Source organism: Aythya ferina (assembly GCF_964211825.1).
Source record: "Aythya ferina genome assembly, chromosome: 6".
NCBI lineage: Eukaryota > Metazoa > Chordata > Aves > Anseriformes > Anatidae > Aythya > Aythya ferina.
Window position 1 is genome coordinate 40,556,834 of NC_140303.1, and position 288,358 is coordinate 40,845,191.

The following is a 288,358-nucleotide window of genomic DNA, read 5'->3' on the forward strand; positions in this document are numbered from 1 at the left end:
ATATTTCAGGTTATCCTAACAGCTTTTTATCTGTAGTTCCCTAGATTCTTGCAGATTTCTTCAATGAGTGTTATTTGCTCATGGAGTTATGTAGCACTTTAATTTTCCAGTTTGATCCGACCTCTGCTCTTTTACTCTTCGTGTTTCTCTGACGGTTTATTTTTGATACATTTAAAGAAAAAGTATTTCTCCAGTATCTTCTATAATAAAAACTATACGGATAAATACTTCAGCTTTTCAAGAGAGTCTTTATCCTTCAAAATTACTTTCCTTATACCCTTGTGGCTAAGCCTATTCCTTAGCTCTCTTGCAACTCGCCTGCTTCTGAGATAATTAAAGTTTTTATATCTTTGACTGTCTGATCTTTACATTCTCTCTAAGCTCATCTGTTACATCCTACACTTAACTACCAGAGTTTATTACTTGCACACACATCTTTGAAAGAAAAAGATATCTGTGCCACATCTCTCGTGCTGTTGGCATGATGGCCTCTGACCTTCATAGTTCCATTCTCTATTGTAAAGTATTAAGAAAAAAAATTTCTCATACTTCTGCTCCTCTGAGTATTTCTTAATGTTTTCCTTCTTCTAGTTCTTCTTCTTCCTTTTTTTTTTTTTTTTTTTTTTCCAGATAGTACAGTTTTATTGGGGTTATTAAACACTTGGAAAAGTTTCAGAAACAAAACTGGCATCTTAAGTGTTGTACTGCTAAAACATGATATTAGACTCAAAAAGAAATCATAGCTTTATCCACAAAGAAATCACTTGCTTTTTTGTCTCCTGATAGACATTATTAAGATGTGAAAATTCATTACAAACTTAGTATAGTATTGGGAAAATGGCAATACATGAAATAGCTAAAATACATGAAATAGCTAAAATAGGCATATTAAGTCTTTAATTAGTCTTTTACTAAAATAATGTCCACAATTGGCACACCTCTGTAACTCTTTTAGGCCTTGGTTAAGAAAAATATGTTACTCCTTGGTGGAAATTTAAAACTGAAAGAAGACCTTTGACGAAACTGATGAAGATATACTTCATGTAATATTTATCTTTAGCATTACTTCTCACAAATAGGTAAGCAAGGTCTTCTGTCAGGATGATGTTCTGAAGTGAAGATTGCCAGAGATATTTGGCTAAACAAACAGGTTTTCATAAATGAAATTAAATCAGTGGATTTTCAGCTTGTATTCTCCCATATACATTTGTTCTGCTGCCTACCAAGTGCTTCTTCATATGGACACTCACATCCAAACACGGTCCTTGGTCATGTGAGTAGCCTCTTTTTTTTGCACAATAAAGTACAAGGAGAAGCAGTTCAGGAAAACAAAAGAACTAAACTAATCTAAGTCAAGAAAACTGAATAAATGTACTTTGCAGTAGGCTTGCATGTGAGAAAACAGAATGAAAACCAAATTGCAATCAAATCTCAGAAGCATATTATGGAAAATAAAGTTATAGAAAGGAAAGAAAGTATTGCGGATAATTTCAGGAACTATTAAATGTTTAACTGCCAGTTCAAAAGGAAATAGCAGAGCTGCTTCAGGACGAGGTCCTTCAATTTATTTGTTTGTTGTTACTATCCATCTACCATAACATGACATTCAATCTCTCTTGCCCACCCTGTTTTCTCCCCATAATATTTCTCTCCTTCATGAAGCACTCCCCCACCCCCAAAAACAAACAAACAAAAAATCTGGGGCATGCACATGAATCTGGGCAGAACATAAACCTGATTTCCTTTGATATTACAGCAATTACAGCAACTACCAATACAAAAATTATTTGTGAGAAAGAAAACCTCTGAAAATAGCAGTAAGACTGCTTTTCTGGCATTATGTTTCTGTTATTTTAATCCGTGTAAGTCACGTGAAAATTTAACACTGCATAATAAAACCCCACCAGTAACATTTCTCACATTTTTATTTGATAGTCATGCTAACCTAATGCCCCACTAGCACATTTCCGATTAAAATTTCTAAATTAATAAAATTTGAAATATAATAACCATAAGAAATGAACTTTTTTTTTTTTTTTTTTTTTTTTTTAAGTGTTTCGGTGATATACCAAACATGAAAAGAGTATTTTGACAATACTGGCAATACTAGCAATGTATCTATTCATTTTAATCTTCAAAGTGTTTATCTGCGTACATATTTGGCTAGTTTCCTCCTTCTCTGCACTGCAGTGTTTAGCAGGCTGACAATTTAATTGCAACAACCTTCAGAGCTCTCTCAGTGCCTACAGGGGGATGTTTAAAGGTAGAAGTTAACCTCAGCATCACAAGATATGTGCTGGAGCCACTGTGCAGTCGCTCACGAGGCTGCTCAGGAGAGCCACCTGAGCAGGAGCCCGGCCGCCCCGATCCACCTCTCCCTGCCTCCCACAGAGCAAGCCAAGGTATGTTAACCTCATTAAACAACCATTAGCTTTTGTGAATCTCTACATCTAGCTACACAGGAGTTCTCTATATAATGTGCAACAATAGTCTTTGTGAAACACTTGTTTTTTTAATCACTATTTTTTCTGCTTTTGTGCTACTTTGATGGACAAAGCTGCCCAGCTCCTGCTGATGGAGAGCATGCCTTATCTGTAGTGCAGCAAATAGAAACTGTATACCCAATAATTTGTTTGTTTTGCCCTTCTTGTCTCCATCTTGGCAAGAAAAAGTCTTTTCTCTTTTACTACTTTCCCAGATCAGATAGGAACAGGCCATGGAGCTAGCTGGTAGGACTCAGTTCACTTAAGGACAAAACCCAGAAGCCATGGAGAAGCCTAAGCCATTGATTTCCAGGACAATGTAGGCTCCTGCAAGGTTGTGTACTTTCTGATACAGTGGGATGTAGAGATTCCTGAGATGATGTAGCTCCAGATGGATCTATACAAGCTAAAATGCTCACATTTCTGCCAGGACTTCTGCATGGAGCCGCACAATGGAGAGGCACTCTCGTGCGTTGCAGACGCACCACAGCACAGTAAGTGCTCTTAGTCATTTTACAAGAATTTAGGCTTCACATGGACTGCCTGTTAAAATGGCTACTTGGTTGCAAGGTATGTGAAGATTCTTTTATTTTTTCCTTTGAATATGGAAATAAGGATACTGGTTAGTGTAGACTGAATTAAGCTTGTATAACAGAGGTCTTGGAAAGTTATTACTCAAGCAGGATATGCTACAACATCAATCCACTGTAGGGTATCATGTTAATGACTTGTTTTTGACTTAGTCCAGAACAGTACTATTTAACTGTACTGCAGTAGTTCAAGCTGTAAATGTGGGGAAAATCGAGTCACTCAATAGTCATACACTGTAGTTAATGTTTGTTTTCTTTTATTTTGCATTATTGTTATTATTATAATTATTATTATAAGGAAAACATCTGTAAAAACTGAAAAAGAACATACCAGTCACTATTACTGTATTGCCATTTTAAGACACATTTTCAATTCTCCTTTATCTCCTCACTCCTTTCCAGCAAGGGACCCAAAGCAACAAGCAACAGACGAAAATGGTTTCTTTCAATAACACAGTATGCTGAAGAACCTTTTTTTTTTTTTTTTTTTTTTTCCTTTTCAAGGTCATTCTCTGGTTATGTTCACTTAGCAGAATGTATCTACTCGTGTCTTCACCTTAGAGTGAATTATACATATTTCTACTGGACATCTATGGGTTTGTCCTTTATTGCTAGTTTTTTTATCTCATCAGTAACTCGCTATCAGTTTTGACATCCACTAGCTTGGACTGGTTTTGCTCAGGGATACCAGAATGAAGAGGTTTTCAGAAGGTCTCCACGAAAGTAGATTCTGCTAGGCTTAATGTCCAGAATATTTTATTGAAAAATGTTTTATTGAAACCCTCCTCTTCCTTGAAAAATGTGGATGACATCAGTTTGCTTTGCTTCTCATCTCCTTTCTTTACACAGGGTGAGCAGGTTTGCCATCCTCTTTCACAAGTGACTGAAAATAAAAATTAAAACATTTAATATATGTACTTTTGCACTGTTATGTTAGGTCAAAGTGGTTTTGGAGCCACCAGAAACAATGAAATTCCAGTGACAGCTTCATTGGTGCAAGCCTACATACGCTATTCTAGAACCACATGCAGATCTGAATAGCTTTTACAGAATGTGTGAACCTAATGATATAAATAATCTAGAGCAATGGTACCACACTAAGGGTCATGCCTGTGGGAGAACAGGATACAATTCTAAAACCTTACTCTGCACTTTTAACTCAAGAGAAAATCCATAATGTTAATTCAGATAATAAGAATTCAGTCTTGTTTGTTTCTTATCTCATTCAATAAGAATTCAGTCTTGTTTGTTTCTTGACATGGCTCCTCGATGTGCCCCACACCTGAAATGAGAAAGAAGGAAGAGTGTTGCGAAGCTCCTGAGCTCTGAGGGTAAGGATCCCAGGTTAAAAGCTTCCTGGGGCACCTACGCTGCCTGGAGAGCTTCTGTCAATTAGATGAGTTTAAGTGGAGGCTGAATTAGGATTTCTTGGCTCTGAAATCATGCAGTCATGAGAGTAAGACAAGGATAGTAGAAATAAAACGTAGATATTATTGGCAACTCATGCAGATACAAAGGATGTGGATGAGAATATGAAGAAAAGAGAAAAACCTGGATGCTCCCTCCTGCTGCGGTGTTGTAATGATGATCCACTTCAGGGCCCAAGCTAAAACAAAATGTTTAATGGTCAGGGAAATAAAACACAAACTAAATTCAAAGAGTACTGGAATAATTTTATTTAAAATCAATTTATGATCCAAGTGATGATTATTTATCAGAGAGATGAAATATGGAAATCAAAGGTACCATACATGATATAAAGTTTCCCTTTCCAAAATAAAACAAAGCAAAGGAAAACAAAATAGAATAGAGCATTGAGAAAAAAAAAAAAAAAAAAGAGAGAGAGAAAATGTCAATAGTCTTCAAAGACTGGAAAATGAAAAAGTACATTTATAAAGACATGGTGTGAAATGTTAGTCACAAAAATAAAATAAGGTATGGTGTTTGTTTGTAGAAGTCTTCATAAATTTCTGTCATGATCTGCAATGTTCTTGTAATCAACAGCTTCTGGGGGGAGAAGAAGGAATTTGACAGTAGGTTGCATATGATGAAAAAGCTTGCAAAAACTATAGGCAATGAAGTTTTAAATTATCTTTTAAATATTCAGAGACATTTGAGGGCATTGCCTTTGCTAGCAGTTTTATTTTGGTAAGCACAGAGTAATGAGATTGGATTGGGTTATTTTGTTTCTACATGTATAAACGTCTCTGCTGTCTCCCCAAATTGACAAAAAGCATTAAAAATGCATAAATGATGTTACGGCTTTGTGGTAGGAAATCATATTTTGAATTCAGATGCAAACAGCATTCTTTCAAATCAGAACTGATCAACAAAAAGAACATGGCCAGGATTAATTGGCTGTAGTGGGAGTCTAATGACTGCAGGAAGGAAAATATTGACAGGGCTGATACCAGTGGAAAGAAAAAACCCCTTGAGATTCTGCAATGACAGTGAAAAATAAAAAAAAAGATTTATCTTAAAAAGAAGGAACGTCTGGAATAAAAAGAAAAGAAAAGAAAACAAAAAGGGCCTCAGTCTCATAGAGTACAATACCAGCAGCAGAAAGTCTGACTGGAGGATGTGAGTGAGCACGAGAGGTTGTTCCACAAAGCTCTCTTTTGCCATGAAACCCAATGAACCTGCAAAGTTTGGCTTGACTCCACACCAGTGGAGAACGCACAATTACAGTAGCTTTTGTGCTCAGAGGTGGCAGCTGAAAGCAGCCTGGCACTTACCCTCTGTACTGTTTCTGTATCATTTTAACTACATAAATTGGGAAATGGGAGCAGTGACAAGTACCCAAGGTGTATATACACCTGTGGATATTGCAAGTATTAAGTCTCTGGCTTCAAACTTTCCAAAGTATTACTCATAAGGAAAAAATTGTGAACTATTTGCTGCTTTATGTTCACATAGAATAATTTCAAACGGTGTCAGTACATTGAAACAGTTCTCTGATTTTAATTAATTGATGAATAGGAAGAAAAAGTCTCAAACTAACCGATTCTTAGTTGCAAATAATGCCCCCTGTTTTGTAAGGACTTAATTAGAAAGGTTTTACTGTTCAGCAGTAGAGCACTCATAATTCTAATAGATAGTCTGAAATAAATAAGCTTAGACTTGGGCAGCTGTTCCCAAATTAGCACTGTCACAGAACTTGACTTCTTCTAATCCTTTTATTATGCAGACTCCAGATTTACTTCAACCCACAATACACTACTATGCTTGAAATTTAACTCATTCTTAGCTACGTGCTCCTTCAGCATGAGTGACTGCATGCAAAACCACATTGGTCTTTCCAGGGTACACAGAGATGCAGGAGAAAGCCAAACCATTTCCTCTGGCGAAGTTAGAAGCCCTAGCTGAGTTAGGAAAAAGTCGATGGTGGAGAGCAGCCTCATTGGATCTGCCATGCGTGGTGGTGACAGCAGCACCGAATGAGGCAATTGAGTCACTTCCAGGCGTGGACGTCACTGGGAGGCTGGCTCCAGCACAGCAGATGCTCTCCCAAGGTGTGGGTGGCATTTTCCCACCACAAGAAAGATTTCAATGAACGGCATGGTTTCAGATGGATGCGTATAATGCCTTGCAAAATTAAACCAAATGTGAATGCATTTTTTTTTTTTTTTTTAACATGGGAAATTCTGCAAGCAGTATAAATGACATTTGGGTTCTGCCTTGGGAAAACATTTGGAAAGAGTATTTACAAAGAGAAATCTAGTTTCTCGTTTCACAGTGCACTTCATTTTTTACAAGTAGTATTTCTGTTATTGTTGTAGGTGCCAAGGTCAAAACCCTCTTTATTTAAATGGAGTAAATGCAAATGTGCTGTGAGACACCAAGTTTACACCACAATGGGTAATGACTGTTCATTTATTTGTAAGAAAGAACATTTGCGGTTTATTTTTGAGCCAAAAAGATTGTTGGCCGTTATTATACGTATGAAAATGTGATATCTCATTTAAAATGTGGCAGCAGCTACTGACAGAAGCAAAACTAACCCCCAGAAAACCCTGTATATAGAATAACTGTTTTCCAAATATGAATGAGGTCACACTTGGATGTGATCTATGTGTTATTAAAATCAAAGATCTCCCTAGGCAGAAAGCCATTAAGCCTGAGTTAACGCCATAAATATCTAACAGCTACTTCAGGTGAATAATTCTGATTAAAATACCGCTGTAGCTTTCTCAAATCACACTCCATGAATATGAGTCTGGAAATTAGGAAAACGATGTTGAGCAGTTACCAACTTGCTTATAGAGGTGACAGGGGGGAGTTTGCCCTGAGTGCCATTAGTGCCTGGTGGTACGGCTCTGGCAGGGTCAGCGGGTGCCAGGGGTGCTTCTGGCACAGCCTCGGTTCAGTGGCTGTGGTGCCTGCACAGGATGCGAGGATTTGGATTTAATTTCCTCCTCTGCCTCGCAGAATTTCAACCTGCAGCTCCCATTCCCGGGAGAGCTGGCGAGACTGCTGGCTAATGAGGCAGGAAGGAAATTTCTCTCAGTCCACCCTATTAAAGCTGTATCACTTTGTACAGAATCATTAAGTATTAATTGGGCCAGAAAGAAGGCAGGGGGATGCTGTGGATAGCTGAGCCCTAAGCCTGCTCCAGCCAGTGTTTCATTTTCTCCCGTCAAGCTGCATTTTGAGCAGGGTTTGGCCACAGGCCTGCTTGCTTGCAAGTAGGAAATTACTGTCCTTGCTGCCGTGCCTGGGGATGTGGGGTGCAGAATGGGGACAGCCACCCTCACACCTCCTGAACAGACCGATTCTGATGGTGTGGGGCTGGGTGAGCAGGGATGTCTGCAGAAAGTCAGCTCTGAAAAAAAGTCAGCTGAAAAAAGGTGCTCAGAAAAAATCTGCTAGGCCCAACAGAGCAGGGCTCTCTGGCAGTGTCAGCTTCAACCACCTCCCAGTCCCAGTGGGTATTTATTGCCCCACAGCTCACTCTGTAAGCAGCGAGTACATCTGGACTACCCCGTGGCTCACAGTCAAAGGAAAGGGGATCTTGATTTTGAAAAGAAAAGCCATTCTGCTTGCCCTTACGGCTTACAGATATGCAAGTGCACAGGCGGAATGAAAAGGAGAACAGTCAGATGGAGAGCTACATCTAACCAGTGCCACCTCAAAGGAAGACAAACTTCCTCGTTCGCTGCCAGGGGAGCAGCTCAGACGTGCCCTGGTGTGCCAGCCTCCCTTCCCCTGTGCGAATTAGTTCTCTTGTGGCTTACGAGGTGCCTCAGGCACGACCTGCACGTAGCTGGATCAAACTCCCGTTATCATTTCATGTTTTCTCATTCAAGACTGCCATTTCTAAACTGTTTTACTTTAATTTCAAGAACCCTAGCCGCGTTGGTAAAACATTATTTTTCCTCTGAGTTGAGACCAAAAAGACGGTAATCTCTCTGATCGATGCCTCTGAGGTTTCCAAGAGAACATGTGCTGAAATCCCAAAGGCAGTTTTATGGTGTGAATTCAAGATGCTTCTTATTTCTAATAGGAAAGCTGTATGATTTCCAATGTTCACAGTGTTGTTTCCACGTGCGATTTTGAAGTACAATTTGCAATTCATGCAGATAGAGATTGGAAGCACAGATTAAGAAAAAAAATGAGAGGATAACGCTAATAACAGAAGTTTTAGCTTTAAAAAAAGGAGATCATTTGAAGGGGAAAAATAAATTGTGTTGTAGGAAGACAAGAGGGTCAAAGAAAATTGAGTTTTACTAAAATAATGCCTTAATTTATCATGTAAGTTTTACTAAGAGAAGTCAGAGAAATGGTAGTAGACATGACCAAAATTGTTTCTGAGCTTTTGCAAGGTGACAGAGCCTTATAAAGTCTCTGACGGTGTAAAATGTTACGAATATCAAAAGCAGATACTCCAAATATGGAAATTTCATGCATTTCTTGACAGAGGACCAGATCCTGTCCTGCATAATGGAACAACTATTGAACTAGTGCAGTTCTGCGACCCAAGAGGCTATGATTGCCCCTGCAGTCCTCCAACAGAGGCACTGTTGGAGGACTTGGTACAGTTATGCCACCTGGCATACCATACACTGATTTTTCAGGTTCACTGATTCATACACTGATTTTTCAGGTTTCAGCACAGAGGCTTGGTACACGTTATGCCACCTGGTATACCATACACTGATTTTTCAGGTTCTTTGCCATGAATTTAGGACTTGGAGGAAGGCTCCTTAAGTCCTCATCCATATTAGTACGTTAAACTTGTTTGGGACCATTCTCTGGCAATGAGAACAACTGGCATGGGATGGCCTCTTCCTCACAGATGAATAGGCAATCCAGTTTCAGCACCTGCATGCAGATGCAGAAATGTCCCTTAGAATTTAATTTACTTGGTCTCTAGGACCAAGGATGTTTCACAATTAAGCACTCTGTTATGGACTCATTTGTGTTGATATAATCACGGTAATGGTGACTGAGAAGTGAAAACATCCTGTATGACATAACCAGATCACTCAGTCTTCTAGGCAGTGATTTGTTTCCAAAAGTAAATCAGGAGAATGAGTAACCAAACTTCTCTCTACCCTAGGAAGGTAAAACTTATCACCTGGAAAAAAAAAAATCATAAGTTAAGTGTCCCCTCCCCTCCCAAATGAGTTTTCTTAGCTTAATTGACTTAAAGTATTTTTATGCCCTTTCTGTTTTTTAACAACTAGTCAAAATTAAATCACTTCTGGCCTAAAATTAATGGTAAGTCACAGATAATGAAAAATCTGTACTTCAGACACTCCCACAATGGATGAAAGAGCTTCACTCAGAAGGGTATAGAAGTAATAAACTTGTAATAAATGTCAGAAAGATGTGAGCCCTTTATTGGAAAAAAACTCATGTACTGCTTTTAACAACTGAACCTGTCAGTTATATAAATGATAATGTGCATTGAGGGAAAGTAAGCTATAAATCCCTTATTTCTGAAATGAAATTTCATCAAACATGAAGAAATAGGTTGATGACAAAATTAATTCTCTGTAATGCCAAATATAGATGCATCTGGATAACAGTGTTTTGAGTTCAGAGCAAAAAGGGTTTTCCCAAATATTTTCCTGCCTGATAAAAGCTTTGCATCCAAAAGTCCCCGTGTCCTTTAGGTCATTCTCACCTCAAACTGTGGACAATTTTGGAATATTATTTTTTCCGCCCCTAGCAGGTATTGAGTAAAGGCTTTAGGGCCAGTTGCAGGATGCACACAGTCAAACAACAGCAGGCTGCTGCATTCAAGGGAACCATGAGCAGAAATGCTCTTTACTGTCTCCAGCACAGGCTGGTTCAATGAGTAAATGCAGACCTCAGGGTGGTCAAGATTGGCTTCTCACTGGACTTGAAACACATTGCACTGAGTTCACTGAGAGCTGAGATTCTTCCTGGGCCCACAGCCAGAGACAGAGACTCCCATTCACTACCTAGGTTTAGGTTTGGTTTTATTGATGGTTCCCAGCTTTATGGATCTTACTCTTCTGTTTAAATTTGGAGCAGACTGAAGCATTTAAATAACAAGCAAAACATGGAGTGGTATTAATGCTAATGCCCTTACTTCCCTTCCATTACCAGAGAAATGAATTTTATTCTTCAATTAAACAATCAAGCAAAACATAAAAGAAGCAGAGGTAAAATGAAAAGAAAGACAGGACTACCTGTCTACAAAGACAGGACTACTTGTAGTAGCCTGAGGTTTACCCTTTATTTATAAGGAAGGCGAGACACAGGCAGTTACTAAGATGTGGGGAAAAAAAAAAAAAAAAAAAAAAAGGAAATTTAATCACAAAGCCCAGATGACATTTGTCTAAGAGTCTCGAGGAAAGTGAAGTCTGAAGTAACTGAACTACTGCCAAATGCATGTAATTTATCATTACACACACCTACTATATCAGATGAGTGGACTAAGTGTCATATCCTGCCTTAAAAAAGCTCTAAGATTTGTGTTCAAGACATAACGAGAGTACAGGGCATGAAGTATTTAAATGCAAGGGTATTTCAACCTTCTCATATAGGGCAGGAAAATTTATCTCAAAGGTACTCCAATTTCTTTTCAAATGGTAAAACCAGGCTGTGTCGTTGTAAAGGAAATCTCTGTCAGAGGAGGTATGGGATTAACTGATGCATTAGCTGTGATTGCTTTAATATTATAAATGATACTTCACGGGTTTGATGAATAGTTACATTTGGTTTACCTGCGGTTCTGCATTTGAAAAGATAATATAGAGAAAGCAATAAAATTGAGTTAGTAGAACAGTATAGGGCTGCTATTACCTAAAAATAATAAATGAATTACACTTGAAGGCAGTATACATGCAATAACTGTCAGTCGGTTATCTATCAGCCCATTTGATTTCTATTAGGTGGTAGGAAAGACTTCTATATTTTGTGTAATTATTGAAGTAAAATTCAGATGAAAATGAATTGGTTTCTTCCTTCAGCTTTGTTTTCCTTTCTGCGTAAGACCATGCACAAGTCAAAGGGATCTGTTCCAGAAAATAAATATACATATTTTTTTTTCTCCAGTGTCACCTGCCAGAAAAAAAGGTTACCTTCTGGCATGGCAGATTGGCTAGAAGGTCATGGTAGATATCCCAGTGGAGCTAGGGATACATTTTTTGGCACAACATCATATATACATTCTAAGTAATGCAACACAATATTTAAAAGTACTTGCCAAGAAAACACACTGGTTTTATTTAAATGCTATTCAATTCCAGCTCATTCAAGCTTAGCAGACGTGAACTTACGCAGGTCTCAACCCACTGGTAAGCAGGCTGACAGGGATGCTGCTAATGTATCTGGAAAGCAAAGGGGTGTTCTGTATCTCTGCTTTCTCTGGGAGGGGAAAAGAAAAGTTCTAGTAGGAAAAAAAAAGAAAGTATAGGGAAAGATGAGTATCTGTGAAGATGTGATGCAGCTTCTGTATAAGGGGAAACTGAAGAGACCAGGACTTTCCTACTGCCTGTAAAGATAAAGGAATAGGAAAGACCAAAGCATCTGAGATAACAAATACATGTACAATATAAAAATGTATCAGAGATGACTGTCCACCATTTTTTCAAAATACTAGAATGGAAGACCACCCAACAAGAATATTAAGCAGCCACTATAAAACTAATGTGGAGAAGCTGAGGTACTTTTATTTAAAATGTGTAATTAATTTTGGAACTCTGTGGCCCAAGCTGTTGTTGAAACCAGAAGTCAAAAGAGATTAAAATTGATATTAAAATAAATTCAGAGTTTCTATAAATGTATGTTAAATTCAATGGACGGAATGCAGCCCCCACACTGGAAACTCCACACTTCTAATTGCTGGAAACACAGATTGCTGAGAGAAGTAATCTTTTCCTTTAGGCTACTTTATGTTTTCTCTATTTCTTATGCTGCTTTCCAAGCAACCATTCCAGATCACTGCCTTTGATTCAATCACGTATGTCCATTCTTATGTTGTGTGTCCTTTACCATTACATATTAGGTATTGTGTTTTTTTTTTCCCCTCAAAAACGGGATTCTGTTTGTCATGGTTACCAGCACACCGCTCACCCACAGTAAATTATAAAACAGATGCTTCCGTGTAAACACCGCGCTGTTACACAAGCCACACATGTAAAGTTTGCATACCTAATCTTGCATGTTTTATTCATTCCTGTACCTCCATGGCTTTATTTTGCATTCCTAAATTGCGAGGAATTTGTTGCTCTAAAAAGGACAGTACTGCTATATAATGTTGTCCAATGCAAGTTTGGAGAAAGAAGTCTTTGCTTGGCTTTACGTATCATTTGGCCACGATGTACTAAAGGATGAGAGAAGCAATAATGAGTGACAAACTAGACAGGTTACTGCAGAGCCACTGACAGGACTGAAGCAGAGCCGCTCAATATGCACCACCTGCATTGAAATCCCCTTTCATCATTGAAATCTGAATTGTCAAGGCCTTTAAAGGTGGGACGTGGACAACGCGAAAGTCAGGAGAAGTCTTGGTACACGCACATGAAATGACCACTACTATGGAGGAAAAAAATGAAGTATAAAAATTTTTTGACATGGGAAGTATCTTTCATACAGTAGTTTAGAAATCCATGCCATCGCATTGTCAGGAGCTTGTTGAAAGTGAGTATCTTAGTAACATTTGGAGATTTGCTATTTTCATGAATAAAGATAGCAGATGTCTATTATATGAACTAAAAAGAAAATTATAGTGAAAAGTGAACGTTTCTGCTCTCTGACAGCGCATGGCAGCTAGTTAGGTGGAGAAAACCATCCTTCTGTGAGACAGAACTGCTCGGGAGTATTTTTATGTTGCTCTTTCAAACAGGTGGCATTGCCTAGAATCTAACACGGTGCTGGGATGGAGTGAGTAACACAGCCACTGAATTTTGTTGTTTATTTTGTATTTATTTCTTTTAAGGGACAGTACTGTTTTAACCAGTTGACCCTGTACTAAGAAGGATTCCAAACTCTGTGGGGGTTATTTTCTTCTACTATATTGATTCACTTCTTCCTACGTGGAACAAGCATCCTAATATTAGTATCAAAAATGAACAGAGAATACTTTGCACTTACACAGGCAACGTGCATTTCTGCATCTCAACATACTTTACGGAAAGCAATTAATACTTACAACACCCATGTGAGGTTAGAGATAAGAAAGCTGCAATGCAGAGGAATTGACTTGCTCAGCCTCAGAGAAGCACAGAACCATGGATTTCAAGTCTTGTGCTCTAACCACTAGACAAAGTTGTCTACTTTGTTATACTAAGTCTATATTAGGAATAATTTAATACTTTAGAGGCTCTGTATCACAAACGCTGAACTGACTTTGTACCTCCATAGAGACGTTAAAAAACTCCGAGCAATCCTTCTGCATGTTTTGAGAAGAGAAACAAAGACCATCAAGCTATTTATTTAAATGTTATTTTGGAACATACTGAAAAATGCTTCTATTATTTTGTTCGGAGTGCAAGAAGCACAAAGTGTTAAGAGGCTTCTCATCCTTATACAAAGCAGCCAGTCTACGCAGTCAGTCCTCAGTGTCAGGGAAGATGTTATGCAACTGACTAGAAACTTTCAAGCCGAAACTTTTTCACCTTGCTGTGGTGCTGCTGACTCTGATGGTGCACAGGTAGGAGGATGGAGGAGGCACTGCCACCGACTCACTGCCAAAACCCAGAGCTTCCTGGAGCCCTTACCCTCCACCCACTGAGAGTGTCTATGTGCAACCCTTACCTCCCTGTTAATGTAAGCAGGAGGGGCTGGTTTTATCTTTTCTAATGAGTGAGATTTTCTTATGAAAGCAACAGTAATTCAGCCAAAGCAGAAAACATGCCGACACTGCTGACACAAGAGGTAGGGCCCCGAGATCTATGGGTGAGGGTGTGAGAAAACACTGGATCAGTAGGCAGAGCCTCTTAGGTGAAGTGGCAGAAACTCTTTGAATTTTGCCACAACAGTGACATTTATCTGCTTCAGGGCATGTGTTTCAACAATAATTGATATATATTTTATTCTCAATGAAGAAACACAAGGTTTTGAAGCGCAGCTGAACCTTGCTGCGGGGTCTGGCAGCTGGGGCTGGGACAGGGGGCAGGAGCACCATCACTTAGCCTTCCCCACTGGGGAAGATGAGTGCCTTCCCCACGCACTGGGGACTGCAGATAGCAGGCACAAGAGTGCTAGTGAGTGTTAATAACCTAATAAAAACAATAAAAGGGAGATTCGGTTCCACTAGCTCAGTGCCTCCGTGAGGAGCAGCGAGCAGCCGGGCTCCCCATGAGGCGCTGAGGAACACCTCAGGGCAGCAGGAGCGGCCCCCTCAGCCCTCGGTACAAACACTTGGCCCCGTTAACACCTCAGTGCCCCAGCACCACAACCGAGGAGCTCCGGGAGGGCTCGCGGAGGCTCAGCCGGGCCTGGCCGGGCCAAGTATCGCGGGAGCCGGGCGCTGCCGCAGCCGTAGGGCGGCGCCATGGCGGGGAGGAGGAGGCGGTGGCGGAGCCCGGCCCGGCCCAGCCCAGCCCAGCCCAGCCCCGGGCAGCCCCGGCCGCGCTCCGGGGCCGCTGCTGGCGGCGCTCCGCTGCCGGCGCCATGCGGAGGAGGAGGGCGGCGGCGCTGCTGGAGCTGAGCGCGGGTGAGCGGGGATGGGAATGGGGTTGGGTTGGGATGGGATGGGGATGGGGATGGGCACGGCTCTTCCCTCAGCATCCTGAAGTTCGGCGAGGGGAGGGATGCGACGCGCTGGGGTTTACGCCGGGCGCAGCGAGGGTTATTTATTTGCGCTGCTCGGTGGCTCCCAAATTTTGGGGAGGGAGACGAGGCCTTAAATCTTGTGTTAGTTCTTCAAATGGAGTTTAACATTTCCCTGAGCGCTGCCCAGGGTTAACAGCGCCCGATTGCCGCTGCGGTGGTCCCTAAAGCCAGGTGCAGGGGCTAACGAGGGCGCTTTTAATTGCAACTGAACTGGCGAGCTGGCACCTCGCATAGAGCTTTAGTTAGGCTCGTGGCTACAGCTGCTGTAGGATTTTCTGTTCATTACAAGCAGTTACGGCTAGCTTTAAACCGAGAGCGTAACAGCGTGAATTTGGCTTCCCCTGGGATCGCCTCAGTGAGGTTTGGGAGCGGTTCCTGCGTGGAGCGGGGCTGTGAGGATCGAGCTCAGCTCCTGCGTGCGGCTGGTGTTGGCGTGAGTGGTGCCGAGAGCTGCAGGAGCCTTGGGGAAAGCCAGGCTCACAGCTCGCAGCCTCCTCTTCCACTGCCGGCAAGACGTAAGAAAATACGAGCACGAACAACTTCACCTTCCCGGCACAAATGAAGAATGAAGGGGACGGCGACATAGCCCTGCATGGGCTGGGGATTTATGGCTCTTAACTCCCCCCCAAACACCAAAATGATTCCCTAAGCATTTAGGAAGAAAAGAGGTGGCATATCTGTTCCCCTCATCCCTACCCCAAGAACCCTATTAAGAGGGGAGAATAAGTTATAGAAGCATCCCTTACCAACTGTGGCAAAGCTTACGAGCGCTTTATATTTGAGAGTCAGACAGTGCTACTTTCCTCGTAGCGTTAAGCACGGTTGCTTTGGGTTGAGGCAAAATATAGCAGAGCGCTACCTGACGCCTCTGTCAGATGGCAAAAATTAAGGCCGAGGAAGAAAAGCAGAAATGCTTGGAAATAAGGAACTCGGAAACCTTGCCATATTCTTCTGCGTAAGGTAAGTAACGATTCTAGCGTTTTTGTGACATTAGCAGATGCATTCAAGAAAATAATTTTCCTGAAAATATGTGAAAGTCACTTTTCTGAACATAGGAAATACTGAGTACAAATTATATATGGTATAGTGAGATCTGTGTGCTCTTGGCATGCCTGTTTTTCTTCAGAAACTTGGAGATTAAGAAAGAACTAGTATGTATTCAACTACTTACTGATGATTTAATTTCAAGTCAGACTGAGTATGATGTGAAATATCTAGGTTGTCAAAAACGGCCTTTTTAGTAGTCACAAACTTTGCTATTTTGAGGCTGTTTTGTGGGATTGGAAACGGTGAGAGAGTTTGGATTTCTCAGCATTTTAAAGGGGTTTCTTTGGCTCAGGTATATAGGGAAAAGAACAGCCGGGCCGTTCTCGTCACAAAGCAGGGAAAATCACGCTTCCAGCTGGTGCAGCTGCAAATGTTCCTTGGCAGGTACATCCCCCAGGTTCATGTGAGCAGGGATCTTACTGCTGCTGTCTGCTCGGCTGATCTTCTGGGTCGAGTCGGTGGCCGCTGCCGAGCGCTGTGTGCTGGTGCTGAGTGCGGGTGTCTGCATGCAGGCACCAGGCATCCCTCGGTCACTGCCCTTTCTGGCAGTGCAGCCTTGCGAACAGGGCTCCCGTAGGAGACTGTCTTACAGAAGGCACTGGTAGGTTTTCTGTTGGTTGGTGATTTTTTAAGTGACGTTGGTTTCAGCTCTTTAAAGTTTTGGGCTTGTAGTTCTGTCTTTACTCACAGAAGTATTTGTCCATCGAATGGGTTTGGTGCAACTCAAGTGTTTAGGTGTTCTTTCAGTCTTGCTCTGATGTTGATGATGAATGTGCCAGCCTGGATTGTTGCTGCCAGGGCAGCCGGTTCCACATCTCACAGGACACATGGCATCGGTGCTGGCAAGCCACACGTGTGTCAGGAGATCCTCGGGTGCTTGGGCTGTGTTCTTCCATGGGTGCTTGGCACAAAGCCTTTCCCTGGTTGGTGTCTGCCTTGCTCCAAGGTTTTATTCGTGTTTGAAGGGCTAGAAAGCTGGTTCTGGGTGGTGTCTGTCAAGCTGTCAGTACCACTCAAGTACTTGTTACTTGTAATTTCAGCGGTATGTGTGTGGGAGAGCACCCACCACCTGAAAACAAAACAGAGCTGGTGGGGCTCCCGTGTCCCTTAGCTGGGACAAGGTCACGCAGCAGCCTGCAGGGTCACCCTGCTCCCCTGGGTGGTTGGGTAGCTTGGGGAGTGGGTTGGGGAGGCATCACCTCCAGCTCCATCACCTTCGCCAAGGTGAGGAGAAGCCCTGCGGGCTGGTGACCGAAGGCTGCTCGCGTGTTTATGGCTCTCACTGGATGGCTGCACCTCGGGGGAAGCAGGAGGGGAAGGTGCTGGAGGGGGACTTGGCATTTCCAATCTGTTATAGCACCTGGGGTTGTTTTCTGACACTTGGATATTGAGTTTATCCCCGTATTCTTTTAGGATTGGTATTTTAGTTGGGTTTACATTTTTGTGCTTCTTGCTAACAGGTCTGTAGAAACAGTCTGCTGTAGTACAAGGCCAGTGTGTCAAGGCATGGGCTGAAGGCAAGGGAATTATTTACAAATTTGATGTCCTTTACAGGCAAAGTGGCTTACAGTCAGGTTGCTCTGAACACACAAAGCTTTTTTTTCTTTTTTTTTTGTCTAGATATTGGGGATCCAAGACATGTGTTGCTTTGAGGTATTGATTCTGTGAAAAACTGGTGCCAGGCATATTGCTCAACTCCGGCTGGAACAAAGCAGCGTGAAATAGAGTAGGCTTTTATTACAAAGAAGTTTGGTTAGATGATTTAATAAGCCTTTTCCACTTTAATTTCAGAGTCATGGAAATGCTTTTTAAAATGAAGAATAGGTCTATTTTTAAATGTCAAGCTGCCTATTTCAGGAGAGGAGCGAGGGGGAGAAGCTAATTCTTAAGGCACAAAACACTTGATAGCTCCACTAGATGCACCAGATTTTTTTTTTTTTTCCTTACTGAATGTGAAGGAGCTTCCTGTATCGATCTCAGGGATTGACAGTTTGAATAGTGGAAGTTCTCCAGGTAACTATAGAGGAATTAATAAACTGCTTGTGGTATTTGATGATGATTCACGCTTTTTTTGGAGAGTATGGTATGTATTTAGGTTTGGTTCAATTGATGTTAAGTCAGCTTTTTTTGTAGGTGAAATTTGTTCTAAATACATTTATTTAAAATTAAGGTATGTCTTGGAAAAATAGAGTGGCAGTCCTTATTATTTTTTAAAGCAAGCTTGCCTCTTCATTTTAAAAGATAATTACTCATGTACCAACTCTGATAAATTTAATTTCTAATGCAATGTAGCACATATGGCATCAAAACTTAAGCAGTGGACTTGTTAGATCTTGCTTTGTGATGCCGTGGTCCTAGCACGCACGGGTGCAGGTCTGTGTAGATAGAGTCTGTCCCTCCACGCTGGCCGGTTGCCATTTGGTGCAGTACTGCCTACGTTGCACTCTGAATCTGCAGCAGAGGTTGACAAAAATAGTAGTGCCAACTCTTTCTGCTACCCCTGCTTAAATGTTGTTGTTGCCTGTCTCTCCTCCCGCAGCTTCAGTGAATCACAGGAGAGCTACGGGAAGCATCACGCTCACTCTTTGGTTTTGGATGAGGACTGAAAACTCCGGATTTCAGACCAAGTGGACTCTGGTCTGCTCTACCGTAGGTGTAAAGGACGTTTGTGATCACTCCTGCTGGAGAATTTCCTCCAGCAAACTTCTTTCTGAGTACTCTTCAGCTGACCTACCTTTTTTTCTGCCTTTTGCAGAAGCCAGATGCAAATGGCTCTGGTAGAGCAGAGGTGTGCCGTAGAGCAGCTTTGGAAGGTTGAAACGTGGCTTTCCTGGAGGCTTTATGGACACTCACTGCTGAGTAGATTTAATTTTTAAAGATCATTCTGCTGCTATCACAGACTGAGTTTTGGTTAATATGGCCATCATCTGAGTGCCAAATGTTGCCTCATAGCAAGGAGTTGTCCACAGCAGTGACTTCATGTGTCTGGATTACCCAGTTCATACGGTGGTCTGCTAGTGTCATGTACCGTGCTCTCGTGGTCAGTATCACAACAAGAGCTGTGGGCATCCCAGCTTTCTGTTTCTTAGCCTCTAGCCCAAATTCTTTCAGTAAGTATGAGAGGAGCGTTTGAAAGGCTGTGAATTGAGCTGCTTGCTAACATATAGAGATGTCAAACAGAATAAGTTTCAGCGCTGACTGAGGCAGTAAAGTTGCATATGTTAAAAGAATGGTCTGTGTGACAGATAATAGATTCACTGGAAAATGCAGTGTGCCTCGCTTAAATAATGGAAAGGCAGGAAATTACCAGCTGAATCGTTACATGCTGTAACTCCATCCACTTGCTCATCTTTCTGAAGCACCTGGGACCTGAAGGGTGTATGCAGTCACTGATGCGTACCCCCAGAGGCCAGCCAGGCTGTTTTCTGTTCCCCCATGCCCCCAATATCATGTTTCCCCCTCACTATCCTCAGTTTAGGGGGATGTAAAGGAAGAGAGTAGGAGGGATTCTGCTGGTAGTGTGATGCTGTGCACAGTTACTGGGGGTGCAGTCTATATGGGAACATGTAGCTTTATACCACCATGCTTAATGAAATCTACGCTATCAAACACCCCGACAAGCAGCAGGTTATCAGGAACAGACATTTCTGATTTCAGTTTGCATCTGCGAGGTGCTGCACCTGTAATACGTGCTGATTATGGCAGCAGCAAGGATGGGGACGTGGTGCAGAGCCACGGCTCTGCCCCTGCTCCCCCGAGAAGGCAAATTGCTGCGGGTACCGCTGGGGGCTCTTCGCTCTGCCTGTGCCTCTGCTGCTCTCGGTGTCGTGCCCATTAAAGCTGTCCTCGTGTGTGGTGAAACTCAGGTGCCTGCCAGCCAGGAGATGGAAGCAGGCGTCCCTTTTCTATCCCCATGAGGTGGCAGTGGGATTTTGGGGTGCTTCATTGTGCCCCTTGGTGCTGCCCGGGGCTCCCCTTCCCTGCCAGCCTGGCACGGCTCTGGCACAGATGGGGCTGTACCTGGTAAAGAGGGGGTGCTCAGTGTCCCCCTCGTGCCCAGATCATGATCCTAGGGCACGTGGCAGGTTTGGCTGCGGTTTCACTGGGCTCTGGATGACTTGGAAAAATGGCATTCATCCCTATTTCTGATTTCATGCCTTGAGGGGTTGTTTCAGAACCAAACAGCGGCTTTCGCTGTAGTAATAACTTCCAGTTTGCATCCTTTCTTAGCTAAGCATCTAAAAGTTGGTTCAGAAGTCATTGGGCAGCGTAGGTGTTGTGGGGAGCCTGGGTGGCTAACGGGGGCTTTGCACATTTGGAGGCTCCAGGGCTGGGAGATCAGGCTGAGGTCAGAGTAGTTCTGATCCTGGTTTGTGAGGTGTAATCCCAATTCCAGGTTACACCCAGAGCGTAGATGGACTCCAGGACTCCACCAGCCTAACAGGAAAAGCACAGTTACAAGTGCTGAGTGATAAATTGGGCGATTCTGCTGCTTTTCTTCGGAGGAGCTTCTGTAAGCAGTTTGTTTCTGTCTTGCCCAAGGATTAGGACAGTTAATTCATATGCAGCTGTAAGAGTGGCGGTAGATTAAGGGGCCATTCAAGGATGTGCTCGCACTGATTTACAGTTGCTGGCCCTTTGAAAATGTGCAGGGATAAAGCTCCATTAATATTTTTCTGAATAGAGCAATTTTTGCATGCAGTCCTTGAAGGGCTGCTGCCGTGGACTTGCTCTTAGTCCCACTGCTGTGTTGCCACAATTAGTGTCTGAAGTCCACATCTGAGCCTGAAATCGCTGCGAATCACGCTGGTAGAGTGTGAAAACAAAAAGCAGTCAGAGGAAACCATCAGGCTGTGAAATAGAAGGATGCTTGTGAAAGGTGCCCAGATCAAGATAAGCAACAGGCATGTTACAAAAAGCTGCTGCCAGTGCCGCAAAAGGTGTCCATGCAGTGCTGCAAAGTGCTGCCATGGGGAGGCTGTGGAGGGAGCCCCCCAGAAGAGACTGGTGCCGGTCATCTTTTATCATCAGCAGGAAAATTACTGGCTCAAGAGCCAGTTGTGGGTGTAGTCAGTGCGCTGGCGTGGGCTGCGTGTCCAGCTGTGGAGGGGGTGAGCAGAGGGAGCAGAGCTGGGGGGGGGCTCCTCAAAGTCCTGGCCCTGGGAACGCTCCCCTTGTTTCTAAAGAAAGGATCGGTTTTCATTATTTTTTAAAAATCTTGCAGAAATAGCGTGGAAGTAAATTAAAAGCTGCTTAGGCACCTGCATGGGGAGGTGATGAATGCCGTAGCTGGGAGTCCCCGAGGAAATCAAACGTTCCCCGTTCCGAGCGCGGCTTGGCTGTGCGAAATAAATGGGGCACGGGGCTGTGCGGGGGGAAACGCTGAGGAACTGCTTTGTTCCCCACACAGGGTCTGCTGCGTGTGCCGACAGTGGGCTCTGCCGAGGGGACTCCTCAGTGCACGAGGGTCAGAGCCACAAACCCCCAAATTGCCTTTAATTCTGCCGGTTTCTCAGAGCCTGACTTTGCAACCTGCATAACATTCCCTTACCGCAGCGTTTTGTCGTGGCAGTTTTAGGAAAGCCTGGCAACGCACGTGACTTCTCAATTTGCATACTGTTTTCTATTTTAAAGCCCTGTTTTTATTGCTTACAGCACTGCCAAACTGCAGTTTTTTTGGGGCAGGGATTTCCCTCGCTTTGTTGCTGTTACATACTGCTTTTAAATCCGCTTTATTCTTAAAGTGGCAGCTGAAAAGCCCAGCACGCTCACCTTCCTCTTTCTCCTGAAACCTTGTTGCTCTGTATTTTAGTAAAAACAAACAAACAAAACCTGGATATTATTTGGAGACCTTCATTGCTTCTGGAGGAGGGGCCGTGGGCCATAAGGATGGCTGAGATGGTGGAGGTGGTGCTGAGAGGTGCCCCTGACCCAGTGAGCAATGCTGGCCATGGGCACCCAAAATGCCAGGAGGGTGCCCGGCGTCCCCTGGACGGGATTCTGGAAGGAGCCCACTTTTTGGAGGCCCTGCTGCGTGCACGTTTGGGGACCTGCCTCCTATTGCCCCGTAACAGCGTGCTGGTTTCACTCTTTCCCCACCTTGGGTGCCTGAGCTTCCCGTGCCCTGTTCATGCCCAGTGTTTTACAGAAGTGTCCCAAGAGACCAGTGTGAGTGGTCTGGGCTTCGCATTTTATTTATTTATTTATTGCATTTTGTTGCCTTTAGATTGCAAAAGGAAAAACATCGCTCCTCTGTGCAAACCTAGGGCTAGGCAAATGTTTTCCTTCCAGTGCTTTTCAGAAAAGCCATCTCAGCTGGTCAAAACAATCGTCAAACTACTGCCCCAGTGTGAGGTGCAGGTGAGGGGGAGAAACATCCATCTTGAAACACAGCTAAATGTAAATATATTCCAGTTACAAACTTACGTTTTATTAAAAAAAAGTAATTTTGCCTGCAACTATGTATATTTTTTTCTAGTTCAACTCCAGTGTTGAATTGAAAAACGATGCCATTAGCGTAACCTGCCCATTCATATGTATCCACTTGGAATTCCATACAAATAGGTTTTTCTAAATACATTTTCTTAAAAACAAACAAATAAATAAAAAATAATGGGCTTGGTGCTGGCTGGGCCCTCCAGGGAACGGGGTGGCTGCTTGGCCCTGCTGGCTGCGGGATGCGGCTGGTGCCAGGAGGCTTCGGGGAGAGCGGGCAGCCCCCTTCCCACCTCTTGGGCTGCATCCTCCTGTGCCTGGGGGGATGATCTGGGGGCTCCCTCCTGTCCCAAGGCCCAGCTGCAGAGTTCGAGGTCCAAAACATCGGCCTCGTGTGCGGGGTTGGCCCATGGTCAGGCCTCCTGGGGGTGCTGATGGGTGCAGGCGGCTGGCACGGCACAGACTGCTGAGCCGAAGGAGCTGTGGGTGGCTTCCTGTGGGCGGTGAAATCTCCACTTAATGTCTTCCCTAAAACCAGTATTTACAGGGCATGAGGACTAGAAGGCTTGGTTCTGTGCCCCTGGTAATCCTCACTTCTTAGCAGAGCAATTTTTGGCCGGGTTAATGGTTGGCAGGTGAGGACAGAGGCCACCCCGCAGCCAGGTGCCGGGACGGAGTTACCCTGCCTTCACCACACCTCAAGGTCAATGCAAGTTTACATTTTTTTGAAGAAATTCGAGGACCATTTAATCAAAACATTAATTGTTTAAAAAAAAATGCTGTCACTGCTGTTAACATTATAATAGCTTGTTGTGCTGCCTTTATTCGAGCCCCCGAAACCTGCACGGCTAGCAGTGCTGCAGTGGTTCTTGTACAGATGATTTGTTTAAAAACCACGCAGCGCTGGGAACAGGAGATTTTTCCAATCATCTCTCTATGGCTGCTATACTTCTGAGGTTTACTCAGTTATATTAAAACAAGAATTGATGAAGAAAAAATTTCTTCTGTATTATTAAGTGCCTGGGGAGGAAGTGCCTTTGTATCTCAGCTGGTGCCGAACAAGTAACTATTCTACTCAAGGCTACAAAAGCCAATTACAGCCACCATGGTGATGCAGGCTGCGTGGGGAGGGTTAACACTTCTGCTATTTTCTCCTCTTTTCTTCTAATAAAGATCAGTGTTAATTTGTTTTTTTCTTTGTCATTTTCTTCCTGTCATTAAACTGTTCCTGTTGGCTAGCGGGAAAGTGAATTGTGCTAACCTAAACCAAGTATTCCAGAGCCCTTGAAATTTCAAATCAACTGGCTGTGAATCATTTCGGTGAGGAAAAGAGCTATTGGTTGCATTTACATTTAAGACAGATGAAAAACTTTATTGACTATTACATAGTAAAATAGCACTTAAAGAATAATTTGAAAAACTATATTGTTCGCTCTCTTCCATCTTATTTGTTCAAATGAATTGCAACTAAAATGTAATTTAAACTTCTTATAAAATATTTTGGAACTGTTTAAAATGAAAATGACTCCTTAGGGAAGCTCCCTTAGCACTGTTCTTCACGCGTTGAACAGGAGAGGGAACTTGGTGAGGTGCCCGGGATCCTCTCGCGTCTCCCCGTGTGCGGCAGGTGTCTGTGGCTGTGCGCCGTGGGGCGATGGCTCTGGAAGGGACAGACACCGATTCACCATACGTAACGTGGGATTCACCATGTGTAACATGGCAAGGGAGAAGCAAAGCTGGGCCAGGAGCGAGTTGTTAAACCAGGTGATCTGCCCCTTGGGGTACAGCTGGATGGAGAAACTGAGTTTGTTGTAATTATCCCCCCACCCAAACTAAGATAGAGGAGTGTTATGGACAAAATGAAGTTTTGTTAAGATAGGTTAAAATGCAAATAAAACTTACGAGAGCTTTCTTCATAAGCAACTTGTTTCTATTCTAGAAAAGGCAGTCAGGTGGTAAGGATGCCTTCTGTTTGTGTTTTACAGGCACTTGGAAGGGTATCCAGTGGCTCGGTGCTGAGGCAGCGCCTTGGGAACACAGCCGAAGAAAAGCTCCCACTTCTGACATGAAATGCAGTTTATAATGGTAAGAGTACAGTGTTTAAATATGCTCTCAACATAGCTTCGTAAATTAGCTACGGGGACACTCACACTTAGCTTTTGTTGACCAAATTTCATACAAGAGCCTAAACATGTAGATGGAGAAGTGCCGTATTCTCTTGCAGGTGTGTTTGGTGGTAAGGTAGTGTGCAATTTTTTTTATATGCAAGATCTGAAAAAAAAAAGTGCTTCTAGTCTTCAGAGAACTTATTTGAAGTAGCATTATAAACTCTTTCTTTGAGTAAAAAGGAAACTTCTGTTCTTTGTGTTAATGTCTAACGTTCAGCAAAATGATGAATATTGGTTAGCACAATCTATTAGCACTGCTTTGGCCTTTTGTGTGCTCTTTATTAAAATTTGTTACATTGCATTAGAATGCTGATATATATCATTAGAATGATTAAAGTATTGTGCTTCTAAATGCAGGCATCTATGGAGACTCCCCATGCAGTGTGCGAGTTTAAAAGGTTGCTATTCATGGGGAAATGGTAAAAAAAGCTTTAGCTTGTGTTGGAAAACAGAAAGGTACCCGCATATAGGGAATTAAACAAATACTTGAAATAAAAATGCAGTGTTAAGACGTATGTGTTTTTTTCAATTCAGGTTGTGTGTACTTGTTAGCTAAACATGACCTTTTTTTCTTTTAATTGCAGCGGGATGCCTGTCTCTGCTTTCCCGTTGGATTTTAACTGTGGGAGTTGATACATCTCAGCAACTGCAGTCTTTCTTTAGCAATTTAGCTAGTGACAAAGAAAAGCAATGAGGAGATTTGTTTACTGCAAGGTGGTTCTAGCCACTTCTCTCATGTGGGTACTTGTGGACGTCTTTTTGCTTTTATACTTCAGTGAGTGTAATAAATGTGATGACAAGAAAGAGAGGTCTCTGCTGCCTGCTCTGAGGGGTAAGTGCCAAGTCTAAGCTATTTTTGAAGGTCATAGATACATCTTTTAATTATTTGGCCCCATATTATTCTCTGTACTTTCTAAATTATTTTTTCCAATTCAAACAGAGAAAATACCAGGATCTGAAGTACTTTGTTTTATTTCCAGATATCTTAGTATCTGACCTTTTGCTGTAATGAAGGCTGAGTCTTGTATGTTTTTTCAGCAAAAACAATATAAAATGTGTGATATGTAGTAGAAAAAAAAAAAAAGTAATTATATTAAGTTCCTTTTTTATATCCTTTTTTAAACAGAAGGCATTCGACCTATAAAAAGAGTTGATGTTCTGTGATTCCTTTTTCATTTGTGAAATGTACTTACCTGTAAGCTTGCTTTTAAACTCTTATTATTACTTTTGGAGTAAACATTGGGATTCCTTCAGTCAATTACACTTTCTGAAATGTCTTTAATTGGTTGACCTTTTCGCTATGTAATTAGATAATTTGTGAAGAAAAATATTTAATATTAAAATGATAAATTTTATTTGAACATTATTAACTTCTAAAAAAGTAAATCTAGGTTAAAAAAACAACAACACTGTCATATGCCACTGCTGCCACCACTCAAATATAAATTGGAATTGGAAAACTTTAAATTTTTAATTGGAATCTGGAATTAAGTATGAATTTACCCTTTGTTCACTGTTTTTGGTTGGCAAACTGTTGTGCAATACTGGACTTTTCATTTTAAAGTACTCTGTTCTTTGGGCTGCTTGAAATGATGCTTTTGCATTGAGTTTCCTGAATTCCCTGTTGAGTGCTGGTTAGAATCTCCACGCGGAAACCCCATCTCTGTGTACAAGGAGCACTGCTGCTGCTTGCTCTCAGTTTTGAGAACCAAATTATTTTGAATCTATAACCTTTCTACTTGAAAGCCTGGTAAATGCAGTATTGAATCTGATGCTACACTTTGCATATTGTTCTGTGATCCCTGAAGAACATTTTGATTATAGTGCTGTTTGCAACATTATGAAGGTGTATGCACTATGTGAAGATGTGGCACAGTTTTATTGGGAATTGATTGCATGTTTCTTTTTGTCATATTACTGAAATTCTAGAAGGCTGCTGCCTTGAGGGAACATAATGGGGAAAAAAGTTTATCTGATCAAAAATTAAGGATAAAATAGTGCTTTGCTTTTTATGGTCCTGAAGTACTATACGGACAGCTCCAGGTAAGTGTGTGTGGTTTTGAGCAAAGCTTGGATTCCAGTCCCCTAAATCCAGGCTTAGCTTATCTGACTTGTGGTTTTATTCAGTGCCCTAAATATTTTTGCTGTTATACATAGTGATATCTATTGCCATGCCCATGAATGTGCTGAAAATAAAACAAAATCAGTGTAGTGTTTTGCTTTGTTATGGAGATCTTGCAAAAAATTTTCTGTTTCTGCTGAAATTGTGTGTTCTGGTGGAGCAGTTGCAAAAATTTATGATAGCATTTCTAGCTTCCCATCCAACAGGGTACTAACTTCTCTTTACTGTAAGCCTCATGAGCTATTATGGTAGAAATTAGGTGTATCACTTTTTTTTTCTTTTCCTGTAAAGTACCTGCTTCTGTACCATCATCTTTGTTTTAGATTGGCAAATATGCCATTTATAGCTCTGAGGATATAGATTATCTGTAAACAGAAAAAGCAATATAATTACAGTATTTAAGCACATAAGAATGTGTGTGTGTGTGTATATGACAACAATAGTCACCATACTGATAAATTTAAATGAGCCATGGTAATGCAGTATTTGAAGTCACCCTTAAGATTAGAGAAGAAAGATTCTGCTTACACAGAGTGTGTTTAGAGGTAAAAGAGGTAAACTTTCTGTGCCTTTTTAGTCATAATTACTGCGTTGTAAATGATTCATGAAGACAACTTCACTGTAGATGTGAAATGTCGGCAGTGCTGGTTTGTAGGCTGGAACGCGGCTGTCAGAAATCCCCTCTGATGTCTCGCTGTGCATGGAGAAGTGTACAAGTGGTACGTACGGGAGCTGGGTGTTACAACAGCGAGCTGTCTCTGCATCGGGTTAGTGGCATTGGGTAACAACTTGCAAGCGTTGCCCTAATTAAGCAGTGCTGCTTCCCTGCAGTGTAGGCTCTGCACCCAGAGGGGCAAGTTCTTCCTTCGCTGCTTGCTCCTGACTTTTCTGCTTACATGGCTGAATGTACGTCGAGAAGCTTAATGCAGCATCATCACCTGCTCAGGATTTATTGGACAGGAGCAAGTTCCCAGGACATACATCAGACAGAGCTGGAAGCCCTTCCACGAGCAGCCAGCAGAGCTGCACGCTCTCCCCGTTCCCAGAGCTGCTTTAAGTCTTGCAGCCAGCTGCACGAGGGCCTGGAGGCTGCCCTGCAAACTAGGGCTGTAGCATGAATGTCAGGAGATTGAGTAGTTCTGACCATACCTACATAACTTCAGGATAGCTCTAAGAGAGGTACAGGTTTTATGGATAGCATCACGTTAACTGGAAGCCGGGTCTGGCCTCTCCCCAGCCTGCAGCAGAATGGGGCAGCCAGCTCGCTGTGCTGGAAGGGGACGGGGCAGTGCTCAGAGTCCTCATGCTAGCAGAGAGGGGGCCCACCACTGCGAGGACTCCCTCTTCTCCTCCCCGGCTGTGCTGTCCTTCCTATAAAAGCAACAGCCATGGCTTGCTTGGGTATGGGAAGCAGCCAGAGGCAAGGCACAGCGCTCAACACCCCGGCTGAGCCAGCTCCTAAGGGAAGGAAAAAATCGGTGAGTCCCTCCTCCACCCCCCCCAAAACCAACTCCTCCAAACCTTCCCCCAAGCAAAACCAAACAACCAAAAACCAGTACTAGTAGGAATAACAATTCTGTTTCACATGAGTTTTTATGGACAGCTCCATGGTTGTGAGGTGTGTGGTGGTGTTGTAGGTTTTATATATTTTTGCAATAGGTTGGAATTGGCAGAGGTAGGTGGAAAGGGAACTGGCTCGAGGACTAGACTGCAAGTGCAGTTTTCTGTTGTGAATTAATTGTGTTCAATCGAATATTCCCAGCAGATGGTTCTTCTGAACCACACAGTAACTGCAACTGGCAGGACACGATGCTCTCAGGTCTGCTTGAAGAAATAATCTTTTTGAGATTTAAAGCAGAAGCCCTTCTTACACGCGGACTAGAAGTTGGTTTACTAAGCACAACGAGCTTACAGCAAAGGAGATGCTGTTTAAGCCAAGGCAGCTGGACAGCCTGGCATCTTATCAGTTAATCTTTATTTTAATTCTCTACAAATTGTAGTAATTCTGAGTGTCCCATAGGGCTTCTTTTATGTGGTTGCTGTGGCCTCCTCCTTATTTCAGCCGTGTGTGTGAGCCCAGGTGAAGACGCCACCCATTGGGGCTAGACTTTACTGCAGAAAAACCTCTGATCTTTAGCTTTAAAACCCAAATTGTTAGTTAAATTTAGTATTTTTGTTTTGAAAACTGTCTTTGAAGGCGATTCTTGCATAGAAGCTTTTAGAAAATACGTGGTGGGCTTGGGGGAAGTGAAGTCTTGCTCTGCCAACAATCAAATGAGGAGCATGTGCCGTGATTGAAACAGTAATTTTTAAGAAGGTGTGATTATTTTAATTAAAGTGAGTGTGAGTAATGAGATGGAATTGGAATTTTGAATGCTTGCCTTTGCAACATGAATAATGTTTTCCGTGCAGCTCTGTAATGTGACTGTGCTTTAGATTTTCACAGTGACGAATCTTTAATATTTTGGTGTCTGGGGTTGTTATGCGGTTTGCTGTTTCTGTGTTATTAACCGTGTTCTCAGGAACTACAAAAGGACTTGTCATAAGGTCGGTATGAGTTATTAAAATGCTGTTTTGAGGAAAACTCCGTGTAAGAGGAAAGTTCACCTATTCAGATCCTGCAATGTATCTCTATATTTGGAGAGAAAGGGTCTGTTGTGAGCATGTAAAGCGAGTGAATGAAACGTTTGGATGCTGTATTAAAAGTTTGGGGTTATGGCCAAGTTTAGAAAATAAGGCATTCATTTTGGCAGTTGCCGTGGTAACGTGTTTATCTGCCAGATTACTGCATGCATGGCACCGTCTGCAAAAACAATGGGAGCAAAGATTTTTAATAGCATGCCATAAGGATTTAATAGATGGATGAATATGTACGTTGCACTGAAGTCTTGTCACAAATTTGTTGACAAATAAAATCTGAAGAGCTGATTTGGATATTGTGACAACACATTAGGATAATTTATAGATCTTCATCAGGCAGATCAAGAAAATGCATGGTGAGGGGAAAACTGTAGCATAGCAGGCATATTTTTTCTGATTGCAAACTTTATTAAAAAATAAAAAAAAGAAAGCAAACCAACTTCTTTACTGAGAGATTTGGTGTCACTGAAGGCCCAGGCTCCTGCCAGAAAGCTGCACATGCTCCAGCAGGCTGCAGGTCGGCTGGCGGGTACCTCTTACAGGAGCAATGCCCTTCCAGAGCTCCCCGCTGACTTATTTATGACATTTGACATTAGAAGAACGCCTGCCAAGCTCTCCTGTGCTGTTTCTGTTGTGGAATGGGACTTGGTAAATGAGTGTCTTTGGAAGTGGGACTTGTGTCTCCTGGAGAGGCTGCGTGTTCTGTGCAGAGGTGTGCATGCACCATGCACCCAGTGGGTTTTAGGTGTGTACCTACAGCGTACATCTTGGAGCAGTGGCTCAAGCCAAGTCTAGTGAAACGCCTTCCTTCTCTCCCAGTCAGTCCGAGTGCTTTTATAATGCTTGACTTCAGTGTACTAACCAGTTAGTGTGCACATATCTAGAGGAATTGTGCAGTGAGTGCTGAAAACTACATTTTTTCAATTGTTGCCAGTAAATATTCAAATATTGGAAGATGTCAGGAGCACTTTCCATCGGTGGGAGCTGACAGCAATGGCACAGTGGTGATACAACTGAGATCCTGCTCTCCTTTGCAGCCCCCCAGCTGGATATCTGGAGCAGCATGTGGCAGGGCTGCACTTCAAAGCTCTCTGGGAACTTGGAGTTGTCAGCCCTGGGATTATTTATTGAAATATGCCTCTACTCCCCCACTCTTCCTGCCTATCCCCTTACTGTGGCTTTTATAGGTTATTCTTAGCTTTCCAGGTGATGTTTTGTAAATCAGAGTGAAAGCTTGCATGTACAGAAGCTTGTCTTATACCCTAGAGGTATGAGTAAAGTGTGAATTTACATCGCATTACAGATTTTAATTGAGAAGGGTATAAACTGTTGTTTTGTTTTTGGCTTGTTTATTTTTGTTTCTCTTCAATCTCCCACGCTGTTTTGAAGTGTAAAAGTGCCTGACTGACAGCATTATCCCTAATATCCGGATGACTTGCCAGAAGCCCCTGGAAAGCCTAGTGAGAATTCTCCAAGTGTAAGAGGAGAGGCCTAGCTCATCTCAACTTTGTTAGCAGGTAGAGCGTATCAGGTTGTATTATTTGTTATTCCTTTAGCTTTATTTGGTGTTGTTTCTTATTTTCAGGGAAGCTTTTTGCGTTTGCATTTAATCTTACTTAGCACCAGAAGCATTTGTCAAGGTTGTGTTCATAAATAAAGTGTAGACGTGGACATGCCTTTGATGGTTGGGGCTGCATATTTTTAATAACTGCGAGCATTTTGCCAGTAACAGCTTATTTTTTTAATGTCTAAAAGTATAAAAGAAAAATAGATTTCATGTACATTGTTGATAATTTGCTACCACCCATAGATAAAAAGTTATTGTTTTTAGTGATGTATATTTAATATAAAATCTTGATTACAAAAACATGAACCTTTAAAAACTTGAAAATAAGGGAAATACAGGATAGCTTGTTGAGGATGGACAGGATTTTCGGTATCGTCATTCTTAGAAACAGATACTCTACTTCAGAGCTTTTGTTCAGGACGGCCAGGTTAGACTGACTGGGGATGCTTGTCGCTGCATGGTGTATGTGTTTGCACGTGGGGAGCACAGGAGAGGGAGACTTTAGGGCTGTAACTAATACTTTCCCCACTAACAGGAGGTATCCTGATAGCAAGAAATGTAAACGGTATTGCAAGGCTGAAGAAAATGGCATTCTTTTAGCTCTGCTGAGCATTTGCAAGTTATTTTTAATAGGATTAACAGAAACAGATATATATTTTTTTCAGATCAACTTTTTGGCAGTGGCAGAATGTGCCCTCCAGCTGCACTGCAGGTTTATAGGTTTCCTTTTTATGTTCAGCAGATGAATCACAAGATTAGTGGAAATTCTTTTCAGACACCAACCTTTCTTTCTGCAAAGTACATGTCACCTGGTAGACCGACTTGCTTGCAAAACTCATTGACAATTAATACCTTAGTTTTATGAAAGCTAAAAAAGATTTGTGGAAGCTGTGTGTACTTGCAGCATCAGAAGCTTTTATAATGGGTATTGTCTATAAATTATGACTCCTTTCTTGTTATTGATGCCACGGTTCTAGCGCTTGAATGAAGCTCCATTGATTTCGGGAAGCTCTGCAAATAGTGTCAGTGTGCTCAAGTCTCTTTGCAAGAACTGAGCCTGAAAAATATGAAGCTCAGACTGCCGTCAGAGCCTCTCTTAATGCAGTTTTAAACAATCCTTACATTGTTCTACAAATTATACAGTGCAGTTGAATCTCTTACTGTTCAAGACTTCAGCACAGCAGAGTGATTTTCCATCCTGACTGAGTTCTGTATAGGTTTTAAGAAATGCAACAAAATGCTGGAGAAATCAGAATTACTGAGAAGTCACGTAACATAATAACAACCAAACATGACGTGCCACCCAATATGCTGCAACTCTTCCATTTTGCAAGAGAGGAGAAGGATTTTTATAACACAAGATTTCAGCCCCTGCTTTTATGATTGCTAGTTTTTTTATCTCAAGTAGTATTAATGATAAGAAATTGGATTTATCTCTGAGAAGTACTTTTCAGTTCTGTTTCCCAGTAGTAGTACAGTTTGGAATTTGAATTACAATTACAAATCATAGTATCTGTTGTAAGGCCCTGATTGTTTATATATCTGAATGCAATTCTTCAAGGCTGGTTTTAGTAGCTGTCGTGTGTGTGCTGTAATGAAAGTTTTTAGCTACAGACATTCTCAAGGGCCTTGATTGCCAAACCTGACAAGCTAAAGCGTGCATTCATTTGCATAATAAAGAGAAAAAGAATCAGAGTGAAATTTATTCCAATGTCATCCTGCTTGTCCTTGGGATTCTAGTCTGTATTAAAAATAAATTAATAAAATAATAATAAAAGAAAACCCCACAGACTCTTATCATCAGGTTGCCATGAAGAAAAATGTATTCTCAGGAATGAGACTCAGAATACCGTCTGGTGTTCTGTGCCCTCTGTGATATGTCAACTACTGGTGGTGCAAAGGTCTCGTTCACCCTTTTTTAATTGGTTATAAAAGGCCTACAGCTTAATGAGAGGGACCTAGGAGGCACTCCAAGGCTAAGCTCTGTGGCAGTACAGTAACAGTGCACTGGGGAGAATTTCTGCATCCAACTGGTCTGACTTCTGACACCTCTGTATTGGGTTTTATTCTAAATAGTTAAAAGCTTTTCTGAGGCTAAAAAGAAACATTAAATATATAAAAGTTCAATCATTTTTATTCAAACATTAAAAAAATTACCTAGAAATATATGGAAAAGTATTATTTTTTTTTTTTGGCTATCCGCACAGAACTTGTTAATGTCAGTGCTCAACCAAACCCAACAACCCCCCTCCCAATTCATCCCGTAGTCTCTTAGCACATTTTCTATTACATTTGGGGAAGTTTTTGCTTGTGGAGAAGTAAAAGGCTTTAGCAGTGTGTTGCACCCTGCTTCCAGTAATTAATTAGATTTTGCACATGGTCTCTCCTAGTTGTCTTTTCTGACTTTCCTAGAACTATTCCTGCTCCATGTATTTGCTGGGTTTGACTAAAACATGACACAGTTCTGTAGTTACGTGGAAATTCGTCTTTTTGCCTTGTGGTGTGCAGCTTTGTTAGGGCTCTGAGGAAGCTGGAAATAAACTGGAAACATGAAACCCCAAAATGCTTGGTGTTGAGCTGTGTGTCACAGTGGGCTGCCTCGGTGTGACCGTCCCGTCCCCATGCCACCCTGGTAGGTGCTGGCAGTGGTGCTCCTCCTGCACTGGGTCCTGGTGGAATAGCCCTGGCGTCCCACGAGCTGCCATTAATTACACACTCTGTAGCCATGCTACATCCAAAACCCGCCTGCAGCAGTGCTTTGGGAATCAGCTTGTGTGCTCCACTGCAGCACGAAGTCTCTGCCCAGGGAAGTGCTGCAAGGGGCAAGTGTGCATGGCGATGTCTTCTTGGTCCTCGGCTGCTCCTTCCTGTAGTATCCCTGTAAAGACTCCCATTTCATCGAGAGAAGACAGCACCTGCTATAAAGTTTACAAAAATCTGGCCAGCCAAGAAACCTTTTAAGAGGAATCACAACATACATTTGGTAGGGAAGGCTTTTCTTAAATGTACAAAGCAAGAAATATGACTCAATTATCAGTGAAGTTTCATTTCCAGGCTTGTAGGAGTAAGTACAAGGCTGATCTATTAGCCCAGTAACACTTTTTAATAAGGTTTAATAAGGTTTTCTCAATGGATCCAAGTGTCTTCTGCGTTGTAGTTTTTACACATGAAGCTGGCACCGTGCTGCTGGAATTAGCGTGTGTTGTACATTTGCTATTTAAGGCTGGAGTGCCTCATCCCTCCCTTCCACGTGAGGCAGGGGTTCATGGAAAGCTGTCCATGTGCTGGCTGAAACTGGTACTGACACATTCGTTATATTCTTTCTAATATTCCTGAAAAAAAAAAAACAAAAAACAAAAAACAGAAAGCCTTGGCTTTCCAGTAATTTCCTGTTCTGCTGTTTGCACAGCTTGCTCTTAAATGTTAGATATTTTCAAATCTAATTGTCTGGAAAGTGTTTTTATATGCAGAATGCCTATTTGTACACCCTGCTGCAGTCAAAGAAATAATACATGGAAAGTGTTATTTTGTATTAATTTAAGCAGTGGTTTGTCAAATTATGTTCTGGAAGTACAGTGGTCAGCAGCAAGCCGGCACTGTGCTGAAGGGATATATTCACTGTACTATGTTGTGGAATGTTTTCAAGTATGAAAAACTAGTATTTAGTTAAGGGGTATTTATTTTGTAAAGGAGCATTCTGTTTGTAAAAGTGCAGGGATGCATTAGTGCTTAGCTTCTGTTTTTTTTTTCTATTCAAACTGAATTTCTAACACTTTGCCATTGGGCAGTGATCATGTGGTTAAACACCTGTGAAGAGTTCTCATTTTTCATTAAAATAAATAAAAAAGGTACCAGGTACTGGGAGTATTTACAAAGAACATGAGTGCTTTTCAAGAATAGTAATAAATGAAATTAAGCTCGTTTATTTCCAAGGCTGGCTTTGTGTGGAGATTTAAAGGTTACAGGTCTTGCAGCGCATTTACTTTTAAAATTCATGGGATGCTTCTGCATAGATTTGACGATAGGATTGCGTTGTAAATACGAGGTAATTTTATCCTATAATTTTATTTAATAAATGACATTTTCCAATCATAAAGCCTTTAATCTAAAGCCCTTGTTCTTTATAACTTAACATTACAAGACCTGTGCAGAGGTGGTGCTGTCTCAGCAAAAGCTGTAAAGCTGTGTGTTGTCCAAGTTTCCAAGTTTGTGTCCAAGTTTTCTTAGGGGCTGTGACAAGCAACGTTTTTAAAAAAAAAAAACAACAAGAAGACCCCCACTTGTAGGCCTCCCTAATATGACACAGGGTGCAATTATTGTAGCCGATGCAGCTGTGATACAGGGATAAAATGCACAGAGAGAATTCCAGAGTGCGCTGGATTGCAAGAGCAATTTGCCTCGTGTAATGCCGATATCTGAAAGCCAGATACACTCTAATCATGAAAGACCTTCTCCCTTAAGCGATGAGTGCTTTTTTTAGAAAAAAATGAATAATTGTCAGTCTTTCATGGTGTAGGAATAATTGAAGCGTGTTAAATTCACTTGTTTTAGGCTTTATGTAATGACAATTTCTCCTATTTGCTATTCCAGGGGAAATCAGAAGGTTAAGTACAGCATCCTGGGACCTTGGTGCTGACGGGTTCAGCAGTAGGTTCCTCTTTTGATAGTCTTAAAATTTAACCGCATTAAATTATCCTATTTTAAACTTCATAAAATGCCAATTTTCCTCGTTTTGCTACTCGGTGGAAATGACAATTTTGAGTCAAATGTGCCATGGCTATAGCACGGGCAGCTTCAGCGGCTGGCACCAGCGTGCGGGTAAATCACATTGCTTTTTGTCAGCTGCTCAAGGAGCATAGCTGGTGGCTGTTTGTTTGTTTCAGTGCCTCAAAGGCCTGCTGCTGTTTATCAGCAATACACATCTTTAATCTTCCAAACATTTCCTCTAAGCATTTCCTTTAATTTCCTCAAGGATTCTGTGTTTGGTGTCATAATTATTTATGCCTATATAGTCCTGAGTGCTTAATCCTCATTGCATGCCATGGCAAGACAATGAAATTGGGATATATGCTGTGTAAAAAAGCATCTACATTTAAATACTGACTATCCTGCAAGAATATTTTAAGTTATTTTGTTTTAAGCACCCAGGTTTTGTGCCTGGTACTCGCAGCTCTGCGGGTGCTGGTGCCGAAGGAGAGCACTGTTGCTACCTCTGCACTGGGAGCTCTTCAGCTGCCTTTAACTGCTGGCTCTGTCAGCTCTAATTAAACTGTTGTGCTTGAAATAAGTTTCTTGTGGGAACGCTTGTGACTTTCTGTAGGTTTAGAAGCTGCTCTGACATTGCTTTCAAAAAGAAAAGAAAAACTGCCAGAGCTGTGAACCTCAAATTAGGCAGGGCAGATGCTCCGGTACTAAATGCTGTTTATCTTGTGTGAGTTTTATGGCATGGTGAAGGAATGAGCCTGAGAGAAAAGAATTGCTTCCCAGTGACTATGTTGGGCATCTTAAATTCAGCTAAAATAAACTGGCCTTGGCGTATCCGCTGTTAACAGGGGTCTGTGGTATGAGGAATAAAGGCACAAACCATTGAAATGTATTAAAATTACTCAGTGCGATTCTTTTTTCAGTTATCATCCCTTTTACTATGGTAGGAAACACATCTTATAAAACCTTACCTACGTAAAATGAACATTGGGTGTAGGTTCACTTAAAAGTCCCGTTCATTTATCTAGGGCCGTAGTTTGCAGGTCTGTCTTCTGCGAGCCCTTGGAGCACCGCGATGGGGTGAGCGCTGCCAGCAGCCTCCATGGGCAGCTCAGATCCCTGCCTCCTGGGGCTCTGCCTTCTACGCTGAGGTTTTTCTGCCTGCAGGAGGAAAAAGATGCGGGGTGGCTCTCTTGCTGCTGGTGAGCCCACAGGCAGATACACCTCTGCCACTCACAGCATTCTGGCAGCTATTCAAAGCCTCTAGGTGTTGTTTTTAGAGCAAGCAGCCGCCTTCCTCTGCTCTCCTGTGACTGTTTTATGCCTCTGGCCATTCTCCTTTTGCATCTTGCTATGTGCTGGGTGCTCGCAGTGGGGTGTGGTGCTGAGCACAAGAGGGCTGCCCCATCTCTTGCTCACCTTACCCTCAGCAGTGGCTCTCTGCAGCTCCTCGGTCCATGCAACCGAGGGAGAAACAGCAGAGGAAGAGGTGTGTGGTGATGAAACAACAGCTGGCAAGTTGAATAGGAAGGCAGTATGATGAGAAAATGGTAAAGCATCGGACTCTAGGGTTCTCTTCCAGGTGCCTTTAATAAATGGCAGAGAGATGGCCATTCCTTAAAAAAAAAAAAAAAAAAAAAAAAAAAAAAAAAGGCCAACCCCAAACCAGCAACTTTAGGAACACAAATTAATAGTCTATTTCTTCTGCAGTATTACAAGGTATAATTAAAACCTGCTGCCAGAATGAAAGCGTAATTGCTAATGTGGATTACTGCACCAAGGAGACCTACAACAAGAGGAAGTTTCAGGCATTTGGTGGCAGTTTGGAGCTCCCAACTCTGTATTTTCAGTTTCCTACTGCTTTTATGGTCAGAACTGTTACACTCTAAGTATGGAAAAAGAAGGAAAAAAGCCTTCCTAAATTATCACAGTGGGTACAGTTAAAAACAACCTTTGCAACAGTGCACGTGGATAAATGCTGCCATCCATTTCATTTGTTAGCCTTAATTTTACCTTGCAAATACCTGTATGCATAATTTTGTATTGAAAATAATTTCTGCATTGGGTTTTCAGTAATTAATGGTGGAATTGATATTCAGGCTGGATTGTGTGCAATCCTTGCCGTTATAGCAGCAATAAGTAGGAAGAATACTGAGCTTGTAGTTGTGGTGCTGTCCTGTCCAGTCTGCTACTGGCAATCTCGGTGCTTTGGGACGCATTTGATGATGAAATTTAGGATTTCCTTTGAGTGGCTCATAGGAAAAGTTTCAACTCTTGTCATCAAAGTTAAGCTTTTGGGTAGGGTGATGGAAGGACTTTGCAGCCCAGTGGGCCTGGGAATAACACTGTCATCTGGCCTCTGAAGCAGATTTGTAGGGTTGGCTTGGCTGTGATCCCTGCTGGTTAATATCAGCCCAAGCATCAGAAATCATTCTGCTCACAGATGTACTGTGCTTCAAGGCCCTCTGCCCAGGAGAAACAAGAAAATCTCGGAGAAGGCTTGAACAGTCAGAAGCATTGAACTTGTGGATGGAAAAAAAAAAAGTCTCCAGTAATGGCAGAATCTGTTCAGGAGGTTTTTCAGGTCTCTTGTGAGCAAGCCACAAATGTCACTTGCAGATTTATCAGGGTAGGTATGTATTGGGAAATTCTATGCTGATCTTTTAGAGTATATACATTTGTCCATAGAATGCTTTCTCCTCCTCATGTTGGAAGGAAATAAATATGTAAAGAAAATGATATAAATCACAAATTAAGTACGAAATGAAGCAACAGAGCTAGTAAGTGGGAGCATTCGAGCCCAGACACCCCAATCGCCTCTGTGGTTTTGTCTCTGCTTGTTAAATGTGAGTGGGTGCCTGTTGGGTTGAAGGTTGGAGACAAATGTAGTTCACCAATGGATGTGAGAAGCCTGCGTTGCAATGGGAAGTTACAAATTCGTTTATAACATGGGGCTTTTATGCAGCTGTGCTTCTGTTCCAGGCAGAAGCACAAGGCTGCAAAGTGGGCGCCGTGCACGGCTGTTGGATCGCCCGCTGCAGGGTCACCTGGGGGGCTTGCTAACCTTGTCCTTCGTGGGTGTTTGGTGCAGGTTGGTGGGCACGGGAAGCTTTTATTTGTCTTTAAACCAAGTAAACAGCGGGGACATGAAGGTGTTTTCTTAGCTTATTTGCTCTGCCTGCTTTTGTGTGAAGCCTGCTGCTGGGAGGTGAGAGAAGGGCTGCTCGTTTCGTCTGCACGCAGAGGGAAGGAGCGCCACAGAAAGTACCGTGGTGGACACTGCCTTTGCTGTCTTGGAAACACCGTGTTGTAAACTAAACACCTGTGCTTTATCCTGCACTCTAAGATGCTGGTAATGAGATTTACAGAAGGACTTCTGGGAATTCCCCGGTGATAATCTCACAATTAATTCCACGTTACTGAGGGCTGTCAGCTGCTCACCTCGTCTCCTTGTAGCTGGGGCCATCTGTGATCAGCACAGGTCGGGGAGAGGAGGGCAGTAAGCAGGGCAGCTCTGATCCACTGCAGTGTATTGGGTTTATTTGGGATGTTTTGGGGGGAGCATCCCAAGAGGAGCCACAGGAACGTGGGTTGCTTTGCTGCTCCCCAGACCCCCATGGTGCCGGCCCCAGGGGAGGCATCGTCCCATGTGTTCCGCTGCCTCGTGCTCTGGAAGCAGCGTGCCCAAAACCCTGTGGCTGTGCTCGAGCACTGCTGTGCCTGTGGTGCAGGCAGAGCCTGAATTTATGCACGCCTTGTTTGTGCCAGCTGTTAAATGGCAGAGATGATATTTCACGGCTACAGAGGAGCGCTATGAGGCTTATTAATGCTTGGAAATGTTGCTGGCTCTTAGGAGGCAAGAAATATTAACCTACTTATTTAACAAATAGCATCAAAATTAATTTTAGTTGAGTTTTAAACCTTGTTGTTTTTCTCTTCATTATTCTGAAATCGTTCCAAACAAGTCCACGTAGCTCCTTTGCGCTGCAGGAAGAATTCAAGCCTCTGAGTGCTTGGCTTTGCTGTCCATGTTTATGTGAAATTCCCCTGGATGTCACAGCTTCAGTCAGTGCTCCTCGGGTTGGAAATGCTTGTTCTTAAATGGGCTCTTTTCAGGGAGCACGAGTAATTATTCTCGTGCTTGGTTTAGCTACCTGTTACTGTAGTTCGTGGAGCTGATGCTTTTGAATTTGTTTGATGTCTTTTAATCTTTAGACCCCATAGTACGTGTTACCATAATGATGATGCTAACACATCCATTAATTTAGCTAATGCTTTACAAAATCTAGTTTTCTCATCTGTTGCAGCCGTACAGAACTGCTGAAACACACACAAGATGTCACACCCCCACAAAACCTCTTCAGAAGAATAAACATATTTATGTATCCTCTAAATGCAGTCTGTCTGTTTTCCTGCAGGCTTCATGCTGTGCTGAAAATAGATTTTACTGAGTTTTAGAAGTACATGTTTGAAGCATAATTAAACTGGGTTTGGGTAGAAATGTCTTCTCCTTTGCTTTCTCCCCCTGACAAGTGCTCTCACACTATTTGCTTGGCTACAAAACCGTTTTTGCTTTTGGCTTTCTTTTGTCTGAGATCTGATTGTTTTTGACTACTAGGTGTCTGTTTCTGCATTTTACAAGTGCTTTTTTTTTGTTTGTTTACAGCACATTTCTTGTCCTTTTGCTGTCTTTCTAGATTAATTTTTGTCACTGTCATCTTTCAAACCTTCTTTGTCTATTCTGTACATTCATCCATTTTTTTTTCTAAATCCGGTTAATGCCCTGTGGAGTTGTTGATATTTCAGCTTTGTTATCTAACTGCTTCTCGTTAGAGACTCCTTATTTTTATCCCTGGTTGTGGGTACGTTTTGAAATACGTGCAGGCAATTTCCTTGCAAGTTTGGATGCATCAAGCGGTGCCACTTGCGCCCATCCATGAACCACCCACCATGAACTGCCCGGCATGAACCACCTCCTGTGCTGAGGCTCCTGCAGCTATTGCCTGTGGGGCTGGAGGTAATCCCATGGGACTGCAACCCTGATCCTCAGGAGCTGTAAAGCCAGAGATAAGCAGGTAGGGCAGGATGATGTCTGGCACTGCTTGGCTTTGGGAGCGAACAGGCACGTGGGGCTGACCTGAGACGGGTCCCGCTATCAGCAACCTAATGGGAACTTCTCTCACTCAGTCCTCGTCAGATAAGCCTGTAGGAAGCAAAACCCATTGACAAGATTATCTGGCTTTTGGGGTATCTCATGGCAGCCCCTTCATCCTCACAAAGTGAGGTTATATAGGGGATGAGGATTGCTTTTGGAGTTTTAAAGTAGGTTTTTAAGGCAGGCCTGGTGGGTCGCTAAGCCGGTGATCAGGCACAAAGCGCTGCTGCCCCCACAGCCCTGATCCCTGAAGGGAGCTGCTGATGGGTGCTCGCAGGGCAGCAGCCTCTCCTTGCTCTCCTGCAAGCCAGCCTGGGCTGGGAGGGTGACGCAGGCTGAACTGCAGCTCAGCACCTTGTGAGGACTGGAGTAAATCAAGAGGAATTACCGCCCACCGCAGAGGTCCTCAGCTGACCTGGAGAGAAGCGGGTGTTTATTTAAGTCTCCAAATCCTTCGCTTAGGAGGCACTTTGGTACTTCCTTCCAGCCTCGGCAGAGGGGGGGCCGTGCTACCCTCTTCCAAAATGTTAGCCTTGATTACATTTGAACACACAGAATACGTTAAATATAAGGCATCATTTAACGCTGTGCTTGTTTCAGTAGAGTACTGATGTTTTGTCATTAATATAGAAAAAAAACCCACACTCGTCTAATGAGGAAGAATGAAAATGAGGAAGGTTCTCGAGCTTCAGAGAGGACGATTTGTCTTCCTGAAAATCGTAATCTCCTAAATTGAGACAAAAGCCCAGTGCAGACCTGTTTTCCAAGCTGCAACTGTTGAGAGAATCACAGGATGGCTTGCGTTGGACGGGACCTCAAGGACCACCTCCAGGGATGGAGCATCCACATCTTCTCTGGGCAACCTGCTCCAGTGCCTCACCAAGTCATTTTTGTGGCTAATGTATTTTTTTTTTCTATTTATTTTTGAAAGTAGTTAGGGTTAAGGAATAGTTACAGACCCGAGCCTGTACGGCGTGAAGCCCTGCCTGCAGGGAGAGGCGCCTGCAGCCTGGCTGTGGTACATGAAGCTCTGTGGGGTGGCACTTCCACACTGATGGCTTCTCATTGGGATCCCATGGCAGCAGCCTGTAGGGTCTCAGCCACCACCACGGTTTCTTTCTCAGGTGGGTTTTGGGGCAGGATTGCCGCAGTGCACCTCGTCCAGCCTGTTGCCTGCTGCAGCTCCTTAATTGCTGCATTGATCAGAATTAATGGGCACATCCCAAGTGGTGTATCGTGAATAAATAAAGGAGAGCCCAACTAAATCAGCCTGTTCCCCCACTCTAAGTTTGCTTTCTTTGCTCCCCTTCCAGCCGTTGGCCATGGGGCTGTGCTGCCAGCCTCACTGGCAATGGGTAGACTGCTCGGGAATTAATCTAAATGGAAAATTGCAATGTTCCTGACTCAGTGATGGTTTGCTCTTCCAGTAAAGGGAGAGGGGGTAATATGTAAGCGAATTTTGTTTCTAATGTGAGCACGTTCATCCTAGCCTTACTTAGTGTGATGAATTTCCCAATTTTGTATTGCAGGCTTTGTGCGGATTCCACAAGATCAATTAATATGTGGCAGGAATTGTTAAAAAAAAAAAAAAAAAAAAAAAAAAAACCTTCTCAGGGAAGTAAATGATTCTCAACAAAATTTCATATGGGTTCAGCTGGGAAGTAGTGACAAGAGAAATACCGCATAATTTAATTATGCGAATGCTTTTTATTTCCATTTTACAGTTCAGGTTTTCCATTGGAGTATGTTGCAAGCTGGAAGACATTAGCTACAAGACTGTCCTAATTTAATGGGAGTTGGTTTCTTTTATGGTTCTTCTTTCTCGGTGTTTGCATTTAAATGAGAAACCTTGGTACGCTCTTAGCTATGCATTCGCAGCTGTGCTATCTTCTCTTCCAGGAATATCTTTCAGGAAAGATTGCTCCATAGGAAGCTAAGCTTTCAGTATAAACCATAGAAAGACTTTAATATAAATCTGTATTAGCAGTGTATTGTTAATGGAAAATTAGTTTTTACATGATTTTATGGATTTTTTTTCTTTTATCAGCTCTTGATTTATGTGAAAAGAATGTGCCTGTGAAGCACAGTTTATTGTGTAGTTAGCTCTTTTCAAAAATAACAGTGCTGTATCGATCATCGCTGGTGTCCCGTATACCTGTGTGTGCCTTTTGCTTTCCTCCATCCATTTCAGCAATTAAAAATGCATGAAGTGCTTTAATTAATTTGCATGTAGGGTGCAGCTTCTTGGAAGAGTAAGTTCTGCCTGTGGAAGAATCACTGGCTCTGCTCTGCCCACAAACTGATATTGCAGTGGTGATCAGCACTTGGTGCATTGAAGCAGAGCATCTGGCTCAGCATAAGCTGGGTGGAAGGTGCTGTACGCCCAGGGCATTTCTTCACTGCCTGAAAAAAGAAATGATGTTTTAGCAAGATGGCTTTTTTTAAAAAAAAAAAAAAGTTAATTGGACATAGCTTTTAAAATTAAGTATTTACAGTTACCAAGTCATACATTCATATGTATTTATACAGAATGAGGTATTTGGGAACTGACTTGCATCCAGTAAACCGTACGAATGAAGAGACTGGCTTTTGTTTTGAAGTCTGATTCTTCTCCTACCTATGCATTAAAATGTCTCCACTGTAGGCGTTGTGTATGTGCTCCCCTTCTACATGTAGGTCACTTTGGGGTTGGAAAGCCACCTCGTGCTTGTGTTCAGGTGCAAGTTTAAATTTTCCAGGTATTTAACTCATAAAAGATTTCCCAGTTTAATCTCAGATTGCTTATTTTGTAATTGTACTTTTTTTTTCTTTTCTTTTTCCCTGTGCCTCTGTAGGACATAATCTATATTGGTTTAATTTTATTTGTCAGTTACTATATAGACTGGTCAGTTGGCTACATATGTAGATATGAAACTTTGGATTAAATAAACCAGTGATGGGACACATCCTTCTTACGGATAATGTGGTCCTCTCTTCAGCCCTATACAGCATTCTCTAACAGGATTAAGATGTGTATGTGGCCAGGAGGCTGATGTTTAAAATTTGATGTGTATAATGCCACCTGCAGAATTCATTGCCTGCAGCTTAAAAAAACATCTGTAACACTACAGATCATCCCGCTTTCATTTAAGACAAAATCAGACACAATTTCCTATCACTTTGGCACTTGACCTCATTGTTAATTCATGAATGGGAATTTACAGTGGTGATGTCTGATAATGAAAATCCTTCTGGAGGCATCCCGATGACCCATGAACAAGCACTGCAGCGTCTCATGTTTTTGGCACTGCTTTTGGTGCCTGGAGCGCCAGCTGGAGCCGCAGGTACTGGGGCAGCAGGGATGGGCTCTGCTTTCATGCTTTCCCTCTGGGTTATGATCACCTGAGGTGTTTCTGAGGTCAGCTGCTAACTCTGTCTGTATTAGAGAGTTTCCTTTTAAAAAATACATACATATATATATATATATTTTCTGTGTTCTGAACAATAAGCCGTGGTAAAATTGTAACACAACCAGAAACCTATTTCATTTATGCTTTTCTGCTTGTCTGTAACTAGAAATAAGACTTTGATTCACGGCTGCTTTCAGTCTCCATCCGTTTGGTGTTTTCTTGCTGCTTACCAAATCCTGGTGTAAAACCAGAACCTCTTGCTAGAAAGCAGTTAACACGCAGAAATCCCTTCCTATCCTACAGGCATTTGGCCTCGCTTCAGGAGAGGAAGCAGTAGAGCTCTGGAGGGTGAAAGCGGTAAATCCCGAGCTGATTGAGCAGCGTTCACAGTAAGAGGCAGCCTTACAGAAATGTCCTTCATGTGCAGCTGGTGGCAGGCCTTTTGGGGTGCCTCAGAGAGCTCCAAGTGCCCTGTGTAGGGGTGCCCTGTGTAGGGGTGCCCTGTGTAGGGGTGCCCTGTGTAGGGGTGCCCTGTGTTGGGGTGCACAGCTTCCCCACCAGCACGGGGGCCCCTGTGCTTGCCCCTTGGTGCCGGGTGGCCCTCAGCAGGAGCAGGCCCCGTAAAAACCAATTCCTCTCTGGAAATGGGTTTGCCACTTGTCGGCAAGGAGTATGAATTTCTCAAGGAGGTTTCTGAAGTTGTGTAAGGTTGATTTGCAAGGCAGTGGCTCTTCGTGAAAGATCCTCCTTCCTTTTTTCTTGTGCCACGTTTTGTTAGTAACGTTTTGTAACCTAGACCAAAGTACGTGGCTTCCATGAGCAAGAGATCGATGCGTGCCGCTGAGATGTGACATAATTGCCCATCAGCCCTCGCATCAAATACCAATTAGGATAATGTATGGTGCTGTGCACGCATCCCGGCTCGCAGCGTGGCGATTCAAGCGGCAGTTGTCTGGAAAGCAATTAATTCCAGCGCCTGTAGCTAAATGGGTTTGGGAACCGGGGACAGGCCCTGAGACGGAGCTGGGCAGGGTGCTGGGGCAGGCTGCCACCCTCAGCCCCACTCCATGCCCTCTGCCCAGGGCCATATGAGGCCTCTTTGGTGGCAGGGACCTTTGGGGGGTGTCCCATGGCCATCACGGCCTCTCCTTCCCATTGCCTCCCAGGCCTGTGGCCTGCTGCCTCTGGGGTGCTGGTGAGGGGAATTTGGGGTGGTGACACTTGCTGTGGGTTGAGATGGGGAGGGAGAGGGACTGAAAACATCGAACTGTTCAGCCCGGCAGGAGAAAAATATAGAGCAACCACAAAGAAGAATCTTTGAGTAAAGGTTTACGGAAGATGCAGCCGCCTGGGTTTATTTATACATGAAACATTTCCCTTTCCGGAGATGTAGAGAAAGCAAGCGTGTTGATGAAAGCAGATAAAGCGCTGAGATAGGAAAACTGTATGTCAGTAATGGTTTGACTTCATGCAAGGCACTCTAAAATATGAGGCTGCTGTTCAGGGAGGGTTTAAAAAATAAAAATAAATGAAACTCCTCTTACCTTCATTCCATTCAATTACTGGCTGCTTAGTGGTGCCTTGCAGAAGATTGGTTTGTCCGCCAGGATAAATCACACATCTTTTACCCAGTCTTCAACATTTTGGGCTTCATTTGTAATGGTGAATTTTTCAAACTAACTACTGCTGCTAAAGCAGCGGGTGCATGGCCTGTGGCTGTCACCCCACAGCAGCCCAGGGACCTGGAGCTGCCCCTTACTGGAGCTGATGGGGCCGGTCCCAGTGAGCACAGGCGGTCCAGTCCCCACAGGCTTTTTGCTTGCTCAGCAGTCAGCATTGGTTAGGTATTTGCATTGCAGCTAAATTAATGTTGATATCCTGATACATATATCAGTATATTTGTTGTTGCTCACTTATTATTTTGGGAGAGGTAACTCATACCTCATTTTACGTACAAGCGCAGAATTCATTTGTAAAGCCCTATATGTGATAGATGAGCGAATGATTTAGTGAAATGCCATCCTTTCCTTTGGGGAACGGGCTCGTCTCCAGCCACTCTTGTTTATCTTAGTCCATTATGCTGGAAAATTAAAGTAAGCAATACCTGGGGATGCTGTGTTTTCTTTTTGAAGATGATATCAGCCTTTCATTGCCACAGTCATAAAAGATACTGCTTATTAACTGCTTAGGTATCATGCAGTAAGACTGGAAGGGGATTGCTGGAAGGGGATTGCTTGGAATAGGGGATTGGTGGTATCCTCTTCAAAACAGCTTGACTGTTCAGCCCAGTATGTGTGGCTTCCGAATTTTGTGTTACAGCTGATTTGCTAAACAAAATGATTCTGAACTGCATTGAATTAGCATGACATTTAATTGGACTTTTTTTTAATTTTTTTTAGCAAAATCCAGTAATAGCTATTGCTGTGGTGCAAACAGTGCTGGTAACTGCAAAGACCTTTTAAGCCTAGGGGATGGCACCGTGCGGTTATGTAATTGTGTGTAGGCTTCTTGGGAACTCACGAGGAATGTTGGGGAGAATGGGCTGCTGGTTTTGGTGTGAAGATGCCTTCCAGATCTTTCTTAGAAAATGACAGCCAGCATCTACAAGTAGAGCTCACATCCCTCCTAAATATATATATATAATATATATATATTTATATATTATATATATATTATAATATATATATATGTATATATATATATATGTATATATGATTATTACTTTATTCACACTCCAGGCCGCCCTGTACCCTTTCAGGCATTTTGCCTCCAGGCTGTCAGTACCAGTGTAGTCTGCTGCATCTCTGGACAACAGGTGGAGTGGAAATGCTGAAAAAAGGGTATTTACTGCAGGAGTTACAGTGAGTTACAATGCCTTTACTATTGGAAAGCAACTTCGTTTTTTTCTTCCTCCAGATTCATGGAACTCTTATCTTGGAAGATATTGTAAAGTAAATGACCTATTTAATGATGTTTATGACAACTTTGCGGGATTTATTGCTACTGTATAATTAAAACTAGAATTCTTTATGTTCCGGATTAAGATAAGTCTGCACATAGTTCGGAGCAGCAAAAGATGCATCATGAAAATGGCAAGGGCTGTGAATTGATCCTGTCATTTATTGGATTCTGGATGGAGTTGATAAATTATTTGGGCATAAAATATTAGGATTATATAGAGAGCCTTATAGCCACTATGGAGATGCAAATTTATGAGGAACCTTGGGATAACTTTCTGACTGGACAGTTCCTGAAACTGGAAAGTGCTTTTTGATGCCATAGGCGTTTTTCATTTTTTTAAAAGTATCTCTTGATGGTGTTTGTACAACCACATAACACCCTCACTGTTCAGAGCACAGGTGATGTGCTAAAGCCCTTACCCAAAGTGTCCTTGGTGCTTACTCCATGGAGCTTTGATTCCTGCTTGCCAGCATCGCTGCTGCTCGTGTCTCTCTGAGGGGCTGGAGGCATCCTGGCGGTCATGCCGTGGGCTGCAGTCATTCTGCTCCCTTTTCGTTGGGAGGAGCTGGTGGCTGGGCTGGCTCCCTGCCCCCGGGGACACCAAATAGCCCCCTGGCTGCCGGAGCACCAGCACGTCCTGCAGCGGTGGGACAGGGCTGGGGATGGACCATCGCCGGGCTTGAAACCGAAGCGCAGGTGTTGCACTGAGGTGTATGGAAGGAAATCAAACGCTTGGAGAAAAATCAAAAAAATGCATGGATGATGAGTCCTTGTATCTTCTGAGTGTTGCCACGTCTTTGTGCAACAGTCCCCGTGCAGAGCCTTCACTGAATTGTTAAATAAATTGAATGCTTTGCAATTGGGGTCAGCTTTTTTTTTTTCTTCCCTTTCTTTATCTTGAATTTTGTGCTTTCTATTCTCCACTCCACCAAAGACCTCAGCACTTCCCGTAAGCCCTTGTGAGGGGGTTGTTTTCGTTTCCAAAGGAGGCCTATCTCCTCTGGCAGATGATGAAAAATGTCTGCAGGCAGAAAGCAGGAAAAATAGCATTTTTATTCTTTGTGGGCATGCTTCGTGTCAGTTCCATTATCCCTGCATGCACCAAGATGGTCACTGAAGAGATGAGCAGTTAATTCTTGTGCTTGGAGGTAAAGCTATTTTTGATGGACACTTTTTTTTTTTTTAAAAGAGCCCATTTTTGAAAAAGCACAGTATTGGAAATCCCCTTCAGTAAGTTAACAAGCAAAACTGCTGAATCACTGCCGCTGCTTCGTTGCAACTATTAAACAGAATTAACTGCAAGATGCATACGGGTGCCTTCTTTGGGTAGTGTTCAATATGTACAGCTCCTGTGAAATTACACAAGTGTGACAAGGTGCAGGAGTCTGCAGGGGATTGTAGATTGCTTTGGTTTCAAGATCTTGAAAGATAATCACGGAAGAAGGGTTCTGCTGCTAATTAAAGCAGCCTTGCTCGCTTTGCTAGGAGCCTGTGAGTTTGTGCCCTGGCAGGACAAAGCCTTTCTGGTGTGCTTGGTTCAAGAGGGACTGCGATCCGTGGGGCAGGGCTGATGTGAGGCTCTGCTCGGCTTTTCTCGGTGGAGAGGCTGAAGGAAGAAGTGACACTGCTGGGAAATGGAAGGGTGAAGTGAGGATCTGTAAGGGCATCGACAGCCGGAGAGGGTTGGTGGGGGATTCCTTGTCTCCCAAGATAAAAACCAATGAAAATGGGAGGCAGCAAATGCAAATCCCATCAAAGGGAACAGGGCTGCTCTGCTAAGCTGTGCAGCTTGTTGTCAAAAAAATTAAGTAGATTTCAAAAGGGAGTACACAGGCTGCCAGCTCTCAGAGCCCTGGGGCTGCCGACACAACGATTTGGATGCGGCCCCACCTCAGCACAGCGAGACCTGGGGAGGAATCACGGTGTAGCTCTGCGTGTCCTTGCCTTCCCTGCAGTGATGGGAGAGGTGCAGTGCACAGCCAGAAGGGTCCTTGTCCTGATCTAGAAAAGCCCTTGGATTCTGTGACCGAGTGGAAGGCTGTCCCCAGCCGGGTGCAGTGAGCAGAGGTTATTGGTTCCGGGGTAACGAGTGGTAATATTGGAAACTGCAGGAGGCCTGCAGACACTGCGTCTAATCAGTGCTGCTGCTGATATTGTTTTACTCTTGTGTTTTTTGTAGTTCTGCTGTGAATTACTTGGCACACGAGTTTTCCTTAATTTGCATGCTGAATCCTCAGCACGGACTTTGGGTTTAGTTGCTGGGCGCCCGACCTCCTCTGTGTCCTCCTGTGCTGCTTTCGCTGAGATTTCTCTGTGCTCAGCTCTCCCCTCACAAACTTCTGATTTTGTCTGTCTGAGCTCAACCCTTAATAATCCTGAGGAGCATCAATTCTCCAGTTTTTATGCGTTTTATCCTGAAAGTTCTGTTTCCTCGGGTGGGTCAAGGTAGGAGCCCAATCTGCTCACTTACCGCGTTGCTTTGATGTGATGGTGAGGCTGTAAAATGCCCATCTGCACAAGTTTCAGCGGATGCTTTAAGTGCAGTTAATTGTGTTGTGTGGGGGAAGTTTTGGTGACCCCCTGAGACCCACTTCACCCCTATTTTTCTGTCCCCTGCTTTCATCTTTCATTTTAAACAACGGCAGGCACGCTACAACTCCATGTTCTTAACCATCAGGCTTTGATGTTTACCAAGGATTGACTTGATTGGACTTGATGATCTTAGGAATGGTTGGACTTGATGATCTTAGAGGCCTTTTCCATCCTAAATGGTTCTGTGATTAATCCATTATTTGTGAATTCACTGAGTGTATCAGGGGTGTCACCGATACCATATGAAACGTTCATGCTCCTAGAGCTAGCAAAGAGCTGTTAATGAGAGACCGAGACTCATTGCAGTCTGTGAAAGGGAACGTGGTCAAAGTGAGATAAAAATCTTGAATATAAATGAAAATACAATATTTTGATTCAGTTTCTCATAGAAGTGAATTAATCTGGTAGATAAAAATTTAATTTTCCCCATTTCTTCAGTGTATAAATGTATAAATATATTGGCTGAATGGATATAAGTAAATAAATAAATGTATAGATAAACGTCCTCTATCTCTCACTGGGGCTTATTTTGAACTTTCTGCAATTTGTTTCCAGCGCCCTTGCAGTGGGTGGGGATGCGTTGCAGGTTTTGCACAGCAAATGAAAACTCCATCAAATTACCAGGGACTGGTACAACAGACCAACATGAGGCTGTGGAGACCTCCTGGCAAGGCCAGGCCACAGAGTGAGGCAGGAATAGCAGAGGGCAGCCCAGCACGACATTGAAGCATTGCACGAGTGTACGGACAGAAGGAGGAAAGTGTGATAAGGACTGACTCGGTTTTCAACAGAAAGAGAAGCTTATAACAAATGAGGCAAGGGGTTTGTTTGTTTGCTTGTTTGTTTCGTGTGTCATTAGTATTCCCTGCAGGTTTTGACTTAGCAGTGGTAGAAGTGTTTCCAAAGCGTTTGTGGATCAGGCACAGCAATAAGCTCATTGCTGCTCTGCCAGGTAATGTTGGTAGAGGAAAATCAAACACAGGACGTGGCAGCACAGTCTGTTACCCGTGGGATCGGGCTGGGAGGGCTGCTGCTGGTGGGCAGCCTTCTGTGGGGTGGATCAGCTCTTCCCGTGGGGAAAAGGGCCTGGAGGCAGCCCGGATTTGACAATTTGACCCTCCTCTTGTTGCTGCGGCAGAGGGTCAAAGCTGTTCGCTACTCAATCTTTTCAGTCAGTGATCTTCACAATACTATCAAAAAGAAGCATAAAAGCTACTTGGGAAAGGTATTTTGCACAGTAAATCCTAAGTGATATTTTTTAAGGCGTACTCTGTAAGGAAATTGCTTGCTACGCTCGTTTTAGCTTTTTAACACCGGTACAGACGGAGTAATTCATAATCAGCAGCAGCGTGCCTTTGCTGATTGTTGCCTCTTTTACCATGCACGCGTTCTGAATATTTAAGAAACAGATTATGGTGATGTTTTTTTTTAATCCTCTAGATGCAGAGATTGTTATGTTTTTGTTCCGTGATTGAAATATATATATTCACATCGTGATGATTTTGGTGTGAAAACCTGGCATACAGGCTTGGTATTTCATAACATGTTGGAGTGGCTGGGTTTGCTTGCTGCACTAGTGAAGTGTCCTGTATTTCCTAGGAAGAAGGTAAAGAAGAAAATAGAAATGTGATGGTATTACCATAGTATTGTTATCTGAAAAAAAAGAAAAGAAAAGTTGTGTTTGGGTTAAATAAATAGCAAAGCACTGAAGTAGAAATATTTGTTGTGGCTTTAGGCAATTAGAAAACCAAGTTGAATGACATACTTGGTACTAGAAAACTTTTAGCAAGATCTTTAGTTTCTCGGAAATATTCAGTGCTAGCAAAAACGTAAATTCAATTTTTCTATGAAAAATTGGGTCAAATTGAACGTTTGCAGTATATCTGTTTGCTAAATATTCCTTCCATCTCTGGTGTTATGATATACGCTTAGTCCTGGTTTTAGTATTTCACCATGCAGCTTGGTTTAGTTATAGAGCCAAACAGCGTGGCCCAGACTTCAAGGAAGGAAACCACAGAGAACTAGAACAGAACTCATGAATTTCTCGGTCACAGATGTGTCAGCCAGGGCTGCGATGTGATGTGGTACTGGTTGGCTTTGAACAGAGCAGTGAGAGAGGAAAGGCTGGTTAGGAAATTCCTGATTAGTTTTATAATAAACTTCAGGACGGCAAAATCTCTTCACAACTTCATGTTGATGAAGCTTAGCAAACAACAGAACACGGAATCTTGTAACAAAAAATAAGCTTTGCAGATGGAGTATCTAACTCCTGCTTTCAGGAAGGATGAGCAAAATTTTTCAGGCAGAGATAAATTGAGTCCCCGTAACAGTACAGTGCAAACGAGCTGGGATTTCTAATGAATTTCCAGTGAATTTACACTGGAGCATGATGTCCTCTGCAGCTGTCTTTGTTGTCTGGGCTGCAGCCTGGAACCCTTCACTGAAGGTATTCTGCCTGTTTTAGGGAGCACAGCTTTGGTAGTGGGTTTACTATAAGGAGAGGCAGCAAATTTACTGTCATAATTATCGCTCTGCTAATAATACACTGATAAATCATTTTCACAACATGTTTTTTTCATAGACAATATGTTTTAATGAACAGTTTCTGATTTCTATAGATTAAAACTGTCACTAAGAAGTTTTTTAGCCAAATCCAAAGAATTTCAGCAGAAAATCAAGTCAAGTCAGTATTGTCTGCTGCTTCAGCTGCGTTTCAGTTTGGGTGCCTTGTTCCCTGTTTCATGGGGAGGTGGAACTGACCTCCTGCCTTTTTTGAGGAATTTGTTCCTTTCTATTAATATTGTGTTTTTCATGGAGGAGGGCACTGGCCAAGCTTCTTTCTGTGCTTCTCCATCATCTCTGCGGCCAGGCTGACTCATTTATACAGTCTGCTCCTGGCTGCTTTTGGAATAAATTGGTGCCCTCAGCCTCCAGCAACTGGAAAAAGGCAGAATTTATTTCCATAAACAAAATTTGCAGCTTGAGGGACCAGCTCTTCAAATGACAGCCTCTGCAGAGCCTCATCCTTTCTCCAGAAAGTGATGATATAGCAGACTTTAATTACCAGCCATTAATTCCACGTATTTTATGTTCCTATTACGTACAACATAAATATTCCTTACGAAATGTTTCGAGAGGAGTTCATCAGCATGCACAACATGTACTGGTGTGCATGTGCGTACAGTGCAGGACGGGGAGGTTCCGAGCAGTGCTGGGCACCAGGTACAAGCGGTGTGGCTGCAGAGCGCTGCAGGATTGCTCGGAGAGGCAGCTGCAGGAACAGCAGGATTGGTTTTCCCATGCTTGCTTTTCTCCTGGTGGTATGTCTGAATGGGTTTGGCTGTGAGGTATGTTCTCTAAGATAAAATTCTGCCTAATAGGGAACATAAAGAGCAGCATAATCATTAATTCCCTTCCCAACGCCAGGTGAGAGGAATCAGCAATTCTGCTCAGATATGAAAAAGGTATTTATCTGGTAACGTGTTGAGCATGCACTTAGTGCTGGTGCCAGTGCCGCCGCCTGTTTGGCTCCGGGGAGGATGCTGCCTACCCCAATACACGTTAACCACTGAGGCTGTCATCCTTAGGAAATCACGCTGGGCGCAGAGAGCTTCCGAATCGCCACTTAGGATGCCAGAGCAGCCCTGGATTGAAGCAGCCGTCTGATAGTAATTTCATCTCGCCTGTAATCGCAGCGAAACCTAATTCATTTCTTCTTGTTGCAGCATATAAAAGTGCTGCTTCTGATCAGAGGGAAGGATGAAAATACATCAAATAATGCCGCTAAAATGTTCTTTGCTCAAATGAAGCGTAAACTAGAACTGCAGAAACAAACCTTTTAGGAAATTTCTGGGAGATTCTTCTAGCAAGCACTGATGTCTGGCTTGCTCAGAAAAAAACCACCTTTCTCCTTAAGAAGTAGCTTAGTTTACTTTCTGTGCGTTGCTTTAGAAAAGACTTTATTCTCCTCGCACTCTTTGTTGCAAAACCACCTGATTTAATTACTGTTCAGCTAGTGGAGCCTTCATAAGCGCCAGTCTTTGAGGACAACAAGAACCAAAATTTTCAAAATACTTTTGCTGCTAAAGATGAAAAGAGGTGGCAGAAAATAAAAACAGGACTGCTGGATCCCTTCCCTAAGGCAGAAAGGTGATGTTGGAGCCAGGGCCGTGTTTCGGGCACTCAGCCTGATGAAGGTCAGGGCTGTCCCTGCTGTGCCCAGGCGGTCCCGGCCAAGCCCCGCTGTGTCGGGATGTAGCTGTGCTGCTGGGGCACAGAGAGCTTTGGGTTTTGTTATTCAGGAGAGCAGCAAGTAACAGTTATCGCTGCCGAAAAATTAATCAGGATTAATTATTCAGCCTGAGTCAAGAGGCTGATTTGTGATGTGAATGTAAAATTAGTCACAACTCAGGGTTTTTCCTTGTCCCGTTGGTTGATGCAGCTTCTGCGTAGCGGGTGGGGGAGCTGGGCTCTGCTGGTCAGCTGCACGTTGGGGTCGGAGGAGCACACAGATGATGCTTCTGTCATCCTTGTGGTGGCTGCTTGCCTCAGAATAATGGTTATAAACACTTCTGTGCTTGGGAAGTTTCCTTTCTTATTACATACTGTCTTCTAAAGAAGTATTCTTTTATTTTATTCATTTTTGTGTGTGTGCGCTTGCATGGGACTAGGATAACATCATTTTCATTAAAGTTCAAATGTTGTCACTGTGTTGTCACGTTTTTCTAAGTTAACAAGATGCAGACCTAATAATGAATTGACTGTACAAATACTGCTCAAAACTGATCCATAATTGTAACAAGGTTGGGATACTGTATTTTCCAGGATGATTTTGGGGGCAAGAAAATGAAATGGGGGGAAAGGGGTTTTGGTTGGTTTTTGTTTTTTAAAGGACAGGTTTATAATGTCATATGCCTGGCAGTTGGGACTAAATCAATAATAAAAAAAGTTAGTTAGGATGACTTTAATTTACATGTTCTTCAAATACTTCCAGTAACTGCAAAAGTGTTGTCCAAACCTTTTGTTTGCAGGATCTCTGAGAATATGATGCTGTGCGCTGTAATTCTAGTGTATCTCTTGCGAATATTCATGTGCTGTCAGTGTGATTCCAACTAAAAGCTGGAAGTGCACAAATGTGTTTTTATCATGTTAGAAAGGAAGCAGATATCTTCAGATCGAGATAGACGTAAAATCTCACAGTTTAGCATACAGAAAATTCTGATGTGTTATTATGTTTTTTGTTTTTTTTTTTAACATTCCTTCTCGAATGCCCAAACCCGTGGAGCCCTGTTGGTGCAGAATAAAACGAACACCCAGGTATTAAAAGTTGTCCTTTTGCTATCTTGTATTCCAGCTGTTATCTCTCGAAACCAAGAAGGACCTGGAGAGATGGGAAAGGCTGTGCTCATTCCTAAAGATGACCAGGAGAAAATGAAGGAGCTGTTTAAAATCAACCAGTTCAACCTTATGGCCAGTGACTTGATTGCTCTAAACAGAAGTTTGCCCGATGTGAGACTAGACGGGTGAGTGCCCAAGGTACTGTCCAACTCTTGGCACGGGGGGCCAGCTAGCAAAGCCACGCCAGGCTTCTCCTCATTTCAAAGCCTCAGGTACAGCCTGGTAATCCCAAGTGGGTGCTAGGAGCAGTGCTTGCCTAAAGAACCTGCTTGAAAATGCCAGGGTTTACCAGTTCAGCATTTGGCTTCTTATACACACATTCTTAGGAGAAGAGTTACTGCATCACAAATGTTGTGATCCTATGCAATTTGTTTTGTGAATAGATGAAAATTGTTAGCTTACAGCAATCAATTTACATTGTGGTGCATAACAAAGTGCTGGTTTGCACTTTTTTCCAAGGAAAACTTGTAAGATTTTAAAATAATATGAAAAACCAATGTCTACTTTGTAAATGTTCATAATTGTGCTATTGGCATTTGAAAAATGGCATTAAAAGTTGACAGCTTAACTCTGATAAGAGGACACTACCAATACTAGCAATTGGTGTACAGGAAGTAATTTTCTTTTAGTTCTGTCCTTAGGCATTTCTGGAGTAATCACAATTTTAAAGAATTTTTTTCAAAATGTGCTGTTTTTCAAATCTAAAGGTTTTAAAGTTTATTTGTTTGTTTATTAATGTAAGTCTTCTAACTTACAGCCATTGTTTTTGGGTGATGCTTGAAGTTTCCGTGTTGACTTTGAGACCGCGATACAAACTATACAAACTATAGTTGTGAATACTGATGCCTGTTGTTGACTTGCCAACATGCATAAAACACCTCCTTTTTACAAGAGGTACTAAAAGCAAAATGCAGAAACCCAGATGCACTTAAGTGTCCTGTGTGTTTTCAGTTTGATGGGAATTAAAAGATCAGGGATCCTGTATAGAAGCTACTGTCTGAGCAGGTGAGAAAGCTCGTGAACAGCTCTGCTGGCTGAAGGCTCGTGTGTTCACGGCTGGGTAGCCACCAGGTCTGCTGCACTGTCTTCTCTAGGCTCTCAGCTCTGCCTTAAAACAATTCTCCCCATTCAAACCTGCTGGAGCGTGCACTGCTGGTAATGTAATGACCGATGCTCTGAATTCCTTAATATGTACTTGGGAACTGATTTATGCACATGAGTGTTTGCAGGGTTTATGAAAGCTTTAATGCAAGCTATGTAGCACAAAAAAAAAAAAACACTAAGTATTTCCCCTTATTTTACAATATGGCATTTTAAGGATAATTTTGTATCCTATCGTTCTAGTTGCTGCAGCTTGTAAGAAATGCAAACGTAGAGAAATATTAGCAGAGCTAAATGCATACAAGTTGCCAGTTCTTCTAAAGTCTCCCATTATTTTTAATTTTTAAGCTGAATTGTCACTTAGCTGAAATCCTTCTTATTATGCTTTGTTTCAAATTAAAATCCTCAGGTTCCCATCAAATTTTAAATCAAGCAAGTACATTTTTCCCCCTGGATTTTGTTTGTAAGTGTATGCAAATAATAGAAACATTACATTAACAACAGACCTTGTTCACAAGCAACACAGACGATGCTTCTCCAGAGCATGATCATTTGTAATTTGTTGATGCCAATTTTCCATAAAGCAATACCTAAGACTACTGCCAGTAAAGATGTACTTCATGTAATGGGAGCATCAGAAAAGCTTTATTGCTTTTTGCTTGTTTGCTCTTCACTGCATGCCCTTCAGAAGAGCACTGAGTGCCGTCGTGATGAGCTGGTGGAGCTGGCTGTGGAGCTGAGGTGGTTCCAGCAGGCGCAGGGACCTCGTGCAGTTCTGGGAAATGAGGGGGATGCGGTGTGCTGCTGGCCCGGCTTTTTCCTTACTCCTACCTGATTGTTTTCTTGTACCACGATGCTCTTGGCAGAGGGCCCACGTACATTGAAACCACCCAAGTAATGGTCAGGTCAGCACGACATGATCCTCTCACTCGAGACCTGAAGCAAGAAACAGGAGCGAGTGTTGTGCACGCTGGAATGAGGATGGCAGAGCTTCTCAGTCTGCTTCGAGGAGCCTTTTCCTTCTCCTGTCAGCAGTATTGAAAGGAAAGCGAATTCTGAATAAACACGGAAAGTGAATGCCCAGTCTAAGAGGGAGATGAGTTACTTAATACTGAGAGAAATCAAAGTGCTTTTCTTTGATGAAAAGAAGTTTCATATTCTATCTGCGTTGAAAAGACAAAGTGTTGCGGGGTTTGGAAAAAAATAATCATTTTCATACGTTCCTCTTCTGACAGATGCTTTCTGTACATATTCTGTCTTTAAGGAGTATTAAATTGTTCTGAATCCCACCTCATAATGCTTTACTATTAAGGAAGAATATGATTTTATGGTTAATGCATTTAGTGTCTGTCAGAAAGACCTATTTTTGTTGGTGGGGGATGGAGGCATCCATCAGATTTGCACTGGGTGTCTAACTTACCACACCTTTTACTTACAAAGACAAGCTTTTCTTCAGGAAGTTCTCTTTGACAAAATTAGATGAATAATAGATGCAGCAACCCTTGGTCTGGGGCCAGATTGACGCCAAGGTGCTGGAGAAGGGGTTGGGTGCCTCCTTCTCAGTGATGGCACTGCCGAGCACGAAGAAGACAAGCGTAGGCTCAAAGCAGAAAACGATGTGTCTGAATTCCCACACCCACACTTCAACAAAAAATGTGCACTCAGCTTGCACATAGGTCGTCTGATGACTGTGAGCTAATGCAGAATTTACACAGCACCCACAGTACTCGTGTTTGTAAAATGAGGGAGAAAAATGTTAGATTTATTTAAAAATAATTAAAAAATCATCTCTCCCTTTCTCTCATCTCTTCATTCTCCCAAACAGGGATGTTTCTGAATAGACCTGATGTGAAGTCAATGAGAGCTTGCTTAGACTTCAGCAGGAATGAGGTCTCTCATCGGGAGATCACAAAATCCACCTGCTGTGTGCTGAAAAGAATGTGTATGCCTGAATTCCACTCCATCCCTGCTTTGCTGATATTTTAATTCCCTCTAATGAATGCAACTGTCACGCTAACTCTTTAACTTGCTTCCCATTACGCCTGGCGTAGCGCACCAAAGAGTGCCAGTCGATTGCCTGAGTTCTGTTGGTAATGGCCAACTTGAAGATTTTAATCAATGTCAGATCTAATTTGAACTAGCTATTGATTAAACCTTAAGAGCAGTTTAATTCAACATAGAAATGTGTAATTTTGCTTCTGAGTGTATTCTGCAGCGAGAGAGGAAATCTATCTTTTATGAATGAATAGCTGCAAGTGCTATTCTACAAATTGCTAAACCATTATAATTGGACTTTCTTATCATGGAAATTTCGGTTTAAGTTAGCTGTTGTGCTGTGTGTGTGTGCTTATGAGCATATATTTTCTGATCAGAAACTCACATAAGAAAATGCTTTTACTTTTTTGCTCTGGAAAACCTCTTTTTTTAAAAACAAAACCAAAAACAGACAGCTGGCAGGGGTATGCAGAAATTGTTTATGCCAATTATCGATAACCACAACATTTTAGATTCTGTATAGAATCAAAACAGGGATGTAAGCTGTAACAAATACCTGCATCATCAATCTTTACATTGTCTGAAAATCTTAGATTATCTTTGAAAACTTCGAGTAGGCTGTGGTTAGTTCTGACTGGCCTCGTTGACTTCGTGTTATTGAAACCTCTGAATATTAAGGGACTTATCATAACAATGCATAACAATGTTTCTTGACTTCTGATGAAGGCAATAGAATCCATATTCAATTTAAATAAAAATTCTTGATATTCTTAATAAGTAATATAATTTTCTGAGCAATATGGTAAATTAATGTTTAGTATTTTTAGGTTGGTTAAAGAAACTGCATTTAAAATTATCCACCACCTTGGGTTTCCTAAACAAAGGCTGCAGGGAAGCCTGGGAACAAGTAGTGATTTTCTGATGAGTTGTGGTTTGTTGTTTGTTTTTGGTTCATCATACGTTGTGAGGACTGAAAATGCTCAACTGTTGCTCTGACACTTTTTACAATGCAGAAATCGTGGTTATATCTTGCTGGGTTATTTGGTTTGCCCCAACTCCCTGACAGCTCTGATGCAATTTACAAGTTGCTGGCGCTTCTTTCTGACATTTCACAATAGGAAAGGTGAGGAAGAACTTCAGATCTGATTTTCGCAACTCTGGAGGGAAGATTCAGTAGCAAATGCCTTAGGTGAATGTAGTTAACAAGGTCTTCTGTGACTGTGGTCTTTGTGAGATTATTTTTGGTACTTGGACCATTATGTGTATTGCTGTCACTGCACGTCCAGGAGGCCTCCTAGAAAGTGCATGGTACGAAATTTCAGAAGCAAAAGGAAATGCTTTCATCGCTGTTTTGCTCAGCCTCACCTTTTTCTCAACCATAATCCTGGCTTAAATGCAGAGCTATGGTTTTGTGTTGGCTCCTTCAAATCCAGAACTGTGATATACAGTCATGGGGTGAGAAAAGGAGGCCCTGAAAGGAGTGGTGTAGAAATAGCAATCACTGCCTGTGAATATCTGTGAAAGTCCTTGGGTGCCTCCAACTCTCTGTTCCCGGGCAAGAAGCTTTGATTCGATTTTTTGGTAAGGCCACTATATGTTCTTCATCCGATTTAGCCCTGATAAGGGAGGGCAAATTGTTGTGTTTTGTGATCTTCACATCTAATCCGTTTGTCTTGCACCATCAAATATTGCATTAGTGCTTTTCCCAGCTCTCCGTTGCGGTGGTTAAAGTACACGAGTTCCTTTAGTGCCAGGTTTTGTCTGCCCACTGCTCCATGTAATTAAAAGCTAATTTATGTTTTAAGATTTTACTGTGAGTATAAAGTTATGCATAGAGAAACTATAAACCACCCATGAACAAGAAAGGTCAGGGAGAAAGCATAATTAGTTTCAGCTAGAAATTATTTTTAGATGACGATTCAGACATTATTCCACTTTGCCTACGTGGGGCAGGGAGAGGGGTGATTACCTGGGGAGACTGCCGGTGGGGAGGAGGGTACAAGCAGGTAAATCTGTACAAGATCGAAGGCAATTCCCGATGCATAAATTAGCTTTAATTTATAAGAAGGCTTGTTAGGATTAAGAAATGAAAAGTAGTTCTCCAACAGTGAGAAAGATACGCTCACAAGGCAACAGATGGCTTCTAAACTGAGTCTTTCACCTGCACTTTTGTATCACTAGAGGCACAATTACCAATTGTCTCTGTTTCCCCTTTGCTGTCCTGTCCCCCATAAAGCCAGGGTTCGGTCCCGCCTGGCTTTGTGCTGTATCTGTACTGCAGCTTCCCATGGGGGGGCTGCCCGGGGCAGGGGCAGCATGCCATCACCCCATTGCCTTACCTGCCCCAAGGGAGAGGAGCTCCTCTCGGTTACGCTTCCACATAGACGTTTAAGTTGGGGCTTCCAAATTATGGCCTCTCTCAAAAGCATCCTGGTGTATTTGGGAAAATGCTACCTACACTCTGTTTTCTAACAACGTGGCAGCTGCTGTGTCTCGGGGCAACCCCAAGAAGCCACAGGAGCTCACAGGGTGTTTGTTAATTCCCAATTCCCCTGCTGCCAAAGCAGTACCCACCACCACGAGATTCTCATGCACAGGATTGCTACTGAAATTAAAAATGGATTGGTGGTGTTGTGTTGATTACCCTTGGAGACCCCTAGCCTCTACCAAGCGTGCCAGAGCTGCAGGAGCACCTCTTCAGGTGGGTTTGGGATCACTCCTGCAAGCCCCGCTCAACACCAGCAGTTTGCTTTACTTCACGCCACTACTTCCTAGCAAAAAGTGCCTTTCTTCCAATTACTTTATCAGAGTGACAACCAGTTATTTGTGGTTTTGGCAAGGAGGGAGCGATGCAGAGATGAGGATGCTGTGCGTGTGCCAAGTGGAGCCTGCTGCATGTGGGAGAACAGCCGCGGACACAAAGGGGAGGTGTTGGATCCCGCACCGCCGGCAGAGCGCCCGCGCGGAAGGAGAGCAGAACATGTGAACGCTCAGTAGGGTGTATTTGTACAACAAGTTGGAATGGAAGTAGCCTACTGGTGTTGATCTGAACTTGGATGAAGCTTCTTTACATCTGGAGGTGCACAGAAGTGGCAGAAATGCTGCTAGAAAGGACTGCGTGTGGAGGCTGGGCAAGCGTTCTGGGCTGTTGGCCAAGTTCTTGGTGCTTAGCGGTGGCATTTATTTGTAGACACTGATACACGTGGATCTTTGAAGATGTCCTTTGTTCAGAGAACTTCCAGAGAGTGTGACTTCCAGAAATACAAACCTACTTCTCGTTGGTGTGCTGCTTTATGTGCTCTGCAGTCTGCTTTGGAGTTGGGCAGTTAATATGGGGACATAGGAAATAAAAGACCTCCTTCCTTAGCTGTAAAGTAGCTGAAAACAAATTTCAGTTCCTGGGAGCACTGCTGTCAGCTTAGGGCAGTGGCCTCACTGGAGAGACCCCAAAAGTCATTCTACTTAAGTGTAAAGAATGGTATTACTTATGGAAAAATTGCTCTAAGGCAGGATCAAAAAGAAGAGCTATTTCCTTTATCGATGATTTCAAGTGACTTTGGATATTAATCAACACTTTAACAGTTTATATAAAATGAAGCATATTTAGTTCCTACGGCAAGGACCCTAATGGTATTTGGCAGGTATTGTTCTCAGTTTCCTTTCAGTCAAGAATTTGAAGCCAGCCCCAGTGGCCCCTTAGCACCGCTCCTTTCCCACAGCACCTGCAGGTCAGGGGGCACGCAGCTTGTCCCCAGAGCCTTGGAGATGGGGATGGTGCTGGGGGCTGTGAAGGGGGTTGATTGAAGATGTTGATTTACCTGGCTTGCTTGTCTTGTAAAACTCTGTTGCTGTTTCACGTTTTTTAGGGTTACCCACATTACAAGGATGAGCATGTTCCTAGTTTTACTGCAAATACCCTAAAAGACATAATGACAGGTTGAACTGTTAGGTACTAGTCCTCACGCAGTATGCACTTTAGGAGGATATGTAGTATTTAAAGGCAAAATATGCACATTTCTGCTAGATGATCTTGTATCAGTTCTGCTTTTCCTTCGGCAGCAGCCCCAGGGCAGCACCCCCGTGTACCCCCAGACCGGTCCCGTCCCTCTCCGGCAGCAGCATCCACCCTGGGAAGCGGCTCAGACCCAATTTGCTGTTTTAATAGTACAGGGCTGCTCAAGCATGAAATTGCTTCCTTCATGTAGAGCTGTCCCCTCTGCCGGGCAGGGCTCGGAGGCTGCCGATGCTGTGATTGCTGCCGCTGGCCCAGCCGGTTGTCGTTCAGCTTTCCTATGTACCTGTTAGGGAGACGTGGGGATGAGCCTCGAGGTTCAACTGAGAAGTGAGAACACCCTGCAAAATTATATTCCGCAGCAAGAAACCAGCCGATCATAGTTTCTTTACTAAAATAAGAGCCCTTAGTGGTTAAAATGCATGGTTATGCTTGTTTTTTCTTGTTTGTTTTGTTTTGTTTTGAAGAGGTCAGGGACGTGGGGCAAGCAAATGCCATCTCAGCCCTGCAGTGTGATAGATGCTTCTACAACCGGATCATCAAGCACTGAATGTGGACAGCAAAGGCGTTAAGGACCCCTGGTTCAGCTTTTATCAGCACTATGCAGGGGGCTTTGGCACTGTGGGTGCGCACATCGCAGCATTCTGGCTTCGCTGAAACAAAAAGTGGCTGTAAGGGAAACTGCCAGCTTTGGATGGGCACCGTGAGCTGGCTTCTGGGCTTCCAGTTGTGCAGTGCTTGACTCGGGGATGTGCTCCAGCGGGTCTCTGGGCAGTGCAGGGTGTGGGAGCAGTGGCATGCCCAACGTGCTGCCTTGGTGAGCTGCCCCCGGCGGGGTACTCCTTGTCCCCTGTGGTCACTCCGTGGTGTAAAGCAGAGGGTGCAGAGCACCAGGATTGTGGGTTATGTCCATAAAAGAGCTGTTTCATGTGGGCTCAGCCGATGGACGGGGCTGCTGCAGAATGAGAAGCAGCCATCTGCTCTGCATCCAGCACGGCGCTTACCTGCCTTGCGAAGCACATCATCGAGCAGTGCCTTACTGGAAACACGGGGTGAAGAGCCAAGCGGCTGGCACCAAGGTATGGCACTGCTCTTGTCTTCACGTGCTGTGAGCAGAACTTCTCCCTTAGCTGGCAGCTTCAGATCCTGCTCTAGAGGCTGCTACAGAGCCCGAAGATCAGGCTGCCATCCTCTGCGCCAGGCAGATTGTGACAGACAAGGCGGTCTGTGGAAATGTTCCAAGTAAGAGGTTTTGGGACCCAAAGTTAATACTTGCTAAAGTATTTTGGGAAATACATTAAGAAGTAGGGGAGGGTTAGCCTGGTGAATTTCAAAGAGGATTCAGCAATGATAAAATAAAAAATGGCGATGGAAATGGAACAAAATTAATGATGAAAAGCCATCGCAGAAAGCCTCATCTGATCGATTGTCACTTCCATTACAGACTTGTCCTGAATTGAGCTGCAAGCCACATGTAATTGCTATCATTTTCAAATCTGGGGGGGTATTGATACTTCCATTTAAGGGTAATATAAAAATCCCTTCAGCTGACGGTTAAAGTACTTAGGACTGGCAGATCTTAAATTTTTTTCTTAATTGGAAAAAGTAGAGAAAGAAAGAAGGGGCCTGTAGTAAAGTCCCCCGAAAAAGCATCCTCTATGCAATGTTGTTTGCTTATAATATAGTAATAATTATGATAATAATAATACTGTGTTGTGTTATTATGGTCTTCCTCAAACATAAGAAGAACTTTGAGCATTTAGTAAATGACTTCAGAAGTAACTTTTAAAATATTGAAGCAGAATTTGGGGTTGAAACCCCCCAAGGAATATTTGCTGTTCAGGCTATACCCGAAGCCTGATGAACAGAGGTAGCTGAAGGGGTGCTTGGAGGGTCTTCGCTCCTGCAAAGTGCAAACCTGTTTATACTCTGTAATGACATACCGGAGACAATTTTCATGAGATTTTCACATCTTTCATCTGCTGGATGTAAGACTTGATTAGCTTTGGAGTATTTTGATACAATAACATTCAGTAAGGCAATGTGGATGCGGTTCTGGCACAATTCTTTCCTCTAAGTGAAATAAATTCCTTTTCAGTTATTTCCTATTTACCTTTTATTTGCATAAAATTCAGTTTAAAATAGGAGCTGGTGCAATTTAAGTGAATTTATTAAAGCAGAGTTTAAAGCGGTGTGTATTGAGATGTGGCAGCAGAATCTCATCCATGGCAATGCGATGTTTTCCTGGCTGAGTGCTGGTTCTCTGCACGGCCATCAGAAATGGACCCTTCTGCAGCTCCTGCTGAGTTAGCATTTACGTGGGGCATGGCAGGGGGGAGAAATGACAAATTGAGCTGAAAATAATTCTCCAATTCTGGCAGGGAATTCAAGCACTCAGTCTTTTTTTCCGTTCGTAATATTGTACCACGTATTTCATTAGAGCGGTCTGAATTTCCTTGCCTAACAGATCTCACACATGCTGTATACGAGGAAGCTGTATTTAGGCCACAGGATTCTCTAGTCCAAAAGTTACTGCTTACCCAGGAATAAATTATTGCTTGCTGTGAGTGGTTGACTTATACTCCAAAGCGTGATTTTTAGAAACCAAAACCAAAACCCCAAGCAGTGGTGATCTGAACACGGCGCAGTTACTGGCATTGAAGGGAAGGTTTGTGGCTTGGGAGCATTCCCCAAATGCAGCTCTCCACAGGCGCTTGCGGAGGGCTGTGTCACGCCAGTGCTGCATTTAGCGTGGTGTGAGGTGCATGGTGATTTTTGCCAAAAGGAGACGGGCTTCTCCAGGTTGTCCTTCTCCAGGAGGGAAACCAGAAGTGGCCCTCTCTTATTACTGACCATGGAATAAGCTGTTGGCTTGTGGGAATATTTTGGAACTGAAGTGTGCCATTCCTTACGTTTTTAAAGCCTGTTTCAAGATGAAATTACTTCGAATTCAGTTATCTATGAATATTTCTGTGGATACCAGCGCTACCCCCCTGGAATAATGCGATAGCTGTGTGTGCTTGAAAGCCTGATACAGCAGAGCACAAACAACTTTCGTTATGTGCTATTAGCATGGAATAAAGCATCATAAAGTGTGGAATAAAGCATCATAAAGTGCCTGGAGTATAATCAATACCCATTAATGTGGTTTGGCATCTTGTGAGGCGATGATGGCAGCTTGTTCTGGTTCCAGAGGGAGGTAAAGGAACAAGGCTGACCGCCAGCTTTGCCGAGCAATGGTGCATGCCCCTCGGCAGTGGTGAGTAACGCCAGAGCATCGAGACCTTGCACGCTGGCTTGATTTCATAGGGTCACAGAATGGTTTGGGTTGGAAAGAGCTCACAGCCCATGTAAATCCAACCCCCTGCCATAGGCAGAGACACCTCCCAGCAGCCCAGGCTGCCCAAATCCCATCCAGCCTGGCCTTGAACCCCAGGGAAGGGGCAGCCACAACTCTGGGCACCTGTGAAATCCCAAGAGCAGAATCAGCTGGGTACACCGGTGATCCGCCCGGCTCAGGTCATCCAACATCCACTGCCCCAAAGGCAGCACCGAGCGGTGCTGCTCCCCCTGCACCGCCTGCCTCCCAACAGTGCCTGGCAGCAGCACGACCAAAGAGCAGTGCTTAAGTCACCTATAAATAAATATCTGAGTTTCCCTGAGCTCACTTGGGAAATGGTAAGTATTTTCCCCAGAATTGGCATGTGACACATACTTCTTTCCAAATAAGAACACATTTAAATACATGGCGTTGTTCTAGTATGTGTTAAAAATTAATGATGTTTCTTTCTGTTTTCTTCTTTGTCCTTTATTTAAATATTAATTCAATATTGATTCATCCTAGGAGGAAAACCACTTTGGGAATGTGATAACCTATTTAAAGGTGAATTCTTTCATTTTGTGTAAAGTAATTGTTGATCATTCTTGGCAAAATGACATACCTGGACGTGACACTAAGACAATAATAATAAAACTGCAGAGAATTAAGTTTACTGGAAGGTAACCCTTCCATACAGAGATGAGTTTATTGATTTAATTTGCTGTATAACTTCTGATGCTTTGGCAGTTAAAGAAACTCCAGTGTTGTCATTTTTAGCAGGCAGTGCTGCAGATGAACTTGCTGCATAATGGGAAATTCATCGCTTCTGGTTATGCCAGTCTTTGTTACGGGTCTTAAGGTGCACTTCTGTTAAATTACGAGTGAGTTTTTCTCACGTCCTGACACTGCTCTCAGTTTTAGAGCTCTGACCTTGTGTTGTATGTGGTAGTGTAGGTACGAGGCGTGATGGCTGCCCTGGATGAACTGATGGCTTGTGGTTGCATGAGCTGCAGGGAGGCATCCGTGCTCAGGAAATGGGCTGCAATAAGGTGGTGGCTGTGGAGAGCTGCAAGAGGAAGAGGTGTGTGTGGCAGGGCTGTCCGAGGGGTGTCAGGAGAGCTCTGCCTCGTCCACCCACCTTGCTGAACCCCTGTGAGCACCTGGCAGGTCGGTCACAGCTGGGGTTTAATGGGCACTGTTCAAGTCCTCTTCATATCTGCATAGGTGTGTCTGTACGTGGTGATACAAATAAATGCGTGCTGGATACCTGAATGAAAATGCCACCACAGCTGCGCATGTAGTATTAATGAGAACATGGATCTGAATTAAAAATGGACGGAGGACGCACTGTGTGGCAAGCCAAGGGTTTACTAATTCAGTGCCGGGAAGTGGTGCATTCATCCTTCTTCTCTTCCTATTACCTCAGCCTGCGGCATGCACTGCTGCTGGATGCTCGGTCTGCCTGCGCCTGCAATCTGGGATCCCCGTGCTGTATCGGGCCGATAACCCCTCTATATCACTGATTCCTGGGCTGCCTCCTGTTTCTCTTTCCTAACCTGTCCCTGAGCTGTGTGAGACAGCTGCCCTGCCCTGTCGCTGATGGGGACGGAGCCACGAGGGCACATCGTGCTGCTGTGCATGTGTTGGTGCTGGTGGCACCGTGGTGGCCGCGGTCCTGCAGCAGGGTGGTCAGCAGGGCTGGGCTGGCTCAGCGTGGCACAGCAAGTCAGCTGCAGCAAGAGGAATTGTGCCAGTGTTCAGTGTGACAAGCCTTTCCTTTGCGTTTTCATGTTTTGCATTTTCACTGATGCAAAGCACCAGAAGGTAATGACTAAATAATCACGAAAATCCCCCGAGCCGTATAAACCAGATATATTTAACATAGTTCTTTGTTCCCCAATGCGTCGTATCAAAAATACTACATAACAAATAGTATATAATTGTTATAGTCTCATTTTTTTCCTCCAAGTATTTTGCTTTTCTGCATGACTTTCTGTCTTGAGTTGCTTCCTGAGAGCTTCGGTACAATTCTGCAAGAGAGAAAATCACAGCGCAGCCCTTCATGTGCACGTAATTTGCCAACGGGAAAGATGGTAAATAGAGTCTCACTCTGTTTCCATGTTATTGATCTTGAAAAATGTGTTTTTCTCGCATTTAAACAGCTGTATTTACTTCATGTGTATTCATAAAGTAACATCTGATGACTGCATGAGAAAAACCAATGTTTCTGGGAACGTGTTTCCAGTGTTGGTGCATGTTGAACAATCAGCACGCATTGTAAATAACGGAGGGGAGGCAAAGCAGGAGTCCTTGTGCTTGATAGCTGTGTGAGGAGCAGATGACTTATTTATCACTTCGTCAGTGCGCGGTGTATTTTTGAAGTAGAAAAAATGCAGCGTGAGTCACTGTAATTATTTCGGTAACGGGAAGTGGAAGGTTTTTATCCTCCCTGAGCTTACAAACATCTCCGTGTGAGCAGGGTGCTCAGCAGGTGTCTGCTCGCTGGAACACCAACAGGGGTGGGACAGGGACTGGTGGTGATGAAACTGTCCTGGGGAAGGGCATGGGACGGCAGCAGCAGCAGTACTGCCCTGCAATACTCAGGTCTTTAAGTTGAGCGTAACGTATTGCTACGCCATGGTGCTTCATGTTTTTCTTGGAGCCAAAGTGGCTGGCATCATCAGATGGCCTAAATAACTTAGGCTGTCAAAATCTGTGATGTTCAAAGACTTGGAGGAAACCAAAAAATGTGTACAAAACCCTTTCTGATAGCTAAAGTACAAACATAGACAGCCCCAAATTTACCTTTGCTCACAGCATTACTGCCTGGGCAATGCCTTGCCCCTGGCCTCTGCCTTACGTGGCAGAGGTGCCGTTTAAGCTCCCAAAAAGCTCCCAGAAAGCTTTCCAGAAGCTCCCAGAAAGCAGGAGGAAGTTAAACTCGCTGCAGAGCCTCGGTTTTCACGGCTCCTGGGTTTGCTGCGTGTTGTGGGTGGAGGTCAGCGCGGGGCCCACTGCGCCGCCCAGGCTGGGCTCAGGGCTGCTCTGGGCAGGTTAAGTGCTGCAATAACATCTAATGAAATATGGATTTTATGCTATAATGCAGACAAAGTACTGGCATTTACATTTTCTACTGAAAGCAAATGACCCAAATTAAACAAAGTGTATGGGTTTAATTTAGTCTCTGATGAGCAGACCAGATATCAACAAATCCCAGTTCATCACTTGATGTAGCTGAGAAACTATACATAGCACCCCGCCAGAATGAACTCGTTTGGAAATGGAATAATCCTCCTCCAGGGAGGATAATCCCACCGTGTAATTGTCTGAGAGACTAAGGAGGGGCGTGCAGAGAGCCCTCGGTAGTGACAGGAGAGGGATTCCTGCCTTCATGGTGCATTACCTCATGTGGTCACTGTGGAAGCTCTGAAGGACGTGCAGTAAGGATGCTGCTCCCAGGCTTTCATGGCAAGATTTGTTATCATTTAGATGGCTCTGCTGCAAAACACAGGACATGCAACCTCTTGAGAAACGTCCTGAACTTACCTAGCCCTTAGCTTCTCTGGGTACCCTCACGTACCTTGGAGAATAACCAGAACGATGGCTAAAATTCTGGAGATCTTGGCAAACACTGCCTGATGACAAACATTCTGTTCCTTAATATTCCGCTTGTACTACCAAATTAGCGTTAAGCTGCAAACAAGGAGATATCTGTTCCTTCTCTTCTTGTCGTTTCACTGCTGGTGAATATTTCTGAACATTTTTAAACATGATCTTATGTAACATCTCTCTTCCGATTTCCAAAATTGTATCTGTTTTAAATGTAATTAAAATGATTGTTGTGAAATATGGGTCAAACAGACTTATGCCAGCTTTGTATATGCCCTTTCAGTGTGCTTTTGAAATAAATAAATTCGAAATGTCTGGGTTTGGACACATTGTTCTGCTAAGCTTGCACTCCTAGACACCTCAGTGGACGTGGAGGTTAATGAGTTACAAACTTTTTGAATATGAACTTTGAATCTAAATCATAGCTGATGTCTAGACATATAATTAATCGGGTGGCTGAAGTTGCAAAGGCGGGATGCTTACAAGCAAACTCCAGTGGTGCTCATCAAAAGGATGTCAAGACTGTTACGTACATGTGCACACATATATATGTGCTTATGTATATGTGGATAGCTACTGTTAGCCCCATTTTAATGGCAATGAGGCAGAAGAAAAGCTTAAAGAGAGTTTTGTTATGGTAGATGATGTTTGTGAAAGAAACTTTATGGACAAGCTGAGTTTTGTTTAGGGACTTTAGCCATTTGTTTCATGGCTCTTCATACAGAAGTTTGATGTGCTAAGGAGGCTTCGCCTAAGGAAGTATTGCATTTTCTGGACTGGTTGATTTTTCAAATAACATAGATAAAAGTGATAACATTGTGCTTGTGTCACAGAGAATGCAGAGTATGTAAATGCTAGTAAATAATTCATTAATTTAGATTTTTTTGATGAAGCTTTGAATATGCGGTATTATGAAGAATATGCACTAAAATCCATACATAGTTTATTCGTACTTCATGTACAAGTTAATTCACTAATGTGTGTATACCTCTGCTGAAGAAAGCAAATACATGCTTACCTATCTGTGCTGGAAGTGCCTTCCTGCATTAGGAACATGGTAATAATATCATGGTTAGAGTAGAAAATCCTAAAACAATGAAATATCAAAAAATAAAAAATAAAGTAGTGGAAACTATTTTAAGTCACCATGGTTAACAGTCCATACTGAGTGTGTTTAAATAGATTTGACCTGTGCTGACAGATGGATGTAGGTACGCTTGTATTTTTGAAATGTGTCAGATCTGGAGAGAATACACAGATTTCCGGATTGACTTTAGTAGGAAGCAAATAACTCTAATGTGCATTTGTAAAATCAGCTTTGTTTGGTATTTGTTGTTCACTTTGCCTTGATTTCTGCAGTTTCAGAAAATAGGTGAGATATTCGCCGCTTGTTCTTGCACTGAATGGGCATACAGAGTGTTCTGGAAAATAGCAATTTTTTTCTTCTTTTCAAGAAGCCACTGAAAATGGGAAGGTCTCGGAGGTGTGTGCATCTGAAATCACAGGATTTGGGATTTGTCACAATAAAAGACTTACTTAGCCTAACTGTTAACTGCTTGATATGCTGTATGTTAATTGCACCTTGTCTTGTGCACAGCCGATTTTTGCATTTGAGGTGCCAGAAGTGCTCAGGCTGTGGCACCGGATGCTGATTTCTGGGTGCAGAGACACATGGGAGCGAGGAGCCCTGTGTCTCTGTGGGCAGTGAGTGCAGAGAAACCCCACCTCTGGGGGCTTCTCCATGCATTCTTAGCAAGAAAACAGAATTTACAAGTCCCTTTGCCTCTTGGTCTTCTCCCTTGGGAGCATGAAGAGATCAATAGCTGGCTTGCAATATATCCTGTTCAACAGGCTTAGAGCTCCTTTTCCTTGAGTCTTTCCTGTTGATAGAGCTCCTTAGGATTTTCTTAAAGATTAACTTCACCCTTTCTATCTATTTTTTCTGTATGTGTTGGCAGGTGCAAGACAAAAGTCTACCCTGACGAGCTCCCGAACACAAGCGTAGTCATCGTGTTCCACAACGAAGCCTGGAGCACTTTGCTTCGGACGGTGTACAGCGTTATAAACCGCTCGCCTCATCACCTGCTTGCTGAAATCATCCTGGTCGATGATGCCAGCGAGAGAGGTGGGTGTTTGCAGGGAGGAGTTGCACTTCATGTGTCCTTGTAGCGCCGTTTGGGGATGCTGCACCATTGCATCGATAGGCAAGAGCTAAAATACAATTTCAGATAGTAACAGAGACGAAGGTTGGTTATCAGGCTGGAAGGCTGTGTGTGGTGCTCCTAGCCAGAATTTCATTAGTCCTGTTTTGCACTATGGTTTCTCATTTCACGTTGCTGCGAACAGCAGAATCCTTCTCCATCTCTCTCTTTTTGTCTCTCCCTCGCTGTCTCTCAGGAGCCCTGTGCTGTGCTTCAGGTTTTACTGAATGTCCAGGCTGAGCCAATTTCCTTCCACTGCTCTATTGATAAGCTGGTATTTGCGGTTCATTTCTTTTGGTGTTGTCCCTTTTAATTTAAAGTAACCTTATTTTTAAATCGGTGTTTAGAAATAAAGCTGTGAAACGTGAAACTGATATTATCTGGAAAAGGGAATCATGTTCTGTAAATGGAATGGATGGAACCGTAAACATCTTCACCTTGTGCAAGACCAAGTAATTTTTCTAAAAGCAACAAATTTAGGAGTTCTAGAGGGTTCAAATGGTGAAATTCATCAAATATAGCCATATTTGTATTTGGCTGTAGCAAAAGCGTAATCATTTTACACTCAGTATTAATTGTTGACTTATTTCTAGGAAACTGATTGTGACTTACTTAAAAATCTTTTTTTCTGTGATGTTTCCATGAGGTGCTGGGATAATTGTGTGTGTCTGCACAGACTGTTTTCCTTGGCTGCGTTGAACCAAGTTGCAGTATGAACCTCTGTAGCTCTGCTCTTGGTCTTCAGATAATCTATAAATGTGTCCAAATGCATTTCCTGGGTTATGGCAGCGCTCATGCATGGCAGCCCTTGGATGGCTGAGCACAGCACAGACACTCTGCAGGTAGATTTGGAGTCCTCAGGAGTTGCTGAACCCAGCTAAAATACTGTGTTTTTTGGTCTTTTCTTTTTTTTTTTTTTTTCCAATTATCTTTGGCAGAATTTTTGAAGACCTCACTAGAGAATTACGTGAAAAAGCTGGAAGTCTCCATAAAAATCATTCGGATGGAGCAGAGGTCAGGACTGATCCGCGCGCGGCTGCGGGGGGCAGCAGCCTCCACGGGGCAGGTGATAACCTTCCTGGACGCGCACTGCGAGTGCACCCTGGGCTGGCTTGAGCCGCTGCTGGCCAGGATAAAGGAGGACAGGTGAGGTGGCTCTCGGGTGGCCGGGTGCAGGGAACCTGCCTCCAGCCTCAGCTGGGGCTCCAGGCCATTCCTTGATCGCTGTGCAGCTAAAAATAATAATAATAATAATAATAAAAACAAAGTAAAAATGAGAAAGATGCAGTGAGCTGAAAAAGATTTTAAAAGATTTAAGAGAAAGATATAGTATTCTGTAACATTTATGTCTAAATCTCATTTGAAATATATGATAAGCTTTTGATTCTTAGAGCAGATTTCTGTTGCAGTGGTCCTAGCCCATCTTTCTCCCCTCTTTTCATCCTGCGCTTCTTCTTGTCCCTGTGACCTCCAATAGTCTCTGAAATTTGCCTGCCTTTTCTTTTTCCTGCACGTGCATGCCTGCAGACACAGGAGGTGGGCTTTGTTCTCATTTACCAAAGGTGTGTTGCGTGTGCTCCATGAGGCATGGGCACATGGCTATGGTAAAACCAGCCCTGCTCGAGTCCTGCAGCCCCAAGCAGAAATATTCTTGTGTTTATCTCACCAGTGCCAGTGTTAGAAAAGAGGAGAGGTACATGGGGGGAACTATTACACATAAGTAAGAAGTAAGTAGAAGAATTTGCCAGCACTGAATGGTTCGTGCTGCAGGGGTGAGGTGTGTGGCAGTCACTTCTGCCATGCGGAGAGGATTTGGCTGACGAGCAGGAGGCCCCAGGCAGGGTTAGGAGTGGGCAGCTTTCAGCTTTTGGGTGCACAGCAGGAATCAACATCCCCAAAAAGCTGCTGACCACAGAAAACATGAAGTTTGCACAACCTCGTTTGTGGAAGAGAAGCTGGAACCGTGGTAAATTGGCTTTTGTGCACAGGAGCCTCAATGTAAAACCATGGGATATTCAGAAAAAAAGAGTTTGATTTTAAAGCCATTCTTTTTTCTTACAGGAAAACTGTTGTGTGCCCAATCATCGATGTGATCAGCGATGACACATTTGAATACATGGCTGGGTCGGACATGACTTATGGGGGGTTTAACTGGAAACTCAACTTCCGCTGGTATCCAGTTCCCCAGAGGGAGATGGACAGGAGGAAAGGGGACAGGACCTTGCCTGTAAGGTAAGGAGAGTGAACCAAGAATATTACACATTTGACTCTTTAGCTTGTCCATGCAGATAATAACATCTAATACTTAAGATTTTGCTGCAGTATCAGATACTGTACATGTCAGATAGCTGCGGCACACTGTTCAGGGCAGAAAAAAACATCTGACCTAGCCTTAATGCTGAAAGGTGGTTATCAGAGCTGAGAAAACTCATTACATTTTCTTTTGAACATTTAATAATTCAAACTAATACCAGCTATGTAAGTATTGAAGTTTCCTGTATGTTTGTTTTCTGCCAATAGCCTTGTTGAACTTATGTTTACAGTTATTACTGTTTCCATAATTTAAAATAAATATTACAACATATTTCTGAAAAGCAAATTTTTGAATGTTTAACCCCACCATTCGGTTATGATAATTTGCACTTCTTAAAAGATATGCTTCTGTTGCCTAGAAAATAAAACTGATGACAGTGCACACCCAGTCAAAACTGATCTAAGTATATGTCCAGAATTCCTCTGATCCTTCCTAACCTCCTTCATTTAATTGCTCAACCAAGGTCTGTAGCAAAACCTTGAGGAAAATTTTAAATGAAGTTGAAACCAAACAAATTGAATAAATTAGTTGCCATGGGTTATTTGCTCAGCTCTAATAGCTTCTTCGGTCTTCATGAAAACTAAAATAAAAAATAAAATTAAAAATAAAAAAATAAAAAAGCTCTCACAAGTGGATGTAATGGTTTCAAACCTGTCTAAGAGACATGATGAAGTGGAAAGAATTTCAGTCCTGCATACCCCCAGTTGTGGGCAACAGGCAGATAAAGAGAGAGCCAACTCAGGGGACAGCAGCTCACAGCAAGGCTTTGCAAAAAAAGAATCCAGGTAAGGCAGTGGGTGGGCGAAGAAAAGCTTTTCAAAGCTACTTACGCTGCAGATGGCCAAAATCTGTCATTTTATGTCCTTCAAAGCCTGGAGTCAGGGAAGCGCTGCATTTTTTAGATTTCTTTCTGAGGAAGCCATCTGAGGAACCACCTTGTTTTCCTCTTTACCCAGCTAAAGAGGAAAGCCGTGCCTCACTGCTGAGTCTGGTACTCAGAGGAGGCAGTAGATGCTCGTGCACAGGCAGAAGGGAGGAAGCCGCAGGAGGCTTCGGGGCCGTGTCTGCTCCCAGCGTGGGCTGCTCTGGGCAGCTCCCCGGGCATCTCAGCCCTTCCCCAGCTCCCACATCACACATCCCTTCCTTCTGGGCACCGATGGGTCAGACCAGGACCCGGGTCAGCTCTGTGCCGAGGGAAGGTCTCAGCAGGGCATCTGCCATTGGGTTGTGGTCTGGGTTTCTCACCCTCTCTGGGCCAGTTGTGCCTGGTTTCCCAGATATGTGCATGTCAATGCCTTGTTTGGGTGTAAAACCCTTGGGAAACGCACGGTGGGCAGGGAGCAGAGCTGTGCTGGAGTCCGTGGGGTGGCTGTAAATGCAAGCGGTGCCCCAGGGAGCAGAAGCGGACCCTGTTGTTAGCAGAAGGGTGATGGAACTGATTTTTGAGTCAAAAGAACTGTTTTTCTCATGATCTAAAATTTTATCAGCCAGCTGTGAAGTCAGCTATTTCAGTCAGCTGTGCCAGAAGCTATTTCATTACAGCTGAGGTGTGCGTTAAAATTCGTGGAGTTCATTATCCTAACGAGCTGCACAGCCTCACGCCTCGCTGGCTGCTGCTCCCCTCGCGTCCTTCGCCTTGCGCTAGTTCTCCTGTCTCTCCCGTGTCGGACCCATTCACAGACACAGCGAGTTTTCAAAGAAATGCAAATCCAAGTCCATATTTCCTTATTTTGAAATAAAGGACTACTTAAAGTTAATCCAGAACCGTACATGTAATTGGCTTTTAAAGTTATTAAAACAAGCAAACAGAAAAAGCAGCTTTTCAGTTTTTTTCCCTGCCAGCTTGTAGCTGGTGATTGTGCGTTTTGGGACTCCTCCTGGTAAAGATGGGTGTTAGTGAGCAGAGTGGGGGGTGAAGGAGCCAGAGGTTAATGACAAGTGCAACATGCTCCATAATTATCCCTTTGACAAGTGTTTCAGAGTGAAGCAATAGCTCCAGGGGTGTGTAATTGTGCTGGCTGAGGCACAAATTGTTAGCTTTTTGACACAGATGCCCTTTCTGGCCACCTAGGGGAGAAATTTTGGTCTCTTCTGTATTGGCATAAGATGCTCCCTACTGCCCATGTCATCTCCCATTTTACCTGGTGGGAGGGGAACCCGAGAAGCAGCTGAAGCTGCCCTGCTCCGGCGTCTTACGGATGCAGGAAATGAGAAGTGAAGGCAAATGCATCCCTCTCACTTGACCAGGGCGACTGGGGACCCAAACAGATCATCCAAGCATCTCTGTTATGGTACAAAACCCTTGCCATCCCCAAATCCTTCTGAGTTCATCCTTCCTAGTCAAAACTGGGATGTGAGATTTCATCTGGAAACACTGGCAGCTGGTGGAAACTGGGCAGAGGTGAAACGCACTTCATCTAGGAAATAACAGTCAGTAGGTCATCAGCTGCTTGCAGTGCTAGCTGCTATCTGCAAATGCTTATCAAAAGCGGTCCAAGAGATTGTAGCAGTAAATCAGTCTCAAGGTGTCAAACACAATAGCAAATTCAGCATCCCAGGAGAAAAGGTGTAATATTTCAGCTAAGTTCAGAACGTTTTTGGCAACCGCTGCTACCTGACTATTCAAGAATTGAGAGGCTACAAAGAAAGAAAAGTGTAACCCACACCACAAATTTCGAAACAAATTGATGGCTTCATTTTTTTGTTTGTTTTATGTTGCTTTCACCATTCTATGACATTATTTTAGTCTTACATATATTGAATATGTATGCATGCATATTTTTAATTTGTAATCAATGGAATGAGCATAGAGTACATAAAAATTGTTGGCTTACATGTTAGTTTGTGCATATGCATAATATAATCATTGCATTCAAATTACACTTTTTGTTACACTAAAAAATCCATATAGTTGGAAAAATTACTAAAATTTTTACCTTTCATAATACCATTGATAAATTCCTACCATTCCTTTTTAGATTTAATATCACACTGCATGCGTTTTCAAACTATGAGGGCAGTGAGGCCGTGGCCCAGGCTGCCCCGAGGTGGGATTTGGGCAGCCTGGGCTGGGGGAGGTCCCTGCCCATGGCAGGGGTGGCTCGGGGTGCGCTTTGAGGTCCCTTCTGACCCCAACCCCTCTCTGGCTCTTTGAATTATTTTATATAGGATTCACTGTTTGGGTGTAACGTTTATTATTGTATATACATTTTTATGACAAAGACCAGAATAGCTTGCTGCTGAGAGATCACTCGTTGATATGGACAGCGCTCAGCCATCCACTAATCCCAATGCTAAGTTAAACGTAGACCATGAGGTGTTCCCAGAAGGTACCAGGTTCTTTCTAGCTAGTGGGTGTGAAACACAGCTTGCTTGTTTGTTTTATGGAATTAAAGAAATGGTTAAAGTCGTAAGTTAGGTGTTTGAGTCAACTGCAACATCCACCCTTGCTGGAATCTCTGGAATTGATGGGAAAAGGTTAATTAATTCAGTGACTCTGATGTTCAAGCCCTACAACTAATTGTCATGCAGTACAGCTGTAGAACTTTCTTACTGGAATCTATTAGAAAAGTTGGGCTGTTTGTCATATTTTTAGCAAACAGAACGGTGGGATGTGTAGGTGCCTCCCATACTAATTAGCAGTGCTTTGCCGTGGACAAAACGGGTTCTGGTGTAGGTACACGCACGTACGCCATTGCAGCTGCTGGGCTTTACACGTGAGCCCGTAGCACTTTCCCCCCCCTTATTTTCTTCTTTTGATTCTTAAGCACTCACTTAACATCCTTTTCCTTGCTTTCGTGTTCTTCTTCCTTTAGCTAGCGTTCTGTCAGGTCAGCTAACACCGTGACAGCGTAACCTTTCCCAGAGCAGTCGAAGCGGGTAACCTTTCCCCAAAGAATCACAGTTTTGTGAAGGTATCAAAAGCGTTTCCAGGTTGCAGATGCTCCTGTTTACAAGTGGTAGGTGAGGGGCGGCAACACCGACAGTGTGGAGCCCACTCAGTGCCCCCAGTGGGAGGGAGGAGGGGATAGGAGTCAGTGGTCATTAGGTAATGGCATTTCCATCCTTGTTTATTTTTTTTTAATGTAATTATATTTTTTTACATGTATAATGATCAGAAGCAAAAGAAAGAATATCAGGGAGCTTTCAGTCAGTGCAATATCTTTGCTAGGACCAAGACCATAAAGTGAGAATAGGAGGTGGAAATATGTAGAAGAAATACCTGAAGAAAAAATTGGTCATAGAGATAGAGCTGTTGAAGACAAATACTTCATTCTGAGGCGCATTGCAGAAATCAAGTGCAATCTTTGGCTTTGAGAGCAAACATTACCTGAGCCAGAGAGCTTGGGAGGCTTCCAGGTGGTGCTGCAAGGTGCGTTTTGTACTCTGATGGTACAGCACCCCTCAGGGCTCACGTCTGTGGGCCGATATACACCCAGGCCCTTTGGTTTGAATAGTGAATTCTGTTCCCTGCTGTTTTAAAGCACCTCAAGGATTTGATCTTGTTTCCATGCAAAGTAAATGCAGTTGCTTCCAGCAATTGCGAGTAACCTCTGGCTTTGCACACTTTGTAAATGATTAGGCCTTTTCAAAATATGTTATTTAAGTGCAAATCTGGCTTCTGTTCCCAGAGGGCTGTCTGGGAGCAGGACCTGGGTGGCTGCCCTGAGCACAGGGGGAGCTGGCAGCCAGAGCTCTACCCCCAGCAGCTCCTCGATGCCCCTGGCCCCGAGCCTGGCTCCAGCATAACACCCTGCTCACTGCCCGGGGAGCAGTTCTTGGGGTTAGCTCTAGATAGGGCATTTTGGCCCTAGACAGCCATGCAGTAAAGGTGCTTCCTGCAGGTGCTCAGGTGGGTGTGGGTAGATTGGAGAATTACTAAAACAGAGTCCTGGGCAATGCAGTCAGGTCTCAGGTGTGGCCCATCTCCCATCCAGTGGTAACTGGTCGTGGAGAGTGCCAGCGAAATGCAATGGTTTTGTTAAAGATTTCGTTATTACCTTCCTCTTTTTCCACTGAAAAATCCTTGGCCAATATTTGTACACGTTTTGTCGATAAGTGAACTCATTGCTCCTTCCATAATTTTGCCAGGGGCACTAGAAAACTGCCTGTGCCGTGGTCAATTTACAAACATCTCGTCTTACATCCGCAGTATCAGAACCACAGCAAGTTTCTGTGGGTATTCCCATACTTGCCCTTCATTTAGTTAGGACTAATGCTGAACTGATCAGCAGGAAGCAAGGGCCTTGCCCACCACTGCTTGAGGAGTGTTCCTGCTCCCGATGGCTTCATTGAGCAGAGGTTGAGCCCTGACCATGGCACAGACGTGCACTTAGAGGCATGACTTTAGACCACGCTGAGCTGATGTGCAGGGTGCAGGGCTTAGGGGAGGTGATGGCGGGTGGCTGTGGGCCCAGCTCCCCTGGCCACAGCATGGTCTCGAGTCCCCTTGAGGCTGCTCAAGCTGGCATTGGGGGGGCATCTTTGGGATGCTGCAAAACCAGAGCTGTTAAAACCCCTTCTGCTGCACTGCTTTCTTTCTGTGAAGTTAGAGATGTAGGTACAGGAACGGGAATCCTGCTTGCTGCCAACAGTTACAGAAATGAAAAGCAGACCGTATCTCCAAAATGAAATGAGAAGTGGGTTTGAATGATGATTAGCATTAATCATAACATATTACTGTAGTTGCTAGTATGACTCCAAGTAGGCAAAATATAGCTAATAAGCAAAAAGCTGAGAAAAAATGTAGAAACCCTGCCTCTTGCTAAAATTACTGTTTCAGCTGTTTTTACAGTGAGAGCTCTGCAGATCTGTTTATGCAACATTAAATTTACATAGCAGAGAATAGTCCTGCCTGCTACATTTCAGTTATTTAAGAATCTGTGGCATAGATTGGTACAGAGTTACTTACATTTTTACAGCCTGAAATTCAGCACTTTCAATTTCAGTTAGCAAGTAGTTAGGGGAACGCATTTTTATTTTTCATAAACTTTTGCCTATGGCATTTCAGAAGAATCCTGATCTTGATGTACAACTCAATTGCATCATTCAAAAATCATTTACGTTGAATCTTTGCAAGAATGGAAAAGTTGACGGTATTCGAGCAAACTGCCTTCCTCCAGGGAAGGAACTAAAGGGAGGAAGGGGAAGGACAGGGGGCACAGGCTGTGGGTTTCAGTCCCAGAGCAGCAGGAATGGCTTTACTTGTGCCACACCAGTGGCATTTGCCATCTCACTGGGTGAGGTGAGGGCAGTGAAGCAGCTTTGAAGCCTACAAAGGTTCAGCTGTGTCCCAATGCCAGCTGGCTAATTAACCAAGCTGTGGGTGCTGAGAGCCCAGGGAGAAAAATAGAAACAAAGTGTGGGTAACTGCAGTGTTGTTAAACTGTGCTTTCTTTTTTTTTTTTTTTTATTATTTTTTTTATTCTTTTAATGGCAGTAGCGATAGGCAGCTGGAAGATAATTGCTCAGCAGACAAATTGCCCTGGCCGAGGTCTGGGGGTGAGCGGGAGCTGCTCGCGGCCCGGCTGTGCCCCATGGCCCTGCAGCACGCGGCCTGCGGGGTGCCAGCTCGCCCCCCTCTGCCCCTGCCTCTGCTGCTGACTGCAGGCTGCTTTCCAATTTTACTGCATTTTCCGGAAGTGCACACGAACAATTCTTGTTGGTGTTGACTCATTTTTTGGAAAAAATCTGGGATGGCGTTTGCATAAGGCTGTCCCCAAACACATAAACGCCGGTAGATGCTGTGCTGTAGGGCAGAAGTGCTGCTCACGCTGCCCCTGCACAGGGCCAGGGGACAGAGGTCTGTGCTGACCACCGAACAGCAACTATTCCTAGCAGAATGCACAAGCAATTCCCTAAAAAAGACCATGGAGTAAACGAGTGTGTTTCTGTGACCGAGTCCTTCATTAACAGCTGCAGGCCGCAGCTACCTGCACGTGTACGTGTGTGCATACCCGTAGGCACCGGGGCTGCCTTAGGGCTCCCTCAGCAGTGGGCAGCTGTGGTGGCAGGGTTGTGGCTCCCAGCCCATGCCAGGAGCAGCCCTGTGGCCTCCCCTGGGGTGCTGGGGGTCTGCCGGCACAGGCTGGGGGCCGGGGGCAGGCTGGGGTCCAGGCTGGGGCAGGGGCACGGGGCTGTGCTCCTGCCGGCTCCAAGGAGCAGTCTTCCTCCAGTGCGGGCACTGAGCGCTAAAAAAAGCCCCCAAACACGTAGAGCAGATATTTACAGGGAAGTAGGACATCTTTACACGAAGGGAAGTTGCACTCTGACTGGATTTGCCTGTTGTAAGGATTTATAATCCTGTTAAGAGAGATTATGCCTGGTAATTTTATGCACATTTAGTCTCCCTCTAAGGCAAAGCTGAGGCATTAAACTCTCTGCGCTAAGCATTTCCGATTGGATTTACGCTGCTGTTCTGGGTGCAGCAGGCCCAATTCCATCCACTTTACCATTGCAAGGCTGCGCGGGGGCAGCCCAGCCACTCACGCTCGGGCAGCGCTCTTGCTGGCGCCGGGGGGGCTCTTATGTCTGTACATAGCATATATTTACAGTCAAAATGTCTGGGGAGATGTGTGCTGTAGTATCACGTGATAAATTCCACAGTGTCTTTCAAAAGGTATTTTTTCTTTTCTTTTCTTTTTTTCCTCTTTTTTTTTTTTTTTTCTTTTCTGTTTGTTTTCAACTAGGACCCCTACTATGGCTGGTGGCCTATTTTCTATTGACAGAAACTACTTTGAAGAGATAGGAACTTACGATGCAGGAATGGATATCTGGGGTGGCGAGAATCTTGAAATGTCTTTTAGGGTAATTGCCGTTTTCCTTCATTTTCTGTCGACGAACACGGTTTTGCTGTAACAGTTGCTACGCTGCAGATAGGGCGATTGTGTTTTAGCTGTCATGCAAGTCATGGGTTAATTTTAATTCTGAAGATGTTTGGGGATGCCTCATTATAGCATTCAGTCCTTTTTACTGCATGAAACGTTTTATTACTGTTTGGAAACTTTTAGTCTACACTTCTGAGATGATAAATATTTTAGTAAGATCCTTTTGTATGAAAGAAGCAAGGCGTTCTGTGAGATAGTGCAAATGCTAACTGACATAAAGAAAGTATAAATGTGTATAGTTAAAAAAAAAAAAAAAAAAAGAAAAATCAAATATATGTTTTAACAGAAGTTTTTGAAAGTGTATGCTGTCATGAACTTGCAAGTTCTGGCTGGGATTTTTATTCTGTATGGGATCCAAGCACACAGAAATTTCACATCCTGCAGAGAAGTGGCTGTATTTCTACCAGGGGTAGGTGTGCTGTCCATGAGAAGATGAAAATCTCATTGAATGAAATGCATTTAGTAATTGTCCTCAAGGCATAAATGAAAATTGGAAAGCTGAATCTTCAGTAAATCATTTTTAGAAAGGATGTTGAAAATGACTCTTAATATCTCTGATGTATAACAATTTTTGCATTTTAAGTAAGTATGCAAAATAAAACCTGTTATACCTATCCACAGCCCATAGGGCAGCATGGATATATTCTTCTTTCCTTTTTATTTTTGTTCCTCTTCTGTCTTCAGCCAGGGGTTGGTGGAATATTTTCTATTGACAGAGAGAACTTTGAAGAGTTTTGTCAAACAGATATTTCTGGAGGAGGTCAACTGAGAATTTGAAAGCATTTTCAGGCCATTTTCTATTAACTATACATGGTTCACTTTCCAGTAAAATAGAAAGGTAGAGAGACTTCTTCTGAGTGTTAATGTCTCAAATCCACATTTGTTGGTATGTAGGCTACTAAAAATGCTCCTTGGATGTATGTGGGCCTCTGTATAGGAACATATTTTTAACTTAAGCCTGTAGGATAGTAGACTTGTTTCTTGTGTCATTAGAAGTGATCCATGAAGCAGAGAGTGAATAGCACTGCTTTAAAGCATTAAATATGTGCCTCTGTAGTACTGCATGTTAGTACTGTTCACTTTTCACTTAGTGTCAGTGAATGGTTTCTGTGAGGTGAAGTTCACCTCATTTGCTGAAATTTTAAAAATCAGAAATGCTGATGCATGTAAAAGCCTGACTGGGTGAATCCTGAAGCAATTTGTTTTTGTTACTGCTTCCAGAAAACATTTTACAGAACCAGTTTTGGGCCTTTCCTTTGGAAGGGTCCCATTCTCATTAGTCTAAACATTCAACTGTTTTTTTGGAAGAACACTGGGTTTTCATTGTAAAAAGGGTAGTCCCTGAAACACTGACTCCAATACAAAGAGACAGACGAGATGATTTTTGGTCAGAGTGGGTGATAGATAATATGGAAACTGATTCTATGTGTGCTCCTTTTGGCAGTGGCTGGTTTTGTTAACAAAGATGCAAACACCGATCATTTTTCAGCCAGGCCCTGCAAATGCAACAAAATAAAATAATTTACAATTCCATGGTCTTTTCCCACTCCCTGGCATAACAGATCCTTCTTGGCAGAAAGCATTTGATCTTCTGCTGAGAGCAGCGTGTGAGCATGTATTCGGCTTGCAGCCTGTGCTGGAGACATGCCCTAAATAGGACGTTCCTAATGCATCCCCTCGCTGAATAATGCTAACCTACTCTGAAAACCTTTCCTGAGAGGTCTGGCGGTTCCACTGGGTTCTTCTGTCTCCTGCTTCCCCGCGGTGCTGCTGGAGGCTGCGTTCCTGCTGGGGGCCAAGGGAGTGGGGCTGGATGTGGAGGATGGAGCTGGTGAGGACCGCTGGCCCCATGCACCTGGGAAGGGCATGGCCACCCTGGGGACCCTAACCCCAATGCTGTGGGGCTCGTGGTGGCAGCAGGGCCTGGGGAGCTGCAGCGGCTGTGCTGGGGGCTGCCTTTGCTGTGGCTTGGAGTTCTGCTGCCTGGGCTTTTCTGTAATTGCTACTTTAGATGTTATTTATTTTTTTTTCCCTAAATAATCATTGCTTGAGGTCTGTTTCGGTTTGGATTTGAAAGCTACTCAATGCTTCTGTGAGCAAGCCGGTGATTGGCCTAAGTTATATAAATTCCGTGGGAGTGCTGTCATGAGAGCTGTTTCGGCTTTAAATTAGAAATGTCAGCCCGAGACATGTGAGCAGCCCAGGAGCAGTGAAGCAAGGCTCTCAGCGGACGGCCTTGCTGCTGCGAGCTGCCCTTGTGGCCAGCAGCTTTCCCTTGCTCCTTCGGGCTCCTCCGAGCAGCTCCTTGGGCATCCTGCTGGAAAACGTGCTGTGCCTTCACGTTTTCCCTCATAGACTTCAAGAAACATTACTGGCTAGGAAAGCATGCATTGGATTAATCAGAGGGCACGGTGTCACAAATGGAAATGAAGTGATACGTTTGCAGTGCAGGGATTGCCGTGGAAATGGAAGATGGCCGAGCTGTGCTGTTTCCTAGCATTTGGAGCCTTTGTCTTTAAAGGAAACCAGCCCCGTAGTCAAGTGCAACAAGTACAGCTAGATCAATAAGGTACCAAGGCCTCAGAATTTAAAAATGTGCCTGATGTAAAGCACCTGCAGGAAACGTGCCACCCTGAGCCAACGTCTGCAGCTCTTCCCTGGGCAATTAGAGGCGGTGGGATTATCCCTGATGGGATTATCAGAGGGATTTGCAGAATTACTTGGGTCCTGCCCCCCTTATTGCTGGGGGCACGTGGGTGCCGAGTCCTGGCCAGACCTGGCTTCCCCAGGGATTTCCTCTTCTCCCTGTCACCTGGACGGGCAGCGCAGGGGTAATGGCAGGTGATGGATGTCTGTCTGTCCGTCTGTCCGGCTGGCTGCCTGGCTGTCCTGGGGGCAGCTGCCCAATTCCTGTAAAATATCGAGGTAACGTGCACTGCTGTTACAGCTTCCTCACTCCTGGGCAAATCGATGTTTGGTCTATTAGCTGTGCTGCTGCTCACTGCTGAGCGGTCTGTAACGATCCTTTCTGGAGGATATCTTTTAATAACAGCAATTTGGAAAAAAAATATCCTGGCAGGAATCTCTTATAGCCGGGGACTGGAACTTTATTACACTAATGAAGGCATCATTTATTCTTAAAGGTTTTATATATGTATGTATATATATATATATATATATTACTTGTAGAATTCTTTGTACGTTTTCAATCTTCTCTTAAATTCTGTGTTTTTTTCTTCCAGATCAGAAAATGCCCTGAAAACTTTATAGCCAGAAAGGAGCTTTTATAACTTCAGACAGGCTATTGAAAATAATCAATAAAAAAAAATAATCTGTCAATCAGAGGAAAAAACAATTATTAATTTTTTAGAAAAAATCCAAACAGGGCAAAACAAGGCTGGAAGAAGCCAATGCACATGCTACCAAGACTGAGGTGCTGCTTCCCTTTGTTTGCTGGTAGAAGCCAGAAGTGCAGCAGGCTGTGCAGATGTGTCCGTGTGCGTTTCCTAAGAGGCGTGACGGGCTGATGTGTCGTGCTTGCTCTCTGCAGTGTGTGGTTAGGCTGATGTAGGACTTTGCACAGTAAATGCTGAGGGATCAGGGGTGTGTGATCCACTTGGCTCTTAGTGCATGCAGCGGCAGCCGCGCGTTGGAGGTCGCTGCTCTCCCGAGGTACAGCTGTGAGGCGGGGTGCTGGTGAGGAAGCTTTTCTGCAGAGCACAAAGCACTACTGATAGCAAATTTCCAGCCCCATGGTATGTGAGGCCCCTACTTTCAATTGCAAAATTACAGGTGTAACAGAGCAGTTAAACACGTCGAAGTAAGCGCTCTTAGCACGGTCGCCGATTTGGGCGACTGGGAGACTTGTGCTGTATAATTACGGGCATGATGGGATGCAGCATCCATCAGGCAGGAGAGGTTGCGTGAATGTGAGATTATTTTATTTGCAGAAAATACGCTGTGACATTGAAAATCACTTTCTGTGTGGCTGAGTGGAATTTGGGGTATATAAATCCCTAATCGCCTGGCAGACGGTCAGATGGAAAGTGCAGCTCTGTGGTTTTCAGTATTCCGTAGGTGCTGGACTGTGCTCACTAATTTTAAGAGCCTGGTTTGCTCATATATTGTACTCAAAAGATTTGTATACATAAGTCTAAAATATACGGCATTTCCCCCTTTTTTTGGTCCCCATTAATTTTTATGTATGTCATGATTCTGGTGTTTATGTAGGGGAAAATATTCAAGGTACACCGATTCAGCTAATTTGATTATGGTGATCTTGTAGATGGGTATCAGAGTTTTCAGGTTTTTTTTTTCATAACTATTACTTATGCATCACTGCACAGCAGCCAACAAGTTTAACGGATGTAGTGTAACTGTGCTCAAGTGTTAACTTACTTTCTGACTGCAGAAATCACTGGGGATTTTTGCCATAGCTTCGATCTATGAATATACAAGGTCGGTTTAATCTAATACCATCATCAATGAGCACACATCCAGAAATGAATCCAAAAAATCCCCCTTGTGTAAGTAAATATTTATTTCCTAATATGAAGTAAATAAAATCATTAGCATAGGAACAACAAAAACAAATGCTTAACATCTTTTTAGCCTGAAATGTTTAGTTTTTTTTTTTTTTTTAATCCCAACCCCAAAAAGCAGCCTATCTCCTGCGGGGTTAGTTTTACATGTTCTGCCATGGAAGGAAGTTGCAAGGAAGCCCCGCTCCCAGGAGGGAGGCAGCGAGCGGTGGCGCAGCAGCCGGCGCCGTGCAGGTTTGCTGCTGCAGCAGCTGTGCCAGCACCTGGCGGGCCCCAGCTCCACTGGCATCGAGGGACAGGGCAGCAAGGGGAAGCTGGGCCCGGAGCTGCTGTAAATGTGCTGCTGAGATGCACCCACAAAGGAACACTAGGCATGTGTGGTGGTTCATTCCTGGTTGTACGTAGATAGTAAGTACTCCAGCCACCCAAAAAATAAGCAAAACCTAAACTAAGCCACAGGATTATTATTTTTTTTATACTTGTTTTAATATTTGGAGTAAAGCCTCGGTGTTATTTTTATTTGCATACAAATGATTGTTAGTAGCCTTAAACATTCGTGACTGACAGGTGCTGAGATTTGTGGGAAATGACTTTACCTTGGTGTTCAAAACTGATGGAAGGGAAAAAAAAATCCTGACAGCAGGCTGAACAGAAAGCAATCTGATGGAGCTTAATGCACTCATTTTGTGCAATAATAGGGATGACTTTCAAAGGTCTATGAAAACAAAGGTAGTCTTAAATAATTAACGCCCATATTTAAAAAGGGATAAATTATGTGGGCACATATGAGCCATAGGTTTAATTCCATAGTGTGCAGTGTCTTACCACAAATTTTGAAGGAATTAATATTTGTAAGCCAAAAGATAAGTAGAAAACAGATTAGTCTGGCATGGATTTGCAGAAGCTAAATTACAAAATGCTGTGGGTTTGACAGCTTGTTTTCCAGACCAAGGCTATGTGGCAGCTCCTCTCTTCTCTGACACATTTCAACAAGTGGCACTCTGGAAATTATCTGCCGTGTAAGGAGAAGATGGAGATTGTGAACTGGGTACAGGAGGAGAGAGGTCCTGCAGCGAGGATGCAGTGATGGAGACAGCAGTTGTGAGGCAAGAGCTCATGAGCTGGAAATTTCCAAGGGAAGGAAGAACCTTGGTGATGAATTTTTAAGGCTGTTTAAATTTTCAGACTCATAGCGGGAGGAAGGCGTCTCAAAAATGATGACGTGACAACAACCAGTTTATGAATAGTTTAGTATGAAAATTAGAATTATAACTTTTTTTTTTGTTTTTATTTAAATGCCATACATCAGTCGTGTACCAAAATATTTGTGGTCAGGAATTGGATAGGAATTGGATACCTGACCTGAGGTGGTGTCCACAAGTAGCTCCTTGATGTCAAAGCGTTAGGGACAGTTTTGGTACTCAAGGTACTTGCGACGAAGTGTAATCAAATGTATACCATCGTAAATCTTGCCTATATTGTGCTCAGATCTATGCAATCCCACAGTCTCCAGCTGTTATATAGGAACTTCTGGAAAGCAGTCATTATTTCACCAGTGAGCATTCAGGAAAGGTTTTTCTTCTTAATATTGAAAAGATGGAAGGCCTCCTCTTCTGAACACCGTGCAGGTTTATCGGCATTCCTATGGCAACTGTAATAAATAGCAGATTGCACCGAGGGCAGCCAAAAATGTGCTTTAAAAGCCTAGAGGAACACACGTTTTAATGTGTTAGCGTGGGAGGAATTTCCTGCCGAGGAGGGCGCTGGGGGGACCTGCGGGAACGCCGATCCTCAGGCAGGGACAGGGGGTTAAAGTGCACCCACAGCTGTTTGTGCTCGTTCCTGGCCTGTCTGGAGGGTGAGTGCCGTGGTGCTGTGGTACATTAGCAGCGTGTATTTTGGTTTTAATGCGTTCCCTTTTTGGGGCAGCCGTATGTTCCTTGGCATCCATCAACTTGAAGTTTCACCTGAACTGACTGGTTGTCACTGAGCTGCAAAACACGAGATGTTAAACACAAGAATATTTTGATGTTGTCATTGCTTATCCCAGCGGAGTACATCACTTAGCATACTAATGAAATTATATAAAAGGATCTAGCCCTAATTAAATAAAATCTGCATTAAGTTACTATGGTAACTGTTATGTCTGTGTCAAGGAGCTCTAATTACAAGCCTGTACCAGCCTTCTTAAGACACCAAATGGTTCTTAAACTCTGCTTTTTATTAGGAGGAGGTACTGGAAATTTTGGTCCAGCTCTCTGCTTAGGCGGAGAGTAAAGTGAAGGGTGGGATGAGCCTAAATAGTGAACCGGGCAGTTGGTAATAACCTTTGTTGATGCCAAAAAATGTCAACAAACCTTGGTGCAGAGCGAATCTCAAGGAATCGACGTTGTCTGGCAGAGCAACAAGGTTTTGCAACCCTGCTGGCACCCAGTGGAAATCTTCATTTGTCCCTGTTGTACACACCAAGACCCAGCTGCCCGTGTTATGCCTCTAGTTCTGCAAAGGTGGACCTGCAGCCTTCTGCAGTTCCTTCCCTAGTTCTTTCCAGAGCCTAGAAAGACGGGATATTGCAGAACAGATTGCAGGTAATGCACCAGCTGATGTGTATCATACCAAGACTCCAGCGAGCTGCCAGAAAAATATGTTACTTCATTTAACAGCAGGGTGCTGAAGTCCAGGATTAAATGATTGCTTATTTTTGGGCAGTCACACTGAAGGCACTGAGCTTACTCAGAATGTAGGTCTGGGATCCAGCAGAGGAAAGGGAGAATTCACAACTTGAAGCCATCAAATTCTCTTCTTTGTCTATCTTTTTGGGTGGCCATGAACATAATTTTGCTTTAAAAATACATGTGTGTGAATGGATACACGATTAAAAGTTCTGCTCTGTTTCTTAAAGTATTGTGTATTCCTGCAAAACTTAAATACACAGATAACATCTGTACCCTACACTTAACCATCCATTACAGGATTACACCTTTCTCAGGCTCGGATTCGTGTATATTTATGTTCACAGAATCACAGAATGGCTTGGGCTGGAAGGAACCTTAAAGATCATCTAGTTCCAGCCCCCTGGCCATAGGCAGGGGCACCACCCACTAGATCATATAACCAAGTGTGCCATTCCCAAATGCTTTCATGGTGTAGCAAAAGTCCGTGAACTTTGATTGCTATCACAAATTGTGCCCTTGCTGTCTATTTATTATTTTGTTTGAAACTCCTTGTTGAACTGTGACCCAGGGAAATAAATCAGGAGATAACTGCTAACCTGTTAGAGTCCTTCCTGCTGTAAACTTGACATTTTTTGTATTGGTTTTAGTCAACGTTTTCTGCATGTTTTGATTTCAGATTTGGCAGTGTGGTGGCTCCCTCGAGATCGTCACCTGCTCGCATGTTGGCCACGTTTTCCGTAAAGCAACACCTTACACCTTCCCTGGTGGCACGGGGCACGTCATCAACAAGAACAACAGGCGACTGGCAGAGGTCTGGATGGATGAGTTCAAAGATTTCTTCTATATAATATCCCCAGGTAAGAAATTATTTTCTTGTTGTATAATGATTGATATGTAAAGTTGTCCAAAAAAAAAGGAAAATGTCAATATGAGGTGCATATAGGTAAGTGTACACATGTGTACATGTGTATGTAGCAAAAGTTATATATGACATGGCAGCAAGGGGCTTTCAGAATTCAAGGGAGTGTTCTTTCCGTGTGTCAAAGCCTATCTCCTGTTCCCAAGGTAAGAATACTAGCTAAGGAGGCGCTCCTTCTGAAGATTATGAGGATTTCTTTTGAGAATGATTCGTATCTTACCAGTTTGAAACCAAGTAGAAAAGCTCTTTGTCCCCTGTTTGGTCTAAGAAACACAGAATTTGGCCAGATTGTCCTTTTGCTTTTATAATCCCTGAAGGTCCCTTCAGGAGATGTCAGTGGGAGGGACAGCAGTGATGCTCAGGGTCACTGCACAGGAGCCCTTCTGCAGTGCAGGGATCAAAGTGCCATGAAGTATTTTCACTATGTCTTCCTGGTTCCCCATTACCAAATATCAGTTCTGAGGAGAAGCATTTAAATAGATTTTTCTTCCCTGTGTAACTGATTTTCATTTATCTTAGTATGATGCCCAGAGCATGCAAATTATGTACAGCTATAGTCACATAAATCACACATACAATTACATGTGATAAAATAGATCTTCCTATTTGATCTTCCAACAGTTAAGGGCTATACTGTGGGTAAGTATTATGATGAAATAACCTAATGTTGATGTATCAAACCTGGGGATGTTTTTACCTAAAGATAAGTAAGGCCTCCATATGAGTGAGCTGAATGGAGTGGAGCCCTTAAATATGAAGTGGGACGTGAAGGTTTCATCAGTCTCTGGGTCTCTGATGTCTCCCTCTGAGAAGGATGTCTCTCCTAAGTCAAGATCAATAGTTTTATGTAATTTGATTTGGCTGAAATAAATGAAAAAATAAATAATATTAATATACTCTATAATATTATCTTTGTTTTAGAGATTTATTTATAAAAAGGAAAACTGTTTGGGTATTTTTTTTCCACTCTAGACAGTTTTACTGGTACCACAAAATTCTGAAGTGAATAAATACTGAATCGTTTCAGTTTAAAAGCCAGAATATATAAAGTCTTCATATACGAAAATCAGATATTTATTTTTTATAATATTTATAAACCATTATCTAAAATGTTTGTGATAGAGGGCAGTTGTAGATCATATAAGCTATTCTTATTTTGTGTTCTGGGGTAATCTTCCCATTCTTCCATGTTTAAACTTTCTTCCAATTAAAATTCTGTAGCAACAGAATCAGTTTACATTTTCACTGTCACCAAGAAGTAAACCCCGGACCATATTATTATCTCCATAAGTTTTGTGTTTCATCTCCAGCACAATTTACTGTCATTATACCTCAGCACATTCAGGCTGTAAGCCTGCTTGTTCCCACAAGCTGTTTTGGTGCTTTGATTTTCCAGGGCTTCATGACATCTCAGTCAATCATCGGGTGCCAACATGTAATCATCAGCTGTGATGTCTGAAAACTCTTCGTTTCTGAATGGGCTATCACAAGTGTCCTGTGGCTGTCACAGCATGCGCTCATAAAATATTCTCAGCCTGTCCTGGAAAACCTTTATCAAGCCAAAGAATTGAAAATATTAAAAAAAAAAAAAAAAAAAAAGAAAAAAAAGAAGTCTATGCACAAGTCAGGTGCCTTGCTAACGGTGTAAAAAAGATATAAATATCTGCACCTTTATGTGCACTAAATATAACCATGTGTAAATGTGTATGCAGGCAAGAGATGGAAGCATGAAACCAATGGGAAGCACGACACCAAACTGGTTGCCATCAAATGGAGGTTGAGTTGGTACTGAGTGTTTTGGGGAAGTGTTTGTAAGCTCTGTCTCCCATCTGGCAGTGTAGTAGGAAAGGCTGCTGCATCGCAAGGCAGGTTTTCCTCACTCTTTTTGAAGTCTTCTCTCAGTATTTGCATCTTCTGCTGTGCCGGCTCAAGGCCAGGCTGGATGGGGCTGGGGGCAGCCTGGTGTCGCGGGGTGCCTCTGCCCAAGGCAGGGGGCTGGAACTGGATGGGCTTTAAGGTCCCTTCCAACCCCAATCATTTTGTGGTTCGTCACAATGAGGATGAGTGGCTCTCAGTCTGGAGGACCAGACCTGTTCTTAATGCTACTGGTGTTTTGTCATCACTTGGAGCACTGAACGGGCATCTGCCCCTGTGCCACCCCTCATGGAAGGGCACTACGGGTTTCAGCAATTTAACAAAATGCAGAGGGTTCACACAACGCGAGTGAAAAGCGAGTGCACTGATGGAATCTCCTTAACTAGGGAAATTGAACTGTGTGTGAAATAGGCAGGATCGTCTCCCTTTATAATTGGTACTTGTATCTACCCAATTAAAGCTGAAAGAATAGAGTACGTGATGGAAAATTTGGCTGCTACTAATGTAATTGGTTTCTATCCTTCTACAAGAGGAAAGAAAAAAAAAAGGAAAAAAAAAAAAACCCACGCTGAGAAACGGGTGTCTAAGATGATGTAGAAGTGAATTCAAACCCGATATACAATGCAATAGAGTTCAAACCATAAATGTTATCTCATGGGATTAGCCGTTCTTTTGTTCAGTCGTCTTTTATTAAGTTCTGGTTTTGTGCAGTCTCAATAATACCAGATTCCCATTGTATTTCTGCATAAATGCTTTTCTAATAATTTATCCTGAAAGCGTACGTTTTCTTATGAGTCTAAGGCATGCAAATGCTGACAATCCATTGCATCCAGGGGGCTGGCACTACGTGCTTCTAGGGTCTGCCGTGGCAGTAGGTTTTCGAGTTAGCTGCTTTAAAGCATTTAGGTAAGCTGAAGCTCCAGAAATACTGTACTAAAGTCTATTTAAAATACAATACATTTTAAATGAGATTTTATGAAAATACATATAAATGTGACTAGAATAGTGATATTCATGGTAAAGAAATGCAAAAATTCCAGTTTCCAGAAGAGTGCAAGGTGAAATTGCTGATGGGTAGTTTCTTTTCTTTTCCTTTTTTTTTTTTTTTTTTTAAAAAATGTGTTCAGATTTCAGCTAAGAAATACATCAAAATTTTCTGTATTTTAATTTTAAGTTTCCTAAATGCAAGACTAAATATCCTGGATTGGAACAGCTTTTTGCTTTTTGTTTTTCTTTTCTCCTCTCTCTCATTTCTTTTCTTTTGGTTTTGGGATCTTCTAAGCAAGGGTCCATTTGATTACAGCAGGACTCCCCCAGTAGGCAATGATTTTTTTAATATGTTGTTTCCAGAGAGCTTCTACTGAGGTATTCTGAGTTGAGTGAATAATTTAGTGCTGAGCAAAAGGTTAGGTTTGGCTGTAGAAATTAAAATAAAAAGGACATGGAAAAAAGTCTGATTTAAGTCTACGCTTGACAGGCTTGACTATTTCTCCAGCACATCTGCAGAAGATTTTTCCTGTTCTGCTCTTTTGATGATTTGATGTGTCAAAGCTCCAGCAGAATGCAGTAATTTGGAACCAACCAATTTAAAGGAAATACAGCTCGGGAAAGTGGACGTGTTTGTTGCCATCTTTATAGTACCACCTCCAGTAAGAGCACTGTGCCTTTCACTGTGTGCTCAGGCTCTTCGTGCCACCCTTTGGCCATCAGCACTGCCAGGAATGAGACCTGCAGTGTTTTGGGGTGCACAGATCGTATACAAGGTTTTAAATACTTGTTTGGAAATTGAACTTTATCAAATATTTTCTGGAGGATAACACAACATTTGTAGGAAGCAAATAAGTTAGGGGAAAAAATGGATTTTAGTGGTTAGTAGGGTCTGGGGGCAAATGCAGGCAGCTGAGAAGGTCAGATGCCAAGTGAATTCACAGGTGCTTCTTAGTGTTTTGTTTGGGTCAAGGTACAACAGTGAAGCACTGCCTGCTGAAAAAAAATAAATGCTTTTCAATGCTATGAAAAGTGGTACATAAGCTGCAGTATATAAACTGCCAGAAATGTGATTTCTGAACTCTGTAAGCCAGGTGGCTGAATTACCTCACTTTGAGGGCTTAAAAATGTGGGACAGTCGAAAGCAGAGATATAAATTTGATTTTCAGAATATATTGTTACAGGAGGGCTACACGGAATGGCGATAAGCAATACCTATTCCCATCTATCAGAGCGTGCACATTGCAGAGGGCCGTATGAATTGTACCTCAAAGCCATCCCTGCGTAGATTTAAGTAGTTTAAATAGGGGATTTAGTTTTGGAAGTGGATATGAGGAATGTGCCGGGCGATACAAGTCAAGCCCATAATCCTTCCTGCTGCTGGTGCTCGGCCGGAGCTGCCTGCACAGGGCTGCTGGAGCGGCACCGCTGGGTGCTTTATGTCCCGGAGCCAAGGGGATGCTCTCAGGGTTTGGGAGTGGGGTGAGTATCGACATATCATCTTCTGAGCTCACTGCTATCCTGCTGTTCGGCTGGTGGAAAATGCCCAATTTGAAAGTTTGGAAGCATGCAGACACCTCTGGCAACAGAAGCCATTGTGAAGCTCTGTCTGGAAAAGTGCCTGCAGTGTAAGAGGTCAAATGAATGTGCATTTTGAAGCTTCCCAATTAGAAGTCGTGTCTTGGACAGGGCTAACAGATTATTTTCTATTATATTAGAGAGGAGCTTCCGCAGTGACTTTGGACAGCCAGTTTTGCAGCTACCTTTACAATTTGCTGGGTTTCAGCAAGCAGCGGGGGAGACTTGTCAGCACCATTTTTTAACTTGGATGCCCGATATTAGGCTTCCCAGCCTGAATTTCATCAGCTGGTTTTGGAAGTGAAAAGACATCCCTTTTCCCATTGAAAAGATCAGTTCTTGCTGCAGGCCATTTTAATTTAGGCTTCTAAGCACAGCTCTAAATGCAAGGCTATCTTTAACGAGCCATTTTTCAGCAGCCTGTCAGCTAGGGGGACAGCACGCGTTGCAAACACCGCAGTGCCGCTGGAGGAGGCAGCGTTTTCCTCCCTCCACCTGGGGAAGACATTTCTCTGTCAATTCCCCCGTCAACATTTCCCCGGGGTCGGCACAGGGCTGGGCTTCTTTGCCATTTCTTTTGTGGCAGAGGGGTGCTGAGATGGCTCTAAAAATGCAGTTTCCATGGGAAAAGAGGTGAAGCTAATAAGATGGAAAATTAGAAGAAGCCCTCAGTGTTTCAGCTGGGGGTGTGGGACTGTGTGGGAAGGGGATGTTGGCTCTGCACCCCAGGATGTTTGGAGACTGAGTTCAGCCCAGACCCAGCTCGTGTCCCCCTCCCTCAAGCAGGCCAGCCTTGAAGTACACATGGGTCGTGCTGCCTGGGGAGGGAGGGAGGCAGGTCTGTGCTCAGCACATGCATGTGCCTGCAGAAACTGGTGATTTCAGCATGGTGTTAGAACTGTGCCAGGGCATCCTTTGAAGAGCCCTGACCCAGTCACTGAGGAGACCCTCACAAGCCCATAAATTAACACCCTATCACCCCTCTTCATCTCCCCTCAGAGCCAGGCTGGGAGATTATCCCACCTGCCGAGTTGTGCGGTGCGTTGGCTGTCCTGGTGGTGGTTCCCCCCCGATTGCTGTTCCTTCCCTGATTGCCAGCTCTTCCCCAGTTCACCTGATGAACTTTACTTTTTAATCTCCTCTGTAATTTTGCATGTTCCTTGCTGATAAGCATCCTGTGGGACAGGCATCCCCCCTCCAAATGCGTGAGCTCAGCTGTGGCGAGCTGCTCCAGAGTGCTCTCTGCAATCCTCAGGTGTAGGCACAGCAGCAGAGCCAATCCAGGACAAAAACACTTGTTTTTTCTCACAACCATTTTTAATGAAGCTGCTTCTTTCTTTTTTTCTTTTTCTTTTTCTTTTTTTTTTTTTTTTTAGAAAAGTTAGGGCAAAATACCAATATACTTTCTGTATTTGTTGTTAAACTGGCTTATCTTTCTATGAAGAAAATTGCTGTGTGCATCTGAAGTGAGCAAGCAGCAGAAATTTGGTGCTGCTCAATGTCCTCTCTCTTCTTTGCACAGTTGTGCATTTGCATATTTGCACAAGATTTCGATAAAAAATTCAAACAGAGAACCTACAAAATTTTATTAGAAGAGAAGAATGAAATTAGGTCAGTCATATGGGGATGCTGGCAGGACAAGATTTGTTTAATTCAGAATTTAATGACTGCTGCTATTTCAGTGACTGGGAGGAATTTCAGTATTTCTGTCCTTCATATTTTCAGATTTTTAAAAAGTTATTTAAGAATATAATTTATAAATTCTCAAAATATGGTCATAATGTTTTTCAGGATTAAGAAGCAAATAAAGAAGTATATTTTATGAAATTTAACAAAAGTTAACAATAACATTTTAACTAAAAACAATCTTAACAAAAATCCATAGGAAATAGAAGATTTTTTTTATAGGTCATTGCTAGATGTCAGAAAGTGTTCCCAATATTGTTAAACTTCTTTTTTATCCTTTTGTCCGACATACATTTTCTTTAGGTTATTAATCTGAAATATGCAGATCTCCAGATAATTCTGGTAGAGAACAAAGCAAGTTGCATTTTAGTAATTAGGTCTCTGAAGCTATTATCTATCAGCACACACTCATCTCCCCAGCTCTCCTCTGGGACCTGGCTGGTTTGAATTTTCAGATTATGTACTCGGAGAAAGAGGAACCGATGGTTGCTGACAGTGGCATTGTGTTAAATATATCTCTCAGCATAATGAGGGTGCACACCTGGTAATTACAGTTGGAGGTAAAAGTCTTGATTAATCAAGTTATGAATTGTTTTCTGGAGGCTGTCTACTATTAAAAATATAGCTAACTCCACTACAGGAGAGCCCATCTAAAATTTTTTGTGGTCTTACGTATATTTAAAACTGCTGCCTTCCCTTATCTTTGTAGAAGCTGTGTGTGGATAAGAATAAAATCTTCTTTTTCTGCTACCCTTGAATTTGGCCATCCTGTGTGTTGCCTGCTCATTCATGCCTCATGCTCAGGTGAGTTAGGTGCCAGAATTTTTAACATATCCAACACAGATTGAAGAAAAATGAATAACACAGTGGAAAACCTTATGGGTTAAATTTTGTCGAAAATATCTCAGGCTGAAAAAATAGGCTGAATTTGTCACGTGGTGCATTTTTATAGATGTGCAAGGACAGGTGCATCGTGTGCTTAGGGAAGGAAATTCTTTTTTTTTTTTAGTGCTGCTATGCTTTGGTTCTAAAAGATGAGAGAGGTGTCTTCTTTGAAGAAAGTAAGAGGGCAGGGAGCTGGAAGGACAGGCAGGGTGATGCTGGCAGAGGCTCAGGAAGCAGGGAGTGAGCTGGGGCCTCAGTGCCTGGAGAAGCAGAGCTCTTGTCCTGGCACTGCAGGCTTGGCAGCGGGCAGTGGCTGCTCTCTGCCTACAGCGGGGTCCCAGGGCTGCGAAAGCTCTGCTCAGTGAAGCTGGCATCAGGTTGAAAGATCCCAAAATATAGCTGTAGTAAGGAGCACTTTTTTGTTTTAGTGGAAATACTGCATTTGACAAGGAGCTTTGAATTTTACTTGGCAGGAGCCTAGCTATGAGTCTGCAGAGTGATTACAGCCTAAAACTGTAAGAGCTCAATTCAGGAGAGTTAAAAAAAAAAGTCTCAGAAATACTAGATACACTTCAAAAGGGATTAAAGGAAATCCCTTTCTTAGAGAAGAAGAAAATAGATTAAGTTGTTCTGAAAAACAGTGGAGCTGCTGCGTACATATGGCCCACGTTCAAATTGCTGTCAGCGGTACTCTGAGACCCGCCTCATTTCTGACGGGGTTAAAATGGTGCCGGGTGATTGAGCCAGCAGAGGAGACTTTCCTCCTAAATCAGTACAAATCCGTGCAGTTTTCTGAACGCAGAAAATGCTCTTTCCTGCCTCCTTTGGAATACAAAGTACCCCCAAAGCAGGACAGCTGACCTCACGCCAGGGAGGCAGAGTGTGCCCCAACGTAGCACCAAGCGGCGAAGCAAGGTGCTGCCTATTCATGTTTTCACCAGTTCCCACACTCTCCCTCCCTATCAGTCTCTCCTTGGCATCTCTAATAAAAAAAACTATTAGCTTAATACTAACACATCACTGTTAGTATATTTAGTAGTCCGTTTTGTGTTATTTTCCGTGGTTTGCATTAAAGTATCAGTGTAATTGATGTAACTCTAGGGTGCAAGGTTACACTCTGGGTAGTTTTTTGCTACTACCAGTGTCTGTCTTTCTCATATGCAAAATGTACATCTTATTTTATTGTTTCGTATAAACCTAAATATTTAGGTGTATACCCAAATGGATTTGCACATACATGCCTCCTCAGCTTGCTCCAGTTACCTGCCATAGTATTCCTAGCAGCATTATTCACTTCTTTTTCTAGCTGCTCCAGCATATCTCATTCCACTCAGCCTGTGTATTTCTAAATGTAGGCAGTTATGTCAATTTATGCATTAAAATACTGTATCTAATCATTGAACGGAAATAATTATATGCTCAGAATAGGCCTGCATTTGCACAGTCAGCTGAAAAAGATAATGCACATAATAGTTTGGGTTCTCTGTGCACTCACTGCATTGCTAAACCACTTATCGTCTTAATAATCAGTTAGTATTCAATTCCCAAATACTAGCTAGTCTATTAAGGCTAAAATGCAAAGTTACATTATTTTTCATGCACTTTATTTAAGGCATTATAGGGAATTTAAATATAGTACTTTAAAGTTTTAATTTGGGATTACAAGATAAGTGCTTGTGTTTTACTGAGATTTACTCAGCAGATGATGTGCAATCCTCCTTTCAAGTGTAATTGTATAATTAGGTTGATAATGACGGTATCAATTTAGCAAGTAAGAGCTCTTGATAAACATTTTCACTCTTCCCTTACCGATTTAGCATTTTAGTGCTAAAGGACTGCCAGAGCTGTGAGAGCAGTCACTCCAAAATAAGTTCATTTGACCCGTGGCATCACGGTGCCGAAGGGAGATGTGCGTGCTGCCCTCGTGCACAATGTGCTGGGACCAGGCTGTGCTGGCACAGGGATGGAGCCGTTGGGGAGAGCTGCATGGGACAAGTGGTGCCAGCTCACCCTGAGCCTGCCTGCCTGGGCCCTGAGCCTGCTCAGAGTAAAAACAATGAGGGAAGGAAAAAGGAAGCAAGTACAAAAAATATTACAACTCTTCTAGCATCACAATTACCAAAGGGGCTCTCCGGGTTCCTTCCTTGACCTCATCGTGCAGTCAGTGCAGCTGTAGGGCTGCACACATCGTGTGTGAGGGATGGAAATCCTCCTGATCGGTCAGGCGTGGCTGTGGGCTAGGCAGGAATTCTGCCCGAGGCAAAAGTGAATGTAGGCCCTCATAACCACCAAAACTGTTCCTTGACTCCAAATGCACGAACGTCTTCTGTGATATCTTGTTCAGGCCTTATGCAGACAGCAGCAGTACGGCTGCTGCTGCATCAAAAAATACCTTTACTTTGTTCTTTCTGTTAATTTTTCAGGCACTGATATTGAATACCCAAATCATAATAGTCCTTTCTTATTGAGTTTCTCTGGAAAAAAAGAAAACAACAACACATTACATAGATTAGAAGTGATTGCATTGCACAATACTCATCTTTATAGCGTTATCCACTGTTTCTAAACCGTTCACATAAAAAAATACTCTTGTCTGTGTACATACCCCCAAAAGTGTTCTGCACACACAGGAGAGGAGGCGATGAGGCTGCGGGAGGGCTGAGGACAGCGGGGTCAGCCCAGTGCCTCCTGTGTACCCACGGGCTGTGCAGCCCTGGCAGTGGGTTTGTCCCCAGCATTGCTTGGGATTGATCAAAGGTAAAGGTCCAAGAAATAATAATGTTCTTCAAAGAGCACTTCATGTTCGAGACTCACCAAAATAGCAAGTTACTAATGTAGAAAAAGAGCAGAAGAAAGCAAACAGCGGGGCAGTGATGGAGCACAGGAGGTGCAAGGATGACCGGAGCCTGGTCCCTCTGTGGGGTGTGGGAAGCAGCCGCTGGCCGCCTGCCCACCCGTAGTGGTTTCCCATGGGAAAACTCGGAATCTTCATTCCATGCCATGTTTGATAGCATGAAACAACTGCCTCAATTTATCTTAAATTGCTTACGAATTGACGCAAGACCCTTTCAGACAGAGGCATTTTGTCGGTGGTGCGTTTTCTTAGCTTTGCTTTTTGAGTTAGCACGTTTTTTGGTTGTTTCGCTTTTTGGTGAGTTATGCATGTTTTCCTGGCAGTAGAAACAAGACATCGAGGCGCTCCAGAGCCAACTTCATTAATGTTTTGGCTAATTAGAAAATGCATTTGTTACCAGTGAATGTCTGCTTTTGATAGAGGTATAAAACGGAATTCCCTGGATTTTGGAAGCGTACAGCATCACGTGTTATTTTCTGAGCTGTTAGAAGCAGCGTGGAAAGCACAGCCAGAGCTGCCTGGCGTTCAGCTGTCGCCCTGGGCAGCTGGAGGAGGTGAACGGCTCCTCTGACGCCAGCAAAACAGCAGTGGGGAAAAGGAAAAGGCAGCAGAGCGTGCTGCAGACAAGTGTCCTCCCAGGCACCGGTTGAGCCACAGTGATGCAGAAAGAGGTGTTTTTCCAAAATGACTTGCAAGGGTTCTCAGTGCTTCTCGGTAACATGCCCCAGGCATCCTGCTTCTGCAGACTTAATTCAGCACTTGGCCGTGTTTACCCCTGTGAAGCATAACACAATTCCAAGTACAATGTTGGTAGTAAAAAAGCAAGCGTCGTCAAATAAAAGCAGTGCCAGCTGTGGAGTTTGCAGGTAGGCTCGGTCCTTAGCTTTGTCATTTGAAGGGGGCACTGCAGATAGCGGGCTGGCTGCTGTGCAATGCAGCACAGGCTTTCAGATCTGAACTACAGCCTGATGTGTGTGGACTGGCTTCTCTGGTCCATTGCTCTCCATTTGAATGCTCTGGAATATCGATTCAGTGAAATGTTTTCTCTTAGGCTTTTCAAGGCAGCAAAGGACAGCAAAAGCCTCATTTGGATTGAGTTTTCTAAGGGTTATTCTTACAGAAAGAAAATGATTTCCAGTCCTGCAAGTTTGTACTTCATTCCGGTGAATAGTTTTCATCTTTATCATCATGAATAAATGTCTTGTTACGCAGAAATGGTGCATTTAGCCAATTTTGAAACTGTGTCCTTGTATACCAATTTACAGGGCATGACCATTGGGAAGAATGCAGGTGTAATGCAATTCTGCAGCCATTCAATTTGTTCCACTCGAAGCGCATCAGCCGGTCTGTTAATATAACCTGCTTCTTTCCTGAGATGTTTGCTTTTGCACATTACACGTCCTTTGGCTTCTTGTGATGTTTTGTTTCTTTTTTTGCATCCGAGAACATTTCACTTCCATTTTCTTAGTTTAATGTAAGCAGGCTTATTCGTCATTAATTATTTTTATATTTCCTCTGAGTCCCATCGATTATTTAGCAAGTAATGACACCGAATAGGTATTGATTCCTAAAGGCTTGGTTTAAATTGAGCAGAAGGGGCTATAGGGGCTTACTGGAGATCTATACAAATTAGGTCCTTGCTGGAAGCGAGAGCAGAGCGTTGGGGCTGGCGTCATGCAGCGTGACCGAGTGCTACCTAAACAAGTCTGCCTGGCTCATGTGAGACGAGGAATGGCTGTAATGAAGGGGCGTTGGGAAAGGAGAATGTGTTAGGGTTGTAGTGGGGAGTATTTTTAATTTTTTATAGGAACCCGTGGAGAGGAAGGGAAGGGAGGGCTCCATGTGGGAGGGGGGACTCGTGCCTGGGTGCTGGGGACCTGGGCACCACTACAGGGCACACGGCCAGGTCTGGTGGGATCCCAGGTGTAAGAGCCTGGGGATAAAACTGCCCCACTGTGGTGGGTATGCCAAAGCCAACAAGGGCACCCAGTCTTTACTGCTAGGCTTCATTAACGTGTAAAACCCAAATTCGTCTTGCTGCTGCTTGTTTAATTACAGAAAACTCGGGTATGAAGCTGAGTCAGATTGAGTGGAAAAAGGCTTATTGCTTTCTATTCCAGCAACACCAGGGCTGAAACAACTGTGGAATTAGAAATCCATGTGAGACAAATAGAAACAAAGTGTTTGGTGAACCCACGGGGTTTCTCATTGAGAGGCAGCATTTCTGATTGGGTTTACAACCAGCGTATCAAAGTGTGTGTGTGATGGGGGAAGGCTGCGTTGTTTGTGATCTCAGACCAGAACACTGTTAATATCCTTTTTCCTCATGTTCAGCTTCATCAGATCCCCACAGTACAAAGCACCATGCAACTCAGATAGTGCTTTTCTCCTAACCCCTCCAGTGCCCTCCTGCAAGGATGATTAGCCTGATTAGGGGTAAGGACGGAGCAGCACACATGCCAGCAGCACGCTCCTCTTCCTCTGCAAGTGGCAGCACTCACGGGCCCCCACTCCCCCCCTCCCAAAGAAAGCTTGCCCTGAAAACATAAGAAAATGTAAATAAAGTCTTTTTTTTTTCCTGTAAACAAAGATGCGTACAAGTTGCAGAAATCCTGCCGACAGAACTTGTTTAGCAATCCGGTTTAAGTCTTCACTTTTCCACTGTCCCTTAAGTTACTATGATTTAAGTTACTGTGATTTAAATATGGATAAGAGTGGTGTAAGTTAAATTTTTGTTAATAGCAAGAAATGGTTTTACTGTAGAGTACTGAATTTCTTTAGAGATGGATATCATCTTCTGCACTAGGGTGTGACTTCCTAGCAGAATAAGCTGATATTCTCGGAGTTTTGCCTCTAAAAAGGTTTCAAAATAAGATCCCATAGATACTGGAAAGTAGGAGATGATGGAAATGCAGCATGGATTTCAGATATAAATCTGGTAGTGCCTTTCAAACTATGATCTGAAACTATTTATATGGAGCACTATTGCTGTGGCCTGAAATAAGCAGTCGTGCCATAACCAAAATAACGCTGCACTCAGTCTGGATGCGCTGCAGCTCTGCAGAGTGCTTCTTTAAAATAAAAATAAGCACCTTGCTAAATATAGTCCAAAGTGAAGCCCAGTAGGCTGAAGAACTGTTCCTAAAAGCCTAACCCTGCTGAAGAAGCAGTGGAGGTCGCTGCAGGTGGTTGTAAAGCAGTCGTAAGCTGGTTGTAAGTTGGAAGCCCGGTGCAGGACATCAGGGCTGTAAAACCCTTCCCGTGTGTTCTCAGCCTGAAAGCTCAGCACAGTGGGGGCCTCCCGAGAGGGGCTGATTCCTGGTGCTGCAAGGAGCAGGAGCAGGGCTCTGGGCACCAGCCCTAAGGGTGCTGCAGTGGACGCAGGGGCACGGGGAGCTGGGTCTCACGCAGGTGGGGGGAGCAAGCCCCTTTGGGCTGCTCGTGGGCCGTTTCGGCAGCTTTGGCTTCACTGTCCCTTTGGATAACAGTTCCTCGGATATCAGTCATCTAAAATTAGATAAAATTAAACCACATAGAGCATCTGACATGCTTTTGGCTTCTGGTTATCTTTCTTACTGACCCCAGGTGACCGTGTGGCAAGCCCCTGGAGACTGGTTGTTGTGGCTTTGTGCTGAGCTCCTTCCTTCGCTGTCCTGTTCCTGGAGCGTGTTGGTTTTGAGAGGGGTGTTGCAGGCTGCTGGTTCGCTTGTATGTTAACCTCTGAGAGTCACATACACAAACGTGCAAATAGGGTGGGAATGGCAGCGGTATTTGCATGCCATGCATCCTACCTAGAAAGTGTTAAGAAGCTGAGTTTTTGGTTGCCTTTCTTTGGCACTGAACGGGTACACCTGATGGGTTTCTTCTCCACGTAACGAGTTTCTAGCCTATTTCTAATTTTCTATTTTCCTACTTCTAATTTTCTTATTTCTAATCAGTTCCTATTTCAAGGAGCTGTAGGAAAGGCACATCACTGTGTCTGCTGGCTCGCTGCGGGCTGCAAGTGCTGTGGGCAGTGCTGGTGCATGCGGGCTGTCAGAGGGGGGGTGTTTGTGTCTGATGTGGCCATTTCTGGCCTCGTTCCTGCCATCTCCAGTGTCTGGGACATGCAGCCCTGCCTGTGTGCTCCCATGTGCATTTCCACTTCCCTGGGCACACACACAGCAGCAGGTAAGTACGTGCCTTGTCTGGCTGCCATCTCAGCGGCACCGTATGTTCTGCTAATCCATATGTTCTGAATTAGAACGCAGACTGCAGCCTCCCTGAGGGCTTCCCAGCTGATTTCCCCCCTCCCTGACTCATCTGCTACGTTTTCTCCCTCTGTGACCCACGTTTCCTATGGGTGGCCCTCACACCACCCCTTGCTGGTGGCAGCAGGATGCTGCCAGGCTTGGGTCTGGCACCCAGAGATGGGTGCTAGGAAGGGTGCCGGGGATCCCAGTTTGTTACTGGGGCACAGCACCTTGCAGGAGGGAGCAGCAGGGTCCCGGGAGACGGAGCTGGAAAAGTCCAGGCAGTGTGCTATGGGACCATGGGGGTGAAGGTGTTCATGGACGGGGTTTTCTTTCTGTGAGCATCAAAGTGGGCAAACACTGTACAGCATTTTTAAAAGGGGATCTTGAATTAATCACTATTTGGTCTGAAATTCTTGGATTACGTACAATTGAACTTTGGTCCTGAATGGTTAATGTCTTGGGAGACAAAGGAATCAAGGAATTCAATGGTCTTGGCTTTTACAGAAAAAGAAAAAATGTATTTTTTTCAAGAGTTTCAATCTTGCTAAATTAATTATTTAATGCTTGTAAATATAGCAGCAGTGCATGTATTCACCCAACGCTGTGTTATAATTTCAGCAAATGGCCCTTGGTAAGAAGGAATTATTTAAAAAAAAAAAAAAAAAAAAAAAAGGAAAATGATCAGTGATGCCTTCTTTGTAGCTTTGCAGGAACCACACTGATCACGTCTCTTAACAATTTCAGGTGTTGTTAAGGTGGATTATGGCGATGTGTCGGTCAGAAAAGCGCTAAGAGAAAACCTGAAGTGTAAACCCTTTTCGTGGTACTTGGAAAACATCTACCCCGACTCGCAGATCCCAAGGCGCTACTACTCTCTTGGCGAGGTAGGAATCGCTCATTTATTATGCTGAATTAAGCAGTAAGTGCACTGTGCTTGTTGCAGAACCACTGGGAAGGTGAAGTGGCTTTGGAGAAAGGAATAAAATGCTTGTGTGCATTCTCTGGGTCTTATTCACCTTTTATTTTGAGCAAATTATATATATGCTAAATCTTTTTTAAGGGGTATTGCTGTTATGAAAGTGTTCACCATTAAAAATCCATATTTTAAATTGAGCTGTGTATCGGAAAAACTGGGTTTGTGATGAATATTTTCAAATGATTAAATAATGTGGAATGGTTGAAAAAGCTTTCCGTCATCATTTATCACTTATATGTAGAATAGAAGGTCAGCTTCTTTTTGCCCCCTTTCTTTTTCTTTTTTTTTTTTTTTTAATTGAAATGTGTTTGTTCATTGATAGTGTTTTCTGTTGAGGCTGCCTGGAGCTGAATATCACAGACATTGCTAATAATCTGATGATTTGAGTACTACCAAGAACCGAAGGCTCTTTAAAATTCAGATAATTTGCTGTTAAAAATATTCTATTGAGTTGTATCTAAGCTGACTTCTGAAAGCTCTTGAATGCTTTGATTTAAAGGTAGCTACTGATAGAATAGCAATCAAAGGAGCAAATGGCTTTATTGCATCCAGGAAAGTAATTTGCTATTGAAACTTGCAATTGTAGTGAAAAATAAAAGCCGCAGTAGGGTTTTGAGTTTAACTATGACAAAATAAAGTGAAACACGGGTTTACAGCAAGGAAAGAACTCATCTAACAAGTGTCAAATAATAAGGATTTGTACAATATTGTCAGACTGGAAAATAAAAGTATGAGGAAGTAATACAATAGTTATTAAAACACCTTATTTTTAACAACACAGCCTCAGTTTCTATGGAAACAGGCATTCAGGCAGGATCTATGAATTAAAACTCATGCTTGACTATTGCAGCCGCCGCCTGCCAGTTGAGCAGTAAAGTGGATTTTTACACCTAAAACTCCAGTCCCCTAATCAGCAGTAATGGAGAATTTTAAAAACATCTGAGGTGTATTCTCAGAGTACTTTTCCTCTCTCCCAGCAGTGAATTGAAATATGAGTGTTGCTTTTATAAACTAAGTGCACAACTTTAAAATGAAATTTCCCGTGTGGAGCTGTACAGAACTGAAGTTCTTCGGTGGCTGGTGCAGCTTTTTCATCGGAGACTTGCCAGGCAGATCCTGCAGACTGCCAGGTCTTCCTTTGCAACTAAATTTTCCCTTCAGTTAGAACATAACCCATATGCAGTTACTGTGCTAGATTTGAGTTTCCCAGATGAACAAAAATATGCCTCAGACAGGGCATAAGCTTTTGGCAAAATGCGGTGAATGCTGAATATGCTTTTTTGTATTTTACTCGTATCACGTTGTAAGGGAATAGAATGTAAATGCAAGACAATAATTTTGTGAAGCTGAGACATGATAATCATGGAGGAGTTTTCAAGTCACTTTTCATTTTAGCCCTCTGTTTTAATGAATCAAGGGATTGCAAAAAAAATTACCTTTCTCATGAAAACACTTGACTGTCTATTTCGACAAAAAGGTGATTTAAGAAAAAGAGGCTTGACTGCAGCTTTTCATGGAAATGAGTTTGAGAAAATTGAAGTAGCTCTGTAAGATGTGAAACAAACATTTCTTCCCAGAACGAAGATGGAGTTCGGGCAGTTCTCTCATTTACCCACTGCTCAGGATTGGGATAATGTCCAATTATTCCAATCAATCGCATAGTTTCAGAGTACAGTTCACACCAGTTTTGCCAAAGCACCGAGGCCCAAGACATGTCTTGACCTTCCTCCCATTAGCAAGAAGATCACTGTGTGCTGTTGGCTGTGGCAAGGAGCAGGGCCCCTTGTTTGTGCAGCACTCCTACAAGAGGGCTGGGCTGAGGAAAATGTTTTATTGACAAACATTGGCAGTACCTGTGGGTGACAGCTCCGTACCTGTTAGAGCAGAGGAGGGAGAAGGTGCTCAGTCAAGGAGCTGCCCGGCAGCCCCTGCTTGGAAGGAGTCAGACACGAGAACTGCTGGTGCTGTTGTCTGTCTGGGGACAGGGTCAGCCCTGCTGGAAAGAAATATAAACTCCTGTCTTAGGCAAAGCACTGCTTTTCCATTGCTAAGCATATTTCATCTGTTAACAAAACAGCACAAGGCACTGGAAGAGATTCAGCTTGAATGCCGTTCATCCTCTCACTTAATATGTAATTTAAAAACTCATTATGCTTTTTGTAATTATTTCATATTCTTTCGGGAGTGTGACATATTTACCAATTGCAAGTTGAAATGCATTCATTTAACTGAATGCATAGATAATGTACTTTTTCCTGCAGCTCACAGTTATGTAATTTTTTTTCTGCAAATATGGCATTTAGAGACATACATTTTTTATGGAACGTTTCTTCTCTTTTTTTCTTCAGATCAGGAATGTTGACACCAACCAGTGCTTAGACAACATGGGCCGCAAGGAAAATGAGAAAGTGGGCATTTTCAACTGCCATGGCATGGGAGGCAATCAGGTAAAAAAGAAATAAAAGATAAATGTTAAAGAAATATTTTTTGTATAGTAAATGCTTCAATCTGCTGCTGTGTAACCATGGGCAAAATAGTTTAAAAAAAGAAAAAAAAAGGAAAAAGTGGTTAGAATTCTCCTGGAGTAATGCAGGAGCTGCAGTTTCACCTGTCAGCACTCCTTTCCCTCTGCAGAAACAAGTGCCACTCGTGTCGCTGCAGGCAGGGGGTTTGTGCTGGGCGCTTGTGATGTGTTCATGCTGGAGACACGTGGGCCCTCGGGCACCGCAGCGCAGAGGTGGCTGTGCTGCATCACTACAAAAAAGAACTGCAGCAACTAGCAAATGTATTGATGGAAGTTCCAAACTTTCTGAGATTTTGAGCTTCTTAAAAGCTTTAGGAGTACTCAGGTAGTCACTGTTTCAAGTGACAGCTGCCCATTTTGAACACATACTGGTTCAAATCCATAGGTCCTGCTTTTGTAGGTCTAGAGAAGTATCTGAGTGAAGACATTGAATTCATTCCTCTTATTTAGAGTGCAGATCCTAAAGAATCCCTAACCAATGGTAAACCAAACTCTTCTTTCTGAGCCTTCCTATGCCAATATATCTCAAATCACCATAAAAAAAAAAAAGAAAAGAAAAGAAAAAGAAAAAATGGATCCAGTCTCCTTTATACTTCTCACATCAACCAAAATCCGCAGGTAAATGGGCTGTGTACACCTGCGGAAGGGACACAGGGACACTTCCCCTGCGTTTGCATGACCAAGGAGCACTATCTGTGATCTGGTGGAGGTTTTGCAAGGAGTCTGACCTACGTGCGGAACATTATTCATGCGTTAGAGCTCATACACAACTCCCATTAAAAGTTATCTCTATTAACTTCTGTTATAATGAGAAATTAGAGCTGAGCTAAGTCATGTAAATGCTGGGGGCGGGGGGGCTGTATGGTTACAAAAATAGCTGAGGAACAAAACTCCTTCAGAATGAAAATGAAGCAAAAATAATACCTAGCTCGTTAGAGCCGAGCAAGATGCATGTGTGCTATCCAGCTGGAGGCACAGGCAAATATCTCATGGCTCCCAAAGTGGTTTAAAGGACTTGAGGATAATAAGATTCTAAAAATATGAATATCTTTAAAAAAAAAAATAAAGAAAAATGGCGTACATTGAGTGAGGCCCCTCATTTAGGAATTGTTTTGAGATTACAGAGCAGTGGAGGATTCCTCGTTATGTTGGCATGGGCATTTCTGATAGCCATGTTCCAGTCACCGGGTCACGGCTGAGTTAGGAGTACTGATAGCCCCCAAAATAAATACTGCAAATCTAATGCAGTAAAATGTGATCTTAGAACTATTTTCTTTGCTTTATATGGAAAATAAATGCAAATGTCCTCAAGATCCTGCCTTCAAATCAGCTGCAGCTGGGGCAGGGCTTTAATGGCAAGAATATGAGGTTTGGGCATCGATGCATCGCTCTCCCAGCACGGTGAGCTGCTGGCTTTGTGGCATTTTAGAGGAAATTCATTCCATTCACTGGCCTGGCACTGGGCAAAGCAGGCTCCTGTTTTTCCTGCCTGCAATCATCCCGACGGGGCGATGGTTAGCCTTTTGCTGCGTTGCCATGGCAATGGCATCTCCTCCCGGGGACGTTCGGGGCGCTGAGCACAGCAGCCATCCCGCATGTCCCAGGGCACCGGGGCCACGTGGGTTCCCACACGGGTTCCCATGCAGGTTCCTACATGGGTTTCCCTGCAGGTTCCCTCCCAGGATCCCACATGGGTTTCCCTGCAGGTTCCCCTGCGTGCATCAGGGCTGTGCTGGGCAGCGAGGGGCTGTGGCACCATCCCCTCCCCTTCTGAAGAACAGACAAAGCTACAAACAAGTCCCCATCGGCCTGCATTTCCCTTAACGAGAAGCTTCACATCAGCCAGAGCCCCACCGAAGTGATGGTCTGGGGATTTTTGCCATTTTCTGTGCAAAGGGGGAGCATTTTGTTGGGAACTATTTTGAGTGAGTGGGGAATTGCATCCACCGGGGGTTTCCTCAGTGGTACCGTGCCTGGGGCAGCTGCTGCAGGCTGCCCTCAGAAAGAGCGTGGTGTTTTATAGGGTTTAGTAAGCAGGCAAGGCCAGCACCACTCCCTTCTGGTACAGAAAGTTCAGGCTCAGTACTCACTGACAATTAAAAAAAAACAAAAAAGACAAAGACAAAAGCCCACGCTTGTTAGAGGTGTTTTTCCCCCAGTTAGCTCTAAGTTATGAGTCTTTCAGACACTGTTCTGTTTCACAGATTTTTCATAGATTTTTCACCATTCACAGTAAACGTAGGTATTTTCAACGCCTCTCAAACGCGAGCACTTCGTGTAGCAGTATCTAGAAAGTTTTCATAAAATCTCCCTCTGGAAGGATTTCTTTGTACTCTATGTTAGGTTGCTTGTTGCTGAGAACAGGTAGAAATGTGTGAGCTGCCTGTATCGGGAGGCTCCCCTTCCACAGCAGTCCTCCCTCCCGAGGACATCACACAGAAATGTTTGTGCCTGGCAGGCAGGGGCACCTCAAACCCTGAGCGTAAGCCTTGTGGTGAAAGCTCCTGCTTTGGCCATGAAAAACACGGAAACGCAGCAGTCATACTTCACATTTTTAGTTGGATAATTTATCAGTGGCTGCAGCCATTCAGCAGCGCACCTAACAGCACTCCGGGCATGAGTAAAACCGAGCAAAGCACTGAGCTCGGTGACAACTGGGCGCCCCTTGGTGCTGCTGGCAGTGCTCTGCAGCGGGTCCCAAACCGGCCACCTGCAGCCTGGCCGTACAGGGAGCACTGCATGCGTAAACACAGCGCCCGTTAGAGGTTTCACGAGTGTAGTGCTTTGATTTTACTTCATATCTTAAATAAATGCTAGGTTTCTTAAATGATTACCTGAAGGTAGCTTAGCCAGCCGTTCTTCGCTTTTTCTGCCTTTCTCACCTTTGGCAATCTCCTGTTTTCCCTGATTTTGATCTATGTGTAGCTTCTCGTCCTCTAAACAAAACCATCATGAGCAAAACTAATTATTTCTGATATTTGGCTAGTCCGTTTTGCTGATAGATGATTTCCCTTGCAGACTTTACATCATTCTTATGTACTGACGTTATAAACCTCTGGGCAGGAACTGTCTGACACCGTGGATTTGCTCAGGGTGCAGCACAGCGGAGCTCTCGGTGATCTCCAGCACAATCATAATAACTATGATTAACAGGGAACAAAGGAGCAATGCCTGGCTGTTAAATAACAGCATCTTTTGTTTAACGCAGTCAGAATGAGAATAGTGACTTATTTTTAGAGTCTACGTGAAAACTGAATTGCTTCTTCTTTAAATTGGCAGAAATAGTCCCCAGGGAATGGAGGAAAGCTAGCACTGGATGTATAAATCGCAGCAGTGAAGCCTGGGTAGCTAAGGTGCAGGAGAGGAGCGCTGGCTGTACCTGCTAGGAAGCGGGAATTCGGGGGGATGCTGCTTGGGAGGAAGGGGAAGAGATGCCTCAGAAAGGCTTTGAGAAATGCTTTGCACGAACAGCTTGTGTTCCGATGTGTAGGGAGCCATCCATTATGAAGTGACAGCAGCCTGAGAAACAAAACCAGGCCAACAAAGCAAACAAGCCAGCCACAGCCCTGCCACCCCCGTGGAGCCAAAAGTCAGCTTTTGTTGCGGTTTTTGTGCAAACTGCTGAATGCACTTGAAACCCCCGTGCAGTAACAGCGGTTAGGAAAGGACAAAAGATTGCCTTGTGGAGGACAAAGGGCTCGGTATGGGGAAGCTGTGTTTGCTGCTCGCACAAAGGGGTGATTCCACGTGTGTTTTCCCAGTGCCATCTTCTGAATGTGACAAAAAGGCAGTTTCTTAGCAACCTGGGAAGCTGTTTCCTGCGGCACAGCTCTGCTGTGGCTGTCCCTGTCTCCAGCAGGCGCTGGCAGCCAGCACTCTTTTCTGCGATTTTGTTCATTCTTTCATGCTCGGACCATTTAATGGAGCTGCAAGTACTGATTTCAGGCTATGATAGCTGGTGGTAAATACAGTGTTGTCTTGGTCTGTGGGCCCGAGCACCAGGATAAATGAATTCTTGGCAGTGGTGGCTGGAGGCAGAGGGAGCAGCGGAATAATTTTTGTATGAGCTTTCCCACGCGAGCAAGGCAATTCTGGCTTGGCAGTGTTGATGCCACCGACTGCTGCAGGTGACTGTCTGTGGGACGAGATGAGTTGCTTTCATGCCACCGAGGATCATCACCTAACCTGCTTTTTAGGGATAAAAGTTGTCACTACTTCCAAGTGTAGGAGCAGCCCCACAGACAGCAGGGAGCTGTTCTGGTGCCCTGAGCTGGGCACGCATGCAGACAGCGCCTGTAGGTTAGGTTTATACCTCCCTGGTGGGACATGCTGCCTGGGCAGGTTGTTTTGGTGGTTGTTCAGATATCAGGTGCCATTAAGGTACCAAAACCTAAAGCCTGCTGCTTACATCATCTGGAATTAAAATAGGGCCGGACCCATCCAGTCCCAAAGCCTCCAGAGGATGGGCTGGCTCGCTGCAGAAGGGCTTCTCTGCTGAGCAGCAGCGTGCCCTGCACACCCACGGCACCTCCGTGGAAGGCTGGGCTCATGGCAAGGAGCTCTCCTGTTTCACCCTGCAATGTGTTGTGTGAAATACACTATTTAATTAGCGGTAAGATGCGACGTATTGTTCCTCAGCCGCTATTTTTACACGGTGGCATTAATATAATTATATCTATAATTAATATGGATGTTAGTAAAATGGTGGCCTGATAATTTTACATTGTCTTAATTAGCATTCATTTTTCTTTCTGAAGACTGCATGTTTTGCAAATCCATCTTCTGTAATTGTTAATTCAGACATCGCTTATACTTTCAAAAGATATAATGGAGCAGTGTATTGCAATTATCAAAGAAGAGAGGAAAAAGAAAGAGGCAAATGGAAATACATTACAAAATCCAAGTATTTGCTTTCCATAAAGCACAGAAGAAAACATCTGCTATGTCTCTGAGGCTAGAAGAAAGTGTCTGATGCAAATATGTTTACTGTATAAAAACACAACACAAATAAGTTGAAAATTAAAGTAGAAGTTGCTTCAGGATAAATGCTGCTGGATAAATCTCTTAATAATTAGCATAGTAAAAGATAAACTATCTGCACAGTGTGTGCGTGGAAGTACATGAGAGATTCCTGCGACCAAATTCTGCTATTTCAACTGAAAAATACTTTGTGCTGCAAATGTTATCAATGATTTTCAGATTAATAGAAAACTTGGCCATTTTTTTTGTTCCCCTTAGAACACGACAGCAAGCAAATAATTCTGGCATTTTACTATTGAGTAAGGTTTTTGGTTGAAATTGCTTAAAAGAACAAACAAAGCCCCCCAAAATGCTTCTTGTGTTGGATATTGATTATGGTAACATGGGAGCCGAACAGCTGCTTCAGATTAATGGTTGCTTTAACCCAGGGCTTCAATATTTAAACTACATGACATCTTTCTCTGCCCAGCCTGGTCCTGGGCCAGTTTTGACCAAGGATTATTTGTAAGGATGTGACAGATTGGAGCTGAATGCTGAGCGCTGCATTTGGTAGGAGTAGCACCACGGGAAAAGCAGGGAATGTTTTACTTAGAAATGAGGTATGTCTAGGGGGATACATCTCTCTCCCAACATGCAGGTATATATTTTTCAATAGATGCAGATATTGCAGACTAATAGGAGCACCAATAGCATTTTTGTCCTAACTTAGGTTACTTATTAATGTATCTCAAATTACCATTTCTTGACTTCTGTGCTTATTATTCGGAAAATAATAATAATTCAAAACAATGTACTGAAGGTGGAGTTTCTGAGGTCATGAAGAATGATTGAAGAAAGTTGCTTTTGATGTTACTGTGTTTTATTCTGAGAAGAATTTTCAGGTGATGGTGTAAATGAGAAGTTCACGAACAGATAAGTATTTCTTTCCCAAACCTTCAGATGTTGCTGTTGGTCCCGAACATGGACTGCTCTTGTACCTCTTTCAAAGAAACCTTTTCAAAATGATACTAGTGTCTCTTCCCTGGTTAGCCCTCAGCTACAAGTTTTCTTTCCTAAATACTTCTGGGAGGTAAAAAAATGAGATGTGTAGTACATGTACTTAGTTCTCTGCATGTCGGCAAGCGCTGACAAAGCTGATGTTTGCAAAAAGAGGAGAAGTCATATGATATTTTTAAAGGCCATGGAATTGCTTTTGTACACAGAAAATGGAGGGAAGGGAAATGTGTATTTAAACACTAACACGTGTGAACACTAACTGGCATTTCTGATGTAGACCCAGCTCACCTCCTTCCAAAAGATGCTGTGCTTCAGATTATGATCTCAGCAGAGCACTCATAGCTTGGTATTTAAAAATCTCTTCCCTCTTGAGAAAAGCCTGTCTGAGTATTGGCCTGTGTCCAACGTGTTTTTAAGTGAAAGCAACACTTTGAGAACCTCAGGTTTGATATCAGTGATTTATCGCTGGATGAATAAATGCAAAAGGCAGCTGGTACTTTACTGTACCTGTGGATCCTAGATTTTCATCCAGACAAGTCACTGGTGAGTCGTGAATAAGAAATAATAAAAAATGGAAAGACGGCTGATCCTAGCGGCCCATTGCTTTCCCACCTTCGTCTTGCTGCTGTGAGCCGACAGCTCTGCAGCTTTCTTTGCATGCTTGTTTCGTATTCCGTGATCTAAATGATTTATCTGAACCTCCAACTTCAAAATACTTGCCTCTATTCCCTCGGCTGCTTTATGCAGTAGATAAATTCTACAGGTGATTTAGGGAGAATTATCTTCACTGCCCACCACTGCCAAGTGTCACGTTTCCAAGTGACTCGGAATCCTCCGCCCTCAGCTTCCTGCGCTGAGGTTGTCATTTGCTGCCTGATTGATTCTTATTCCTTGAGTACAATTAATTTTTTTCACCAAAAGTCTCAATGGATAGACACTCCCTGGGGCACTGCAGTGCTCGTGGTTCAGAGTTCAGCCTCGGCTCTTTTAATTAGTCTGCAGGCCTTTTGCAAGAGGAATAGATTTTACAGAAACAGTGAAATTGCCAAGTAATTGTTGTGTATGTCCAGGTGTTGTATTCAGCTGTGTCTTTTACCTCTGTTAATTGAAGCATTGCTGCGCATGTGAGCATTTTGCATAGTGCTGACAACACTGTTTCTCAGCTGTATGTTTCCATACAGGTTTATACTCATCAGAACCTGAATGGGACATCATAATCTTACTATTTGTCATGGTATTTATCAGTCTTATCAGCTGCAGACTTTCTCCTATTTCTCTGCTTGTTTAGGTGCAGAGATGCCTGCTGCAGTGGTGCTGAGGTGCTGGCAGCTCTGGCAGCACAGCAGAGGCAGTTTGTAATGGGGGGGCTGAGACTCTGCTCCCTGGTCTCCTGGTGCTGAGGACGTGGAACAGGGGAAGATAATGTGCTCTTTTGCAAAGGAAAGGATTTTTTGAAGTTTTTGTGCTGTGGCAGCCAGCGTTGTGGTGTTTTTGAGCGGTGGGTTTGGAGCACAGAGATGCTGAGTGTGTGCAGGCCATGCAATTCAATGTAAATACTGGCGGTCCTACCTGCATCCTTCCTTTCCTCCCTCCTCCTTTGGTCTCCACATTTTAGGCCCCCTCCTCACTGTCTCCAAGGGACAGACCTTGCTCCTTGCAGGGCTGGTGAGGAGCACACAGGAGGGATGGCTGCACACCACACGGTGGATTAAAGTTGTCAAGGATCTGCGGTCAAAGTTATTTGGGGCTTCTCCATGGCCACTTGTGTAGGTGTTCTGCCAAACTAGTCTGATAGAATTTTGTTGGCAGATGGTTCTCTCGTGCCTTCATTTATTTCCTGGTTTTATTAAGAGATCTGGTATTTCTGAAAGACTCAGGCACATCGGTCTTTAACATAGATAACCCTTGGTTCCGAAAGTTCAGGTCAGTGCTAGGAGGAGCATTTAGTTTGAGCAGGCTCCGATTCTTCAGATGCTGGGGTCTGCTGGCCAGCAGAGCTGTGAAGCAGGCCATGCTCAAAAATTACATCCTGCTGAAAACTTCTCTGATGAAGTCTTAGCTCTGTTTCTCCTCTGCATCTCCCCAGGAGGCTGAGTGGTTGCTGGCTTTCTGTCTCATCAAATTTCTTTTCCTATACATGATACTCCTTTTCTTATGTACAACAGACTCACCATTAGAGAACCTTGCATGAAACTCATAGGAAATGCAAGACACCACCTCAGTGATGGGAGAAGAAAGTCATTTTTCTTCACCGGAGTAGAAATTTTGCATATTACAAACCAGCAATTATTTAGGACCGTGCTTTGCTGACGCTTTGTCACCTCAGACAATTTCTCTTTCCAGGTATTTTCCTACACGGCTGACAAAGAGATTCGCACGGACGACTTGTGCTTGGACGTGTCGCGGCTGAACGGCCCGGTCACCATGCTCAAGTGCCACCACATGCGGGGGAACCAGCTCTGGGAGTACGACGCCGAGGTACTGGGGCTGCGGGCCTGGGGCCAGCTGGGTTTTTCACAGGAAAACTCGATTTGTCCCTGTGCCCCTGGGATCTCCCGCAGTAGGGCAAACTCAGGAGTGAGAAATAACGCTGTTGACTGACTGGCGTTCACATATTTCCACAACTTTTATCTTCAGAGGGGTGAGAAGGTCAAACTACTCACAGCTTTAGAAAGCTCCTTTCTAGTAGCTGCCACTGCTATGCATCTAATAAAATTAAAGAAACTTTTTTTTTTTTTTAAATATAAATGAACTAGAAAGTGAGATTTTTTTTTTTCTAAGTTACAGTTTCTTGAGTGTGTTTCTTCCATCACTTGAAGATTATTGACTTTGGATTTTTAAATTGTTTAATCATTTTCTGTGTACCAGCCACCTGTTTAGCTGGGCACTGCAGTGGGATGGGACCTGGCTTTCTCTGGGTTTTGAAAGGTAGAGCAGGTGGTAGAAATTTGGTGACTTATGGAGAAACTGCAAAATTAATAGAAAATACATGCGAGCATCTGAGTATTTGATGGTGGAATTAATTATTTTTAAGTGCAACAGGAAACAGCAGATGAAAATGGAAACAAAGTAATTTCAAGTTTTTGCTTTAAAATGTGAATGTGAGTTTTGCACAGTGAGGTTCACACAAAGGTATTAGCATTTTTTTTCCAGATAGGACCTTTCTAACATGTTATATTAAGGAAAAAAGCACACAGGCCTGCCGTTGCATAACCCTGAACTGCCAGGTAGAGAAATGACAATGCTGGTTATCCCCGAGGTGCAATATGCTTTCTAAGGTTTGAGACATTCTTGATTTTAACAGCTGAATTTAAGCCAATCTTCTCTTCAGTAAAGAAGACGATTTTTCTTCTTACACAAAATGCATGACTATTTTGGTAATTTTAAGTGTTTTTGAGGTTGTTCATGCCAGCAATTAACACTGGGGATTTAAGATCATGTAACTTCCTTCGTTTTATTCCTGTCAGCAGATGGTGGTGGATTTTTGCCCAGTGCTAGATCGCTTTAAAGGGAAGTGAGGAAGGCTTGGGCTGGGTCTCGTGCTGACACCCAGCACAAGAATTCACTCCTGCCTGTAGCACAGCAGGATCCCAGTGGTGGGCATGGGTCTCTCTTTCCCAGAGTAACAGCGTCAGTCACCCTAAAATACCGGGTTATCAGACTATTCAGTTGGCCTATTTCAAGTTCATCTCAGAAATACCTTAAAGGATGAATTTGGAATGTTGCACAAACACTGAATTTTTGGCATTTTTTGAATATTGCTGCTTACGTGCTTGAGCTAAGTGAGGCCAGGTCCCCTGGCACAGCACGGGAGGCAAGCTGTGTGCCAGCCCTCGGCCAGGATCCACGGTCCCAGGGAGCGCTCGTGCACCACGTCCACCAACTTCTGCAGGTACCAGGCGTTGGTCGATGGATGGGCACACAGCCCAGGACAAGGTTTCTCACAAAATGCTCCTTCCACTACCACCAGCACAGACAGCAATCTCTCCTGAGAAGGAATTGTACTGCCAGTTGCTTTTCTTTGGGTATTTCGGGCACAAACTACAAAAAATGGATTTCCACAGTGAGCAGTTTTAGCGCTGGCCGCCCAATGCCCGCAGTTAGGCAGCTCTGCTGTTCTGAGCTTAAAAATACCAACTTCGTTTTGGCTTATTTCCATGACAGCAGAGCTAGAAAATACTGCACAGCTAGAACGATACTGCCTTGTAAGTCCATATGGTCTTTTAAGAACTATTTGCAACATTTCTCAGAAACAGCTGCTTTCATTGTTCTGTAGGAAAAGATAGATTTCTTTCAACCCATTTTGCTCTCCTTTACTTTTTAACTCTGGGAACTTGCTATCTTCTTCTCTTAGCTTAATATTATAGACCCTCAGTGGAAAATTTCTCTGTAGCTGTGTAAAAACGACATCGACCGTTAGATGGAGCTCATAAAAAAGAAATACGCTGAGTTTTGTGCTCAGATCTTACGTAAGGTATCTCAGAGGCAGCTGCTTCGCTGCCTCTCCTGGGTATAAACCACAGCCCGCTGCACTGCGTGCCTTCCTATTTGCTTCCAGGAATAGTTCAGCTAACACATAATTTTACCCTGCAAACATTCAGGCTCAGCTTGCAAGCTTGCCCTGCGATGTCGGTGCTGCTTGCACGTGTCGGTGCACGGACAGATGCTGGGTGGTGGTGGCAAGGCACGGGGACCATGGACAGAAGTGAGCCTGAGGAGGGGGCTCGGGGCTGGCTCTGCAGAGCCCCTGGCTGGGGCTGCATTAGGATTGCATTATGTATGTATATTCAGGGAAACAGCTGCACCACGCTGCCTGATCGCTGGTATCCATTCATTTTTTCCAGCCAAATCGCACTCATTTTGACATTTGTGTACTCAGGAGTTGAACTGAGATGATTTCTGGGTGTTGCACCATGGTTCAGGCAGCGGGGATCCCTCCTCCTGCTAAAGGCATGCAGGAGTCAAGACTTGCTGGAAGTACAATGAGACACAAATAGTCATTAAAAGGAGGCATTTCTGATTTTTTTTTTTAATTTACATACTGTTTGATTTGCATACTCTTATTAATTTTTGCATCATAATGTTCTAGTTTATTTTAAACTGTGGTATTTAAATATATATCTATATATAAATCATGAGAAGTAAGGCTTTTCCATGTATTTATTTGTAGCTCAGTAATGCTACGTTTCCCTTGGCTATGCCTAGCAGTTGTACTTTTTCAAAAATAAACAAAGAACCAAGAAGATTTAATGATGGTGATAAGAAAGGGAAATCTCAAACATTTCCTATGCATTTTTGAAGCTTTCAGATTTAGCTTGAAGCAAACTATTCAGAAAACCCCTTCTCTCATTTGGATACCAAAAGTATCCAAACTTGTGCAAAGTGCTTTTAAAACTTAAACAATTTGTACATTTTAATGCGGACTTGGGATGCAGTCATTTGTGGAGACAAAGGCAGTGCTGTGCAGTGGGGGGCACTGGCTCTCGCAGTCCCAGTGCCACGATCTGGTGCTTGGCAGCCTGGGAGCCTCCTCCAGCTCCAGTGCTGGGACCCCTGAACACTTTGTCTGATACAGTGGAAGAAAACAGCCATCAAGCCTCAGTCGGTTTGCAGAATAGAAAATCTCTTGCTGAAAGAGAGGACAAGACCCCCAGTATTCGGGGTGAGAATTGAGGTACGCCGGCAGAGAGAACAGAAATTCGCTGCTGACCCCTACATCATCTTTGCTTTCACGGGTGCAGGATTCACCCCGAGCTTTTCCAGTGCAGCAGGCAGCATGAAGTGAAAGCATAAAGAGAGAGATCCCAAAGGGAATGAAGGAGAATTGAAATGTTCAGAAGTGTAAGGAGTTTGAAGGAAGAGTTCAGGAGATCTGCTCTTGGGAATGAGTCATTGAGCAGCACAGATGGGGAGGCAGCGAGGTTTTCAGAAGTGTCTGATAACTTTAAAAAAAAGTCTGCCCCTGTAAATTGTATTTTGATGGTACAAAAGATCACGATGAAGCATTATCAGTATCTTGTCGTGTATTATCTGCTCTAAATCGGCTGATCACTGCATTTCAGGAAAACTATCAAATGGGAACAAACAGAAAGCATTGAGTTATGTCTTAAAGAGTTATAATTACAGTGGTGTCTTTATGGCTTATATAAATAATGCAGGATTGGATGTCATTTGGAAAAAAAAAAAAAAGACTATTGCTTTTAGATATGTTTTGATTAGCAAAAGTAATTGTGATTGAGGAGGTACTAAATGCTGGCAGATGGCCACAGGATGTCCCTGCAAAAAGGTCATTGAAGAGAAAGGCATGGTTTTAAAAATGGAAAAGATGAGTAGGTTACTTAGCTTGGAGGGGAACATCGTGGTTCCCAGCTGATAGATCTCACCTTGGAGAGAGCAAACATTTAAGGTGGTGTTAGCAGGGATTACCGCCATGTCACATAGCTAGATGAATGGTCAGACAGCTGAACTATTCTTGTGTTTTTCTCAACCAAACAAAACAAACAAAAACACACACCACAAAAATATATTAAAAATTAATTCTGTGAATTTTATACTTAGTAGTTTCTGCCAGGAGAGTGGGAATGCAGAAGCATGTATGGCCCAGTTTGAAAATTTACAGGAGTGCTGAGAGAATTGGGCTTCTTAGTGCAAGTGATGCTTGAATCACAGCATCAGTGAAGATTTTGGGTGAGTGGCTCACAGCTGTGGGAAGGACCAAGGTACAGTGAGTGGTGGGAGCGCAGCAGTATGTGGTCTGGGTGTCAGGTGCAGCTATAAACTATTTTGAACCAAGCTTAAAAGGCAAACTGATTTTCTTTGCAAAGCCCAAAGCCTGCACGAGCCCCGTACAGGGCAGGAGCTGCCTCATTTCTCCTGCAAACTGGCTCTGAACGTTTCAAGCAAGAGTAGTTCACAGCATTTTTAAACTGCAGAGTTTTTTTTTTTTTTGTGAACGTGTTTACATCTTGGCAGGAAATTCATTTTGTTTGATTTTTTTTTTTTTTTTAATCCATTGCCTTCTATTATTGATTTTTAATGCTTTCATTTCCTGCTTCTTCAACAGCCCATTACAATTCCTGGCCCTTTTTCAGGCTGCCTATTTCATTGCCAGGGCGGCTGTATAAATCAGCTCCATCAATGGGATGTGTCAGGTTGGAATTTCTTAGCTTTCAAAGGCTTCCCATCAGCGTGTGTTTTATAACGTATTTGTAATGCGTAAGTGATCCTTGCTTTGGGATGGGGATGGGAGACGAGTAGAAGGTGTGGGAGGTGGAAAGCCCTGCAGAGTACAGCTGCGTCTGTGCTCACGGGGCTGGGGGGTCCTGCGGTGTCTCCCCGCGACATCCAGGCCGATTTTAGTCTGTGCAGCATGGTGAAAGCTTGTGACATATAACATATGCAAATGCTCTTAGGGGGAAAAAAAAAAAAAAAAGTCCCATCTGATAGAAAATACTTTCATTTCTTCTCACATGAATAATGATGTCAGGATTCAATCTTGCATAATTGCTGTTATATTTGTCACTAAACATGACATCTGCGCAAAGCTGTTGAATTTGCATTCCCTGAAAGATGAAGGTCTTCGCAAAAAATGTGTCTTGAGTCACTGAATCCAATTTCCCTTTTTTTTCCCCCTGTCTGTCAGTATGCTGGTAAATGGGAATATAGCTTTGAGGTAAGTTTGGAAACAGCTGCAGCCCTGTGCCAAACCCTAGAGTAGAGCCTCCCTGCCTCTCTCCTCCGGCGGTGCTGCCTACAAGCAGCTCGTGTCGCACCTTTCTGTAGCTAGGCTGCGGGTTGTCTGCGGTGTCAGGCTGCTGCTGTTTGTAGGGAAAACCAGTGTTCAAGTCCAATAACTCAGAAATATTTACTGTCCTGCATCTTCCAACCAAGTACAGGTCCTGTGTCTCTTTTTAAAGTTATGCGACCCATTGGAGCTGGTGTAGTCAGACTGGTTTCTAACATAGCAGCTCATGGCCAATAATTCAAATTTTCCTTGAAACTGCAATCTTAACAGAGAGTGTGAAAGGACTTACTCAGCTCCTTGAAAGTGAGTATGGAAGACATCACAGGTTTTTTATTACCTTCTTAGAAGGTTGTGTTTAATAAAATGAGAAAGAGTGGACAAATGATCTCGTACTTCCATTAGTACAGATATTCCACAGTCAGTGCTCGCTCTGATTACCCAAGCTAACCGTGCTGTCTCATCTACCGGAGCAAACAGTCTGGTCACATTGCCAAAGGAATGCTTAATACTAATTATACACGTGTGAAGAACCTGCTAAATTTAGGCATTAAGTGTAATATAGACATGCAACATAGAGAGATCATCACTTCTAGAAGTAATTTCTGTACCCCTGCTTTCCTTTAAAAATCATAGGCAGAAGTGAGCAGGAAGCAATAACACATAATGAAGGGAAAACAAGCATCGATGTTCGTGCAGGTCACTCAAAGTGACATTGTAAGGACATTTGCTCTTGATATTTTTAGTGGCCTCTTTATATGTGCTTTACTTTCTCCCTTAGTAAAGAAAAAAAACTGAAGCGAGTGGTTCATGCAAAGATAGTTTCAATGAGAGGTCCAGCCCAAGATATCACCTCTGCCCCAGCCTTCTTATGTGAAGGGAAAGTCAGGATTAGAGGCTTGGGGGCAGGATTCAGAAGCTGGCCCCATGGGCTTTCACAGTGCCCTTTGACAGCAGTGTTCACAGGCAGTCACCATCCGTCAGCCCCCCGTGAGTGCTGCTTCTAGATTTAGCTGCTTCGCTGCTACGGACATCCAGTCAGTCTGCTGCTGCCCCCCTTGCTCTCGTCCTCGTGTTTGCTGGTTGTGCTCACCTTGACCACCTTTCTGTCACGCAGACCCACACATTCCTGCACATAATCACCCAGTCGTGCCTGACGCTCAGCAGGATAGAGGATGGCACCCACGGCCCCACCGTGGAGGCTTGCAACGGGAGCCCCTTGCAAACCTGGATGCTAAGGAACTACACAAGGCTCGAAGTCTTTAGAAACATTTTCTACAGCCCCACTGACTATTTCCTTTAACAACCCGTTGGAGGTTGGTATCCAAACACAACATCTAATGCAAATATATCCAAGCATAACATGTACATCAAATATAACATCTGGTGATTTAAACTATTTGCAGAAGAATGCTTTTCCATCTTCTGCCTATTTAATTCAACTGAATTCTGTTCTTGTTTCCAGAGATATGTGTATGTGTATATATAATAGTGTATACATTTAGTGTTAGTTATTAATTATAACTGCTTTTAGATTATTTTAGCAGCCTTGAGCTATCTCCGTGATCTGTGTGTGTGGCCATCATTGTTACTGTTTGCGATAGCTGAGGGTTTGATCCCCATTCCAAGACGTACAAATAATGCCAACTGCATGATATTTCTGAGACACATTCATTTTGAAAATTCCCAATTTTAGGTAACCCTCTTCTAGAGATATTAGTGTTGATCAGCAGACAATTCCAAAACATGAACGAGTCGAGGAGTCAAAATACCATGCCAGCCTCTGGTTTGCTTTCCTGGGTGGTTTTGCTGATGTACACACATCATAACGGGGCGCAGTGGGACAGCACAGCTTCAGAGTGCAGGTGGGGGCTGCTTTTCTCACCTCAAACTATGCTGCCTCCACGTCTGAGTGCATCCCATTGAAACCAGAGTGCGTGTTGCTCTCCTCATGGGCATCTGAACGGCTCTACAGCCAGCTCCGCATCCGTGCATGTGGCCTCATGGTGGAGTAAAATAAGAATTCAGGGCTGGCTTCTGTGAGTATCATACTGCCTAGTAATTAATTGTTTCCCAAGCAAACGAGACCTTTTTTGTAATAGCACAAATAATGATAGAACACAGAAGGAAAAAAAAATATGAGACAGTTGAAAGTCCCAATGATATGGTAGCCTAGCATGAAATTATGCGCTGAATAGAAGGGAACAGCTGATGGAGGCAGCAGCAGCATTTTTAGCCTCGCTTGCGTTTCTGGTTATAGTGGAAAATGATAGCAGTTTAATTGCACTTAAAACAATATAAGTGAAGAATCAGTGATGCTTTGAGCAGTGCTATTTAGTAAACAAGCTACTTCGGTTAGCACTGCTAATTCTTTCCTCTCGTAATTAGAGCAGAATGCCTTATATTCATCACTGGGTGCACGGCAAATGGCCCCTCGATGATTTCTTACGGTGTCTGTAGGCTTTTCTTGGAGAACTGTGTAATAGTTTGCTTTAAACTGACGAGCCAGTCTCTGGGGACGAGCTGGGGAAAGAATATCCATAACAGACATGAAGAGTGTTAATATATGACGTGTCGGTGCAGTAGGAGTGGCAGTGTGGAATTGCACACCGCGACAGCCCAGGTATGTGTGTGGGTAAGAAACCTGCCTCGGCTGGTGGCAGGATGTGTGTGTGCATCGCCCTGCAGTTTGATTGGAACACCAGACGAGGCTTATTATCAGTGAGACTGCATCAGAGCGAGCTGTTTCTGAGCTGACCCCGTGTGCATGACTCGAGGTAGGGGCGCAGTGTCTGTGCTCTCCGAGAGACGGCTCCGACAGCGCCCTGCAGCTCGGGAGAATCAGGCAATGCGATGCAGTGCTACTTCAGGTAGGGTAGTTTGTCCCTTTTTACAAGCCATGGAAGAACGTGGTCCATAAAACCCCGTGGGGCTGCAGAGCTGCTGCAGGACCTGCCACACGTGGGGCAGCATCTCCTTAGCAAGCAGTGCCAAAACTGGGGCAGCTCGGGGCCAGGTCCAGGTGGAGCTGCCGATGGCACCGTGCGAGCTGGGGCTCTGCTGGGGTGGGAGCATGGCTGTGGGCACCGTCCTTGCAGGGCACAACCTTGGTTTTCTGAACCAGGGGCAGCAGCAAGCAGATGGTTGCTGTAGAAGTGTTGAATCCATACTGAGCGTGCAAGACAGGCGGTGGGTGAGCGCGCATCGTGCAGCTGCTGGGCTGTGCAGGGCGTGCTTGGGGAAGCCCTGCTGCGAGCCGTGCCCTGATCTCCAGCACGGGGAGCAGGGGACATGGTGTCCCCATTCCTATGGTGGCAGCATGACACGGGGCATTGCCATGGGGAGCCGGTGAGGCATGTTCGACCACTTCCAGCACGGGGCGAGCATCAGCTCCAGCCCTGCATGGAGCTGTCTGCAGCACTGCTCTCCCCAAGGCTTCTGTGTGGTTTCCACATGTGAATCACACTGCTGTCACAGAGGGGCAGCTGCTGACACACGTATTTGTACAGGTGCATGGGCAAGTCTGCGTGTAATGTGGTTATAAATTTTTTTTTTTTTTTTTTTCTGGAACTGAAGGGCCTTTTAGAAAACAAATGCATTAATAGCAGTAAATGAGTAACTGCAAAGCTTCGTGCCAAAGGTGCCTGAGGTACTGGGATTTTGTGTGCAAAACCCCAGATCAGCCCCAGAACAGGGACGGAGAGAACACCAGCTCCTTGGTTGCCAATGTGCCTGCCCAGTTTTGTCAAAGTCCCCAACTTTACGCTCAGCTTCCCTCGAACTCTTCATGTATGTCCTCCCAGTGCTTTGGAGCAGAACATTGTTTCTGCCAAATAGGTTCAATTTCCTATTGTCCCCTTCTGCCTCTCCCACTGCCCAGAAACATAGTGTCATGTAGAAAAAAATAAATAAACGGAAGGGACAAGTGTCTGAAAGAAAAAAGAATATATTGAAAATGGAAATGTTTTCACCTGTATGCTACTGTTAACATAATTCTAAGCAAATTTAAGTTTGATTTAGTTTTCCATCAGCAATTATTTCTGCACTAGCAGTGCGCTGGCCTGAAATGCGTGCATGTTTGGGTTGTCGGAGCCTAAATCCCTTAACCCAAACCACTGTTGCTTTGAATTAATACTTGCTTGCACTTACTTTTGTATTTTTCTGTTGCATTTATTTGTTTCTGGGGTCAGCAGCGGCACTCAGTCCCCAGGCTTGACCACTCGAGAGAAGGTGAGCGGGGTACCCCTCGGGGCAGCAGGGGGCACGTAGGGGTCTCAGAGCTTTGTGAGTGGTGTAGCGGGGATGGGGCAGGGATGAGTGCTCGTCTCGTGGCTTGTGTAGTGCCTAGAGTAGGACTCGCACAGCTCACAAATCCCTTCTCAGCAGTAATGATGGTGCTGTCGCACCATCAGTAATGAAGTAATGAACAAACAGTAATGAAGGCTCTCGCTCTTCTCTGTTGCAGAAGCTCACCCTGAGGCACGTCAACAGCAACCAGTGTCTGGACGAGCCGTCGGAGGAGGACAAGATGGTGCCCACCATGCGGGAGTGCGCCGGGAGCCGATCCCAGCAGTGGCTGCTGCGCAACATGACCCTGGGCGCCTGACCGGCCCGCCAGGGCTCTCCTCCTCCCCTCCTCCTGGCCAGAACCGAGTCCCCAGGTGGGCTTTCCTGGGGGTGGCGGGCCTCCACGTGCCCCTTTGGAACCCGTGACTGTTCGAAAGAAGCACGTGGGAGCCTGTGAGTGGCGGGACTTGTGGAGTTCTCGACGCAAGCGCGCTCAGAAATGTTGCGAGGGAAACCTTGATGAACCTTTGTCAAAGAGGTGGGGAGGGAGGGTGTCTCCTGTGCGTGTCGGACACCGTGGCACAGTGTAAAATGCCTTACGAAGCTCACTGGCACTGGGAAGGATTCTGTCAGAGGCTTTATGGACTCTGTGTTTGGGCACTGGTCTGGGTTTGCTGTTCAGAGCTCGGTGGAGCGCTGCTCTGGAAGGGCGGCAGGGTCACCGTGCAGAGTGAGTGTTTGGTGCCTGGAAAACGTGGAATCCTGGCACACAGTGCTTGGAAAAGCAGCAAAACTGAGCAAAGAGTGCATCCAGAAACTGAAATTAAGTGAAACAACCGAAGAGACATTGGAACAATGCTAAGGAGGAGTGATGTGACTTGGCAACTCAGCTCGGTGCAAACTGAGATCGCCGCAGTGGGACCACAAATGGCTGGGGCCCCACACCTGGGAAGCTTCAGGGGGCTCTGCTGCCTCAGTGGCAGTAGCAAAAACTGGCCCTCTCAGAGGAAAAAAAAAAAAGGGTGTTTGGCTGAAACCTGCCTGCAGCTGCTACCTTCGAGCATTACGTACCTGCATCCCGTGTGAAACACCCCAGAGCGCTCAGCCGGGGACCCCGAGCCCAGCGGGCAGGACTGAGGGTCGGGTCCCAGCTCTGGCTCCGACAGAGATGGCAGATGCTTATTTATATTTTTTAAAAAATTGTGGCTTAATCCTCTTGTTTCATTAGCGTGGTTATTAAGAACATGCTGGTGACACGCAGTCGTGTTGGAGGCACCACAGGAGCTGATGCCAGCCCGTGGCCAGGTATGGGGAAGTGTCCCGTCGTCTTGGTGGTGGTTCTGTTGGCCATGGCAGCAGAGATTTAGATCGTTATGGATTAATGTTCTCATATGTAGGTATTACAAATCCATGGGGCATCCATATTTTCTTGATACCTGTCATTAAATGAAAATTTGAAGCCTATTGAATTTGAAAAGTGATTGCTGTGCATGCACGGGAGCTCACAGGCCAACTCAGATGGGAGGCTTATCCCATCCAGCCTCCCTGCTCAGAGCAGGGTCAAGCACCTCCAATTCCCATCTTAAAATCCCCCCCCCCCAAATACACAACAGGGCTTAAAAGCTAGCAAAACAGAAGACTATAATCTTGCTTCATAGGAAGAGCATCACAGACAAATGTAAACACCAACCTCCGTGCAGAAGTTTGCTTTAAATTTCCATCTCCATCTCCTTCCAAAGGGCTGTTACCAGGCGTGCAGCCACTGGGGCTGGCAGAGGATATACCCAGCCCCAGGGCTTTTCCTTGCCATTGCAGAAACAAGAGTTTTGGGAGGTTCTGCAGCACCCGGGAGCATTAGGGAGCACACTCAGTGGTGCAGGCTCTGCTGGCAACCCCCAGGATTTCCGAGGAAGCTCCCCCAGCTGCACATGGCCACAGCCACAAAGCCTCTGGCACTGCCACCATTGGGTCTAGAGCTTTGCTTGGCATCGCTGCTGGGAGGCGAGGAGAGGTGCAGCCAGTCTGCAGCTGCCTAGGCTGGGGGTGCAACCCAACCACGGTTGAAGAAAAGAGTATTTTTCTCCTTAGAATTACTACAAAGGCTGATGCAGAGTGTGTGCGCCCTTGGCTAAGTGCAGTCACTTTGTTAGTCTGAGTGCAGCCGGCGTATCCATGGATCTGTGGCTGGACTGCTGTGCACTGGCTGGAGAAAAGTAGAAGGGAAATATGGATTTGTTCTATCTGACCAGCTTGTGAGCAAGTACCCCTGCTCCTGACAATTGCAGTGGTGTTGCTGCAAGCCTTCAGCACGCTGGCAGGGTGGCCGGCGTCTGGCATTAAGCTCAGACCTAGGAAAAAGCACCAAAGCACCTGCCTAATTCAGTCACAGCGAGTATTTCCATCGGCTTCGAGGGATTGAATCATGGATCTACCTCCTTTGTGCGAATGCAGAAACCCTGGAAGCCCTTCCAGGAGAGTGTCCTGTAAAGCTTGTTGTGCAGAACGAGGTGGTGGTGGTGTGCGGCACCTTAAATGCTGATACAGCGTCAGGGATGACAAATTACATGATTTAATGAATGAATGTAAGTTACTGAGCACTTGGACCCAGTCCTTCCTCCAACCACTAAATTCCTGCATTACCGTGGCAAAAAAATTTGGCTAAAATCATTTGAAATTTTTCCTTTGGTTGCCTCTCAGTGTCTGAGGTGCAAAGGGAAGCATTCAGAGCCACAAACCATGTCTGAAAAGCACTGATCTGTGTTTGGTTCCCCACTTATAAAATGTCTCAGAAAGGTGTTGGGAGGACTGGTTTCTATTTGCACAAAGTGTTTGAAATGAAGAGAACTCTCCAGATACTAAATATGATTATTTATTGTTTTCACTGGAAAAAATGCTTCTGGTTCTCGTATTTTTTGAGAATTGCTTTGATGAAATGAGCCGGCCGTAATGCAAGGTGGCATCAGCAAGGGAAACATTTAGAAGAGCAAGGTGAGCCATAAGCACTGCATGCAGCAGGAGTTTTGTTTGTGTCCCAGTGCCAGAGGTAGGAGAAACCAGGGACAGCCGAGAGCTGAAACAGCGAGGTGTTTTGAGCAGTCATGGGTGAGTTTCCTGCAAACATGTATTTCCCAGCCACAAGAAGGATTTCTTTCTTCCTTACGCTCTAATAGGAAGAGTGCTTTGAAGAAAAACTGTGTACTTGGATGTCAAATTGTATGTTCTGATTTTTTTATTTGCACCTTCTGGCTGCATCTCCCGTGGGTGCTGGGCAGAGCCTCCCCCAGGCAGCTGAGTCTGGGTTCTGCTCAGAGCTGAACACTGCCCAGTTTGCCCATTTTGAACAGTCTGGGAGCCAAAAAGGAGCTCACGAGCACTGCTGAACACCACGACATGCTGTGCTGTGCTGTGCTGTGCCAGCTTGCTGGAGACCTGCCCTGACCGTGAGGGCTCTGGGGTTGTCCCCACAACCCCAAGCCCCCGGTGCCGTCCCCGCAGGACACGCTGCACCCCCAAAGTGTGTCTGGTTTGCTGCCAGCACGAGCTGCCGCCGGGTCTGCTGGTGTTGGATGGGCACCTGCAGTGTGTCTTCACTCGCTTGCGTGGCTTCCATGCCAGCGCTGCTTTCCCAACGTTTGGTAACAACTCAAGCACCACCGCTCCGGTACGTTGTCACCCCCATTTATTCTTTTCCCCCAACAGCACGCACTCGGGCCAGCTTGGCCGGGGGTCCCCTGGAAGACCTGAGGCACGCAGTCACCTGAGGAAGGTGGGGATCGTGCCGGGCGTTTGGTCAAGAGAGAAGACCGAGGGACAGGGGGCGGCTTTGGGGACCTGCTTGCGAGTGCTCCTGATGAAGTGCTAGGAACATAAAATTTAAATTTGTAAAAGTAGATTGTGGATAAATAATTGCACATTTTAAATGTTGTAATGGTTATTAAATGGTCTACTGGTACTCTTTGCTGTACATTTAAATATTTATACATTTTTGTAGAATTAAAATATACTGGTTTAGTTTTCTTCTGGTGCCTTCATTTTTTCTAGATGCACTTAGTTGTTACGTGGTCAAGTGTTACCATCTGCTAAAAATTAGACTTCCAGTGCTAAAAATCAGACTTTCCTGTTTCCACATCCCCTGTTCCCATGTGCAGCTTTGGAAATTGTCAGGAGAGCCATTCCCATTCCCATTCCCATTCCCATCCCCACCCCGGTGAGCGCTGGGAGGTGAAGGCAGGAGCGGTGCGGCTGGGCACGTCGGTGTGGTCGTGTTCAGCAGCTCCTCAGGTCTTTCAGCTTGTTTTCCTCAGCTCCTCAGGGTTTTCTTTCCTTCAGTTACGTCTTGAATCCTGAAACGGGTAAGTTGCGGTAAGAAGGGGGGAGAGGGTCTGTTTTGAAATTAAGGATTTGTAAATGTAAATGAAAATTAATCCTCAGGAGACTGAGAGGCAGAGATCAGGTCATAGCATCAGTGCTGCCAGAGTGATTCCTGAGAAATGTGATCACAAATGATAACACAGGTATCGAGTCATTTCAGATTTTACTGTTAATTTCAATTCCGTGACTAAATCAAACCTTTTTGGCATTAACCGAATGAAAAGTTAAGGAAAGTGATAGAATGTTAAAACTGATATATTAAGGAGCCTTCTTCTGCATTACTGTAGAGGTACTGACAAAGAAATGATGGAGAAAAATATTTTTTATAGTAGCACTTTTAGACGAGTTTGTTGATTCCTCCATCTACCCGTTGCAGTGCATTTTGATGAACCAATTGACAAAAGTGCTCCCAAGTTAATGGCCCGTTTAACCAGATGATGTCCTTCCAAATGTTGCTTATGCAACTACAGAGAAAAAAAAAAAATTAAATCCTTTCTAGCAGGGTTTACCTGCTTCAGGGTTTTCTAAACCTAAAATGATCCAGATTGTCTGTGGAGAAATCTGTATTTGTGTATTTGTTTGTGTTGAGCCGGAGTTTATATAAAACATCCATCGCATATACGCCATTAAAAACTGTCAAGTTACTACTCTGATTATTAAACTATCTTGCAAAGATGCAATTAACTGTAGAGCTCGTTAATTATAGTATGTGAATCATTTAGATGAATCATAAAATAATCTATTTGTGAGGAATGAATGCAGACATAGAGGTATGCTTCTTTTTTGCATTTCTCAGAAATGTTAACAGCTAGGGCTGATTATGGAGCTAAAATTACAGTGAGGGAAACAACCTACGTCTGAATTCCCTTAAAACCTGTCCGCGTTTTTCTCCCTTCTTTTGTGGTACATTTAGGAGTTTAATGGAGACAAAAACTTCCTGTGGATCAGGCCCTTAAGCAATCACTGTGAGTTAAACACATGAGAAATAATTTAAACGCAACTCTTCAGTGGGCTAAAACTTCAAGTTCAAACCTGAATTTGAACCTGTTTTTGCAGCAGAAGGAGGTAGGATCTGCCCTGAAATCCATACCCATGCAGCTTGCAAACCGGTGGGATGGCATGATACAAACTTGGGCTCTGCATCTGTAAATTCAGCTTGTAAATATTCAGCTTTTTTATTATTATTATTTATTTTATTTGTAATTAGACTGTCATGCTGCAAGTCTGCAAACAAAACATCTCACATGCATAGTCCTAATCTATACCCCCAGCATGTGCAGCCCCATACTGCTAGAATGGCATAGCTAAAATTGTGTTTCTGTGCTGAAATGAAGCAATTGCAGTTAGCAAATGGATGTAGGCAGAGCAGTGCAAGAGAGGTAAGGATGGTCTTGGCAACTTCAAACCAAACCAAGTACAAACCTCTGAGCCTCGCTGGAAGTTGGCAGCGATAAAGCTTCTGTTCCTGTTCCTGTTCCTGTGGGACAAACGTTGAGATTCTCGGCAATGGAAACTCGATTTGAAGAATCCATTTTATTTCCTTTTACAAAAAGTTTGTTTTCTCTTTTTATTTGTTTCCCAGTCATTCCCCTTCCAGTGCATACAAGGCAGTGTTCATTACGGTTAGGTTCAGCTTTGAATTAAACAGCTAAGGACCAAATAAAGCTTCCTGTGCTTAAGCAAATCACCCTCCTGTGTGGGTCGTGTGTTTTCACTGACACCCAGTGCCACAGACGGGTGTTCCTGAGTAAATGTGCACCTCTGACCCTTCCCCTGGGATCACAAACCACAGCCTGTACACGGGGAGGGTAGGTGGGTACTGACTGCTGGATGCTGGACAGGACAAGGGCCACTCCAACGGGGGCTGTATGGGACACCCCGAGGCAGAGGCAGTGTGCTAAGGGAGCTGTCCCATACAGATGTGCCTCTTCTGGCCACAAGCACCAAAAGAAGTACGTGAGTGCTGGGTTTGGTCCTGCACATCCAGCACAATTCATCTGTGTGAAGGCCCTCAGCATTGAAGAGGAGCCACGCAGTTCATTTCTGCTGCTACGTGCTAATACTGCCCTCATGGGCTGCCAGGTAAAACAAAATTTCTGTCCCCTTCTTACCTTTTCTGGACAACTCTGGAGCATCTTGCCGCAGCAGTTATTCAACTCTGTGTATTCAAGTCCATGAAGTGCTGGGAGGAAAAGAAAAACAAACACAAAGAGGATTTCAGCTTCCAGCCCTGCGTTGCAAATAAACTCCAGCTGTAGGCCAGGCTGGAGCTGCGGGCTGTGCCCTGAGCGTGTTAGGGCTCTGCTTGGGTGCACGCAGTGCTGAGCACCGGGCTGATGCTTATGGAAATATCAGAGCACAAGGTGGCTGCTGTGTCTTTGGGTGCTTCAGTCTTAAGGTTTTTTAAGATGTTAGAGTCTGATCTTTGAAACTCTGAAAGAGTTTCCTTCAATCCTTCTTGCACACCAGGCTTTAGGACAGTGCTGTCACCCACGCCTTGCCCAGTAGGGCAGCAGGAAGGCATCACACCGATAACCCCAGCACACTGAGGGTGAACCACACACAGGGCATTGCAAGGTAAGAGTTTAAGTTATCCATGGAAACACAGATAATGTAGATCGATATGGAGCAGGCTGGTCGGCAAATAGCACAGGGTGACATCTGGGCACCCCGACCGTGAGCACCCTCCCGTTGGTGTGCAAGGGGAGCACAGCTCGTGGCTTACGGGCACAGGGGAGGAGGTTTGGCAGGTCAATAAAGCCAACAGGTTTGCTCGTTTGTGTGACGTTCCCCAGCATAATCAATGTTTCTGGTTCCCTCCTACGAAACCAGAACTGCCAATTCTGTCTTCCTTTATTGATTGATTGGGAAAAAAAGAAAAAAGGAAAAAAAAGAAAAAAAGGCAGCTTGTTGCACAAAGATCTATTTCCCAACAAAACCCCGCTGTGCTCACGTCCTGCCCGGGTTATCTGTAACCAAAGGCACTGCTGCAGAATTGCTGTTGTACTGCATCGGTCTGAGCGATAAAGCAGCGAGAGAGCAGGCTCTGAAGCCGAGCATTTGATACAGGGAGAAGGAGCAAAGGTTTCTGACACTCAGCTTGCAAACTGATCTATCTCCCACGCAAGTCTGGGGGCAGCCCATTGCCCTCTGCTCCTTGCCAAACACACTTTATACAGTTTATACCCACAGACATTGCAGCAAGTCATTGATTTAAAGCCTGAGCGTCTCGGGTTAGGTGCAATCCTTTCTGTGACTCTAAAGAAACAGCAACAGGAAGGTAAATTGAATCCTCTGATAGCTGCGTGCAGAGCTGGGGGTCCCTGGGGGGAGAGGGGAAGGGAGGGTCTGCTGGGGAGACCGCTGTGCACAAGGAGCTCACCCCCCTGCCCAATACCTTGTGGCATTGTCCCTTCGGACCCAAAGTGTGCCAACAGGGATGTTAAACAGTTGCTTAAAGATAATAGCAAGCTCTCTTATTAGCCTGCATTAATGATCCTCATGATGCCCCAGCCAGGCACCTCGCTCGGGGTCAGGAGCGCAGCTCCGCTCTGCCTCCAGCACGAGGAGAAACCTTAAAAATGCAGGGCCTCGACCCCAGGCCCCTCTGCGGAAGTGGAGCTTGATTTGTTTTTACCAAGTTGCTGTTGTTCCCTAAGGAGCTGTAGTTGTGATTTGTTTTACACATCTCGTTTGGAAACGAAGATCATTTGCCTTTCATTTGCTTTGCAAAGCTGCAGCGTCCTGCAGCTGCGCGCCTGCATGCGAAGTTCTCGCTGCCAGCAGCTGGAGCTGCAGGAGTCACGAGCCTGCCAAATGGGCACTGCACAACTGCTTCACTGCATTTGTGAGTCCTGTCTCTGCTCCCCCACACATTAGGAGATTTTCCTGAAAAATGCAGTGTCTGGCTCTCCGCAGTGTCTTGTAGCTGAATATCGTCATCAGATGCCAGAGCGGGATGCTCCAAAGAAGCTGCGGCCCCAGGTTTTATCTCTGCCGAAATTATTGCTATCCAAAACTGTGAAGATAACTTTTTGTATGGTCTATAACTAAGAGCATACTTTGTTTTGTTTACTTCTTATTCTAATTCTGAGAGAGAAAAAATCAGAAGCAGCAGTGCTGCTGGTCTGCATTGGTGTTTCCTCAGGGCAGCCCTTAGAGGAGGTCACCACGGCACTGCCTGGGGGCAGAGGAGAAGCTGATGCTACTTTTCTTTGCAACAAAAGAAAATTTCAGATGGCCCTGTTCTGAGTGGCTGGTGATAGAACTGAAGGAAAGAAGTAACAGCGATCCTAGGTTCAAGGGTCACACTTGACAAGGAGTCACCAAAACGGTAGTGTTAAATTAAACTGGGATGCCAATGGAGAATGATCAGGGAAACAGGAGATGGTAAACGTAAGTATTTATGGATCCAAATATGAAAATGTTAGCTTGCTGCAGGAATTTTGGCCAGTCAATTAATATGAAGTTATTCCTGAAGCTTGAAGTTTACCAACTCTTTGGGCACCCTGGTCTTAGAGGAGAGTTTACTTCTGTGGAGTAAAGAGAGTGCAGACAAAAACCCTCTTTTACTGGCAAAGTGCTTTGCTCCCTTCTTTGCACTGGCTGGGCATACATAAGCAGATACATTAGAAAGCAATGTAGAGATAAGAGGGGAAAAAAAAATGTGCAAAGGAGATGATAGGGTTGGAAAGTGCTTTGTAGTGTTTAACATTTCTAAAAATACAAAATCTGTAGAATGGAATCATCTTCTGGCAAAATTTATAGAAAGGCTTTGAGAGCTGGATTGGGAAAATATACAGTGGGGAGCCTCTGCATTTGCAAAGCAGATGAACTGCATAACTTCACAGAGCTTTCTGTGTCGGATAAATGTGCATGTAGGGGTCTATACTATATACGTGTGTATGTATATACACATTAGTATATGTATGAATGTTTATTTCATTGATGCTATTTTTCAGCAGATTGTGATGGTCCTGTTGCAGTTTGCTCCAGGCTTGACGTAGGAGATTGTCAGAGCAGGAGACGGGTGCTCCTCACAATTAGCTACCTTCTCTGCTGTTACCAGCAAAAGAGGAGAGCTCAAGGTATCAGCCCATTGTTAGGATTATCGAGTTTGTTTTGAGATTTTTTAAATCTCTTCTATTTTACCTGTAAAGTATAAAGAAGTGATTATGATGGCTAATTAGTTAGGATTAGTAACATGCTCATTAACCTCTTAATCCCTACGATATTGCTTAATGAAGACTATTAACAGATTTATATCCCTGTAAACTGCAGCTGCTTTGTATGTGGAATATATTGGAAAGCAATGTTCAGGTGAAATCCTGTTTTCAGAGGGATCCTTTACCTAAACTTACAAAATCTGTGGGTTTTGTCTGTATGTGTGTAGGGGTCTGTCCCACAGGTGAGGGACCCATCTCATCACTCCTGGCAGCATTTTGGCAGATGCAGAGCAGGCTTGTAGGGTGCTGCTGGCAAGCATTTCATTCCTCAAGATGCAGAACTGGACTTGAAAAGCTTTTTATTCCCTCTTCTGGAACATTTTCTATTCTTAAGATCAACTGGCTCGTGTACGAGCAATAGAAATATCAGGTCGTGACTGCCTTGCTTTTAATCGAAACTGGGTGTGGAGGAATGGAAATTTATTTCTGTTACAAAATCCCAGGAACCGTAGTGTGAACTGTGCGTTTCTAAAAAACATTTGAGATGTGAGGAAAATGTATTTTAAATCATATGGTTTTGAAGCATAGTAAAAAATTCGTGGCATTTTGTAGGTGCAAAGGCAGAAAGGAAGGCAGGATTTATATTCCATACATATAAAAGTAGGTAACGACTGTTTTTGAAAGCCCTGAAGTTATGAGCACAAAATGAGCTAACAAAGCATGCATTGCCTGTATTGCCTGCCTTCTACTCTTGTGCTTTAGTGCTTGCTCTTAATTTTAAACTACAAGGGAAAAAAAAAAAAAAAAAAGAAACCTCTGCTACTTGAGCTTTTCATTTTCGTAGTGGCTATAAGAAATTATTCAGCCAACATCTCAGAAATCCTGCCTGAGAGAGCAGGATTACCTCTCTGTGGGTGAGAGGTAAGGAACCTGCCACACAGTGCCGATGCTGGTGCACAAGCTGTATTTCTTCTAAAAGCTACCAGTTACAGCTCATCTAATGCCATGTATTCTGGGTATCTGTATAACTATTGATCATCCCTAGGAATCAGTTGGTTTTTTTCCACCTTAATGAATTCTGTTTCACTGATTACACCCTTTGTTCTGCCCTGGGTCAGGGAACATGGCCTATAAGTTATGATTAAGTAAAATGGGCCAGATAAAGATAACAATTTGTGAAAGTGATGCTAGTCTTTACGGGGATCCCTACATGCCTGCATTTAGTGCTGCAGATGGGGCGATTGCCCTGCTCCCCTTCTCCTGAGTCTGCTGCTGGGGGCTGGGGGCTGCTCTGGCCTCTCCACCCCCTGCATCGGTGGGGTTTCACGGTGGTCTCCCCTGAAAGACATGGACAAGCCCCCAGGCAGGTGGGTGCCGTCAGCCTGAGTTTAACGAGGTCAGTGGTAACGATCCTTAATGGCAAAGTCAGCAGGAAGTTATATGGGAAGGGTCGAAGCGTGTGTGGTTGCACCAATAAACCTCTCAGGCAAATAAGATCAGACCCAGGCTGTTTTCCAGGCTGTTGGTCACTTTTATCTCTTCTTTGTACCTCTGCCAATGCTGTAAATGCTTCGGAGAGAGGAAAAGCCCCGTACTGCTTCAGCGCTCAGACAGGGCGCTGCGCTCCTCCGGCCTGCTGCCGGGTTCAGCAGGCAAAGCTCAGCATGGGTTCACCTTTTTAACTCATCACACCTACACCAAGGTGTTGTGGGCTGGACCCACACCTCATTTTCAGTAATTCGGTATTTTTCTGGTAAAATAAATTCTCAGAACTTCCACGACATGAATTTCTGGGAAGAAAAAAAAAAAAAAAAAAAAAAAAAAAAAAGGATGCCTGCTCCAAAATGATCATAAGCACGGAGTAAACAGCCCTCTCCTTTGATGCACTTCTCATGTCTGAAGGGAATTAAACCACATGAAACAGAAACTTGATTAAAATCAACTACTGAGAATTGCGGGCATGCCTTGTTCTGAAATCTTTCTGTAAAAGTCACTGAAGTCATCGTGCTTAATAGCAGGAGCAAGGACTGGAGCTGGACGCAGAGAGGTTTCCCCCGTGAGAGAACAAATGGGACCAGCAGAGCACGGGCAGAGGGCAGCGAAGGTGTCTCCATCCTGCAACACCAAGGGCAGTCCGCAAGGGACCTGCAGCAGATTTTAGCTCAGGTTTTTGGAGCTGCATGGGTTTATTTTCCCTTCCCTGGCTGAGTGATTGTCGCTCTGGGAGATCTTGTTTGGGGAATAAATTCAGCACTTTGCTAACCTCACAAATAAGCAAGCAGCCTGGCTGGCAGCCGTGCGAGGCAGGGAAGGTAAGAGTGGGCTCGGCAGGGTGGATTGCAGGCTCTCATTTTCCCCCGTTTTGTCGCAACATCTCATTTACTGCATGGGTGCCTGAGGATGCATTTAGCTGTTGGGATATTCACAGAAGGCAAAGAGAAAAAACACAGGAGAACGCTGCCAATTTGTGTGCTGCATATCCAGATGCTAATGGTTATGTTTCCTACAGTCCTGATGGTCCAGCAATGCAGAGCATGGAGCTGACACCAGCCACTATTTCTAGTAGAGCTGCAGGGGATCGGTCAGGGTGTGGGGAAGGAGCTATGGGCCCAGAGCTGAGCATTAGCAGGAGAGAAGATGCTCAGTAATTCATGGCTGAGCTCTGACGCTGTGCAATGCAGAGCAAAACTGCTCCATTGCTCCTGCTCGGACTCCGAGCCCCCTGGAACAAACCCAGGCATCTGCTCAACCAAGGCTTGCATGGTTTATGGGTCATTTTCCTACAAAATATCCATTTTACATTTGATTTGCTGTCTCTAGGTGCCGTGGCGGTGCCTCCGGAGGTGGGGCAGCTGCTGGTGCCCCAGCTGGAGCCGCCGTGCTGGGGGACTGTGGTTGTGTGTTCCCTCCAGTGCTTATGCTTTGCTGTGCTTCCTGACCTCCCTGGAGAGGACAGGGGACGTGCCTGGTAATTAATCTAGCCAATTATATCAGAAATCAGAGAAAGAAATTGAAAGAGCCAAGTGAAGTTGAGCAGAATTTATCCTTTTTAACATGCGACCTCTGGTTACAATAGAACAGTCCTTTATGGGCCTGGGATCCTTTAACTATTCCTGACAGGAGTCAGAGCATTAATGATACCATGTATTTATATATTTTGTGATGTTTTATAAACACTACTGTTATTCACTGGGATTTATTTTGGAGGTCAGACTGAAGGAACCCCAAAAGCTGAGGGGCTTGGCTGCTGCAGCAGCTGCAAGTGAGCTGCTTGGCTTTAAAGAAATTCAGATATCAGCAGGCTTATGCACAGTGCATGCTGACATCCCTAGCCATGGCTGGTAAATCACTTAGTGGGGCGAAGGGCCACTAAGGTTGATGTTAAGTCTGCACAACCCAGGTTTAGAAAAACAACGCCATTGCGGCACAGCAGCGTGCTGATTGCGTGCCCTGACTCTTATTTTCTGGTGTTCACCTTGCAGTTGTTTGCTGTGCATTTCGGCCTGTGTTTAGGGCACTGTTTCAGGCGAGGCGAGCTCGTTGTGCCATGGGGCAGGCTCAGCAAGGCGCTGTAGGGTGGGGGGTACCTGCCCCGTGTCCTCTCCTTGACCGAAGGGGGTTGAGGAGGAAGCAGCTCCTCACTTAGAGAATGTTGGTGCTTCACAGTAAAGTCTGCTCAGTCTTGGAGGCGAGCTCATTTATTTCAGTCGTGTTCCTCTAAATGTTTCTTACGGAAAGTGCTGTCTCAGCATATCCAAAATTATTCTTGCAACACATTGATACAATTCAGATGTTATCCCCCTCATTACGCATTATCTGTGGAGATTGGGCATGCAAGCTTTTTTAAACATTATTTTATTTTATTTATTTTTTTCCACAGTGTTTGCAGGTGATTTTGAGATCGTCCAAAGCTCTGCAGCCCCTGTATCCGTGTGTCTGTATGGACCTTCCTGCAGAACAGGGTTGCTCCTGCGCCTCACCCCGCCCAGGGGCTGCTCCTCCCTGAGGACAAGCTTTCTTCAAATTTCTTCTTATTTTTTTTCCTTTTTATTTTTATTTTTTCCTTCCTGCAAACTTTTCAAAGAAGCCTGACCCACAACTGGCTTCACATTCACTTCCCTCACAGGCTTCAGGAGCAAGTAAAACTTTCTTCCTTTCTTCTCTGCTAGTTTATTTAAGATGGGAAAGGAACAATTTCCAGGTCTGTCTGCGCTGACATTTCAAGCAGAAATAATTGGCTGTATTTTTAGCTGTCCACATCCCAGAAGAAACAGAACCAACCGCAAATTTTCGCAAGGTGTGAGTTTATTTAGGGGAGAATTAATGGCTTGAGACTTCAAATAAGAACCTCATAAAAGCCTACAGCTGACCTGAGGTCGACTCACCGGCATCGTAACTTTGAAAATACATTTCTAAGGGAAGCCAGGGAGTTGGAAACACAGACACTTTGTAGCCCACGTGAATCTTTTTGTTCTGTCAAATGTCACGGCTGCATCTTGCCCACTTTGGTGTTAGTGCTGGCAATTGAAGGGGACTGCAGGAGCTGAACGCCTGCAGCTGGCATGGGGTCATGACAAACAGGCAGAAAGAAGTCGCTGTAGTGCAGCACGGGTGTGAACGGGGCAGGTTCTGCTGCCGTGGAGGACACAAATTTTAGCCCTTAATTCAGGGAGTGGGTGTGCAGACAGCACCGTGCAGGGCAGAATGAATGGGAAGAACAGCAGACTAATTAAAACAATTGCAAATTGGTCTTTTCGGGAACTAAGAGTATTACAGCAGGACAACAGACTGTCAGGCTGACTTCTCCCCAGCGTATTTAAAAATGCAATTTAGAAGCAAGAAAAATGCCTTCAATTCTTACACCAAAATTCCGGGTTCTGCGTTGCAAATGAAGCGTGCACCCAAACGTGAGGGCTTTGCACAATCCCCCTAGAGCTCCCATGCCCTGAGGCCCCGTGCAGCGATCTGTACCCTGCAGCCTGGCGGGGACACGGGTGGCCCGGTGCTGCTGTGTGGTCAGGGAGGAGGCTGAAACCCCCATGGAGGTCTTGTGGCCATCCTTCATTTAATGGAGCACAAGCTCTCGTAACGCACTGTCCTTCATGTGGCTTTAACGTGTCCCAGTCATGTTCAATCTCATGCAGCAATGCTGCACAGTTTGCCTTTAGTTTCCCCCTTTCATTTCATTCCCTGTACAAGCTTTTGCTCCAAGACCAGAACAAGTTATTTTTTTTTTCCATTCCTGTCCTCACTGCAGTATGTTGAATTAACTGATTGATTTTTTATTATTTTTTTTTCCAGGATTTGGTGGTGACAAGTGGAAGCACTGAGACAGGGCAGAGAAGACAGCGCTGCAGCGGGCTGGGGGCTGGCCCCGTGGCTCAGGGTGCCCTCGGGGCTCTCCTCCCCAGTGGCCCCACACTGAAACAGAAGCCATGGAAAAACATGAAAACACTGAAATATGTGCTTTTGTGTGTTTGATTGATTTTTTCTTTCTCACATCTTCATAACAGGGTAACAGGGTTTTTTGTTTGTTTCTGGTCTTTGGTTTCTTTTGGGGGCTCTTTTTGGGATGCTGTTGGGTACTGTCTGCTCACCCTCAGAGCACCAGCACGTGGAGGTGTTCCCAAGGGTGTTTTGTGCCCATGGGGATTGCCTCGGCCAGTAAAATGTATGTGAAACCATACTGACTTATGCCAAAAAATAAAACGGTTTTAAAAATGTCAGGTAACTTATCTTCCCCAAGCAGAGGAATTGATTGGAAGGCGCAGGCAAACCATGGGGGGTGTAAAAATGGGGCACGTTTGAACCTTGAACATCCGAGCTTCCAGTAACTATGGTTACTTGTGATTTTGTACGTGAGTGCTTCATGGCTGGGAGAATCCCTGAATGGGAGATTTGTTCTGGATCCGTGGGGGCGTTTGCTGCACAGGCACGGGTTTTTATCACATCTTAGGGGAAGTAACGTCTGCGAGCTGACCTGCCGGAGACAAGGAGGATGCTTTGGCCAGCAAGAAGCTGGGAGTAACCAGTGCCAGAGGCCAGCACACAGACCCTCGGTGCTGCACCCCATGCCAAGGGCCATCGTGCAGCTCCCCCAGGACCGGCCATCCCCTCCTATGAACTCCTCATCCCAGCTTCCTGCAGCAACCACGTCTCGTTGGGCTTTATTGGAACACCAGAGAAAATGCTCGTAGGCTAATAGCACAGATGGGAAATTTAGAGCCCATTTGAATGCTTGTCTTCAGCTAATAACCACTTATTGTCTGCAGAAGAAAGATGTTTGCTGCCTTTCTGCTCTAACTGTTGATCTGAAACGAAGATGGATTTAATTTCTCAGCAACATAGCTGTATCTTTCTGCAATCAGCCTTTACCTGTCAATTTTGCTGAAGAGTTGCTCTAAAGTTGTGTGAGCTATAAGCATGTGCTGTGCTCTCTTTCTTTTCTAGAACTATTTTAGCCACTTTCCTTTTATTGTGCTGTTTTGGAGGTGATTATTCCTCTCCAGGTCTAGTACTTTGCCCTTCTTGTTACTGAATTATATATATATATATATATATATATATGTATTTAATTCCAAATTATTATCTCATTTTGTCAAAGCATTTTAAATTCTAGTTTTGTTCTCATTCTTCTTTCAGTGCCTCTGAGTTTGGTACTGTCTGCAGATTTAACAGCCCTGCTTCCAGCTTCATCCACGGCTAGACCAGGAGCCACTGGAGGCCGCTGCCCAAAGTCAGTTATTAATCCCTCCAGCCCAGCTCTAACCCCTGGGGGAGGCACCAGCTGCAGCTTCTCAAGAGCTTGCACAAAAGATATTGCACTTTTTACAGGAGGGATAACAATTCAAAACCCGTGATGCCTGTGAAGAATTCAGCTGGTGATAGCACGGCTGTGAGGGACGAGGGGGTTAAGCACGGTGTGTGGCAAGAGACGTGGGCTGGGTGGCGCTGTATGTGGTGCCCAGCGTGCAGAATTTGGTCCCGAAAGGAAGCAACAGATGCAGATGTAATCAGAAATACATCAACTTTCAAGCAGAATACAGAGTCTTGGCTGTTGGCTCTGTAAAACTTGCTGCTGATGAGCCAAATCTCTGATCTTTGTGCGTGTGCACACACACAGCTCCTCGCTTAGATTGAAAACTTACCTATTTTGTTGAGTTTTAGCCTTCCTGACCTGCTTTCAGGAAATCTCCCACACGCCCCAAATACATTATCATTGTTTGATATAGTCCTGCTGACATGATTACTCAGAACATCAAAGGCAGCCTGTCTTGTTAACTGAAAAAGAAATAAGCAGCTCGTTTGGAAAGCTGCCCCTGATCGGGGTGGGAGAGCACCACGTGAGAAAACCCCAAATTCATTTGTTTTGGGTTTTCCCTACTGACTAAATCCTTCAGCTCTGATCCCCCTAAAACACCCGTGTGCCTGCCCACAGTCCTCTGGTTGTGGCTGTGGAGAGGAGTGCGTCTGGCCACAGGTGAGTTGTGTTTTTCTGAAACCTGGCTCTTGGAGTGTGGCTGCAATACCCTGGTCTTCTGAATGGCTTTGGCAAGGGGTAGCATTGCTGCAGTTGTCTCCAGATGCATGAAAAATTTATTCTATGTGAGGAGTTCATAGGAGAGCAACGAAAGAAAAGGTGAAGGCAAAAATATAAACAGTAGAGCATAGGAGCCTGGAGAGATTTCATCTCAGAAAACGCAAACAGTGACAGATGGCACTGAGCTCCAGGACTTTCGTCTCACGGTAGGTGTGTGTACATACCTGGCCATATTTGCCTGCATTACAATTTTGGGAATGAACCCAGTCATTTTGCTGTGCTACAAGGACGTCAGCGATCCAAGCCTGACCAGCTTTTTGGTTTCACACTGGGAAAACATTACAGAAAAGCGTGATACCTGCAGGGCGTGTGGAGGAGGACCCGCAGCTGGGGGGTTTGTTTTGCTGTTCCAGGTGAAATGACGAGGTGGAAGGAGCAGCTTCTCTGGAGCAAACCGAGGAAGGGCTGCAGACAGGAAGCCAAGGCTTTTGCCTCATGAATTTGATAATTTCACACGGACTGCATGGCACCTGAGGTGGCATTTTCTGTGCCCAGACCAGGCACGGCGAGGAGCAGGCAGGCAGGAGGGAGGGAAGCTGCCTGCGGCGTTGATCGCTGCAGTGCCAAGCGAAGGCAAGGGCTTGGATCCCTTGCAACACAGAAATACAGCACACACAAAAAGTTTCTGCTTCATTTATTTTTAAATTGGTGTGGCACGGCTCCTAGTGGGGCTCTGGCAGGATGGCAGAGGGGACACAGCGGGTTTGTCACCCCGGTCCCAGACACACCGCTTGTGAGATCTGTGAGCGAGGAGCTCCAGCCCCAGGGAGACAGAGCACCAAGAGAATAATGAATTTGGTCTGAAACCTTTAAAAGGGGGAGCTATGCAGCTGCAGAGAGCTCATTATCTACCTTTCCTAATTAAAGCACAAGTTCCCAGCCCAGCGATGGCCCACCAAGCGTATTGATTTCAGCACAGGCAGTCCCTAATGAAGAGCAGGCGATGCCCAGCCAGCGCTGCCAGTCGGGTAATGATGCCCCTTGTCAGCCAAGCCATCACAAGTACGCTTTCTAAACCATCAGCGCTGCTAAAAACAGCAAATTTGAGAGATTTCCTTCCATCAGTAAGCCTAGCTGCAGCCATCAGGAGGCCTCAAGGTGGCCCTGTCACAGCTCCGAGCCACCAAGGGCCACAGTGAGGTGGGTTTGGGAGCCCAACACAACTTCATCAGGGCACTGCTGTGGGCTCACGGGGTTATAAACCACCTGGGTAACGTCACCAGAGAATCTGCAGGCCTGGGAGTGCAGAAGACAGCGTTTGGTGACAGCTCTCCCAAATGCTGACGGAGCACCCAGCCGTGGTGCCTGGGGGCAGCCGTTTGAGGCGGTGTCTGTAGCTGCTCCCTGCGATAGATCCTCATTGAATTTCTCCAGTTGCTTATTGAAGCCGTGGATATTTATAGCTTCCCCGGTCCCCCGTGAGGAGTCCCTCAGGGCAGGAGGATTTTGCGTAAGCAGCATGTGAAGAAGTACTTTTTTCTCCCCTTTGGATGTTGGTCTATGTGCGACCGTGTGAGAGCAAACCAGAAAATGGGCATTGATCACTGAACCAAGGACTGCAAAATGCCAATGTAAATGCACACGCTGTAGTCAAATCGATAGTCCTAATGCCGCCTGCAGCCAAACAACCGGCCCCTCTCAGCTGAAGAAATCCATCCTCAGCAAGGGGAGCCTTGGCAAGGCTGGCGTCTTGCTTAAAACCTACAAAAATGCGTGAAAACAGCATGGGTGAGGAAAAAAATAATATTGGAAAAATAAGATCAAGGCAGGTTTTTATTTTATTTTATTTTATTTTATTTTATTTTATTTTATTTTATTTTAATTTAATTTTAATTTATTTATATTTTCTTTTTCATATTAGAAGTCAGACAGAGAGCACTGCACCAGGACACGTACACAGGTGATGCCTTTGCTCTTCTCCAGCCACCGGAGCGAGCCAGGAGCTGCCACCAAGAACCTTTTGGCCCCGTCCATGGCCAGCTGCCAGCCTCTGCCACTTGGAAGGGACCTCAAGGGGAACAGAGCTGTGCAGGACACCGGGGAGGCCATGCCCACCATGTCAGGGTACCTACATTATTCGGAGAAACATTTCATTTGGCTTCTCCTCAGAGTGAAAAGAAGTCACTCTGAATTTGGCCAGGAGTTAGCAGTAGCAGTAAAAGTGACGTTGCTTTGTAATGGTTGGGTGTAGTTTGGTGGGATGCTACCTTCTGCCGGGTGGGCTCTTCTCTGGTTTATGGCTATCCAGCCCTTCCTGCAAGAACGGGAGGCAGAGGACACATGTTCCCATGGTAGGAATCACAGAAATGGAAGGGCACTTCCATTTGTTCTTCCATTTGCTTCCATGTGTGGCTACCTCCAACACCAGGTGCCATAGGACTCTGAGGTCGGTGTCCATGCATGGGTTCAATGGGCCCCAGGGAGCTGCTCCTGCTGCAGAAATCTGGCCAGGTTTGCAGCTCTGGAGCTGTTTTCCTGATTTTACTGTGCATTTGCTTACGAACCAATTTGATGATTCACGGTGGAATTTTCTGTTCTGCAACCTAAGAACATTGAGAGTCTCAATTTGAATTTGAATTGGAAATCCCCACATGGGTTTCCTGAGTGGCTTTGCATCCAAATGAGTGTTTCCTTCTCCTGCCATGCATCATTACGTTCCTGGTTCTGGAAGCAGGACTGTTTGTATCAACGGCATGCCTAATTGCGGAGAAAAAAATCACTCAGCTCATGATTTGGACGGGGAAAAGGGTTCTGGACTTTTCCTTCCTAACTCTGGCATGGCTGAGCTCTGGATTTAATTGAGAAGCACGCGTGAGGCGAATAGCATCACAGACATCAGAAGGGATGGGAGTTTAAGATACAGTTCCTGGGTCTTTTTACCTTCCCCCCCAGGTACAGCATAAGGACACAAGCAGGCATCTCCACTGGTTTCTGAGCTGCTGGCTGGCAGGAAACAATCCCTCCAGGGTGTCCTTAAGAGCAGAGCGTTAAGAGCAGAGCGTTCTTGTCACCAAGAGCTTCACATGACAAAGGACATTTGTAAAGTCCATGATTTTTCCAGCACTCACCTTATTTCCTCACCTCACCAGGTAAGGCAGAGCACACAGGTTGTAAGTCTGCTGGCCTCCCCAGGAGCTGGGAGAGTTTTGAATTTCAGTAATTAGAAAGAAATGGCTTCCTTTACACTGCTGTGGTTTCTGTAACTATAACATTGTGATTAACAACATAAGAGCTATACCCACCCCCTTAAATTTAAACATTTAAACTGCATCACTCCAAGCTTCCTTAGCGTGTAGCATCAGTTTGGAGCCTCACCAGCACCCTGGGCAGCAGGTGGCTGCCACCAGCTTGTGGCCCTGCTGCTAAAGCCCGCTGTGCTGCTGGCTCAGCCGCTTGGTTTGCGCTGGGTCACGCTGCTTCTGCTTTTTAAAAACCATTTAAAGATCCCAGTGGCCAAGCACCCACCACACCGTAGATGTGATTTTGTGATTTCCATTTGTTTAATCTTTTTTTTGTTTGTTTGTTTTTGTTTTCTCCCAGTTTGAAAACGTGTGCTGGCCTGGCGTTTTGGACTGAATTCCCTCTGCCCCTGCCCTTGCTCCTGGCAGAGGCTGTGGCTTTTGGGCACTGGAAGGATCTTGCTGCCTTCCAGGTCTGCACATGAGGGATCTTTTTGATCTTCTCGCTGCCTTGCAGGTCTCCCCTCATCCCCGTGGCTGCTCTCCAGACCCTCCATCGTTCGTGTCCCTTCTGAACTACGGACAAAGGGACTGCAGACGCGAGGGCTGGGCACGATACCCACTCGCCAAGCACAAATTACCAAGCACAAAGCTAATTACAGCACACCCCAGCCCTCTCCTGCCTTATTCCTCACCCGCCGCGGGAGATGCTCCGAGCACAACGCGGGCTGCGGGGCGTGGCGGGGGGGCGTGGCCAGGACCTGGGCGTGACCTGGGCGTGGCCAGAGGGGGCGTGGCCAAGGGGGCGCGCCCTGCCCGGGGCCGCGCCGCGCCGCCCCTGCCGCCGGCTCCGCGTGGGTGGCGGCCGCGCACAGCGGAGCCTCCGCGCCCGCAGAGCGGCGGCGCCGTGCGGGGCCGTTTCGAGCCGTGCCGAGCCGTGCCGAGCCGTGCCCAGCCGTGCTGAGCCGATCCGAGCCCCTCCGAGCCGTGCTGAGCCGGTGGGAGCCGTGCCGAGCCGTGCCGAGCCGTGCGCGGTGCCGTGTCCGCGGTGCCGTGCGGGGCGGTGCGGGGCGGTGCGCGGAGCATGTCGGCGCTGCGGCGCAAGCTGGGGGACGACTACCAGGTGGTGAGCACCTCGGCCAGCGGCGGGGGGCTGCCGCCGCCCCGGACGGCCCCCCGGGGGAAGCGGCAGCGCTTCGTGGACAAGAACGGGCGCTGCAACGTGCAGCACGGCAACCTGGGCGGCGAGACCAGCCGCTACCTGTCGGACCTCTTCACCACGCTGGTGGACCTCAAGTGGCGCTGGAACCTCTTCATCTTCATCCTCACCTACACCGTGGCCTGGCTCTTCATGGCCTCCATGTGGTGGGTGATCGCCTACATGCGGGGCGACCTCAACAAGGCGCACGACGACAGCTACACGCCCTGCGTGGCCAACGTCTACAACTTCCCCTCCGCCTTCCTCTTCTTCATTGAGACCGAGGCCACCATCGGCTACGGCTACCGCTACATCACGGACAAGTGCCCCGAGGGCATCATCCTCTTCCTCTTCCAGTCCATCCTGGGCTCCATCGTGGACGCCTTCCTCATCGGCTGCATGTTCATCAAGATGTCCCAGCCCAAGAAGAGGGCCGAGACCCTGATGTTCAGCGAGCACGCGGCCATCTCCATGCGGGACGGCAAGCTCACCCTCATGTTCCGGGTGGGCAACCTCCGCAACAGCCACATGGTGTCCGCGCAGATCCGCTGCAAGCTGCTCAAAGTAAGTCCCCGGGGACACCCCACTACTGTCCTCCTCTGTGCCCCCCCGGAGCTGCTGGTGCTGCCGAGCAGCATTTGGGCAGGGAGCATCGCTGCTGTCCCCTGCCTCTGCCGTGGCTGCCTCCGTGTGCCCGCGGTGCTCGTCGCGCTCAGCCGTCGGGCGCCAGACTTACACGCACCCGGCCATCTGGTTACCCGCAGCCCTATAGGGTAATGTTTATGTGCTGTGCTGTTTTACATGCATGTCTGTATAAAATGCTCGGTTTCTTCCCTGAGAGGTAACACTTTGTAGCTGGAACTCCTCGCTGTGCATTTCAGAAGGAAGCTGTGTGCCTTCCTGCTGTGTTTCTGTGCTCCCGGGCAGCGGTGTGTCCCGCCGGGCTGAACTCCATTTACGTGGTGCATGAACTTCACCGAAAGCAGAATTTCAAAGTTACACATTTTAAAATCATGCTAGCAGCCCCGCATGTCTGAGGAAAATAGGGTATTTGTCTGAGACTTATTGCCAGTCTTTTATTTATAGGGGAGCAGAAGGAAATGTGGAGCGGGTGGCAGGGGACGGCTCGGGTGATGTTTGGTGTGTGCAGAGCATCCTGCACGTTGCCTTGGGCTGGGGGACATGGGAACTGTGTGCCTGGGGGTCCCTTGGGGGCATCCCAATTCCTTCCCTGCTGCCCTGCACAGGGGGGCTCTTGCCCTATCTGCTGTACCCAGGTCCAGCGAAGCACAGGTACATTTTTTTTTTTTTAGGGGCAAGATTTGTGTTGTTTTGGCCCAAATAAGTGTTTCTGCCAGGGTTTGCAGGCAGGATCCTCGCTGCTTTTGCTGAGCTCTGCAGGACCCCCACTGCATCCTAAATAATGGGGGAGTCCGTGGCCCAGAGGCTTGCCCTTGCCTGCAATTTCCGTGGAGTCGTGGGGGACACAACAGGAATTAAAACATCTGCACAATTTCTCTCGTCTCCTTCCTACCGTGCCCGGCTGATTTTTGCAGCTCGGGACTGACATCACTGGGGATGCTCTCACTGCAGCTGACCTGGAAGCATCTCTTCCCGTTCTCTTCTTCTTGAGTAATCAGCTCAGGATGCGGTTACGTTCTCCTGATGTGAGCTAACGCCGCTTGTTTCCTCGCAGCCGAAGTTTAGATGGCTAAATTGAATTATGTGCAATTAGCCTGGTAAGTAATCATCCAGTCTTTAGAGGGCACCACAGTGACCCCTCAGCTGCCTTGCCTGCCGAGGCCACGCTGGCCGGGGAGGGATGGGACTGCCGCATTTAACATGCATCTTTAATAGCTTTCAGGAATCAAAATGAGTCATTTCTATTACAGGCCTAAAAAAAAATAGCCCTTTTTGTATCTGTGTGGTGCCTCTGATGGAATTTTAGAAGTTAGAGCTTAAAACTTAGTGTGGCTCCACCAAATTTCCTGAACTTTAAATGTGTGGAAGGCTGCCTTTATGGATGAAGTCATGTATTTGTGTTCTGTCATAATGCTGGAGTGACAGGGCTGAAGGGTTTGCAGCTGTTTTGTTTCTTTTTTTTTATTTAAAAAAAAAAAAAAAAAAAGTGAGAAAACCAGAAGAGCCCAGGGAACCTCGGCATAGCAGCAGTTCAGACAAAGCAAGCTGTCAGTGCTCAGGGACATAATTTGTGTTGTAAAAAAGCTCCTCTGTAGGAGCTCCGTACGCGGGCAGGTATAAATGGGTAGCGAGAGGGAGAAGAGCAATAAAGGGCTAAAAGGAGGCTCTCCTGTGGGTGCAGTTGCTAGCCAGCGCTGCACATCACCTACCAAATTTCTCCGCAGGGTGCAGTCCTCACGCTGCGCTGGGGAAGCGATGCCTGGCCAGGCTGCTGCCCGGGGAAAAAATAAAAGAAAAAAAAAAAAAAAAAGAAAAAGGAGGAAAATCCAGGATTGCAGCAGGGAGAGCAGGGTGCTGCCGTGCTGGGGCAGCCTGCTTGGCTGGCAGCGGCAGGGCTGTGCAGCTGAGGGCTGTCGCTGCTCCAGGTTTTCTCGCTGGTCTCACGCCCATGGGTGCTGGCACAGAGGAGAGCTCGGCCCCATGCTGGATGCCCGGCTGACTCCCATGGGTGCACCCTGCCTCGTGTACCACCCTGTGTGCCAACGCGGGGCCACCAGGACAGCCGCAGGGCTGGCACACAGCTCCTCGTGGGTGCTGCTTCTTAGGGAGAAGGGTATTCCGCTGTAACAGCTATGTACAACTGGAAATCCTGCTGGAGTTCTGGGTTTCTGTTTTTTCCTGGGAAGACCGTGATGGAGAAAAAAAAAAAATAGAAAGCCATAAAGCTGGCAACTTCGTGCAAAGACTCATTCATTGGAATAATCATCTTGCCAAATGAGTCTCCAAGATTGTGAGCAACTTGGAGAAAACTTAGATGTGTGGATCTGTGCATGGCACAGCCAGAGGAGTCATTCAAGGTCAATTCTTCTACAGATGTAGTGTCTAGGGCAGCAATTAAGAAATATAATAAATAATAATATAATAAATAATGGGAGTTTTTGCACCCTGGCTTGTGCTGAGTACTGGCTGTTACTCAGGTGTCGAATAATCTGTGGTTTGCAGCAGTTCAGCTCCCAGCCTTTACCTGGGCTCCCCTGGAGGAGAGGCAGCCCTGGTGCCCGTGTCCACCCCACCGCTGGCAGACGTGGCTCCGACCACCACAACCCCAGTGTTCGGGGCTGCCCTGGTGGTCCTGATGGATGTCATGGCACTCAGGGGGAGCATGCCAGTGCCGACAGACTGCGGCAGCGGCACAGCTCTGAGGCGCCAGGCAACATCCCGCTCATTTTTAACCTTTTTCCCATCGTTTTCTTCCCCCGTCTGCATTTCATGCCTGTTTCCCTGGACTTTTCTTTTGCCGTGTCCCTCAAGCACTGAATTCTCTCTAACGCCCATATTTTATCAACCTTCCATCTTTCAAGATGCCCATTATGCTGTCATTTTTTTTATTGCAAAATAGTTCCCCCTGCTTCATCATCTGCGGCCAACCCACGTTGGTCGGGGTTTGGGTGCTTGCTTCAGGCCAAGCTGTCAGGGAGCTACCCTTGGCTCCTGCTTGGGAAGCAGCCATGAAAAACTCCCCTGAGGCTGGAAGGTGGCACCGAAGGCCAAGAGGAGGCAGTGGAGGGGGCTCACAGAGGTTTGCAGCCGGGCCTTGCCCTGCTTCTCCCGGCTCCGCTTCCCGCGTGGCGGTGCGGGAGGTGTGGGTGCAGGAGGTCCTGTGGCAGTGGTTCCCTCCTGGCTCTGTTCCTTGCTCTCTTTACGGGCCATGCTCATTGCTGGGCTCGTGTCTTTGTCCTTTTGTTGCAGGGCAGGGCCCCGGCAGGCTGGTGTGCTCCTGATGTGTCTCAGCCTGATGCCCTGATGTGAAACCGCGAGGCGTTCGGACACCAGGGGCACGGCCACGAATCTGAATTTGTGCACACATAACTTAAAGCCCATTTCTTAGCTGGATCTCCAGGGCACTGGAAGAGGTTATTGTTTGCTTGGGATTAGATCTCCTTCCAATCCAACCACCATTCAGTGAATATTTTAAAAATAGAAACCAAATCCCAAGCGAGGCGCGTAATCCCTTTTTGCTCGGTCTGCTTCCTTTTCTCGTGGTTTCCCAGCTGATTCCCACCCAGCGCTGCCCTGCCAGGGGGAGCCTGGAGTGCTGGGCTCGCCTCACATCGGTTTGAAGCGTGGGGAGTGAGGGGAATTCATTTCAAGCGGTGATTTAACAATTTGGGGGCTGTGCATGACAAACACAAATTTATAAAACCTATAGGGAAAATAGTAGCAAATTCTGTAATAAAAATACTGACCAGAAAGGGCTGTAGCATGCTATTCGTGCTTCTTCACACTATGCAGAGCAAAAACAGAGTCAGAAGTGAAGGGGGTGAGCGCGTGGCTGCGGGCTGTGCTGATGGCAGTGCTGATGGCAGCTCCCAGCATGGGCTGCGGGCGGCATGGCACAGTGTGCCACGGGGGGCGTTGAGTTTGGGAGTGATTTTTGTCCTGGGCTTGCTGTGTAGCTGTTAAAATGTGGTTTATAATGTCTCGGTGGACAGCAGTAACTACAGCAGTGACAGCTTTTCTGGGCTTTTTTTTTTTAATATTGGTCTAAATGACAGTGATGTCAAAACCATCTTGGGAAACCCTATGTTGGGTGGGTGTTGGACATTGTTCGGCAGCGCCGGGGGGCCCTCGCTTTTTGGGGAGGCTGGTGGCTGCCGCAAGCTGCCCTGACTGCTCTCTCTGCTCTCTCTGCTCTCCCCCCGCTGCTGCTCCAGTCCCGCCAGACCCCGGAGGGCGAGTTCCTGCCTCTCGACCAGCTGGAGCTGGACGTGGGCTTCAGCACGGGGGCCGACCAGCTCTTCCTCGTCTCGCCGCTCACCATCTGCCACGTGATAGACGCCAAGAGCCCCTTCTACGACCTGTCGCAGCGGAGCATGCAGACGGAGCAGTTCGAGATCGTCGTCATCCTGGAGGGCATCGTGGAGACGACGGGTGAGTGGCGGCGGCTCCAGGCACCGCTCTGCGAGCCAGATGTTGCCAACGCTTCCAGGCGGCCCAAGGCTTGGTTTCACTCGGAGAGAAAGCATTTGAGGGATTTTTGGGGAGCGTGGTTGTTCCCAAGGTGATGCTCCCCGCAGGAGGTGAAACCCTCACTGCATGTGGGCTGAGATTTTTCCTTCCCGGTGGGCAGAGCCTGGGAGCTGGAGCCTGGTGCCAGGAGCAGTCGCCGTGCCCTGCTCTGCTTTCCGTGCTCCAGTATCAGTGGGAAGGCACTTGGCAGGGACACCAGAATGTCTTGTGCCATTTTTCCAGGGTTTCTGCACTTTTCTAGCATGGGAGGGAATCCCACGGACCTCAGGCTGTGGTGTTTTGGTTAGGCCAGGATGCCCCGCGAGGCTGGTGACAGCAGAGAGGAATTGTTGGTGCTTTTCAAGGAAACCTCCTGCTATTTGCATAGCTGGCTCGAGTAAGGGTTTCAGGGCTGACACACAGACCAGAGGACTCTAGGTTTTTTGTTATTGTTGTTTTTTAGCAGAACTGTTTTAAACACAACTGGTTGCAGAAAGGGAGTTTTGTAAATACCTCGTTACAATTCTAAAACAAAGTCGTGTGTTGGTATACTTCTGAGTTTATTTTTGTAAATATTTTCAGTGTCGACGTTATACACAGAACAACAAGGAAAGGAGGTATTTTCTGAATCTGTCAAGCCAAACTCATGGAGGCTTGCAAATGCTGTGACCTAGTTTTATAAAATGAGATGAATATTGGGTAAAATAGAGCACAGTAATTCTATCTTGATGAAACATGGAGGGATGAAAGGTTTCTGAAAAAAAAAAAATATCATTAGAAATGTGAGTAAAGGAGAACGGAGGAGAATCGGAGGAGAAAGAGACCCGAGGGGCAACCTTGCCCAAAGGGTGCCCATATTTTAGGGGAGGAGAGGCAGGTGCTGTGTGGGGTTACTGCACACTTTGGGGCCACCCTTGGCCAAGCACCTGCAGGACTCCAGCACCCGCAGGAGCTGGGCCCATTGACATAACCCCCCGGTAAAGCAAAGCGCATGGGCCCTGTCGGCAGGGAGCCTTATGCAAGCTGTTACTGTGCGTGGAAATCCTGTGCTGCAGAAACCTTCCCCCCAAGCTGTCCTCAGTTAGGTTTGCATCTAGCAGCCCGCAGTCACCCTAGAACAGAAGCAATAATTTGAAGGGAATTATTATAAATATTAAAAAAAATAATAACTCGCAGCTTGCTGTGTTGGACTTCTTGCAGCGAAAGCTGGTGGGGAGCTGGCTCTGTGCTTCCTTCCCTCCCAGCGTAAGGCAGCCAGGTGCCCTCGCTGCAGAGTGCAAGCCGTGTTAGAGGGCAACCCAAGTTTTAAATGTCTGCTGGCGCGGAGGGAACGGCGAAACTGCGGAGACCAGAAATAACTTGCAGTTGTTTAGAAACCAGGGTGCTATTTTCGGGTCGGTGTAAAAACGCTGTCTGTTTTTCAGTTTGTCTGTGAAAGCCAGTCATGAATGTGAAGATTTATTTTTTTTCCAGTTAATTCAGATCGCGTGCAGCTGGAAGGAGAGTTGTGGTGTGCTGGTGGGTCTCATGGGGCCGGGTGAGCCCCAGTTATGCTGTGTGTGGTTTGGGGAGATCGGCCTGATGGTGGATATGTGGGCTGCAGGAGGCAGGCTGGAGGGAGAGCAGATAAACCTTGGCTGATTTGCAGAGGGATTTTTGAAGGGATATTTGTGGTTACTGGGACCTGCAATGGATGGGATGGGTCTGGGAGCCCGGCACAGGGCTGCTCTGTGCCAGCCCAGGGGTCAGGGCAGGGGCTGGCAGCTCAGCCTGTGCCGCACGTGGGCACTTCTGGGCTCCCTTCGTACTGCTGGAAGCGCTGCTTAATTTAATTACGGATGCAACCTGTGTGCAGCCACCCATTACCCTTCTATCAGTTTCTGCATGAAAGACGTGATCCTTATTTTATATCTTTAAATAATATGAAATCCAGATGCCCTGAGGAGCTGAGGCTGCCCCATCCCTGCGGTGCCTGACACCAGGCTGGGGGGGGTTTGGGCAGCCTGGGCTGGGGGAAGCCAGCCCCAAACTGCTCTGCAGCTCTTTGAATTGGATTTTAAAGCTTAGAAGACTGTAATTCAATACTAGAACGCCACGAAGATGGATGAATTTGTGTAATTACGCAGTCTTGGCATTTCATTTCCTTCCAAAGGTCTGAAAGTCAAGTTCAAGCGGTGCCGCGTGGCGTGCCTGCTCCCGTGCTGGCTGTGATGGGGGCTGCGTCTGTCCCTGAGCTGTGTGGGCTGTGACAGGGTGTCTGCCTGCTGGGTGTCCACTGGGGACTGTCCTTTGAGATACACTTGGACTTCAGCTCTAACATCTCTCTGTGAAAGCAGCTGCATCCACTGGGATGTGGATGAGGATGGTTGGACCAGGTGATCTTGGTCTTTTCCAACCTTAATCATTCTGTGATGTCTTCATTCCCAAGCACTCTAATGTGTGCTGAGCTTTTAGGAGTAACTTTCCCCCAACATCAGAGGCGTAATTTTGCTCCTGTGCTGTGTCTACTAGCTTGAGAAGGCAGTTCAGAGGAGCTCAGAAAATAACGTGATTCCCGGTGTCGTCATTCAGCAACCATCTAATACAGATAATTTTCTAAAGTTGCCATATTATTTTCTGTTTTTGTAATTTTGTCTTGAGGAGCTTCAGGACCGTGGAGGTGAGTAGCTTTTTGCAGGCCCCAGAAATGCAGCACAGAACTGCACTCGCTGCTTTCCACCCTGGCCCTCGCAGTGCAGTGCAGCTGAGCAGACCTTGCCGGGTTGTACTAGGGGAATATTTGCTGCTGATCATTTGTAGCATATTTAACAGAAGAGGCTTTGATATTCATCAGTTCTGCAGCTTCCAGAGTTTTAAACGGAGATCTAGTGCCTGCTGCCTACGCTCCTGCTTTGTTTTTCAAGTAAATTATTTTCTGTGTGTGCCCGAAGAGTGCTGTGGAATTGTGCTCGGATCCACAGCATCCCTTGTAATTAACCGGGTGCTGACGCACGTGGCTTGTGTCTCTTGGAGATCTGCTGGTCCCAAAGTCAAGAATTAGACAGCAGGCAAATAATAGTAAATAGCAAAAATATTTGTTTCATGACATCCTCTTCGCTGCTCTTCTATTTGTATTGACACGACAGAAGCGGCCTTTGGTCTGAAAGAGAACAAAGTGAGAATGAGAAGGTGGAAAACAAACACAGATTGTGGCTCAGCAAAGGGAAACTGGGAGATAAGGAGAGGCACTGGAGGGATCAGTGGGGTTGATTCATGGCCCTTTACGTGTTTGGTGTTTTGAAATGCTTCAGCCTTGACCTGTTCTGTAACTCGTGATTCCAAACCACGCTGAGCAACCCAGCTGGTCTGGTGCGTGCCGTGGTCTCGGCTGCCTCCTGGGCAGTGCAGGAATTCCTCCCACAGCTCTTCGTCACTGGAATTTTGAGTCCCTGCACTGTGTTTTGTAGGTGTTTGAAAAGAGCTACGAGAGGAAGGAAGCCTTTGCATACCCTCATGCTGCAGGGCTGCACTCTCTGGACCTGTCATTTGGCTTACTAAGGTGAGAACTGTGCCTCCCTGTGTCCTTAGTGAAGCTGGGCACGGTGCATCTTACCACGGTGCTGAGCATCTCTCTGCTCTAATCCATGTATTTGTAAAATAGGAATTCAGCACTCCTGATGGCGTTTGGCCTGTGTCAGCTCATTCTTTTGATCAGGACTTGGAGCTTCTTGGTTTTCTCTAGCAGGTGCTTATGAAGTCTTTTTTTCTTTGACTTTGTTTTCTGTGTTAAACTTTTGATATGCAATGCTACCAAGGGGGGCAGAGGATTAGTAAATGTATACAATAAATTTTGTGTTGACTGTCTGCAGGGACAGTAAAGATTTCTTGGAGAAGTTTAATGAGTTGTTTAAGCAGGATCTTCTCGCTTGTAAGTCCCACTTGGCTGATTAAAATCACCGTTTCCGATGCCTTCTCTCATTAAATCATATGAAAATGATCTCTCATAGATACCTCCCAACTTGATTAAATTAATTTACTGCCTAGTCACCAAAGTTTTAATTTCCAGAAAAGTAAACATTTCCTTCTGCTTTCCGTGCCCTCCACTGCAGCTTGTAGGTTGCTTAGATAACACCGTGTGATGTATTTTTCAGGTTCCTAAGGGCTAAGGTAAGGTGTTCCCCTGCTCCACAGCTGAAGAAGATGGGAGGCAGACGCGGCTCAGCCCTGGAGGCAGCAGGGCTGGAGGTGTCCCTCTCCAGCAGGCCCTTTCCCTCAGGGAGCAGAAGATAAAACATCTCAGCAGATGCATTTTCCAGTGCCTGTTTTCCCTCCTCCCATCGGTTTCACCCAGGCTCACCCCACGGAGCCCTCCCATGGGTGCCCACCCTGGCACCTGGGGGCTCCTGGTCCCCTCAGCACCTCTGGCATGAATTGTAGGTGGAAAACTCGTGCCCTGGGACTGCCACAAAGACCGAGCCCTGGGGCACTCACTCCCTGCAGACATCCGAGGGTGCTGGGGCAGGCTCTGGGTCTTTGGTTATTTTGGGGTCTTGGCCCGCTGGCTAGCGATGGAGGAGTTGGGTAGCTGGAATGCTCGAACGGCTTTTCTAAATTCAAAGATGGTTATGATTCATAAGGGTAATTGCTAATCATTTTGAATTATTTTTGATACATATCCAACCCCTCCATTATTATGATAGCATATAATTTTGAAGAACGCTCAAAGCGTTTATTTTCACAACCTATTGTCCTGATCTCACATTGTTGTGATGGAGAATTCGCGGCTCCATTGTCAGCCCGGGAACAGCAAAACTTGCAGGTGCTGTTGGAGGGGAGAACAAGTTTTGACTCTTATTCTGCAGTCCCTTTAAGGGTCCTTGCCTCCGTGTGTATTTAGGAACACAAAGCCTTTTAAAATTGGAGCATTATCCTGCGACTTACTGATAAGCGGCGGAAATTGCTAAAAGATGACGAACTGTTAATAAGAACGTACAGAAACCTGGCAGGAATGGTGTATGAATCCATTTTCAAAACTCATTAAGTGTTATTTTGAAAACCTTTTAACACCATTTTCTGATTAAAGAAATCAAACAGCTTGCCATGCTTTTTAATTAAATAAGTAGAGAATGGAATCAAAGACATATCTCACTGTTTTTACCTTTAAAAAGAGGAATAGCTTAAATTATGGAAATGTGGGTCTTCGTAGAAAGGTTTCTCTCAGAAATGGATACTTGTGAATGATTTCAAACCCGAAACAACTTGAGTGAACAAAGAGCCGTGATACAAATCTGAAAGCTGGTGTGATTTAGATAATTTCTAGAGCTATTTAAAAACGTTTTTCCTATGCATTATTCTCAAGGTCACTTAGCTGTGAAGAAGCCGCAGTACGAATTGAGCAAATTTAGTGTTGGAGCAAAAAAAAAAAGTATTTATTCTGTTTTTATCTTACCATTCATGTTTTGGGGTTTGGCTATTTTTTATTTTTGCTGGTTGGTTGCTTCTTTTGTGCAGGTGCAGGCAAAGTATTGTGGGCAGAGGTGCAAGAGAGTGCGGATACTCTGGGGATGCTCTGGGTAACCCCAGCCAAGGCTGAGCTGAGTGCTGTGGAGTGGGGCTGCACCAGGGGGCTTCCACCCAGGCACAGACATGGTGATAGTACCACGGCTGTGTTGGTGTAGGAGCTGCCTGTCTGAACCTCTCCTCCGTGGAGCATCACCACTGCTGCATAACTGAGAGAGATGTCAGGATGGTGTGCGGCTGGGAAGGAGATGGGAGAACAGTTCAGCTGGTCTCCCTAATGAGAGGGGTTTTTTCTTCTTTTGTTCTTCGTTATTTTTTTAAACTTAGCCTAAACATGATGAAATAGCCACTTAAGATGTCACAGTCTCAGCAGTTCACCAAATCTGTTTCCAGTGCTGGCATTGTGTAGTCTGCTAGTGGAAAGAGCGGTATTTATTGGAGGCGAAGGCACGGACGTTTGTCACTGTCAAAGCAGGGATGTGCTGAACGGCCACAGCTTCCCTCTGGCCCCTGCGGCTGGGCCAGGTACAGCCAGATGGGTCAGAAAAGGGGAAAAAAAGGAATCTGTTTTGGTATCTAGGCATTGCCTCTAGAACAGCCACAATTGGCAGTCTGACCTGGCCTCAGCCCTCTGCTGCGTGTACTGAAAGTGTATCACCAATGGTTAGCACTCGGAGAAACTACTGAAAATGGCAGATTTATCCAACGTGAACTGAAAACTGAAGGTGAATGCATATGATGAGGACCCGGTCTTAAATTAGTTCCGGTCCAGAACCTTTTCTTTGGTTTTTATCGAGGGATGTAAATCTCTCTGCGGAAATCTGCATTTCAGATGGGTGCATGGAAGTGGTGAAAAGAATGAAAATAAAATCATGGAAAATAGGCACTTTTTTTTTTTTTTTTTTTTTTTTATTTCCCTTGGGTAGCTTCTGCTTTGGTGAATTAGTTATTTAATTATGACTTATAAATGCATAGTATTTTTTAATGATAATGAAAGGATCTAAGGTTCAGTGGAAATGTAGCAAAAGCAAATGGGTTTGTGTGCTGTTTGTAAGGAGAAGCAGCTGGAGGAGAGCAGTTTTGGGAACTGCATCCCTTATGTAACTTGCAAGCATTGAATTTCGGCTAACGTATACCTCCTGCTTGAGGCAGAAATTCCCCAGAGTACTGAATTCCACTGCATAAAACCTTCATGGCTCTTTCCCCTTTTTTTTCCTAGATGCCTTTAGAGATACAGAAGAGAAAAATGGTAGTGGTTTTAATCCCGAGCTCTGCAGGAGCTTTCCTTTCACCATATATAAGCTGAATAACTGGTGATTCATCAGAAGTCATGTCTTTGTAAAAATACTCGTTCACGCTTAATCAAACAGAGTATGTTCGTCTCAAATGTGTGAAATACTGTGGTCTGTGGTGGAGTAAGGCAAAATACTGTGGTCTGTGGTGGAGTAAGGGGTGCTCCCTGCATCCTGGCCCACTGTGCCCCTCTTGGGGAGACTGGGAAGCCAGCAAGAAAGCTCTGCAGCGCTCAAGCTGTGCTGTTTCTCTCCCATTGCTTTTTCAGTTAATAATAAACCTAAATAGGAGGCCTTAGCTTCATTCTCATCCTCTTATCACCACGGTATCTCTTGCTGGGCTGTGTAAAAGATTTAGTGGTTTTCTGTATTTCTGGGCAGAAAAAAAAAAAAGCAGCTTTGGCTAAAGTAGTCCCGGCACTGGAGTCACAAGGATGGTTTTGTGGATCTGCATGGAGACCAGCTTAAAGTCGTGTCCACGTTTTGCCACGTGCATATTTTGTACATTAGCTGTTCCCGTGCTAGTTCTGCCTGGGTTTCCTGCAGATGCCCTCCGGGTGCCAGCCAGCAGTGCCCAGCCACAGCAGCTCGTCCCAGGGGTGTTCCTGCTCGGGAGGAGATGACTGTGACCACAAGATCAATGAACGAGTTGATTGCTTCACCCCTGGCTTAAATGAAACCCTCAGAACCGTCACTTGCTAATATCGATCTGATTTAAACCCAGGTGGATCAAGTTGCCTCTTTCTGTTACCGCATTTGTGCAGAACGAGGAAATCCAGGCAGGAATCCCAGTGCCCGGGGGTCAGCGCTGTCAAACCTGGGCCAGACGGCTGGGGAGAGCTGGCAGCCTTGGTCCTGGACACCCCCAAAATCCTGGGAGGGCTGGTGTAAGGGATGGGGTGCTCGCCTCTGAGCAGCCCAGAGACCAGGCTGGCGACCCAGCATGGGTCTCACCACAAGTGGAATTCAGTGGGAATGGAAGGGAAACTCTGCCACTCTCAGCTGGTGCAGCAAATACTTCCAGGTTTTGCACTTTTTACCCATTTTCTCATAGACTGCATCTTTCTCATTTTGTCTTGTTTGTTAATATTGTTATAAAATATTATTAAAAACTTCAATCTTGCAGGGCACTCCAGTTCTTTCCTCTTCAGCAGCCCCATTCCTCTGCCTTAGGAGGAAACTAAGCTGGTTGGACCTTACTTGCTCTGGCCAGCCCAGTTTTGCCCTTGCTTGCAACCTTGTTGTCCTCTGGCTATTAGAATTGTTTGGTTATTTTGTGCAGTATTTTCCATGCTTGGAAGTTAGCCTGGGCTGCAATTGCCCGTCCCCTGCCTGTCCCTCTGTTCGCACTGCGGGTGCTGCAGCTGCCCCTCTGCACCTGCCTGGATGCGTGCTCGTCCTGTTCTCATAAATGTTTCATGGGGCCCCGATCGCTTCAGCTGATTCTCAGAGTATGTGAGGACACGTTTTGTGAACCCTAGCTGGATTTGGAGCATATAAGTAGTTTCTAAGCCAGCTTTCGGCATCCTGAGCACTCCTGTGCTGATGCTGTTTTAGCCGGCTAAATGTTGTAGTGAAGACTAAACCTGGAAAGGCCGTAAGCACCCGGGGCTTCTCAGGGTCCTGTTTTATTAGCTCTTTCTCCCTGTTCATCAGTGCAGTATTTCTCTCCTTAATTCACTTTTTGCTCTTAATTTATTTTGGGTTGTTTCTGGATTTAGAAAGCTTTGGCATTTGCAGTTGCTGAAGGGAGCCTGCTGTTGTGGCAGCTCCTTGACCATTAAGGGTGGAAGGCTCATCAGACGCTGTCTGCTTCTGCGGCAGGGAAGGAGCACCGAGGAGGCAAGCAAGTGAAAAGATTTTGCAATATCAAGGAGTAAAAAAACAGACTGGAAATGCTGCTAGGTGCTATGAGAAACCTGCGCCTGGTGGCCAGGTCTGTGAAGCCCTTCTAGTTTGACTTCAGTTTGCAAACCTGGATTAATTAGTATTGTGCTGGCTGGAAAACAAGCAGCTAGAGCAGTTTGTGCTTTTCCATATTCCTTTCTTCCTTTTAATTAGAAATTTTCATATTTTCAAAATAAAAAAAAACTCTGGTGCCTTTTCATTCTGAGGAAATTCTGTGCTTCCCAAGGAATGCAGGGATCAGAGTCCTTCATCCACAGGTGGCTTTCCTCCTGTATTGAATACTACTTGTGACAAAATGTTTTTTGTTTGTTTGTTTGTTTGTTTGTTTTTCTTTTATTTTTTTTTCTTTCACCTGGGAATTCATCTATAAATTCATCTATAGAAACCTGCAGTGTTCATTACTGAGCACTCTCAGCTAGACATACCAATCAGGATCCTAGCCCATTCATATTAAATGAGCACAAAACTGTTTTTATCCTGCCTTACAGTAAGAAATACCCTTACTAGCATGGAGCTGTCTCAGCAGTGGGTTGTGAAGTGGCAGTGATCAGATGAGCTGTTTCTTACCCCTTCTGTTCTGGTTCCCTCGCTCCTTGCTGCAGCAGCTGATGTCCTTGCTTCTGTCCTGGTACATGAACACAAGCTTTAGGGAGCTGTCCTGGTTCAGAAGAGCACGAACCAGATGAGGCCATGCAGTGTATCAGATCCCTCAGCCCCTTGGTGGGCTGCTCCACTGTGGTGTTATTTGTAGGATTTCCCTAAGTACCGTACCAGTACACTGACAAGGAGCGGTCTGCCCGGTGGCACCACGGAGGGGTTGCATGTCTGCATGGAGCAGAGCTTGCAGGGGATTTTATCAGGCAATTAGCAGCTTTATCAGCTGTGTGGCAATTTCCTTCTAAGCATACTGGGGGAGAAGATGGTGGAAGGAGGGAGGACGGACTCTGAAAGTCCAGCATTTTGTACGTTTCAGTGATGTCTTAAGGGTTTCACTGTGAATTGTTACTGCAAAGAGCGAGGGTAGCAATTCTGTACGAGTATCAGTGAAAACCTTCAGCAAGGCTCTTTAGGAGCTCCCAGGGTGCATCTGCATTGTCAAAGATCTGCTTGAATTCCCAAGAAGAAAATAAGCGGTCATTCTGTCTGTGCTTTGGACATGAATAGTCTTTTAATTCTCTTTAACATTTCCATAATCGCTTATGTTGACATTTTTAACTTGTTGAACATTTCATATGCTTTTTATTCTATAATGAAATCACTGAAGCAACAGCATTTAACAACCCCTCCCAAGGCTGTGGATGACATAGAGGCACTAGGATGCGTTTCAGTTTCTGGAGAGTCTCTTGCTGTTTTTTTTTTTTATGCTTTTTCTTTTTTCGGCTGATACTGGGCCAGCTTACTGGGTGATAGGGTAGTGTAGTGTAGCAAATATAGTGTATGGGTAGAGGCAAGTATAAATACATCCTGAGCATATATGAGCTATATATATACGTATAGATATATAAGAAAAATAAGGTCAGCCTGCAGAGGGGTGAATGAGGTTGAAACATGGGTAACTTCAGTGCTACCCCTCTGGCTGACGTACCAAACTGCAGCATGTTGTACGTGGAGTGTTTAGTATATTTGTGGTTGGCAGGCTGCAAAGGGAGGCCACGTGCTGCTGGCAGCCTTATAGCTGTGGCATGGGTGCACGTGTGTGTGTGCACAGGCAGGTGTGTGTGTGTGTGAGCGTGCAACAGAGCAGAGAGCACGTGGCGGAGCAGGGCTGTGTGGCCTCCCACCATGCGGGTTAGCCACGGATTGCGTGGTGGGGGCGTGAGTTGGGCTGCTTTGCTGCAGCTAGCGAGCGAGCTGGGCTTGTTTTCCGCCGACGCCTGCTGGATGGAGCCTGCCAGCTCCCCTGCTCCCATCTGCTGCTGCTTCTCCCTCCTCGCCGCCCAGGCTCTGCAGCAGCTCGCCATGGCGATGTGTCTTGGGTTGTGCCGAGGGATGCGAGCTGGAATTGGGAGGGTGGGGAAAAGCAGTAACTGCTGGTTCACTACTCTGGTAGGAGGCTCTCGGAAAGATATTCTTCTTTCATTAGCTGCAGAAATGCATTTGCTTTAACTTCCATTGTTGCAGCCAATTTCCTTAAAACTCCATCTAATTTCTTCTTGTGGTGAAACCTTGATAATGAAGCTCTGCCAGTTCATACAGGGGAACACACAAAAGCATCAAGAAGAGAGGGTGTGAGACGAGGTTTTTATTGGGTTGTACATCACAGAAGAGAGCACTCAAGGATTGTGGGCCCATTCTGGAAACCCTTTAAGAAGATGTTTCTTTCCCAATTATAAGTATCACAAATTCTGGTTAACAGGGTAGGGTGGGCAGCACATCCTGGGAAGGCAGCAGGGGAAGTCCCAAGACATGGGTAAATATTTTAAAGCAACTCATTGGAGTACCAGTAAGGATGCAGCTTCCAGGACTAATTTCTGGTTCTGTGGCCGGGTCAGGTCTGTAGCATCCGTGTAGTTTGGCAGCAGCTGCGGGGAGGAGCTGGCTAGCTGGGGCCAGGCTTGGGGCTGGCTCTGCATCCCTCAGCTCTGGCTGTGAGCAACGGGAGCACGGCTTCTGCTTTCAGCCTCCCGGGCAGCCCTGCCCAGTGCAGCTCTGTCAGCAGCTCCTCAGCTGTGTATGGGAACGGGCCCTCGGGCACCAGGGGTGCTGGGAGGTGGCACAGACTGGGGGGACTTGCAGGAGATGGAGACAAATGCTTTCCTTCTGAAGCAGGAGGAAGCTTTGTGTTAGGAGTACCACTGAAAGCAGATTATAAGGCAGATTGCTAATAAAGCCCTGTCTCCAAACATCGATAACGCACCTTGCATAAGCATCCGGTGATGTACCCTGTGTATGCATCTCATTCGCTATTGTAGGTGGAGGTACTGGTGAGAAAATGCACGGCTAATGCCTAGAGTTTGTTTTCTTCAGGAAAAAAAATGAAATAAGCTGCATTTCACCCTTCTTAAATGTGGTCCAAGCTCATCCAAGTGGGGCTCGGGGGTGAAGCGCAGGAGCGGGGGGGTGTTGTGCTGAGGAGGGGAGGGAGGAGGGGAGGAAGGGAAGCCAGGGTCATTTGGGAAGGCAGTAAAATGAAATTAAAAATATTAACTTAGTTAGGACGAAGAACTGTCTGCTGACTCTGTTTCTTCTTGCTCTGCATGTTATTAATCACGGTCTCGGTGTCCTTGCTGCTCCCTGGAAGCTCGGTTTGTGTAATCTGTCCTCACCTGCTGCCTGCCCTCCTCCAACATCACAGCCGAAAGGGCTCCCCACGGGGTGTGAGAAGGGCTGGCTTTGCTTTGGGAGCCACGGCTGCACCCACGGGCAGGGAGTGAAGCCGTTCAATTCCAACTCTTTTTGAGTATTTAACAGTCTTACTGGGTCGCCTGTCCAACTTCCCCAGCCCAGTTTGGCAGAGGAAGGTTTCCCTCTAGTCCTCGGGACTGACTGGCAGGATTTCTCATCTTGTTAAAAAAAATCCACAGAAGTGCAAATTTAGGCTGTGCTCAAAAACTGAACTTCATGTCAATGCGGTAATTACAAGACAAATACATGGCAAATTATAGAATATTAATTTTCTACTTTTACATGGAATAGAAATTAAATAAATTCAACTGAAGTTTTTTAGCAAAGTGACTCAGTCATTGTTCATGGGAATGGCAGGTGCAGTTCTGGTTCCTAGCAGCATTCCTTCTGACGATGGGGTTCTCACCATCTGCAACGTGCCAAGCTGGCATATGGGACCTGCGTGGATGTTTCCCATCCCTTCCCAGTACGTGTTCTGTTTTTTTCTGCCCGCTGTGGCTGCACAATGGGGTGCGGGTGCTGTTCTGCGCCCATCCCTGGGACAGGGTTGCTGGGAGGGTGCTGGCAGCCCCGAGGTGTGGGGATTATAAAGTGGTAACACGAGGGTTGGGGTGGGTGATGGAGTGGAGGCACCTGAACACCTACACTGGTTCCCTATCTGCAGGAGCAAGTTGGTTAAAAAGGCAGGGAGAATTGAATTCAATAGGATTCGGGGAACATCATAAACAGAGTCAGTGTTTTGGGCTAGGGCTGAGGTCACTTTCTGCACGCTGCTGGATATTTCAGTATAGTGTGAGCTATTTTCTCATATTTTTTGATGCTCGTTTAGAGTGCTGCACTTAGCGGACTTCATTATTGAGCCTGTTTTACTGTTTTGTGACTCACATTACATTTCGCATGGCACTTGCTGTGTTGCAGTTGAGCTTTTGTGGAAAGGGCCACAGGGGATGAGGCTCCCCGGGTGTGCAGGACCATTGGGCTGGTGAGCCTGGCCATGGGGCTGGTGTCTGGTGGCACCCGGGATGTGGCGAGGACACCTCTTACAGTGTCAGGTTGTTGTCAGCTACGGGGGAAGCATTACCAGCTCTTCTCTCACCTGCAAGAAGAAATTACTAAAAGCAGGCAATGCGAGCTTCCCCGTTCTGCAGAAAATATATTTGCAGTCCTGCTAAATAGCGATTTCATGCTTGACTGAGAGCAGAGCCCTTTGGTGATACTTAAAACTTAGCGAGCATTATGTTCTTTACATTTATAAATACCCACGTGGCCTCTCATTTTGCAGTTTAATTTAGGGTGTTCTTGGTGTTTACAGGGCCGGGTGGGGGAGAAGTGCTTCCTCCTGCTCTCACAGGAGGTGAGAGCACCAAAATGCACCAAAATGCAGGCTGCCCCTGTGGGCAGTTTGTTAAGCTGAAAAAAGCTTAACAAACAAAACAGCTGGAGAAATTTCCATCTGCAGCAGCAGTGAATGAGATACTGAGAAAATGTGACCAGGGGGCATCGGCGGTGGTGGCAGAACCCAGCACATTTGTCCGAGCTGCTCCTGGCATATCTGCCCACCGTGGGCAAAGTGCTCAGCACAGGCTGTGTTTGCAGGGCGCAAAGGATTGATGTGTCCGTGTACGGCACCACATGGCATCGGGAGAGGGTGTTACGGGTCCTGGGAACAGCTCCCTGCCCCAGGGGCATCATTTACTATAGGGTTGTTGGCACTTTATTTTTTTTTCTCTTCACCTATTAACTCCCTGTAGGTCTGTACCATCTTACTCATACAGCAGTTTCAGAAATCACCACATAGCAAACTCAACCCTTCTGTTTTGGATAATGGTGTGCAAAATCTAGCTTCTTCTAATCAAAGGAATGGTGTGGCATGGCCAGCAAGGTGCGGTGTGGGCCAGCAGCTGCGCGGTGCCTGTGCACAAGTCAGCTGTAATCTTCCGCCTCCAGTTCTTATAACTTTCCAGTCAATTGGCTTCCAAGGCTGGAATTTTTCATGCTTGGTCTTTGCTTAGAGGAAAATATGTTTTGGCAAGTTGGTAGGCAATAAATCGCTGCGTTTTGTGCAGTGTGTGTTCATGGTACGCAGCCGCACGCGCACTGGCTGGTACAGACGGCTTTGTTGGTGGGCAAAGAGGATAAATGCAGCAAGAGGTGGAGTTAACATTGCTGAAATAATGGTTTCTCATTTGACCTGATTCCAATCTGCTGTCAAATATGACTTGCTAAAGAGCTCCTTGATTGCCTGAGGATCCCCAAATACCGAGAGCCTTTGTGAAGCACGATTTCCCTGTGTTTCAGTGGGAGCTCACGAGACTGGAGCTAGCCTCAGAATTCCCGGAAAGGTTCCCATTCTTGAAAAAACTTGTCTGATGTCAAGTGATTAATTTCTTCATGAGTGTTAGGAAAAGCCTTGGTTGTGGTTTGATTTCCAGCATCCGCAGTGTTTTCTTAGGAGTTACGGTTTGCAGTCACTTTTTAAACAAAATAGAAACGCCAGCTGTTGTTTTACTGCCCAGGTCACGCAGCAGCTCCTCGGCCATTCCCAGCTGCCAAAAGGTGGCTTCTACTGAGGAACCATTGATTTTTCAGAGATCCGTCTGCAGTGTGCCAAGCCACTGGCACGGTGACATATGGCTGTAGGGGCAGGCCAAGTGCTTCTGCGGGGCCTGTGGTCACGGTGCCGTGGCTGCAGCTGTGCTCAGAGCACTGCAGGGCGCAGTGCTCAGGTGGCTGATGTGCTCTTTGGAGCCCGGACTGATTTTGGGAGCTAGGTAAAGCTGTGGAAAGAGTAATGAGTAGCCTTTACTATTTCCCCTCTGCCTGAGGTGGGAACAGCTAACTCCCTGAGAGGCTGTCCGAGCTGAGAGGCTTTCTCCTGCCTGCTGAAGCTCTCCTGTCTCCATGCCAGTCCCATCCATGGGCAGAGGCACCCAGAAGTGACACTGGGACAGGTCACCAGCAGCGCAGTGCTGATGCACTTCGTCGTGGAGGCACAGAGCTCACCCCGCTGGCTGTTCTCGGGGAGATGCACACATTGCCTGGAGGAAGCAGGTATCAGGGCAGGTACTGGGGCCGTGGTGCTGCCCCAGGATGGCAGCTGCTGGCCATGCTGCCCAGCTGCATCAGTGCACGGGGCGCATCCCGCTGCCTGCAGGAGAAGCCTGCTGCAAAGGTGTTAAATTGTTGGAGGGATTTCACATGGGCGAGGGAGTCTGGTTGTGCACCCTGGCCATCAGCTGGACAGACGAGCCTTCAGCACAGCCACTTGGCACGAGAGTACTGCAAAATATAGAAATGTCAGCACTTGGGGCTTTTTTCCACACACGTGGTTTAGGATATGTGCTTATTTGCGTTTGTTTCATGTTATCAGCCCTCGCAAATGTTGTTATCCCAAACTCCTCAGTCAGGACTGCGCCCTGAAGCCTTGGGATTAATGCTGCTGAGCTTTTCCTTGCATCGAGTGTCTGGACCTAATGCCTAAATCACCTGTGTCAGTGCTGGGCCAGCACAGCCAGGCACGCTGTTGGTGTGCAAAGGACGTAAAAAGCCTACTTACCTATTAAAAAAGCAGAGGTTTAAAAAAGTAATCACCTTCTAAAGCCGTTCCTCCTAGCATGTTTTCCCAGCACAGGCACTGTGAGGCAGCTATTTCTGGCTGAGGCAGTGCTGGGAATGCAAAAAGATCACCAGGCTGGTGTGAAACACGTGTGTGGGTAGCAGTCATGCTGCAAATAGAGCTGGAGAACGGTCAGGAGGTCTGAGCAGAGTAAGCAGCATCCTGACGAGATGCTTTACCCAGGGGTGCACACAGGGCTGGCATGGGGGCTGCCCACCAGCCCCGACTGGAGGTGACGGGGTGGTTACACAGCCTGCTGCTGCTGTGGGAGGTGGTGTCTGTGAATGGAGAATGGATTTTACAGAATATTTAGGGGAGCGATGGTTTGAGATGCTGTGGGATCCCACTGCTGCCTGGGTGTTGGTCAGGCACCCCAGTCCCATCGGGAATCGTCCCTTTTAAAATCTGGACTGGCCTCAGGAACACTAATGCAGAGAAGTAGAGATAAATGAAGCGAAAACGAGGTGGCCTCTTCGAGCAACAGTTTCTCTAACAAGATTTCCTCTGCTCCTTGTTAAGATATTGATCTGTGTTTGCAGCTGGATGGTTCAAGACAAAGCTGAGAGCTCCCATCCGCTGCATAAATAACCAGGGACATGGCGTGACTAATTGTTTGTGATTAAGGACATGTGTATGCTACCATGTCAGACCGCTCTGTGCTGCGTTATGGTCTTTAAATCTTTCTTCTGTCGATTGCTGTTAGCCATTTCACGGTTCTGCATTGCAAAGTGGCTTCTCTGGCAAAGATTTGATGCTTTTGCTCCCTTCTGCATTGTTTTTAATGTCAGGTGGGTGTGGATTTCGGGCTGATTTTGGCTTCCGGAGGGCTTTTGGGACCAGAATAACTAAAAGTTGGAACAACTTTAAAGTTAAAATTATGACCGCAGAGCATAGGAAAGTGCAGGGGTAATAAAGACAACGTCTGGTTGGAGCTGTGAATCAATAATATCCTTGTTCCAGTGCTGAATTAGGTTTCCTTTAAGCACGGAGAGCTACAGACCCATTTTCCCAGCCCATCGACCGGTCAGAGCTCTTTCTGCTGGCAGTCCCCCTTTCACCTGCACTTCTGCAGCCGTAATCCTCGTTCCCACATTCAAAACCGCATTTCTGCCCAGTTCACAGCTGCCGTGATGAATGCTGTGACCGCATGGAAAGTGCAACATCTCTAATTTAGGAATCATTACCCTAGATAATAGGCAGTAAAGAGGCCAAAATGGGTCCAGAAGGTAATCTAACCAGAGTCTGTAATTCGTGCTGTCTGCTCCTGGCCATCAGGGAGAGGTTTAAGGAAGTGCTAGGGGCCCGAGGTTCCTGGAAAACCTTTTTCCCATGGCCCTGGGGCCGTGCAGATGTTGCTAGCTGGTTATGCAGTAGGTGCTAATTAGTTATCCAGTAGTTACTAGTTAGTTAGCTGGTAGCTGATATTGTCTGCTAAATTCTTCTCTGGGAGTTTTGCGGCCAGATTGGAGCCTGAATGTGCCAACAAGTATTTTGTTGTTGAAGTGAGGAAATAACATCCAAGAAAGAATGGAATTAGAAGAATATTCAAAACAAAAGGAATGGGGAGAATAACACATAACTGAACTAAATTACAAAAATTATTTTCTTTGATGTAAATCAGCTTAATTTTGACTCTTGAAAAGAAGAGCTCATAGATTGCTGTGTTTCTGAAGTGGCTTGCTCTAGCTTGAAGATTTATTGTTCAAATCACATTATTACTATTACTCCTAATGGGAAATGACATTTCTAAGTGGTGCTATTGATGTTGTCTCTTGGAGGTGCCTTTTTCTATTACCCCACAATAACCTGCATTTCAGTTGCCTCGCCTGGGAAAACACAGCTTCCCTTTGCCTCCCGTCCCCTCGGGAGAGCAACGGTGGTGGTAATTTCAAGAGAAGCTCAAAACCCTCTGCTGCTTAGTTCGAGTGCCTTATTAGGTCAGTATAGAAGCAGCCTTTATTTTTGGCATCTGAGACAGTAATGCTTTCTAAGAACGATTATCTGTGCCTTAATATTTAAAGCTGCCTCACTGCAGGAGGATTTGGCAGCCACCGGCTGCAGGCTGTGCTGGTGCCACGGTGCCGGGCTCTGACCAGGACAGGGTGGGCAGCAACAGCAGTAAGGTGGCTTCACTGCCTCCACGTGTGCAGGACAACTCAACGCAGGGGAAGAGCCATTTCTTCATGTTTTGGGAGCTGAAAAGTGTGGGATGTGGGAGCTCTCGATCTCATCCCTGGCCCAAAGAGCAGGAGCGAGGATGGGAAGGAGCCAGCAGGGCTTTGAACTCGGCGGAGGGGTGCAAGCTGCAGACACTGCCCAGGACTTCCCAGTTACAGAGCTATTGCTCACATGCATGAGCACTTAAAATGAGCTTGTACTGCCTGAATGCAGGTAGAAGCTCACCTCTCTCACTTGGGCTGGTCAAGGACAATTCCTCAGCAATGCATTACACAGTTTGGTGAAGAAAGAAAAGACACAGCAGTAATGCACACCAAGTTCACCAACGAGTTGCTCTTTGAAATGCTCATGCCCTTCTGCCTCTAAAGAGCTGTTCACGTTTACCTGAGTTCCAGTCATTAACAAACAAACTCTGGGAAGCTGAGTGCTATGGGTTGCCTAGCTTATCTTATGTGATTGGCAAAGAGCTAGGCTGAGACTGAGGCAGGGATATTTCTCAATATTTTTAAAAGAGATTCTGGAGAGGGCTTAAACACACAAAGCTATGGCAGTGGCAGAATAGAGAAGTGAATGTAGGCGTGCTGCAGTTTTGTTTTTCCTGCCCCGACTCCCCTGCTGGTTGTGACCCTGCAGAGGCAGCTGATGGGCGATGCTGCCCCCAGGGCAGGAGCAGGCATCACACTGCTGGGGCCATGTGCATGGGCTGGCAGGCATCATCGACTTTCCCTCCATCCCAAAGCAGCTGAATCCTGTTAAATTATTAAATACTTCCCAATATTCTCCATGTAAGCCTTCTCTGCATGCTGTCGTGACCGAGCCAAGTGTATCTTGTGGTTTTTGCTTCTCTGCCAGCTTCTGAGGAGCAATAATTAGGTTTATTTTCTTTGTGGTTTCTCGTCTCCAGTTTTTCAGCTGCCCTGCAGGACAGAGTTTGCTCCCAGGTATTCTGCACTTCCAGCTCTTGGAGATGCCAATGTCTGCATTACAGAGACTTGTCTGGCCACATGCTGGAGTCGACCATGTCCTGCGGCCGCTTGCTGTGGTCATGCCAGCTACCTGGGGTGTGCCGAGGAGCAGGGCTCTGGCAGAGAGGGAGCAGGAGATGCTTGACGAGCATCCTCAGCTCCATCTGACTTAAGTGGGCTGTATTCAGAGTTGTACTCGGCTGGTAAAACAGCAAGCATGGCTGGCCACCACAGGAGATGTGTTACCGGCTGCCGGTCATCCGCAGCGAACGAGCTTCAGGAGCACAAGGACAAGAGAGAAAGCAGCCCCGAGAGGCTTGCTCCTAAATATAGACATCTTCCAAACTTCCTGCTGGAGCTCTATTAATTATTCATTCTTTTTTGCCTTTTTATTTTTTAGCACGATGCCACACGTATATTAGATGCAATCATCTAACGGGCACAAATTGTAGCGCTAAGCACATTCACAGTGTTTCACTGTAGCCTGTTTCGTCTTTCTCATTATACTGCAGATGCTTTAAATTCACGCGGTACGCAGTAATGGGGATGAAATTTCCCACAGTGGAACATTGCTGACTTAATGTTGCGTGATGAAATAGCACAGATTTATATTTAATATTTCTCTCCAAGCAGGCATCGCAGTGCAGGAATTCTCTCCTTGTGGCTGCTTCCCACAGTACCGCTCAGCAGCCAGACCTGGGCAGGTTTTTAAAGCTGCAGGAAATTCGTGTCATGCTTTATACTGTGAGACTTGTACAAGGTGAAAAAATGGACTTATTTGTTCTCAACACCCCATTGTTCAGCGCAGGAGCTGGGTGCTTGGAGCAGAGCAGAGGCGCCGGCAGAAGGCTGAGCGCTCGCGTTGTAATTAATTCATCTGCAAGACTCACTGGAATTAGAGCTCACTTCTGAAGGAGGCTTCTAATTGAGAGTAAATGCCTCATTAGCGCTGAACAGATCAACCTGAGAACATCAGTAAACACAAACAAAATAATTAATGACTTTAGGTAGTGTACCGTGGCACCCTGGCTTCCGCCGGGCTACAGAGGTGGGCTGGGCCCAGGCACGGCTGAGGGGGGCTCCTGGCCGGGGGTTGTTGCCCAGGAGCCTTTCCTGGGAGTTTTGGGAGGTGCTGAAGTTATGCACTTGAAGGTGACGAGCAGGACTTGTGCACATTCCTTGCTGTGTGGGTGCTGTGGCCTGGCGAGGGCCTAGAGCTTGAAGTGGGAGTGGTGTCTGCTCTGCCCTTGGAGCTGAACCTCTGTGACAGACTGCCATGCGGGTGCTAAATGCTGTTCTCTGCACACCAGCACCCAGGTTTTTATATTGTAGAGTACAAGTGTGATGTTACCACACAGAATTGCAGAAGCTTTGAACAACTGCATTTTTATGGAGTGCTTCTCACATAAGCCGGTACATGGAGCTTGTGGAGGAAAACCACAGTTGGCAGTGGCTCTGTTAATGAGAAGATCTGGGCTGGTCTGTGCATACAAGAGCTTGTAAACTCCCCATTCCCATTCCCAACCCCATCCCCATCCCCATCCCCATCCCATCCCATCCGCTGGTAGAAGATTTCTGCATCTAGATGCAATCACCTGAGACACTGCCCCAGCAAAGGGGCACATGTGATTTGGCACAAAGGGTTGTGTCCACTGCTTGGTTACAAAGCAGTATTTCTTGTCAGAAGAATGTACGATGCCTTTTGATAGTCCTTCTGTAGCAAAAAATGGAAATGTCTGCAACAAATGTCTTCTGTGGGCATCCAGAAGAGAAGAGACCCAGATGTGGGACCTCTCTGCAACTGTGCCCACTGTCCTGAGGATGGGACAAAAGCTGACAGACCTTGCCAGCACCTTGCTCTTTTTCATGGTGTCTCACCATAAAATCAGATATGTGGGAAGTAATTAGCAAATCTTTGACTTGGGAGAAGTATTTAGCTCGGATAAGCTTGTTAAATTTTATGTATTCATCAGAGACTTTCTCCATAGTTTCTTGGATTTATTTTTCACATTTATCCTACGGCTTAATAAGGGATGGAAACTGGTGACCACTGCTCCTGAATTTGGACAGAGGTCTTTCATGGTGATTGCCATGTGAGCACCTCAGAGCTCCTTCTGCCTCATGCTGTATGAAGGCACGCAGGAACCTCAGCCCTGCAGGGCTTTCCCCAGAAGAAGAGCAGTACATGGACATGTAGGATTGGAAACAAAAAAGAATACCATACAAAATTCACAAGGAAATGTCAAAATTAATGTCTCAGTTCACAGTTTCCGGGAAAAAGTCATGATTTTCCCCCAAATGTCAAAAAAGTCCCAGAGTTGCAAGATTTTAAACTGGCCTTGGGGATTGCAGGTTGGGGATGAGTTCATGTCAGCACAATCTGCATGTAAGGGAACGGGTTTATGTGTAAAATTAGAAGCTCCTCATAGGCATATGGTTATTGGTACAGCACAGCTTTCAGTTCTGTCTTATTTAGTCTGCTGGGGTGCACATGGGAATAACAAGTACGCGGCATGACGTCACGTTGCAATATATATAGTCACTAATTAACCTTTGCTGACTGCTGTAATAGTCTCTCTCCTGTGCATGCTGCAGGAAATTATTTTCTGCTATATTATCTTCTCGATGCTTTGTATATAAACCATAATGGAAGATGGGGCCACGTGAAGAAAACAGCATGCAATAACTCAGCCTTATCTGCCTTCCCTGCCTTTGCAGCAGGAAATGTTGGGCCTGTTGTAGTTTGGGATTTTTATTTTTATTTTAATACGGGAGAGGTTTGCTGACGCTGCAAAGGAAGGGACAGCTCTGCAATGTTGCGCATGTGATAATCAGCATGCACCTCTGTTATCCGTAGAGATCAGTCAAATACATTACTAAGGGGAAATAAAATAATAAAATAAAAGCAGTGGCCTCCTGCTCGATGTTGGGTCAGTGCTTCACCATCACATCCCTGGGTAAAGGGGCAGCGGGGCTGCTTTTCTGCAAGGAGGAGCTCACAGCTGGAGTTCGGAGCTGCAGAGCCCCTCGGGCTGGGAGGAGGGCGGATGGTGACACTGGGACCAGCTGGAGGGCTCAGCCCAAACTCTTCTCCCCGGTGTTCATCTGAGGCTGGCGAAAGCACACCATGGGCAGGGCAGCACGAATCTTCCTGTGCTCAGCTGATTTTAAAAATTAGTTACGGAGAAAGCATGTGGTGTTGTCTCGTGTTCCCAGCATCTCTGTGATGCTGGCTATAAAGCCCCACACGCTTTCTTCTGAAGAGTAACTGGGAAGCGAAGCAGTTCCATGATTTTTCACAGAAGTGCATCTTGCCTCTTTCATCTTCTCTGCTGTAAAGGCAGCAATCAGCCATCAGGCTGGAGCCAAGAGGTTTTCCTTGGCCAGAGACAGTCACGTTGCTCTGATGAGCGAGCCCCGTGTTCAAAGGCTGGAAACCCAAGGTAATGGGCAATTTATTTTACTGCTCTTTGCGGCCAGGGACCACTCAGATGCGAAGAACAAAAACCAGTTATGTCCCACCAGGCATCTGGGGCTCTCTCGTGGCTCTTACGAAAATTAAAGCAGCTGAATTCCTGGTAATTGATGCTGAAGAGCATCCTTAAAATTATTGCCATTTCAGTTTCATATTTTAGCAGCGTTCATGAACTGGGCAGCCTGAGCAAGCTGTGAAGTTGATAATAAAGTCAAGCAGTGGTGGGCAGTGGTATTTTGCTCTCATGTATAGGTAAAGCTTTTTGCAGAAAAAAGTGCATGTGAGAATATTGTTTTGCCTCCTTGCTAATGGCTTTGGGAGAGATGTAACATCAGAGGTGAATCCAAACAGTGAAATATCCTGCTCAAAGGGAGCAGAGTGGGTTTGTTAATGTTTGTGGAAAGCCTGTGTGTACAGCAAGCTTCCAGGAAGGGAAAGAAACCTGGAATGAGCACTCATTACCTCCCAAAATCCAAACTGATGCTGTGTTAGCTCGGTAAGCTCATATATATTCCAGGAGCTAACTACAACACTGTCAACAAATTACTGCATAAAGAGGAGAAAATTCTGTTTTTAAGGTGTTCTCTTTTCTAAAGTTTGTGATTATTTTGAAACCTCAGAGGCATTTCCAGTTGTATATAGATAGGTAATTTTTATGAAAACCTGAAATTGCTGCCAGGAAATGAAGCCTAATGAACAACTGTATGCTTGCAGAGATATGCTGTCTGCTTTCCTGCTCGTCTCCGTGCAGCTGTGTTTATTTTCTGTGGGCACTGCCGGCAGCAATAGCCCTTTCTCAAACTGCATATTTTAGGTGGGCACCTGCCCGGGTGCTGCCTTCTCGTGGAGAAGTGTCCCGTTACTGGCAGTGCCTGCGAGGATGCTCTTCTTGCTGATTGCTTCTGAAAACGTGTGAACGCTGTTGGTCTCACGGCTTTGCTGTAATTTAAGTTAAATTCTTGACATGATGAGACAGCAGAGACAATTTCTGCTGGCACTCAGTTCCCTCTTTGCTTGGAGCACTTGTGTCCACGGGCAGGGTGCACGGGCTCAGGAACGTGAGCAGCAGCTCACCTCGGCACCCCGTTATGTCAGCAGCAAAGCAGAGCTTTCTCTGCTGCAGCTAATAATAAAACTGGACAAACACAACCTCGTTCTTGATATTTAAATGACTTAAATATTAATGAAATGAACCTTTGGAGGTGTGGTGGGAAGGGAGTGCTCTGGCAGGGTGCACAGCATGGCTGGGAGAAGCTGCAGGGTCTGTGCAGGGGCTTCTTGCCCCCCTCCCGAGGGCATGACTTGCTTACTATGTGTTTGTGCTGTGCTCTTGTGGGGTGCAGCAAGGAGTGCCTGGTTTCCTGAAGGTACCTTTACAGCCCAGCGATTATCAAAGGTAATCAAAGAGATTATCAAAATACCCGTTTCACCCAGAACTGACAAAATTTAGGCATCTATTTCTTGGGAAATTCTGTGTGCCTGACGTGTTTGCAAGAAATGTTTGTCAGCTAAAACTGAAGACTCTGCGGCAAACGCTATGTTTAGTTCAAGGGATCTTGTGTTAAGCACTGTGAATTAATTTTAAATACATGACACAAGCTGTGCACGCGGGGAGATGCTGCTGATGGAGCTGGGGACTGGGACTTTTTTGGGTGCAAACCAGGCGCTCTCGCGAAGGGTGGGTGCGGATGAAGTAGCTGCAGACAGGCAGGCTGGTTTATATGTAACGCCAGCAGATATCTGCGCAGCAGAGACACAGAGCGTGCCCTCGGAGCAGGCTGTGACCCCGCGCTGTGCCGATGACGGATGAGCCGATGCCACCGCTGCAGGAGGTCGTGGCTTCTGTGCGCAGCGTGGCTGGTGCTGTGCCATCCCAGGAGTTTGCTGTGTATGTGCTGCAGGCAGCCCCTGCCTAATGCCAGAGGTCATTGGCTCCCTTTTTCACCTGTATTTGGAGGTGTCCCCTGGTTTCCAGCAGCTACGTACCCCCTCCTTCACTGGATCTAGCCCTGAGCTACGTGCGGGGTGTGTGAGTACTGAGGGGGTGGTGATCATCCTCATTTTTAAGTACTGGTACACCAGGAGAGGATGGTCAGTCAGGTTTTCTCTCTTTTACGGGAGGCTGGCAGTCTTTTTCAGGGTGTCTCATGCCGACTTTCTTTTTGGAAGAGCCATGGGCTGGAGGGGAATGCAGGTCAGAAGGGCAAGTCCCAGCAGCACAGGAGTGGGTTTGTTTGAAGCAGGTCTGGGGGTGAGCGGATTGCCTTTCAGTCTCCAGTGCTGCGGAGACACCCAGCAAATTAATACATATGTCAGGCCAACAATGCTAAATCAGGAACATTTATTTTCAAACACAGCTCTGTGTTGCATTTCATCCTTCTATTGATACAGCCCATACCAAATGGCACCTCATTTTCAGCGGCGTTGCTTAGAAAGCGGCTGTCAGGTTGATGGTATCTTTCAACAAGCCTCCCAGCCATCCCCGAGGGCCCAGACTCTGGCTGTGGCTGCGGACAGACAGACAGACAGACAGACAAGCTGGGTGCCAGAGTGAGGCGGGTGGCTGGCGGCTGAGACATCCACGGTACCCAGGAGGGGCAGCGCTGTGTGGCACCAGTGAATCGTGCTTGTCCCTGCGGAGATCCACGCTTTCTCCATCCCGGGAAGGCGGTCTCCAACACGAAATGCTTCCTCAGACTCCTGTAGGCCTGCCAAAGCCCTGAAGATCGAGGAGCTCTATTTTGGTGTTGAGCAGCATATGGTCTGGTGGGTGTTGGAGAAGCATGGGACCGGTGAGGAATTTGCGTATTCAGAGGGCTGGGCTGCTGCTGGGCTTTGTGTTGCTTGCCTCATAACGAAAATGTTCTCGTTCGAAGAGGATAATTTATTTTAAATGTCTTTTTTTTTTTTTCTTTTTCTGACAGCTTGGCACAATTCTCCTACCTTTCATTCAAGCTGTGTTCCTGCTGCCTCCCCTGACCACCGACAATTTTATTCTGATTTAACAAAACAATCCTTCCCTCCCCTACCTCTTCCCAGCGTCCCCAAACGCCCAGCTCCTCCAAGCACAAACCCAGCACCACATGTTTGCCTGCAGTTCGAAGGGTGGCACAGACAGGGGGATTAGCAACCTTCCCTGGGGGAAGTTATCACAGGGCTTGGGATTGCTGAAAATTCGGGCTGGAGGGGAGCTCTGGAGGGCACCCAGTGGCGCAGGGATTGAACTCTTCCACCTGGGTGCTGTGGTTTGCTCAGCAGCGTGCCGGTGGGAGGGGAAGGATGCAAGAACCGGCGTGTGGCAGATGGCTCTGCAGAGAAATCTGCTGAAAGAGAGGAGCTGAGGGGCTGAAGTCAACCCTGACTCACTCCTGCACGTAGAGGGAAAGGAACAGATTGGTCTTTCAAAAGAATATGTATTTTTTTGTGTGCATAAGAAAAAAAAAAAAAAAAAGATAAGAAAAATACTGGGCTTGGATAGTTCTTGGATAGTACAAATTGCTGCCACTGTATTAAATGTGCGTTTGAGATTTCTGTTTGGGTAACTGAGAATCTGGCCCTGTTTTTCCAAAAGCAGGGGAAATGCTGCTGCAGAGTATTTCTGCGTGCAGAGCCCAGCATGGCAATGCGGGAGGCTGCCGTGCCTTTATTTCCACCCACCTTGCCCCCTTTTTTTTTGGTACCATCCCCATCAGAGGGGAGGTTAGCTCATGGCACGGTCACCTGTTGCGCTCCAGGCAGGAGCAGTGCGGATGCGCGCAGCGGCACGTTGCTTTGACATGTGGGTTTGGTGACATTTTCCAAGCCTGTCACAACACGTGCTGGTGACAGCTCCTGTGGTCCTGGTAAGCATCAAGACGGGCTGTCTGCGAGGTGTCAGAAAGCTAGGCGTCTATCAGTGATTAAAAATTGCCCTAAGAGGAGCAGCTGATAAAGAATACCCCGGCTGTCACCAGCACTTTTTAAGCGTGGCGATAGCTCCTTGGAGAACAGCACAGCCTGAGTGAGCCGGGAGGTATTTATAGTGCCAGAGCATAAACACCGTGGCTATATCGGGTAGCAAAGCAGAAGCCTGGGTCTGCTATTCGGCAACGAGAAATTAAAATGTTTAGCATAAGAATGATGTCTGACTGTTGCATAAATGTGTGCGTGTTGTTACTCGATAGCCCCGGCTCCCTTTTTTCCCTTTTCGCATAGGTGCTTCACCTGATTAATCTCTGCCCTCCTTTTGTTCGGGCAATTTATAGATCTCAGTGATAAATGGTAACTAAGCACAGTGGTCTGTAAGAAGCCTGCTGTGGGTTTAAGTTTGAAGAGGGATCGTGCTGTGACTACAAGGGGCCATTTCTGCCGCCGGCCCCACGACACAGGGGTCCCCGGGCTCCGGGCAGGCTGAGCTGTCACCACGAGAAGCAGGAGGGCTGTGAGCCACTTCTGCGGGGACAAAAGCCTGCCAGAGAGAACCTCGAAAGGAAAGGCGCTCTGAAAACACAAGCAGTTATTCCTTCAGTTACGGCTTAAATGAGAGAAATTATTTGAATTGCACATGCTTGTGTTTTGATGAAAACAGTGAGCACCTTTCTACGGTTGTTACCTAGAAGAATGATTTTCTCTCTGGCATTTGAGGAAATGCCTTTTTATTTCTCTTTAGAAAAGCTTCTTTTATTCAAATATTACTTAAAAAGTAATCAAATGCACTTAACATGTAAAGGTGGCACGGTGTCTGCCCAGCTGCCTTCAGTTAAAGAAAACCAGCTTGCAAAAGAGCTGCTGCTGTAAATCAGACATTTACACCAGGCAGCAGCAAGAACCGCAAATTGACAAAGTTTTATTGCGCTTCAAACTATCCCGCTTAATAAAAAATGTGTCCTGAAATTATAGTAGAAGAACGCTAGTGCTAAAAATAGCTGTTCTTTCAAAATGGATGGGAAGTATCTCAGTTTAGACACCACACTTGCTGTCAGGTTAGGAATTGGGCTGTGTGTTTCTCTGCCGTGCATGGCACAGCTTGTCATTTTAAGTTATATTTAAAAATAATATTGCAGCAAACACTGAGAGGAAAAGCCTGAGAGCATCCGTCACTCCAAGTTTTGCTGAATTGTTTCTGACCTCACGTTTTGGGTGCCCATTTTCTGGCTTGCTGCAGAATTCAGACATCTCTCTTCATTTCAGGCACAGGGAGGCTGAGCGGCCAGATGTTCACATCAGGATATCGGGCCATGACTTAGCTAAACGTGACACAATCCAGCTTGTTGTTCCCTTGATTTTAAAAAGCCATTATTTCACTTCTCCACAGTCCTGGAAGCCCAAGAGGAAGAGATTTCTGTGGAAATCGTGCACCTCCCTTTTGCTGAAGCTGTAAATCTTCCCTTGGTCCCGTGGGAGCGCAGCGAGAGGTGCGGTGTGTTGTTATGTCAAGTCTTGCGTCAAGGCTCTCTCCTTGCACTGCCTTCATGGCCTTACATTGCAATGGTAAAATGGTTTAATTCATAGTAACCGATAGAACATTCCTGGCTGGTGAGGTTTTAATGCTGTTGGAGGTTTTGAGGCTTTCCAGGTCAGCTCCAGGTTTCAGGGAAGGGAGCCTCCCCGGCCAGGTGCCTTAACCTGCAGGGCCCAAACCTTAATGAGAAAAAAAAAAAAATTAAAAAATGACAGAATGTAAGCAAACCTGCCTTGCATTTGTACATTTTCACTAGGATCTCCTCCTGCAGGATTTCCCTTCACCCTGAGGGCTGGGGTGCAAAGATGCCCCAAGGATGATCTCGTTCCTTCTTGCGGTCCTGCCCAAGACACAGCCTGAAAACAGGGCAGGAGCCAAGGTGAAACTTGGGGGCTTCTGTGGGGACATAGAGAGGAGCCATGTGTCCTCAACGTGCCTACAGCTCTTTGGGGGCTGTCATGGGGGCTGTTGAAGCTTGCAAGCTCCTGCTGTTGGCCAGCTCCTGCAGCAGAGGCCACCAGGAGAGCAGCACTTGGCCGGGATTTCCAGGCTGCATACCGTGAGGTCTAGAAACTGCCTGGATACAGCCAGCTCCATCTGGAGATTTAGGAATTTAGAAATAATTTGAGGGTTTTTACAGGATAGAATTAGTCAATGGGCTTATTTGCAGAGGTTTTTGTCCCCCACCTGCCCCTGGGGGAAGGCAGGCAGGCAGCAGTCGCTGCCGCGGTGCCGGGGACGTGTGACAAGCGCATGCGGTGGTATGAGATTAGGCTGGATTTTGGGGTTTGGTGGCAACAGCGGCTGTCCTTTGGGATGCCTTCACTTCTCTGTGGAACTAGCCTTACCCTGTAGCAAAGCTAGAAGCAATCAGGATAATTATCTTAATTATTGGGATTTCAGATGCTGGGGAATTCTGACCTCTTCTCATGACGTGTTTACTGAGCTGGAGTGCTGTGAGCTCCCCGTCTCAGCAGCTGTGTCTGAAGTGCAGGTGTAGCCCAGTTTCTCGCTGGTGTTTCCTGCAACTGGGGTATTGAGGCCGAGCCTGCTGGAGCCATGGGCAGGGGAAAACAAAAGCTCGAATATCTGTTGCCTGGCTGAGCCTGAGATAATTGCATTCACTTCTCCAGCCCAGCTAAGGCTCTACAAGCGAGTGTTCTACCTCGTTAGAAATAATAACTTCTATTTAATAACTTACAATATGGCAGATAGGTGCATTTTTCACCAGTGATAGCACTTGCTTCAGATTGAGCAAATGATGAAAGGAAAAGGCATGATTATTAAAAAAAAAAAGCTTTCATATAAATCACGAGGAAACAGGCTCATGGATTTAACCCGTGCTCGGCCTCCGGAGCTGCTCTGCTGTACTTTATTCGAGGAAATTAATGGAAATTTTTCTCAGATGTAGATGGCTGGGCTTTTCCAGTGTTCCTGTGGTGTTGCACACCAGAGCGTGCAGTGGGTGCCAGGTGAGCACAGAGGGATGTAAGGGACTGGATCCCTGCATGGCTGTGCTGCTGGGATGGAAAAAGGGCATGCGGGGCCGTGTTCACAGGGCATTGGCAGCAGGAAGAAGAGGAACCACATCTTCTGATAGTATTTGATCATCCTCCTGCAAAGGGATGCATCCAAAAGCTCATTATTCATAAAGCTTTGAGAGGTGAGGGCCAGCTGCTGGTTTCCATGGAAGAAATGTAATTCCTGGAAGCACTGTAAGACAGCCTGGGTAGAGGTGGTCCAAAATGCCCTGGGCTGAGATTTGTGAGAGTGCAGGACACCATAAGAGCAACTTCTTTATGGAAATCTCTTCCCTCGGGCACGGTGAACAATACTTTTGCGGCCCATGGTTTGGAAATAGTAGAGGTTTTCCTAGTGGACGTGTTTTGGGGTTATGTGGGCATATATGCATAAGCGTACCTATTTTCAGGTGCATTATCACGATTTGGATTCAGCCAGAGCTTTGCTAATGTGCATTGCAATCATTGGCTGCTGAAGAGCACTCTGTGATGGAAGCATGCATTTGGGGTGATGAACAACGTGCATCTAACCCTTTTACTTTGACAAATGGATGGCTTTTTAATTACAAGCGCAGCATACAGCATGTTTATTCCAAAAGAGAATTTAAAATTTATCCCGCAAATGAATATCAATAATATAGACTACTTGGTAAAAATTTAACCAGCCCATTAGCATGACGAAGGCATCAAAGGTTCTGTCGGCTTTGTACCCTGCTGATGAATACCTCCTCAGGATTAAAAAGAAGAGCCTTCCATGACAGCAGAAGGAGAGGGAAGCCTACGAGCCCAACCTCACCACCACACCGGTGGGTCGGGCCTGGCCGCATCCTCCTGCGTGTTGGAGATCTGCTTGGCTTGGTGGGACCAGAAGGAAGCTGCCTCTGCCCTGAAATAGCAGGCCTGTCCGTGTCTGAGCATGGCTTATGGATCTACAGATGGAAAATAGGACAGGGGTAGTTGTCTGCAAGGACTGTCAGGTGCACCAGGGCCTTACTCGTGCTGGGCAAGATGAAGGCCTCCCCTCTATGCAAACTTTGGGCCAACAGCCCTAAGGAGCATGCTGCTGCTGTATTTCACGTTAATTTTCAGTGTTAATTTTCCCACAGGAGGCAGCAAGGGCTGTGGGACACTTTCTGTCCCATGCAGGGACGCGGCCACCAGCCAGGGCCTGGAGCGTGGTGCCATGGCCAGGGCTGCAGTGCTGTGCCAAGGGTACAGCAGAGAGGCACGGCCGTGCCCGTGGTCCAGTGCCCTTAGGAGTTTGCTAAGGAAGTGGCAAGGGAAGGGAGAGCTGGGAAACGCAACCGAGCTGGAGGAAAATCTGAGAATTGATTTCTTGTCCGGTGCCTTATCAGAGCTTGTTAGGCACCTCCTCGCATCTTCTGCCTAGCGTGACAATTGCTCCCTATGCTGACAGGCGTGTTAGTTGCTGCTGCTCATCCTGAGAGGCTATTGAATAATTTGCAACCCTGGGTTTGTGAGAGAATAGGATAAATTGATTTTGAAGAAAAAATTATATACCTGCGAATATTTCTCTCTCAGACGACCTTCCAAAGGGTTATATCAATGCAACAAAATGTGCAGTTGTTTTTCTTGCTCATCAGCTAATAAATTTTCTGATAATAGGCAGGTAAAATGCTCCTCTAATAGCCTAGTGACAGCCGCAGGTTTGGTAGATGGCAGGATGATGGCTTGGGGTGGAGAGAGCCCCTGCCCTGCTGCCCTCCCCTGACCCTATGCAGCGTGCGTGCTGCTGGTGCCAGCACCCACCCGCTGCCCACCGGCACTGTCATCCGCTTCTAAGTGCTCTAGGACAGATTTGCATTGGAGTCGTTTGTTATCTAAAGTGCAGGTCACCAAGTTAACCGGCCATCTGCTCGGCAGCCACCTCAGGCCACCGCAGTGCCACTTCCCCAGCACACGCCTTGCGGGAAGCGCTCGGCTCCTGACGGGGGCTCCGCGGCATCAGGAGAGATGGGGAAAGGGCCATGCCTTCCCTGCGAAGGTGCAGCTAATGAACAGCTGCAGAATAAAGGACACAGATGGAAGAAGTACTTGCTATAATTACCATTTTTCTACAAATTATGTGGTGTTGTTTTTTTTTTTTTTGGTTTGTTTTGTTTTGTTTTTTCTAAACCCATTAGGTATGTGATTGCTTCCACTTCACTTTGTAAGTAGAACTGAAACACATGGTGACTGGATGGAAATGCATCACAGAGTATAAAATACTGTCCTGTCTGTGGTTGGTGTGAAGGGGCAGGGATGGTTTGGGTTTTATTGAGTATGCTTGTAGAGCCATCAGCTCAGGGGAGGCTGAGTTACTGGCAGTGGCAGGGCACCCTGGGCAAAACCCTCCCCAGACTCATATTTTTTTTCTAAGAGATAAAATGGAAAACCGTGTTGTTTATGCCTTGTGAAATGCTCAGGGTATTAGCAGGCGAAATTGCTATGCAAAACGAAAAGTTCCATTCTGCTAGCAGTAACATGAAATGTAATAACATTTTATTTTTCTGGCTGCGTGTTACCAGATGTGTATTCATCCCCCACTACCCCTTCCTACAGCCCTGCTAGCAGTTTTCTTGTGCTTTCTAGTCTCTTTTCATTTGCTCTTGACTTAAAGGCATTGTTGGTAGCTAGGCAAAGGATTTGTTTGTCCAGGTAGATTTAACTTTCTGAAAACCAAATGCCATTTTTGCAATTTGCTACACCAGGATAAAATGGTAGTGCAGTTGTACTTTCTGATTGCTATAGAGACTATTTATAAGCAACATCAAAAAAAAAAGAAAAAAAAAGAAAAAAAAAAAAAGGAAACAAACAAAAAAACCAGCCCTCAACACATTTCACATTCATTTCTCTGGTTCTTCAGGGCAGGTGGGTGGCCAGGGGCCAGCAGTGAGGAGGAGGAGGAGGAAGAGTGGGCACAGTTGGGAGTCAGGGGGATAAGGGCTATATTGGGCCCCGTGGTCATATTTCTCTGTCCATGCTAATGTTTTGAAACTTAGATCTCAGCCAGGCCATTATGTATCTGTGAGCAGATTGCTCATGAAGCACTTGAAGAGAAATAAATACCTTTCACAGCACATACTTACTGCTCTCTGATGGGCTAAAGTGCACTAGTGTGGGCTTGTTTTGTGCACATGACCCACAAAGCGTAGGGTCTGGTTTTGGATAATTTCATGAATATGATGAACATGTGGAACAGCTGAGTAATACTTTAAGATCCCATCAAGTCCAACTCCAGGTTGCAATTAGCATCTGTGGCTAACTTAATGCTGGGGTTAAAAGGGTAGCTCTGTATTTTCACTTCATCAGCAGTGCCTTCAGAAGTGGCCGTAACAATAGACATGAATTATTCAAGCCATTACGCCCCTTGCTCTATTTTTGGCTCCTCACACACTGAGGATGACAATTTAATAGCAACTGTATGAAAGCGGTAGACACACCAGTGCCTTCTCTTTTATACATTAAAAAATATAAAATATGTTTCTTGAAATGTTCAACCCCCCCCCCCAGGATGTAAGTGCTTCCAAAATTCTTCATAACCTATCAAGTTTTCTCCCTTGCTGGTTGCAGGGATGACGTGCCAAGCCAGGACGTCCTACACCGAGGACGAGGTGCTCTGGGGTCATCGCTTCTTCCCGGTTATTTCCTTGGAAGAAGGGTTCTTCAAGGTCGATTACTCCCAGTTCCACGCGACGTTCGAGGTCCCCACCCCGCCGTACAGCGTGAAGGAGCAGGAGGAGATGCTGCTCATGTCCTCGCCCTTGATAGCGCCCGCTGTCAGCAACAGCAAAGAGAGGAACAACTCAGTGGAGTGCCTGGATGGTCTCGACGAAGTTGGCACAAAACTTCCTTCAAAACTGCAGAAAATAACTGGAAGGGAAGACTTCCCCAAAAAACTCCTCAGGATGAGCTCCACCACCTCCGAGAAGGCCTACAGCATGGGGGATTTGCCCATGAAACTGCAGCGGATCAGCTCGGTCCCTGGGAATTCGGAAGAGAAACTGGTGTCCAAAACCACAAAGATGATGTCAGATCCCATGAGCCAGTCCGTGGCCGATTTGCCACCCAAGCTCCAGAAACTGTCGGGCGGCGGGCGGATGGAGGGAAACCTTCCTCCCAAACTGAGAAAAATGAATTCCGACCGCTTCACATAGCCCGGCCGGGCGCCTGGCTGGCTCGCAAAGCCTGGACTGCGGTGAGAAGCGCAGCGTGGGCAGGATGGCCGGCCTCCACATCGCCTCCCACACTGGCTCCACGTGTCCAAGGGTGGCGGTGGCGGTGGTGGTGGTGGCAGTGGTGGTGGCGGTGGTGGTGGCGGCAGCGGGGCCGTCCGCACGCTCACCGTCCTGCCGACTGTGCCCGGCATGTAGTATCACAACGCGCATGCAATAATAGTGTGCAATTTTTGCATATAGTTTTATGGCATGACTCGTACTATATTTATACTGTATATTCTGAAAAATATGTACAGGGGCGTTCCGTGCCCCTCTATTTCCTAAGAGTATGTGGTAAGGTAAAACATGAGAGTGGGTAACTTTCAGGGTAAGTTATAATTTTTTTTTGTTTGTTTTTGTTTTGTTTTTTAATGTGGATTGTGATGTTTTGTTCCACTAAGTGGTTACGGTGCATGGTTTTTTTCCTTGAAGGAAGGTGTATTAGTTACTTCTCACACCAAATCTGCTAGCCTTAAATGAACTGCTGGTTTCCATTTTGCTTTAACTTTTTCTTGGGTTTCTTTCTTCTGCCTATAGGCTACTGGAAAAAAAATGTATTTCATAAGGTACTATTTAGAAAAGAAACTTGTATTAACAAGGCTAGGCAAAACAATAAAAGAAAAGAGTAAAATTAACAATTTAGGTATGATTAGAAAATAATTTTAGATTTCTTCCAGAATTTATAACAGATATGTATGAAAACCAGAAAACCCTTTCAAATAAACAGCACATGCTTGGTTTCTCACATTGATAGGACAGCTCACTGTGGCAATAGCTGACTGTCCGTGAAGTCAAGCAGGCTTTTGTTCCGGATGCTCTGCCCAAGAGCAGGGCCAAAATCCCCCCGTGTTCCAGCAGTGCCAGGGTTCTCTGCACTGCTGGGCGATTCCCTGCACTGCTTTCTCTGTGGTGAAAACATGTTCAAAAACATTAACCAAGGTTGACCCTGTGGGTTTTGAAATGAGTAATACTTTGTATAAATGTCTTCTTTGGCGGCTGCGTTTGGTTTTTGGGTTTTTATCCTGTTTTGCCCCAAAATGTGGGGCCACGAGGTGGGGTGGCTGCTTCGGAGCTGGGTGGTGGAGGGGCTCCTTGTCCCACTGGGGCTGGGGATGGGTGGCAGTGGCTTCGGGGAGCAAAGCCTCGAGGGCTCGACGCCACGTGGGACAGAACAGTTTGGTTTTGTTACAAAGGCTGGCCTGGAGCAAGAACCGAGAGGCTGAGAGTCGCTGGAAGGGTTGGCTCAAACGCCGTGGTGGCGCAGTGCTCATCCTGGAAGTTACCGTGTGGGGTCGGTCAGTTGTGCACTCGTGGACTTGGTACTGACTGAAGGTTTTTTTCACCATTTATAACGATTTTTGAGTGGCACTGCATGCTTTTTACACCTTTGGCTATACTGAAATTCTTTGCACGTTGTTGTTAAAGGGAACCGTGTGTGCAGCTCCCTGTGTGCCGCTCCCCAGCGCGCGATGAGCAGACCTCTGACGCTGCAAGGTAAAATCTGAACGTTTTCCCCCATTTGCTGACACTTGCTCAGGTTGTCCTGTTTAATTTGTGTGCCAGGTGGAACTCTTCTGCTAGTCCTTGGCTGAGTGAATGTGGCCACGTGCTGGTGGCAGCTTCCTCAGCGGGGGGACAGCCACGGGGGCTTGTCCCTGCCCAGATCCCCTGCTGCCGTGGCACTGCCCACTGCCCTCTTGATTTTTCCTTGTGGAAAGTCAATGTGGAACATCCCTGGAGTAAGAGCAATGGTGTTGCACCCAGCTGGGCCTGAGGGGTGTAGGTGACTCAGTGGCTGCATACGAATACCTGAAAGTATGCAAAACACTGGGAAAGCATCCTCACTTTTACTAAATTAATGCCACATAAAATACTAAGTTATGTTCAATTCAAACGTTTGACTTTTTAAAATCCAAATATTCACCTGTCCTTGCTGGACGCAAGATTTCTGAGGCTTGTGGCTTGTACTGCAATGTGTAATGTACGTTAAGGCTAAAATACACGTGTCTTTCGTTAATGAGAGTGGAAGTACAAACATGGATGATAACTTTCTTCAGTTATTCGGTTTAAGAAGTTATTTCTGGTTAATATTTCAGTTTTATTGGTGTAACCCTTTTCTGTTTTTCCTAACCATTTTAGCCCGGCCCTATTGCTTATGCTAAGAAGAAGTATATCTGTTTGTTCGATTGCACAGCCGGTCTGTGTTCTCTACTGCTGAATTTATGCTTGAATTATATTGTAAATTGTACATATTCAAAATAGAATAAACTAAATGCATTTTCTGGCATGCACTCTATAACTGTATAAATGTACAAGTTTATTTGAATTATACAAAACAACAAACTCTTGTATTCATTAATACTGCAAGCTCAGTTTTATCTAGAGCTATATTAAACTTTCAAAAATCCTTCGGTTTAAATGCTCTGGTGTATTTGTCTTTTCTCCAGTCCATTTTTTAATACTTTAATGAGTGGCTAAGTATTCAAGCTGTTTGGGGACTTACGATCCACATTTGGTGTGTGCAAAAGGCCAGTTTCTTGACCGGTCTTAAGAAAAGCAAAAATAAAACAGAATTTAGTTGTAGTTTTTTTAGTTCCTGGGGGCCCGTCTGCCCCCTGTGTGCAGAATATTACATTTCTGTAACTGTATATATATTGAATATTAGCTTTCTGTAATTTATGACGTGCTTTCTTTGTGCACAGGGACTTAGGAGCTCTTTATGCAGAAAGAAGTAGGAATTTATATAGTTATCACCCAGAAATCACTGGCGGCCATCAGGCAGCCCTTTCTCTCCGGCTTCTTAGCATGAATTGCCTCGTAAGGGCCTGGGTGTCACCACTCAGGATGGGCAAAAAGCATTCTCTGCTAAAAAAAAATTAGAGAATGACTGAAGATATCATTTGCCAATGATAGCGGACTTCTTAACTCTTTCCCTCCCAGTGGCTGCTGAATGAACGTTAGCAGGGCACAACCATGCTTCATTTCTCCCCATTAACCTTGTTGTGAGTCCCAGCCCTGTCTGGCAGCTCCAGCACATGCTCCTCCTAATGCATTATTCACCTGGCCCCAGGCCCCTGCCATTGCTAATACAAATACATATTTTTCCATACGGTTACAAGTGATAGTAAAATTCAGAGATTTCTTTGAGTACTCCTGCACCTGCTTTCCATTCAGAGCTTTATTGCTGGTGGTGTTTCCAAATCCCCCAGTACAGCACAGCTCAGATCACCTAGGAGTACTTGTTGCAGCTAACATGTACGCGGGCTTCCCAAGCACTCAGCTCCTGAGAAACCACCCTGCTACCTGTGCGAGACATGCCACAGCCCAGGGAATCGAGGCTCTGCTTAGCATAATTGAATTACCAAGTGTGGCAGAACAAAAAGACACGACAACACAGAGCTGTATCAATCATGCCGTGCCGCCAGACGTGGAATACATTTGAATTTATTTCCTCAGCTCTGGTTGTAAAAGAGGAAATTTGCGGTGCTTACTGGGAGAAATGAAATTGCTGGTAGCTTTAAATACTTAGGGGGGGAAAAATCTGCCAAGGAAGAGGGTTAGAAAGAAAGAGAAGCATTCCTGGTATAATAGTGCAAAAGGAAATACATCTTCATCCAGTGTTGGGGCAGAGACTGAGGAGAATGTAAATGCTTTTAAATCAGGTCTAAGGGCTTTATTCATATTTATACCCCCAAAAGGATAGGATTTGGGGATGGGCTCCATGCTGGAGCACAGCTGCATCCATGGAGTCTGAACATTTTAGATGGTGGCTGCACATCGCTCCCGAATGCGCCTGCTGCTCACAGCAGTGTGCTGTGACAGTGCCAGCGGGCATGGGTGCCAGGAGGGCAATTCAGCACTCATTGATGATAAGAGAATTACCGTTTTCATGGATGTGAAGTAATCTACATTTACATTTCTCACTTCACGAAAAGAAGAAAAAAAAAAAGAGAGAGAGAGACTAAGAAAGAGATAAAGAATGGGGAAAGAGAGGGATGGAGAGGGAACCCATCATTTACGTCAGCCTAATTTTTGTGTGGTTACAAGTACTATTTAGCATGAGTGCAATACTGGTTTCGTTAATCTGTTTACAACACTCCCAAGCAGTCTCTGATTGCTGCAAAAAGCACTTGAATTATTATTCCCACAATAAACATCTGTGCCTCACGGTGGAAGGCCTGGCAGCGGCAGTGGGCTGTGAGCAGCAAGAGGCAGGCGTGCGGTGCCCCCCGAGCATCGCCTGCATCCCCGCAGTGCCCACGGGGACCAAGAGGCTGTGCTGGCACCTCGCAGGGACGTTCAGGTACGGCTGAAGAGGAGCAGGACACAGAGGATACCATCGTTTCGCTCCCCTTGGGCAGAGGATGCTCACGAGAAGAGAGCACCCCATGGCACCCAGCTCTGGAATTTGTCTCTGTGCACGTTTTCCAGCCTGGCACCTGCTGTGCCCAGTGCAGACTCATGCAGCAGCTGGGTTTTGGTGCCCAGCTCTCCTTATCCCAGTGACGGGCACGTGAAGGTTTGAGGAGCAGCATGAGCGTGAAGTGAGGATGAGACGAGCTGCAGGCTGCAAATGCCATGCACTCAGCAGAGCTTCATGTGCGTGTGCTCAGGGACAGGACGTACAGCAATATGCGTGTAAGGGAATATGCACTGTGCACGTAATATATACATATAAATTCCAGTGAAAATACAGGATTGGTGACGCCGATGTATTTATAATATGTAGGTAACAGCAGTCAAGGTAGGTGTTTACTACGTCAGATGTATTTTCTACTCTCCAACCATTCCAATTTATTTCTGTCTGAAGCGTTTGTTGGTTTAGATGAGCTTTTTGGGCACTGCCTTGAGAATCAGGTCTTTGGACTCATTCCACACTGACTGCGTGAGATGGAAAACTCGTGACAGATGGACGAAAGTGCAGCAGAGAGAAAGGGAGGGAGCGTGCGAGCAGGAACAGCGTCTCTCTCTCTGTTTGAATAACCTGGGGAGAATTTTCTCTTGGCATCCTCCAGCAGCTCCCTGGGAAGGTTCCAGATATCACTTCCTTAAGCAGTCTTGGAGCCCTCTGTCATAACAGAGAAAACAAAAAACAAATTAGTGCATATCTCACAGTAGGGACAAAATTATGGCCTATGCTGGGATGTATTTAGTGTCCCAACAGAGGATTTTTTGTTTGTTATGTTGCTCTTATGGCTGGATTTCTCCCCTTGTAAGCAATAACACTACCTCTGCCGGGGTGAGCGCAGGTCCAAGCAGCATCCCTGCGGTGCTGTGCCCTCCCAGCCCCACGGCTCGGGGGCAGGAAACCATCCGGTACAAAATGCAAAGCAAAGCAAATCCCTCCCTGCTTTTCTGCTTGGGAGTTACTGTCTGGAACCAAAGCTGCTCCCTCTCCTTTATGCTGCCATGAGGGACGCCCTGGAGGATACTGACCATAAGCAATGCACGATATTGGTCATCTATCCTAAAGCACACACCCTGGTTCTACAGGCAGCATTTTTCTCCTCAGCCTCCAGCACCACCAGCCAGATGAGGGATTATCACAGTGCAGGGCAGCTCCCAGCTGGGGCTGTGCCCACGCACCAGCCTCGTGCCCACCTGCTTCCCCTGCTGGCCTCCACCCCTGCATCTCGGCCAGTCCCTGGTTGCTCATGCTGTTTCCAGTTCACTTTTCACCAGTGGATACTGGGTAAGAGGGGAGCTGCTGCTGCCAGTAATTGGGCTGGGGAGGAAGCAGGGACAAAGGGGAGGAGGTTGTGTGCTCGTATATGGGGCCAGGACTGCAGCAGAAGGGCTATGGAGCCTGTAAAATAAACCCAGGACAGCAAAACCTGGTGCAAAGCAGGAGTCACCTCAGTTCATATTAGCTGTAACCCTAAGGATGAATACAAACATGTCCTTAAACTCCACTCTAATGAACGGTACAAAAATGTGATGCTGTTTGAAAATACTGACACATCTACATTCATAGCAAGATTTATTTTTTAAATAAATTAGTAGAGATCCCGTTTAAGACAACAAAGTATTTTGTTCTTCTTTTAATTAATACATTATAGTTTTATCTATTTCATTATGTGTAAACAGGGGAAAAACCTTAACATATTTTTCCAGAGATAATACTTGATAATTCTTCATTCCTTTAGTCCTAAATTCTGCTCACTGACAAGAAAAGCTGCCAACATGTGTACACTAAGATAATCCAAAAGTAAATGTGGCACACAAGAAAGTCGATTTAGGAATGTTTTTTCTGCTTATCCTGACAGTTTAACCAGGCTTTGGGGTGCCTAGGAGCGCGGTGCTCTAGCCGAGGTGCAGTGCCTGTGGTCTGTGGGCTGGGCACTGCATGCAGCGACTCCTCGCTCATCGCCAGGCCCCTGAGCGAGTGGCTTTGGCTGAAGGAAGAGGAATGTAGTGCCTCTGCCAGCCCCATGAGATGATGAGGGTGGGAATGGGAGCAACGTGACACAGAGCATAGCAGCAGAAGTGCCAGGTGCCAAGAGCAGCGCACGAGACTAATTCAGAAAAAAAAATCTCATAAACACGTCTGTCTCTCCCATCTTTCTACCAAATTTGTTAGATCTTACAGTCTCAGTAATGAGATTATCAAGTTCTGAAATATAAATAAATGTGCATACAAAGAGAGCATAAATACACGTTTCTGTTGCTGTTTATAGGAATATAGTCATTTATTCTGCCTCAGCCATCCCCTGTGGCATAAGTGAATGAAAAGCTGAGTGAAGATAATTAATTTCTCTTCCGCTGACTTTTTATGCTATGCAATGGGGCAGAACCAGGCAGGCTGCATGCATGGCACAGTGACTACACACCTGCAAGGTCAGGCAGTGATTGAGTCATTTTTCAATCCTGGGCTGCAGGCGGACAACATGTGCACTGCCTTATGGAGGGGCTAAAAATGCCACGGCACTTCCAGCTTGGAAGAGCTGACAATGCAGGTGAGGAAGGATGCACGATAGCTGCAGGGTGGCACCAGGCTGGGCTTTTTCCTCCTCCTCCTGCTTCCCCTGCTCTCCTGCTGGTGTGTGCCACCCTGCAGGGCTGGCACCGTGTGGCTTTGGTCAGCAGGGTCAGTGGAGGAACAGCACTTCATGGAGAACACAAAATACCGTGTCAAACATGTCTTAGACATTATTGACAGACATTCAGAGATCTCAGTTACCCCTTCCTAAAGCATAATTTGTAATTTAAATAAGGAAAAGGAAAAGGAAAAGGAAAAGGAAAAGGAAAAGGAAAAGGAAAAGGAAAAGGAAAAGGAAAAGGAAAAGGAAAAGGAAAAGGAAAAGGAAGGGAAGGGAAGGGAAGGGAAGGGAAGGGAAGGGAAGGGAAGGGAAGGGAAGGGAAGGGAAGGGAAGGGAAGGGAAGGGAAGGGAAGGGAAGGGAAGGGAAGGGAAGGGAAGGGAAGGGAAGGGAAGGGAAGGGAAGGGAAGGGAAGGGAAGGGAAGGGAAGGGAAGGGAAGGGAAGGGAAGGGAAGGGAAGGGAAGGGAAGGGAAGGGAAGGGAAGGGAAGGGAAGGGAAGGGAAGGGAAGGGAAGGGAAGGGAAGGGAAGGGAAGGGAAGGGAAGGGAAGGGAAGGAAAGAGAAAAGAAAAGAAAAGAAAAGAAAAGAAAAGAAAAGAAAAGAAAAGAAAAGAAAAGAAAAGAAAAGAAAAGAAAAGAAAAGAAAAGAAAAGAAAAGAAAAGAAAAGAAAAGAAAAGAAAAAGAACAAGAGAAAGAAACAACAGTTTCTCTGATGAGATTTTTTTTTTTTTTATTTAAATAATATTCCTAATATTTATGTCATAAAATTTGGGTGTTGTGTATTAGCTACACTGCAGGTCCTGCACAGCACAAATATTTTATAAGCAGCCTTTGCAATTCTGAATGCACACCATTTTCTACTAGACCACAAGGCCTCTATATTGATACTTTAATGCCATTGCATAATTTATGTATTTTATATTATATTTCTTCTTGTACATACATTCTGAGTTTGCTTAGCCCTCAGGAAATCTCTGCTAGGGAAATGACACACTGTAAGAAATGTCAGCTACTGCTCTGGTACTTCAGTACCAAAGGTAATGGAGCAGAAAGGCAAGAGTGGAAGAATGTTTTAAAGTGCTCGTAGGTCTGGGTGTTGTGGAGACCATTTATTGTCTTGTTAAATCTAGACATCAAAATCTTATCTTATAAGCAACTGGAAGTGCAAAATAAATAAAAATAAAAGTGCTGATTTAGCTGTCAGCCCCTGTGCTTTTTACTTCTGCTGTCTTTTTCTTTCCAGAAGTGACTTGAAAATCCTTGGGCACTTCCTTGTGCTCTCCAAGCAATGCACATCGCTCTGCCTTGGGCCCAAACACTCGAGCATGGTAACAAGATTAAGAGCCCTTCAGTTCATCCTGCAGAGGAGCTCCAGCAGCAGCGCTGTCCCTGAGCTCTGCGACGTTTGGATCCTGAGCCCCAGGAGCAAGGATCCAGGCAAGGTGGGGGGCTCCAGGCTGCAGTTGGTGGCTCCGCTTGGTTTTCTGACCCGCTTGTCACTGCCTTGCAGGTGAGCACCCCCAGGCAGGGGCACAGAGCACAGGACAGATTCTGGTTTAACAAAACCCTTTCACCAAGCCGACGAGGAAAGGAAAACCCTTTGCATGCAGTCCCTGGAGGGCAGGGGCAGGCAGGACAGTGCCACAGCTCCCAGCTGGGTTAAACACAGGGCCAAATGCCTGCTGGCAGGGAAAGCAGACTGGGCAGCAGCAGAAATGGAGCAGGAGGAAGACGAGGTGGCACTTGTACCACCTCCTGGAGACACCGTTGGTCTGGGTTCATCCTTCACCTGCAGGGGCTGAAAGCTGGGCCCTGCTCCCCCGTGGGAGGACAGGAGGTGTCCACGTGAGCATCTCCAGGATGCTTCTTCCACCTACACGAATAAGCAAACATTAACCTTCTTATTGCTGTGCTAAAACATTCAGTTAGGCCAGTCAGGCCAATTGCTGGAGGGGTCAGGTTGTTGCTTGCATAAATATCTGGTCTTCATATTAAGATGGAAAGGATTTCAGAGATGAAAACTCAATTTATATTTTTAGCTCTCTGCATCAGTACCCTTCGGAGCAAGCAGACCCCTTCTAAAGAGCCAAAAACAGAAGCACCCCCAGCTGCCGGGATCCCAGAGCCACCCCTGCTTTTTTTCTCTTTCTCTTCTTGTTTTTCTTTTTGTCTTTCTCTCTCTTTTTTTTTTTTTTTTTTTTTTTTTTTTTTGTAGGGGGTCAGCCTTGAGCAGAAGACGAGATGGGAAGGTAGGCTGCCCAGTGTCTGTGTGTTTGTTACGCAGCTCACTAAAGCTTTCTGCTGATCCTCTCTCCATGTGTTCCTTGTCTCTCATACCCAGGGGTTTACATACAGGATCAGTGTGAGGATTTTATTTGTCCCTGCTGTCACGGGTGGCTGATTGTTGCAGGTAGAGTCCGCACAGTCCATCGCACACATGGGCTAGTCGTCGTGCACCCTGCATCAGCCACGCAGAGGTGGCAGGGGGAGCAATATATGTAGACCCCTTTTTCCAGATTATTTTTTCCTCATACACATTTGACATAGAGTGCAGAGCACTGTTCAGTGGGGGAGCCTGTCTGCCGCTCCATTTTGTAACCTGTTTTTGTAGAAATGGACCATTTGTGGATTATCTGTTTCTATGGTGATAGATCAGAATAAATGTGTTATGGTCCTGGCTGTCTTCAGCTTCCTGTTTTCTGCAAGGTCTCCACTCTCGAAGGTAAAAATACAGCATCTAATTTCCTGCAGATCATCAACGGAGACTTATGGACAAGAGCACAGGCTTCAGCCTGTGAAAAATCACTGTGGCAAAACTGCATATGGAAGTTATAGTCTGTACCAGCACAGTTAATAATAACTGCCAGTCCTAAGGCAGGGACATGGGATTAACTGTGTCAGAGACAAAAGAAAAAAAAAGGAAAAAAGAAAAAAAAAGGGACAAAAAAAAAAGAAAAAAAAAAGAAAAAAAAAAGTTAAAAAGTAAAAAAGAAAGAAGAAAAAAAAGAAAAAAAAAAGAAAAAAAAAGAAAAAAAAGAAAAAAAAAGAAAAAAAAAGAAAAAAAAAGAAAAAAAAAGAAAAAAAAAAGAAAAGAAGAAAAGGAACAAAAGAAGGAAGGAAGGAAGGAAGGAAGGAAGGAAGGAAGGAAGGAAGGAAGGAAGGAAGGAAGGAAGGAAGGAAGGAAGGAAGGAAGGAAGGAAGGAAGGAAGGAAGGAAGGAAGGAAGGAAGGTGTTTTTCAAGTTTGGACTTACAGAGCCAGAAACATTGTACCAAAAAGTCCATGGCTACCATGCCAAACATCATAATACAAAAGGAGGCAGATGCAGAGAAGAGTTTTAAACAGTCTATAACTCTTTAGGGGTGGAGGGGTTATAATAAAAATGTATTTTCTGAAATTGTTCTTAATGTTATTTTAAATCTCAGTATCTTGTGAGAAATGCAAGTTTTGCTGGAAAAAAAAAACTAACAAATAAACTCCTTTCTTCTTATGATTCACATCACAACTCACAGGCAGTGAGCACCATTGTGCCTGTCCTAAATCTTTAATATTTCAAATGAATATTTAGATAATGCCTTTCCCGATATGAGAAACCTCAGCGAAGCACTCAGGAGGATTGCCCTTTGGATTGAGGCAGAATTGAAATATTTAAATGTGCTACAATTTCCAATGGTGGCTTACCACTTGCCTTACTTGTAAAAATAAGAAATAAATTATTGAAAAGGAAAGCACATGATTACCCAGTCCCCCCCAGGACTAAAGGCACGGGCTGACTGGAAAGCTGTGGTTTTACCGGGCAGCAGAGCACACCCTCAGGCACTACCATGGTGCCAAGCCATGGCCCAGCATTGTCTTAGCAGCGATGCAGGAGGCGTGGGGCAGCCGCCTATTAAGATGCATTAAGATTGCATTATTAATGCATCTTAATAACTGCATAGATTGAGAGGTGAAAAAACACAATTTCCTACAAAAGTGTTCCTGTTGTCAGAAGAGACATCCCCAATTTCTCACCCATCCCAGGGGCTTTTCTGGCCAATGTCAGGGCAGTGGGGAGAACCTCTCTGTCTGCATTGCCTTCTGCTGGGGTTGTTGGTGAGTCTTCTCGTCTTCCCTTCCAACTGTACCTGAAGCAGTATCAGAGATGCTTATATTAACGGGATCCAAACAACCTGCTCCAGTGAAGCGCTTTGCTTTTGGGAAGTTTTGGTGTCAGTAACAGTTGTAAACAAGCAACAAGCTGCTGGAATGGGAAATGTGTTATATTATTCAAATAGACATCATAATTTCATCATCTGTGGAAATGGAATACAGACACATGCGTATGTGTGCACATGCCTAAATGTTCTTGACATGGGAAAAGAAAAAAGTGGGGGTGATTGGCCATGAGAACAACCCTCCCAAGAACTTGACCTAGGCAGGTTGCATTAAGGCTTTTCTGGTCTTAGAAGCAGTGGCTCTAGGTTTAGTTTGGAGGTGCTGGCAATGCTCTTGGTATGGGCTCCGTATGAGGCAGTGTGTCACCAGGACCCTTTCCAGGCTTGAAGTCTGTAGGTACAAGTTTTCAGTCCTATTGCAGGTGTCTTTCACAAATATTTCACTAGGGTCATTTAAATCAACGTCATCTTATATAATTCATGGCAGGAACATGGATACGTCCCCTAAAAGTGACTGACTTGTAAAATCTCTAATGAATCCTCATTAGACTCCTTAAAACCCTTTCCAGCTCTCTCCTTTTCATCCTAGGCTGTGTGCGGGGTAAGGCACTCGCAAGCAGTTCACATCTGATAAAACATTAGGTGCACTTCCCAGTTTTTTCTGCTCAATAACAACTTCTGACAGCTGCATTGTTATGCACAGCCAGTCCAATTTGAAATGTTGCTGCTTTTTGTAAGAGAGCTTTTCCCAGTATTTTGTGTAGAGCTGTATTTCTATGTAGGTGGCTGTGATTAGAGTTGACATTAATTAGAAGAAATGCTAATATACCAGATGGATTTTTTAAAAGGCACATTGGAGGAGCAATAAGCACAGTACATGTGCTTACGGGGAAGTAGGAGCACGATTTGTTAGCTATACATGCGCCGCCCACGCACTCCAGCATTTAAGAGCCCGGTATAATGCACCGTATTAATAGCAGGGAATTTTAGCATCCGCCCCTTATTTATGGCTGCGGATTTATCCTCGCACCGCGCTGGCACCCTGCCCCTGGCACGGCCCACGCTGCCTCGCAGCACGGCACGAGGCCAATGGTGAACAGCCAGCCTCGGCCTCCTGTGGGGCTGTGGGGAGAGGGGAGAACATCCAACCCTGGACCCCAGAGGGCCTGGGGATGTCCCCGAGGATCAGGGGGACCAGCACCTTGTGCCCACCCGGAGCTGTGCCCAGTGCTGTGGCAGCAGCTCCTCCTGCCGCTGTGCTTCAGCAGCGGGAGAGGCCCAACACAAGAAGTGCTGGAGCAGGAGCTGGTCCGGTGCCATAGCAACAGCTGCCCTTTTTCTCCTCCAGTTTATTTATTTATTTATTTATTTTTGATTTTGCACTTTGAAACTAATTATTAAGCACGGAGCAGGAACAAAAAGGAGGTTACCCCCAGGTCCCACGGGTACCCAGGAAAAAAAATCTTCCCAGGGTGTCCGAAGGCACCAGGAAGAAGGGAAGCACTTTTCTGTAACCATCCCTTCCAAAGCACAGTTGGAGTGCACTCTGAGCGTGCCAGTCACTTGCTATGCCCCCGAGCTGAATTCAGAGATATTTTCATGAATTGAGAGATATTTCCATAACAGCACACTTTATCAAGGGTTTGCTGCAGCTCTAAAAACCCGTCAAGCCATATTTGTTTTCTCTACCAACCTAAACGTCTCTGAATAGCTGCCACGTGTGTTTGGGGACGGCATTTCCAGGTCCCAGGATGCCCACGCTGCTGCTGCTGCTATGGCAGTGAGAGCAGGGCTGCTGCAGAGCATGGGGGGCAGCTGCTGGGGGTTATCAGACCCGTTAAGGAACCTCAGTGACACAGAAATCAGAACAGCCCCCCCGGGTCATCCAGGCCAGGGCCAGGGGCTCCCACCTGCCAGCACCCACGGCACCATGCCCTGTGCCACCGTGTGGCACATACTTCTATTTTTCTGAACGACTGGGAAGCTTCAGCCCCGCTGCTATTTCGGAAGTTTGGAACTCGACGGGTTTTTCAGCTCGTGTTTCTGCTGGCACGCCTGTCAAAACTAACGCTGAAGCCACCAGCCGTCTTTTAACCAGTGTTCTCCTACTGAAGTCTGATGGCTTGACAGTCTACCAATGTGTCCAGAAACAATTAGTGTTTGATAAATTTGAAAATGCTGAGAAATGTTTTACTCAAAAGCATTATTTTTGGCTAACTATACCATCTGGAAGTAACGGCTGCTTTAGAAGGCATGTGGGGCACAGGGCTGTTCTGACAGCCCCATCGGACCCGCCTGGGGCACGGGCAGCTCCCGAGGAGAGGTGCTGGGACATTCAGAGCATTTCATGAAAGAAAGCCTACACCACAGGTGTTTTACCAGTAGACAACTGAATTAGAGCTGGGATTAATGCTGTTTAGACTTCAGCCTTTCTCCCAGCTCTTAAAAGGGAGCAGGCAGTCCATGTGCTGCTGGACTGCACAGGGACACACCGTGGGGAGGGGTCAAAGGGGCCAGTACCAGTATCAGCAAGCACCTGAGCTGAGCAAACTTTGGCTTTCCATGGGGAAATAATGTGCTAATTATTCTGTAGTTCAGTTTTGTAATTAGTCACATAAACCAGAGTGGGCTAAATTGAAATCTCTGCTCTTAGCTAATATACTGGAAATTTTATGGGAGCTTATCTGAGGCTATCTTTGTAGCCTGGAACATTTTCCCTACCCCTGCCAGCAGCAGGTAAGTGCTGCTGGGCTGCCCCCAGACCTCTGCTTTCCCCGTGCTGCAGCAGCAGCGCAGGACTGTGCCCTCCCCTCCTGGCAGCCCAGCCCTCACAGGGCCAACAGCCACCTCCATGCCACAGCACCCACAGAGTCTGAGAACAAAACTGCTTAGCCTCTGGTGGACGGAAAGAAAAAGAAAGCAAAAGATTAGCTTGATGGAAATTAACCTCAACATTGCCAGCATGCAAATAAACCTCGTGTGTCAGCATGATAAGTGTGAATGATACAAAGGACATCTTAGGGAACCATGCTCTTGCAGACCCTGGCTGTGGATCCCATCACAAAATACAAATTACACAGTCAGGGAAAGTTTGCAGAATTGTAATCCATACATGAAAACAATAGCATTCATTGTTTTGTAAGATACATTTTAAAAAATATTTTAAAATATTAAATATTTATAAATTAATATTTATAAATATTAAAATATTTAAAAAACCCTGGAGGGTGTGTTACATTTACTACAGAAGAGTTGCATAGGTTTGGAAATATATTTGTGTGTTTATATTCTAACTGTGCAAACTAAGTGTGTATCCATACAGACCTACCTATAGATGCATAGAAACAGAGCAAAACCCCATTGCTGTTGTTAATTTAAAAACATGTATTACACACATCTACAATCAGATTGACATCCCCCTTTCTACTAGATGCTACATTACAGCTGACCTTATAGAAAGAGCAGGAAGGATCCTTTAGAAAATGCCAGGCTGCAGCCTTGCCGACTAAGCAGAGCCCAAAAAAGCATCACCACTGACCTTGGCGCGGCTGCCGCAGCCACTGTGCCATGGGCATTCATTTCCTTTGGTGATATTCGGTTCACCTCAGTCACAGGAAAGTTCAGACACTGAACAATGAAAAAAATATATATATATCTCTGAAGATCATCTGAGGTCAGTCACCAATCAAGGCTGTAAGTTTTATGTTGTTAAATCGCCTCAAGAGCCAGGTACCTGCTGCAGGTACGTTGCTATTAATTCAGAACTAGAAAGGCAAAAATCTGCAATGTGATTTGTAGTTTCTGTGTTATGTGTCACATCTCCCTTCCTCACTCATCCTAGTGTGGTCTGCCATGGTTTAGTTTTGTGTGAGCCTCGTTGCAGGGTCATACCTGTAGCAAAAACTGCCCTTGCTGCAATTTCAGCACCATTGGCGTGGCTCCACTTGGGGTGCTGCAGGAATTTCTGATTTCCCAACCTCTGGTGAGTATGGGATGGGCAGCAGCAATGGCCAGGGCTGAGTGCTGGGACATGAGGGAAGGTGTGAGCAGAAGCACCCAGCTCCCCACCAGAATAACCAAAATCACTTCAGGAAAGGACAAATAGGAGGTGAGAGCAGGGACACCCTCCCGTCAGGGCGAGTAAACAGTGTTCAAACAGCGCCCTGAGCGAGGGATTAAATCTCCAACCTGCTTCTGGAGCAGAGGAAGCCACAAGCGAGACACTGCAAGGAAACACAAAGTGTCGAAGGGAAGATGCTGATGGCTTTAAGCACTTTGCGTGAGATATGAAAATGAAATGTCTCTGATCAATGCTTTTTACAGGAAAATTATTGCCTTTCTGAAAGGTCATGCGACAGTTGCTCAACTACAACCACACAAAGCTGTTAGGAGTTACAGAGGTCTGTTTGCCACACTTGTCCATATGGCACTACTGAAATGAAAACACATTTGTTTTTTTTTTTTCTTTTTTTCTTTTTTTTTTTTTTTTAATTAGCTCAGGGAGCAAACTTTCGCACACCCCAGGCGGACACGTCAGGCCTCTCCATGGCTCTCTGGCAGTGTTCTGCCCCCAGTCCCCTATAATTAACACCATCACCGGGAGAAACATGAAACTGCAGGAGATAACTGGGGGGAGGTAAGGGGATAAAGGGTCAGACAAAAGTCCCCATGACTGGGAATTAATTTTGGTCACAAACACTTCAGGAGGCCCAAAGCACTCTGATTCCCAACCACTTGTGCAAGTGTTGTCAGTAAAGATTCAGCTCCTGCTTCTTCCCCTAGCTGATGTCTGCCTTTTTTTTTTTTTTTTTTTTACTTATCAACATTTTTGATAAGATTTTTACTTATCAACATTTAAAACAAGAATATTCTGAACATTAAAGTCAAATCTAACTAAATGCAAAATAAAAACAGTATTCCCAAACCCTTACAGCTCCTGTAATGCTGTGCTGTCACTGCACAAGACCAATTCCCTTTCTCCATCAGAGAAGGCTGTTAACATTGGCAACTGCCAGAAGTCCCTCAGTAAATTACCTCCCCAAAGCATGGAGCTAACACATTCCCTGTGCCTTTTATGAGCAGGAAAATGAATACATGAGAAAATGTTTGGATGTTAAAGCAGCTGGTTTGTTTGGTACCCACACCAACCAGCGGAGGTCCATCTCATGATGCTGAAGGAGCACAGTGAGGGATGCGAGGGACATTTATTTAACGTGCGTGCATGTGTATGTGTATGTGTATGTACCTGAAGGTACATGTACCTACACACACCCTGTCTACATGGTTCTACAGGCACAAAGTGGTACTATGTATAGAGAAGTAGGTAGCACATAACATCACTCGAGGCCATTTCCCCTATACCTTAGTGCTGCTGTATCTGAAGTCCTGTACTCCAGCACCATGCTGCAAACGAATGACTACAAATAATTATACAAAAATTTGTTCAAGTATGAAAAGTCATTTTTCAAATACAACTGTAACTTTTCACTACAATTAAATACGTTCATGTTTCATTTGTCTTCGCTTTTTTTGTGATGTCTCAGTAGCTTTGTTTCTATTGTCTGTGGATACTAAGTCCAAATTGCCAAATGAATTTCTAAAAACACTTAGCTACATGCGTTCTCCACCAGCAATTCACAAGTACAGACGTAATACTTCAGGAATCCTTTTTGGCGTTTAAGTAATGACTTCAGACATGACATGGACATGGCATTTCATTGCTGTTTCACCATTATGAAAGGAAATGAGCTGTGGGGAGGGGAAGCAGCCCGGGTCCTGGATGGGGCGAGCCGCCGGGCATGGCCAGGGATGCTGAGCGCTGCCATGGCAACGGCGAGCGGTACCCAGCTCCGCACGAAGATGTGATGGGGATTGTTAGTTGTGAAACTGACCCTTTCCTGCCACAGACTTTCAAAAAAAACATTGTTTGGCACCTTATTTTTGTCCACTCTTTTTAGAAAGGCCTTGTCCATTAACAGAGCCATCACATCCCTCCTGACCTCCACCCTCCACAGCCTACCTGCCTTTAACCTCTCCACCCTGTGCATGCCAGATACATAAGAGAAAAAAGAAAGAGAGAGAGAATTTAAAATATCTGACTGCGTCATTAATTTCATCTCTGACTGTGCAACTAATTAGCAAGGTGCTGAATATTGACAGCTGCTGGGGAAAGGAGTCAAGCTACCAAAATGCAATTTCAATATATGTATATATTTGTATAGTGATGAAACAGCTATATGAAATATAATATAATATGTATTTTTTTATAACATATTAACGTCAGGCATATTTTATGTGTATTTATATTTTATATGTGTGTGTGTGCACAGGCATGCAGCAGGAGGCGGGCTGAAGGCTGGCTGTGTGCCTGCAGGTGCTGCCCGCAGGCATTGCTGCAGTGCTGAGCATTACCTGGGGCCACAGAACCCCCGCAACAAAGCATGCTCAGTTTTTTGTTCCCACAGTATGCCTTCTTGTGTTTATTAGAGCAGAAATAATGAAAACCTAAAACCCGATTAAGTTTAATAAGTTTTTTTTCTTTCATGAGAGCTCACGGACACATTAACTGCCAAATTACAGATTAATTCTGCTCAGTGAGCTGCAAACATTTTGGTAGAAATAAAATCTATCCTTCGCAAAGAAGGTCAAATTCGCCTTCTAACAGGTACCTCCATCATAATAACATGAAATGAATTTAGGGGCTGAACTGTTATCTTTTTTGGGACTGCAATGGACATGCAGTGCCCCATGCTACTGGTGCAGGACAGGCACAGACCTGGTGTGGTTTGAAGGGAAGAATTTGTGCTTCCCATTTCAGCAGCTAACCCCCAGCACCCAGCTGGGCTCTCAGCAGGTCCAGGGCAGAGAAACAACCCCAGCTGCTGGAGCAGAAGACCCGAGGCTGGACACGCTGCAGCCCCCAGCACGGGGAAAGCAGGAAAACCCCTCGTCTGTGAACGCAATTGGTTCCTGCTTCAAAAGCCACCCATCCCACAAGAGGCTGCCTGCCGTGCACCCTCAGCATGCTGAGCGGCTGGGGAGGTCCCGGGGTGCTGGGGGCAGAGGTGGGCTCCTGCACACCACAGCCCCCCCGACACTGGAGCATTGGCATGATGCAGGCACTCGCCCCCGGCACAGCTCTGTCACTTTGGCTGGTAATTTGCTTTGCTTTGTTAAATTGTCCCTGATTTATGTGTTTATAGCAAGGAAACCATAAATACTCCAAACCTCTGGCATTTAAGAAAGCCCTGTTTTATACCTTTTATTCAGCTAAATGATCATTTTATGCAATTTTCCTATAAGCCCCATACATATTTAGGCTGCTCCCTGTATCCCCTGCACATTTGGGCAGGGAACTGCTCCTGGGCACCCCTTTAATACAGCTGTTATGTACCGGGTTGTCCCCAGGTCCGACCACCTTTGCTCCCATCCACAGTACAGCAGGGCTGCTTGCTGGTGCAGGCAGGGTGTGAGCCATGCAGTGCCCTGACACACTGCCCACACCTCTCACCCCATTAAAATACAAGACAGCACTGGGAGGAAAATGCTGCACCAGGGGCTGCTGCTGCTGCTGCTATATTTAGGTTCTCCTGCTGCTGTTTCCATTATGCCTGGCTGAACTTATTTCTACTAAATAACCATTAAATTGATCTGTTTGGACAGATGTGGCATTGCAGAATTTTAAATGAACCTTTATTGCATTTTTTTCAATGTATAAACATCTTAAGCATTGGTATAAACGTCTGCATTTCCAGATAAAAAAGGTATAATCTGCTTCCTTGGTGTGTTACCAGCAGTGCAGGCTCCCCTGGTGCTGCTGCAACCTGCAGTGCATGCATGGGTGGTGGAACTGGATAAAAAGCAAAGTGAGGAATAGTTTCTAAACTACCTAGCATTCTGGTTTTGCACTGCAATCTGCCACAAAACACAGGTGTCTCCTGTCCTTGCTAAGGCATGGCATTATCTGGAAAATGACCACTGTTGGAGCCTGGTGTTTTGCAGGCAAAATCTGAAGTCCTCACTTGGACAAAAGTTCACAGCAGCTTTAAGAAGTTCGTGAGGGTGAAGACACCTAATTCCATCCCATTTCATGGCAAGAATCGTGACTGTATAGACTCTGAAATACATAATTTACTGAAACAAAAAGGGCATAAGTATACTGAGACACATTAAATTATATCACTGTATCGAATCAAGATGAAAGGGTTTAAGATTAAAGCAAGAGACTGCCTCCGTGCAATGTTATACTAAATTCCAGGAAACTGGACTCCTGCAGCACTCTTGTTCAGGGTGACAAGTTGTGTGAGCAAGACGGAGACAAAATAAATGGGGAGAGGACTCAGCCGACCAAGAAGTGAAGGAGAGAAGGGAACAAGGGGTTGTCAGTGGTGTGGTCTGTTTGGGGTGTGTCAAACACCCAACGCAGACAGTAAGGGTAGGATGTAAATAAAACTGAAGACAGAATTAGCACGTTCCCCATCCCATTTACCCAGGCACAAGCACCCGCTGCAGCTCCTGGCCAGCTGCTTGGGCACAGCCACAGGAGCCTGTTGTGGACATCTGTGTGGCTTCCGAAGAGCAAACAAGAGATCAGATGACAGATAAAGCCTCCTTAACACCCTCAGATTTTAACTGGGCTCTGTGCAGGTTCATGATGTGGAGCTGAGCGGGGTGATGGATGCTCTGTATTTCCTGGGGGATTACCCCGTCGGGGGACAGGAGCAGCCCAGCCCCATGCACGCACTCCCCCTGACGAGACACCCAGACATCGTTAGGAAATAAGTTGATTAATGCCTGTTGCCAGGGAGCACAGCAGACACTGAGTGCGATGGGATCCCGACTTTGTCTTGTCCCTCATATAAGCAGCACAAACTTTGCTTTGCTGTTGCTTTACTCTGCAGGGCTCAGAATGATATAAAAACCATTCTTGGGCAGTGAGGCTGAGCTGCAGCCTGAAGAAAATACAAGAAAATAATAATAATAAAAAAAACCCACAGCAAGCAATACCTATATAGCTGTATGTACGAACATATCAGGACAAAGTATTTCCACATAAAGATCCAGCAGTAAGCCTCACGAAATGGAGTACGTGGCTCAGCTGTAATAGCAGCAATTTAACCCGAACCTCTGAATACACCAAGCATTGATCAGAGCAGATGCTGACTGCACCCAACAACGAGCACAGGAAGGAAGAAGCTGTATTTCTGCTTTTTTCAATGGATGTATTTATGTATGTATATTTTCAATGTAATGTATTCATCTGTGAGAAATGAAACTACCACACAATTTAAGTCTCAGAAAATCTTCTGCTTTGCTTAGAGTTCCAGTTACTATTTAGTGGAAATAAGGTGCCTGTTTAAATTTATAACTGAAAGAAAAAACAAATATGAGCAATCCACGTTAGTGCATGTGGAGGCGTTACATCCCACTGCACTGTATCGACACACAAATGTGCCACACCAAAAGCTCTCCTGAACCATGACCAATCAGGACAGAAAAATTAAGATGTTCTGACTTCCATTTTCCTTTGTTCTCATAACTTAAAATCAGCTGTTCATCGTGCTATTATTTTAACAGAGGAAAAATCAATATTAAATTCCCATTTGTGGACCCGCACAGGTGCAGCCTGATGTTCCTTGCAATATTTCCTATCCAAAATTGCAGCGTAAGCCTCATGTGAGTATGGAAATGCCGCACTTGTGAACAGGGGACTGCAAACACCTCCATAAATCCCAGGCACTCTTTCAAAGTGGGCATCCTGGACATTTTGTGCCCAAGGAGGCCCCTCCAGGAGTGTGCCCCCTGCCAGCCCCCAGAGCTACCCCTTTCCTCCCCTACCCAGCCAGATGGTTACAGCCACCGTTGGGTCTTCCCAGACCTCCAGCACGAGTCCCCATGACCCCGTCTAGACAGTTTGGGCAGAATGAAACACAACAAACACTCCTGAACCATACCAGGATGCTGTTTTACATTTTGTCCTCAGTTTTGCAGGAGGGCGATACATCCAGCTGACAAAACGCCAGCTCCCTGCTGACGTGCTCATCAGTTTTCAGTAACGCTGCGAGCGCAGCACCAGAATTTCTCAGAGCAAACAAAATATTTACCGTAACGCCCGCAATCCATCACAGCAAGCTGCGTCACAGCCACCCATTTGGCAGAGGGACCAGACGTGCCCCATGGCACCCAGGGCAGGGTCACAGCCGCTGGCTGACGTGGAGCACGCATGGGAGACGCAGTTTATTCCCCAGGGCTTTCTGTTGCCAAAGCTCCCCAAAGACTTGCCTCCCACCCCTCGGAAACGCAGGCTGCAGCTTGTGGGGGCTGGCAGATGCTCACTCAACTTCCCTGCCCTTCTCTGCGCCCCCGTTAAATGTTTCCATCGGGCATTTCCCTCCCCATTTAACAGCTTGTCACCTTGGGGCAGGAACAAAAGGTTTGAATGGAGTAAGGAGTTAATTACGGCTTTTCTGAGTCATATTTGGAACAACTGGCAATTGATCCTGTTGGCTGGAATAGGATATATTTGTTAAAAAAACATACTTTTTTAGTTAAAAGATTTCCCACTCCCATTTCTCCAGGACACCTTAATCACTTCAGTCCTCAGGGCAGGAAAGGGCACCAGGCTCATCAGTGACCCCAGCTTTAGGTTTCCCCAGGGAGCTGGAGCAGGACCTTTGGTACACAGCCACTCCATGGCATGGGAACCCGAGGGAATTTTGTGGAAAACCTGCTGGAGAATCTACAAGGAGTAGATCTGGTGTTAACCACTGCTCTTTGTCCTCCTACAAGTAATGGGGCTGTGGATGGATTTGACTCCACATCCCTCATGTTGGAGGATGATTGTACTGCTTATTTCTGGCTTATCGGTCATTTGCATCTACTCTGCCTGCTCCAATTGTGCAAATTATATCTAACTGAAAGAATTTTGCAAAGTTAGTATATGGTAATATCTGGAATATTAAAAGGTGCTGATGTATGAGAGCAAAACCTATTTACTTGTCATTTCAAGCTCCATTAGAAAAATTATGGAAAAAAAAATCTGTTTCTTTCAGGGAGGGATATGTTAGTTTGCAAATTCTAACAGCCTCCAAGTGTCAAGTAAAAATGGAGAGCTTCCTTCTAAAATGCATCTTTGAAAATTTAATTAAGGAAGGAAAGCTGTGACCTCCACGAGATGTAGAGAAACTTTTGTTCGTGTAATAAATTCCAGTGAATTCTAGGCATGAGAAACAGACACAATTAGCTGGGTAGGAGAGAGCCTCTCCCCACCAAGGATGCAAAAGAAACCCTGCAAACATCCTTGTTTTCCTGTTTTCCTCATTTTCCTACAAACCACACAGTTAGAAAAAGCCTTGTTTAAAGAATAAAAATCATCACAGAAGGGGAGAGGCCGGCGTAGCTCTGGCTGTGGCCATCTCAGAAGCTTCCCGTGAAGCTCTGCTGAAAACCACGTCTGCAGAGAAACGTGCAGGGTGCTCGGGAGAGGAATCAGCAGCAGTGGTCATGGTGAGGGGGAAAGGCAGCAGGGAGGGCAGCAATCAGAGCACAGAACTAAGGCCTGAAGCTCTCAGTGTTTCCCTCAATTACCTTTCTGGTCAGACAGCTGGTGTATTGCCTCTGAGCCACCAGAATTACATGTTTGCAATTAAGAGCCCCACTCAGAGTGAAGGCTAATTAGAAATCTGCTCCGAGGCAGCAGAGCTCGTGCAATTTTGCATATGCTAACCTGTGCTGATACACATTACAAATGCAAGGTGGAGACCTCCCATTTGTATAGGCTTTGTGGGAGTAAGTGTCTTCAAAAAAACTAAGCGGATGTGGGAGGTGGCAATAGAAGAGCAACGTCTACCCCAATCAGACGGGGATACCAGAGGGTGTGAATCTGTAATTCCCTGAAGATGATGATCCACTGAAGCATGTAAGAGAAAGCAAAATACCTAAATTATGCTGTCTCAGTTTACAAAGCCAGAATTACCTGCCCTGAGTCATTTCGTGGTGGAATCATCAACATTTATAGGGACTGTGGGACGTAATCCCAGCATATACAATGATGTGTGCAAGGCCTGTCAGAAAATGTGGAGAACTGGGAGCTCTCCAGAGACCAAGAGCCTAAACAGGCATTAGTGTCTTCTGTGACAGCCCAGAAAACAACTGCCCAATAAGAAACAAGTTTATTTTTTTTATGATCAAACAAAAACACTGCACATAAAATAGACAAAAAAATAAAATAAATTAAAAAAAAAAAAAAAGTTCAAAGCCAGCCAGAAGCAGTTAGAGGCTGCACTTCAGCAGGTTTACACCACAGTCTAAAGCAATTCTCAAAGAGGTTAGAAAGAAAAACCAGGATTAAGCCACTTATTACAAAGAGCAAGATTAGATTTCTCATGTGAGACAGTTTTCAGCTCCTTGGCTTAGAGCAGAAGACAGCTAACAGAGTGCCAGGAGGGAGCTCCCAGAATGATTCCTAAGTTCAGCAAAACCTGCTTTGTTGTGAAAGGCTCCCAGCTCTCATCCGAGGGGAGGCAAGGAGCTCATCGAGGAGAAGGGCTCTTCAGGTCTGCAGACAAAAACAAGGTGATACAGTGGCTCAAACCAGATAACTTCAGGAGTTGAATACAGTTCAAGTGTGATGACAAAGCTAATTTTCGCATGTTAAGTTATTCTGATAGTTAGATGCATACGTTTTTAAGAAAAGTTTCATGTAAAAACTTAAAATGTTCTGATATTGAGTAATCAGACAAAAAGGCTGTCAGCAGGCACACAGGCTGGCATGCTCACAGCGATGAAAGGCAGCCCTGACTCCCCATGGAGACCCCAAACTACCCCAGACTCAGCTGCTTTTGTTGCCTGCCCCAGGCAATTGGGCTGGACAAGCTCCAGAGGTCCCTGCCGACCTCCACCAACCATTCAGTTTCTGCTCCCAGGAAGTATTTGGACAGAACCTGCTTTTTTCTCCTGCTGAAGAACTAGGTCCTTACTGGGGTCACTCTAGAAATCAATTTCACCTTAAGGTTGTGCTGTGTGGTCTGTTTTATTTGGAGTAATGTATAACGGCTTTAAATATTTACCACCTGGTTTCTTTCTCTTTATTAATGATGTTAATAAAGTCTTCTGATGAGAAGACCTTGTTTACTGCAGATGACAATGTAGCACATAAAGACTTTTAAATTAGTCATTTGCAGCAGCAGAAACGCTGTATTTTTTTATTTCACTTTTCATCATGCTATTAAAGATGGTGCGACTGTTTCTGTAAAACAACTGCCCACACAGCATCTGCTAGTGTCATAGCTAGAATAGCGCATTAATTTATTTTTTTTCAGGGTGTTTTAGAAGTACAGACTCTGCCAGCGTTTATTAGAATTTCTATCACTTACTGAAGGCATGCCCTAAAAAGTTCAATGTAAACCAAAATGTCGTCGGCTCAACCTTTAAAATAACATCCTTAAAACACAGAGGTGTATATTCATATGTCATCTGCTCCTAAAACAAGAATAAATGAGGCACTACCCAAATATTTTCCGAGGACACAGTATTGCTATGTGGCATCGCTGCTGCTGCGCCAGAGGCGAGATCTGCAGGAGGTGCCTGGTGCAGGGTGCAGGTCCCAGCTCCTGCTGCATCGCGCTGACATGTGCCCTGATGCTCTCCAAAGGAGGTTGTTTTTGGTGCACAGTGACGTGTAAACCGAGCCCAACAGCAGCCTGGGTCAGCTGGAGCAGCTTTGTCCAGCTGATGGGGATGGGACATGTCCATGGCAGCCACCCCAGCCCGGCACAGAGGGTGCAGCTGCAGAGCTACGTCCCCAGCCAAGGCTCTGTTGCTCCCAGGGGACAGCTCAGTTACTGACCAGCTGCTGCACTTCCACCATCTGGATTTTAAACCCTCTCCCATCCCCCTTTCTTTCTTTTTTTTTTTAAATGCAAGTACTGTGAAGAGAACCACTGAGCTTTTTCTGAAAAGCCTGGTGGGGCTTCCCCTCAGCCTCCCTTTGCACAGCCCGGGACGCACGCCAGGCTGCCCCAGCAGCCACGGGGTTTGCATACAGTTTCCCAAGGAAAGCAAGCGTTTGCTGAATGCTCAGCGGTGGGAAACAAAGTCCACATGGAAATGAACTAGAGCAGTTACCAGGAACTGAGTATGAAATCTAACTGCTATCATTTATTATAACTCATCTCAGAGAATCACAGGATCATTTAGGTTGGAAAAGAGCTCTAGGATCATCCAGTCCAGCTGTAATCTTGTTTCTGAGCAAAGCAGAGGATTTAAGTACAGAAACACTGAACTATTGTCTTCAGAGAGGCGGAAAACCTGATACCAGGGAGATGAATCAGTCGGAGCATGAAGCTGTTTAGGACAATTTGTCCCTTTTAAATTTGTATTTATTTTCCAGTAAACTTCAGACATTTGACATGGTCACCGTTAGTTGAAAAGCCATTCAAGTGCTTCTACTCTTTCATATGTATTAGTGTTGATGAAAAACATGTATAACCCATGCTGGTTTTTCTACTCTCTTTTCCCCTCTATTAGGATAAAACATTTCCTTAACTCAGAGATGAGATATTCACAGTTGATCATTCCCTATTCCTGATGGTATCTTCTCCCTGCCTTTAAGTCTGAGAGCATTTATTAAATGAAACACTTAAGAAATGACTTCAGAAAACCACAGAATCTGTTTCTATAGAGACAGGTCTATCTTGATTCAATAAAAGGTTTATAAAAAGGGGAAAAGAGGACAGGACAGCAGGATGGCAGGCAGCATTAAATATGCTAGATAATTGTATTCCGCGGAGATTTTGAGCTTACAGATGAGCCTAATTAGTGAATAACTGTTTGTGAAGAGATTGTATAACCCAACAGCCTTGCCACCCGGGAGAGCTGTGCTCTGCCCTCCTGTCAGCCAGGCAGGAGTGGGCTCCCCTCGGCGACCCAGCACTGGCTGCCCAGTCACTGCGGCCAGGCGATGGGACGTGCCTGATCTGAACGGGAGAGCAGCACCAGCTGTGACCACTAATGGCAATGCATTTACCAAAAAATAAATAAGAGAGCCTTTACATCCAGCATCGAAGAGGAAACACGACCCAGAGACAAGCTCCACCTTTGGCACCCACCTCCACGCTTCAATTAGCAGGGATAATTTGAGTTAGAGCTCAGCACAGAAGTTAAGGCATACATGGACACACTTTGGACTTTGCCAGCTGTGTGAAGGCTTCCTCCTGGAAAGGGCACCTAAATCATAGTCTCTGGGAAAGATTTACTTTCCCTGGTAATTCAGGTCATGGATTGAGGCTCATTAGATATTTTCAGGTAATTCACATGCTGTTTCAAGACCATAAAGTACCCACTATAAGGACAAACATCTATAGTTATACACCACGCGTATTCCTCAGCCCTTTGATAAAGAAGAGCAATGATTTATCAGAGCATCTCTCCACATCTATAATTTCTTGTTACAGATATGCCGTATTTTATGCACAGTACTTCAGTAATCTGATTAAAGCATATTTCAAAAGCTACAGAAAGTAGGGAAGGATTTTTTTCCCTATTGCCAAGCTTTTAAAAGGAAGAGTTTTTGTATACATATTTCATAACTTTATTGTCAAAAAAAGTGATTAAAATGTAATGCCCTTGGAGCAGTTGTTGCCATTGTGGCAGCATTACAACTGCAGTTATTACAAGATCACAAAACCTTATTAAATGCTCACTGTATCAGACAATAAAACACTAGCATTGTGCTCACTGCCCAACATGGATAGCACACTCATTAAGCAGCTCAGTCCAAACATCAGGACCTTGCCATTTAATAACCATTTCTGCTTTTCCCTTTTGACTGAAGACAACCAGCTCCAAGCCCAGTGCTGGCACCTGCAATTTACAGAAGTTTTCAAGTTATTTGGAACCACTCGGTGTTGGAAACAAAAGTAAAACCACACGAGGAACCGAGGGGAAGAAGCAGCGATGCTCCGAGCACTTGGGCTTTGCTTGGTTTCAGTGGGCTGGGGGGCACAGCCCTGGCAGTCAGTGTGCTCCCCCCACATGGGGCAGCAAAGTGCTTCAATGCAGCTAAACCTGAGGAATTGCCCCAAAGAGGCTGCCCCCAGCTAGACCCTGTGCTGCAGGACTTCTCCTAGCACAGCAGCCAAAAATCAGCCCCACACCCACAGCCTGCTCGCATTCCTGCACCTGCAGCAGTGGCTGGAGGGCTGGGGATCTCCAGCTGGAGAATTGGGCTCCGAAACTGAGCTACTGTGGGGTGCAGCAGAACCCCCAAATGCATGACCGGTCACTGTGCAGCCCCTCTGGGCTGCGGTGGGATGGCAAGGTTTTGGGTCTCACTCCCCTCCAAAAATCGTGCAATTCTCTCAAAAGAAAACAGGCAGAGCAGGGGCACCTCTGTAAGGTCGGATGCAAGGGAAGAGGTTTCATGCTGCAAGATCATCACCGTCCCCTGTGCCCACGGGAATGCACTGCCTATTTTAATAGGGAAATGAAAATAACAGAATTACTACAATCGGTACATGGAGCAGAGACATTTCTGATCCAAGGAATCGTTTCCAGTTGCCATAGAAACAACCTTGCATGAAAGGGACGGGGTTTAACGTCCCGTTAATGTGAAGTACTGCAGGGAATTGTGCTCGTTTATAAAGGGGCAGATTTCGCATGTGATGTAATTCCTGGATTTGTGCACTTCGCTAGATCCCAGATTATTGTTTGGAAAGCGATTCTCACAGCACACAGCCCAGAGGCCAGGGAGCTGCCAGAAGGGACGTGCATGGCAGGACTGCCCTGGTCCCCTCCTGGCAGGCAGGACTGCTATAACTGATGTATATGATATACAGAGACGGTCAGGTTGGCATAACCCAGCAATTCAGCAGAAGCAGAGTGCTCCCCACAGCTCAGGCTGTCTGCAACTCCGCAGACTCCTTCAACATTCACATTTTGCATGTGCTGCTGGGCCATATATTCAATAATGCAAAGCCATTTGTTGTTTGTTTGTTTTTTAAACAGCTATAATTCCTTTAATGAATAATTATAAGCCCAGGAAACAACGATGAAAAATTAATATTACGAGTTTATTAACTTGTATTTCCTCTGTTGCTAAAGCAGCACTCAGTGTTACTCTGGATTACAGCTACAGCTGAACCATGTCTTTTTGGAGAGCACGTAGCATCAGCACAATCTTCCCAAGAGGAAGGGCCCAGGCATGAAAGGAATCCCGGGAGAGATCCCTGTGGTGCTAAGCACACCAGGTGATCTTATCCACGCTCTGCTCACAGAGCAGTTATTTGCTTCTGCTGAGAACTCTCCCAGCACTGTGGAGCACATTTCCAACCAAGCTGGGCCTTGGCGAAAGTAAATAAAAAAGTGGAATGAAGTCAAACACCACAGCTTTGGTTCCCATCTGTACACAAAGCCAACCAAAGTCCCTCCCCAAACACTCATCCTCTTGTGTTCCTGCCACTGGCCCAATCTTCACCAGGAGCTCAAACACCGAGCTCCAGCCCTCAGAGGACCTGGGCACTACACTTGGCAGCTCTTTCCACATCCTTGCCTGAGTTTGTCTCCTCAGTATTTAAATCATTTATAAAATTCTTCTTTGTAACAAATTTGCAGGGGATGGAGTTCCATAACTGCATTGTGCATTACGGCAGGACCTATTTTTTCCCATGCTGTCCTTTGTGCTCCCTATGAATTTTATTCCTCCTGTTTCTCCCATTATTGCCTTCTCTGTGACACTGACCATTTTATATATCCTGCTCAGACATTTTTCATGCCTTTTCTGTCATTTTCTCAACTGGAAAATCATAGTCTACTTAATTTCCCCAGTAGAAATCACTCCATACTCCAACAAATTAGAGAAAAATGGCAGCAATTATCACTACTGTAGTCTTTTAGTCCCTAGATAAGAGGAATGAGTGTTGTCAGAATAACATTTAAAACACAGAAACACCATCAATTTATTTCTTCATAAAAGAAATACTTTATTACTTTTGACATTGATCCAATGGCACAGAGGACCAAGATATCCACAGTGGCCTGAAGATTTTTTCCTACAAATAACAGTCAATGTGGACATCATTTTTGCTTTGTACAGTTTGCATGGCTTCTCCACACATACCACTCACACTTACAAAACTTAATTTTCCCCCACGATCTCTGCCAGTTATGAGAAGGGTATTTTTGCATAAACTTCAGGATCAGCAGCAGGTGGTTAAAGTCAATTCTGCAAGCACAAAAACGCCAAAAGAAGTGAGTGCCCTGAAGATGAAACCCACTAATGCAGCAGTAACTGAACAGTAGCATATGTTATTTGTGAAAAGGCATTTTCTTGCACTCAGAAGCAAATAACTCCAAGCTTTGGAGGAATTCTTAAACACTTGAGCACAACCACATGGCGAAGACAGGAACAGAAACCCAAACCTGGGCCAAGGCTCTCTCAGCTGTCCCATCCCATCGGTATGTCTGGCTGCACCACAGGGGCATGGATGCACTTTTAGGGGGGCACTTGGCCTTATGGGGCTTTCTGCAGCTGGAGTCAGTTGCAAATCCTGAATAGCAGGGACAGAATAAAGGCAATGCACCAAAACCAGTTTGGGAATACTGAACAAAATAAGTTCAAGTATCTCAAAATGTGACCATCCTTCAGCGTTATTGGTGCAACTTCCAGCAGCAGCTGCCTAAACCCACGAGACAAGAACACTGCCCACTTGCTGTATGTTCTGCATTGCTCCCTCCCCTGCAAGCACCCCGAAGCACGCTGGCAGCCCTGCTCCCATTCTGCACCCCGTGCAGCCTGGCCAGCCACAGGCAGCTTTGCCAGAACCTGCAGGGGGGGCACGGTCCTGCAGTGCCACTTGGCAGATGGGACACACAGCCACATAAAAGGTTGGTTGGTTTGTTACACAGCAAAGCCACCCACCATGAAGCAAATAAAAAAAAAGCAAATTTAAAAAGGAAAAGGAATAGCAAGCATGGTCACCTGTGCAGGCTTGGCTGTGCTGCAAAGGAGAGGTGCCAGGTGTCAGCCTGCATGTGCTGATACCTCCTGGGTCACAGGCAGCAGCTCTCACACTCCGTAGTTGCCAAGCAGCACGTATATCACAAGGGTAATTGTAGTGCTGTGCCCACTGCGAGCTAAGGCACAGCACTACAATATATCACGCTATACTGCCTTGTCCACCACTCCCATACACCCATTGTTTGCAGTATTTTTTCCCCAATATGAAAATAGCAGTACACTGCAAATAATTGTCGGCTGTCAAGAGTCAGAAATTAAGTCTAAGATTGGAACAAGTGCAAGCATAAGTACACTCTCCAGCCAGCTCGGAGAATAAGGAAAAAAAATTAGTAGATTTTCCCTATGGGAAGCAATGGCATTCAGGTATTCGTATTTTCTGGAAAAAAATCTTTACATTTGGCCATTCTTGGCAATAAATTTCTATAAAAATTACATCAGTGTTGGCAACTGAAAATAGAAAACATCAAAAAGCCATTTTTGCAGCGCAGAGATGAATCACTTCATTTCCAAGAGCAGCTGCCTAGCAGTATTCTTAGGGTGGGAAAGGGATATTTTGGTCACTACAATTGTTTCCCTCTGCAATTAGACCATCCACGGGCTGCTAGCCCTCCCAGCAAGCCCCCTAATCACCAGGCTTTGTCAGGCGAAGCATCAGGTCTGGCAGGAGGATGCTATGCAGGGCTGGAAGAGCAGTTCCCCACGGTCGGGGGAGAAGCCCCTCTGGAGAGACCCCCGGGCACTGCTGCGGGACGCCCACATCTGTCCTTCGACCTCTGGACACGAGGGCACTTGTGAGCAGGCAAGGAAAAAAAATCACATTGAAAAAAAACTCAGAAAGAGTCCGTGTTGGGGATGTGCAGAGACCGAGGGGAGCACAATTCACGAGCTGTCCATGAGCTGAAGCCTTCGGAGCGGATTTCAGCGTTTCTGTAGGTGGAATCTCAGTTTAGCTACGTTTTTGCACTTGAAAAGCAAGACACTGAACATGTTTATTTATCCCTCAAACCATCTGAAGCCTCAAACTCTTATTGAAAACAACAGAACAGTCTTTTTTCTCTGATGAAAATAATATTTGTTCAGTTACAATGCTAGGTATAATCCCACATTATCCACTATATTACTTTAATATGATTATTACCTTATTCAAAGGCAACATAACAGCAGCTCCGCTGCATCTCTGCCACTTCAAATGGCAGGAATTATTCTTTTAAGGGGGAACCTGCTGAGGAATTTGCAAGCTGCTGACCTCCTGTGGCTATTTCTCAGTTTAAAAGACAAAACAAAAAACAATAAAACAAGTACAGTTCTGGAGTTTTTTCCTCAGAAAAGGGACTTTTTCTTTAGAAAAAAGAAACTCTTTTTTTGTCCTGCAGACAAAGTTAACCTCTGCTACCCCTTAACAGAAAGTTCCAGAGGTTGTCCCTTCATGTACGTAGCTGCTCATACCTTGATGGAACACTGCAGATAGCAAAAAGTTATAAAAAAAACACATTCAGATCTTCAAGAATTTGACAAATGAGAGCAAAACCTGTGCAGAGGAAATACGAAGTGCAATACTCTTTATAAAACACACCAGAAGCAGAGGGAACAGCTCAGCAGGCAGGTACACCTCCCGCAGACCAGTAACAACACCTTTAACAACTCCTGCTCTAAAACTGAGGGTTAACAGATCTGGGAGGCAGTTTTCTTGGGTTTTATTTTGCTGTTAGAAAGTTTCTCTAAGAGGGAGGAGGCAAGGAAAAGCAGAGTCAGACAAGCCTTGGTGCCTGTTTATTTTCCGAAATGCCATGGCTCCATTTTCAAAGGCCTGTGTGTGTCCTTCCACCTGTCTGTTTGCACACGTATATGTGTATTTGTGCACAGATACAGCCCACAGAAAGGCTCTCACGGAAGATTAAACTTTTATGAAAGTACACTGAAAACTACATGGAAATAGACTTAACATTTATTCAAAAAATGTCAGTCTGCTGTAGTTTATTGCAACTGCAGGTTTTTGTCTGCCGTTCATATATTTCCAAAGTTGGCTGTTATTTCCTAACAAAGAGGAGAAAACGAGGCAGTGTTCCCATAACCTCATATGGGAAGCTGAGCATTCCCACTATGAGCCCACCCAGACTCCCCGCGACAAACCCCGGCATCCCTGATGCTGTATGAGGAGCACAAAGGCAGCACGATCCAGCAGGGATGCTGGCGATGCCAATGCCTTGCTTCACGAGCACTACATCAGCTCCAAAACGAGGGGCAGTCACTGCTGTCCAGAGCCACAACAGCACAGGGCTGCGACCTGGCTGCGCAGCAGAGCAACACTCACTGTATGACTTTATTAGTCCGGGGAGAAAAGCAGGCAAATAACCTTCCTTATGTGTGCAGGGGGAAAACTCTTATAAAATGTGTAACAACAAATGTGTCAGATTATTTGAGGTTTCCTTAAAAAGCACAAGATTTTTGGAAATACAAAGCCTAGAGCAAGTAATTGCCTTGGCAATGTTTCTCCAGTGCAAACACAGATTGTTTGTGGGGAATAATGGTTAAATCAACAAAGATAATAAAAGGTGCTGCAAGGAGGTTGAACCTGCCTTTGAATAACTCAACGTATTTTGGAGGTTGCACTTTTTTTTTTTTTTAAAGTGCTAGAACTCAGAATTATTTTCACAAGTAAGAATATTCAAAAAGTAGTTTTTCTTTCATTTATTCACAAAAGCTCTGTCCTCCACTAGGCTGTTCACTGAGGAAAGCAGAGCTGCCCTAGGAAATCTTATTTACTGTAATCATCTGCCTTTATTTTCCTGCATGTCTTTTTCACGGTGCCCTGAATAACTCACTGGATGCACCTATGGCTCCAATACAAAGAGCCCTCAGCACCACCTCCTGCACTGCCTCTCAGAGCGTGGTCTCTGGAGGCTCCCTTTAAATTGGTGCCAGGAAGTTTTCCTCCTCCTGAGTTTAGTTCCTCAAACTCTATAATCATTAAGACAAGGTGTTAAAAAACAAACCAGGAAGCACAGAAACACTCAGCAGCTATTAAATGAAAACACCTTAATTAGAAACTTATTAGAAACCCATTTCTTATTTATAAGCAGTGTTAAATGTTAATAAGGATAAAACCAGCAGCTGCCTAACAAAAACTGAACCAATTATGTCGAACCACACAGCGCAAGGAGATGTACATCCTCAGCATCTCCTGAACACCAACGGCTTTCAAAGTCAGCCTCAAACCAGAAAACAGCGACTTCTCTGGGCTCAGCAGAGTGCCCCAAGCCAGCCACTCGCCTTTTATCCTTCATGTGGAATTGGCATGGAAGTTGGAAACGCTGGATTTCCATGGGGCACAGGGTTCGCACTTGCAAAGGGCAGTCTGTTTTCTGTCTCAGTTCCACTGCTTAGACTCAAACCTGGGGCCATTTTGCTGAAAAACAAGCCTCTCATCAGTCTGCTAAACAATTGCTTTGAATCTGGCACATCCACAAAGTTATTCTGAAGGTGCAGTATTTCACCCAGATTTCCCCATCTCACATAACATCACCACACCATGCACCTCACCACAGACCTCCCACCGTTGGGAACTTGTTTGGTTGAGAGATTTTTGTCCTAACACTTAGTGCTGCTATTTCAGTTTGTTTGCTCAGTCCCTTCCCTGCCCCACCTCCCTCTCCTCACTCCAAAAGTGATCAAAGCTTATTCAACACATGGAGGCATCACACACGATGCAGTGGTACCCAAGTGTCAGAGCTCCTGTGATGAGCAACTCTTGCAGATGGAATTGGCAAGGAAAGAGCTATTACCAGTTTAAGCCTAATTTTTAAGGACTAGCATTTAGGAGAAACAGCTGTTTAGGAAAGAATAAGCAAAGGAAGAGAGGTTGGGAGCATCAGGAGTAGCACTGATAAAGGCCAGGGCTGAAGTTGATCAGACAAGACTAAATGCGAGTGCCAGGCTCTGTGGAAAGACCCAATTCATCAAGCCACCAAGCTTCAGCTCAGGGTTAAGTGAGGACAGAGACAAATGAGTTGTGAGCCAGACAAAGTCAGTAAGCGTACAGACTGATTTACCCCAAAGAAGATTTTCACCGTTTTATGCAAGAAAGATAATTATCTGCTTGACCACAAAATTATACACTATTAGAAATAATTTTACTGATTTCGTAATTAGAAGATTAACCGAAGCTCTCTTTATAACAGTTGTAAGAGTTCATCTTGCATATTATGTGGGATATAGTTCATTAGATGCAACTAGCTGGTCTTAATCTAAAGGATAATAGCCCTTTACATTCAGCAAAAAAATTACAATTTCTTTTACAAGGCCTATTAACTTCTGCTGGTAACTAGCAGCCTATTACCTTCATTTTGTAGATGGCAAACTGACTATAAACAGAGTAAATAGACTACATCTCATTTCCTGGTATTTTAACAAAGTCCATCTGAAGACACACGCCCAGCTGCCTTCAGCTTCCCACATTCACTGCCTTCATACCCAAGTCCTTTGGCTTCTGTTTGGTATAAAACAAAACCACAGAGGTCAGGTGCTGCCTTTGATCACGCATGGGAAGCACATCATAAAGATGGGGCAGAAGGAGAGGAAATGTTTTTGGGCACTGTATGACAGTCAGGGCTCCAAGTTTCCCTGCTGCTAGGACAACTCCAGTGCCAAAGCTGGAAGAAGCCAAGGTGCTTCACATTGAAATCTAGGACCACACATACAAGACACCACTGTTCATCATCCCACCTAACCTTTCAGACAAGAATCTGTCTGCAGAAGCAGGCAAAGCAACCTACCAGCAGTGTAAATAAGTACTGCTGATGTCTTTTGGGAAAACATTCTCAAAAGCACAAAATTATCTTGATGGAAATAAAACCAAAGTCAAATTAAAGAACATTAACCAAAAGAAAAATAGCTCACTGATTACAAGAGACCAAAAAGTTTTTTTCCACTGAGACAATAAATACTCTACATTAGCATAACTTTTCCAAGACTCAACTTATATTGTCTTCTAAAAATTTTTTTATATTCACTGATTTTTTTTTGGTTTAAAGGTGGAACACACAAGTAGCTTCGAAAATAAGAATGAGCTGAATTTAATCATTGAAACTTCAGTAACAAAAGTTAGCTTATGAAAAGACAACCCATTCTTCCCCGCCACCCCAAGAAAGCCACCTCTCCATCTCCTGCTGCTCACTTTTCAATGGAGAATAGGACTGTTATCATTTTTCCACCTACATAAGACATTTTCAGCTGGCTGTTTGGGTCCCAGATAATTTCCCTGTGTCACACCGCCCCCTAAAGTTCCGTCACGTTGTGATTTTTCCAGCCACTTACCTTTGTCTGGTGGCACCTGCCCAAGGATGGTGCCTGCCCAGGTTCCTCCATCAGAGGAAAGCAACCAGCGCGGGCTGGCACCTGTCAGTGGGTGAAGGCACTTACACGGCTTTCTGTTCGTAACAGATGTCCCTGCAAGGGCATTTTCATAGCTGTTCACAACCAAGTGGAAGCCTAAGGAACCTGTCAGTCCTACAAAGCACTTGGAAATCTTTTGAACACCATGGGATGGTTGTGAAATGCCAGGTCAGAGGCTGCAGCATCTCCATCCTTGGGGAGGGAAAAGGTGCTGAGCAGGCTGGGGTCCCATGGGCCACACTTCAGGAGAGGTCAGATCAACATCCCAGGGGTCCTGCCCAGGCTGCCTAGTTCTACGGATGGGTGGATTTTGAATTAAAAATAAAAAATAAATAAAAAAAAAACACAATGCACTTAATGCAGTGATTTTTGCTAGCAATATCAGTTACCCAATAAGGATTAAAATAAGTTCCCAAAACCTGTAGCTCCTGCTCAGATATGCACATGTCAAAACATCATAAAACAACATTTTTCACATGAATACCTACATAATAAACCGTAAAATCCACACATCCTCCTGAATATTGAAAAAGGAGACATTGTCAATACTAATTTCAGCTTAGTTTATAGAAATGGTTCCTTCAAAACCAATCCCAAACCTCACTGGGAATTCTTAGTCCCAGAGTACTCCTGCTAGTGGTGGAGCTCAACACAAAAGGATTTCACTGCAATTAACCCCAACACTTGTTTTAATCCCTTCTGGTATTAACGAGCTATCCTGTATGCTCCAGTGTTGCTCCCATTTGTGTACGAGATGTTCACCAGGAATCATTGTCCTCTGAATCAAAGCGCAATTCCACCAAGCAGGCTCTTTAATTACTCAGTGAGAGAACTACATGCAAATGAACATGGCCCCTTCCTGCATCTTCCAGGCAGATCTGATTACTGATGTTCTGCAGCAAGTTGTGTACACGTGCTGCGTGCCACTGTTAACAAGTGGAAACGCACTGTAGTTCAGTCCCAAATTAATGAGCAAGGCTGTGTCATGCAAGCAACATTTATTGTTCAGAGCTAGTCACTGGAGAGGACAAGGGAAAAATGCTCACTAGAAAAAAAAGCTTAGAGGAGGTTCCAACCTGAAGCTGGGGAAGTTAACTATCCACCCAATTAGTTACTCTGTGTAGCCCAGACCACGGAAATAAACAAAATTTAGAAGTGATCCACTTTCTGTAATAACCATCCCTATTGTCTACACACAACTTTGTTTTTAAATGGCAGTACACATGTCCACAGCACAACAAATAACAGGAAAAGTGGAATAAACTGGCTGCAATACACCTACACTCACCCATTTTAGAAATGGAGGTTTATCCAAGACCAAAGGCTCTGTAATCGTGAGTCTTAATACTATAGAACCAAAGCCCAAATACTGTTACTGAAAGAATCATTCCATAGTTTCCATTTGGTATTCAGAAAAGTGCTTATATACACATTTATTGACATTTTGGAAGTAGTCTGCTTTAACAGTAAAGGCCTAAGGTCCTTCTGGACTGAAGTAATTACAGCCCAAGTGGATTCTGATTTTTTTTTTTTTTTTAAGAAATAATAAATAATGGAACACAGGTTGGAAAGCTCATGGTTTCTGTAGAGATGAAGGAGAGCTCTTCCGTTTGATTTTAAAACCCGTAAATTCTCCAAAGCAATTTTATTCACAATCCCAGAATATTTTTATTGCCCAGAAAGTAAGCCTACAATCAGTCCCTATCTTCTCCTTTTCACAGCCCCCCAATTAAGTTTCACTGACTGTATTCATTCCAGATTAAATCAAAGTGACCAAGACAGTAAGCTCCATCAAAGCAGGAAAAGCACTTGTACAAAGTAATCAGAGGTCTTCAAGAGGTCTTGAATATTGCCTCCAGAGAGATACTTACCATGTAAGATATTCTAGGTGGCTAATGAGTCTGTACAAGGGACATCAAATCAAAACAATTGCAGAAAGAGACGACAACATCCAGGTCTGCATGCAAATATAGCTTTATCTGCAATGCAGATAGCTATTTAGCATCAGATGGAGATTGAAATGTACTTCAACAGATTGGATCTCCTCTAGCCTAAACAGTGTTTTCATTTTTTACATGAAGCTGGTAATTATATTTTCCACTTATACCTGGAAATTTCAGCAAATATTCCACACAAGATATTCTGATTGGAATCACTCATTTTAATGGAAATATCCTACAAATTAGAGACTTTTTTTTTTTATTTATATATATTTATATATTTTAAGAAAGAACTCTATGTGCAAGATTAGGCAGTTCCTCAGTACCTCTGAGCGCAGCTCTGCGAGCTGCCTGTGCCCCAGGGCACAAGAGGGGGCCTGAAACTTCACAGGCTGTCCCTCAAGCTGCAGGAAACAGAGCTGCACCCACAGCCACGCTGCTCCTGCTTTTAAACTTGCTTGTCTGAAAATTGGGAGTTTCTGGAGAAACACCATGCTGAGCAGCGTTTGGAAGACAAGGAGGCCAAGAACACTGGAACTCTTGCAAGATGCTTACTGAACGCAGTAAGAAAAAGCTTTTGAGTTTATCTGATTTTAAAACAGAAAAAGGGCAGCATAAAAATAAAAGACCTACAGACTCCTAAAGCTGAAGAAGCAGCCTTGTGTCTTCTGCCCCGAGCCAGGCAGGGCATGCTGCAGGGTCGCTGCTGGCTGTGCCTTCTGCCCCAAGGGCTGGAGCTGAGGGATCTCCCCCTAACTCAGAAGTTATTTGCTCACACCTCAAGCCTCCATCAGCATCCTGAGAGCACAGCCCTTCGTGCTGCACAGGCCTGGTCTCCTGGCTCCTCTTCCCAGCGCACTTGCCAGCTCCTCTGGAGGGGCAGAGCTTCGTTAGCTGGGTTAGCTCAGTCTGTCGCAGAGCTCCAATTATGCTCCAAACAATAGAAATCACTACCAAAAAATACACTTAATGAGGTTGTGAAGGAGGCGTGCAGAGTCAGAGCCAAAGCCTGCATCCTAAGCTATTCTGTAAGTCTCTCTTAACCATAACCAAGCTTCATTTCCCTAAGCACCTCTAAAACAGTAAACCCACAAAATCTGAACTGCAGGCTGGTCCCCCAAGACTGGGCTAGCCCCATGAGACCACCACTAGCCCCACATGCTAAGTAGAAGCAAGCCCACCTCTGGGCACCCCACAGGCACCACACACCTCTCTGACCCCACAGCAGCAGCACATGCCCCTGGCCTCCCCTACTTCTGTGCCTGGTCCTTAAGCTTAGGGAGGACCAGCTGAGCTAATTAACTAATCAGCAGGAACCCTTTTAACGCCCATACAGGCTTTTACACCATTCTGCTGTGCTTTGTCTTTGCTTTGTTTGCTCTCTATAACCAAAACAGCTGCAGAGCACTAGCCTGGAAGGTACAAGGGGAGCTTGGCACATGCAGGTTTTCTGAAGTTGCCCAAACAAAAGGAAAACTGAGCAAGCAGACATGAGACAGGTGGCGGCAGGAGGGGTGCTAGAGGTGGTCACCAGCCAGGGGTGGTGGCTGGGTCAGAGCATCCCTTGGGAGCGGGTCTGCATGGCAGCATCAGCTGCACATGGTGTGTTCTAGGACAAATTACCCCTGCACAAAATGAGCACCGCAAGTCAGACTTCGTGAATCCCATGGCCTGATTTATTATGTCATCCCTACATCTTTATAGCAAAGAGAAATCCTGAAATACATCTTCTATCACGGGGAGCTGATTTATGGATTACAGACAACTGTGAATTTAGATAGCCAAGTGTTTTGTAATCTTTCCTGACATCTTTCTCCTGACAGGCCATAGCTTAATTCTATTACATAAAATGTCTTTGAATGAATTAACTGTTAAGTCATCTTCCCTCTGTTTTCAATTCTTCAGTTTTGATACACAAATTAAATGACCTTCCCTAGCAATCCCGAGTGGTAATTTTTAGCTGACATCTTATTAATTAAGGAAATTCATACTTTCAAAGTACAATCCCCGCATTCCAGGGAAGGCAGACTGAGATAGTACTGTGAGGAGAGAACACAGGACCTAAGAGGTGCTAAGCCAGGAGTGCATGAAATATCTAAATATTATTAGGTATTTATAACTTTTCTCATTACCTATGCATGAGAATAAGAGGTTTCTACCTTTCCAGAGTTTTATTGCATATGAATGACTCATACAAAATGAATAGCAGTCCTGCTTCCCAAAGGAAACCACTACCCAAGTGGAGAAAAGTACCTGCCCAGAAAAGAAAAGAGTGTGTATTGGGTCTTGTGGGACACGTTTTTCCTTCACCCTGCAGAACTACCTGCCCTCTAGCTACAGCCCCCTTCCATTCCTTGAGCTGGGGCAAGGAAGCGTGGATAAATGTTAAACATCAGGCACTGCAGCAGCCTTGCCTTTGCTGATGACATATCCAACACAAAACAAGGACAACAGCATCCTGAAAGTCCTTACGGCTGAGCTTTGGGGTCCCACGGGGAGTTCTAGCTTTCTACAGCATCTGCCAAAGCAGGGGCCACGTGCGGGGAGCACCCACACCGTGCCCAGGGCTCCTGTGCTTCCAGGTGTTGGCATGCTTCATGTTATTTATAGTCAAAGGTCCCAAGGCTGTTACATCCTAACAGGGAAACAAACCAGATCTGGCTGAAAAACTGCTCATCATTTTCCTCCATGTTTTTTCTCTGGAAAACAACCTGAAAATAAGATGTGCTTTTGGGACAGCTGAACACCTGACATGTCACTGTGCCATAAAGCAAGCAGTAGAGAATATAGTGTAATATGGCATATAATGTATGTAAAATATTACTATTCTGCAAAATAGTAGGCCAGGACTACAGATTTCAGGACTTGTGTATTTTTAGAAAATACAGAAGGGAATAAATTTTCTGATACAGTTGGTTGGCAAAATAAGCACATGCAAAATTCTTCATTGTGGTCTGTGCAAAGGATTTATAGACCTTAGCTTAAATTTACATTAAATATGCCTCAAAGTAATGAGATGCTCTGCCCTATAGATGCTTTTATTTTAAAGACAAAAAATATATATTTAAAAAAAATCACTTATTTGTAGCACATTTTAAGATACTTTTTGTGAAAAAACACATAGGAAAATAATTGAATGAGGTCAACAGAGCTTGCACTTCACCTACACTTCCAGCAGATTAGCAGATAAATCTCGTTCATTGACAGGAGAGCCATGTGGATTCTTCCACTTGCCATTGGAAATTAATTTGTTTAATATTTTCCTGGGTACATTTCAATTTTCATCATTGCCATGAGACCCAAAATTCTTGTGCAGCCTGGTAGGGGTTAGGCATGCAGCTGCCCTGGGAAACAAGTACAAAACCTAAAACTCTTTTAAGAAATACTAGCCACCAGGTTGCTGGCCAAAGCTGGCTCCTGGTGGCAGCAACTTGGGGTGGGATGAGTGTCTTGGGGTGAGGGTGACCTGGTGGGGGGCAGCTCCAGCGCCAGGTCTCAGTGCTCTACAGAAGTGGCTTGAACTCGCTGGATTCAAAGGGCAGGTTAATTAATAATGCTCTTACCTGTGGTCCCACATTTTTCAGCACCTGAAGGACATGCTGTGAGTCCCCAGTGCCTGTGCAAGCTGTGTTTGAGAAGGATGGGTTACGCTTTGCAGCCTCTCCCCATTAAATGTAGCACGTCTGCTCCCTCTGACCCCAGCGGTGCAAGCGAGGCTGGCTGGGCCGTGCCTGGCCGGTGTTGTTCAGCAGATGCCAATCTTTCCTTTCTGAGCTGTAATTTTACCATTCGGATGCTTTTACGATGGTGTGGGATAATTAACATTTTACAGTATTGCTGCTTGGAAACACGCAACAAGATTGATTTTTGAAAGAGTCATTTTTACGATTAAAGAGTTGAGGAGATAGTAATCATATTTCACCCTGATAATGGCTTGTACATATTTATTACAATCCTTGGTATTAACCAGGTGATAGATGAGTATACTCATTTTTTTCCTTCAGAATATGTAAAGGAAATGTTTTGGTAATTACCTGTTATAAGAGAAGGCCCCCTTGAGTTACTAATAAAATGATCCGAGGGACTCTGCATTGTTCCCTGTTTAATTAAACTCTTGACACAAACCGTATTTCACTGCTCTGTTACCCTTGACCCTTTCTAAGGCTCAGCCGTGCTGATTCCCAAGTGCTGGCATTTTCTCTGAACCTCAAACCTCCTTTTCAAAAGGAAGAAAGTTCCCGTGGACCTTTTACATTTTGTCTGGCCATACCAGCTGCAAGCAGCAGCCAGACACCAGGAGCTAGCAATGCCCATGGCACACACAGCACCGTGCTGTCATGGCACTGCCCCATCATCTTCTGCTACTGAGATATCCCTCCACTTGGGTAGGATATTTATTTATAACGTATATATTAATTTATATGTATATGTAAGGACTATTTGGTTTTCATTTTCCATGCACTGTGTGAGTGGAGTTAGTGGTTAGTGCAAAATACAATGGCCACCTGAATATGTTGTTGCAGAGAAAAAAAAATATATATATATCAAAACCCAATTATTTTGAAACTCAGAACACGCTTCAGTAAAAAAACAAAATGTCTCAGGAGCAATAAAATAAGACATTTAACAAAAATCTCTCTATAAATTTAATTTTTACAACACGACTCATAGGACAAAACGTATTCCAAATCCAGAAAATTCATAATCAAACAAAACATTTTAGTGAATTATATTTAACTTCACTGGAAAAAATTAGATGTTTAATTTTCAGGTGAGCCCTGACCACTTCGTTAGATCTGGTGATATAAATTCTTCTGGTCCGACTCCACTGTTGATGGCTCTGCTGGGAGGTTTGCCGGCTCCTGTATGCACTATGCTAATTCCTCCCTGGCACAGAACAGTAGGAGTGAAATATCTAAACCATGGGAAATCCTTGCAGTTCCCTTTACCTTGCTGCAAGACTCAATAAAAATCGATGTCTTCATGCCCAACACCACCAGGTTCTTGCAGCAGGGCACCATGTCCACCTGCAGGAGGTCTCTGCCTGGTGCCTGCAGTGCAAAGCGGCGTTGGCATCACCCAGGTCGGCGGGGCAGTGGTGAGGTTAACTCAAAGACAGGCCTTGGCTGAGCTGCTTCATGGCTTGCTCGTGCTGAGAAGCTGCAAGTCTAGAGGACAGAAAGAAACTGTGTAATTTGTTCCATGAGCAAGTATGCCAAATTCTGCATTTATTACATTTATTACAATTCCATTTGGTGTGATGCTATGAGTGAAGTGGTAGGGTATGCACAAAATGGTAGCTGACGTCTTATGGTACGTGCTTCTTTTGGATTTGATGGCAACACTTGGCTGCTTGAATGTGTCATGTTTCCCTTTAAACTAATACTGATATGACAAAGTCCTGCCCTCAGACCCAACCTCAATCCTTTAAAGACGATCCAGTAATTCACACAACTGAATTTACCTCAAAGGCTAACTTGAAAGTAAAATCTGGTAATTAAGATCTACTTGTAATTAAGATCTACTGGTAATTAAGATTTACTTGGTAGCTTTGTTCTGATTCTCACCACTTTCTGAAGCCTGTGATTATCCTAAGATGCCTTTTAACTTTGTAGTTTCCTGGACTTAGTATTTGCACTTCTGAAGTGCTGAATTTTGGCAAATTACCTAATAAATCTTGCTGGGAATCAGCTGCTGCAGTTCCTGCTAAAGCTGCAATTTGTATCCGCGAGACTTTTGAAGTGTGGGAATTTGCTTTGGTGGTTGTTAGTGGGTTTTTTTTTTGCCTTTGTTTTATTTTTGCATCTGCCAGATTCCTTGCCATGGAAAATCCGGCCATATTCATTTCGGAGTAACACTCCTAAAACTTACACACATTGAATAAGTATATTTTAAAAACTGCAGTGTCTTTTTTTAGCCTAATTTTAGCTCCAACAGCAAAAGATCTAATGAAAGACCTGGCCTTGATTAATTTAGATTAGCAGAAGTGTCATATACAGCACATAAGATATACTTATCTTTGATTGAGGGAATACATGTTTTCAACAACATATTCTGCAAATCCATGTAATATATTTAATAAGCAGGATCATCTCTTCTGAACACATTAACATTTTCATGAGATGTCATTAATGTCAAAGGCAGAGATCCAGCTCCGTAGCTAAAATGTCAACTGGCCACACTGACAAACCCAGCATGGTAATTAGTTCTGAGAGCAATTACAAGTCTGCTTTTTCTAGGAAAAGTGGGGCAGGCTGTTTTTCTTTAACCAAAACACCCTGGCCCTGAAATGCTGCCGAGCCAGAACGATCAGTTTATAGGCTGTGACAGCGAGACACACAGGTTTGGGCTGTACTTTCCAAATAGGAAAACGTCACCAATTACCATTCAACATTATTTTAACAAGGAAATTATCAGAATTTCTCTAAGGGAGCAAAATAAATCAATCAAATCCCAGACAGAGAGAGAGCGCTCTGCTGTGTAAAAGATTTTTTTTTTTTTTTTTTAATATATATATTTAGGTTTAACATCTTTTTTTTGTAATAAAGTGCAAAGGAAGGGGAGAGCCAGAAGACAATGACAGGAACAATTTGGCACACGCAGCCATGGCAAGATGTGACTTCAAATGACTAGAAAGCCATCTTCCAGCAGTTGTAGATGAGCATAAGCCAGCAGTGTTTTATCTTGTCTCACCACACTGTAGCCATCCCCCCAAACCCACTGACCAAAAAGTGCATCCGTCAGCGTTGGGCGTGATGGCACGGAGGTGGTGCTGGGCTGGTTGCACGCATCCCGTCCCCTTCTCCTGATTGCCTTTATTTTAATCGTGGTGCCCTTTGGGTTCAGGCACTGTCACCTCCACATAGCACAGCTCCTGGGGAGGCTGTTCCAGCCCCAACACCCACAGTGGTCTCAGCCACCTCGATGTGTCTCGACGTCTCTGCTGACCTCTGGGGTCTGTGCCAGTTCACCCCGAGGATGTACAATTCACGGCTCGAGCACTCATTTATTTTCACAGTGGCCAGCAATTTCTTGTCTCACTTGAATTGAGCTCAGCTCTGTTGGGTAATGCTGAGCTGTTACTTTGCTGGAGAGCAATGCAGCATAGGATGCTGCCCCCCCTTCATGTTACAGCAGAGACTGCACTTTATGTTATGAATTAACAAACACTCTCTTTTAAAAATCATTTTTAACCACTGATTTATCCTATTAATGCCAACTTTTCCATTTCGTTTCCACCATTTCTAAAAGCAACCTCTCTACTATATTGAACTGGAGTTCTCCCGACCTCTCTGCGTTTCAGAGCCGTCCATCCACACCGTTCTCCTCTCCACTTCCCAGAGCATTGCACTCAATCAAAGTTATGTTAAAAAGAGTGCCTGGTGCAGCAGTTTGTAAGGGCAATACAACTGCTAGTGAATGACACGCTGATAGCTCAGCACAGAGAAATTACTTGCAAAACATATTCTAGAATGACCAGTCTTTTTATATACCCCTAGTCTTTAGTAATTCATTTATACCCTACTCTCAAAACTTTATTCTTCTTTGAAAGCTTGCAGTTTCCCTTGCTAAGAATTGCTTTACTTTGTGTATAGCAGCTGGCACTGTATTTTGGCGTGGCCGTTTGGGGCTCCACAGTGTGCACAGCTTCTGGGAAAACTGGCCTCTACGGGGCAGCCACACAACCAACACCTCAGGCCTCAAGCAAGATCACCAGAACCAGATGCTTTAGTTACATCATGTGTATCTTTGTTTTGTGGCGTGTTGCATGTCTGTCATATATTATACACTTATTTCACGTCTGTTTCAAGTTCCTTTGCTGTGAACGGTGAATTATTTTCCTGTTCATGCTGCCTGGAACATCCCCGGGAATGCTTTCTGTCTTTGAATTACAGCTTGGAGGCCAAGGCAATTAATGGCCTCCTGTAATTACTAGGAGACTACTCAAAGATTTCAAAGTCACTTTAATCAGCACAAAGCGTTCCTGTAAGGGTTTGCTTTGTTGCTGCCTTGCTGCCGTTGTCCCTACGCAGCCCTGCCGGTGCCCTTGCTTGCTGAGGTCTGCGCTGACACAAACCACGGGCTGCCAAGCTACCCGAGTGAGCAGACAGGCACTGATGGAATAGCAACAGCCTTGCGTTTCTTTCCTGGCTTTGTAAAACTGCACTGGGGAGGCTGAGAAACCTCTGGTTAGTTTTTATGGGTGCCACTCTTCTGTAAAGAATTTATTGCATTAAACTACAAATCAAATCTCGATGTTCGCTGCCCCATCTTTCAGGCATTTTCAGATATTTCTATTTCTTGGAGAGAATATTATGCATGAGCTGTGGCTCTCCTCTGAAGCCCATCCTCAGGCATGACCTTTCTGGCGAGTCACGCTGCTCTGCTGTAAATTAAATGGAAGAAATCTGCTCTGAGATGTGTGTTAGAGGCGGTCAGAAACCTGCCCTCCTGCACTGCTCTGTGTCATCAGAGGCCGGGTACAAACGGGGAGCACAAGGCAGAACACCAACACTTAAACGGGTTTTGTTTTAGCAGGGTGGTGGCCACTTTTATTGTGTTCTCATGAAAACAAAGGCATGATAGAAAGCTGCCAGGCCCTATCTGAATAAGCAGCAGCAAGCAGTGGGTGTGGAAATGATGGCAAGGCCTTGCAAGGCGATGGCTGTTCAGGTTCAGGTGTGCTTTATTGTATTACTGTCAACCGTCCCCTCAATTAAATGGCTGGCAGCCCAACAGTAAGAGACCTACAAAATTCTTTGTGGGCACATTTACAATTCTCCTATTTATTTATTTATTTTATTTATTTATTTATTTTGGACAGGGAAGTGCCCTTGTCTGTCCCCAGGACTATCAGGACCCACCAGCCCTGGGCGCTCTGCACCAAACCAAGGGTGAAGCAGTTTCTCTTCCGGGGCAGGAGTGACATTGTTACTTAAGCACAGAAAACTAAGGTCACAAAGTCACCTAATCACCGGCTGCTAGGTGATTACTGCCACTAAAGCTGCATTCAAAAAAATCTGGGGAAAAAAATTATATCCAAAATAATATAAATTACTTGTAAAAACACTCAGATCTTTAATACTGGTGACTGCAGGAAGGAGAGCAGATGTGCAGGGCATGAGGAGATCATCCTTCCCGTGTCACTGGGGCTCCCCATGGGCAGAGCCAGCTACCAATGACTTATAATTACAGCCTCCTGCTTCTGATGAAGATTTAGCATAATTATCCTTCGGTCAATATCTACAAGTCAAGTATTGGCTAGGTCTGACCAGCAAATTAAGCCAACGTAGTGTGCTTTGCTAAGCAATTAGCAGTGTCAATTACCTCATGCCTTCTCCCCTGAAGAGCCCACGGATTTGCAATGCCTCCTGTCTGAAGGTGCGGTTAGGGACCTCACATCTTATCCACCCTACACGGTGCCCCCATGGCCTCGTGGTGTGTTGCGGGTACATCATCCTGCCCAGGGGCTGTGCCATCCTGAGCTGGTGGGAGAAGTGTTTATTCTCCTCTGGTCTTCCCTGCTGCTCACCACTGAGCTCTCGAGTGCTCGCAGGCATTAAGGAATCCATCTCCCCCGTGAGCTGACAGTGTACCACCAGTTTTACAGACAGTGAAGGAGAGGAGCTTGCAAGAGGCCACGCCGTGGTGTTTGCCCACCAGCAGGCAGAGCTTCAGCTTTCCCTTCCCACAAGAACTCAAGAGCTATCCATAAATGCTTAGCTCCCCAGCCAACTTTCTTCTGCATTTATTGAGCACTACTGACATGTTGTGTAGAGACAGGAGCAGTGCTGTGCCAGCCAATGGCACTGTACCACTAACACATGCTGTAACAAATTCCTTGCCCCACTGCATGAGGCACACACAACCCACACAGCACAGGCAGACCCGGAGCTCAGCACCACGCCGTGGCTTTGCTCCCAGGGGCAGCGCAGTGCCCCAGCCCTCCCTGTCACCCTGCAAGCTGCCCAGTGCCTGGACGAGGAAGGCAGCAGCCCACCCAGCTGCGGGAGGCACAGCAAGAATGGATGTGCTTCTGTAATTCACGCCCTGCACACACTCCTGGTGCATCTGCAAATATTTCACGGTGACCTGCAGTGAAATGCAGAAAATAAAAGGACGCTTGCTTGGAAACTGTAATTCAATTATTTTTATTTCAGGTTTTGATACTTTAATAAATGCTGGTAAACTCATAATCTCAAAAATGGTGTGTTGCCTTTCATGGCTCAGAGCACATTTTCATTAAACTGCAAATCTCCCTCTCTGTGGTTATCTGTTCCTGCTCACACAAACTGTTACCCCGTGCTGAAACCCACAGGGCTGAGCCCTTGGGCAGAGAGCAAGGGCAGCGAGATGCCGGCGTGTCCCTTGGGATGACCTGCCCGACTGCTGGCTCTAGCCAGACACTCGCTGTACCAATGCCTTGTGCACGTGGTGAGAGCTGCAGCCATGTAAGCAGAACAGCTGATTTTACAAGTGCTCTTCCCAGAGTCAAAAATTTACACATAAATGAGAAATAAGTGGCTTGAAAAGCTTAAATGCTGGTTTTCAATTTGCTTTGCAGCTCGCTTCCCATTTAGCTTGAATCTAAAGTTCTTTCTCCACATTTTTTTCAAAACCAAGCATTACATTGCCTTTTCTCTGCCACCCCACTCCCCCCTGCAGCACTCCCTGCTCGTTTCACCCAGGCACTCCCCATGGAGCACCAGTGGGCTCTGGCAGAGCTCAGGCACCTCTCGAGAAGATGCTGCTCTGACATGTTTCCCCTCGTTACAACCATTTGATCTTCATGCGGCAGAGTATTTAATGAAGAAGGAGTAAAAGCAGAGCACGAAGCGTTCTGGGGACGATTGCCCTCTGTGTGCTCTTCAGCCTGGAAATCTGCTTCCAGCATCACGCTCTTCCCTGTCCCAAGGTTTCTCTATGAGAAAAAAACATATTTTCCACAGGACAGTCAGCATGTGCCAAGCTGTCAATTAGTACTTTACTTACTTTTCCTTCAAAATAGTGAGGAGGCTGCAATTTCAATTTTTAAAAGCCAGTATTAACTTCATTTGAGTGAGACTTACCATGGTTAGGCAATAATATATGTGTGTATGTATTATGTGTATACCTATATATTTAGTATACACATATGTACATACTTGTACACGCATGAACATGTCTGTGTGCACATCTGTCTGCTGTACACACAAGCCATGATATAAGGATGACCCCAAATCAGGGCCATGCAGCCATGGGCCAGTGGCCCAGCCAACCCAGCCTTTTTTTGGGTGATAAATACTGGGGTTAGCATACAAACCTCCATCTGCAATTAGACCCCGAGGGAATGAATTACAATTATCTCCGATAAAATAAACGTTACAGTATTTCCAGCTCAAGGCGGGGAGCTCTATCAATAGGAAAGCCAGCTGGCACCTGCAGGAAAATGCCAAGCAGGATTTGGAGCACTGCCCCCCTGGGGAGGGCAACCCCTGCTCCCCCTGTGGGCAGCACTCGCAGGGCCGAGGCTCGGCCTCGTGCCCAGATGCATCCTGCAGAGGTGGGCACGGCGTGCTCCTCCTGCTCCTTGTGCTCCTCGTGCTCCTCGTGCTCCTTGCCACGCTCACCAGCACCAGGTCCTGCCTTGGCACCGCGCTCGCACATCATCTCCACGCAGTTCGCTGGGAAAACACGGAGCACAGCGGAAACCTGGCAGAAGCCCTGACCTCTGAAAATCCTCTGCCATGATTACAGGGGGGCTTGCCTGAAGGGAGGGGAGAAACGCACCCGCTCTCTCGACGTGCTTGTTATTACTTATTTTCCCACCACGATGAAAGAGCATCTGACCGCAAGTCATAAAACTGGCTATTTATAGAAATGTAATTAAACATCACTGAAAGTGTGAAGACACAAAAGCACTGCCATCTGCCATGCATTTGTGGCAGCATAAATATAGATGAAGTGCTGCTACCCCTTTTGTCCTTCTCAGAAAACTTATTATTTAAATGGCCTTTTTGTAAAAAGTGACTGCCGCACAGCTCACGTACGCTGCTGCATTAATCACCTCACAAAGGCTGTCCTCTGCTGGGTTTTACAAATACAGCCCAAAGCAAGTGCAGAGCTTTTCCCAGTGGCTTGGTTGTCCCATGGGCTCGTGGTGTCCCAGTGCTAAAGTGCTCAGCCAGGGCACACATTCAGTGAATTCATGGACACAGGCACCAGCGTGGAGCTCGTGAAGGTTGAACAGCCCCAGCTTCCTTCCACCAGGCCTTTGTGCAATCACTGCTCTAGTTAGTAACTGAAAAAAAAAAAGCCTATATATAGCGCACTTGAAGGGTTACTTCAATTGCAGTCAGATGAAATTTCATCAATATTCCTCACTGGAGAAAAACTATATTTGGCAAACTACTACACTGCAAAATATTCTCTAACTCCTGCACTTTGATTTTTGGGGAAAAAGCCTCGGTCAGCAGGTCAGGATTGAGCTGCAGGCTCTGCCTTCACCCCAGAACAAAAGTTAGTAACCATTCCGTGCTGGACTGAAGAGGAGAGGACCCAGTGCCCATGATGTGGAGCATCTTTTGCCGTGTCCCAGCCTGCACACCCCGGAGCACTGCAGCTGTCCTTGGGAAGCCGAGCCCTGCCAGCTTCCCACTGTGAACAACAGCAGGATGGGGACTCAGCCCTGGGTAAATGAGTTTGGGAGGACTTAAGACAATAAATGGGGTGACTGTTGTTAGTTGTGGCTTTGTCCAAGCCCAGCACCCACTGTCCTGTGGCACTGCTGCCTCAGCCAAGCTCCGCGGTGGCGTGGGGCTGCCTGCAAGGCATCTGCTGCCACCCCAGCTGCAGGCCACGCACAGAGCTGGAAACTGCTTGCACACAGATAACAATGACAAATATAGCCCATAAGGAAGCATGTGATATCCCACAAATAATTTTGAGAACTGCTCTTGAGCATTTTAGATTAGATTTAATAATTACAAGTGTGTTACCATAAAATGGAGAAGATGCAAAAGGGCAACTCCAGCTTCTGCAGAGCCTGATGCAACTCCCATCTAAGTTAATGAAATAAAAACTGTCTTTAGCTTGGGATGATTCAAGTGCTTTAGGCCCAAATCCTATTCCTAGGTACAAGGCACTACCTTGAAATTTAAAATGGAAAATAAAAATTTTAAAATAAATAGCGAACCCTAGAAGAAAGGTATTACCTGGGGTAAGGTAAGGGGAATGTAGCTTCTGCCACCTGGGTTGGTCCTGGCTGAGAACAGAGACCCCAGTTTTGGCCAAACCTGACTGGAACCAAGGACAAATGAAAGTAAAGTTTGCTTTTCAGAGAACAAAACTTTTCTTGCTTCTTACAAGATACGACCCTGTGAAACAAACAACAAATTTTCAGTGTGTGAAAAGCCCCTGAACCACAGTATAGACCCTAATATTCAGAAATTGTGTCACCAGAACAAATGTAATTCCCAGCCTGCAATATTCACAGGGCCCAGGGACTGAGAACACCTCGTGTCTGCAGCACCACCACGGGGGCTTCCAGCCCTGTCCCCCAGCAGGTGACAGCCACAGGGGGCCCAGCCTGCCACCAGCAGAGGCTCACCGGCGTTTGCCAGCCCTTCATCATGAGATGGCGACCCTCTGTGAGCAGGGCACGAGCCATGGGTGTCCCCAAAAGTGGGACATATTTTCACACCCCGTCCCCTCTGTCCCTAACCTGAAGGCCGAGAGAGATCACCCGACACCGGCCAAGCGCTGACGGACAGACATCCCCTGTGGGGAGGACCCGACCTGTTATCTCTGGGCCACTTTGTGCTGACCAACAAATAACAGCTGATATTGCACGTAGGAAAGATAATGTGAGAGCTGGTAAATATAGATGGTGTTGTGCGCAGTGCGGACAAGGGGCTGCACAGATGACTGTAATGTGGCATTTCTTAATCTATTCTGGTTTATTCTGCCCCCTTAATATCCATTCCTCTATATATATCAACATGTGTATACAGAAAAATATGTGTGTATATGTATATATACACATACGTGCAAATGATATATGTAAGTAACAAGATACAGACTTGGGTGTGAGCTAAAACATTATGTAACAGGTTAGAAATTGGGTTTGTTTGGCTGCTGAAGAGTAAGGCATGAAAACAAGCTCAGGACTAAGAGAAGTCGGGAAACTTGGCTGCTCACTGCCAGTTACTTCAGTTCTACTCGCACTTTCCTTTCCTTAAATCCTTCTCATTCCTCACTCTGGATGTTCACCTGGTTATCTTTTCCAAGCGTTTTCTAAAATCTTTCCTAAACACACTAAATTCTGTAATTTTCAGATGGCTCATTGCTAACATTCAGAGCAAATCTGTAAATTATTATCTTGTGAGCCCATCTGTGTTATTACAGGTTAATCCTGTGCTTAGTTACCAACAAAAGTGCTGGCAAGCAGCCCAGGGACTCTGAGTTAGCAGTGATATTGTGCCCTTAATCTCTCTCTCAACTAACAATGCATTTTTTTTTTCCCTGCTAATTATTTAAATACTAGGTGGAGATAACCAGGCTTGCAATTTAGTCTCTAGTACCAGGTAAGCTAAGGGAGTGAGCCTGTAGCATCACCAGCAGCAGCGGGAATCTCATTGCACACCTCACTGCCTGAGGTGGATCCATGTCTTGTTTTTTGCTTTCGTAGCTTTTGCAAACAGCAGTGATGAGATTGCACCTTTGCCTTGGAACAAACGGAAGTTGTATCAAAAGGAATTTTGAGGTTTTGCAATGTACTGGTGTGTTTTACAAAGCGGTACACGTACCAACACCAAAGACTTACACAAATGATGCTGAAAGTCAAGGCAGAAAGCATGCACTGCTGTTCAGTGACCACATGCCCCACGTAGGGTCTGCAAAATGCATGCTGGCACATTGGTACCAAGCACAGGCACAGGCTGCACCTGCTGGAGCTCACATGCAGGTTGCTGGGACGCAGTTTGGCATTAAAACATGCCAGCAAGCCATGTCTGAGGGAAGGCAGGCCAGGTTTCCCTTCTGCACTGCTGGGGATCAGCTCCTTCACTCTCAGACATCAGGCTACGTGGTTCCCTGTGCTGAACACCTGAAGCAGGTGGGCAAATTTGGCCCCAGTGCTGTGCCAAAGGCTGCTTTCTGGCCCAGGAGCTGCTTTCTGCCCCCGGAGCTGCTTTCTGCCCCAGGGGCAGGCCCTGGGGCCATGCTGCCACCCAGCCCCATGAGGCACGCATGGAGGAGAACTGCAGAGGAGCATCCCCCCAAAACCTGGCTTCATAATTGCTCCCTGTGCGTAGGTGTGTGCTGAGAAGCAATGAACGCCCTGAAGCATGGCGTTTTCAGCTGGGAAAGGGTCAGGTGCCAGCGTGGATATGCTTGGCTCGTTTCAAAGTCTGAGCCTTAAAAATGTTAGCACACGTACCACGAGCTGGCTGCTCACTGGGAGGGGAGCAGTGAGCTGTGCACACCCCGTGTCCTCGTGGCCAGGCAGCCTGTGAACACGCAGACTTTCCTCTCTTTCTTTCCACATATACTCTAATATGTTGGAGAAGTTTTCAGTTTTATCTTAAAACTCTGCAGGAATTCATCTACTTTCCTCATAGCGAGCGAAGAGCTGCATCTTATTGCAAATGTTACACGTCATAAATGCAAACAAACACATTATCCATCCCTCCAAAACAGATGAAGGGCCCTTCTGACATGCCCTAGCAGCAGCACACTCCGCTTCTGAGCAAAAGGAAGAACTTTATGAGCTCGGACAGGCCTGTGAGGGCTGAGGCACACAGCCGGCCTTTCCGCCATTTCCCCGCCCCGCGCGGCGCCATCGCCGTGACAAGAGCGCCCCTCAGCGGCCCTCATGGCGGCACCGCCGGGGGACAGGGGGACAGAGGGACAGAGGGACGGGGGGACAGACGGAGGGACAGAGGGACAGACACTGGGTGTTACAGGTGTAATGCCCCGCACGAACGACGCTGCGTTTTCCAGTGAGCCCTCAAGGAGGATAAGGGAACTGCCAGGGCTCCGCGCATCTTCTGCAATTAGTACTGCACATGTGCACAAATTAATGAGTTTCCTTGCTGTGATAACCCCCAAATATTTATTTTCTGCAAAGAAGGTGCCGAAAAGAAGGAACACGGGCACCAGAGGGTGGGTGCTGAGCTGGGTGCTGGGCACACACCCTGCCAGGGGCAGCCCACTGGCTCGACACCGCCTGCCCGTGCACGAGCAGCTCGTGTGTCCTCTGCCTTGTGCCTAAGGTACCATGCAGCACTGTACTGTGGATATTAGAAATGAGTACTGAAGAAGACAACAGTTTTATTGTTTTATTGGTAGCCCTTCTCTTCAGAACCACCATGCCCTCCCGGGGCTGCACAGCACAGCACAGGCGATGCGGCTGGTCAGTGTGCTCAGCAGGAGAGGCTGCTCAGGAACCCCTCAGGATGGATGCTGGCAGCCACACGATGCTTAGCAGGCACAGCAGATTCCAGCACATCTGCTGCCCAGGGTTTCTCCCCGTGGTGCAGCTTTAACAGGGTTTAACGTAAGAGCCCATTGGCTTCAAACCCTGTGCGTGTTCCAATGGACAGCCCCGTGCAGGCCGACTTGCTTTATCTCGCTGCTCCTGCGAACTGGATGCACGGACACTGTGCTTTGAAATGTGCTTCGAAAGCAGCTCCTGTCCCCAGGGAGCCAACCCAGAGGCAGTGCTGGGCTTCCTTGATGCACAGCTCCCAGTGCCACCACATGCAGGACCATGCGGGGCTGCCACCAGAGCTCCGTCAGAAACTCAGCATCCCTGCCCACCCAATGGAAGTGGTCTGGGGGCAATTTCCAGGACACCTACTCTAATCCTGTCCGTTTCTTTGTTTTAAATTAGCAGCAGATGCTGTGAGAAGGAGCATGACAGAATTAAAAGGATAAGGGAGAGAAATGAATTTAGGTCTGCAGGCAGTAATGAGAAATATCTATGTTAATAATAAATGTAAAGCCCAATAAATGTAATGATGTAACTACACCCATTGTGCTGAAGTGGGTTTATTTTAATCTCCCTAATAGGTCATTTCATGCCTGCTTTACCACAGCCATCCTCCCCTCCTGCCTCCCCTCTCGTTCAGGGCACACTGTCCTTTAAAAATGGCTCTCCCCATGCCTCAGCCCTTTGTATTTAATAGCATTAGTAAAAATTAATAACATTTTTCTTGCCTTCCTGGCAGAAGCATGCAGCCAGCGTTGCCCTTAGCATCACCTGCCTGGCAAGGCAGATCCCAGCCTGGTGCCAGGGTTTGACCCCACTGCAGATGCCAGCTGCCTGCCCTGCTGGGCTGAGGGCTGGGACAACTGGGCAAGGGGCAGGGAGAGGAGATCTGTGGTGCACAGGAGAGAAAAGTAGTGATGAAATGATGAGAAAGATGAGAGAAAGCAATCCAGGATCAGAGACTGGCTATGAAAAGGGGAGAATAGGGCCTAGCCAAACTCACCAGCAGCATGGAGCACATCTCGCCCTCAGCAGGGCAGGCAGTGCCAGGACAGGGCACATCTCCATTTATTAATTGCACCTAAATGTCACACTATAATTGCATTGCTGTTCTGTCTCTGCTGCCCATCCTGCTCCATGCAGTGAGCTCTATAGAGGAGTTTGAGCTATGCTGGTGATTAAGGAGGACTCATTACAGTGTTCTTAATTCTTGACTCAAGTTCAGTAAATGTTTTTTTCCCAAAGGCTGGTGGAACCTCGGTCTTGCTGCATCACAGGGAGATGCTCGGTGTGGTCCTGGGAGCAACCTTCCCTGCCCCAGCTGGCACGGGACGGGAAGTGATGAAGAGGGGACCTCTCCTCCACAGGGCTTCAGCTGAAATCTCCACTGACAGAGGCTTCAGGGAGACACCCTGACTTTTCTGCGTGACCCCAGCGACATCTTCTGCACCAGGCAGACAGCAGGGAGAGGATGAAAGAAGAAGGCAGCTCAGAAAAAAGGCCATTGTCTGCTCATCAGCATCAAAAGAGTTGGAAAATAAATTGTCAAGATTTTAACAATTTTCCCTGCCTTTTTTTGATAATTTTTAATTTTAATGATTTATTTTATTTTATTTTTATTTTATTTTATTTTATTTTATTTTATTTTATTTTATTTTATTTTATTTTATTTTATTTTATTTTATTTTATTTTCTGTAAGAAATAAACTGTTTAGAAAGAAATTAGGGACAGCTGGTGTTAACTGTAGACAGTCACTTTTTTTTTTTTTTCTATTTCTCCATCACTTGGGTCATATTTAAAAGCACTTATTATTTTATCCCCAACGGTCCTTTCCCTAGGTGTCTTGAAAATTCCCTGTAAAGTTGTTAAATGGTACTAAAAAGTTTTAGAGACAATGACTGTGAAGATCATCAAATTACAGTAGTATAAAATATTTCCTTCTGCTAACAAATATTTAAATTTGTTTTAAATATACTATTTCCATGAACACGCCATTTGAGTTAATTACTTTACAGTAAATGCACCTCTTAAATAATTGCTAAACCTCAAGAAATGCTTTCAATAATTGACTGAGTTTTCATAAGGAAAAATGCTGTTATTAAATCCAAATTAAATGCACATTTGAGACACTTAACTTAGAGTGCTAACATACCAAGCGTTTTCATACTGTATGAGAAATAACTTTGGAAATTACTGGCAGGAAGCAGTCACACTACAGTCATCTCCAATCACCCCCTCCTTTTTCTGACTCCCACATCTATTAAAACATTTTTCATGTGTGCACCAGAAGTTTTTAAGAAATCTCAAGTTTAAGGTGCATGTGCATCCACAGGAGAACGGAGAGCAGTTTCAATAATGGGGTTTTGTACACCAAAACCACCTGGGATCTGGGCTAACGCATTGTCTGAGGTTTTTGTCCAGCCAAGAGTTAGGCAGGAGCATGAAGAGGCCCAGAGGGCATGCAGCGCTGTGGCTGAGCCATCCTGCACAAACGTGAGGAATCGCTGCCTGCTGCAGGTGGCAGGCTCCGAGCAGTCCCACAGGCAGTGGTGCCATCTCTCCCAGAGGAGGGGGACACTAACTCGGGGCCTGTCACCCCCTGGGTGGCATGGGGACAAGCCTGAGCTTCCTCCCTGCGGTGGCGAGAAGTTGCCAGTCTGCCAGGTCTCCTGGCAAGGTGCTGGTTTAGGAAAACTTCAGCTCGCGACTCAGCTCACCTGAAGCAGAACACCAATTTTCTCTGTCCAGATCTACTCTGGCATCCTACATTTCTCATACCTTGACAAGCGGCGTTAATCTTAGATAAGTCTCCCTTTCTGCGCCGCTATTCCCTTCGTTGCCCTTGGCCTTTTAAATACGTGGTATTTTACTTCAAAGCGGTGCTAGCCCTTTCAGGAAGAGCTGTAAGATCCGCGTCTGAATAGATAGTATCCAAAACAGTCTCAGCATTTTCCAGATCAGACTTCATAAAAAGTCCGTGCCTTACCAAAGACGGCGTGTCTGACTCCACAAAGAAATACAGAAGTTAGCACTAGAGGGAGGTATTTCCCCATGTACCAGGGATTCAAGGCAGCTGAAAAACAGCAAAATCTAGCAGCAGAGAAAGGGTATCTGTAATATTAAACTATGTTAATCAACTGCAATTAATAAGAGAGAGCTGCAGCTCATCGTAATCAGCTCCCATCAGTTGCCAGTGATAAAGATATTACCGAGCAACAGATAATGAACTGATATTTAAACTGAATTACATTATTTAATGTATAGAAAGTTTCACAGACTCTTACAGTGCAGATTGTTTACATGTTTATTCTAATGAGAAAGGAGCTTCAGAGCAAGATCCAAGGAGCAGGAGCTGGGAGAGCAAAATCCTATCTCCTGAGGTGGAGGGGAGTGTTAAAGAGTCCTGTCACAGCAGCAGCACCTGATACTTTGGGCTAAGACATGTCTGAGCCTACAAGTTGCAGCGACTTACTGAACACCCTAATTAGACAGCTACCAAATAGCGATCAGTGGCAATGATCTGTGCAGCGTCTGCCAATACTTCAGCGCCCATGCGTTTCTGACGTAGATGAGAAGGGCTTTTAATTTCTCTTCCAAGCCTGGAAGAAACTCCTAAAATCTGTAACATAAGGGGAAAAAAAATAATCCCAGCAGCTCGTTCCCGTGCCCACCCGAAGCTGCAATACTGCATGGATGTCTCACAGCCTGGCATTTCCTAGGATGCCCATAAGCTCCTGGAAGAAAGGAATGTGCTAACTAATGATGGTAATTCCAGGTTGGCTGGGGGGCAGTGGTGGAGCAGGGCTCGGGGCAGCACCTTCCTCTGCTCCCAACCGTGCTGGGATGAGGGAAGAGGTGGGAGCAATGGAGAGCTGGCACCGCTGTGCTGTGGGAAGTTTGGTAAGAGTTTTTGTCCCATAGGCACACTTGATGATGGGCAGTCCTGCAACATGTGCTCAGATCACAACAGCCTCAAAATGGGGGCCTGGAAGGGGGTCCTGCAGCTGGGCACAGAGCTGAGGAGCTGTGGGGACAAGAGCTGGGGGTGCGTGGTTGGCTGTGAGCCCACAAACGCTGTTGGTGACGTACACTGAAAGCAGGCTAAAAGCAGCGCCTGTTCCCGCAGCGATGCTGACCACGCTCTGGGGGATGTTGTGGATGCAAACCCAGTGCCGGTGATCACTCAGCTCGCAAACAAAGTAATTAAAGATCGGAGTCCCCGAGCGTTGTGCACGCGCAGTCCCCAGGAGCCGCAGGGCTGCAGGCTGTGACAATAGCGCGGTGCCACCTGGCTAACCTGTGACACGAGGCAGGCGGATCGATCGCTTGATCTCCAGTACAAACAGTGTCTGAGGGCGAGAAAGACTGAGGCTCTAAAATATGCAGATATCAGGGAATTGGGAGGGACACCTGGCCGTGGCTGGGTGAGAAAGGACAAAGAAGAAATGTAAGTGCCGGCCGTTGATTACAAACACTAATTTATTAACAAAATTATTTAAAATAAAACATATTACAGGTAATTCTCTCTACCCGCTTCTGGTTTTCAGACAAGTCGGTCACTAGCAGGTGTTCAGCCCATCTCAGCACGACTCTGAGCAGGACAGGAGGGAGCAGCCTCTAACCTCGGCACGGACATAGCCGCTTGTTTGTGCTGGCCTGGTGCCCACGGTGCTCGCTCTGTACTTAACGTGTCTCTGCTATGTTCATCTATTCAAGTTCACCTACTCAAACTTCAGAATGGCTCTAAATTGTTTTTCTTGCAAGTGATTAAATATTTCCCAGGAAAATGCAGTCTGCTGACAGTCATATTGAAGGGCGACAACTGTTTTATGGTAAAAGAGTGGGTGGAGAAACCGTGATCGTTGGGTTTTTATTAGGTGGTAGACTTGCACCTACCTGGCTGTACAGTTTTGGTCTAAAGGCTGCAAATTGCGTTTGCTGAGAACGAAGACTTGCTAGCCTTCGTCAACCTTCTCTGGGTTAGTTAATGGTAGGAATAAAATATTGTGGGGAAGGAAAGGTTCTGGTTTGAGAAACAGCTGCAAAATTGAACCAAATCCAAATCTGTAGCAAAGATTGATGTTCACATAAACAATTACAGCTGTAGCTTAAGTGTTCCGTGATAAGCAATGGTACATATCAGCCTTTCACTTGCTGTTTCTGTAATAAAGTTGTTATAGCTACATTAATTAATCTAAGGGCACTTCTAAGCATCATTTTATCCATCCACCTCTCCGAGGAAGCAGTACCTCTGGAGTTCTTAATAAAATAATAAATAATAGCAGTATAAACTCTCGGCTGTTCCCAGCTCCTCCAAGACTGCCAAGAGAAGTCACCATAGCCCCCACGAACACCACTCCGGCTGCGTCCTCACCCTGACCTCGGCATGGATTAATAGAGCCGATGATTTATTCCTTCAAAGAATATTCTTTTGAATAACACTGCCACACACTCAGCTGGGGCTGCTTTGCAGGAGAGTGCTCCAGAGGATGTTTTGGTGCATTCGCATCACCTCTGCAAGGATGATTTGCACAACATTCACTTGGAGAGTTCATCGGCAGTGCGTGGACACACGCAAGTGGCAGGAATTTGGACAGAGTTCATGAACTGTTATTATTTACAGCACTAATCAGGGGGGTTATTTTATTTTTTTTTAATGGAACATTTATTTCTCCAATAGAAAAGTGCCATCTGGATGGAATCAAGACGCCTTGCAGGGACCTGCTGGTTTCGCTGCCCCTTTCTGACAGAAGCCAGGTGCATTTCCCAGCGCCGCCTGCCCCTCTCTGCCACCACCCTGCCCAGCCTGCCCATGGTGACAGCCCTGTCCCAGGTCCCACTTGGTGCCCCCGTGTAGCACCCGGCCTGCAGCGGGGCTGGGATGGGGCTTGGCACCAGTGCCCCACACCAAAATGAGGCAAACAACTGCCTTTATTTGCTGGGCATTGAAAAGTGCTTGGCTTTACAAGCCTTCCTGGGGTGAGGGACATATTTCAGCTGTGCTGGAGTGATTGCTCCAGATGCCACAAATTTTGGCTTAACAAAAAACAAAAAACAAACAAAAAAAAAACAACAACCACAAAACAAACAAACAAACAAACAAACAAACTCTGCTGTTTGTTTGCATTGTCAAAACCACTATCATACCTTATTGAAATAAATAAATAAATTGCACAAGTGAAAGCTTGAATTTTTACCCAAAGCTCAGCCCAGCCCAGTTGGTCTCCCAACCCGACCCAGAGCAGGGCAGAGGCCTGTGCTGCGTGTCCAGGACAGGCTCCTTGTTGGTGATGGGCATGCCCCTGTCAGATGAGAGGGTGCACCAAGTCACCCTGCTTCAGCAGCATTTGCTGTGCGTTGTTAATGTGTAAACAATCATTAAAACAATTAAAATGGCAAAAGTGACACAGGTCTGGATGTGTACTGCAGGCTGCTGCTTCTCCCTTCACTCCTGTCCCTGCTTGCACCTGTGGAGGATTTTCTCTTCCATTTCCATGGAGGGATTTGCACAGCTCACCTTGGATAAAGCACAGACACCCAGGTCTGCACCGTGCATGAGTGTTGGAGCTGGTGGCTTGGAGGGACAGCAGGGTCTTCTTGGGGGCAAGAGCCTCCTCAGGAGATGCTCCCAAGGCTGGGAAGCCTGCAGGTTCTGTCTTATGGACAACAGAACTGAGTGGGAAGAAAAAAGAAAAAAAAAGTGATTAAGAAAATTTAGTATTTTGTTTGTTTTAATGATTAAAATGTAACTGAAAGAAAGCTGCACACTGCTTTGCAGATCCCATTCTCAGCTCTTAGCACTACCAGCCACCTTTTCCTTACTTCTGGTGGTAATTCTTCCCTTCCAGTCCCAGATATCTCTCCTGGCAAATATCAGTGGTGCTTGAATGCAAGTGCTGCACACGCAGGGAGAGGTAAGAGAAGGCAGAGCATCCATGCAAATTGTGCTTAAACCACTGTTTCGCCTTGTTTTGAAACTCCTGATTTTAGAGAATTACTTAACATCATACTGATAGGGACAAAAATATTGGGCTGGCCTGTCTGCCTGTATTTCTCCCTAGTGGGAATCTTGCCCCAAATCCAGGCCTGTGGAAGTTGTGGTTTATTTCTCTGTGGGGTGAGCAGAGCACAGCCTGGTCGGGGCTGGGGCTCCGCACGGACAGACCATGCTGGGCTGGCACAGGGATGCTCTTGGGGGGCAGGAATGGGCATTTTGGGACCATTTGGGTCCTTTTGGGGTGTTGTGGGGGCGGCTGGCCAGGCGAGGGGCCCCGGGGGCCGCACAGCGCTAGATGGCATTGTTACACCAGCGCTGCGCCACGCCGGCCGCTGCGAGACCCAAATTAGTAGACAATTATCCCTCTTCCACTCCTCCTTTTATGTGATGAAACTGGTTACTTATAGCCTGCAGGATAAATTCTATAGGGTGCCTGACTCAGTCAGGGCTGTTTCTTCACAGGCTCTCTCTTCCCAGCTTTCACCTCAATCTGTCATACAGATTTGACACTGCATCGTTCCAACAGTGCTCAGAAATGACATGTATATAATGTGGAATATTGTGCACATTTACAGCCAGGATTTTTTCCCCTTAAAACATTGCTTGCTATATTCTGGCAGTCGTTGTTCTGGAAATAAAATAAAATTTGGAAAAAAAAAAAAAAAGCAAAAAAAAAGCAGAGGGTTCTTTTCTTTCTGTGTATCAGTGACCATATTAAAGAAAAAACTTTTATTTAGATGCTAATGCTATGCAGGACAGAGTGCATTTGGTTTTTCGTGGAGGCTGTCAGGACTTGCAATTGTCCGGTAGTTCCACGCTAATTAAAAAGACGACGACGCAGCGCAACAGCACACACCGCGTGCACCCGACGCAGGATGTTTTTATGATTCTGTTCCATTAATGCCTGATATTATAAATCAAATTAACTGGCATTCCTATTAAAAAAAAAAAAAAAAAAAAAAAGTCCTTTTAAAAAAGCAACAAGACCAGTTCAGTAAGTCTGAGAACCCTTTTCCTCGAGTGAATTAAACGCATAACAGCAGCTTTGTTTTCCTGTGCTGCCTCTATAATCATCCTTTTCCTGCCCTATAATAATAATCAGGGACTGAGTTCAATTATTTCATTCAAGAAAACAAAACAAAAAATCACAATTACATTTGAATGACTTCACAATTCAGTTCCATTTGTGAGTGAGCGTTGCTCTAATTCTACATCTGGTTAAAAGCAAAATTCCAGCAACACCAGCAGCAACGGCTCCTTGCACGGCACGTGCATATGGCAAAAACACAAATATGTACATACACACTCCTGTGATGTACAGAAACACACGCAGGTGGCAGAGATACTGACAATAATTGCAAATCCCTCCGAACAACATTTCCTGCAAGATTCTGAAAAGCAAGTTATTTTGGCACCCACTGGGTAACTCAAGATGCAGCTTTACTTCGGCTGTTGATTTATTGGGGTTGCTGTTTTTTTTTTCCTTCCCCCTTCAATATCTTTTGTTTCCCAGGTTGTGATTTGTCTCCTGAACTCCGGCGGTCCTGCAGCCCGGCTGCACCAGCCTTTCTCCCGGGCTCCCAAGCAGACGCTGAGCATCGGCACCTCGGCTGTCACAGCAGGAACAAACCCGGGGGCTGGGGGGCTCCAGGGAGGGCGAGCAAGGAGTTAAGCCTTTGGAGCAAACTTTTAAATGATGCAGTGTGTGCTGGAGAGAGGGATTTCTCCTTAATGCTCCTCACGTGGAGGCAAACAAGGGCTGCGCACAGGCTCAGCTTCGTGCGCGGTGGCCGAGGGCCGGCACGTGGAGCAGCTCGGGAGGGACGGAGCTGGGCCAGCCTCGGGAGCGGGAAGCCCCTGTGGGTGAGGTTTGCTGTCACCATCAGAAGGCAAGAGAAAAGAAGAAAGAAAAAGGCTGCTGATGGAGGTCCTTATTCTGGTGGATTTTTAGCACACATTTTGTGCCAGCCCAAATAGGACTGGGAAGATCCCTGCAGAGCTCAGCCAGGTTTGAAAGCTTTTGAAATAAAGTGCATTATTAAATTCCGTCTTTTAATCTCTATTTTTAGCACTCAGTGCAGAACCACAGGCCCGGTACACCACACGGCTTTGCACTGTCAGGATCCTCCGCGGCGTTTGCAAACACCAGGAGAAGCGAGGTGGATGCCCGGTGCTGCTGCGAGGCAAACGCTGCCCCAGCGGGGCTGGTGGGCCAGGAGCAAAACCATCCCTCGCTGCTATCTGCACCTGATTTTATTGTTGTTTACATACAACTTGTGAGCCTACCCTGAACTTGCACAGCTGTGATTTTTGCTTTCTGTTTGAAAGGGTCACCCAGGATTTAAAATCCTGGTTACACTATATCCCCATGCATATATATGGGGAGAACTTTTTCCTTTTCTTAGAGAATAATGCCATTCTCCCTTCAGAAAAAATAAATCTGCTGCTTGCTTTTAGCATCATCCTGATCTCCTGCTCCCACACCCTACACTTTAATTTCAGTCTTAAAAGCACGAGGAAAACAAATCTTCCCGAGCGAGACTGATCAGCCTGGTGGCTTCATGCAGACTGTTGTACAATAAAAATCCCAAAGTGTGTCAATAGAAGGCTCACGAAATCATAACAAAAACCAAACGCTATGCAAATAGCTGCACGCTCCGGAGGCACGCGGTGCAAAGCCCTCCGACACAGCCACTGCAGCCGAGGCTGCTGCTTTAATAAAACCCTTTCAGCGCCTCCGCCGAACTTTGTCCATTATTTTTAAAGAAATCACCACCGCTGCGGCTATTATTAGCCCGGGCACGTGCCCCGTGCTCGCACGACTTGCCGGTGCTGCTGTAGAAGTCGGGCTGAGAAATGGGAGCGTGGGGAACCCGCTGTGGGCTGCCCACTGGGGAGGGGGCGAGCTGCTTGCCGCAGCCCGGCCAGCAAGGCACCACCGGCCCCGGGAAGGGATCCGTGCATTATTTATTGATGGCTGCTCGCGGCCGTGGCACAAATTAATCAGCTCTGATAGCACGGGAGAAGCCAGCTGCAGTTCTTGCAGGCTGATGGCGCTTGCTCTGTTAAACGCTGCGCGCTGCAAATCAAAGTTTTCACTGCCGTGTTCAAAGGGGGAACATCATTTAGTGTCACTTTATTAATCGCCGTTTATCTCTGGATAAACACAAGTTTTGTTCAGACCCTCCGAGTGTGTTTATTTTTACTTCCAGCCTTGTCATGGGCTGCAGAAATCTAAAAGCCAGATATAGACCTAAGTTCTGCCGAACCACGCAGGGAATACTTTTAACTGTAATTGTGGAAGAAGTGCTCTGTCATTCTGTTTGCTTTTCCTTAGAAACTTCATTCTGCTTAAAAATAATATTCTGCCTGAGAGGAATGGAGCGGGGGAATGAGAGATCACACACAGAAATCTCCGCTTATGAGAACGAACGCTTTAAGTTCTGCTGCTTGATGACTTCCATGCGCAGCCCCCAACACTTTTCTAACACAGAAGGCTTCAAGCATTTGGAGACTGCCCCCACACCTTCAAGCACCCCCTGTGCTCACTGCCAGCACCCCAGGGGAACAGGGGCAGCCCACAGAGCCAAACAAAGTAAAATATCCTGTCTCCATCAGCTGGCTAGCCGGCTGTGCTGATGCTGGAGCATCAATTCAGCAACTCTGGGACAGCTGGAGGCAGGGAGCCCCGCGCGCAGCCCTGACCGAGGGGCTGGCTGTGCAGCCACATCCAGGGCAGGCTTCGTACCTGCAGCAGCGAGCAGCAGCCGGACCAGTTGTGCTCTGACGGCAGCTGTCAACACGCGGTGCATCTCCCAGAGCTCGGCACAAGGTGCGGGTAAATGCTGGGTTTCTGACGGGCTGCTGCACGCTCGCCGTGACGATGCGCGTACGGGTAAACATCTCCCATCCATCAGAGGCATCTCTGGAGCGCCCACCAATCACCATAGTAACTGAGAACCAATTACAGTAATTAAGATTCACAGGGAGTTGTCCCTTATAATCAGGAGCTATTCTAATTTTTAATTTATTTATTTATAGGCCTCTGGCGCTCGCAGCACCCTCATGCCTGGTGAAGCTCCGGCGTGCTTCCCTCCAAGGCACCGCGACCTCACGCATTTACTGGGCACAGGGAAACCTGTGGTGGGATGGGGAGGCACCCGGAGCACCCATAAAACCCCCAGCCACCTGCAGCAGTCACTGGGGGACGAGGAGGAGGCACTGGGAAGGGTGGGCCTGCATGCACAGAGCTGGTGGCACCACACTCCCAAGGCAGCGGACAGCTGCCAGAAGGCAGGAGTGCACTGGTGGCTTGGCAGGGACTGCATGGGGTGGCCCTGCCAAGCCAGAGGAGCCCTGGCTGCTGGGCTGAAGCAAGGCGCCTGTGCAAAACCCCTTGCCGAAGCCAATAAGCCGAAGCCAATATGCCTTTTTTCCTTTTTTTTTTTTTTCTTTTTTCTAAATACACACTATAACTGTGGCAGCAGCACTACACGGGCTGAGGCAGCGCAACACATGGGAGGCCGTGGCAGCATCTTCCCTTGGATTCGAAGCGTGCATATGGTGGGGAAAATGCAAGGTTAGCGTGTGCCTTCCCTCCCGACTGCCTAAATCTGCTGGTGTCATCAGGCGGTGTGATGGCATCAGACACACAAAATGACAAAAAAGGTTTACAAAAAAGACTGTCTTAGTCTTAGTTTTTTTTTTTTTTTTAATTAAAATATTATTTTTCTATAACGTTTGTTAATGGTATCAGAACACTGTTAAGTAATTTGACCCCACTTCCTCGAGCCAGACACAAACTAGATATGGAGATAAAACAAAAAAAATAAAGCTACTGAGCTTATTCTGCACACTGAATATATCAATAAAAAGCCTTTAAGAATCCTATGAATAAATAACAATGCATACCATAAGTCAAATAACTTTTTTTCCCATTAAAAAAGTGGGTATAACTCCAAAATCCCCATCTAAGATCCCATTGAAAACCCCAAACTGCTCCTTCCCCGGCTGAGCTCTCTGCAGTGACTGGCACCAGGGACGTTCCTGTTGCGTAGAGTCAAGTGGGGTTATGCTGGGTTACATTGCATCACTAGGCACAAGACATAACCACATGTAAAATGACATAATGCAAATTTCAACAAGATGTGGGCTTCTTCCTACGCACTGAAATGCTTTCCAGAACTTGTACACCGCTGACTTTCTGGATGACGACTGAGGACGGGAGGTGCTTTGGGGGAGCACCATGCGCAGCAGAGCCTCCACCTCACCCGGGGGCATCCCTGCAAAGACGCCTTTATCACAGTCCTAGACTTTCCCTGTCCCTTATTACACCATTTAACTCGTCTGCTCTTCATCTGGCCCCAAACAGCTCCAAACCTGGATAAGACCATGAGGCATGTGGGTACAGATCAGCAGTCTTTTTTTTTATGCATCTGGAAATGTGCGTTGCAGGTGGGATGCCCATCTTCAAAACCCACTGCTATGTAGGTGCAAGGGGGGTTGCTCCTAGACACTCAAGGAGCTGTCATTAGAAAGCCATCTCTCTTACACTTTTGGGAAGGATGAAAAAAATTTGCACCCCGCCTCATCCCTCTGCCCTCCTTGGGGTGCTTGGGCAGTGCTCACACAAGTGTGTAAATATTTATGAATTTGCAAGTTTGGGATATACAGCCTCTGTGGCTGCCTGTCTTCATGGCTATACATCTGCTTGGCTTACAGACTCACATCTGAACATCAGAACCGCCCAGTTCCAAGCCTGGTGGGTCAGGAAAGGCTTTCATGCTAACCTCAGCATGACATGAGGGACTCATTTTTGGAAAGAGATTTGAAGGGACATGATGATAGCCCCTGGGAGCCCACCCCCTGCTCCCTCCATGCCCCTCCTGGATGAATTTTATGAGCCAAAGCATGCTTTATGCTCATTTTTCTCACCAACACCAAGCAGGCTGCATGGGCAGGAAGCCGGTCTCCACCTAATACACTTCAGTATTAACTGCTAACAATGATGAATGTTAATTAAAGGCACTCAGAATTTTTCAGTGACCTCGTAAGATTCATTGCTTTTTAACTACAGACTTTGCCCTAAAAATATTTCTGAAAAAAATAAAATAATCTCCAAGTCAGTGTTTCTCATTTTTTATTTTTTTTTTATAGCCCAGCAAATTCCAGGTTAATGCTCACTCCATCTACAAACAAGATGAATTTTATTTATTTATTTTAAATAAGCCACTCCTGCAAATTTATTCCAAGTAGGTAAGCCTTATATTAAAGATAAAAGGAGCAGTTGTGGCTTGACTTCAATATCTCAGCTGAAGAGCTGGAAGTGATCTGCAGCCTGGAGCAGCCTGCTCGATGCACGATTTTATGGTCACCATTTCAGGTTCAAGCACAACTCAAGGAAAGATTATGAAAGTAAAAAACAAAGTGAAACTCCCATTTATTTTACTTAAATAAATCAAATAATTCTGAGAAGGATCAGCTTAGCTCTGGGGAGTATCAAAGCTTTTTATAATTATTAATCTACTTACTAATTATCTTTTATAGTTTCTTCAAGATCCTTTCATATCTAACTGAAGCCATTATTTGAGTGGTAGCTCAAAATCTAATCACATTTTTTTGTATCACCGAACGTTAGGGAAAATGTGGAATTTTTCACTGCTTTGGCTACCTTGACTCTGTTGATATCATTTAAGCAAAACCAAATAAGTCTCGCAAGCCATCATCCAACCTCTCAAAACACCAAACTAAGACCAAATTGTTGCTGCAGAAAGAGCAGCTCAGGAGCACAGCCTTCTGCTGTGACACTGGCACACAGCACTGGCCCAGCTCAAGGAACAGCCTTATGCTTACACTTGTTTCTTGCCTTTGAGACAAACTATTATCAATTTCACTTAAGTTTGGGGGGGGGAAAAATCTTGTTACCTTTAGACAGTATATAATATCTGTCTGAGCAGGCAATAAAAAGAAAACAGCATGTTATTTACAAGCAGTGAAATATCAGCGTTAGTCTGGCCTAGCATGTCAGATATTCCTCTAGAAAGTTGTTACACACATTTCTCTTGTTCTTTTGCCAAGGTTGGGAAGTTATTGAATACCTTTTATACACCACTTGTCTGTACTTGAGGGAAGAGTAACAGGGTGCCTGAGACTACTCCCGTCCTTTTGTTGTTCATCATCCGGGATCTAGTTTTTGGGAAGAAAATACAGAAATTGCACCAAAATCATGGAGACGTGTGTGAAAGAGAAGCAGACTTCTGACGGGTGCAGCTGTAATGAATTTTGGGCTTTTTTAACACACACCTGAGTAGAAGGTCTTAAGGCAGCACTGAACCAAACCCCAATGTGTTCACAAAATAAGACCAAGGTTCAGAAATAACAGTTCTCGAGGTGTTCCAATTCTGTTTTCTGCTTTTAAACTAGCACAGAAACATGCTGTAAAACAGCAAGGGCACATCTCCCATAAGATCTTCTCATGTGAGATATTAAAAAGCTCGCATGGTAAAGGTCAGGTTGTTCCTGGCCACCCACAGCCACCGTGGGAAGGAACCCAAGGCGGTACTTTTCATCCAGCACTAGGACAAGGGCCAGGTTCAGCAATCTGACTACCTGGGATATTGTCTGTACCATTTACAGTGCACCTGGCAGCCCATCAGATGGCAGAGCGGAGATCTTTTTGACCACCCTGCACTGGGCTATGTGCAGTCAGCAGTGGGCAGGGGCATCTCCTTGCCTATCTGCCCACCTTACCAGTTAACCCTGGAGGCAAAAACAGCATCTAAAGACCCAAAGATGGCTTATATTAAAAGGTCTTTATATTATATAAAGACCCAAAGGTGGCTTTTATTTCATTTCTCTTTAGTTGGGATTCTTCATAGAAGTAGAAAATTTTGGCTTATATTCCAGCCACAATGTTCATCTAACCTACACTCATTTTATTATGTTTTGGGGTTTGTTTGTTTGTTGAAAATAAAAATAAAGGTTAGAAATTCATATTTAACACTTTTTTTTTTTTTATGATTTAGGGTCCCAAAATACTGACTTCCTCTGTTATTAATGGGTCATGCAACTGTGATGACAACACTGTCTCTACCGAGCTGTGTTGGGAGAAAGGACTCCGCCAGGTAGAACATGAACACTGTGAACATTCACATGAAATATGAAAGTGGTGAGATGCAAACCAGACCTGCAGCGGGTGCTTCAGCTGGTGTATGTTGAATTGTAGGAGGCTGTGGAGTTGCTGTAACCTGTGTGAGCAGTGCTGCTGGCCTTTGTGCCTCTCTGCTGGAATTGCTGCAGAGGAAGGGCTGCAGGGTGAGTCCTGCACTTTTCGTGCCTGATGCACAGTCCGCAGCTGCCTGGGTCCTTCTCAGCAAGGAGCTAATTGCAGAGTCCTCCAGCAAGTTCTCATATTAGTAAAACTTCATTATTTCATCAAAACATACAAAAGAACATTTCCTGGTCTATGCTGAACTGCTATAAATAATTATACCCGAGTATTCCTGGCAAATCAGTGAACAAAGCAGATCCTTGCTCATTCGCTGGGCTTGTGGTCTTGAATTTCTGCATGCTACACATTCCTCCCCTCGGTGCACAGACTGTCCTGGATACCTGTGTGCCGAGCAAATAAGCAAGACAATTTGTCCACCTACTCATTATTTTCAACATATAATTTACAAAGCATGAAACAATGAGATTACACTGCTGATTAAAAACAATTTCTGGAGATCCACCTGAATGCAGACACGAGTCAAGACTTCATTTCCTCCCATTCCGTGTTGTGTGTGCACGTGTATGAGAAGGGAACCAGGCGATAAAGGTGACTGGACTCAGGATATTAATTTTTTGGCTGAAACCTTGGTCTCAAAGCGAACTCTGCAGTGTTGCTTTGGATGCAGAGACATATTGCCCTGTACTTCAGTAGGTCCATGGCAGTAAACTTCATCAGAGAAAATAGATATTTCTGATGTATACATAGGCAAAGCGTTAGACTAATCGAACCCGTGAACTGGCCGTAATTCATAGGATCATAGAATCATTTAGGTCACAAAATACTTTCAAGAGCATCGAGTCCAACCCTCAGTTCACTGATAAGGCCAAAATACTTATCTTTTCTGTCTGAAGAGCACATTTTTCACGTGTTCTGTTTATTTGGGCTGCTGCTCACTGGCTTGGTAGGAGCCACGTCTGCCTGGAGGAGCAGTCCTGTGACAGAGCCTTGGGGGTGAGCCTTGTGGTGCGTGCAAGGAGCAGCTCTTCCACAGTAACCGAAGTAGTTTAAACAAGGTGCATTTAAGACCCTGGATAAAAACTGCGAACAGGAGTTGTTTCAGCGTGTGAAATGCAATAGTTCTGTGCTCCTGCACACCAGAGGGCAGCCAGATATCTCCAGGCTGTGTGCCAGCTGTGGCAGCCAGGGATCTCCACATCCCCCCCACATCACCATACTTTTAAATTCAGGAGCCTGCAGTTCTTACACCCTGCAGGACAAAAGGAAAACAGTAACTCTCTGAGGTCCCACAAGCACTGCTTGTCCCAGTGAGCTCCCCAAAGGCAGGGTTTGGGACTGATGGCTCTGAGCAGCTCCCAGACCAGCTCGGCTCCAGGCTGGTGGCTGGCAGGGGCTGGGGGGTTTTGCATTCACCCCAGAGAGCAGGCTGCAGCTACAGTGCCACAAGTGGGGTGGGCCTTGCTGAGCTGCTGGGAGCACAAAGCACACCAGTTAGATGGCAGTGTCCTTGCTGGGACACTCTCGGGATGCTGCTGAACCCGTAATACCTTGGACTTTTAGCCACCACGACGAGCAACTTTTTTTCCTAGAATTTATGAGGAACTTACTGCATGAATCTCTGCCTCTACTGCACAGCATCAGAGCAGATTAACTGGCTCAGGGGTAGCTCATACCCCTGTTAAGGATCAGCCTCAGTATTCACAGCTTTTTTTTTTTTTTTTTTTTTTTTTTTTTTTTTTTTTCCCCAGCCCCCAAAATAATTTGTCTGGAGAAGATTTTAAAATCTAACCAGCCTGAAGTTAGCAAAATGAATGCCAGGGCTGCTCATCTAGTTCAATGTGTCTGCATGTCTGAAGCCCTCAGATCTTAGTAGCTTGATTTGATTATCTTGATTATCAGCATCTGCTTTAGTGGCTTACGCTATCAAACAGAAGACATCAGTTTAAATTATGGCTGCTGTCTTTTACCTCCTGACAGAGCTGCCATGCTCAGACTGTGAGGAGGAGGGTTGTAAAAGCAAAAGAGAGAAGATAAAGCTGCATGTGTGTTAGGCCGCCCAAAACAGGAGGGACAAGAGGGGAAGCCCTCAGGAGTTGTGGCTTCAGGTCCCTGCCCCAGGAGAACCTACCTGGAAAGGTAATTTCCTGCACAATGCCAGTATGTGGGAGCTCCTCTGCTCCTCCAGAGGCTGGTGGAAACCTAACCATGGTGAGATGTCCCAGCAAATGTTTGGCCACACCAGCAGCCATTTGTTTCTCATCTGGATGCGTTTGGATGCCTTTGGAGCGCTTCCCCAGGCTTAGGGAATGTCATATGGCAGGATCGCTCCTTTTAGCTTTAACAGCATTGCCACATTATTGATTTTTTCTCTCCAGTCTTTTCAGATCTGCCAGGATCTAGGAAAAGTCACTTATGGAGAAGCAGTTGTGACCCAGCTTGGAATCAGACTTCTGTTGGCAGAGGTGGCAATGTTCACTCTTGTACGTGGAGATAGGCTGAAAAGAGGGAAAATTCGTAGGTAGGACCTGAATTTTTCTCATATATTTTGTAACAAAGAATATTTGCCTCACTGGAGTTGGGGTGTTACTGTAAAGGAAATGTCAAATATTAATATTTGCAAAAGCTCTTTTTCTGGTCCACAGATCACTGCCTCCAACCCAGAACATTGTGAATAGGCAGATCTGGAGCTGGAGTTATTTCTGATGTTCCCTGGGGTTTTCTTTCTTTTTTTTTTTTTTCTTCTTTTTTTTTCTTTTTCCTTTTTTTTTTTCTTTTTTTTTTTTTCCTGTGTCTCAGTCTTATCTCCTTCTCTTTTTCACTGTTACCAGATATCCACAACTCTTCATTTTACTCAATGTTTGTTACTCTCACCCATTCTACTTTTGATTTCCTTTTCTTCATTTTCCCAAGCTCCCTGCCCTTTCTCATCATATCATATCATACCATCCTATTTTTCACAGTGCATGAAAGTAGGTGTTTCCTTTCCTCAATGCTAAAGCAGTTGGCTGTCATTAAAATCATCAAGTAACTTTCGTGTAGGAATGACACTGATACTTCAAGGATCTTTGTCTTTTATTACTCCAATAATCACTCCCTTAACAAATGCCATGCCTTTACTGCAATGTTTATCAGTGCTCATTTTGTGGCCATAATTCCAGCTTGTACCACGCACCTGATCCTTCCTTCCTCCTTCCCCAGGACACCCAAAGCTCACCAACATGCTTGGCCAGACTTTTATCTCCAGTATTAAAGACAAGCAGTTGGTGTGTGGTCACCTGGGTCATCATTAAAATGTCCTGTTCATTAAAAAAAAAAAAAAAAAGACCAACTGCATAACCTGTACTCCTTCAGGTATGGTCTTCTAAAACACTCTAACAATTATGAATAATGATCATTTTTATTAATAGTTTGTGAATGGACAAAAGAGCTAAATTTGACAAATCACTAGTAATGGATATTTCAGTGTATAAATGAAAGAAAAAAATGTAAGGGAATGATTAGAGCATGTGGTGACCAGAGCAAGCAGCAGGGCCAGGGGTCTGCAGCGAGAGGGAATGACTTCAGCTCCAACCATTTCCACATGCTAGAAACAGTCCTAGGCATAGCCAGCATTTCTTCATGATATAAGGACCTAAAACATGAAGCCTATGTACAACAGAAAGTGACTTTTGATTGTTTCATGAACTTTAAATAACGCATTTTTATACCAAATACATTAATTAAGATGGTATGGACTATGGTTTAAAGTCTAGATTGAAAGTCAGAACTATTTCTTTGAAAGTCTTGAAACTGTCTATTTCAATAAATACGCAAGATAAAATTTGTAGTATGCAACTTAAGATGTTTTGGAATACAATATTCAGAAAAATTAACCTGGATTTACTTTCCCTGATTTTTTCCCAACATTAATGGAACTGTAAACGAAAGGTCAGATTTTCCCGTCGCATAACCGGCCAAATCTGTGCCAGTCACACTCCTCGCTGTCCCCTCTAGCTGCACGTGCAGTTCCCAGTGTCAGATGTCGATGCACATTTCAAAGAGCTTATGATCCCTTTTGGTGCACAAGCCAAAGGAACTGGTGGAATAAAAGGGAATACTGTGAGTACAAAATTGACTTGCGTACTGGGAACCCCACTTGGCAGCAAGGCTGCAGTGCTGCTACTTCCATTCCCAGGGTTTAAAAGGAGAAAAAAGATACAAGTGAGCTGGTACTTGAAGATACTTGATGATCCTAGACATTGTTAGTGTGAGATACACCGGAGAGGAAATTTGCAGCATCTCTGACACCTCGTCAGAGACGTGAGAAGCTGCTGAAGACAGCAGTACAGGTGTTTAACAAAGGTTTCAGTTTCAAAACATCATTATAAACCTGCCTGTGTGTTTTGTTACAAGAGCAACTGGACGTGCTTCCACCTGGTGCTGGCAGGAGCCAAGGGTGGGACACCCCTGCAGCCCCTTGCCTCAAAAAAAGGAGCAATATTGTGGGTGTTGAACAGTCTCCAAAAAGCCATGGTGCCCGGACACACAAACAAATCATGTCACAGCATCCCACGTAAGCATGATGCATTTTCAGCCCACAGGTCTTTAAGGGCATTTCTAACAAAGCCAGCCTGAGAACAGGAAGATGGGCAGTGTATTTCAGACCATGTATGTAGATATGTAAGTATTCAGTGCGTTGTCTCTGCCACTGGAAATTAGAGCACCACGAGAGCCCGTTTTCCATACTGTACCGTACAGTGCTGGAGAGCATTATGTGAGTGTAGGTAAATACAATCACCAGAGATGGTGCCAAGAGCTGAGAAATGAAGGTGGCCTCATCTCCCTCCCTGGTGCCCCAGCTCCCATCAGTGAAACATCTCCATTTCCATAAGCTCTTCCTGAACTCATGCCCACGCAGTACCCCCGGGGAGCCCCCGGTGCCCAGGCACACCCGGGACCTGCCCACCCCTCCCCATCATTTTTGGATGACCCTGAAACTCAGCACAGTTAAAGCTCACCTTGCTCCCTGCCAAACCCGAGGGCTGCTCTTGACACCCGCCCTCCTGGCAGCACTTTCTGGGGCACAGGGGCAGCTGAACACCACGGCGCAGCCCTAAGAAACTTTGTACAGAGGCAAACAAGGCAAAAACACTTGGCAAACAGAAAATCCCTCCTGCAGGATCCCGATCCAGACGGGTGCTCATTGGCTTCAAAAGAGAGTGCTGCTTTAAAGAGGGGGGAACTGCGTGAGGGGATGGGAAGGCTTCAGTCATGTAGAACAGTCTCCGAGAGGTACCTGCTGCTCATTAAGAGGTAGACTTCTCTCGGGCTGTGTGTCATGTCAATCACTGCTTTTTTGCAGACCCAAAGCCTTCTCTTCCTCTGTTAGAAGCTGTTATCATCTTCAAAGCCATATCAAAACAGCGTTTGTTCTGCACTTTGATTTCCCCCACACAGAGAATTCAAAGAGTACAGGTCTATTGGAGAGAGGGAAGGAGAGGAAGCGTTTCAGATGCCGTGTGTTTTCTCTGCACGTCAGTGAGTTGGGTGCCTGGTGATTAGCACAGCACCGAGGGCACTGGTTGGGGCAGCAATTTGCTCACTCTTACTCAAAGTCACATTTGTTTAGGAGCAGAAAGTGGTCACAAAGCATGAACTCAGTATATCTGACACAAACCATGACAGTTGTTTCAGTTTTGCACAAGGAAGACAATATATAAATGATCCCAGGGTGTGGAGTTAAAGCCTAAAGGGATCGTGCATCAGTGGCACATTACCTAAAGGTGCACATGTGATTGCCACAGCCAAAAAACAAACAACCAAACCAAAAAAAAAAAAAAAAAAAAAAAAAAAAAAAAAAAGGCAAATGGGAAACTTTATTTCCTGACATTGAGGACTTAGATATCCAATGCCCACTGATTTTCAAGCTAAACCAGACCATGTTGCCTATGTGTGCTGCGGCACTTCCACAAGCACCAGGCTGGTGGTACTGATCATTAGAAACAAAAACACAAATAAGTAATAGCAAAAGGTTAGGATTCTGTACACAAAAGCAAGCACACAAAAATACAAGGAACAAAAGAAATGATAATAAAGAAGCTCCACCTAACTTCATAAAAATTTAGATAACGTGCCTTGAAATAACACAAAAACCCAGCTTTGCTAACACCAAACTATGTTTCCCTCAAGCCAAATCAAGCCAATATAAAATGACCAAATTTCTTATTCCGTGGCTATTGGTTGTTTTGCAAAGAAGAACAGATCTCTGAAAGATTAATAAACAGTAAATTATCAAAAGGTAACTAAACAGTAAATGTGTATAACTGTCTGCACGTTGCTGGCCGTACTTTAGGAGCCAGCCAGGCAGATAGAAATGCCTTTGAAACTCCCCCTTGGGGAACTCAGTCCTTTAGCAGCTCCGTATCACTCCAGACCATCACATTCCAAGAGCTTTGTCTTTTTTATTATTTTTTTTTTTTTCCTTCTCAAGTGAATAACACAAAGATTCAATGTGAGGCCAGAAGCATTGCAGGCTGTGTTGTCATCCTACCAAACTGTCCACTTTAACACCTTTCTTCCAGCTGCTGGTAGCCACTGTTCCTGGGGCTGGTGGGGGCAAGGTTTCGTGGGCAGGTGCAGTGCTTTTCAGTACTAACCAGGAAAGCCAGGTTTTGGTTCTCCTGCCTTCTTCCAAAGCTCTTCATAGTCTCATCCTCACCACCTTCCTTTACCTTAAATGCACCACTCCAGCCTCATTCCAGTCCAATCAGCCTATAATTCTTCCTTTTGGTCTCTCCTTCTGTCTTCATCAAACCTTGTTCGTACTGATTACGGTCACCACTGTTTCTCTGCAATATGCTCAGCATGCTGTTAAAAGTTTATTTACAGGCCTATTGATGAATGCATCGTGTGTACAGGCCTATTGATGAATGCATAACAACAGGAACTGAGGCGCATCAGAAAGTTTATATCTTCCTATTTTATTTGCCCTTGTTAAATCGAGGAAACAATTATTTTGGACAAAATACTTCTACACAGACATTGTTTCTTTTGCATTTATATGTTAATCGCTCGGAATTATATGGTCCTTATTTCGCTCTTTACCTGCACAAAGTAATTCTGAGCAGTTTTCAATAATTCATCGAGAGCTGTGCTGCAGGGCTGCTGCATTCTGAGAGCTGCGTGGCTGAGCAGAGCCATGCAAAGTTGGAGGTTTTCCCACAGCAGCTGTGAACATAGCGTGTCGCACAGCGATCACAGGTAGTAGGTACAGCTTGCCATTGTGCATGTAGGTAAAACACAGACGAGAGCAATAGATGTACCTGGTTTTGCAGCTCCCACAGGGCTGAAGTCCGATGTTAGCTCTCTGACTTTGCCGTGGTCCAGGCACACATGCTACAGAAACATGCAGCTGAGAGAGCCACTCACGAGCACGACCAATAACTCCGCCTGAAACAAGAATCCACAAACTTTGTACAGGGCTGCATCCTATGGTGTGTTTTGTAAATCCCCCTAAAACACTACTCTTTTAGGTTTTTGTGTTTTTTTTTTTTTTTTTTGGTCGGTGTTTTTATTTTTATTTTTTTCTAAAATAAATAGTTATTGGCAGATTACTACTTTTTTTAACCTAAAGAATTAACAGACTTGAATCCCAAGTGTGCACGTTCCACTGCTTTCTTACTCAGAGAGAGGTGGGTTTATTTAGTTATTAAAGGATTTATTTATGTACTTTCACAATATAGCCCAATTAAACTTGACAGCTTATTCACAATGGATTCCAGCTCGATGGCAGCTGAGACACACTACATTAAGAAAGACAGCATAATAAAGGATATAACTAGCTGAATTAGCTATCGGTATATTTTGTGCTCCTTTGTTTATGATTTTTGCCATCTGATAATCACAAATCTTACAATTGGGTACAGGGAGGCGCATTCTGTGCATGGCACATAACTTGGTGTTTAAGCAGCTGGCACCACTCCATACTGTACGTGGTAGAAACCCGCAGAGCCACATGCATGCCTTATTAATATTGACACGTCTTTATTACGAATAGTTGGTGTTCCCTCCCTCCCTCCCCTCCCAGGCTGCCCTCGGTGGCTGCAGCCAGCACAGTTTATGGAAGGGTTTGACTACACGGGGACCGTGGGCTCACTTACTTACTTCTGTGCAATTCTTTTATTATTTTTTTTTTCTTTTTATCCAAAATGGTGCAATTTTGCAATAAGGAAATGTAAAGTTTACTTACAAATAAGTAAATAAGGGCCTGGCTGCTGCTCAGGGAGCTGCTGCTCCACTTAATGCTGCTGGATGTACTCACAGGAGAGAACAGCCTGGCTTCAGAAACTGCAAACAAATAGAGCATGGATGAGGGAGCTCAGAGAAGAGCATTGTGAACACTTTCAAAGTAATATTAATTTAAACAGCTATTCATGCTGAAGGAAAATCTGCTGAGCACACTGGATCTTCTCCCCCGTAACAATGCTTGTATGGAAGAACTTTGAGATTTGAAAGCAAGATGCTCAAACTTTCCATGTTTTTTAAACCTAGATGCACTCACTGCAAAAATATCATTACTCCGAAAAAAATGACATCCTCCTAAAGCAGTTCTCCAATGCAAAGCTCAGCCCTTGTTCTGCAGCTCTGCGGGGCCGTCATGCTTGTCCCAGCCTCCCTGGAGCATCGGTTGGGGGTCCCTGGGGTGATCCCAACTCCCAGCCCCACTGACCTGCACAGTGCCAGGGGAGCACCTCTGCAATGGGCCAAGCCTCTCGCTTTATCCACCCGCACTTTGAATTCATCATATTTACATCAGTTAATGCTTCTCCTTCAGGGTAATCACAGGGGGGGATTAATTGTACTCATCAGTTTAATTATGTCAGCTCTGAATTGCTTCACTTTTTAGCCTAGGCTGCAGTGTCCAGCACAACTCTTACCCCAAGGAGTGAGCACATGCATTTCAAAGAGGCTTTCTGTCTTTCCTTAAAATATGAACCTTGAGCACCTTTGATATGTAACTTTCCATTTTCTTTGCATTTGTGGTCTGAAAAGGAGCTTTTTTTTTTTTTTTCCATGTGTTTGTTCAGTTTACCAGTACAGATCACATTGGTCTTTCACCATGAGGCTTCTCCTCTGCACCTGGATTTTCCTCCTTGTCTCTGAGACTTGCTTTTCCAAAGACCTTAATGATTTCTCTGCATCTTGTCACCTTCTGCTTACATTTAAAGGCAACCTTCTGGAAGCACGCAGCCCTTGCTCTGTGGTTCCCTGGTAGAAATACCTCTTAACCCCAGACCAGTCAGGTTTTCTAATTAAACAGGCACAGGTAACTCAGCCACCAGCTTGCTTCCCCCCACGGGAAAGCTCCCCGGCTCTGCCAAGAACCAGGATCTTTGCTAGTTCACAAATCATCCTTGGGGGATGCTATAGATGCTATATAGACATCATATGAATGCAACATTTCTGTGTGTGTTAGTTACTCCTTCAGCTGCTCTGGGTACAGAAAAGACAACTTTCTCCTAAGCATGTTTCATGAACAAGCATGGGAGACTTATATCTTTCTGTCATTCTTCTGCATCTTGCAAACTATTTAGCTCTCAGGGCAGAATATCCATTTTTGAAGTAATTTCTGATGGCCTTATTTTGCCCAGGATGCCCAGCCTTGAATGTGCCAGCTGCTGGAGAGGGTGACAGCCACCCACAGCCCACGTCAGGGTCCCCAGAAGGGGTAGATGCTGGCAGCATAACGTGGTGGTACAGGGGAGTTTGGCTCTAAATTAGTGCAAAGGCAAGATTTTGTACAATATCACAAGTGGGCATGTTTACAGCAACCAGCCTTTCCAAGAGTTCAGGAGTTAAACAAGCTCCCTCAAAACCTATCCTCCACAGGGAGATTGGGAGAGGGCTTGGGTGGTGGCTGGTGGCCCTCGGCCCAGCAAACCCCAACACCCCTCTGCTTGCTGTGGACCTGGACCACAGGGTAGGGCTTATATATGTGTATAATTATGTTATTGATTTCAGCTCTCTTTGCAGCAAATCACATTTGTGGTACAGAGATATTTGAACCCTATACTCTTGCATCCAGGGCTGGAAAGCTTCAGAGAGGATCCCTAACACTTTGTACTTCACCATGTTTAAGTTTAGGTTCATTTTCTCAGTGTGTGAATATAAGCTTCATGCACTTTCTGACCTCAGTGATAATAATTAGAATTCACCTCCAAAAAGAAAAGGAAAAAAAAAAAAAAAAAAAAAAAAGAAGAAGAAAAATTAAACCAAATTTGGCTATTCTTGAGGTTTCCAATTCAAACATCAAAGTACTTCCAAATAATCGTGCTGTTTTATAAGCTAAAAATATTGGCCACTTCAAGGAGAGTTGTTGTTTGAACATATCCAGAAGAAATACAAAACAGGCAAGCAAAGCTTATGCTACATAAATTTGATTTTTCAACAACCCACACTGTGTAAGCCACTTACAATGTATGTGGACATAGTACAGAAAATGGGAATAATGATACTTCCTCTCTTATGTGAAGTACTTTCTTATAAAAGCATTATGTAGGGCTTAGCCATATTAAGAATGTTTATAGAGAAATAAATTGAAAATCCTGAATTATTTCAGTCCCTTGCAGTGCCACAAATTGAATGTGGTTTCTATTAAAGCATTTCTCAGGAAAAATTTTTCTGTGAAAGCTGGTTATCTACCAGATATTTATTAGAAGCCTGCTTCTAGGAATTAATTCTCTTTTCTATAAACCCTACAAATTCTTGCAGGACTCACTGGATCGTTTGCTCTGATGTGCTCAGCCTTGACTAGTTGACAGTAGCCAAGCCTTGTGTCTGTTTCCATTTCTGTAGTAATAGGGTAATTTTAACTACAGTGCTTGTTCACAGTAGAAAATGTTCCTGTGGCATACAGCACTAAAACCTCCTACTGGGAAGATTTGGCACTTAGGCTATCACCATTAAAATCTTATTAATTCTAATTATTATGCCATTCCCTGAAGAATAAACCATGTTGCATCTTCATAAAGTGCATAACGGGTACCTATTTCCCTGCTCTCCTTAATTCTAACACATGGTATTTGCTTTCACTCCCACTTTCTAGCTCCTTTTATTCCAGCTAGCTCTCCCAGCTAACGTGAGCTGAAGATGGCTTTCTGCTGAATGACTTCCAGCCCTTAGGCCATTGCTGGATTTATTAATGTTTATGCACATTCCCACAGCCTGCTCTGGGAGAGGGTTTGGTGGCGGTGGTTTTTTTTTTTTTTTCAGTATCTCTGAGCATAATAGTATCCACGCCACACATTATGAGACAGATTTTCTGTGTTTTTCCCAGCTAAGGGTGAGATGCGAGGATCCGGTGTCCCATTAGCCTGACAGGCGCTCGCAGGGGAGGAAGCTGTCAGGTGTAATTTTGCAAGCACCTGATTCCTGCGGGCCAGCGCCACGCCACAGCACCACAGACGTCAGAGGCCAGGCTCCAGGCACTGGGAAATTGCCCCAATTTCAGGCAATGTGCTCTCTCCTCCTGCACAGGCAGCACCTGCCCGCTGCAGCTGTGGCGGAGCAGAACAGCCCCGAGCCCTGCCCCTGGTCCAGGCCCTGCAGCAGAGACTACAAAAGACTCCTATGTTAAATGTTTAGATATGGAAGTATAAAACATACATAGTTTACATTTTTTTATATGTACTGTGTGCATTCTTTCTAAACGTGCTATTTCTGCATTTACCAGTTCTCTGTATACTGTCAGATGCATGAATAGCCTTAATGAAACCAGTGCATGCAGTTCGGAACAAGTTTAGTTCCTGTCCCAGCTCAGGCTTACTGGGCACAGCATAAGCTTAGCTGCTGTCACTGCTCCGTGTGCAATTCCCTGAACTTTAAATCATATAAACCCATCAGTTTCTTAAGCTGGGGGTAGTTGTAGCAGCCAAGAGTGTTTCTCCACACATGAGGCAGAGGACAGACCCCGTGTCTCTGTCCTGGCTGCATCCGTGCTAGCCTGGCACTGCCTTCCTGTGGTACCCCGCAGCATCCGATGGGGCTCCCAAACCCTGCCTCCGCACCCCGAGTCCACACGGACCAACATAAGGTCAGGCTTTGCACCTATCTGAAGCAGGTCGCAGCCTCCTACTGTAAAATATGCGTATAAAACACACGGTATTTCTAAATCACCCCGTTTTTATGTAGATGTAACACTCTGTCACACAATACACTTCCATACAATATTCGTCTATACAGTGAATTAACAACACCTTTTGACAAAGTGCTATCTACTGCCACCATCACCATGTGATAAAGGTACTTCTACATTTTTCATTATTCAAGCACACTCCCAAGCACCCAGAATGAGCAGTGAAATACTTAATGAGACATTTATCTAGTCTATGTATTTTACATTTTGCTGATAGTATAATGAGGCAGAGGTACTGAAATGAAACATCCCTAACATTTCACATAATTTTCCACTTCCACTCCACCATTTTTAGTATTGCTTTTTGGTTTTTCACTGTTCGATGTTTTGAACTTTATCATCACTATCAATAATCACTATGTCAAATGCAACACTCTGCTACGCTTTTTTGGCTGAAAGAATGCCTCACCATTTATCTTCAAGCATATTAGGAAGATGATTGCAGTCTAATAAATAAAGCATCAATTTCTCATTCAGTTTCAGTACCTCATGTAGATTTTTCCCAGTATTGTTGCTGCATTTTTAGTTACCCAAACCTTTATCAAAGCTATTAAAAACATATTCTTCACTGTTCCTGAGAAGCATTTGAATCCTATTTCTGCCATCTCTGTTTTCCATAGAACCCAACGCCCTGGACTACCAGAAATTCAAAAAGAATTCAAAAGTTTTTTTGTTGTTGTTGTTTTTTTTTTTTTTTTTTTTTTTAATCTATTTTTTCATTGATGTCCTAATTAAAGAGAAATAGGATTTATGGGAAGATACAGTTTATTAGACTAATTTATATAGCTGAAAAGCAGCCAACTTCTTAGGCACCCAAGTCCTCATTTAAATCGCTGTCGTTAATGTAACTGTTTATGAAATGGTATTTTCTTTGACTACTTCTTAATATTATTTATATTGATTGTGCAGTTTATTTGTGCAGCAATCCTAAAGAAGGTCAGAGAATATCCATACAACCATATATTTTATTTATACGACACTCTCGTCTATACAAAGAGCACTGAAGATTCCTTCATGTGAAGAATTATGTTGAGCACTAACTGTGTTTGAATGTTTCTGAAACTGGTAGAATCTTTCAAAATAGAAGAGACCACCATCTGCTTTTCAAACAAATTGTAGGATATGTCTTTTTTTATTACAGATGTATTCTCTGTATGTAGTCTCCCCCATGGTAAGCAGGTAACTCATCTGTGTGTCCTGTAAAACCCAATGCAGTCTTCTAATTTTTAAAAAGCTATTCTAAAATTTCTGAATATGTGCAAAAACATTTTTTAGCTGTTATTTGGAATTAATTTATCTATCAGATTGGTAACCTTTGTGGCCAATACCCAAAATCTAATGACCTGTTGAATACCATGGCCATGACAAAGGCGACCAGGAGTATCACAATGATGAAAACCAGGTGCTTCTTGGAGTGGTTGAGACCATGGGGACCACAGAAGCTTAACACATCCCCTGCTCTGAGTCCAACACAAAGCTGTTTCATCCTTGTTATATAGGAAATGCAGCTCAGAGGCCCTGCACCCGTCATGCCCATGGAAAAAGCATAGGAAAAAATAAATATGCACTGGAACAAGAGGTCAAAAGTGTTCTGTTTATGTTCAGAAAACAAAGGAGATTTGAATATATGTTTTTTTGTTTGTTTGTTTGTTTTTTATTCATGTTTTACTCCTGTACAGGAACATTCCTACTATATTCATTTTTCATTTGAAAATAATTAGAATAAAAAAAAAACTTTCCAGAAAAAGATTATACATAGCACCTCTGATTAAAAAAACAAAAAACCAAAACAAAACAAAACAAAAAACCATATATATAAAGATACAAAACACAACTTGTTTAGAATATTGCATTTATTTTTTATTATTTTGTTGCTTTGTAGAATTTCTCATCCCTGCTTCCCCATCTTCTGATATAAAGTACATTAGTCTCCCTTTCTATTTCTATACTACTGGTACAAAGATCAGACTTATGAAAACGATTGCTTTTGCACATGGGAAGCCTTCATAAGCCTGATGTCAACCTATGGATTCGCCCTTTTCCCAAATGCAGTCCCACCTGGCCATAAAGCCCACCCAATTTGATCTCATCCACCCTTCTGATGGAAGAGAATCGGCAAGGGTTCTGGTGGGGGCTGCTCATCCCCATGAGAGCACTACAGAGTGATGGGAAAACCTCAAATTCCACCACAGGCTGCAAAAAGCAATTAACAGGATAATATTTTTTTTCTGTCCTCAGTCTTCTTAAGGTACAACATGTCTTGGACACGCAGGAGCCCGTTGTCACCTTCCTGTGGGCCAGGGAGTGTGTTGGCAGCAGGGAAACATCTCGCCACCCCCAGAAGCTGACCACCCCCAGGAGCCCCTTGCCCCTGTGCCGCTCTGCTGTGGGGCACATGCAGCACAGCAAGAGTAGCTCAAGTAAATCTGAGCTTGGACATACTCCTGCATAGGGCGGATGGGTTTCCAAAAGTGAAGTTGCAGCTAGCTCCAAAACAGCCTAATTATTAGACATGCCTTTAAAACCTTGAGTATTTAAACTGCAGGGAATTTGTACAAGCCAGTCTTAAAAGATGGTCAGGTGTCTTTCCTGAAGCACCTGCTGTATGATGCAGTCCTGCAAGTAATTTTCTATGTACATGGAAATGTCCCACTCTAATTTCTGGACACTGATTTCCTCAAGAACTACTATTCTTTCCTATGATAAGATCTGCAGCTAACCAAAAATCATGGAATATGGCTTTGGCCAATATCAACATCCTTCTGCAAAAGGTGTACTTGAAAAATGGAAATACTCTATATGAATGACATTTACAAAATCTGCCCTGATCCAGCGATGAACTGGAACTTTTCAAAGGCTTCCTCATTAGCCACATACAACGTAGCAACATTCAAAATTATTTTTAAAGCATTTGATACTTTCAACAAACAGATTTTCCTATTTTTCTCATCATACATTTTCCATGTACTATGTTTGCACTTTCCATTCCAGTAAATAGATTATTAATCTTATTACCATATAAAGGGTATATTTGTAGCCTTTGTTCAATATGTTCCAATATAATGAATTATTACTAAAAACCCCGAAGCCTCCAGTTGAGAGGCAAAGATTACCACATCTGACAGGTTCTGGTTATAAAAAATGCAAGTTAATTTGCTGGAGTGTTATGTATTTAAGCACACTGCTCATGTTTAAGTTTATTTGGTTACATCCGAGTAATTTAGGTCAACCGAGTCAAATAATACAATGACACAGAACTGAAGTCTAGAAGATTTTTTGCCTCCTGTCTTAGCCCTTCATCTTCAATTGTCAACATACTCCAAACTTCACTATCTCTGTCAGAATTGACATTGGAATCTGCAGCAGTATTTGTCTTAATCCAATATTTGCCTCATTCCCACTTCTTACTCTCAGTATTTGCCTTATTCCCGAGTGTTTTAATTTTTGTGTTTGTCATATGCCTTCCCTGTTCCCAAAGACTCATCTGATCTGGTTTCCTCTCATTGCATCTGTAAATGATGGTGCGGTGCGTGCATGTGTAATGCAGGACGCAGCACAAGTCGGGGACAAGGACCCGAAGGCCAGGCTGGTGCACCCAGGGCTGCTCCGCGCCCCTCGGGTCAGGCAGGGATGAGTTGTTTTTTTTTCTCAGCACCCACTTGATGTATTTTCCACATGCAGAGTGCATGCATGTGGACAATTTGCTACCCAGACCCTAAAGAAATGTCCCGGAGGCAATCGGGCCCCTCTCCTGAAGGACTTGGCATTCCCCGCGGTATTGTGGGCACAGAGGGGAAGGGGGAGCAGCTGGATGACTCAGTCAATAGCTGCACAGAGAGGCCAAAATTTCCTAACCACTGTGATCAACAACAGCTCGACACATCTCTGTGAGATTCAATTCTCCTTCCTACATCTCCATCATTCCACTGAGGACATGGCATTTGTTGCGCAAATCCACCACGTGAGCCGGGGAGGGGAAGAAGGAAAGAAAGGAGCCTTTAGTCTCAGGTCAGGGTCAAGAAAGACAGGGAGAAAGAAAGCAATGGAGAGAGATGTGCACAATCCACCTGCAAAAGGAAATCTCTGGGTTCACACAGCAAAGACAGCCCAGCAGTGGGCGCAGGTCTGAGCCTCCCAGAGCAGGCAGTGGACTCATCACAGGCAGCACCATGGGGCAGAGGAGCTTTGCTCCCTCTCAGCCCCTAACATGACTCTGATGCCCAAGGTCCATTGACCTAGACAAAAAGCAGAACTTGTCATCTCACTGGGTCTTCACATAAACCCATCGAGTGAAAAGCTGACTTTTTCTCAAGGTTTGAAATATCCAAGTTGTTTAATATCTGAGATGTTTACTTTACAAAACACAGTTATGCATCGCTGATGTGACTCATGTTCACACATTTCTTGTGGGAATTGGTTCCTATGGGATCTGCTTCCTGTGGGTCTAATTCTGCTTCAAATCTTCTGCAAAAGGAATCTGCCAGATTCCTCCGCACAACACTTTGCTGACACCATGCTGAAAGGAACAGGGATTATGAATTTTATGCCAGAAGGCTATTAATTCCAGGTCTCCTACTATGTTAAATCTGTGTCAGTGCTGCAGTAGTGATGTATAGACCTTCAGTGCAAATAAAAGGATTTTTGCTACCGTTTCTGTGATACATCTTGGTAAATGTCTGTACATCCAATTAGTTCCATCATAATTATTGGTATTATTATTATTCTCTTGCAATTATTATTTCAGAACTTTCTAATATCTTCAAGAGAATGAATATTCCCTTGACTAAGACAGTTACAGAATGAAAAGAAAAAGCAAGAGAATGAGGGAATGGAGAAAAAAGCAAAAGAAAATGAAGAGTAAGAGGAATGGACATTAGCCAATAATTGTTCATATCATAAAAAGAGACAGAATTTTACCAGACCATTATACACATATACGATTGTGTTTGAGATACACACAACAAGCACAGCAGACCCGTAGTACATTTTAACCCTACTAGACACAGGAACAGCGGAAGGGTTAAATGTGGAGAGGGCCTTGTTCAGTGCTTGAGTAAGGTCTGATAGAAAGTACCTGGCTGTGGCAAATGCATACAGGAGGCACTTGCAGTCATTAATGCCACCTCAGTAAAAGGTGCATGTCCAGAAGTAGTCAGTCACCAAGCCAAGTACTCCTTGCTCCTGCTCAGTGTTTTTAGGGCCTCTAGGGTTTTTTTGAGTGTTTATGGTCTTGTATGACCTGAGGCTGCTGTGGGTGGTACACAGCATGTTCCTGACCCCAACACAAATGCAACACCTTAGAGTAAAGCCATCCAGCTGGAAGCTGGTTTTCTTTGGGGCCAGCTCAGTACTGCAAACGCTCTGCTTTCAGTTCTTTACATTTTGTCAGGATTGCAGACTTTCTTGAAGAAAATTCTTCCCAAACTCTAAAAATTAAAATTATTTTCCCAAAGCCTAATTCCATTTAATATAGTCAGTTTTGTTGTTGTCAGTGTTAATTTAATGGAATGAGCATTAATCCCTTACACCCTTACAGTATACAATGCACTGAGCCTCCCTGTCCTCCCCCTGCCTGCTGCTACCAGGCTCACCTTACCCATTGCTGTCATCATAAGTGAGTAACAGGAATGATGCTAGTGTGTTGGCTTCTCTCCCTGAATTAGGCAAATTTTTACTGCAGCTTTTTGGATTATGAAGCCCAAATACTGCAGTAATAATAAAGAAGTATTAATGTTATTAGCTAGTATTTTCCCCTTTGGATGTTATTTAATACTCTCATTTCACGTCCTCTCATCTCTTATTACAAATCATAGCTTCCTTTACATACTAAAAGGCACGCTGACAAGCTTGACATTGAAAATTAATTGATTGAAATGACAGTAGACTTTTCTTTCTATAACAAAAGTACACAATACACTAAAATATCTAAAATACTTCCAAACTGGAAGATCCTTTATGAGGTTTTTCTTTTCTTCTTCTTCTTCTTTTTTTTTTTTTTTTTTAAATCAGAAATAATCTTAACAACCCAAGGAAATTCTGCACATCACTCCATCTCCTCCTATTGAGAGAAGTAGCACTGCCAGAATACACAGTACAATACGTCATGAATTCACATGCATAAGCATTTCGAAAATCCTTCTTGGACAAGGTTTCTATTTAATTGGCTTAAAAAGCCACTCTTCTCCCACACAGTCTTATGCAGAGCCATCTGTGCAGGGAATTAGCAATCTGGATAAATAGTCTGTGAAGGAATTCGCCCTGCCTGGCGCGGCTGGACGTTGGGGAGCTGAATTCCAGCAGCTGTGCTGACCGCTGCGCCGAGCTCACTGAGGGGCTGAGCAAATAAATTATGATGGAATAAAGGGCTCAGAAATGCACTCAGAATTCAAGCCATACTTGAAAAGACCTGTTAGATGCTGGGGCTGAAGGGAAGAGTGAGAGCGAAGGAACACAGGGGCTGTTGGAGAGCAGAAGTCAGGCTTTCTTATAGTTATTTTTGCGTGGACGTGAGAGCTCTTGTGGTCTGTACTTCTTTGTTTGCTAATAGAAGAAATTTAGGAAGAGACATCAATGCCTTTCTAATTACAAATGAGATAAGGAAAAGATCACATAGACACTGCTATTGGGCACATAGCATTGCTACTGGTGTCTAAGAAAACAGATGCCACTGGGCACCGCTGCCTTTGGGCAATCGCACCCTGGTTCCCAATATCCCCCAGCAAGCCCAGTGTACAGGGGGAAGCTCCTGCTCTGGCACATGCACATTCTGGTTGTGAATGTAAGCAATAAAAGAAAAAGAATATAACCAAAACAAATTGAAAGGGCGTTCATCGTGCATTTTGCAAGCCATGAGGCCTTTAATCAGAGAACCAAAACTTGCCAGCAGGAAGTGCTGCATGTTGGATTCATGGTTATTAAATTTGCACACAGATAAATAACAAAGCCAAGATTTCAGCCTCTCCCTCCACACCCCTCCTAATTCCTACACGGACAGTTGGGGAATCATTTTCTCCTGACTGTTGAGGCTGTAATAGAAGAATTCGGTTGCTCTGAAGCTCCTGTCACTTTGCGAGTGAGACGTTCCCATCCAGCCGCGAGACTCCGCCGGCTCCCAAGGGGACCATATGGAGTTTTCTTGCAGAAGAAAGAAAGCAGCATCTTACCCTAGTTTTAGTATGTCGCATATCTAAATGCTTCTGAGCAAAATCCAGTGGGCATGCCCTAGGGATTGTTCCTCAGATTTAGGATGAGAGGAAGCTACCACGCAGCCCAGGCTGGCACAGGAGTGCTGCCAGCATCCCCCTACGCGGTGATAAAGGTGTGGTGGCACCTCCAGGACTCCTGGGGCAACAGTAAATAGCTTCTTCACACAGGGCACATTAACACAGCCTGTGCCCATGCAATGGACCAGAACTTTCTCTGGGCACTGGCATTGCTACCAATGCAGTAGAATAATGCTCGAGTGGACACTTCTTGAGCACCCTGTCCGAAGCAGGATTTCCAGGTGTACTCTTAATACTTTCCCCTGCCAAACACCAACCCCAGGCCTGCTGGAAGTGGCAGCAGTGCCTGGGGGTCCTGCAGCTGCACAGCCCCCCTGCCATCGCAGCCTGCAGCCCACTCCCCCCTTTCCGGGCAGGCAGCGCAGTGCCCGTGTGCCATTTCCTCGGCGGCGTGCTCCTTCTCCATCTCAGTCCAAGGGAGTAAAAGTATCAGGCGCCTGCTATCCAATCCAATCTCCCCAGCGGACACTAAAAGGATAATAAAAGGATAATTTACTAGTATTCATTCAGATAATCCATCTTGAGCAGATTTTGAGCTATCTGCATATGCCTAATTAAGATTCACTGCAGAGCGTCTGCTGGCGGTGCCACGGCGGCTCCCGGCGCTGCGCCTGCCGGGGCCCTCGCCCTGCTCCGCGGCCCCTCTGAGCCCGGAGGCTCCCCTGGTGGGACAGAGGGCTGCAGGCAGGGCAGGGCCGCCGCCAGCCGAGAATTTGCAGAATTTCTCTACTTCATTGACGGGAAAAAATCTTTCCTGTGTTAGCAACAGTTTCAAAGAATATACCCCTAAGGGAGTCATCCCTTCAGCAATATAAATTACTTTAAAGGGGGAATCAGCCCAGGCAATTAGACCTTTTAGAACAGGTGACCACCCTCCTACGTATTAAATCTTTGAAGGCAAAACTGCCTCTCCCATCCCCAGCGATGCAAGGTGCTTGAAGTGTCAGTAAACATACAACCATAATTACATGAGCTGCCTCATTTCACCAGAATCTTTTCAAGATTCATCATCTGTGCATTGATTTTGGATCATAGGACTACATGCTTTTCTCTTTTGTTAACACGTTTTTAAGCGAGATTTAACCACACAAAGATAATTTGCTCCTGAAGATTTTGTCCACATTGCAATGACAAACTCCCCCGCTGTTGGGAATGCGACCTCCTCATCATTACCACCTCCTGATCTGCCCTTCTCCTGCAGCAGGCTTCAGCTGAAGGCTGGGGAGCTTTCTTACACCTCCTCTACCTACAAACCACCCTCCCCGTCGCTCCCGTGGCTCTGTGACCCATTGCAGAGCAGCTCATGGACCTCCGCAATGTACCACATCGCTGAGGGTCAGTGGTATATGGCATCCCAAAATCTCTTTGGCCCCAGTTCAGTGCTGATTTGAGAACTGAAAAAGGAAAAAAAAAAAAAAAAAGGAAAAAGAATAAGAAAAAAAACAAAACAAACAAACAAACAAACAAACAAAAAAAAACAGATTATGGGCTAAAATAAACAGGGAACATGTATTTTGATAAACATTTTAGCAAAAATAGCTAGCAAAGAGTTCAGTTCTCTTGCTCCTAGGCTCCTCCAGCTGAGGCTGCACTGCCAGCTCACTGCCCCTCTGAGCACGTCAGTGGGACAGCCCCTGGGCTTTTTCCTTACCCTTTTTCTTGTCTGTCTCTGGGGCTCTCACAGACAACTGTTATTCTTCCAGCAGACTGTATCTTTGCAACATCATGAAGGGGAAATAAGTAAACACATTTTTGTTAGAAGGATCAGGCCCTGTGGATGAGCACTCATTTAAGTGGTTAAGCCGGAGTTAGAAGGAGATTACAATTACTAGCAAGTCATTACTTAAAACCGGGATAATTTTTCAAGCAAGCATGAGTGCATCCGCACATTCCCAGACAGCAAATAGGTTTGAAAACTCCCTGAACTGGAAAAAAAACATGGTGAGTCTTGACCATATGCTTTTCTCTAACAGTATTTAAAATATATATATATTTGGTTAGACTTATAATCTAAAAAGTGAAACACAATTTTAAGTTTAACTGTATATTAATGCTTAGATGTTTAGCCTGTGGCTAAACAAGATTTTCCGTGCACAGTTATGATTTCATGTTTGGCTATAATAAAAACCCTTGATAAAAATATAGGCATTCACACTGCAAGTACTGTCATACCAGTGGTATGCCCCCAAAAAACCTTCAGCATGCTACCGATCTCCCAGTGCAACATTTCACAGTAACCAGGCTGCCATCAGTGCTTTTCGGGTGACGGAAGGTCCCTCCCTCTGTGCAGGGCCCATGCGACCGAGCACTCCTCCCAAAGCTCAAGGCGTTGCAGGACTAAGTGCAGTGCTGGCTGATGGAGCAGGCTCCCTCCTGCCCTCATGCAGGGTGTTTTTGCTTCCCCCCTGCCACCCCTATCGGGCAGGCAGCCCCAGAGCCCCTCTTTCCCCCAGGGTCAATCCCTCTTCTGCCCGCAGAAGCATCTCAGGTTGCCTTTGGCCAGCGGTTTTCTCCTGCTGGAACAGTCCCAGCAGAAGCACAGGGCCGGCTTCAAGGTTTCATGCTTCCTAGCAGAAATCTGTCCCTCGCAGCAGGGTGGGTGCTCTCTGCTCCTCACTGCTTTCTCTAGGAGCTGCCCTTGCTTCCCGTGCATCTCTCGTGCCACGGAGCGACGGGTTGCTCCACGCCGAGGTGCTAGCAAATGACAGCGCGGTGGCAAAGCTAAGTATGCTGTAACTGGGAAAAAAAAAAATCCCTAATCAAAGTCTTTCAAATTATATGGAATACTGACAGCTTTTTACGCTGTTTTAATTAAGTACACTGTAATTTAAACCACTGAACCATAACAACCCAACGTTTAGTGTTATATCCCTAGGAGAACTTTAAAAATATGCATAATTCTGCCCGGAAGGTAATTGAGGGATATTTTTGGGGTGGTGGGGGTAATTAAAGGTTATACAGGAGAGTAATAGGAATTTTACTTGGGTACTGATAGTGTTAGCAACTGTGCTAAAACCTCCTCGGGAGGTGATTCACGTTGCGGGCTGAGCGCTCCTCCTGTTATTTTTGAAGGCGGCGAGTGCCGACGCCAAGGTCTGTCTGCCCCGTGTCCGACGGAGGAATTTTCACTGTGTGATTCCCCATCCTGGCCAAAAAGACACCAGGCTTTAAGAGAGACAAGAGGAATTAAAACACCTCCAGCCCACCAGCAGGTAGGAGAGGTGCTGGTTTCATGGCTGCACCAGGGCCCTGCTGTCGTGGAGAGGAAGAGCAGGCGCCTGTTTTGGGGATGGGGCTGGCACAGGTACAAGGGAGGCTGGGGGCACCTGCACGGTCCCAGACCCCACAAACAGGCACTGCTCGTGGTGGACCCATCCCCAAGCCCTGTGCGGGGACGGCCGGTGCAGAGCTTTCACATCAGCTCCACGGCGGGGAGGAAAAGCATTATGTGAGGGGTGTTTAAAGCCTCATTCCTAAAAGTGCATCCCAAAGCACTCGCAATACATCATTTTAGGGGCAATATTTGCTATACATTAAGCAGAAAAAGGTGCTCGCAGCCCCCGAAACCTGACGGGCTGCATAGATATAACTGCCATAGTATGTACAGGGAGATTCAATGTGAAAAGTGGAAGATAATGTGCTCACACACTAATGGGCACTGAACTAGACACAGGCTCATTTTTCACATCATGTCATCTCTAAGGTTTGAATAAAAAGTAATGGCTAGAATGAGCCTGGATCTATCTCAGACATTATCATTTGCCTCCTCAGTTTTATTTGTGTTGACTTGTACAGTCTAAAAAGATGACAGTCTCCGGGCCCCCGGATCAGTCTGAGTGATAATACACAGCACATTACACTGCTGGTGACAGGTTCTGTTCTCCTCGCTGGCATATGAGCGCGGCGCATCTCCCTCCGTCATCTCAAATGCTATAAACTGACAGAATAAAGAATCTTGCAGAGGGGACATCACAAACCCTGTCTGTTATGATTTTATGAGATAAACTGGAGTTTCTAGGGTATCTTGTTCAGGAAATTAGTGTCAGTCAAACTTTAGGGGATTTTTTCTTTTTCTTTTTCTTCCTTTTTTTTTTTTTTTAAAAAAAAAAAAAAAGATAAATAGCAGGCTCTAGAAAAGTGGCTCTCTCTATTTATATCACCACACAATCAAAGCCTAATTTCAAATCATGGAAAAAAAATACCCATTTTAAAATAATAATCCTATTATTCTGGTGAGGATGAAGGAAACGTTTCTGATTTCATCCAAGCGTGAGGAGTAAACAGCCATGTATTCTTACCATACTTTTAACCGAGCAACAGAACAGAATCTTTTTTTTTTTTTTTTAGGTCATATCAGTATTTTTTACTTTTAAAATGCCTTAAATATCCTCAAATACCAACGGCCCTAATCCTAGAAGTTGCTCAAGCCATTACATTCAACTATAAATTCATACAACCTGAGACTTCTCGGCTGAACCTTGCACGCTCAGCCCCATGGGCATAATGCTTAATTAAGTGTAATATCCTTATTTAAGACAGGCGTTCTCAGTAACTCTGAGAAGTGTTCCAGAAATTATTTTCAGAGATTTTTACTTACAGGAATACATAGGGAAAAAATATTACCGAGATAATCTACAATCTGTAGAGGATTACTGCTTTACAGAGATATATGAAAAATCTAATTCTTTTGTTTAACCTGGAAGATAATTCTAAGCCTGCAGCTAATGAATCCCAGCAGGTTAGAGGGGTTTGGGATTAATCTCAGCTTTGCTAATCCTGCTGTGGCAGGGGGAGGATCCCCGCGTCCCACTGCTCCCTCTGGCCGCCTCGGCGCGGTGCCTCCCGGGGGGCCACCATCCAGCCCATGGGGGACGGGGGGAATGGGGGCATGGGGGCTGCTGCCGCCTAATTCCCAGCGAGGGTTGCAGCAGGAGCCCTCCGGGTCCTGAGGTGCTCCTGCCTGGCTGCCACGAGGCACAACCAGGCAGGATTTTAGAGCTGCTGCTGCTCCCTAAACCCACCGAGATGCTTCTCTTACACTTTCAAAAAATATACATTTCAGAGTCATAAAAATTTACAAGTACTTGAACCATAATCTGCCAATTGTGGCAGCTGTTTCCCATGTAATTTCAGATACTTCTGTTATAATGAATGTGTCTCACTTGGCTGAAGTTCCTGTGAGTATTTAACTCAGACTGTACGTGGTCCTTTCCAGACCAGTTTCCTGCTCTGAATTTCCTCTGCTGTCTGGATGAAAAGATGTCACAAAACATGCAAAATGTATAAGATATACAACGCTGACTCCCATCTCTGTTTTAGTAGGATTTCTCTTCTAAGGCTTCTTCCGTTTACCGCCAGGCAGATTTCTCACACCACATTCACGTTCGAGTGTTACATGTATTTTATAAGGAATAGGAATAAAATCACAACAAAAGTAAAAACCACAGAGAAAAAGTGAAGAAATGGAGGAAGCAGCAAGAAGCATAGGATTTATTTATTTTTTCTTCTACAGACTGTAACGGCATGGACTTAAAACCTTTTTGCACAGTCACCTTTGTAAGACCCAAATCCATAGCGAGTGCTGGCCTCCCAAGTAAAACATTTTGCTGCAACATGAAAGTGCTGCTTTGGGGAGCTTCTGACAAACCTCTAAATCTTGTTTTTGTTAGTTATTTCCTTAGGAAAACAAACTACCATACATAAGTGTGCGTGTGAGTAAGCCAGGTTGGAAAGCACGAGAAAATGTGTACAAACGATAGGAACATGTGCCTTGTTATTATCAGCAGGCTGTTTGGAGTCCTCCGTGGTGCCCAGCCCATGGCTCACATCCCACTGGGTGCCCTGATGGCATCCTCTTGTGTCCCCAGAATTGGGGATATTTTTTTCCAGACCTCATCTTTGAGGACATTTGGTCTATATTGGCTGAGTAGCAGCCCGTCTGTAAGTAATTCACTGTAAAAAAAGTAAGTCTTTGCTGTGTCTCGGGCAAAGGAGCGGCGTTTCTGGGTGCCTTCCAGCAACACAACCAGGCACTAGGGCAGGGCTGAGCTTTCTGACCCTGCTTTGCTCCAGGGGTGTCCCACTGACAACAGACCTGAAAACTAAGGAAGCTGCAGATAGGTCTCTGGGTCCATCCTGCACCTGAAGGACCAAGCTGTAAAATGTTGTGTTTTAAATGTGATGGGACCCAGGGCTTTTGGTAACAGCACCTACTTAGCTACCCAGCTCCTGGCTGTCATTTAGGGGTTGTTCTGGGGGTCTGCTCTGCCACTGTGGGCTGCCACAAAGGCAGGCACAGCAGAGGGGCAGCACCATGGTGGCCAGGGGATGCACACAGTGCGAGCTTCCCAGGAAGGGCTGCCCCAAACTGCCACATGGCCAGGACAGAGACCTGGACAGAGAGTCCCTTGAAGTGCCAGCTTTGTCCCCCACGGAGACCTGGCAGGGCACTCTCCAGCACGTGCACAGGCAGTGACAGTGACCGTGGTGAAACCCAAAGCTTTTCCTCCACCGTACACTTTTTTGCATCAACTGCTCAGCCCGCCGAGAGACAAGCTCTGGGAAGACACGTGCTCCCTAAAAAGAGCAAGGGAAGCAAGAAACTACTTGAGACAAAAGGTGGGTTCCCAGCCAAGTGGCTGTGCTGCAGATCCTGGAGGTAGCAGGGTGATGTGCGTGTCCTCCAGAGACACATGGCGTGTGTGCCCCAGCACCAAACAGGCGGCTCCTCAGGTCACCAGCCAAGGACAGCAATTAATGAAAGGGAACTATTAAACAGCACCTGCGAGCAGTTCTATTTTAGAACTTGACCTTAATTTCATTCACTACTGAAAACGGCTTTTTAATCTTTACAGAAAAAAAAAAGTAAACTGTGCTTTCTTAAAATTTCTTAGAGATTTTAGTGGCCTGAGCCGTGCCCGTGTTTCACTCCCCCAGACAGGGAGCGGGGCAGAGCCGCCCAGGGCAGTACCATGCAGGTGTGACCACTGACCTGGTGCATCTGAAGGGAGAATTTTAGCAAAGGGTGCCCTCCAAAGCTAGCATTGCTATAGCAACAGTCCTGCAGTTGGTAGCACCAGCTGTAAGAGGGATGCACGCTGGCAGGTCAATGTGTTTGGCTGCTGCCCCTGTGCTGCACGGAACCGTCCCAGCTGCAGGACCTCAGCACCCATCCCACGCCCCCAGGGAGGTGAGCGGCTCACTTGCACCAGGCTGGCTTTCAGTAGACAAAGAGGAACCTGCCCAAAACAATCTGGTGCGGGATTACATAAGGCCCTTTCCCTTGGGGAACCTCTGCTGCTATTTAGCTGATTGCAATTTCTCATCACAGCAATTCTCAACATCATCATTATCAGAACAGCAATCAAACACAAACAGGAGCTGGTTCTAAATGAGAGATGGATGGGTAATGAAATAATTGCTTTGCTTCGTAGCCCAGGGACACTCCCCAGCCCCCAAATACCTGACCTTCTCACGGGTATGTCAGGTACCGGGGTTTCCGTGCTTTACATCACTCCTAGATAGATTACACCCAGAACTCTGCCTTGCCCAAGGCGTGGTGGAAACTCCAGCTAATCTCAAACTCAGAAAATTTCCTTTGTAATTTCCAATTTGGAAATATACACTATTAAAAAAAATGTATTCCTTTATTGTTATTTCCCTGTGCCCTGTCCAGTGTCTCACCTGCACAGTGGCTGCCTGTTGCTGCCCACTGGCACAGCTTTTGGCGCAGTCCCACCCGTGCATCCCTCACACGTGCTGTGTAACCCATGGAGCAGCTTCTCGGGTGTGCTAACTGTTGCACTGATAAGTGCGAGATACTAAGAAGTTAAAGATAATTCTTCACCCAAAGAAAAGCCACCATTCCATGCCCACACCAACTACAAAGGTGTATCCATTTAGTGTAGTACCAGTCACACCTCTGCTGGCCAAAAAAAACAATCCTGGTGAGAATTAAATATCCTTCCCTTGCCCAAAGGGAGACTGTCCACCAGTTGTTGAAATTAGGCATGCTGAGCACCCAAACATCCTGGAAATGTGATCATTTTAGGAAAAAAAAAAAAAAATATATATATATATATATATATATATATATATATATATATATTCCTGGAGACTTTTAAAGCTGTATGGTGTTTAGATTTACAGCTGTATTTTAAAGAACATTTCTAATGACCCCTGTATACCAGAAGTCTTCATTCTCTGCTCCTCCCCAAAGAACCTGCTATTGTGGCATGTTCCAGTGACCACGTACACCTTTGTGCATCAAATATCTTAGGCCAAGGTCTGGCCATCTCTGGGGGCTGACTTTGCAGGCTCTGGTACCGCTGTCATCTCTACATCACTGTTTGTTGATCCAACATTTCCATCCACATCCCTAACTCAAAACCTGTACGTGTCCATCAGGGTTCCTAGGACAAGTTCCTTTGTTTCTTTTCTTCATTTTCACTTCTCTCTCCCTCTCTCTTTTTAAACCCAGCCCTGTCTGTGGGAGCAGGGAAATGCTGACAGGTGACCTGCCACTTGCCACAGGTGCATTTTCTTGACATAGCAGAAGTTAAAGCATTGCAATAAACTTCCATTTACTCTGTGCCACCTTGTTTCTGTCAGGCTTCATCAAGGAGCCCTCAAAGATCAGTGAGGGGTAAGAAGCTCTCTTCTGACTTAAGGTTTTGCTCCAAATTTAAAATCCCAGCCAGGTGTTTATAAAGAACCTCCTAAAGTGATGACAATGGGCCCTGCACCCAGGTTTTGCAGCCTTGTAGCTGCCCTGCTGGGATGTGCTGCCTGTAAGATCAGGAGGGGGTTCTGCAGAAACCACAACTCGACCTAACCTGGGGGCTGCCTTTCAGAATCTAGAACATGCGGGTGAGCTCAGGTTTTCTTTTCATATTCCAGTTAGTGACAGAAATCCTACCCCCGAGCACCCAGACCAATGTTCGGCGTCATGACGCCTCGCTCTGTGCAAGGAGCAGGCACCGAGGGGCCCTGCTGGAGCAGCACTCAGGTGGTGGTGGCAGTGCCTGGTGTCAGCAGAAATGCAGGGTGGGTGAGAATTTGGGTCAGAATTTGGGTTTGTGGAGTCGGACCAGCTCTGAGCTCTGCTGAGATGGAAAGGGGCTGAGAGAGCTGGAGCCAGGCAGGAATGTCGCCCCGCTGCTGTGCAGGAAATTCGTGGAGGCTCTGATCAACAAAGCACTTGAGCACTTGCTGCACTCCAGGCGTGCAAGGGCTCCCAGGGGGATCCGTCTCCTCCTCCACGTCAGGCACTTGCTCAAGTGCCCTGCTGAACTGGGACCCCACGCCTGGGATGCTTCAGCTTCACCAGCAAGCCTCGGCATTCAGCTACCTGCTGTACTATGAATTCTTTTCACAAAGCGATAAAATCAGAAAATGCTGAAAGTTTGACTTCCTAGGTGTGAGAGAAAACATTGACTGGTTACCGGGAGCTTATTTGGTGGCTTTGGATCATTTCCTAAATCAATAATGCCCCTGACTGTGATGCTCTACAGTACCAGAAACCAGCATTTGCCCAAGCAGGGCTTGGGCATTTCCATGGGGGTGGCCGTGCATGTATATTTAGATGTACATTTATACCCTCAAATACATGTATATACATATATGTATGCACATTTATAACCCAACAGTGTGGGGGATTGCTTTCTCCTGAATTTGAGGAGAAATTAGCAGAATTCACTGTAAACTTTCCAATGTGCACCCCAGCCTAACAAGCGAGAAAATACCCATCCTTGGCACCAGTCCTTGGTCCCCTTGTAGCTGGTTCCCTGCCCTGCCAGCAAGCACAGCAAGCCAGCGCTGCAGCCCTAGGGGCAGTGCCACCACGGGATTTTGTTTCCCGAGCAAAAAGGAGAAGCAGGCAGGCTGTGCCACGCTGCCCTGGAGATGGGAGAGAGCACGCTGCATCGTAAGGCAGCGTGAATGTAAATATAGATACCCACATCCTGCAAACATAATGCTGCACAGCAGGCATCTCGGGCAAAAAAGCTGTAAAAAGCCATCAAATGTCACAACGGAGCTGTGATAGCCGTCCTCCCTCCATCCTGCAGCAAATTTTAAACACCGAGATTTGCAGCAAACGCAAAGCTCTCCGTATCCAGCTGCAAATAAAGCCCAGGTTAAATGAACGGCATCCTGGCTGAAGGGCCCCGGCTCTTTCATCCCCTTATCAGCCTCACGTGGGCAGCTGCAAGGTAAACATGAAACAGTGCCGCCGGTAAATTCTGGTTTTGAATCCTGACAGCGTATTTCCAGACGTATCACATCTTAATCAAATTTTAAAATAAAACATCCCAGCACCAGGCTCCGTCATAAACCTAAAATTATATAACACACATGTTTTTATGCTTTGTCAATTACATTTGAAATAGGGACTGTTTGTTTCAGCCCCTCTAAAAATGAGACGAGGATGAGAAAACAACCTATTTCCTTATTAGGTTCAGGAGTCAAAGGACTCAGCCAGGAGCCGCAGGCTTCAAGAGCATAGAAGATTAAGACATATATTGGATTCATGATGGAGGGCACAAAGTTCATTTTCAAAATAAAACAGAATTTTATTCATATTCCTTTTAAAATTCAGATTGCCATTTGCCAGCTGACCTGTGACATGGCAGCAGTGTATTACATTTTCAATGAGCAGTCTGTCTGGAGCTGGCAGGAGAGGAAACTGCTTCCTGGTCGCATTTTTTCACCACCCTTAAATACTAAGAATTTGTCAGAATTGTTGTTGGAATTGTAGATGGTGCAAACAGGGACAGGGTAGCATATTTATTTTTAATAAGGAGACATGCAGAATAACAAAGTGGCTGGCATTGTGCACTGAATAGGGCTAATGAAAAAAAAAAAAAAAAAAAGAAAGAAATCAGAGCTCAGTTGCAAGTTGTATGTGGAAATCAGGGGTGGAAATACTTGGCAGCTACATTGAAAATAAAAACAAAAGCAGACTAGGGGAAAAAATACATCTATATTTAAAAAATAAAATGCAAAAGCAGCTTAAAGCAAGTTTTAAGAGTGCGCAAGTCAAGCCAAGGTTTTCTATAGCGAGGAGCTAGATTTATCTAGCTCACCATCTGTCAAAATTATATCACAAAAGGCACATATGCAAAGATACAAGACTACTGATTTTCATATATATTAAAACCCACAACTACTGCGGAAAATGAGAGTCTGCACACCGCGATGCCCAAAAGCTCCCACTTAAAACTTTTGGGGCTTTGCTCTAATTCAGCTGCTTCTGCCACGCCGCAACAAAGGGGGATATTCTGCGAGGACCTATGGATGCAAACATGCGTATCTGTTAATAACACTACCGAAATCCTCCGTGCCCTGGATGTCCAGCCATCTGGGAACACCCAGCAATATTGCATTTGCACCGCGCGTGCTCGGTGCAGCGAGGGAGAAGAGGAGGAGGAGGTAGAGGAGGAGGAGGAGGAAGACGAGGAGGAGGAGGGCTATGGGCGGGTGCCCTCTCCGAGCCACTGGCTGGGTTCTGCCATGATCGAGTGGCCTGAGTAAGCAGCAAGGAGGATGAGATGAGACACTCCAGCCCAGCTCCCTGTGGCAGGAGTCTGCACCCACCTCTGGGGGTCCCGGAGGGATCCCCGTGTCCCTTCCCATCCCATGGCCCCATGTCCCTTCCCGTCCCACCTCCAATTACCGGCGCGTCAGGCAGCTTTTGTCACCGCAATCAAAGGCGCAGAGCAAACTGCGCTGCTCTCTGATAACTTAATCAAGAACTCTCTGCTTCAATCTACCTGTGGATAAAATTCAGTGTGTATTTTGACACGGAGAAACAAATCCACTTACCGCAGGTGAATTAGCTAATCATATATCAGTAAAAATACATCTCGTGCACGGCGTAAAGATGATGATGAATATAAATTCTCCACACGCTGAATTTTAAAATTTTCCTAGCCTAGGCTCTCTCATGTAAGCCATGTTAACCCGCAATCTGTAAATACTTATATGTTGACAATGTATAAGCAGTATAAGCAATTTTGCTGGCAATCTATTTTACTTTATGAACAGCTGAGCTCTAAAGCAGAGCGCTCCCGCGTTAGTGCAGAATTCATGGCAGAAAAGCATGAGGGATGGCTTCTCCCTGCTGCTCCCAAATGTGTTTGCATACTTGATCATTGTGGGTATTGCAGCATTATTTTTGATATTACAGCCTGAGTTATGAGCGATGCAAGGGATGTCACCCCACCAGAGCTCCTCCGTGGGTACCTGCAGGGAGGAATGACATATGACTGCTCACATTTCTCATCCGTGAGTCACATTACATCACCTTCACCATAATGTATTTTTACCCAATGCAAGAGGACTTAATTGACCACAATGCCACTTTACGGATATTCATGAAGTACAGCCAGCCGGTATAACCACTCATTTTCAAAAGTCCGAATCTGATAAAAGTGCGAATAGAAAAAAAAACTTTTTTTTTTTTGCAATACCAGTGCATTTCAGATCCTATTTTTTAAGTATTGATGCTCATCATTTTAAGTTTGGGTTCGATTTAGAATATAAAAGATTTTAAAAGGCCAATGTGCAAAACTGCCTTCACGTTAATTTATTAAAACGTGTCTGGTGGGAGCAGAAGGTGTTAAGGCTAGTTGTATATTAATATTAACTGTGTTATACTACAGGTATATACCACTGCTACGTTTTGGAGGAACCACAATAAAAATGTCTAACTGCTGGACAGCCGGCAGCATTTAAATAGCTGGTGCTGCCTGGGAGAGGCACGGTGCCTGTGGACATGGCACTGTGCTTGTGGTCCTGGCACGGTGTGATGCTCAGAGTCAGCAGCCCGGGGTGCAGTGAGGCACCCATCCTGCCACACAGAAGGGTGCTGGAGAGCCACCACCCGGGCCAAAACGAGGGAGCCGAGCTGCTCCGCTCAGCTCTTTCTCCCAAACCCGGCACTCGCCTCCTCGCTCGGTGCAAAATACAGAATCCTTAATTGGTGTGCGCTTCTCCAACATGTTTTTAATGAAAACACAGCACATAACTCTTGGTTTGTTGGCTGGCAGAGCCCAATTTACAAAAGTGGGAGTGCAAGATAAGAAAAGAGTACATCTGCAAAGCAGGCTGTGCAATGAATCACACAGTGCCAGAGTTGAGCAGAATATAATTGAGTCCAACATCTCTGAGCACTTTCACCATAATTAATGATAATCTGTAACAGAGGAATCTGAGATTCCAGTTCAGAGAACTGTTTAATTAGGCCAAGTAATGAAAGCAGAAGCAGTACAAGAATATGGCCTGCCTCATGATTAATGATTCATGCTACTGAACACAAAAGTGCCGCACCGTTAACTCTAACGGATGCTGCATCTCTCTGGCATTTACAAAATAGTGAAATGCATGCATTTTTGTATTTTAAAGATGTAACTGGCAGTATCCTTTTCTGAGCTATTTACATGATAAATATGGTTGCAAAGGTAACCGTCTTCCTCTCGGGTTCTTTGCTCTGGGGTACTTCAAGATAAATATGGTATCTGCCTGAGCACTGGCATTAAGGTAAGGTCTCCTCCACTGCTCAATAATTAATATCTTCACTTTTAAAGTTAGTCAAACACTGATGTTTTTCTTTTGTACTTTGATAACACAGATGAGCCCTGGTGAAATGATGTGCTCGCAGTGCAGCTACAGAGAGACATTGAGTTCTCTGGAATGGAAAAAATAGTTCAGTTCATAAGGTACAAAATGTAAAGGAAGAAAGGAAAGATGACGAGATAGTAAGTTTTTTTGCGGGTTTCCACTTTCGCTGGGTCAGGGTGCAAAATGTAGAGCAATTTGACACGGAATTGCCCTAGAAGTGTAAGGGACATGACAAAAGAAGTGATAAGAC

The 288,358-nt window shown here is 45.1% G+C and overlaps 2 protein-coding genes across 5 annotated transcripts; both read left to right on the plus strand.

The window, feature by feature from the left end:
• Positions 1 to 15,114: 15,114 nt before the first annotated feature.
• On the plus strand, positions 15,115 to 126,744 carry GALNT13 (polypeptide N-acetylgalactosaminyltransferase 13). Of its 4 annotated transcripts, none has more exons than XM_084523919.1 (13): positions 15,115 to 15,206; positions 24,793 to 24,892; positions 25,560 to 25,807; positions 55,459 to 55,627; positions 71,497 to 71,663; positions 72,678 to 72,885; positions 73,801 to 73,971; positions 81,742 to 81,859; positions 89,832 to 90,012; positions 104,919 to 105,058; positions 107,499 to 107,597; positions 115,994 to 116,128; positions 125,857 to 126,744. In XM_084523919.1, the coding sequence occupies exons 3-13, from the start codon at positions 25,666 to 25,668 to the stop codon at positions 125,995 to 125,997; spliced, it is 1,671 nt and encodes a 556-aa protein (XP_084380045.1). In that variant the 5' UTR covers positions 15,115 to 15,206; positions 24,793 to 24,892; positions 25,560 to 25,665; the 3' UTR covers positions 125,998 to 126,744. The 4 variants fall into 4 exon arrangements, with proteins under 4 accessions (XP_084380045.1, XP_084380044.1, XP_084380047.1 ...); XM_084523918.1 differs by lacking the exon at positions 15,115 to 15,206 and adding an exon at positions 15,503 to 16,285; XM_084523921.1 differs by lacking the exon at positions 15,115 to 15,206 and adding an exon at positions 19,279 to 19,482.
• Positions 126,745 to 146,822: 20,078 nt separating this feature from the next.
• KCNJ3 (potassium inwardly rectifying channel subfamily J member 3) lies at positions 146,823 to 188,216 on the plus strand. Its single transcript, XM_084523922.1, has 3 exons — positions 146,823 to 147,755; positions 152,048 to 152,264; positions 185,154 to 188,216. The coding sequence occupies exons 1-3, from the start codon at positions 147,078 to 147,080 to the stop codon at positions 185,735 to 185,737; spliced, it is 1,479 nt and encodes a 492-aa protein (XP_084380048.1). The 5' UTR covers positions 146,823 to 147,077; the 3' UTR covers positions 185,738 to 188,216.
• The last annotated feature ends 100,142 nt before the right edge of the window (positions 188,217 to 288,358 follow it).

Coding starts and splice junctions, on each gene's coding strand:
- GALNT13 (XM_084523919.1), top strand. CDS start 25,666: ATGAGGAGATTTGTTTACTGCAAGGTGGTTCTAGCCACTTCTCTCATG. Junction 81,860..89,831: donor ATCTTGAAATGTCTTTTAGG/GTAATTGCCGTT, acceptor TTTTGATTTCAG/ATTTGGCAGTGTGGTGGCTC. Junction 107,598..115,993: donor ATGGCATGGGAGGCAATCAG/GTAAAAAAGAAA, acceptor TTCTCTTTCCAG/GTATTTTCCTACACGGCTGA.
- KCNJ3 (XM_084523922.1), top strand. CDS start 147,078: ATGTCGGCGCTGCGGCGCAAGCTGGGGGACGACTACCAGGTGGTGAGC. Junction 147,756..152,047: donor TCCGCTGCAAGCTGCTCAAA/GTAAGTCCCCGG, acceptor CTGCTGCTCCAG/TCCCGCCAGACCCCGGAGGG. Junction 152,265..185,153: donor GGGCATCGTGGAGACGACGG/GTGAGTGGCGGC, acceptor TGCTGGTTGCAG/GGATGACGTGCCAAGCCAGG.